At 43.1% G+C, this 256591-nt stretch overlaps 2 protein-coding genes and 2 non-coding genes across 11 annotated transcripts; 3 read left to right on the plus strand and 1 right to left on the minus strand.

Annotated features, from left to right (window-relative positions):
- Positions 1-42045: 42045 nt before the first annotated feature.
- On the minus strand, positions 42046-97082 carry LOC136852621 (uncharacterized). Its single transcript, XM_067127538.1, has 2 exons — positions 96552-97082; positions 42046-47657 (listed from the first exon to the last, which is right to left on the minus strand). Exons 1-2 carry the CDS (start codon positions 96597-96599, stop codon positions 44406-44408), a joined length of 3300 nt encoding a protein of 1099 aa, XP_066983639.1. The 5' UTR covers positions 96600-97082; the 3' UTR covers positions 42046-44405.
- Positions 97083-104756: 7674 nt separating this feature from the next.
- Positions 104757-225166, plus strand: LOC136852622 (transmembrane and ubiquitin-like domain-containing protein 1). Of its 8 annotated transcripts, XM_067127542.1 has the most exons (6): positions 104758-104894; positions 105506-105758; positions 136511-136721; positions 176320-177245; positions 203810-204032; positions 223452-225166. In XM_067127542.1, the coding sequence occupies exons 4-6, from the start codon at positions 176371-176373 to the stop codon at positions 223665-223667; spliced, it is 1314 nt and encodes a 437-aa protein (XP_066983643.1). In that variant the 5' UTR covers positions 104758-104894; positions 105506-105758; positions 136511-136721; positions 176320-176370; the 3' UTR covers positions 223668-225166. The 8 variants fall into 8 exon arrangements, with proteins under 8 accessions (XP_066983641.1, XP_066983648.1, XP_066983643.1 ...); XM_067127544.1 differs by lacking the exon at positions 136511-136721; XM_067127541.1 differs by lacking the exon at positions 105506-105758 and having other exon boundaries at positions 104784-104894.
- Positions 179472-179577, plus strand: LOC136852650 (U6 spliceosomal RNA). The gene has a single exon (XR_010857207.1). It is a non-coding gene; the product is annotated as a U6 spliceosomal RNA (small nuclear RNA).
- Positions 181039-181157, plus strand: LOC136852656 (5S ribosomal RNA). Its single transcript, XR_010857213.1, has one exon. It is a non-coding gene; the product is annotated as a 5S ribosomal RNA (ribosomal RNA).
- Positions 225167-256591: the final 31425 nt, after the last annotated feature.

Here is a 256591-nt window from a genome sequence, read left to right on the forward strand (position 1 = left end):
TTCGAGCTACGAGTGAACAAACCACCAACACCAACACAGCGATGCTAGGGACTGTATGGGAGGGAGCGAATCCCTCTACCAAATGGAGAAGTCCCTGAACTCGGAGAAAACGCCATCTAGCGTCACCCGCACGAGTAGAGCAAGGCTGGAAGGGTGGGGGGGGGGGTGGAGTAGGGGAGAATGGTAGGCTACGAAGAAAGAGAACAGGAGACGGGGGAAACATATAACCCGCTCAACTGCACACATACACCACTCCAAGAAAAATGAAACTTAGGAGGGTGGCCTACTACTAAGGGAGGGAAGCGACCAAGCCTCGATGCCCGACTCCTGCCTAGGCAAAGCCTAATAGGGACCTAACCTAGTATAGGCTAGGAAAAAGGAAGGAGTGCGGAGGGGAGGAGGAAACAAACAAGGAGAGAAATTTTGTGCCGAGAACCAACCGGGATCGAGAAGAGGGGGCAAGAAGGCGAATAGCCTAGAGGAGACACATCCAAAGAACTCTATTCCCCAAAGGAAGGAAGAGAACTAAGGGCTCACTCTGCCCACCAAAAACGACCCCCGGAGGAAACAGCAACAAAACTCCCTCAACCTGATGGACCTCCACGCCGAGGGCAAGGGGATGGAATCAAATAAGCCTACTCCACTAAAAAACCATCACACATAAACATGGAAACAAAAATGTGCTCAATAGGGTGCGTAGCCTACCTCGGGGCAACAACGGTTAGATCTGAGGCTGCCGCTACCACGAGGAGGTAAACAATGGTAAATTAAATGAACAGAGAGCACTATCGCCAAGAATAAAATAAATAAATAGCCTAATACAGACTAAAATAATAAGGAACTCAACCTGGGGGGGGTTACCTGGACGGGCATCACCCTCAAAAGGGCCGGTAGGCCAAAAATATGTAAATTTCGAAAAAAGGGGGGCCACCGCAGGAAACCCGCCAGGAGGAGAACCATGGGGCAAAAAATAACATCTATAACGACAAGGAGACAACCCCAACAGAAAAGAACTGATGGGGTCGCCTCATGATCGACATGGCTGGCGGGGGACGCCGTGGCGCCATAATAAGATCTCAATATATATATAAAGACGAGACCAAAACAGCCAAAATATAGAACGAAAACCCCACAATAAGATGGTACTTAACTTGGAGATAGTAAAGCTGCTCGATGACATGGTGAAAGATGAATAAATCCACAAAAAAAGGCACGAGCACACAAAAAAAGAAAAGGTAGCGATCACGTGCTAGAAAATGGAATGAGGTAGGTGGCGCTGGTGTCGCCGTCCTGGCGGGTGTTGGGCGTAGGGGCTGTAACGGCTCACCGCTCTATTCCGGGGGTTTTGATAGGGAGAGATCTTTCGAGTAAGTCTCCGTGGTAGTGATCTTTCACTCACCCTTCGTTATACCGACGTCTTCCCTGGAGAAGACGCTCGAACTGGGGGTAGTAACCCCAGCTTTCCTGAAAGCTCTTTTTTCTCTGGTATATCTAGCATATTATACCTAGAAATTCGTGCTGTAATGGAATTTCACCGGCTGACACGGGACTGGACTCAGAAATGCCAAATTTTATTGATGTCTTTCTTATAAATATTAAAATTCTATATAACGAAAAATTATCTGATTCAGATAATATTTCTGATAATGACTGAAGACCTAAATATAAATTTGTCTATTAAAAATTGAGACAATCACATAGAATAGGCTTTATAGTTAAAATTATGTTGCAAACATCGCAACGAGGGATGTCCCCATGCGGAGTTGTTATTAAATACTCTTACGTTAGTCTCGTATGACCTATTCGTAATCTTGTTAATATCACTTCAGCTCTCTTTTCATTTTGTATTAATGAACTCCACCAGTTAACATTCTGCTTAATGCATTTCAATTTATTGTTGTATGTTTGCCATTTTGTTTTTGTGCATTGCTTCAATGAGTTTATACAATCTGTAGCAGGTAATTTATTGTCAAAAATTGGTGAAGTTATCCCTGACTTGGCCTTTTCATTGACCTGGCTTCCTACGTGGGCAGGAATCCAGCAGATTTCAATGTTAACCTCACGTGAATATAATCTATTGATGAACTTTTAAATCTGCTCTACTAAAGGGTTCTTATGTGTGTAACTTCTTAGAGATTCAGTTGCACTTCTTGAGTCAGAATAGATCACAAATTTGGTATTTAGTTGATTATTTGACGATTTTATCTGATTAATTGCCAACAGAATTGCTGTTTCAGCTGTAAAGACAGTCGCTTCAATTGGCAACGTATTCTGACTCACTTTGCATGATGACACTGCAGCGCAACCCACTCCCATAGAAGATTTGGATCCATCAGTGTATGTTGCTTTATGAGGACCTTTACTCCAAATGTGTTCTAGTGCATGCTGTTTATATCGTTCTGGAGTATGATCTTGTATTTTGACAAATGACAAAGCCTGGAACATACTTTGATTTTCTTCATCACCCATGGTGGTGGAGAATTTGAGGGTGGATGCATGTTTACTCAAAACCATTGGATTCTAATAATCTATTATCTCTTATTGGAGAGGGTGGTTCGCGATTAATAAATATATCTCGCATGTCCAACAATTTTTTCGTTGGGGAATCGGTGGACATTATTTATCTTTAAAGCACTTCTCATTGTTACAAGGTCTCGATATAAAGATAATGGGGATTCACCACTTTCACAACATACTGAAGTGTTTGGGGAAGATTTAAAGGCTACGCTACAATGCCTCGAGTGTGGATAGAGTCTAAAGACTCCAAGGTATTTTGAGATGCTGACCCATATGTTGGACTTCCATAATCTACTTTGGATACAACTAGTACTTTATATATCAAAAGTAATGTTTGCCTTCTAGCTCCCCAAGTAGTATGAGATGATTTCAATATCAAATTTAAGGCACTATTACATTTATTATTTACACAAGTTACATGTGCTTTCCAATTAAGATGAGTGTCAAACACCAAGCCTAAGAATCTTACAGTAACACTAAACTGAATGTGGGTATCACCAAGTTTAAGATCTATGCCTGCTATTTTTGTGAAACGTAATTGCTTGGGTTTTCTCTACAGAGAGCTTAAAGCCTACTGACATAGTCCAGTTGTGGATGTTTTTAATGGCTTTATTAAGAATTCGTTGTTGATGACGAAGACTGTTTGAGGAACAGTATATAGCAAAGTCGTCTACATACAAGCTATTTTATACTCCCTGTGGTAACTGTTTTACGATGTCATTAATAGCTGGAGCAAAAAGTGTTCCACTCAAAACTCTCCCTTGTGGGACTCCAAAATCTAAATTGAAGGTGTTTGAATATAGCCTACATTATCTATTCGAGTTCGACAAGTTCTTTCATGGGTAAAATTCTCGATAAAAATTGGTAAGTGCCCTCTAAAACCATTTTCATGTAATGACTCTCCAGGTTATGTCATATGCCTTTTGGATATCAAAGAATATGGCAACTGTAATTTGCTTACATTCAAACCCCCTTCGTATATAATTTTCTAGGTGGGAAAGTGAATCTAAAGTAGATCTTTCAGACTGTGAACCAAACCGAGTTGAAGACAAAACCTTATTCTTGCGTAAGCACCAGTTTAGTCTATAATTTACCATATTTTCTAGCAATCTGCACAAACAACTTGTCAAGGATATTGGTCTACAGTTATTTGGATTGCTTGGATCTTTCCCTGGTTTTGACAATTGGTATGATTATGGCATGTTTCCATGCTTTTGGAAACAGGTGATTTACCCATAAACGATTACAAAACCAATAAATACGTTTTTGTTAAAAGAGCCAGGATGTTTATCATGTCAAAATTTACGTTGTCTTGGCCTGGAGCAGAAGAATTACCGTTAGATAAAACATACTCGATTCCTCTTCTGTGAACTTCTGTTTATAATATATATCCTGTAATGTTTCAAAATTTAATGGGACAGCTTCTTCACGGGCTTCAATGGTTCGAAAGTGATCATCTATATTGATTACAATACTTACTACTTCGATGTTGGTCATTATGTAATAGTGCATGTCTCTGAGATCTAATATGAGATCCATTAATTTTCCTAAATTTTTCCCAGACTTTACTTATTGAGGTTGTACCTGATATGCTAGATACATACTTATTCCATGACATGATTTTTCCTTTAGTGGCTTCCCTTCTGAATCTTGCCGAGATCCGGTTGCAATGTGGTTTTCATAGACTGATTTCTGTAGTAATGTCTACAAGTTTCTTGGCATTTTTCTCAAAATTTGGAGGTCTTTTACTTAAGGCATCACATCTATTATGCAGGGTTTCTAATCTTCTTCCTGTAATATACTTTTCTTGTATCAGGTGGGATAGTGCGTCAGACTACCCGGTACTGGTAGATGCTGACTTAAGAATAGATGTAGGAGTAGATGTTGACTTAGGAATAGATTTGTCGGCAGCTGTAATTACCTAGTTTGTGAAGAAGTCCACTGTCTCATCATGGCCTTGCAAATGCGAAAATGGAGGAATCTGGCTAGTTTTAATTTTATCCTTGTCCCAGTCAGCCTTATCTACGTTATATCGTGGGATAGTTGGTGTTGGAGTACGTCCCAAACAGGATATTAAAATTGGAAAATGTTCACTGGTATAAGGATCATCCAAAACATTCCAATCAAATGTTAACTATGTTAGATGAGCAAATACTTTAGTCTATGGATGAGAAACATCCATGGGATTTTGAAAAGTAAGTGCTAACATCTCCATCATTTAAAACGCAAAGATTGTGATTATTAATCACATGTTCAGTTTTGTTACCATATGAATCTCCTTCATTGCAAAAATAATCCCATAATGGATGGATGGATGTATGATATTTAGGACAAAAGCCAAGGCACTGGGGCCAAGAAGGCCATTCAGCGCCGTAATGAAGAGAAAATAAATTATGTTTGGGTAAATGAATTTATGAATAAAATGAAGTGATGTGACCAATAAATAAAGATATGAAGTTTAATGAATGATGTGATATATACATGATAAAAAATTTAATGTCATTAAAATCTGTGATGTAATAAAAATATTAAGGAAAAAAATTAAATATCGTTAAAAATTTTGGTTGTGGGTATTAAAATCTCCAGCCAATAAGAAATCATAACGTATATCAGGTAATATCTGGGGTAGACTTTGTAAATCATAATTACATGAAGGTTGGTTGTAAACATTAAACAAATTAAAAGTATTGTTGTTAAGATGAAGTTTAATTCCAGATAGTTAGAATTCAGAACTATTAGTCAATATATTGTCGAAAGTAATTCGGTTATTGACGTATATTGCTGTTCCTAATGTATTCATATCAGGAACTGAATGTGATGTTAATGTATAATTGCCTATTTTCGAGACAGTTTCATTTGTATGTTGCAAGCGTATTGCTATTGACTGACTGATTTATGAGATTTAGGTCTTGAAGACCAAGCGCCGGAACCCATCGGGATTATTCAGCGTCGTAATGAAGGTGAAATATATATATTAATGACTGATAATGAATAGGTGAATGATGATATACTAGTAAAATTCAGTGTTAAAATATGAAAGAAAAAAATGAAGAATGATATTAGAAGCAACAAAAAATAAGTATATATTAAACTTTTATATTCAAAATGTATACTTAGTATAAGAATAAATATGACTAAAACCTTTATTAAATGTACTGAAATCATATCTCACTAAAATAACCAGACTCTTTCAGATAACCCATAAGGTTATCTACCTCAACGTCATCATTTAAAATTTCTAAAATAGTCTTCCCAGTTAGTAAGTACTTTGCCCTAAGGCGAATAAATTTGGGGCAGTGTACCAGCATGTGCTCAACGGATAGCTGACCACCACAGTGAGCACAAACTGGGTCACTGGCTCCCTTTAAAATATAGCTGTGGGTGAAGCGGGTATGGCCAATCCTAAGCCGTGTTAGGATGATCTCAAATCTTTGTTACGATTAAAACCCGAACTACAAAAATCGATACTTTTTCTAATGTTCCTGTACTTCCTATTTGTGGATAAAATGGGGAAGTCCATCTCTGCTGCCATTTTGTACGAATGTATCGTTTGATAACTGGACGCATATGCATATTGCTATTGGTTCATATCGTTTTAATAATCTTTGAATTTCTCCTATTGGTAATCGTGTTTTTAAACCATTTATGTTCCATGCATTGAATAACATACGAGTTGAATGTTATTGTGGAGGAAGGGCTCTGTCAAGCAGAGCATAATTTCTGCTTACTTTTGTGGTTGCAGACCTTCATGTTAAGACTCTTGACGATTATAATTGCTCCTTGGTCTTTTGCTTTTGTTTTCTTTTCTCCAATAAATATTCTATGCCAAGAGCACTCGATGAGCGTGTTTCAATTAAATGGTCTACACACACGCAGTCTTCCGGGTGTTTTTCTAGATCTCCCTGTTGGTTTTTAGTTTTAAATTTGATCAAATTATTAACCATATTAGTAAGGCTGCTTTTAGATCATAATTTCATTGCATTTAACTGATCAAGGAAACATTCATTACATCCACATGATTTATCACAAGTGGATAAGATATTTTTATTTTGAGTGATTGTGTATGCCTTGCCTGTTTCACCAAAAATTGGAGAAGAGTCCATCTCAACAGAGGCGGCTTCATGGTCAAGAGAGCGTTTAGTTGGCTGGGGCTGAGGATGAGTTGAGGACTTTCCTGTTTGTACTATTATGGTTGAGGGAGTCACATGATCAATGGAAATGTTTTAATTTTCAGAGCATTCATTTGATTGTGAGGTGACAGATGTTTCAGCTTCTATATCAGTATCCTCTTTTGGAGGGTGGGTATCATCTTTGGTGTTTTTTTTTTCTTTTATTTCGGAGGGGTCCCACTTCCAGGACCTTTTCACTTACCCTCAGAGGTGGTAATGAATCGTCAGCAAAAGCTGCATTTAAGGGTATTGTCTCTATACATGAAGTACTGTCATGATCATCTAAGGATGACAGAGCAGCATATCTGTTTTGCATTGCAATTTCAGGTCTTAGACTTTGTTTTCTAAACGAGCATCAGACATTTGGGGAACCTTATTTTTTAATACATTTTTATATGATGGATTTCTGCTTGGGTCAAGTATCCCTCTGACTTTCGAATCAAGCTTAGCTTCTTTTGCTGTCATTCCAGTGTTATTCATCAGCAGTTTTAAATTCTGTGTTGTATATATAGAATGGGCACTCTTTTGACTTGCATGATGAGCAAGTCGACAATTTGCACATTTAATATTTGGGCAATTCCAGTCTGTTCTGTGTTCCTCTGAACCACACACTACACATATTTCATTATTTTGGCATTTCTTAAATGTGTCCAAATTTTCAACATTTTTTACATTGCAGTGGTTGTGGTACATGTGGGCGTACTTCCCTATTTTGACCAAATACTTTAATCTTTGCTGGTAAATTTTGCCCAGTAAATTTAATTTTCGCTATTTTGATGGCAACTTCCTGGTTTTTCTTGCTTAGATATAACTCAAGGTCATGAATGTTGTCATATCTTAATTTTAGTGACTAATATATTATTTTCTGGCAATTCCTCCTCATTTTCAATTTGGGGTAGTAAAACTGTACTCTGGATATTGTTAAACATGTCATGACTTTTTACCTTTACATTTACTCCTTGAATTTCTTTTGTTTTGAAATGTTTCTGACTGGGCTTTTGTTGTGGCTTCAATCAGCCATTCATTATATTTCTGTGCTCTGAAACTCATTTCTCTAGTTGGATGTATGCTTAATAATTTGTTCTTTAAAACAGAGGAAGGAATTTTCCTCTCTGTTTTGAGAACAAGAAATCTTGACGAATTATTTGTTCCAAAAATATGGTCGAACTGAACTAATGTTGGGTCTGGTTTGTATATTTTTATTTTTTTATTTCTTGTTAATGGCTCATATGGTGCCATCGTACTTATGGTGGACTTATTGTCTTGTGTTAATCCAGCAGCCAAGTCCAATTGCACGCTAGTCATCAACCCTTGGGTCTAAAATAGAATACATAAACAGAGATGTGTTGTTTTCAGCCAGGGAGCCCGACCCCCAACCATGGAGCCCAACAAGGGAGGGGGAGTGGCATGCCACATTGAGTGGCCACCCCTACAGGCTACTACCTGGTTATACACCTGATCCCCAGCACTTAGGCCTACGCGTCGTCAGTCCATCGAGATCAGACCCAGTACTGGAGACCAGGTTTTACACAAGACTTTTTTCCCTCGCTCGGACACGTCAGGTACTCGAATTCTACGGATGAGGAAGAATGTCATCCAACCTCACCCTCCATCAGATTAGAAGAGTTGCCACAGCCATCAACCATTAACATTTCAAGGTCATCAACTTTTGGTCCATCCTGACAGAAGAAGGGAAAGGCTGAAAATATTAGAAGGTTTAAAGAGGGCCGAACTTAGTCTGGGTGGTCAGAACTGGCCTTAGTAGCATGGTTGCACCTGCCAAGGTAGAAAACTACCCCACTACCATGACCACCTCTTCCTCACACCTCACAAGCCCCACCACCACATCAAGGTGTCGAGCCATTGGTGGGGGAAAGGGAAATTCAGAACTAAAGGTTTTAAAGGTGTAACAGGAGGAAAACCTCCAGTTGCACTGTGAAACAACTGTTTGGAGGGGGTGGAAAGTAAGCTGGAAGACAGTGAATATGAACGGAGGTACAGTAAAAGTAATGGAAGGCTTGCAGCTAAGGGCCAAAGGGATGCTGCAAAGAACCTGAAGTAATACCTACAGTGCATCAAGTGAGGTCCACTGACAGCACTAGCCTCCTTCATGGATGAGGAGCTTTGACCATCCATAATGAAAAATGGTTTACACTCCTTAAGCAGCTTGGCATGAAGTAGGTGATCGTAGATGGGGCGACGCAACGTCATGTTTCTCTTATTTATGACTGGACAATGATTTAAGACAATAACCATTAGAAACTGTGTATATTAATCATAAACTGATTATTTTGTGAGTTAATTTCTTAAGTCTAGTTATGAATTTTTTTTATACTTATATTTCCAATTAGAACAATAATTTAGCACAGCTCGTAAATGGTACTAATCCAGCCTGAACTACAGTCGACCCCCGGTATTCGCAGGGGATGTGTGCCACTAACCCCCGCAAATAGCAAAAATCCTCTAATACTTAAAACCCCTCTTAAAATGTTTAGGCTATACCTGAATACTTTAATATTTTCATCATAAAAAGTGCATTTAGTCACAAAAATGATATGAAAATACAATAATCTGTGAATATTTCTCAAAGAAAAAATACTGCCAATAGGCAAATTTTCTGCAAATAATGTGTATATATATGTTCTATACAGAAATCCGCGAATAATTTAGTCCGCGAATCCGGAATGGCAAATAGGCGGGGGTCGACTGTATATCACCAGAGTAGCCATAGTAATAGTAGTGGTACCACGACTTAACAGACCTATTGAGAGTCTGGCCTTCTGATTAGTAACAAAGTTTGTAACCTTCTGATTAGTAACAAAGTTTGTAACCTAACAAACATCCTGTACATATTATAGCCTACACTTGAATATTTTCTAGATTTCTTACAACCAACAGGCAGTTATACATAGCTCCTAACCTAAATTAACCTGTATTTTACATGTAACATTCAATTTTAGAGGTTTATTTAAAAATGTATCACATCTATAGTGGAAACATGGTAAAAAAAAAAAAACACACAATGATAACAGAGTACCTGATAAGTACAGAAGTCCCTGAAGTTGAGCTGTCATTCCACCACAACCCTGCAAGCTTCCTTAGGCTACTGGGGTTCTCACTTTTAAGAACCTCTTAATACCTGTTTGCATTTTTATCTCACTGGGAAATGAATTTAAACAGTGAGTTTAAACATTTGTTAGAATGAAATGGAATATAAATTTAGGTCAAGAGGCCAAGTGCTGGGACCTATGAGATCATTCAGCACTGAAGGGGGAATTAAGAGTAAAGAGATTTTCATGGTGTAACAGAAGACCTGGCAGTTGCACTACAAACAACTGTTACGAGACGGTGGAAAGTAAGATGGAAGCAGGACCTACGAAGACCGGTCGGTTGGATGATGATGTCACATGGGCTCATCGCAGGCATGATCCACTACTGGCTCGTCGATACAACAGAACATTTGACCATCCTTCGTCTTTGCATAATTTGTTTCTGTTTTGTATTAATTTTCTTTTAATGGCAGTCTACCAGTAACCTAACTGAATATCAATATCAGTTATTTTGTTAAAAAAATACGTCCTCAAATGTCACACCTGTGAGTTAATTTTTCTATCAATAGCGAGGGTAAGAACTCTATATTTCTATTATTTTAAACAAGTTCTTGATGTAAACTGTAACGAAGATTACTCAGAATACATCACACATTCAATAAATGAAAAGAAATTAGTCCTCAAGTAACCTACATATACTCGTATTTACAATACTGTACTAAATATTTAACTGTCCTTGGTTTACAACCTGTAAATCATGGGCCATCTCTCACTTTATGTGGTCAACTCGGGATGATTCATCATTAATCCCTTGTCTGGCCGACCTGTCTTAATGGGTCCTGGATGGAAGTAAGAGGATATGAACAGAGGTACAGTAAACAGAATGAAAGGGGTTGCAGCCAAGGGCCAAGGGGATGCTGCAAAGAACCTTAAGCCTTAATTAACGCCTACAGCACACCAAATGAGGTGCACTGACGGCACCACCCCCCTAAACATTTGTTACCATTTAGTTTTTGTGCAGAACAGTCACAGGGATAAACTTACCTACCTGATTATGAATCCCTCAAAAGAGCAGAATATGATGATCTGAAAATAAACGATGTTATTCAATCTTTGTTTCGCCTGTCAGTTTAATGCTTTCTGCTGCAACTTATCCGACATTGGTCTTTTAGCAGGATGGATCTTTGGCTGTCTCTCATGAGATACATCTTTTTTAGTATTATTCAATCATTTCCTTTGTTTCTTACCCCTGAAAAGCTTTTCTGACGATTTCTCTGGGATTAATGCTTTGAGGTACCACAAACGTAAAAAATTTATAAATTTTTTTAAGATAGCTATCCTCCTTGTTCTCTGCCTTTAGATTATCCTTTCCAAATATCTGTTAAAATAATAATAATAATAATAATAATAATAATAATAATATCATCATCATCTAAGCTGCAACCATAGCTGGACAAGAAGAATGGTATGGAATGGAATATAAAATTTTGGCTAAAGGCCAAGCACTGGGACCTATGAGGCTATTCAGCACTTAAAGGGTTATTGAGAGTATTAAGGTTTTAAAGGTGCAATAGGAGTAAAACCTCGCAGTTGCACTGTGAAACAACTGTTAGGAGAGAGTGGAAAGTATGCTACAAAACCAAGGGCGCAAATAAGAAAGAAGCCCAATAGGGAAAGAGAAATAATAAAGATAAAGATAACAAAGAAAGTCAAATAAGTTGAGTTGGAGTAGTTGGAAGGCAATACAGAGAGATCCAGAAAAAAAGTTGATGAAGTACAAGGATCCAATGTGGAAGCAGGAGAAAACTCCACAGTTACAATAAGAAGTGATAGTTTGAGAGGCTGGACAGCAAGATCGAAGAAAGGAAGCAGCAATGAGGGTAGAGTACAAGTTTACAGCACTAGCCCCCTACCCGGTTGCATTCACATTCATAATCAATATTTGCTGACATTCTGCTGTGCTTTCCAGTCAGTGCTCTCCTAATATGGATTTTCTCCCATTATATTTAAAGGTTATTATTCCATTATTTTCATTACATACTAATACATTATTATTTTAGATGTCAAAAACATGCTGAATTTTCCCATTATCTTAAATTATTCAACTTGTAAGATCTTGCTATTTCATTTCTATTTTCCTTTATATCTATACCATATATTGGTTCTTGAATCAATTATATTTTCTAATTAACCTTCAACCTCATCTTTTGCTGAATTTTCTTCTCTGACTTTTATGATCTTGACATTTTTGCTTCTTGACTTGGAGTACAATTTGAAATTTTCTACTCATTTTGGAATCCTTTATTTCACACTTCATATCTCTTGGGGCTGGATGACCCCAAGTTTCTTAATATGGGTAATCAACTTCTAAACTGTCTTTTACATTTTTAATTTCTCAGACTTTCTTCCGACTGAACTCTAATATTCCTTGTGCTGACTTACTCTAAATTTGCCTTTTGAATCTGAACATTTCATTGATCTGATGCCCTTATTTTTTCTCTCTCTCTCTCTTTTGAGATAAGTTCCAAATTTGTCAATATATTACTTCAACTATTCTATGATAATTTCCTGGAGTATTTTCCCTAACTGTCAATGACAATGCTGGAGAAAGATAGCTCCTTTTCAAAAGGTAGTAGTAATTTTATATATCAGAATGGATGAAGTTTTTCCATATGGATACTGTATGCCACTGATGAAAGTCTGTCCAAGTGTTGAAGCTTAGTAACAAAGTAATTAGCCAGAGGCTGGTGAGTGACAGTCTAGGGGTACCACACACTAACTCAACTGTCTGCATACACTTCACTTTTCCCTTCAGTACCAGGAACAAGTGCAGAATTCATTAGAGGTGGGATTAAAATGGTAGTACTGTATGATTAAGATAAAGGATTACTGATTTATATATTTGTGAAAATGACATTTTCATAATAAAATTACATAATAAAATTACATAGCTAATGTATCTACCTTGCGCTGCTACTTTTTTTTAATTTAATGGTAGTGCTTCTTAGTTTTTATGTAGGTAACAGCCCTGCCCACTATCAGGGAAAACAGGAACAACCTGGCCACCACGATTCAACTTGTTTGTGCCCTCATGTCCATAGAGGGGAAAAGGCTGGGCTTTGACTCTGTAATTACTTGGTAAGTACGTATGAAACTTAATTTTATTATGAAACTGTCATTTTCATATAAGTAACTTACCAAGTAATTACACAGCTGAATCCCACACTGAACAGAGGAGGGATACATGGACATAGTCTACTCCAAAACATTAAAGAAAGATAATGAATTTGAAACAAAAAAATCAGCCAGCACTGTTTGCAATGCTTGTTTCCTTACCTGGTAAGAGAGCTACTGCAGGTGAATAATGTCTCTGGTTGGTGCTCATCTTAACCTATAGTGGCGTGGCTGTTGAGCCATGGGGCAGCTCTACTTAAGTAGGAGCTTTGTTGCGGAGGATATGCCTGATGGCTAGCAAAGCATATACAGTAATAAGGTGCCCTTGCCCTGGGTGCAGTACCAAGATTAAAAAAACCAGACAACACTGTCACCTTGTGCCCCCCCTGGCTCCCCAAAACTCGAAAAAGAGTGCTTCCTATGATTTTTCACCTAATACCATGCCAGCCACCTAGAATGGACCCAAGGTATCGCAATCATTAAACACTGCTTCTACTTCCTTTAAGTAGTGAGAAGCAAAACCGGACTTGCACCTCCAGTAGGTAGACTGGATAATGGAGGTCAAAGATGTGTTAGTCTAAAAGCCAATCAAGTAGACACCACTCTGATATCATGCACTCTAACTTTAAAGTTTAGTAAAATGTTCCCCCGGATCTGGGAATGTGGTTCTTAAATTAAATCTCTAAGGAAGAACAACAAGGCGTTCTCTGATAGAGGATGAGATGGGTTCTTTAACGTACACCAATGATTACTAGATGGGCCCCTGATAATCTCTGCCCTAGTCAGGTAGTATTTCAATGCTCTGACCAGACACAGTACTCTCTCTTCCCCTTGATTAAGAAGTTCCATTAAGTTCTTCACAGTGAATGAGCGAGGCCAGGCCTTGCATGGGTCCTCGTTCTTGGCCAGAAACCCTAAGGTGAAGGAGCAAACAGCATCCCCTTGAGAAAAAAACCCACTCTTTTGTCAATAGTCTGCATTTCGCTCATGCACTTAGCCATAGGTAAGGCAAAGAGGAAGAGAGTTTTACGCATCAGATTCCAAAGAGAAGCAGAGCAAAGGGGCTCAAAAGATGGGCCCGTCAGCCATGTCAGGACCACATCCATATTCCAAGAGATCAAAATGTTGTCAATTTCATGTTCCATCGTATTAAACGACTTTGCCAGGTCTTTCATGTCAGAGATTGATGAGAGATCCAGGTCTCTATGCTTGAAAATGGAGCCAAGCATTGCCCGATAGCCTTTAATGCTAAAGGAAGACAAGTTCTTGGTATTCCTCTGAAAAAAAAAAGAGAAAATCCACAATTTGTGTCAAATTGGTCTCAGAAGATGAGGCATTGCAGTTGTGGCACCACCATCAGAGGACTGACCACTTGGCGTGATAGACGAGGCTAGAAGACTTCCCTCTGCACTTTGTAATGGCCTCTGAAGCTTCCCTTGAAAAAACCCTTTGCTCTGACAAGCTTGTGGACAGACTTGAGCCTGTGAGAGCAAGATTGGGCAACCCTTGGTGGTGTCTTATGATGTGGGGTTGTCTGAGTAGCGTTACTTTTTGGGGAGGCAGTCTTGGGAAGTCCAGCAAGAGATGTAGGAGGTCTAGGAACCACTCCCTCAGAGGTCAAAACTGGGCTATGAGGGTCAAGGTCACACTGTGGTGCGTCTCGAATTTGTTCAATGCTTCCTGATCATGCCGAAGGGTGGGAAGGTGTAACGGTCCAGATTCGACCAATCCTTTAACAGGGCATCTGTGGCCCATATAAAGAGGATCTGGGGCTGGTGAGCAAAACAGAGGAAGATGATAGTTTCTCGAGGTGGCAAACAGGTCTATCATTGGCATGCCTCGCAACTTCCACAGTTCTAGACATACCAGGGGATCCAGGGTCCACTTTGCGGGGAGGACCTGCTTTGACAACTCAGCTCGTCTGCCACCACATTCAACTTAACTGGATAAAGCGAGTGATAAGAGAAACTTGTTTTGGTCTGCTCAGAGCAGTAATTTTCTTGCAGCTTGACAGAGAGGGAAGGAATGGGGTAACACCTTGTTGCGGGCAGATGTAAGCTAAGGCCATGGTATCATCCGCTTGCACCATGACTGTCTTGTTGCGGACTAGGTGCGTAAAATTCTGAAGGCCAAGCAGACTGCCTTCAGTTCTCTTACATTGATATGTAAGTCCTGTTGTTCTGGAGTCCATGCCCCAAAACCTATTGATTGTTCAGCAGGGCTCCTCAGCTTGTGTCTGAGGCATAAGAAAAGAAGTCTGGGTTGGGGTTCAGAGAATGAAGGGACTTCCCTTTCAATAGCCTTTCCTCTGATAGCCACCACTGCAGGTCAGATTGTATCTCCAGGGTGATCGGAAAAAACCTGAATGTCTGGCTGTGTCTTCTTGTTCCAGCTGGCCTTCAGGTAAAACTGGAGTACTCTCATATCTGGCTGTGGTCTTCTTGCAATATGTTCATTCTGACAAACATTTCCATGGAAGCCAGAGTCCCAATAGACTTATTCATTGTTAGGCCGAACAAGACGATAGGATAAGAAAACTCCCAGACTGTTTGAAAGCAGCTAGATATCCTCTTGGGAGACAGAAAACCTGAAAAAGCCCAAGAGTTCAGTGTCATCCCCAGACAGAGAATTTCTTGAGAAGGGCTCAGCTGGGACTTCTGGAGATTTATAAGAAGGCTCAGTTCCTGGGCCAGAATAAGAATCTTGCGTGTGTCCTCCATGCACTTGTCCTTCGACGGGGATTGGAGAAGTCAGTCGTGTTTCTACTTCCTTCATCTAAGAAAAGACTGACGTTGCTTCCCACTAAGTGGAGCTATTTCAATAGCAGAGCCAGGACTTGAGTGAACAGTTGAGGGGCTGTTGAAAGACCAAAGCAAAGAGTCCGAAACTGGTAAATATCATCTTGGAAGACAAACCTTAGGTACTTTCTGGAACTTGGATGGATGGGGATATGAAAATAAGCATCTTGCATATCTAAGGTTACCATCCAGTTGCCCTGGTGAATGGATGCAAAGACTGAGTGGTTTGTCTCCATCCTGAACTTTGTCTTCAAGACAAAGTGATTGAGGGTGCTTACATCGAGGACTGGTCTCCAACCCCCTGATGCCTTTGGTACCACAACGAGACGATTGTAAACATCCCTCCGAGCTGGTGTCCTGAAGCTCTTCTGTGGCCCTTTTGTGTATGAGGGAGGAGACTTCCTCCCATAGGACTGAATGTCTCTCGGAGCCTACTGAGTAGGCTGTGAATGTAATGGGAAAGGTGACTAAGGGGGAGGGGGGGGGGCAGCACTTCAAGAATGGAATGATGTGTCTCTCCTTTAAAACACTGATAATCCAGGGCTCCACTCCTCTTATCAGCAACCTCTCCCAAAACTCTAGTGGGCTAGCTCTTACAGGAGCATGATGGACTTCTGTCTTACTTCCTATGTGGTTTGGGAGAGCTCTTCTTGATGGCTCTGGATGAAAAGCAGACATTGAGAGGGACCTGAATGGTGTCAGAGATCTCCCTCCATGGGATGCCTAGATGACCATGTCAGCAAGTCTTGAGTTGTATTCTTCTGTAAGTTCGAAGCTATCTCTTTCTTGAAGTGAGACCTTGATGATCCTCGATTTTCTTGGCCAATGCACCCTCAACCCAATCAGGGAAAGTGAAGACTTCAAATACTTTGAATATGTCCTTAACCAGATGATTCAATTCTGTGGATGTAAACATGATTTTGGCTGATGAAAAATTGGACCCACAAGACAAGCCAGTAAGACCGGAGAAACCCCCTTGAGAGGAGGCAGCGACTCCCAAAGAAGGAGCCTACCCAGTCATGTAGGACAAGTACCTCTTGTGTATAAGACGAGAAAGAGGAGAGGCGAAAGACGCTTTTACTCTGCTCTCTTTTGGTGGAAAACCAGTCTTTCCTTAAAACACTTATTAGAGGACAATGAAAGGACCATCTTGGGGAGGCATGTCCTGTCATCCAACTGGTTCCTTATTAAGGTTAAGTATATCTTAGTTTAACCAGACCACTGAGCTGATTAACAGCTCTCCTAGGGCTGGCCCGAAGGATTAGATTTATTTTACGTGGCTAAGAACTAATTGGTTACCTAGCAACGGGACCTACAGCTTATTGTGGGATCCGAACCACATTATAGCGAGGGAATGAATTTCTATCACCAGAAATAAATTCCTCTTATTCTTCAATGGCTGGTCGGAGATTCGAACTCACGGCCAACAGAGTGGTAGCTGAGAACGGAACCCGCTCGCCCAACGAAGAACTTCCTTATTAAGAATGTCAAGACAGGAGAAGAAGGAGTTGCTGAGGCAAGGAAAAATGGAGACAGGTGGTCATCCTGAAGCAGAAGGAGCTGTCATAATTAAGTACACAATCTAGCCCAATTGTTGTTTTTATAAGAAATAGAATAACATACGTAATAGGACGAAAAAGGGCATTGGGCGCCCAGGACCAGGGGCCACCGGGGGCTCAGAAGTGGGCACCGGGCACCTGGGAGGACTGTTCCAGGGAGAAACAGGTGGGTGCTGATGGACAGGGGCAGGAACAGAAGGGACCAAGGAGAAACTACAAGACATTCTGGGACTGGTCGGAGTCTGCTTACACTGACTGACAGACAGAGTGTCTGGATGCCCGCAATGATCTTCACAAGGGCGCTTAAGGGGCCACGAAGAGTCCAGATAACATTTGTGGCATTTCTTGTCCACCACGTAGTCTTCTGAAGAGCTGAAGGACAATGGAGGTATCTCCTTGGACAAGCCTTTCCAGTTATAACAGGCAACAACCCATGCAAACCCCATCAGCCTCCTTTGGAATTTGGTATGTCTTCTCCCAGGTTTCGGGGAGCAGGACACGGACCTAAGCGAACTGACGGGACAGATAGTAATTCTTTCACTTGCACTCCTTGGACAACCCTTTCCAGTGGCTGTCTGCCGACACCTGGGAGTTGACCACAGGTGTGGCTGAGGGGTAAATTACCCGTGGGCAAACCCCAACAGCCTCCCTTGGACTTTTGGTATGTCTTCTTCCAGGTTTGGGGGAGCAGGACAGGGACCTCGGTCTAGGAGAACCGACAGGATGGGTAGCCACCTCTCCCACTTCACTCACTATCACTCTGCACTTTCTCTGCAAACACTTACTTCATAATTTAAGAGTCTTCCAATCAGCAACAGTACTTACTACTAAATTAAGCTTTTTATCAAATCTAGACTCGAGGCTGGTGATGGCATTAGGTTTGGAAGCATGGGAGCCAGGCAAGGGAGGAGAAGGTTGCCTAGTAGGAGGGCAAGCACAGTAGTACAGTAATAGGAGTAAATAGGAGAATAACAGAGCTAACCTCTAAACTAGCTTTTGGTGTAGGCTAGTCTCTAAACTATAAGAACGTTTTTCAGCTTTAAAAGCCGCTTTATTCTTTCTATCTCTCTCTCTTTACACGTTTATGAACATTACATTCTTGCCCCCTATACTTGGCACAGATCGTAAAAGGAAAGTAACAAGCTTTAGTAAGTCTCAACTTGCAGCCTAACTCAGCACAGTAGCAAATACTAAAATTCTGATATAATTCTAATAATTCAATGAAAACTAGTAAAAACTGCAAACAATAAATTGCCTAAGAACTGTCTGGCATTAGCGCAACCAAAACAACACAACTGCACTTCACCAAACACGAATGAACTACAGGTAATCCAAAAAAAAGCTGCTGCAAATGGCGCAATATGTTTATATAACGACCAGCAAAAACAAATTGGATCAAGGCAGCCAGGTTGTTCCTGTTTTCCCCAACGGTGGGTGAGGCTGTTACCTACATAAAAACAAAAGAAGCACTACAGCTAAATTAAAAAAAATTGCCGTGCGAGGTAGATACATTAGCTATGTAATTATTTGGTAAGTTAATTACTGTACATGAAAACATAAATTATCTTCAATTTGTGATTTGTCTGTATAGGAATACAAACCTTTCTCTTTCACATGGAGGCATTTTCTGAAGAACAAGGCTCATCATGTTCTTCCCACCTGTAAATGCTGCCTTCCCAGTCATATATGTGAGCAAGGGAAGGATGACTCCTGTACATCCTGGCATAAGTGACATTGACACTGACAAGGCCATGTGTTTGTTTGGCTTTCTTGTAGTCTTGCTCAAAGAAATGAAGAGGAACCAAATTTTCCCATTTAGAACACAAATGCCACCTCAGAAGGTAGCAATATTGTCACCAGATGATCTAAAGATAAGTGTTTTACTGACCCCTTTGTTAAGGGGGAGATGGAGGGAGTCGCAACCATCAATAACTGCAGTCTGAAACAGGATACTCGTTGTGTATCTCACTTGCATCTGACCAGACCAGCACGTAGAAGGTTGTTGGGTGCTGGATGGCGAGAGAGAGGGGGGATAATAAAAAAAAACCATCTCTCTTCATTCATTTGACTATATGCTTTTTTGTCAAATGGGGCTTGGGTGGAAACACAATGTGTTAAGAAAGCACAAGTTTGAAGAAGGTATCTAAGGAATTGTGGCTGACATTACTGAAGAAAAAAAAGCAGTAAAGGTGGTCTGGAAACGTGCCATCAGTACCTGCATCACTGAGTGGTTCCTACTGAATATCAGAAACAGGGCATTGCCATTGTCTTCATGAATCCTCACCTAAGGGTAAAGAGTGGTCTATCTCCCCTGATGACGTAGACAACCGCTTGATGACATTACAAAGCCAGAATTAAACAAGTGCTTTTTGGACACCACCTTCTTATGCCTGTAAGTGCTAACAAACAGTCACTGACACTCAGGCCTAATATGTTGAATCCTGTGCAAATAGTACTGCAAAACTCTCATGAGGCACAAGAGCATCTCTTCTTGATCCTCACCTAGAAAATCTTAGAGGAAAGAGACTGAAAAACTCTAAAATCTCTTGTCTGGGACTGACAAGTTCTGAGTTTTCAGCACAAAGTCAGGAACAAAAGAGAACAAGAGAGATATTAAACTACCCATAAGCTGAACAAGTATGAGGAACCATAAAGCTTGCTTGCTTTCTTCACCAATGATAAAGCTTGCAAGAGGGCAGCCTTAGAGTGACACTCCTGTCTGAAACCTCTCCCTGAGTGCCTGGTTGAGACTATAAAGTACAAGAGTTCACTGAGTTCACTGGGTGGTCAAGATTGCTCAAATGAATTAATGAATTATGAAAATTAGGATATTAACCATTCAGTGCATAAGACAGTGAAAAGATGGAGTTAAGAGTAGTTGGACAGCAAGATATAAATATCTAAAAATTATGAAATAAAGTAAGTACAGTACAAAGATCTAAAGATAAAACTGAGAGAAGAGTCCACTGTTGCACTAAGAAGTAATGGAGAGCTTGGATAGCAAAATGGAAGAAAGATAACAGGAATGGAGGTAAAAGTAAAAGACTTAAAGGGACACCAAGAATGCCTTTTGGTAATACCTACAATGTACCAAGCGAGGTGCACTAATGGTGCTATACCACAGTGGGGAAGACTGCTTTAAACTCTTCAAAGGCATGGAAACCTTAACTAAGGCAGAGCCCTTCAGCAGGAACACCTGGGAAAGGGTTGAGAAAAAAGACCTTCATTACAGAAAGAGAGGAGCTTGTCTCTGGCAAAGTCAAAAGTCCACAATCTGATGAATAGTAGCTCCGACAAGAGTAATAACCCTTTCATAACATCAGCAGAAGAAGATGGCTCACTTCCAGACAGGGCTTCTCACAACTCTTGGGAATAGTCAAGTGCTTCAAGAGTGGAACAGACCTCCTGTTAATGCCCCCAACAAAAATGGACACAGCTTTCAGCAACTCTTCCTTTTCCCTGGGTTGCCTCAGAGTAGTTGATGAGGCATGAACAGGTATCCATAAAGGGCCAGCCATTGCAGTAGCAATTACCAGAACAACATCAAGAACACAAATAGAGGTCTCTGCTGCAGAAACTAATGCTGAAGCTGAAGCGTCTCCTGAGACTCGCCAAAACAAAGTCTTAATTGTAGCCAAGTGCTCTAGGAAGACAGTGAGGAGCAGAGATCCCTTGTTAACCCAAGAGATGGCCACAGAGACTTCAGCAACACCTTTTTGTTGGGTTACCTTACAGCTGCCAAAGCAGAAGCATATGAAAGGGGAGCAGGAGAAGGATTAATGGCCGTAGCAGGTATGCCCACTGCAACATCATGCATCCTGGCTGGGAGGGAGTGAGCAGGTCTGTTACTGTCCAAACTGTCTGTCCCCCCCTATGGGCCAAGCGGGGGGATGGAGGTTCCACACACTGTCCCAGAGCCAAAAACAAGGGTCACAGCAAAAGGGGACTCTCAAGGCTGGTTGGAGGGAATGGAGAGTGTAACCCTCTGGAGGCATGGATGGTACTGTACCCCCTTAAATCACCTCCACTAAACAGGAGATCAATAAACACTCAACACAGGTTACAGCTAGCATACAATCTAGATTCCTGCAAAGTGAACAAAAAGAATGATGATATATGCTCAAAAGTAACAAAAAATACCCATACACCCTGAACAAATATGTTGATCATATTTACTGCCAAGAGGATCAGCCATTATAATATGAACTGTACTGTAATCACACCCAAAGTCAAAAATAGAGCCAAAGTTGTTAACCAAAGAGAGGCAGAAAAAGATAATAATCAAAGTCTGTAACAACAGCCATGTTAAGAATTCCATCAGCTGTAGGGCAGAAGAGTGTGTGAATGCTGACAGTCAAGTAAGTGGGTGGTATCCTGCACCCCCGCAACTCATCTGCTACTAGTTAACTACCTCGTTACCAAGCTTCAATGACCAAATCAGCTTTTGCCAGAGGTATATCCATACAAAAGACAATTGCACTTTATTTTTTGTGCATTCTAGAAAACAATCAAGTCCAAGAATGTAGGAGGCTGAGGGTAGTTAATATATAACTCAACTATAAACAGGAAAACTTTCCAATTCCACTCAGTCGACTGCATACACACAAAGTCTACTAAAATTTCCAACTCTTGAAAGTAGGCTAACCAGTTTCACAGCACTGGAATCAATCACACTCAGTTAAGAATTGTAAGATCAACTAATGTTTTTTAACAATCAATGAAAAATGAACAACATGTAGGCTTAATATATTTATTGATTGATATAAAAAGTTCCAAAAAGTAACCTTTGCACTTGGATCACAGCCAATTTTTGTTATCACTTTCATTTACACAGTAATATAAAATTACATAAATAACAAATTGAACTTAAAATCAACCAAAAAACCAAAAGAATAACAACAATGCTTCAAAATCTCTACAAAAAGGCACAATTATGATTGCAAAAAAGAATATGCATGCATATAAAGCAAAATGCTTCACTGTATATTGTTTGATAACCTTACAGAATGGAGCAAATATATCTTAAAGGAGAAAACATCCCTTCATCTTTAAGCTGGTCATCCTATGTTCAGAATAAACTAAATGTTTCCTGATACTTGGCAATTTATCATTCCAAAATAACAAAATACCACTTGCTACCTGGGCATTTCAAAAAAGGAAAAAAAAAAAGCATTCATAGAAACCTTAAAAATTAAGTAACTAAATCTCTTTCTATTTCATAAAACATAAACACATTGCTTTTATATAACCTTTAATTCCAAACAGCTTGACTATGATTACCCTGTCACCAGATGACACAGCAAGCACAAGAAGGGTATTAAATGAAATTCAGACATTGCAAACTACCTATAAGATGGGAGGTGTGACAAATAGTTTAAATGATAAGCAGTACTTAATATGTTCACAGAATTTGTCACATTTCTAAGACACATTTCTGGTTACATGTGTAATGGTTCAGTTTTGGCAACATATGTAACAAAGCTGCTGCCATGATACCACAGGCACTGCATTGGTAACTAATATACTTTCGATATGTACAGTAACCTATCTTTTTAACCACAAAATGTGGATAAATTAATATATCCAGCTTATCGACCATAAAAACACTATGCTAACCTTGTAATCTAGTACCATGTGCAAACAAACACTAAACCAATAAAACCTATAAAATCTACACATGTAAGAAAATTATAGCACTGCAATATTAAATAAATATATCTATAAATATGCACTTTATTAGTAAAATGTCTCACTCAAGACCTTTGTTCAATACCCACACTAATATTCACAATCAAATACTGTTCAAACTGTATCACCACACACATGATTCATAATTACTGTATGATGGCCTATCTCAGCACCAAGTTGGACTGAAATCTCTTCAACTATGTGAGACAGTAAAGTAAGCATAACAAACACATTAATGGACTGACTTATGGACAGACAGACAGACAATCTCCCTTCATGTGCATCTATGAGTGATGGTTTACCTTTACACCTAGACTGAAATCCTTTCAACTGTGTTAGAGGAGTTTTGATGGTAAGGTAATCATGACAAGCACACTCATGAACAGACAGATGGACACTCTCCCTTCAAGCATATCTATGAATGATGGTTTATCCTTGTAGCCTACACAACTCGAGTGAATCCCTTCAACTGTGTGAGAGGAGTTGCAATGGTAAGGTAAGCGTGGCAAACACATTAATGGACTGACATGTGGACAGACAGACAGACAATCTCCTTTTCATGTATATCCAGGTAGGATGGTCTGCCTTTGTAGCAAGTATGACTGAAATTCCTCCAACTGTGTAAGAGAACTAGTGATGACAAGGTAGGTATGACAAATGCACTCATGGACTGACATTATTCAGATAGTTGGATGATCTCCCTTTATGCACATCTAAATATGATGGTTTATCTTTGTGCACAGTTTGAAATCCTTTCAACTAAGAAAGAGGAGTTGCACTGGCAAGGTAAGAATGGAAAACACACTCAAGCAAGCAAGATGGATGATCTCCCTCTATATCATCTACGAATGAATCTCTACTCTGTACCAAATTTAACAGAAATCCCTTCAAGAATCAAGGAGAATTTGTGATGGCAAAGTAAGCAACTAAAAGGCATACAGAAGGCTGAGAGATGAACAATCTCCCTACATACACATCTGTGCTTCATGGCCTACCTTTGTACAAAGTTTGACTTAAATTATTTGACCTTTCAGTTTCAATGGCAGGGTAAGAATGGCAAACACGCTCATGGACTGGCAGACAGACAATATTCCATAATGCAAGTCTATATATGATGATCTACTTATGTACTACTTATGTACCAGTTTGACTGCAATCACTTCAACTGTGTACTAGTTGTGATCACAAGACAGACACACTAAAAGACAGACCATCTCCCTTCATGCACATCTAAGCATGATACTCTTCCTCTATACCAACTCCAATGAAATGACTTCCAATGTATAGAATTGCAATGAAAAGGAAGAGTGACAGAGGCACTGACAGACAGACAAATGCAAATTCCCTTCTCCTGTGAGAGGTATAATGATGACAAGGCAAAACATGACAGCACTGATGTGCTGACAGTCGGATAGACTGACAAACAATCTCCTTTTGTACCTGTCTTTGTATGATGGTCCACCTTTGCACCAGTTTGATTAAAATCTTTTACAATGTAGAATGAGGTGAGATGATGAGGTGACTATGGCAGGCACAATGACAGGCAGACCAGAAGACAGATGGAAAGGCAAAAAGATGGACAGTCACACTAAAAAAAGTACCACTAGAAGCCAATTTGTTTAGAAAAGTAAAGGTCAGAAGCTGCTGATTGCATACAAAATGACCAACAATATTCCAAAGACAGAGGAAGAATGTTACAATTATATCACTGTCCTTGTAAAAACAGGAAGCCCTATGGCAGCATTATACAGTGCTAAAGTGCTGCAAAAAAGGAAGCATGAAGTCAAACGTAAAACCATGTCCCATTATTAATATATATTTTGATGAATTAAAAACACTGTCAGTAAAAAACTATGAAAAACACTGTCAGTAAAAAACTATAAAAGTACAGAACACAGTACTGATATTACATATCATGTGACAACTGAGTAAGATTGGTTGAACCCACATGACAGCTATTGACAAACATTTGAAACCCAAAAATAAAAAATAAATCGAACCATATACATTCAAACTGATTATCGGATATTCATAACGCTGTGTAAATCACAAACATAAACCACTGACAACTATACATTCAGGAGAGGATAAAAACCTGAATGGCCCTCACACACAAGGTCTCTTGTTCAAAAACCAAGATTAAACAAACAGTATGACATTTAAAATGCAGAATACCTTTAACTGGGTCTCATCCAGTGATAATCAACTAGCTTTATAGGACATCTGGAAACCAGTTAACACATTCCGGGTATTGAAAAGTTTGAAAAAGAAGTTTTTATAATAAAATTAAGTTTTATATATACTTATGAAGTAATTATTTAGCTAATGATTATGCTCGCATGGCATCCTAAATTCAAAATTCGCGGTAATGTGTCAGTTGCGAAGTGGGGGTGACAGGTCCCGCCTACTGCAAGGGGAGTGACAAAACCCAGTGGCGTCATTCTATTTATTGCCACAAAGTCCATGAAAATAGAGGAGGGGAGGGAGGGAGGGCTCTGAATCAGTAGTTACTTGGTAAGTTATACAGGCAGTCCCCGGTTATCAGCAGGGGTTCCGTTCCGACAATGTGACGATAACCAAAAATCTCCGATAACCAAAAATCACCAATTTTTTGGTTATCGGCACCTCTCTTAGATATGTATCAGTGCCAATACCCAATTATCGGCACTGATAAGGGGAAATCGGCGATTTTTGGGCCTGAAAATTTCCGATTTTCGTCGCTAGACAAGCACCGTAAAACCAGATCGCTGATAACCGGAGACTGCCTGTATAAAGCTTAATTTTATTATAAAAATGTCATTTTTATATAAGTAACTTACCAAGTAATTACTTAGCTGAATCCCATATTGCAAAGGGAGTGGGAGGAATCGACTATTCTACTTCAACACATTAAGTGTGGTAATAACTTGAGCTGGAAAAGATGGCTAACACTGAAACAATGTTTGTTGCTTCCTCACCTGGTAAGAGAGCTACAGCAGGTGAATACTGCCTCTGGTTGGTGTTCGCCTTTACCTGTAGTGGCACAGAGGTGGGCCGAGAGTAGCCTCTACATCAGTGGGAGTCTTGCAACGGAGGATATGCCTGATCACTGACAAGACGTATGCAGGAAAAAAGTTGCCCTGGCCCTGGGCGCAGTACCACGAACAACAAACCAGAAAAAACCTATCACCAACCCGAGCACAACAAATCACTACACATCCAACGAACTGGTGGGCACTCCAGGTACAAAGTACCCCAAGGCTCCCCAAAACTCGACACCTTATAACAAGGCAAAGAGACAGAAGAGAGACACAGGATCTCTCCTGTGCTGCTTCCCCCAATACCATGACAGCCACTGCTAAAGGTCCAAGGGTACTGCAATTTCCAAACGCTGTTTCCACTTCTTTTAAATAATGAGATGCGAAGATTGACTTGCACCTCCAAAAGGTTGACTGAAGAATGGATGAGAGGGATAAATTATGTTTGAAGGTGAGAGAGGTGGCCACTGCTCTGACTTTATGAGTTTCAACTTTGATCAAAGGAAAAGTGTCTTCCTGATTCTGGGAATGTGCTTTGGAGATCAGGTCTCTAATAAAGAATGACAGGGCATTCTTAGCAAGAGGGTGAGAAGGATTCTTGACAGAACACCAGAGGTTGCTAGAGGGTCGTATGATCTTCTCGGTTCTATGCAGATAGTACCTCAGGGCTCGGACTGGGCAAAGAACCCTCTCCTCTTCGTCCGGGCCCAGGATATCCATTAAGTTCTTGATATGGAAGGAGCAAGGCCAAGGCTTAGAAGGATCCTCATTCTTAGCCGAGAAGCCCAAGGTGAAAGAGCGAACTTCATCCCCCTGGGAGAAGCCAGTCTTCTTGTCAATCGCATGTGGTTCACTTACACGTTTCGCCATAGCCAGTGCTACTAGAACAAGGATCCTCTGCAAAAGGTTCTTGAGAGAAGCGGAACTGAGTAGCTTGAAAAGAGGGCCCGTAAGCCACTTAAGGACTACACCCAAGTTCCAAGACACTAAATCAGACTTCTTCTGCTTTGATGTGTCAAAAGGCTTAAAGAGATCATCAAGATCCTGGTTGGATGACAAATCCATACCTCTGTGCTTGAAAAATGAGGAAAGCATCGCTCGGTATCCTTTAATGGTGGACGAGGATAGACTCTTAGAGGTCTTCAGGTAAAGGAGTAAGTCCGCAATCGGGGCTATAGGCATCTCGGAAGACGAGATGTGATGCCTGACACACCATCGACGGAACACTAATCACTTCGACTGGTAGATGTTGCAAGTAGACTGTCGTCTCCACTTTGCAATAGCTTCTGCAGCTGCTCTTGGAAAACCTTTCGCCCTGACGAGTTTCCTGATAGTCTGAAGCCTGTCAGAGCGAGAGTGGACAACTGTTGGTGGTACCTCTTGAAGTGTGGTTGTCTGAGTAGCCATGGTCTTTGGGGAAACAGCCTCAGGAAGTCTACCAGAAGACATAGGTCCGGGAACCATTCCTTCGTGGGCACAAACGGCGCTACGAGTGTCACTGAGACTTTGCGGTGAGACACGAACTTGTTTAGTACTTCCCTGACCAAGCTGAAGGGAGGGAAGGCATAAAGTTTCAGGCCCAACCAATCTAGAAGCATAGAATCTGTCGCCCAAGGCAGGGGATCCAGGGCTTGAGAGCAGAAAAGAAGAAGACAATTGTTTCTTGAGGTGGCAAACAAGTCTAAGGAAGGTTTGCTCCACAATCTCCAAAGGTCGACACAAATCCTGTGGTCCAGGATCCATTTGGTAGGAAGGAACTGCTTCCGATGGCTCAGCTCATCTACCGGGACGTTTAAGTTCCCCTGAATGAAGCGAATGACCAGCGTCAATTGATTCTGGCAGAGGGAAAAGGAACAAGTGCCCCCATTTCCTGATATATGACAGCGCCTTGATGTTGTCCACATGAACAACCACTGTCTTATTGCAAATTGATGAAGAGAAATATAGGAAACCTCTTGACTCCCCAGCCTAAATCCAACGCATCCGAGTAGAAGTCTAGGTTGATCTCCCCTGCGAAAGTCTTCCTTTGGGGAGCCACCACTGGAGGTCCGACTTTATCTCCTGAGTGATGGGAAAGACAACCGAGTCCAGTTTAGTCTTCCTGTCCCAGTTGGCTTTTAGGAAGAATTGGAAAAGTCTCATGTGCAATCTGCCCAATGTAACAAAGATCTCAGTTGATGGCAGAGTTCCTAGAAGGCTCATCCACTGACGGGCCAAACAACAAAAGAGAGAGGAACTTACGAATTGTATATAGGCAGTTTGCGATTCTTCTGGGGGATGGAAAAATCTGAGAAGTCCGAGAGTTGAGAATCATCCCCAAATAAAGGATCTGTGTCAGAACCAACTAGGATTTCTGGAGATTTAAAAGAATTCCTAGATCTTGAGAGAGATGGAGAGTTGTCTGAAGGTTCTTCATGCACTTCTCTTTCGAAGGGGATTGAATAAGCCAGTCGTCTAAGTAAAGGCTGATGTTTATGCCGACTAGATGGAGCCACGTGGCAAGAGGGGAGAGGACTCGAGAGAAAACTTGACAGGACTTGAAGAGGCTGAAGCAGAGGGACCGAAACTGGTACACTTTTCCTTGGAAGACTAACCTGAGGTACTTCCTGGAAATTGGATGAATGGGAATATGAAGGTATGCATCTTACATATCTAGCATGATCATCCAATCGCCTGGGGGAATGGAAGCCATGACTGACTGGCTCGTCTCCATCCTGAACTTTGTCTTCCTTACAAAGCAATTGAGGGTGCTTACATACAGGACTGGTCTCCAGCCCCCTGACGCCTAGGAAACTACAAACAGACGATTGTAGAAGCCCTGGGAGTGAACGTCATCTACTTCCTCTATGGCTCTCTTCAGAAGGAGAGAAAATATTTCCTTCAAAAGAGCCAAATCTCTCCCTGAACCTCTTGAGTAGGCCAACAAGGCGATGGGAGAGGAAGCTAAAGGAGGGTTCTCCAAGAACGGAATGCAGTAGCCCTCCTTTAACACTCTGATGATCCATGGTTCTGCTCCCCTGTGTTCCCACTTCTCCCAAAACAAGAGAAATCTGGCTCCTACTGGGGCATGAAGGACTTCCAGCTCACTTCTTAGGTGGATGGTTGGAGGAGGAGTTCTTCTTGAAGGGTCTGGGCTGAAAGCAAAGATTTGTGGAAGGTCTAGCTTGCGATTTGGGTCTATTCCCACGAAAGGGATGCTGAAGTGGAGAGATTCCCTTGGGGACGAAGAACTCTTGGGGTGTTGAGAAGACTGAGCAAGTACATCCTGAATGGACTTCTCTTGCAGGTGCAATGCAATCTGCTCTACAATCGGCTGAGGAAACAGATGCAATGAGCCCAACAGCAACAAAAGTAAGGCGGATCTCCGTGAAGATATGACTCCTCTTGTGGTGAAGGAACGCCAAAGTTTTCTTTTCTTAGGAACTCTAAAGGCAAAAAGAGATGCGAGGTCTGAAGAGCCATCCCTGATGGCTTTACCAGCGCAAGAAAGAACACCAAACAGGTCTGCTGCGAAGAAGTCCTCTAAGCCCTTAAATTCCCAATCTTCTTAGCAAGAGCTCCCACCATCCAATCTAAAAAAAAACTAAGCACTTCAAAAGACCTTGAAGAGGTTCTTGACAAGATGATCCAGCACTGATGATGAGAAGAAGACTTTGGCTGAAGCGAAGGCTGACCGACAAGATGAGTCTATAAGACTGGAGAAGTCCCTTTGGGAGGAGGCAGCGACTCCCAGAGAGGGAGCTTCCTCGGTTACGTAAGGTCGATATTCCTCTTGATCAGATGAGGGGGGTTGGGCAAACGTAGCTTTGCTCTGCTCTCTCTACATCGAGAGCCAGTCATCAATTTCCTTCGCTGCCTTCTTCAAGGAGGAAGAAAGCACCATCTTGGGAAGACAAGTGTGTGTTCATCAAGAACACTCGTCATAAGGAAGGTGGAAGCAGGAGAAGGTGGAGTAGCCATTGTGAAGTACGTGGGTAAACCTGCTAAAAGAAAACGAAGAAGGGATGTGTAAGCCAAAGGTGGAAAAGTGTCTTGATCTGCATCCTCTTAATCTGCAGATGAGACCGGAGATAGGGACAAATTCTGATAAGGCTTCAAAGACGGCGCTTTCCTCAGGAAACTCAACTTCTCCAACAATTGAACCTTGATGGGTGCCAGCAAGGGGTAGTCTGGTTCCAAGGTGGAAACTTGTACGAGAGAAGACTGATGAGGCAGAATCGAGTGTCTGGATGATGGCACCGGGCGCTCAGAGTTCGCTGCTGGACATACGGGAACAGGTGCCTGGAGCGCAGAAGCAAGTGCTGGGCATATGGAAGCAAGAGCTGGGCATGCGGGAGCAAGAGCTAGGTGCGAGAGAGCAGATGCTGGGAGCACAGGAGCTGGAACTGGGCTCTTGGGAGCGGGCGCCTTAACTGAGACTGGTTCTGGGGCGACAGGTACTTAGACCAATGCTTCGTGTGTTTGGAATCCTTAGGAGAGCACAACAAAAAACCCCAAGGATATGCAGGCAGTTGCAAAGAGGTGAAAACTGAGGGATCAACACCGTAGCTGCACAACAGAAGCAGGTTGTCTAAGGTGTCCCTGTGACGCTTGACAGGCAGCAGGGAAGCGGGAGCCGAGTCATCCACGTCGCTTTTCAATGGCCGGGATGAATAACGAAGCATCTATGACGCCCACGAACGAAATCTGAATCCGAGCTCAACGACAAATGGCTTACAGTACATCCAATGACATGTCCTTCCAGCAGCAGTTGGTCGAAGCCTGGGATCTAGCAACAAGTTCGATAGAGGGGAGCAGCAACCCATGGGCAAAGCCTGCCAGCCCCCCTTGGACCTTTGGTATGTATTCTCCCAGGAGCAGGGGAGCGGGACAGTAACCTTTGTCTATGAGAACCGACAGGACAGGAAACCACCTCCTCCACTAACACATCGCTTGACACTTTTTCACCAGACACTTTCTCACTAAAAACCTTATCCATAAGGAAACGTAGGGATGCCTCTATCTCCGACACTGAATTCACTACTAAACTAATTTCCTTATCAAATTTAGATTCAATCGGGGTCTGAAGCTGTGAAGCTTAGCACGGGAGTGTGTGGAGGAATAGAGGGAGGACTGAGAACAGGAGTGAGAGTATGTCCAGGGGTAGAAGGAAGAGCAAGACAGGAGTCTGTCTTAGGCTTAGGAGAAGAATCTCTACTAACAGAGGTCCTACTTTTGACCTGAGCAGCAGCCTTCCTAAGCCTATTCTTCTCAAGTTTGTTAAGATGAGATTCAAGCATCTTCCATCTACATTCATCCCAATCCTTGCATTCTGAAGGTGTAATCTCCCTTGAACACACTTGCCCCCTACACTTAGTGCACATGGTATGTGTATCGTAACACGGTTTAGTTAATTTAGTATTACAGCCCTCGCTACAATAATGACAACTGGCTAAAAGAAAATAAGCTAATGTGCAAAAGACGAAACCAAAAAAAGGTAACAGCTTGACTAAACAAAAGTGAAATACATCACCAACTTTCAGTAAGCATAGAACAACCGGCAAACCAGGAAAGGCAGGAATGCAGAGAGCGACATGTTGTCGACTGTGTGTCATGAAATAGAATGAGGCCGCTGGCTTTTGTTGCTCCCTCGCTCCCACTGCAGTGGGTGGGGTCTGTCACCTCCACTTTGCAACTGACGCGTTACCGCAAATTTTGAATTTAGGATGCCATGCGAGCATAATCATTAGCTGAGTAATTACTTGGTAAGTTACTTATATAAAATTACAATTAACAATATCATATGCCATTATAATTAACTGAAGACATTTGTATAAATGAACCATATGCTACTCAGTAAAAAGCAGTTGAAACACTTAACAACTAAAGTGTAAATTACCTCAAGAAAGCTCAACTGTTAAACAACAGTGAAGGGTATGAAAAATTGCAAATTCTAAAGTAATTTGTATTTTTCCTAACATACAAACCTGAAAGTCTTTATATAGGATTTTGATTGTGAACACATGCTGGAATGGCTGTTAACTTTAAAACAAGGTCGTTTGCTACTGACAGTAAGGGGAGAGCCCCGCCCATTCGTTGGTCTGCACTCTACTTTGCCTTTCGGCACAGGTGCCAGAATGAGGGGTGGCTGAGGTGGGCCGTAAATGTAAAGACCTTCAGGTTTGTATGTTAGGAAAAATACAAATTACTTTAAAATTTGCAATTTGTTCCTACACAAAAACAAACCTTCAGTATTTACATAGGAGACTTACCCCTTGGAGGGCAGATTCTGGGTAAATCTCTGAACAGATTGAAAATTCTACCCACCCAGGGAATCTCTTCCTGATCTCGAAGAGCTGATGTAGGAGTCCCATCCCTCTGATCTGTTGAACATATGGGATGTTCAACTGCCAGACTTCTGGGCTTGAATTAATGAATTTATGTCATTATTACAAATAAGGCTTGGATAAACCCATAGTTCCAGAGACAATAAAAGGCTAATAAAACCCACAGGTTTGTTTTATTGTCAACCCCTATCACTTTTTGGAAGGTTTGGAAGAAGACTTTTTGATAGCCTTGGAGGAGAAACAGACGTTAGCGTGAGGCCTAGATTGAAACTTTTGCCTAGTGCCTCAAAAGGGCTGATGCTGTGCAGGAGAGGAAGACCTGGCACTGAAGGAAAAATTCTCTCAAACACATTTGGAAGACTGGGACATGAGATCTTGTGTTGACTTCTTTTGCAAGTCAGAAGCGATACCATTAACTACTGCCTGAGGGAAAAGGAAGTCACGCACTAGAGGAGCGAACAGAAGAGCCGATTTCTGTGCTGACGTGACCCCTTTAGATGTATAAGAGCACCAAAGCTCTCTCTTCTTTAAAATACCCACAGCAAACGTTGAGATTAATTCCTGAAAGGTGTCTCTAATTCCCCTGGCTATACAGGAGAATATGCCCAGAAGATCCAAAGATAAATCTGTAGGAACAGAATTAAAGTCCTAGATTTTCTTGGCCGAGGCACCCACTGCCCAATCCAGGAAACTGATCACTTCAAATACTTTGAAAATGCTCTTCAATGGGTGATCAAGTTCTGCGGAAGAGAACATCACTTTCGCCGCTGAAAAGGCAGACCTACGGGAGGCTTCAATGAGACCAGAGAAGTCCCCTCGGCCGAGGCAGACACACCCAGAGAGGGAACTTCCCAAGTAGCGTAATACGAATATCTCCTTCGTAATAAGCATGGAGGAGGATAACATAATACAGCCTTCCCTTGTTCTCTCTTGTCCACTAACCAACACTCTATACTTTATTCATGGCCTTCTTAGCTGAAGTAGAAAGCACCAATTTGGGGAGCGTGGAGGATTCAGACTGAAGATTACACATCTGGAACGTCGAAGCCAGAGAAGAAGGAGCCGCTGGAGAGAAAAAGTTGGAAAGGAGCGAAGCAGGAAGCACAAAAGGGCTGACTATGCCATGGTAGGAGTATCTTCTTCCTGATCTTGAGCTTCCTCCTTGGCAGACAAGACTGGAGAAAGAGGCGCAGCAACCACGCTCGGTAGAGGAGGTTGAGGTTTCATAAAGCTCAAAATGTCCTCTAGGCACTGCTGAATGGGAACCAGAGATCGGTCTAACACCACTGGCACCACAGAAGAAAAAGCTGTCGTCATATGATGTGAAGAAGCAAGACCGATCATCGTTGGCCGAACAGGTGCCACTAGGGGCTCAGGAGCTACTGGAAGCTCAGAAGATACAGAGCGCTTGGGAGCCAATGGGAACTCGGAAGCTGTGTTTGGCATCGATGGAAGCTCTGGCACCAAAGGGTGCTCCGCGCCAATGCACGCTGCGGAACCAACTGGCACTCCAGCATCAACTGGTGGTCGGCCACTACCGCTGAAACCACGACATGCTAGAAGAGGAGCGTCTAGAAGCGACACCGGGAGCTGCAGGACACTCCAAAAAGAAGTGTGCTCAGGAACGGAGGACAGCGCAGGCGCTAATGGGCACTCCAATGAAATACGTCGACATTTGGAACAATCAGGATCCAACAAATGACATTTGGAGGGCAAAACTTCTGGCGAAAAATGCTCTAGACTGTCCTAAAAACTGCAAGAGGGAACAGCCTCTTTCACTTTCTTACAAGGCACCTGAGGGGTGCTAGACACATCCACTGCAGACCTCTTGAGCAGCCTAGATTCACCCTTGAAGCGCCAATGCCGCCTGCACTCAGGACTTGAAGCTTCGGAACTGGAGGAAAGATGGTGCACATCCGAGAAAACACCTTTCCAACAGCGTTTTGTTGACACCTGGAAATCTGCAACGGGTGCAACTGAGAGGACGACTGCCCTTGGGCAGACCCCACCAACCTCCTTTGGGCCTCCAGTATGACTTCTCCTAGGTGCAGGGGAATACGTCAGGGACCTTCGCCTAAGAGAGTCGGCAGGACGGACAGCCAGCTCCTCCACTAACACTTCATGTTTAGCACTACGTTCACGGTTCATAATTTGATGAACTCAATCACCCTACTGAGACATAGAATGCATTAATAATTCAAACTTCCGATCAAACTTCGCTTCAAGACTGGCAATGGCACTTGGGTCGGAAGTATGAGAACTGGGAACGGGAACAGGTTGTAAAGCTGAACTACGGGGATTAGGAGACATAACGGAAATTTCAGGAACATCATACGAAGATTTAGAAGAATGTTGACTAGCTAAAGATTTGTCACTCCTAGCATTAGGTTTCCTAATTCTGTCTTTTTCCAATTTGGAAAGGTGAGAAGTTAAAATCTTCCACTGTCTAGGATCCCAGTCAACACATTCAGCACAGGTAAGATCTATAGAGCATACTTGGCCCCTGCAACTAGCACACACAGAATGTAAATCATATTGGGCAGAAGTCAATCTCGTATTGCAGCCTTTTGCTGCAATAACGAGTGCTCGATGTACTAGTGTCAAGCATTGTCAAACTAAGTGACAACTAAGTCCAAACAAGAGTCAAATTTCGGCAAACTGTCCAAATAAAGTCAACCTGACTAAATGAAAGCCAAAAGGCAATCAAAAGAATCCAAAATACTTCACCAATCTTCTAGGGAAAATAACCAGTAAAGCCTATGAAAATCCAGATTACTATAGCTGCTGCTCACAACCTTCGTTGAAAGCCAGCAGAAATAAATTGAGCCTTCTTGCTATGTTGTTCCTCTTCTTCCCCGAAAGCAGGCGGGGCTGGCTACTTACACCATAATAAACAAAAGAATCACTACCGCAAATTTTAAAATTTTAGCTGCCAGTTATTAGAAATTGTTAGCTATGCAATTACTTGGAAAGTTACTAACATAAAAATGTATATTACACTGATGAAGGTTCTGGTTTTACTTCTCAAATGTCATCTTATCTAGAAAATTATTATTAAGTTACAATACTTAATAGGCAGTCCCCGATTATCGGTGGGCTCGGTTATCAGCGATCCACTTTTTCGGCGCTTGTCTATACAAAAATTGGTGATTTTCGGTGCCGATTTCCGCTTATCAGCACCGATAATCGTGTATTGGAGCCGATACATACCTAACAGGGGTGCCGATAACCGAAAATCAGCGTTTTTCAGCACTTATTGGCACCGATACGCGGCGAAAATTGCACATTTCCAGTTATTGGCGATAATCGGGGGCTGCCTGTATAAAAATCCATGTTACCACTCACATCGTTTGTATATGTATTGTAAAAGTTCATGGTAATAATGAATAGTAACAGTAATACAGTAATAACCAGGAATTATGACAGTGATTATAACAGTTATTTGGTTACCATTCCAAGTGAAGTTCTTTTAAATGTTTTTGGATGAATTTTCCCTGTATAATGAGATTCGCTGATTAGTGTTACGTGACACAAGGGTTAGAATTTTTTATATACACCTTATGACATAATTAACAATTATACTTTTAATACAGTTGATTTTAATAGGAAAGTAACAAATACATTGGAATTATAAAGCAGTTTCACAAAATTTTTGAAGTCAGTCTTTTCAGTTGTAATTTTTTCTGTTTCATTCAATTCCTGTGTCATACATCTATTTCTGATTACTGTACATGGATTAAGTACTATATATCTCAGTAAATCTCATGATATCGAATTATAAGGCTGCCATTGTGTTTTTATGAGTAGTGAGATTTATGATGTTGATAATGTCAATGACTTCACAACTGTGCATTCTTGAACGACTATGTATGTCAGTACTGTGTGCCTTTTTGCTTCATTGCTAATGGTGTCATAGGGAACATTCACACAAATGGTAGCCTATGGTGGCATTTTGTCAGTGTTTGATACTTCATCAATTTTTGCAAGTCAAAAGGTATTTGCTTGCGTTACAACTGCAGTCAGTGTACTTGTGGTTTCCCGAAAAATACCGAAGGCGTTTTTGGGCAGGTGGCGTGTGTGTGGACGTTGTGCACGTACATCATCATGTATACGTATTGGATGGCTTAAGATCATCTTGAAAGGAGTCTACACCGGCTGACACCAGTTCTGTCGTCGTTGAGTACACAGCTACTAATTTTGAACAACATGCTAGTTAGTTTCAAGAAGGAATTGGATTGTTTCCTTAAAGAATGGAATGAAAAGTAGAGTGAATTTATATGAAGGACCGAAGAAATAGACAAGATTCTGTCAACCCGAGTGCTGTTCATGCATCCATCAGACCGGCAGGTGTATGGACCTAGTAGTCACTTGGGTGAAAAAAGAATTTGCTGGTACGGATCTGATTTTGTCAAGTTTGTTTTTCAGGACATTGAAAATTAAGTGTAAGTGGAATGAGATTAATTTCTCCAAAGTCAATTAAACCATCTCATGTTCGAATAATAATAATAATAATATTATTATTATTACAAGTGCCGTCCTACTTACAACCTGTAATGTGATGTCTCACTGCGACATGTAATGTCTTCACACTGATGGGTGATGAAATGAAAAAGTAGATTCTTTCCACTCCCATTTAATTAAGAGACAGAAACAAATGTGAGAGTGGAGGATAAGATCCAATGCTCGTCACTGACCACTGGCTGTCTTATGCATCACACTTGGTGGGAAAGACAAAAGTATTGTCTGCTAAAATACAATGTTGCCACGTTGCATAATTCAGCTATTGATCTTACAGTACTTATAAGAATATATGATTGGTTAAGTATGAATGAAATGTCAAAGGTAATATAAGCATACTTCTTCCTGTAAAATAATAATGAAAGTATATATGAATACATATATTTGATATCAATACACAACTGAGCTTGGTCCCAACCAACTGGTTGTAGGCCAAAATGGATGTAAGTCAAACCTTAGAAAGTGTTCATTAGGAAGAATTAAGACGAAGTAAAGGGAAATACAGAAAGAAGAGACCCCGCTTATTAAAAAAGAAAATAAATAAATTAACAAATCAACAAATAGATAAATACTTATTAAAATCCAAGGAGAATATTATTAGGGTAGTGATGCATTGCACCTTTGCTTGAGCTTTTAAGTTCCAATTGCACGACTTCCTCTGGGAGGCTGTTCCACAGTCCAACGGTGTGAGAAATAAAGGACCTCTGGAGCTGAGAAGTTTTAACAGGGAGGCACATTTACTGCATGTTGGTGCTGCTGTTCAGCAAATCTGGTTGCTCTCAGGAGATAATGGGGATCAGCGATCAATTGTGAATGTGAAAGAACTCTGTTGAAATACAACTTATGGAAGTGACAAACAAGAGACCATCTATCGATGGTCTTAGTCGTAACTATTACTATTAGGAAACAGAAACCTACCACCATGAACCACCCTATCTAAACGAGATAAATCTCTGGCAGAAGCAGACATCCATCCTTAAAAAAAAGAAATGAATAGTTGATGTAAAAATATAAGTGTGTGAAGATTACGTATACTATTTCTCTCTCTCCCCATTCCACTGGTCTATTTTCAGAAGTCTTCTCAACCTCGTTTTTAAAAACTTTATTCTGTCTCTTTTTCTTTGTTCTAAAATGCTCTATGTCTCTATGTTTTTGAACAGCCCATTTACAGTTTGTAGACGGTACAGGTAAAATTAGATCAATTTAAAATTATTCACTGTACAGGTAAAGACGTACAGAGAAACAGTAATACGTAGGTTGTGCTAACTACCAACGAGAGAGAGAGAGAGAGAGAGAGAGAGAGAGAGAGAGAGAGAGAGAGAGAGAGAATTATTATTTTTATTATTTAATGTTATTTAATTTACACATAAAAGCTTGAAAACTTATAAATTACATAAAAAATTAAACAAACACTTTTGCAAGGTTTCTCAGTACAGTATTCACAAATGTTTACATGTCTGTGAAAAACTCATGTATTACAATTAGTTAGGTTCCAATGAAAAGTTTGTGTGTCTGTGAATTCCCACAACTCGAATAGCACAAGTTTGGGGTATTACTGTATTGCTATTTTGCTATTTCCTAAAAAGTTACTTTTTTTTTTAAACTAAATGCTTTGATCTCCAAGAAGACTGAAAAAATACATGTGTTTATTCAGTATTATCTGTAGAATCAGTGGTAAAAGTTAGAAGGAAATAATCTTTAATAACTAGGTAGAAAGCCATTTACTTTATAGAATGGGGCCTTCTGATGTCAGTACTCCCTACAAATACAAATTTTAGGTAATATATAAATAAAGAGAGAGCACAGTTCTATTCATTTGATTGTATTGTAAATTTCAGAGCATATTTCTTATATGACGAAATAGTTTTAGTGCAAAAGTAAACTTTCTAACTATCATAGTTTCATTGTTATTACAAAATAAAAAATATTTTTTTTCTTTTGCTGTTTTCTCAAAACTTACTTTTTTCAAAACTAAATCCTTATTTCTCCATTTACTTTTCTGTGCAACTTTTAATTTTACATATTAACTTTGAAAAGTAACATCATGATTTTTTTCAACTGCAAAACAAATGAACTTAGAAGTCGAATTTCTAAAATTCCCCAAGAGACAATTTTCATTATTAGTTGCAGAATAAGTGGTAAAAATTTGAAGAAAATCCCTTCAGTCACAAAGTAGCAACAAGCATTTACTTTATAATGGGGCCTTATGGCATCAACACTCCTCTTAAGTTCCAAGATACTGATGTGGAGGTGTCTGTCACTCTGGTTCCACACCTGAAACCAGCAATTCTTCCAGGTGTGCGGTTCATCCCTCAGTCAAAGCATCTGAAAACAGACGCATCTAGGGAGGGGGAGTGCCTAACAGCACTCCTATTGAGAGGTTTCTGTTGTCTAGCCACCACGCTAAGTCCTTCCTTACTTCCTCCAAGAAAGGAATCAGGAAGAACAGGGAGTCCCTTCATTCTCCACTGAAGAGAATGAAGGTGAAGCTGCCGATGAGGGACCAGCTCCTCCAAGGACAACAGACGACCAAGAACAACTTACCACTGCCGAGCCAGTTGCTCCTGTCATGACAGGATCAACTGCGCTGCCTCTCTGAACTTGCTGATATGTGAGTCTGAGGGGTAGACTTGCTGCTGCCATATCTTTCAGCATGCCCAGTTACTTTACCCTCTGCCTGTTTGTGAGATTGGACTTCTCAAAATTGATCACTACTCACAAGTTGTGACAAAATTCAAGAAGTCAGTCTCTGTCCTGCAGCAACTGCAGCCAAGAGACAAGGGTGAACACTCGAGTGAACACCTGGGGAGCGGTTGGGAGTCTGAAACAAAGTGCCCTGAACTGGAACACCATCTCCCCGAGGGTAAAGCGGAGGTACCTGAGAGAGGACTGGTGGATGGGTATTTGGAAACATGCATCCTTCAAGTCCACTGAAAGCATGACTTCGGACTCCCTGATGGAATCAAGTACTGACCATACTGTTTCCACCATCTTGAACTGGGTCTGGCGAGCGAACCCGTTCAGGGAGAGAGATCTATCATGACTTCTACAGCGCCTTTCTTCAGCATCTCATTCACCTCTTCTCAAAGGGTGAGCTGGGAGCATAAGTCTGGAAGTGGAACGGACCATTGGTGAGGGGTGGAGGGAACTCAAAGGGTAGTAATCCTACCTGGACATTCACTACCCAGGTCCTTGCTCTGCATCACCACCATGTTGCCCAGTGGATTGACAGGCAACCCCCCACCAATGGCAAGTGGGGAGGAACACCTCCCCTAGCATCCTCCTCCCTTCTCCTTACCCTAGCCCCCTTTCCTAGGACAGGTAGGGGGCTGAAGAGGGCGCAACTGTGCTCCTTTCACAGCAGGGGCAAAAAGGACTGGGTATTCCTGGGACCTAAAGAGGAAGGGCCAGCCTGGCCTTCAGGTCAGGCTACAGTGCCACACGAAGACCTGGAGGTCTTGGCCATTGCCTGGTGAACAAGCATGTCATTGTTTTTGACCCTTGGCACATCCACCGTGGCCTTCCACTCTCCTCTAGGGAAGAGGGAAGTGGAACCCAGTACTGGTCCGTTTCATACTGCCAGTGCTGACTCTTACCTGACAAACCTGTTATCCTGAAACAACAGAGCATCTCTTCACTTAAGAACCAAGTTTGCCCACAGGTTAGTTGTTTGGTGGGCTAGGTAGGTGATGGCCCTACCTCAAGACAACATCAGTCTCCTGAATGTGGATTCTTCAGATATACGGAACCCCAGAGAGGAAGGAGCGATCTTGGCCACAGCAAGGGAACAAAGATCAACCCAGGAGACTGCTTGGAACGCTGCCATGGTGGTTGATTTCATTGCCGCTGCCTCCTGCTACGAAAATGAAACTCCTTCCGCAAGGAGGGGGTCCAACGAAACACCCGGACACGGATGAACCAACCTGTTTTGTCAGCAAAGGCCTTTCCGAGGGATTGTATTATTTCCTCTGGTCAGTGAGAGGCTGAGGAAGTGTCTTGCATGATTGGCTAGACTGTAGTCAGTTCCCCTCCCTAGACACCAGAGAATTCATCTGGTCCAAAACCCTACCAGCAAGCCCTGACCATAGTAACCCAATGAGACCCTGGATTCCTTCTGGGGTCCCCAAAAAGACTCGATGGCTGATGAGTGGTCCACAGGGAAAGCCATGGTCTCTTCCTTGAGATTGTTGTACTGCCATATCAAACAGATGAGCTCTGAAAAACTTCTCTGCAACTGAGGGGGTGTCCGAGTTCTGGGGCGTAGGACCCTCAAGTCCTTACAGGTCACAGTCCTCGCAGGTTACTCGCTCCGCAAGAGAGGGACGCTCGCCAGAGCCCCTTGGTGATCTCTCCACCACCAAAGCATATGACCAGTCCAGCCTGAGGGCAGAGCCTAGAACGTATGCTTCCGTGCTCGGGCTGGGCTGGGTGTGAACGGTCCCAGTCCCGAACCCTAGGCCTGACTGGTTCCCGGCTCCTGGAAAACCTTGAGGAGGTGGAGGGGACAGTGTGCAGATGAAATGCCAACAGACATAATGTCGATGGACAAAATGTCAATGGGCAAAGTAACATAATATGTCCAAAGGGGACAAATTGTCGAAGGAATAAATGACTTTATAAAGAACATGACATGATGGTAGGTTTGGTAAACAAAAGCCATAATTGATAAAAATTGTATCAATAAGCACAAAATTTATTTATTAAAAAATGCAATTACCAGTAATTAAAACTTTATCAATGATACAAGTGTTACAAATTATGAGCAACTGCTGTTGAGAACATGACACAAATGATGATAGGTTTCATTTTATTTTTTAAATAAAAGACATAATTGATAAGAATTGTATCAGTAAGTACAAAATGTATTCATTAAAAAATATAAAACTTTATCAATAATACAAATGTTACAAATTAGAGCAATTGCTGTTAAGAACATGATGTAAATAAAGGTAGGTTTGATAAACAAAAAGACATGATTGATAAAATTGTATCAATAAGCACAAAATTTATTTAAAAATATATAAATTTTATCAATGATAAGTATTACAAATTATGAGCAACTGCTGTTATGAACTGTATCCCTTCATCTGGATCATAATTTGCGACTAGGTTCTTTAATCTCTGGTTGATTCTAATATATTTTAGGTTCTGCCTTCCAATTTCTTTCCCCTAAGTTAACTGAGATAACATTTCTGTATTTGCTTGTTCTCTTTTCATTTTTATAATCAATTTTTCTAAAGATGCCAGCTTAATAACCATTCTCCCGTTAAAAGCATTATGCCACCCATCAACCGCATTATTTGCACGTGGCAAGTCATTTACGACATGATTACGAACTGACCACAGTTGAATTTCGTAACAGGGTTTATCATCGCCCAGGTTGGACTACACCTAACCATGTCGCTTCAAAATACGATAGAAATTCATCTAGCACAGATTCTACTTCATCCGTTAGAGAAGCAAGAAGCTCATCAAATAAAGGATATACTGTACACAATCAGGAGGAGCAAATGCCGGTGCTTGAAACTGCTTTATGATGAAAGCATTCCTGGTTTCTGTTTACCAGGACTGTAAGCTAACCAATAGGATTTTGCGCCAAAGGCATTGGCCAAAATGAAAAATAATCCACGAATAATAGTAGTTTGGAATGTTTTTTTTATACTATTAATAGCAGCTCTCTTGAAATCAACACGGATTGAGGTTGGGTTCAAATTGGGGTCTTTTAAAAAATTAAAAATAAACTCGTAAATTTGCTTATCCTTCATGCTAGTAAAGCAATACACCATTGGTAGTTTTGTTATCTGTAACAAGGGCATGAATTGTATACAATTGCTTCCCTAAAGGAGGTGAATCAAATGTCCCATCGCAAAGCCATATTGAATATGTTTCTAAGATTCCATGATTGTTACATATCGAGTAAATGCTAATCTCCTCATTTTCATGTAACAAAAAAGCTTTTCCTCTTGTATGTAGTTGTAGTCAAATCTTCATCTCTGTTACTTACACTGCGTTGTCATCTAATTGTACAAGCAATTGACTCTTCCTTTGGTAAAGCGCTACAAACATCTAGTGATACATTTGCTATAGTGTTGTGGATTATATCTGGGGGAATATCTTCTGTAACACTGGCCATGTCATTAATTTTGTTCTGAATTTTAATAGCATCACATCTGAGATTATCAGGCTGGTGATAATGGCTTGTAAAAGAAAGTACAGTATTGTTAGAAGTTGTTATTCTTCCACTACAACATCCACGTTTTTCACAGCGCCATAAAATTCTGTTTTCCATTTGCTTACCTACAACATACGCATAACCTTCGTAAAGAAGTTTCTTGCCACCTTTATTTGTTTTGTTATCTCCATTATATCGATGGGTTGGTTTATAAAAACAACTTCAACACACTTCCGATCTTTACGAACTAATGGTGTTGGAAAAATATGCTAAAACTAAACAATCTATCTTTGTTAACAACTTCTTTAACGAGACAACTACATATTCAACATGCTTTATCAGAGAAGATTAACAGAGCAGATAGAATAGGAAATAGAGAGAGAAAAAAACTAAGTGGGAAAATGAAAGGGAATTTGTAAAAAGTTACAGTAAATTGTTTTACTTATTTTCTGTTGTCAACATTTTGTCCTGTTTGAACGGAAGCGTGCATTTTGCCCGCTATTATGTCCGTCAACATTATGGCCATCGCCATATTGTCCCGCAGCCAGAGGGGACAGGTGAGTAAGGCCATGGGCAGTCATCAACCTGCGGTGACAACAGCTGTATGTGAACATGAACTGGGGCTGTCCAGCAGACGTGCTACAGTCTTCTTAGAAGCCGGAGCCTCTACAGTAGAAGAGGACTGGATGGGGGACCTCCTCTTGCCTTTCCCAGGTGAGCGGGCCGGTAAGCTGATGTCACCATTCTGAGACCCTTGCATCACTCTCCTCAAAGAGCGCAAAGGGGGTGAGTGAGCTCCTGCCCACTCTCTACTCACTCTCTCTTGCTGGGCCATGCTGGTAGCCAGGCCTAGGTCCACAGACCAGGGACCCTTAACTGCCCAGGAGGGTGACTTCCTAGGACTGGTACCGGTGAAACCCCGGCAGTGGTTGCTCCCGTGCTGTCAGCAATGGGAACTGCAGTACTGGAAGTACTGCTAGCTAGAGATCTGGCAGCCTTCTCCATCGGGCTATGCTGGCTTATTCTTACCTGGACAGCTCTCCTAATAATTAAAGGTTTCCTCTCACCAGGCTGTTGTAAGTTAGGGGTTTGCATTATGAAATACTGTATAAGCAAATAATCATACACAATCATATAGCACAGAAAAAACAACAAAAGGAAAGTGAACAGCAGTCAGGCAGAGAGGCGCAAAGACACCTTCACACAACGGCAGCCGAAAGCAAGGTGGAGTGCAGACCGACTAGTGGGCGGGGCTTCCCCCCCCTCTCCTGTTGGTAGCTAACGACCTTATCTGAAAATTAACGGCTGTTCCAGCTTGTGTTCGCAAACAAAATCCTATGTAAAGACCTAAGGTTTGTATATCTGTAGGAAAAATTACAAGTTAGGACTTCAAGCAACCTCTGTGGGTCAAAGGGTTTTATCCAGATGTAATCAAATGCCTTTTTATACTATACATCCAATTACCAAAACAACATTTAATCCTGATTTTACAACTGGGAAAAACTTTCCTTGTAAAGGTATAAAATATCTGTATTTTGAGAGCCTCATCAAAAAGAAAGCCTAAATTATCTATGTCTAAAACTATTTCCAAATTAGGTAAATATCTGACATTTCTCAAAACCCAAAATATAAGAACCAAAATTTTTTCCAAATCTATGCAAAGCACCTTTCCTTGAAGGATGACTTGATGTGGATAAAGGCAAAGTCTTTTTAGTGCTAAACCTATTTCATAAGGATCCAGAGAGAAAACATCAGTCAGTAAGATGGAAGTTTTGGGCAACAGTTGGTGCTCTTCGATCAAGCTCGGGTGACCAGGATGCATATAACAACATGGACTTATGGCTACCATAAAAACCTTCAGTTCAGGAAGAGTCTTAATCAATTCTGATAGCTGGAAAAGATCCTCACCATAAAACTTAATTTTCAGTTCTTGAAGGTGGACAGCTTTCCTTAAAAGCTCCACTATATCATTATCCACTGGACACCTAACTGTAACTAACCGACAAGAAGATGATTCATTTAGCAAAAGCAAGAGACACTTTTTTGTGAATTTTAAGTCTATATCATCCCTGCTGAGAAAATAATGAAGATCCAAATGAATATCTATTGGATAATTGGCAAAAGTGTCAATAGCTCTGGGTAAAAATTTGGATGCATCATGAGGTCTGCTAACACAAGTTGAGTCATAGCAATAGTGAAGAAACACAGACTTTGGTACTACATACTGCAAAAGCTTCACAGCCGCAGGGAAATAATACTCTTCCATAAAAGACCAAGTTATGTTCTTAATGTATATACACATCATCTTTGTGAATAAATGGTCATCTGCTTCCTCTATAAATAAAAGGAAATCATCATATACAAAACCATGCATATTTCTCCTTGTCAATATAAGCACCAGTTGTTCACGTCTTGGCTCATTAAATAGTTTTTTGACACCCAAATAGCCCACAAGGAATAAAACCCAAAGGCCTACTACATTCTCCCGCATAAAAAGCCATGCATTATTCTTTTCTGATGCTTTGAAAGAACCTTTTGACCTTTTACCACTGTAATTTTTACTTATTTCTAATTTATCCCTATGAAGCATACAGCAAGGCCTCTCCTCAAAAAAGGCATCAGTCGACAATGAGAACCTCTTATCATAAGTTCTCTGAAAGATGTCATCAGGCAAATCTTTCGATAAGCTATCCATACTAACCCTTCTTCTATGGGAATATACTTCTGGATCATACTGCAATAACACATATCTCCTACTTCTGAAAAAATATATGGCAGTTGTCAGGATATCCCAATTTTCTGATACCATTTTGTTGGCAAATGCTCTGGCAATCAAAAAATCTGATAATGTCCGATGAATAAAGGTAAATTCTTCCCTGATCTCTGTAGGTGTAGCCCTTTCCCCATATAAAAAGAAAGCTGACATAGTATCTGTGAATGGAAGGCCGAGGTCTGAACATTTCTCTGCAAGATACTGAACTTCGTATTTTTTTAGAGTAAATTCAAAGTTTGAATCCTTAACCCACAAAACACAACCAAGGTAATCTAAAAATATATTCACTTTGTTTTGTAGGAAAGATTTCAGTTGATTTAACTGATTAAACGAGTCTCTTGCTATAAGCTTTTGGATGATATGATCTAGTAACAAGCAGTAAAGAGCTGAGCGCGACTTGATCAAAGAAACTTTATCTGGGTTGTTAAGCCACAGTACAACAATAATAGTAATGTACAATGGAACATGAAATACATCCCAACTGACACGGTTGTCCCTTTGACAAAAGTCCATAAAACTCTGCAATTTGAAAGTCCTTTCACCATCGTCTGTCACTGAAACATTAATTAATTTCTTTGCACATTCTTCAACATTACTTTGGGAAAATCCTTGTACACAGAGAGTAAGGTAAGTTCGATTAATCTTACCTAAAGTAATTTCAATTTCATTTCTAAATTCTGTTCTTGTAGTAATCAATATTCTAGAGTCTGGAAATTTCTTACAAATTTCCTTAATCACTTTCTTGGTATTATTACTTGCTTCATCATAACCATCTAACAGCCAAAGAAGGGACACGTTTTTGAGGGCAGATATAATATCATCAGTTTCCAGTTGCTGTGAGACACTTTGTAAAACCTCATCCTTCAACAAGTCTTTGACACTGCAGCTACAAACATGACGTAACTCCACTGGTATAATTAGTTCAATGTTTTCCATTCCAAGCATTGCTGGTTGGGAGGAGAGCCAATCATGGACCAAAAACCGGAATAAACTTGTTTTACCAATTCCTGGGGGTCCAGATGCTATAATCACATCTGGTAATTCCCCTGAGGATAGTTTTAAAGTTATTAAATGCTGCATGTCAACTTTATTTTCACCTTCAAGTGTTAACTCAGTGAATATATGCTCCACATCTAGATGTGAACAGTAAGAGTCCAAAAGCCAAGAAAATGGATTCAAGATTCTAAGATTCTTACCAAGTCTCAGGATGTCCTTTCTTCCCTCCCTGATAAGACCAGATTTTTGTTCACTCCTTAGTTTGAGAAGAGCCTCCTTATAGGGTTCCCAAAGATCAACTCCACCTAAAAGCACCTCTTCCATTGCTGTCTCCATTTCAGCAATGTCTGAAGCTATCAGGTGTCTTTTTCTCAGCCCTGCAGCTACTAGAACACTTCTGCATAATTCTTCCATATCCTTGATCTCTTCCTGTAGCTCACTGAAGGTGAAAGAAACATCTTCATGGGCACTTGTGTTTCTGTGATTTTTCAACAGTCGAAGACTATTTTCAAGTGTTCCAGGTGTACTCCACTTTGAATCATTTGTGTCAGCTAATCCACAAACATGCTGAAGAAGAGTGTACAACAGAGATATATCAAACCCTTCAGTTGGTTCGTCATTGTCCAACTTCCTTCTTTGACTTACACTAAAGTTCTTCTTGTATTTCATTTGTGAAAACCCATCCAAAGCAAAAAGGTGATCTTTAACTGACTTTCCATTTTTGGGTCTAAGTAGTAAAAAGACTTTGTGCATCACTGGTTTAACAACTCGATCAAGAGCAATTTTATACCTTAACATATAGTGGTCATCAGGTAGAAGAACTGGAGTACTCACAGGAAGAAAAATGTAGAGCAATGCTTGAATAGTTCTTCCAAAACAACTCATTTTCCTGTGAACAATCTGAAAAATACCATAATTTAACAATAACTGATGCTATGGGCACATTATTTTGAGCTAAAATAATGAGAGAATGAAATGTCACTTGAAAATAAAATCAAAAGAAAGCCACAACACCCAAACATTTATGTCATAGACTTAAGTCCACTTCTGTGGAAACACAGTTAGGTCAAGGTCAACTGTCAAGGAGTACCTTCCTTTACATTCCATACATATAATATGAGAGATTGTTTCTGGGACATAAACTTAGGTTCATTATAGCCAAGTGACCCACCAAACATGGTATTTTCATAATAAAATTAAGTTTCATATATACTTACCAAGTAATTATATAGCTATACTTTCCACTTGCGTGGCAGTTAAAAATTTAAAGTTCGCGGTAGCGATTTGTTTGTTTATAGTGTAGGTAACTACCCAACCCTCTATCAGGGAACAATGGGTACAATATCATCACTACAGTACTTTTGTGCTTAATGTCCATCAGAGGGGACGAGGGAGGGCTCTGATCTTGTAATTACCTGGTAAGTATACGGTATATGAAACTTAATTTTATTATGAAAATACCATTTTCATATATGTAACTTACCAAGTAATTACATAGTTGAATCCCACAGTGATAGGTGGTGGCATAAATGGACATATTCTGTTCCATGAATTTGCAACATAAAAATCTGTTAGCATTAATAAAATGCTTGTTGTAACTTACCTGGTAGGAGAGCGGCAGTAGATGATTACTGCCTTGGTCTGTGCTCATCTTGACCTGTAGCGACTTAGCGGAATGGCTGTGATACATCCCTACTTTTGAGAGGGGGCCTTAGAGTGAAGGAGACTTCCAAACACGCATAAAGCAAAACAGGAAAACTGCCCTTGCCCTGGGCACAGTATCAAAATACAATACACCAATAAAAAAATAGCTACCAACATCAACAACAATAAAGATTAAAACCATCGTACCACTACCACAGACTGGTGGGCACTCCAGGTATAAGCACCCCTAGGCTCCCCAAAAAACTCGACACCCAAAATTTCAGGGTGAAGGAGTTACGGATAGGAAGGGTTGCTTCCTATGCTTCCTCCCACAATATCGAGCCAGCCACCAATAATGGACCTAAGGTACTGCAATTTTGGTACATCGTTTCAATTTCTTTAAGATCGTGTGAGGCAAAAACGGAATTGCATTTCCAGTATGTCGACTGGAGGATAGTCAAGAGTGACATACTACAGTATGCCTGCCTAAAGGCATACAAAGTGGGGACAGCTCTAATATCGTGCGCTTTCACCTTAAAGGAAGGTAGGACATCATCTATTCGAGAGTGCGCCTCGATTATCAGACTTCTATGAAAAAATGATGGAGTATTCTTAGACAACGGTTTTGAAGAGTTCTTGATGGAACACTAGAAGTTATTGAGAGGGCCTCTGATTCTCTTTCTCCTGTAAATAATACCTCAGTGCCCTCACTGGGCAAAGGACCCTTTCCTCCTCCTCTGGTCCTATAATGTCCATTAGGTTTTTAATAGAGAACGAGCGTGGCCAGGGATTAGACGGGGACTCATTCTTAGCGGGGAAGCCAAGTACGAAGGTGCATACAGAATCTCCCTTCAAGAAACCGATGCGCTCATTTATAGCCTGCAACTCGCTTACTCTTCTGGCAGTTACCAAGGTTACAAGAAAAAGTCTTATTAGTTAAATTCTTGAATGAAATGGTACAGAGAGGTTCAAAAGCAGGACCCGTTAATAATTTAAGTACAACATCCAGGTTCCATGACACAGAGTTGTCCTCCACCTATTTATAAGTCTCGATAGACTTAATCAGATCCGTTAGGTCTTTATTGGAGGCCAAGTCTACTCTATGCTTGAGGCCTGATCTCAGCATAGCTCTATAGCCCTTAATAGTTGATGGAGAGAGTCCTTTGGGAGTCCTGAGAAAGAGAAGAAAATCTGCCATTTGGCTTACAGTGGTTTTAGCAGATGAGTTGTTATTGGTGCTGCAGCACCTGTGGAAGATAGCCCACTTGGCCTGGTAAACTCTGCTAGTAGACTTACATCTACATCTAGAAATAGCTACTGCAGCTTGCTTTGAAAAGACCTTCACTCTGACCAGTCTCCGGACAGTTTGAAGCCTGTCAGAGCTAAATCAGACAGTCCTTGATGGAACTTCCAAAGATGAGGCTGTTTGAGGAGATGTGGACTTTGAGGCAGTAACCTTGGGAATTCCATAAGAAGCTTGAGAAGGTCCGGGAACCATTTTTTGAGAGGCCAAAAGAACGCTAGCAGGGTCATCAATATGTTTCTGTGACTCTTCAATTTGTTGAGAACCACCCACCCCCAATGTTGAATGGCAGAAAGGCATGGAGGTCCAGGTTTGACCAATCTATCAGTACTGCATCTGTTGCCCATGCCTGATGATCCGGGATTGGCGAACAAAATAGACGAAGACAGTAATTCTTAACTGTGGCAAACAGGTCCACTGTCGGTCTGCCCCACAGCTTCCAGAGGCTGCCACAGACAATGGAGTGCAGGGTCCACTCTGTCGGAAGGACCTGGCCCTGTTGACTTAATCCATCTGCCAAGACATTCATCTTTCCATGGATGAATCTGGTGATAAGTCTGACCTGATTCTGGTCTGCCAAATTAGCAGCTCCTTCGCTGCCTGACAAAGAAAGAATGAGTGGGTTCCGCCCTGATTCTTGATATAGGAGAGAGCCGTGGTGTCGTCAGAATGTACCACCAAGGTTCTGTTTGCTATTGCTTTCACAAAATGGTTCAGGCCGAAGTGAAAGGCAGATAACTCCTTGGCGTTTATAGGAGCTTCCTTTGATCCAGAGACCAAATGCCAGAAGCTTCCTGAGCATCCAGAAGAGCTCCCCAAACCTGATCTGAGGCACCTGCATAGAAGGAGAAGTCAGGGCTCAGAAGTAGTAGAGACTTTCCCTCTAAAAGTCTCTCCCTAGACGTCCACCACTGGAGATCCTCCTTTATCTCATTCGTAACTGGGAGCGTCACTGCGTCCAGTTGCTGTCTTCTGTTCCATCTTGAGCGTAGAAAGAACTGAAGGGGCCTCATATGAAGTCTTCCTAGCTTCACAAACTGTTCTAAGGATGAGAGGGTTCCCAGAAGACTCATCCATTGATTCGCTGAAACTGGAAACGAAAGAAGGTCCTGTACTGACTGAAGGCAGGGCTCCACTATCTTTGGGGAGGGAAAAGCCCAAAAACTCAGAGTTGATTCTCATCCCTAAATAGAGAATCTCCTGAGTTGGGGCTAGCTGGGACTTCTCTTGATTTATTAAAAGTCTGAGTTCCTCTGCAAGAAGAAGGGTAGCCTACAGATCCTTTTTTTGCACTGTTCTTGAGACTGGGGGCAGAGGAGCCAGTCCTCTAGGTATAGACTTATGTTGATAACTAGGAAGTGAAACCTTCTCGCTAGAGGTGCCAGGACTCACGTGAATACTTGTGGGGCAGTGGAGAGACCGAAACAAAGGGCCCGAAACTGAAAGACTTTGCCCCTGAAGACACATCTCAAGTATTTCCTGGACTCTGAATGTACTGGAATGTGGAAATATCCATCCTGCATGTTGAGTGTTATCATCCAGTTACCATGCTGGATGGAGGATAACACCGAGTGATTTTGAACTTCGTCTTTTGTATGAAGAAGTTCAAAGCACTGAAGTCGAGGACAGGTCTCCATCCCCCCTGATGACTTAGGGACCATGAACAAGCAGCTGTAAAATCCTCTTGAAGCCTGATCCTCCACTACCTCTATGGTCTTCTTCCTTAGGAGGGAAGACACTTCCTCCAAGAGAGCTACGAATTTCTCGGAGCCCTCTGAGTATGCCTTCAATGCAATCAGCGAATTCCCGAGAGGAGGGTACTCTAAGAACGGGATCGAGTAACTCTCTCTGAGGCCTTTTGCACTTCATCTTTGCCAAAAGAGGGAGAGTCTGGTTCCCAAGGGCACACGAAGGATAGAGGAGTCACTTTTTAGAAGAGGTTTTGGCTGAAGCCCTCTTGATGGACTTAGCAGAGAGACACACCTTGGAGGGGGGTCTCGAGAAACCCTATCTGCCTCCACGAAAGGGATGCTGTTGCAGAGGGGAGACAGACTCGACAGAAAAGGCAGAAGGCTCCTTGGGGCGCTTTGAAGATTGTGCAAGAAAGTCTTGGGTTGATTTTTTCCGCAAATCGGTGGCAATCTCCTTTACCGCTGACTGAGGGAACAAATACTGCTTATCCCAGGGAGAATATAAAAGTGCAGACTTCTGAACAAACGTCACTCCTCTCATGGTGAAGGAGCACCACAACTCCCTCTTCTTCAAAACTCCTGTGGCGAAAAGACCCCAAACTTTGAAGGAGCCATCCCTCACTGCCTTATCTGCACAGGATAACACTCCCAGCCAATCCACAGCCAAGTTGGGTGCCAAAACTTCATGGTCTTCTATTTTTCTGGAGAGAGCTCCTATCAACCAGTCCAGAAAGCTGAAGACTTCCAGTACTTTAAACAAGTGCTTCACACTGTGATCAAACTCCAAAGAAGTGAAGAAAACTTTGGCAGAAGAAAAAGACAAGCGATGAACTGAGTCTATTAAACCTGAAAAGTCACCTTGGGAAGAGACAGCACCTCCCCAAGATAGAGCTTCTCCGTTCGAATAAGAGAGATCTGACCATCAATCTAGCAGGAGGAAAGGCAAAAGCGGCCTTCCCTTGTTCCCTCTTAACGGACAACCAATCCTCTACTTCTCCAAGCGCCTTTCTCGCAGACAAAGAGAGAACCATCTAAGGTAGACACGAGCTAGAATCTGCTTGGTTTCTCATAAGGAACGAGGAAGCAGGCGACACTGGAGCAGCTGGTTGGAAGTGAGAGGGGAAGGCTGCCAAAAAATATCTCATCAGGGAAGCATAAGCCGTAGGAGGAGGGTCTGGTACTACTACTTCCTCCTCTGAAACAGGAGACAAAGTAAGGTCTTGAGAAGGCTTATGTGAAGGGGGGAACCTTATGCAGAAGGCCCAAAACATCTTCTAACTGCTGCTTGATATGCGCGAAAGAAGGATATTCAGGCACGCGAGTGGGAGACAATGATGTAGGTGTGCATTAAGTGTAAGTTGGGTGGACAGTTGGCGCCTGGAGCCCAGTTGGTGCCGAGCGCTTTGTGGGAGCCGAGCTGGCTCGTGGCAGGCGCTCTGGAGTCCGAGACGGGCGCTTTGGTGTACAAGACGGGCACTCGACGACTGGGAGGCGGTCTGGTGAATACTCTGGATGCTCATATGGGTGGGCAGAAGAAGAACAAGAGCGCTTATGAGCCAAGTGATGAAATTCAGCATGTGAATGCTCGGAAGAAGGGCACACGGGGCTGCGACATGTACTGCAACCCGGTTGCATACTAGCTGAAAGGTCTATGGCATGCTTCGGAGTAAAGGGAGAGGAGTCTCTATCACCATGCCTCTTCAAGGGATGAGATTCACCTGGGAAGCGCCAAAAACACCTCTTATTAGCGCTAGTCACTATTGGAGCCAGATGATAACTGGTGGGCGCTCACTGTGACGCCTTTCCAAACTGTCAGAATTATGAAGCACTGAGGTGGATGAGGGGGGCGACTGCCCATGGGCAAACCCCACTAACCTCCATTGGACCTCCAGTATGTCTGTTCCCAGGTTCCTGGGAGTGTGAGTGACCTTCATCTGGGAGCATCAGTGGGACAGACAGCCACCTCCTCCACTGACACTTGTTTAATACTCTGCACTTTGTCCATACGGACTAAAAGTGATTCACCCAACTTAGACAGCATTAACTACGAGATCGAATATATGATCGAACTTACTCTCGAAGCATGGGAGCCAGGAATAGGAGTTGATGGAGAATTATTAGGAGGACTAAGGATGGGGGATAAAGCAAGGGCAGGAGAAGAAGGAATGTTACGGTCAATGAGTTGAATGTTAGTGACTGGCTCTACACTCCGAGCTCTACTCTCTACACTCTGAGCTCTAATTTCGGCTCTAACAGCCGCCTTCCCTTTCCTATCTCCATCTAACTTATCAAAATAAGACCTCCCTCTAACTTATCAAAATAAGACCTAAGAACTTTCCATTTGTTCTCACCCCATCCAACACATTCATCACAAGTGAGATCTATTGAACACGCTTGTCTTCTACATTTTGCACAGACTGTATAACTATCGTAGGTTACTTCAGTCATTCGGGTCTTGCAACCCTCCCTACAATCCTTAATACTTGATAAATTGGAATCAGATATCATAAATAAACTGTATAAAAACCAATAGGCTAAGCTGAACAGCTACCAAAATAATGGGTACTCTACCAAATCCTCAGGAAAAGCGAAGAAAAAACCTCAAATTCAACCATCAAACCATTCAACGTTGATGGAAAAGCCGGCACAAAAGTAGTGACAATCGCTATTACGTTGTACCTATTGTTCCCTGATAGAGGGCAGGGTAGTTACCTACACTATAAACAAACGAATCGTTAGTGCGAACTTCAAACTTTTAACTGCTGCCTGAGTGGAAAGTATAGCTATGTAATTACTTGGTAAGTTAAATATATGAAAATAATTAAAAAAAAAAAAAAAAAAAAAAAATTTGTTTACTGGTGCAAACCCATCATTCTACGACTGCCTTCTCGTGCATCAGCTCCCTTTCCAAACATGCTCAAATGAAGAAGCAGCATCCCACTGACCATCTTTGAAATCCTTGCAAAATGGTTATGTCAAGAACAGCATCAACAATCTGTAGCCTGTGGGGTCGGTTTGTACAGTACCACAAAAAAAGTTTTGATTTTAAAAAGCTATTACTGTATTTGAGATGAATCTTATCTACTATTAAAGTTAGCTTACATTTTTGTGCTGTAGGTGCTATCAGCATTCAAAATAAACAAAATAACACTTGGATGGACTGCTAATAATCACGTTTCCCACCAGGTGGCATTGGAATGTTTACGTTCTTCTCGGAGTTCATCCTGCTGTGCCCTTTAGTGTACAGTGTGAATCAGATGCAATCATTCTGATTTTTTCTGGCTAATTTTTTCTTGTATAGTACTGTGCTGGTTTTCTGTTTTTGCATTGTCATCTACTGTATATTACTATTATTAAAAAAAGTTAAACCAGACCACTGAGCTGACTATCATCAGCTCTCATAGGGCTGGCCCAAATGACAGGTCTAGGCTAGAAGCCTAGCACTGGGACCAAATAGGTCACTCGGTAGTGATGAATGAATGAAAATGAAATTGAAAGCTGCACAAAGGAATACACTCTCATACTGGAACACATTCACACAATAAATACATTTACACTCATGTTTCCATATATACTCACTAAAAGGGTATATTGAAATTCAAAATAAATTAAGTAAAATTTTAAAATTTAGTTGTTTTACAATTCATTAGACGTCTAAGGGTATTCATATTTCTATTATTTACCTTTTATATTATATCAATTAAACAACAGCTCCTCATGAACATTAAAATGGGTATTACTGAAAGTGTTGAAGATTCCGACAAAATTTCTTTTACCGATCTATTTCCAACATTTGATAATTGCTGCAGGTTATATTTTGGACATTTACACAGTACATGCTTGACTGTTATCAATAATTTGCAATCTGGGCATTCGGGAGGAGGGCCACATGGACTGTTCATTAAGTGTCCATGTGTCACAAAAGTGTGGCCTATTCGAAGACGTGTCAGAATTACTTGTTGATTGATTGATTATGAAATTTAGGTCTTGAAGACCAAGCGCCAGAACCCATCAGCATTATTCAGCACCACAATGAAGGTGTGTGTCTCTTTCTCTCTCTGATATGATGAACTCCATTTTCCAACACTGGATTTTATGATTTAATTTATTATTTTCAGGTTCTTCATTCCACATATTTTGCCATTTACTTACAACGATTGTTTTTATATATCTTATATAGTCACTACAGTAATAGGGATGGTCACATTTGCTCTTGCCATGTGGACTGCTTCTTTAGCTGCTTTATCAGCCTCTTCATTTCCTTTAATCTCTACATGGGCAGGGATACAACATATTCTATATTTTTTCTATTATTATACAATTTATGGAGTGAAAACTTAATTTGTTGTACAATATTATTTTTTTTATTATAGCTTTGAATGGCTTCTACAGCACTTCTGGACTTGCTATAAATCAGAAGATTATTAAATGAGATTTCTTTAATTATTTTTATGGCTGATGCTATTGCACATAACTCAGCTGTAAATACTGAGGCATTATCTGGTAGAGAAAACTGATACATTTTGTCTTGGGTTACTGCAGCATGTCCCACTCCATACTGTGACTTAGATCCGTCAGTGTATATTGCGTAATGTGACCGTTCTTGATTGTATGTTCTATTATATGTTGTCTATGGTGTTCTGGGGTATATGAATAACTTTTTGATAAATATTTTACGTGTGTACAAATTCTCATTTATTCATTGTCCAAGGAGGAGGTAATTTTAATATTAAAGGTATTTGTATATTTATATTTAGACTCAATTTTCTAGCTCTAATTGGGAAAGGCAGTGGATGATTGTTTATGAACACATCTCTTAATCCAAACAATTTTTTGGTTGGAGAATCATTTGTCTGAATTCTCAGAGCACTCTTCATTGTTACAAACTCTCTATGAGAGAGGTAGTTCACCACATTCAACTTGTAAAGATGACTTTGGTGATGATCGAATAGCTTCTGAACATATTCTAAGGCCTTCATTATGAACTGGGTCTAACGTTTTCAGCGTTGCGTCTGATGCCGAGCCATATATTTCGCTTCTATAATCAATGATAGATAGCACTGTTGCTTTATAAAGTATGTCTATCGGCTCGCCAAGTAGTGATCGATAGTTTTTTAATTAGGTTTAATGCTCTTTTACATTTTGATTTCATGTATGTTATGTGGGCTTTCCAGTTCAAGTGAGTATCAAATAATAATCCTAAAAATTTTGCTGTTTGGCCAATTGGTAAGGAATTATTTCTGATTTTTAAATCTATTTCTTCACCTTTTTTCCACTTTTTTTTATTTTTATAAAACATTACTGCTTGAGTTATTTGCATAGAAAATTTAAATCCTACAGGTAAGGCCCATTCATCTATTTTTATTAATGTTTTATTAATGATTCGCTCTGCATGTTTTATGCGAGATGCTGAATAATATATGGCAAAATCATCCATATACTACAAGTTACTTTTAATTCTGATTGGTAGATTATTACTGATATAATTTATTGCTAAAGTAAACAGTGTGCTACTAAGGACGCTTCCTCATGGAACACCATTTTCAAGTGGAAATGTACTCGACAATACATCATCAATTCTCACTTGAAAAGTGCGATTTGTCAGAAAGTTTTGGACAAACCTAACTAAATGTCCACGGATGCTGTTTTTATGTACATAATGTTTTTAATATTGCATATCTCCATGTAGTATCATATGCCTTTTCAATGTCAAAAAAGACAACTACTGTATAGTAATTTGTTTTTGTTCAAATCCTCCTCGTATGTGGTCTTCAAGTTAGACAGAGAATCCAGATGACCCAAATTGAGTGGGAGTCAAAATTTTATTTTCTCGAATGTGCCATGTTAGTCGAGCATTTACCATTTTCTCTAGTAATTTGCATAAACAACTTGTTAAAGAAATTGGTCTGAAATTGTTTACATTACTGGGATTTTTTCCAGGTTTGAGGATAGGAATAATCATAGCTTTACGCCATTCATCAGGAAATAAATTTAGAAGCCATAAGTGGTTATAAAATTCTAATACGTATGACTTTGCCAAAGGTGCTAAATGCCAGATCAATTCAAAACAAATATTGTTACCTCCAGGGGCAGATTTATTGCTGTTCAACAGAGGAAATTCTAACTCTTCCATATTAAATTTTCTATTATAATATACATCTTCTATTGTTTCAAAATTTGTTATTAATTCTATACTATCTTTCTTTGTGCGGAAATGCTGATCTAAATTTTTGTGACTACTTACTTTTGCTAAATTTTCTCCTATTACATTACTTATTTCTTTAGGATCAAGTATTCTTTTCCCATCTTTTATTATGGCAATGCCTACGGGTTTAACATGGGTACCATTTATTTTCCTGAATTTTCCCCATATTTTTTTTATGGGAGTATTATTAGAGAGATCCTCCATGAAATGATTCTTCCTTGAATAGTTCTCTTTTAAATTTTGCAGATATTTTGTTATATAGAGGTTTTAATGTATCAATTTCTAATAATAATATAGTCAGTTTTGTAAATTTTCTTCTAATATCGGTAATGTTTTATTTATTTTACTGAACTTTCTATTCAAACTATTTAATTGTCTTCCAATTTGGTATTTTACTTTTACTAATTCTGTTAGTTTTTCAGACCACCAAGGGGCTTTGCATTTTGTTAGATGAGCTTTATCAGCAGCATTTTTAAGCAAGAAATTTATTAGTTTCATTATGGTCTTTTAAATATTCAAATGGTGAGATATTTCTAGTGTGGAATTCATATTGCTCCCAGTCTGCTTTATAAATGTTATATATTGAGGGACATGCTTGGTGGGATTATTTTGTAATAAGGAAATTAATACAGTATATTGGGAAATGATCACTTGTTTGCAATTCGCCAACTGTATTCCAATCCAATCTGTCTACTATGTTTGCTGTACATAGCATTAAGTCGATTGAAGAAAACGTTCCATGTGTTTTACAAAAATATGTGCTGATTTCGTTATCATTTATACAGCACGTCGTGTGAATCTATGAATTCTTCTATTTTACCTCCTGCTCGGGTTGTGAGCATTAACATCACCTCCTATTAATGTAGGTTCCTTGGCATTATTAAGTAATTCTTTAAGTTTGTCAATGTCGTAATTTTTATTAGGTTGGTTGTACAAATTATAAATTACATAACTATCATTTTTCATTCGTACTCTAGTACCTGATATTTGCAGATCAGTAAAGTTTACAGGTACTTTGCCGTAACATACTTTGTTATGTACACATATAGCATTACCTAAATTTCCTTCTTCTTCTCGTGATATTGATGCTAAGGTATATTTAGCTATTGTTGACATGTTGAAAACATAATATCATTGGTTCATATTCTTTTAATTACAGCTGCACTTCTCCTAGGTGTAATCTGCTCTGTAGACCATTTATGTTCCATTGTATAATACTGTATAAAAGGGATTTTGACAAAGGAAAAATCTATTTCTGGAGAGGGGACCGTGTCACCCGGTGAAAAAGTCCATTCAGCACTTATTTCTAGGTAATTCCGTTGCTAGATACCAGAGAAAGCTAAATGAAACGCTGGAGTTACTACCCCCAGAGCGAGCGCCATTAGATGGAGTCGTGTATGGAAAAGGGTGAACTATATAAACACAGAACCTTATCCTATAGAGATCCCAAAGTCAAAAGTCCCACTTGAGAGGTGCCGTTACAAACCCATGCACCACTCGCGGACTGTACACAAATCACCGCTAGCCACATTCCATGAAAGCACCACCCCACTAGAATGATGTTTACTATGGGGGGGAGACAACATATGACAGGGGTGGGTCACTGGGTGACACGGTCCCCTCTCCAGAAATAGATTTTTCCTTTGTCAAAATCCCTTTTCTGGATCGGGTCCCGTGTCAGCCGGTGAAAAATTAACAGAGAAATAAATATCATTCTTATACTGTAAGAGATAACAAAATGTAAGGGGAACAGAAGACCAAAGGTCCACCAAACAATTTAATTGCTAGCAATAATAACAAGTAATGTACAAATGGAACTGGTGGGAGCTTAATATTAACATGACAATGTAAAAATATACTTAATAATTATACAAAACTGTAAACATTATAACATAAATGTGTCACTTGGACAAAAATACAGATAACACGGTCAGGGGATATGGTTAAGGCACGCCTGACTGAAATGACTGTAAAGGGATAACTGAGGCAGTGGAGAAAGAATTGACTAGGAATCAGAAAGGGTTCTAGAGGGAGGGACAACGTTCCCTGTCGCGACTGTTGAGAATTTAAGAGCTTCTAAGGATTTCAAATAGTGACGTTTGAAAACTAAGGGTAACTTCCAACCAGTGTACTTGGTAAGATCCGTGAAATTCATGTAATGGAAGTAGTTAAAGGAGGTGGCCACAGCCCTAATATCATGAACTCTTGGGACTGAGTCAGGATTAGCCTGTTTGATGAAGTAAAGGATTTGTTGTCTAATAGCAGGCATAGAGATATTAACGCCCCCCTCTCTGATAAAGAGAGGCCCAGATGAGATGTGAGAGGACCTGTCTAAATAAGCCCTCAATGTATGAACTGGACATAGGGACAGGTCTTGAGGAAGGGGGAAATTTTCCAAGGCGACCACCTATTTTATGGATCTTCATTTTTGGCTAGGAATTTAGGGTGAGGAATCAGCAAAACCTCCCTGATGGAAGGAAGTCAACATGGTTGGTCTCCTAGAGAGTGCAGACAGCTCTGAAATTCTAGCACCCGAAGCTAGGCTAACTAAGAACAACGTTTTTCTCAACAAGGAAAGGTAGGGACAAGACTGATTGTCGATATCTGAAGCTAATTTCAACACGTCATTCAAAAACCAGGAAACCGTATGTGGACGGATTACTGGTCTCAGCCGTACAGGCCTTAGGGATGGAAGAAAAGTAAGGATCTGTGAGGTCAATTTTGAAACCGTACAAAAATACTTTCCGTAAAGCCGACTTGACTGTAGTAACAGTACTGGAGGCTAAACCCTTCTCAAACAGTTACTGAAAATATTTTGTTATAGCGGTCAAGTTTTACTCTCTTTTTTTGTATCATCAATTTGGATTTTTTCTAATAATTTACTCACGACATTCATTTGTTTTTCTTTATAAAATACTAAGTGCTCAATGCACATGCAACTTTTTTCATGGGTACTCAAATCTGTGGTTTTTTTCCATATTTCATAAAATTTCTTATAATGTTTGTTAAACCATCTTTTGTTATGTTTTTGTTGTTATTGCATAATTCAATGGAACAGTCATTGCATCCACATGTATTATCATGTATATTTCTTTTTTCATTTGCTCTTGTACCAATTACTGGAGATGGAGTAATCTCTTCTCCTTTGACATAATCATTGTTATTTATGATATGGTTCTCTTTCACTTCTTCAGTGTTTTTGACATCTGCCTTCATAGGTTTTACTATTATTTTACAAGATAAAGGGATATTCCTAGCTTGTTTTTGTTTTTGTTCCTTTTCCATCTCTATCTTTGGTTTAACCAATGTTTCTCTAATAATGGGTGGTTTCTTTGTTTTGGGTGGTGTTCTCTCCAAAGGCCTTTTTTTGCCTTTAATTTCCAGTCCATCACGACCCTCCTCTGTTACTTCCATAGTAGCATCCTCCAGTGTGTCTATTTGCATTAATATTTCCAATGAATTGGATAAAATATTATCCATATTATTTGTACCTGTTTCTTTATTCTTTACCATTTTAGTTTTTATTTCTATATTATTGATTTCTTCTTGAGATTTACTTTTCTGTGCTCTGTTACTTATATCTGTTTGCATTTTTGTTTCATTATTAGTTCTTGTTATTGATGAATATGTATGTTTCTTAGACGGATCTTGAATTCCTCTCACTTTTATCAATTCCAATTTAGCCTCTTTTATAGACATTCCTGTTCGTTCTTGTAGTATTTTCAGTTCTGTATTGTATATAAAATACATGCATTCTTTGGATCTTGCACGATCATTCTGTCCAACAGTTTACACAATTAGCTTCACTGCACTTCCACTGTGTGGTATGTTCAGTAGATCCACAATAAATGCATACCGGTTCATTACAACAATTTTTCTTTGTGTGCCCATACTTACTGGAATTTTGACACTGCAGTGGCTTTGGAACATCGGGTCTTAACTCCCCATTTTGGCCTAAAATTTTTATTTTTGAAGGTAGATCTTCATCCTCAAATTTTATTTTTGCTATTTTTAATATTTGTTTATTGCTGTTTTTACTTGGTAAAGCATATACCTTACAATCTTGGACCTTTGGGTATCTTTTTTTGAGAGAGTCTAATAGCATTTTCTTATCAGCTGGTTCGTTGTTGTTTTCAGGGAGTACAATGGTACCCTGAATGCTGTTCATAGTATCGTGTTTTTTCACTTTTATGTTAATATTGTCTATATTTTTCAAAGACAAATAGTCTTCGGACTAACTTTTTGTTATGGCTTCTATAAGCCATGTTTTTTCCTTTATTTGTCTGAACGACATATCTGTCGTTGGATGTCTATTTAATAAATAATTTTCTAGTTTTAAAGTTGAATTATTTTGGTCAGCTTCCATGGTTAGAAACTTTGACCAAAGGTTGGGTCATGTCGGTATTTACTCTTTTTGGGAGTTTTATAAGGTATTAAAGTTTTAATACCATCCTGATTTTGATTATTTGGACCATCCAGAGCATTGTCCATTTCCATGCTAGAAGATTTGCTCTGTGCTGGATGGAGCAGTGATCGTCAACTGTGCAGGAACAATACCATCAAAGGGCCCAGGGGTACTCAAATCCTTACACTGACTAATCATCAAGAGAGAGAGAGAGAGAGAGAGAGAGAGAGAGAGAGAGAGAGAGAGAGAGAGAGAGAGAGAGAGAGAGAGAGAACCTTAAAAAGATATCATCTGCCTTTCATGGAGTTTATTCTTCCACCAGTGGCACAAGTGAGAACTGACTCCCAAATGTCCTCTCCCTACCCTACCCAACAAGGGATGGCATAACATGATCAGAGTGTCCCAAGTGTAAGCCAAACCCGCTTGCTAGGACTGAGAGTATTACAAGAATACAATCGTCCCCACTTTAATCATATCATGGGCAAACCAGATAGAATTCCGAGAGCCCTACTGTATTCCCAGAACCAGACGCCCCTGGAATCCGTGGTCCAGCCCTAAAGAATAGTTCCGTCTTTGAGCTATCAATCTGATAACTCTCAGGTCTGAACATTATCGGGCAGTTGATGGTCCTACCACAGTTCCCACTATTTAGCTTAGGATATAAACCCAATCCCAGCTACGATATCTTTTCCTATTTATCAGGTCTTATAAATTTTTGCAAAAATGACATTTTTATGATAAAATATAAAGTTTTATATATACTTACCAAGTAATTACATAGCTATGGTTCCCTAACCTACGGCAGCTTAGAAATTCAAAATTCGCGCAGTGGCGCTGTTATCGTAAGTGTGTAGGTGATAACGTCCCGCCACCATCTGGGACTTGAGGAAACAAACCAGCGGAAAGCTCAATTCGTTTTATGCTCTAATGTCCATGCAAGGGGAGGAGGGTGGGCTCCAATCATGTAATTACTTGGTAAGTATATATAAAACTTTATTTTATCATAAAAATGTCATTTTTATATAAGTAACTTACCAAGTAATTACATAGCTGATTCCACATTGAAAGGAGGTGGGAAAGAGCATGGACATATTCCACTCCAAAACATTAAGAAAGTAATGAATTTGGACCAGAAAGGTAGCTAACATTGAATAAACGTTTGCTGTTTCCTTACCTGTTGAGAGAGCTGCTGCAGGAAGGTACTGCCTCTGGTCGGCGCTTCTCTCAACTTGTAGTGGACGTGGCAGTATAGCCAAGGGTCGCCACTACATTAGTGGGAAACTTTGCAGCGGAGGAAGTACACCATATGCTGACAAAGTTTTAAAAGATGCCCTTGCCCTGGGCGAAGACCAGAATACAAAATGAAAACACTGTCACCTACACCACAGAATAAAACCATAACACCCAACCATTATCAAAGATAAAGTACGAACTGGTGGGTACTCCAGGTACAATGTACCCCCAGGCTTCCCAACGACTCAAAACCTTAAGTCAAGGCGAGTGGATAGCAAAGGAACAGATAGATTCTTCATGCTTCCTCTCCCAGCACCATGCCAGCCACAGATAAAGGTCCTAAAGTGCTACAATTTTCAAAAACAATTTCTATGTCCTTGAGGTAGTGAGAGGCGAATATGGACTTGCACCTCCAGAACGTCGACTGTAGGATTGAAGAAAAAGAAAAGTTGTGTTTAAAGGCGAGGGAAGTTGCTACTGCCCTAATTTCATGAGCTTTAACCTTAAGTAGAGGAAAAGCTTCTTCCTGGATCTGAGAGTGGGTTTCTAATATTACTTCTCTCAGAAAAAAGGATATGGCATTTTTGGAGAGTGGGCGAACTGGGTTTTTAACGGAGCACCAGAGGTTGCTCGAAGGTCCTCTAATCTTCTCCGTCCTCTGAAGATAGTACCTGAGGGACCTCACTGGGCAAAGGAGTCTTTCTTCTTCCTCAGTTCCTAATATATCCATAAGGTTCTTGATGACGAAGGACCTAGGCCAGGGTTTAGAAGGGTCCTCGTTCTTTGCTAGGAAAGCAAGAGAAAAGGAGCAGACTGCGTCTCCTTGTGCAAAGCCTATTCTTTTGTCTATTGCTTGTAATTCGCTAACACGTTTGGCAGTAGCGAGAGCCGTTAAAAAGAGTCTTTTTCGTGAGATTCCTGAAGGAAACGGAATGAAGAGGTTCGAATTGAGGACCTGAGAGCCACTTCAGTACAACATCTAAGTTCCAAGAGACGTTGGTAGAACTATCTTTTTTGGATGTATTGAAGGATTTGATCAGGTCGTTGATATCTTGATTAGAAGATAGGTCCATTCCTCTGTGCTTAAAAAGTGAGCTGAGCATCGACCTATACCCTTTGATGGTAGAGGTCGTTAGTTTCTTGATGGACTTTAGAAAAATTTTAAAAATCAGCTATTTGGCTTATAGATGTCTCAGAAGAAGAGACGTTGTGGTGGCTGCACCACCTTCTGAAGACTGTCCATTTTGATTGGTAGAGCTTTGTAGAAGAAGCTCGTCTGCATTTCGCAATTGCCTCTGCAGCTTGTCTTGAAAATCCTTTTGCATCTGACAAGGCGCTTGACAGTCTGAAGCCTGTCAGAGCCAGAGCGGATAATCTTTGGTGGAATCTGAGAAAATGGGGTTGTCTGAGCAGAGACCGTTTTTGTGGAAGTAGTCTTGGGTAGTCTACCAGAAGGCGAATCAAGTCTGGAAACCACTCCTTGTTCGGCCAAAATGGGGCTAGAAGGGTCATGGAGGTGTTCTGATGCGTTGACAGCTTGTTGATTACTTCCCTGATCATTCCGAAGGGAGGGAAGGCGTACACATCTAAGCTTGTCCAATCCAAAAGCATTGCATCTGTGCTCCATGGTAGAGGATCCGGGACCGGAGAGCAAAAGAGGGCAGACAGTGGTTTCTCGACGTCGCAAAAAGATCCACTGTGGGTTTGCCCCACAGTTTCCAAAGGTTGTCGCAGACTACTGGATTTAAGGTCCATTCTGTCGGAAGGACCTGTTTGAGGCGACTTAATTCGTCCGCAACCACGTTCATCCTCCCTTGAATGAACCGGGTGACAAGAGAGACTCTGTTCTCTTCCGCCCACAGGAGATCCTTCGCTGTCTCATACAGGGAAAAGGAATGAGTGCCCCCGTTTGCGAATATATACAAGAGCTGTGGTGTTGTCCGCGTGTAATACAATCTTCTTGCCGTGGACCAGATCCGAGAAGTATAGAAGGCCCAAGTGCATCGCTCGCAGTTACTTTATGTTGATGTGAGCATTCTTTTGTTCTGTAGTCCAAGTTCCGGAGACTTCCCGACCTTCCAGAAGCGCTCCCCAGCCTAGGTCGGAGGCATCTGAATAAAATTGAAGGTCTGGATGTACTGGGAGAAGAGACTTCCCTTCCTGAAGTCTTTTTCCGCACGACCACCACTGGAGATCCTCTTTGATTTTCAACGTAATCTGGAAGATAAAGAGTCTGGTTGGGTTTTCCTGCACCAATTCGCTTTGAGGAAAAACTGAAGTGGTCTCATGTGCAGTTTGCCTAGATTTACAAACTGCTCTACTGAAGCAAGGGTCCCCAGAAGACTCATCCACTGCACTGCCGAGCAGGAAGGAAGAGCAAGGAACTGACTGACAGTCTGAAGGCAGTTCGTGACTCTTTTGGGCGACAGAAAAGCCCGAAAAGTCTGAGAGTTCAATATCATCCCTAAATAGGGAATCTCCTGAGATGGAATCAGAAGGGATTTCTTTTTGTTTATGAGGATGCCTAACCCCTGTGTCAGGCAAAGAGTTCTTTTCAAGTCCTCCGTGCACTTTTCCTTTGACGACGAGCGGAGAAGCCAATTGTCTAGATATAAGTTGATGTGGATTCCCAGAAGGTGAAGCCAATTCCCCAGAGGAGCAAGGATTCGGGTGAAAACTTGAGGAGCCGTCGATAAACCGAAGCATAGGGCCCGGAATTGAAGTATCCTGTTCTGAAAAACGAAGCATAGAAATTTCTGAGAGTCTGGATGAACAGGAACATGAAAGTACGCATCCTGCATATCCAGGGTGACCATCCAGTCCCCCTGTTGTAGTGAGGACATGACAGAGCGAACGGTCTCCATGTGAAACCTCGTCTTCAGTACGAAGAGATTCAGAGCGCTTACATCCAGAACGAGCCTCCAGCCCCCCGAGGCCTTCGGAACCACGAAAAGGCGATTGTAGAAACCTTCTGAGTGGGGCTCTAGGACTTCTTCCACCACTCCTTTGGAAAGAAGGAGTTCGACTTCTTGACAGAGGGCCAAAAACTTTGTGGAACCTTTTGAGTATGCTGTCAAGGCGATAGGAGATGTAGTTAAGGGAGGAGTCTTCACGAAAGGAATGGAGTAGCCCTCTTTGAGAACCTTGATCACCCAGGGGTCTGCTCCTCTGTTCTCCCATTCCTTCCAGAAATGTAGAAGTCTGGCTCCTATCTGGGCGCAGAGGACTAACTTCTTACTTCTTGGGGTTGGATTTGAAGGAAGACCTCTTGATGGACTTTGCAGGAGGTCGGAAGTTTGATCTAGGTCGAGGCTGGGTCGTAGTTCTCCCTCCACGAAAGGGTTGAGGCTGAAGAGGGGAGAATGATCTAGATGAGGAAGGCACAGGCTCCTTAGGATGTCTAGTGGACTGAGTCAACAAGTCAGAGGTGGACTTGCTCTGTAGCTCTAAAAAAATATCCTTCACTATATTTTGAAGAAAGAGGTGAGACTTGTCTAAGGCAGCGAAGAGTAAAGCTGACTTCTGTGTCGGTAACAGTGAGGCGAGTTCCAAAGAGCCATCTCTAATTGCTCTGTCTGAGCATGAAATAACTCCAAGCCAATCGGAGGCATGATCTTCAGCTAAATCCGGGCAGTCTTCAATCTTACTCCCTAGAGCTCCGATGGCCCAATCAAGGAAACTAAAGATCTCAAACACCTTAAAAAAAATATTCTTGCTAAGGTCTAGTTCGGCTGATGAAAACATTATCTTGGCCGACAATAAAGCCTTTCTATGGGATGAATCCACCAGACCAGAGAAGTCCCCTTGGGAGGAGGCAGAAACTCCCAAGGAAGGAGCCTCCCCGGTGGCATAATAAGAGTATCTCATCTTCAATAATTTGCTGGGCGGAAAGGCGAAAGTCGCTTTGCCCTGTTCTCTCTTAGCGGTCACCCAGGCATGAACTTCTTTGAGAGCTTTCTTCGAGGAGGAGGAAAGAACAAGCTTGGGTAGTCTGGTACTTTCTGACGGATGCTTTTTCATGAGGTAGGTAGAAGCTGGAGAAGTAGGTGAAGGAGGCTTGAAGAAGTCTGGGTAATTCTCCAAGAGGAAACGCAGGGGAGACGAGTAGGAAGAAGAGGGAACTGTATCCTGAACAATCTCTTCTTCCTCCGAGGAGATAGGAGACAATGGTTTATCCTTGGACTCTGGAGCAGACGCAGAATTCTTCAAAAGACCCACAAACTCGGTCAATTGCCACTTAAGTGGGGCTAAAGAATCTTCCTGGACCGATGAAGAAGGCAGAATAGCCGACGATGGTGCATTGGTTCCAAAAGAAGAAGCTAGGAATTCGGTTGTGGGGATTGGAAGTTCGGGAGTTGGCAGAGCTGAAATCTGGCGCGAGATGGTGGGCACCAGGCGCTCACTGGCGGAAATCTGGCGAATATCGGCAGGCGCCGGGCGCTCATTGGCGGAAAACTGGCGAATATCGGCGGGCGCCGGGTGCTCATTGGCGGAATTCTGGCGTGAGTCGGCGGGCGCCGGGCGCTCACCCGTGGAAGTCTGGCGCGAGTCAGTGGGCGCTTGGCGCTCAGAAGAAGATGGGTGCTCAGAACGCTTATAGTGCTCAGGACTGTCTTCAAAGAAATAAGCAGGAGAAACAGGCTGGACTTGAAAGCTGCAGGAAGGTTGAAGGCTAGTCTCTCTGAGCCTCTTGACAGCCAGGAGAGAAGACTCGCTAACATTCGCATGTCTCTTGAGTGGGCGCGAAGAAGAAGAGTAGCGATATGGCTTCTGGTGTGGACTGGAAGAATCCGAATCAGAAAGTCGATGCACAGGAACGCCTTTCCTATAGCGTTAAGTCGAAGCCTGGGAGCGCACGACAGGCTCGACGGAGGGGGCCCCGACTGCCCGTGGGCAAACCCCGCCAGCCTCCCTTGGACCTCCGGTATGTCTTCTCCCCGGTGCGGGGGAGCGGGACAGTGACCTTTGTCTAGGAACATTGGTGGGATGGACAGCCACCTCCTCAATATTCACAGCACTATCACTTCTCACTGCACTGTCAACACTTACATTTTTTTCAATAGATGACCCCATTTCCATAATGGTACTAGATAATACAGTAAATTTCTGATCAAACCTAGATTCGAGGCTGGCAATGGCACTAAGAGCAGAATCATGGAAACCTGGAGCAGGAGCAGATGTTAAAGTAGGAGGAGTTAGGGTAGGAGGAGAGATAGTTCTGTCATTCCTTACATTATCCAAAGGAATGGACTCTGCACTAGCCCTACTTTCAGCCCTAATGGCTGTTTTCCTCTTCTTATCCCTTTCTAATTTGTCTAGATGAGATTTCAATGTTTTCCATTTCTTATCCTCCCAATCCTGACACTCTATAGAGGGATGAATAAATTTGTTTTTATTTAGCATTTCCCAACGTTTTGTAAGAGAGAGAGAGAGAGAGAGAGAGAGAGAGAGAGAGAGAGAGAGAGAGAGAGAGAGAGTGTAATTGTTTAGTGAGTGCTTCGGTTGTTGGAAGAGGGATGAGGTCGTTGGTTTGTTTACTGGCTGTCTGTCTGTGGAATATATGTGAGGATTTTTCGGTTTTGGGGCAGTTTTTGAGTCAGAGCTAGTGCTGGTCAGTCGTTTTTTGGTCTAAAACAGTTTGTTTGTGTGCTGATTCAGTTTTGGGGGCAGTTTTTGAGTCAGAGCTAGTGCCGGTCAGTCGTTTTTGGTCTAAAACAGTTTGTTTGTGTGCTGATTCAGAGTTGTTGTTTTTCCTTGTTAGTGTGCTGTTCTTGCTGTATGTTCGTGAGTCGTGTGTTTTTCTGTTTTGGTTGGGTTTGTGTTTTTGTGTGCTGTGTTGGCGGCCGTGGGCGCACCTACTCCATCTTCCAGCAACCGAGGACCAGGGTGAGTGTTGTGTACTGTTTTTGTGGTTTTTAATTCTGCCATAATATTTGGCGCCAACGTAGGCGCTAAATATTATGTGGCGGAATTCAAAACCACAAAAAAAAATAGTACACAACACTCACCCTGGTCCTCGGTTGCTGGAAGATGGAGTAACGCTGCGCCCACGGTCGCCAACACACCACACAAAAACACAAAACCCAACCAAAACAGAAAAACACACGACTCACGAACATACAGCAACAAGAACAGCACACTAACAAGGAAAAAAAACAACTCTGAATCAGCACACAAACAAACTGTTTTAGACCAAAAACGACTGACCGGCACTAGCTCTGACTCAAAAACTGCCCCCAAAACCGAAAAAATCCTCACATATATTCCACAGACAGACAGCGCCGTAAACAAACTAACGACCTCATCCCTCTTCCAACAACCAAAGCACTCACTAACGACAATAACTACACTCTCTCTCTCTCTCTCTCTCTCTCTCTCTCTCTCTCTCTCTCTCTCTCTCAAAACGTTGGGAAATGCCACATAAAAACAAATTTATTCATCCCTCTATAACTCTATGCAAGTATTATCCTTACTACATTCTTGCCCCCTACATTTAGAGCATTTTGTATGAGAACCGTATGAAAGCTTAGTTAGCCTAGTCCTACAACCCTCGGAACAAAAGCGAATACTAGATGAACTGGAATCCGACATCGTTAACTAAATAAACTAAAGTTAACTCGAACAACAATTCAAAACAATGGCAGCAAGCCACAAGACAACAAATTCTGAGTACTTCATCAAAATTCATGCAAAACCAAGCCGAAAGGCGAAGAAGCAGCTGCGTGAAAACTTCCAATATTAACCAGAAGCCGGCAGAAAACGAATTGAGCTTTCCGCTGCTTTGTTTCCTCGAGTCCCGAATGGTGGCGGGACGTTATCACCTACACACTTACAATAACAGCGCCACCGCGCGAATTGTGAATTTCTAAGCTGCCATAGGTTAGGGAACCACAGCTATGTAATTACTTGGTAAGTTACTTATATAAAAGTAGAAAATTCCACAAAAATTAATCCAACCAAATATATAATGATATATGTGACTCGTGGATTCAAACCCGGGAACAAATTCCTGGGGTTCAAGAGCTACCTCACCATGTCAAGATGGATGGTCCCACATCGATGGGGATTGTCATCTACAGCATGCAGAGATAAGAAGCATTAGGCTTTGTAGTAACGAGTTTTCTGTAAACCAAATGCATTCAGTGGTGCATGATGGTCACATGGTGTGATACCTGCAAAGGTAATGAGAGTGATTTTTCTTCTTGTGAAGAATGTCAGGAGCAGTCTGATGAGAGGAAGAATAATTTTTTTAAGTATTGGAAGATGCGCAAGACCAATAGATTACAGACAATTTGTTAGGTCTGGCCATATGCCTACTCAATTTTTTACTTCCTCTTCATCCACTGTTGCTCTTTCTCTTACTCCTCCATTACCTGATAGGTTTGATTTCCCTCCCACCCCCTCTAGTCCACCTCAATACGCTCCGTGTTTCAGGGAAAAAGGACAGGAAAAGTGAGGAAGATACTAGTTTACTTCTTTCATCAGTTAGACATTTGCCAGAGTGCATTATGGTTAAAGATCACACTTCCCACATAGTGACTGACCTTTTTCGGTTCCCCCCATAAGAGAGGTGTTGGAACCTTTGTCTGTCTATAGCCCACCCTCTGGACTGCGAGTCAGTACGTCTCCTCCTCTGTCAGGGAGCCAAGGGGTTTCTCAGGGTGGGGGTCTGTGCCCTTTGCATCTCTCTCTCAACTATCTTCTGTCTCAAATTCAAAGTGTTCGCCAAAGGATTTATTAGATAAAGTTAACTGAAGCGCTCAGGTCAATCACCTAACATGTTATCCTTTTCTGGGAAAGCTGACAATGTGCGTGGCCTGGTGAAGTTATTTATGATTTATAGACAGTAATCCAGTTTCTGAGCTTTGCATCAGTACTTCGTTTGTTCAATCATTTACTCAGTTTGTGATGTGATATGTTACTGAAAGAAGAGATAAGTTCTTATAAAAGAATATGAAGGGAGTAGACCCTCTTTTAAACAGGTCTTATTAAAAAGGATGGCTGTATTATGCGAATTTATCTTATATAGTGTCTTTTCTATCTTCCTTATGATTTGCTTTTCAGGCTCAGCGATGTTAGTCAGCAACTTGCCGATATTCATGTTGGAAAAGGATAGTGTGCGGAATGCGGGAAGTCTTTATTAAAATATCCAATCAGAAATCGTTCATCGTCTGGATTCATGTTCTATTTCAGGTCCTATTTCAGGTACCGTCGACATGTTTCGACCAGCTCGTTGGTCATCCTCTGGACGTGGTTGCAGAAGGTCTGAAGGAACGAGGTGCTCGGGTTGGTATTTATAGGGGGGTCTTGATCAGTGCTGAACTATGATTGGCTGCCCGGGGCAGGTAATCTCAGGCGGAGCCTTCTCTCCCAAGTTGATGTTCGGGACGAATTTTGATTCGCTTGTTCACTATGTAATGATTAAAATATGAGAATTGTTTTAGGGTTGTACAGTAATGTGATATATCTCAGCTTAAACTTCTGAGGTTCCAATTGCACAACATCCTCAAGGGGACTGTTTCCACAGTCCAACAGTGTGAGAAATAAAAGACCCCTGGAACTGAGAAATTTGATAGCAAGGCACATTTACCACATACAGTATTGGTACTGCTGTTCAGCAAATCTGGTCACTCTTGGGTAGGAAAAGAGGATCGGGGATCAATTGTGAATGTGAAAGAGGATCAGGGATCAATTGTGAATGTGAAAGATATGTTAAAATACAACTTAAGAAGAACTCACAAACAGGAGACGATCTATTGATGGTCCAAGTAATAACTGTTAACGTTAGGAAAAGAAACCTACCTCCATGAACCATTCTATCTAAAAGAGATAAATCTCTGGCAGAAGCAGACCCACACTAGAGGAAGGACAAATGACCTAAAACAGGTAGCACTGGTTTTATTACTGTTATAAATATATGAAGCCTTACGCACCATAACTAACTTCCATGCGGCATTTGCTGACACTTTCATTGGATGTTTCTCAAAAGTAAGATGTGAGTCAAAAGTTACACACAGAATAGTTAAAGCTTCAGACTCATTCAGTGGAGTCCCATCCACTTGAAGGGGAGGATGGGGTGGAAAATCTGTACGAGCTCTGCTAACCAACAATGTTTTTGTTTTACTGGAATTTAGCGTTTCACCCTACCAACTACACCATTCACTAATCCAGATGGGTCCAGATTTGGAGCAAATTCTAATGGTTTTAATTGTATGGGTGCACTTCCTCTAGAGGCATCAAATTTTACAGCAGAGGTGTATGGGATTTTAACTGCTGTTGAAAAAATAGCAACAATAGACAATGACAATTTTATAATTCTTAGTGATGCAAAAAACCGGTTTTGACGTAGGAAAAACCTATTTTTGGTAGCCGCTATTGAGTCCTCAAGGAATTACCTTCCAAGGTCTACCAGAGCTCCATGGTGACCAGACTAATACATGTATAAAAGAATTCTCTTCTAGTTGGTCTTTTTGGCCAGGTACTGTATCAAAATGATTAACATTATAACATGTGATGGAGTACATAATGGACTCAAAGTTAAGAGGGCATGTTCCCTTACCTTCAGTGAAGCTGAACCCAGTTTTTCCAACGTCAAAGAACCTGCAAGAAAGAGAAGTGACTATTGAGCATGAGTGTCCGCCCTCTTGTTTACAACCGGGCCGGTAAAGACCAGGGTGCCACTATTTTCTGCTGATCAAATTCCATGCCATGTCATCAGGGAAGTGGGAGAGTTTTGAGGCCTCAACAGCGACTACCAAAAATAGGTTCTCCTATGTCAAAACCTATTTTTGTTTGGTCCTCAAGGAGCTTTATAAAGAAATTGACAGGTGATGAAAAAGGCTTAAGCTCTCAATTTTTAATACCAACACCCCAAAGAAAAAAACATTTCTGGTCCAAGGTAAAGCCACAAATTTCAAGTCCCATTCTTTATTCCAAATACTGTACTCTTCAGATTTTGGTAGTGTACCAAGGAACAAAAAACTATACATGAACTTATGTTTTAGGATGTAGTTCTAAAGTGGCTTACCTAAGCATGCTGGGTTTGGTCGCAGTACTGTTGCCCTTCTCCCAGCAATAGTTAACATACTCACTGTCAATAAGACCCCTGATTTTTACTCTAGCACCTAAGGGTTAGGACTCACCATGCCACGTAGTGATACACAGTGTATCGAATTTGTTCAAGTGTGTGGCAGTAATTTTTTTTTTTCTTCTGTCCCTGATGACCATCCTGTACATTCGGAGACTTCTTCGAAAGTGACATTTCTGAAGAAGGCCAATGACGTACTTACTTTCCTAACATCATGTGACCTAGGAAAGGAGTGTGGATTTGCCTTTTTTAATAATAGACACTACAATCATTCTTAGCCCTTGTAGGGAGAATGGTTAGTTTGTGCTAAGGTGTAGGAAAATAGGACCCTCTGGGAGGTTTGCCATGACTTCTAGGTAAACCTTAAGTGCTTGATCCGGGCATAATGTCTTGTCTGCTAAATTGAGTTTTCTTATAAGAATATGAGATTTCCTTCTTAAAGGATCCTCATTCTTGGCCAGGAATGATGGGCCAGGGGACAATAATAATTGATAGTCAGCTGTTTGCTTGATGTATTGTCCCCGTCTAAGAAAGCCCAGTTCATTAATATGAGCTCCTGATGCTAATACAATCAAGAAGACTGCCGTCTGTAGCATGTGCATTGTGGTTGTATTGGGTCTGCTGAACTGAGGGGTTGATAGAAATCTAAGCACCTTGTTCAGGGACCGAGTAATTGGAAGCCTTTCGGGAGCAGGCCTTTGTAGAGGAAAAGACTGCAGAAGGGAAGTGACAACTTCTACACTGGAGTAAATCCCGAATCCATAAATCAAGGGTTCCGTTAATGCTGCCTTGTATGCCATGATTGTTATAACCGCAAGGTTATCATGTATACTTCTTTCTTTATTTGCTCTTGTTGTAACAATCATTGGTGATGGAGTAATCTCTTCTCCTTTGACATATTTATTGTTGTCTATGGTATGGTTGTCTTCCACTTCTTCGGTATTTTGGATATCTGTATCCATAGGTTTTACTATTATTTTAGAATAATGGTATATTTTTAACTTGTTTTGGTTTTTGTTCTTTCTTTATATCTTTTGTCTTTGATTTGACCAATGTTTCCCTAACAATTGTTGGTTTCTTTATTTTGCGTGTTCTTTCCAATGGCCTTTTTTTTTATCTTTAGTAATTTCCAGTCTATCATGACCATTCTCTGTTACTTCTGTAGTAGCATCCTTCTGTGTTCCTATTTGCATTAATATTTCAAATGAATTTGATAAAATGTTATCCATATCATTTGTACCTGTTTCTTTATTCTTTACCACTTTCGTTTTTTTCCTTTGAGCATTAATTTCTTCTTGCGATTTACTTTTCTGTGCCCCGTTACTTCTATTTCTATGTATTTTTATTTCATTATTGGTTCCTGTTATTGAAGAATATGTATGTTTCTTAGATGGACCTTGAATTCCGTCCCGATCACTCAAACCCATGGCCAAGCTCGCCTGCCAATACATCCCCACCGGGGATGCATCTGGCTAATTGATATGTTGAGTGCGCTATAGAACACTCAAGTACCTGCAAATGTCGACTGATGGAACAGGAGGAAAAAACGATTCCCTCCTGTTTGTAAACAAATGCCACTACTATGGTTTGTTGTTCAACGAATCACTGAGTGTCGCAAAAATCCATCCTGAAATCTTGAATGCCACTACTATGGTTTGTTGTTCAACGAATCACTGAGTATCGCAAAATTCATCCTGAAATCTCGAAAGGCCAGAAGGCTGCCTTGAGCCTAGGATGGTGTTGAGAAGGTACTAATCATCTCAGTCCCACACCTTCAAGACAAAGTCTTACAGGTGTGTGCCTATTCCTTGATCGGTGAATCAGCAAGTAGACACACGATGTGAGGGGAATATGCAAGTATATTCAACGGTTCCTTCAATCAAGCATTAGCCTAACTCCCTCCCCATACTTCGAAGAGGAAAGAAGGATGGAGGAATGGAAGCAGACTTCCATTCTCCACCATGGGGAAGCTTCTGCAAGATGACAGGATACAGAGACAATTAGCTCTAGCCGGGCTGGCATTTCCTGAATCGGGAGCAAGGGAGAGGAAGCGGGATGAAAAGAATTGCCAAGACCTAAGGGAAATAGATACTTCTCCTGAAGGAATCCATTCCCAGGTCTCGGCAATGTCGCTGCCAGCTCCAGAGACTTGATAAGTATCATTTCATCCACAAATCTGAAGTAGGAGAACTTCTTCCCAGTCGATACTTCTTTCTCTCTTCCCTCCTCCCTTATGGGAAAGAGGGTGGAAAGAGACGCAGTTATGCGCACTTTCCTAGAAGAGTAGGAGAGGCTATGTTCCGCAATCTTCTATCGAAGCCTGGGACTTCTTAGGAGTTGAGGGGGGGGCTGGCTTGAACTCGAGGTCAAGTCGAGATGACTAAGACCCCAAGTTCTTGGCCACTGTCCAAAAGACAAGGCAGTGCCCTGGTACGAACCTTGATTACCAAGGTATCTGGCAAATCTCTGCAAGACAAAGGCAGAACCAAGTAAAGGTTCGTTCCTAAGGGCTGAACCAACACAGGACTTATGAAACCGGAGATCCAAATTGGGGAAAAGTCCTTCTTCTCAGCACCAGAATTGTCCACAGAACTGCAGTCGGCCAGACCCTTCGAGGCAAGAAGAATTCGTATTCTGTCAAGGCAGGGGAGAAGCTTGGTGTCTCGACCTGAATGAACTCCTTCTCCAAAGAAAAGAGTTCATCCGGTCGAGAACGCTCTCGGAAGCAAGGACCACGGCGGCACCCGACACTCTCGGCCCCTCGGGAACTGCAAGGGTTGCGAGTGATGAAGATTATTCACTGGGGGAGTCACGGTCCTGTCCTGGGGATCCTCATGCTGGCGAATCGGTGAGAAGTTCTCCGAAAAATGAGGGTGATCGCAACTTGAAAGACCCTTGCTGCTTCCGAAGCATGAAACTCCTGTGCCTCTGCCTTTGGAGGGAGCCTTGACAGATCCCATGAAACCCTCCTCGGCTACCTGGTTGCACTACAAGACAATCGGGGGGACTGACACCCAAAGCACACCAGGAAGCCGAATCCCAAAGAGCTCTCTCTGTCCGTCTCGCGTCTCTCGGAACAACCAAGGGGAAAAGAGAACAGGTGAGGAGAAAGAATGCACTCTTCCAAGACTGGTAACGAGGGCGCGGCCTCTCGAGGCTGCACTCTTGCAGCCCCCGAAACGCCAGACCCCACAGGAGAATGCAAATCAGTTCCCACCCAAGGGCGGGAAAAGCCAACAAGAGAAACTTGTCTCCCAGAAGAGAGTCAGTCCCTTAGAAGTCCCGCAGGACTCCCAAAGGGAATCTCTTCCCTGCTTCTTCTGGTGTTCGAACCGCCAGGATCGAGACACCAGGCTGGGAACCCGACTGAGCACTGGCAAGCACTCGGAGTGCTTGTGGTGATGGCGGGAAGTGCTGAGACACCTGGGTGCCTTGGCCCTTTCTCTCGCACTGCTCCCGAACTGGGCCGAGGAAATATTCTCCAGACCAGATCGGGATACTCGATATTCCATAGAGTCTTGAGCAATCAGAGCAGCACGTGAATGAGCGTTCGCAGCAGACCCTGTCTTAGAGGCGGAGCCTCTAGGACTGGGAATGGGATTGCAGACCGAGGTCTGCGCGCCCGAGGCTCCCGAAACACAAAACCCAGGGATATGCGAATCGGTTTCCTAACCCAAAGATCAGGAGGAGCCAACGAGAGACCAACTGCCTCCTTGGAAGGAGGCAGTCCCTAGACATCCAAGGGCATCAAGGGGAAGCAGCAGATTTCCTCTCCTTTCGCCGACGGAGGTCTGTCCGATTCCCAGGACCCCCTTGGACCTCGGGAGAGGAAAGGAAGATGCAGGAGACGACGAAATCGAAGATAAGATGAAGAAGACAGCGGCTACTTCCACAGGGCGGCTTCCTTCACCTCCACTCCGACATCTTCTACAGGACGGTGACACGAAACATAGTAACCTCCAGGGCAGTCAGGCAGGAACACAACGGAAGCGACCCAGGACACGACCACCAGGAGAAGCAGCAGGCATGGTCAGGACAGCTGATGCAGGAGCTACGGCAGGGGTTCGGAAGGCAGGAGCTACTGCAACGGCCAGGAACATCACTTCCACAAGGCGACTTCCTTCACCTTCACGCTGACATCTACAGGATGGCGGACATTGTAACCTCCAGGGCAGCTGGCAGGAACACAACGGAAGCGGCCCCAGGCACGACCACCAAGAGAAGCAGCAGGCATGATCAGGACAGCCGATGCAGGAGCTATGGAAGCGGTTCGGAAGGTAGGAGCTACTGCAACAGCCAGGAACGTCACATGAAATTCACCAGCAGCGACAGGCACAATCAGGACGGCTGCGGTAGGAGACCAGGAACAGCAGCCCAGAGACTGTCGTCGAGTTAACAGGAGCGTAACACAGGGAACAGCAGGAGCAGATGGACCACAGATATGCCAGAGGCATTGCCACAGCATTCATGAAGGCCAGCAATGACAGCGATCGATCCACATCGGCAGGAACAGGGTCCGAACGATCCCGACATGGAAATATGTCATCCAGCCAGGTATTGTGGTCGATCCCGAAGCAACACTAATGAACGTCGGGACTCCTTCATGCGAGATATCCCCTGAGATATCCAGCCAACTACTGCTGTGTCTCCGATGCTCACTGTCAACCTGAAAGAAAAAGCAAGGATGATTAGAGAGGGAAACTCCTCTCGCTACGAAGGGAATTGCCCTATACAGCGAGAGGAGGTACCCAAGAAGAGGTCGCCCGACCCCCTGGTTATCTTTGCCCGACGAGCGAGCGAAGAGGGTGAAAGAGAGAGATCTCTACCGAAGAAGAGAAAGGAAGAACCAGGAGAGAAAAGGAAGGAGGGGAGGCCACCAAGGGCGCCGTGGAAGCGTAACTTACAGACGACGACCGCACCCTCCCCCCAGCCCCGCAACTCTCTCAGCGCAGGCAGTGAAAACAACACTCTGTACAAGTAGGAAGGAAGTAGTCATGCCCTTGTACATGGAGGGCGGAAGCTCAAGAAGGGAAGTGAACTCTTATGTCTCGATCAATGTAGGGGAGCGAAGATATTACGTCCAAATCTAATATTTCTGATTGTACAGGGGAATGCCTTCAGTATTTAAATAAAGGGCTACTGGAGAGAAGCATTACCACTTGGTTACACTCCTTTAAATACGCCCTTGGCCGTCAACCCAAGACACAGTGCAGGGGAATGACGGCTATGCAAGGTTATCAAAAATCGTGAGTTTGTAATAATAAATATCAAACACATAATATATATACAAAAATACATTAAGATCCCACCGGGATAATAAAAGCTTAACGACAGTCAGGCAAGGAGATCCGAAACCACATCTGCAACGCATGACAGCTGAAAGCAAATTGGAATGTTTACATCCAGGCAGGCGCGTATTCCCGCCTACCTGACGGTAGTTACTGCTTAACCACCGTGCTCAAGAGTTTAACGGCCGTTTCCAGCCTACGCTGAAAGTAACTCCTAATGTAAAGAACCGAGGGTTTGTATATCGTTTCGGAACAAACATTAAGCACATGGTAACCTGTAAGAAAAATATAGTATATACAGTATTAGCAGGTGGTTTGCACCACCAATGACAGTTAAAAGGTATTTCTAATTATTAGCTCCGCACAGACTGTATGGAACGGTTCCGAGAACACGAGAGACATTAGGGAGCCATATGTTCAAGAAGGGATTGGCTAAGGAAATCTATTATAAAAGGAACCATACTAACCTAACGTACCCTAACCTACTAGGCCGTGTTGCTTAGGTGGGGGCTCCCGCCCTCAGACACCCTGGTGAAGGAAACATCACTATTTTAAAAGTAAATTGTATTTTTCCTAACTATACAAGCCTGAGGTCCTTTGCATTAGGAAGTACTTTCAGCGTGGGCTGGAAACGGCTGTTGAACTTTTGAACAAGGTGGTTAGGTAGTTAACTACCGTCTGGGAGGCGGGAGTACCGCCTGCCCGGATGCAAACATTCCAATTTGCCTTTTGGCCCTGGTATCAGATTGAGGGGTGGCATGAGGTGGGCATGAAATGTAATGTAAAGGACCTTGGGTTTGTATAGTTAGGAAAAATACAATTTACTTTTAAAAATTGTGATTTGTTCCGACACAATATACAAACCGTCAGTACTTTACATTATGAAGGCTCACTGGTTGGAGTGAGTCTCTGTGAACTGACTGGAGTTCACCACACCTTGTCTTCCCTTCCTGGTCGATAGAGCGAGGAAGGGAAAACTGCCTCTGACAAAATGATCGGGTTGTAAGAAACGCACGCGGGATCAATTGTCAGACTTCTGGGTCCCTTTGTATGAAAGAGGAATCGTCAGTTCATGCACAGTAGGCTAGGAAGAACTTGGATGACATAAAGGCAATCACAAGCATTGGGTTTGTCTTATTGTCTTGGTCTCCTTCCCCACCTTGCAAGGGGAAGGAGTAAGGTTGCTTCTATCAACCTGAACGGAAAATAGAACGGGAGCTCCCGTTGGGTGTTTACCTGCATCGACCGCCAGATCCAGCATGTAACGGCACGTTCGCTCCCTACCCGTGGGAAGAGAGCCAGGATGGGGAGAAAGAGGAGATGCCAGTCACTCCACATTCATTCTCCTTATCACAACCATACATCTTAGGCAAGATGCAACCTGTCATGTTAGAGGAGCCAGGTAAGCTACACAACTTGTTGAGCAGCCACCACAGGACCCAAGGAAAAAGTCTCCAAGGACTTGTGAGCAACATGCCAGAGGTAGAAGTAGGTGAAGGTGGTCTGTTGGGACCACACACCTGCCTTCAGCACCCACATAACCGACATGTTCTTTCGGAATGCGAGGGACGGACCAATGCTGCGGACTTCATGAGCTCTCGGACGAAGCGTACCCGTGTCGTTTTCTCCAGCAGCAGAATACGCTCTCCTTATCGTCTCACGAAGCCAGAAAGAGATCATGTTCTTGGACACTTCTTTCTTGGTTAAGCCAGTACTAACGAAGAGTCATCGACACTCAGACTGGAGACGTCGAGTCCTCTTCAGATAGCGTCACAGCACTCTAACAGGACACAGTACCATCTTGTCTTGTCCATTACCTACAGTGTCCTCTAGGGAGGGGACCGTGAAGGACTCAAACCGTGTGTCAGGGACCGAAGGATTTTGAGTCTTCGCTACGAAATCTGGGACGAAATTGAGTGAAATTGATCCCCATCTCCTTGAGTGTTTAACATCGAAGGAAAGTCCGTGCAGTTCACCAACTCTCTTCGTCAATGCCAGGGCTAGCAGGAAGACAGTCTTGAGGGTCAGATCCCTGTCTGGTGACTCTCGTAAAGGCTCATACGGTGCACGAGTCAGGCTCCTTAGAACAAGAGTCACATCCCACGCAGGGGGCCTGAGGTCCCTGGGTGGGCAAGACATTTCGAAGCTTTTCATCAGTAGGGAATCTTGAAGGAGGAAGAGATGCCTACTCCTTTCAGCTGCAAGACTAGGGCGAGTGCGGCGCGGTAGCCTTTTACAGCTGAAACGGAGAGAAGCTTCTCTCGGCGAAGGAAGACGAGGAAGTCTGCGACCTGCTGAATAGTAGCTCTGACCAGAGAGATACCCTGTCCACGACACCAACCACAGAAGACAGACCACTTCCCCTGGTATACTGCTGTGGAGGATCATCTGCGGTACCCTGCCATCTCCACTGCTCCGCGACGCAAAAAGCCTCTCACTCGCAGGAGATGGTGGATAACCTCCAGCCGTGAAGACACAGGGACTGCACTGCCTGGTGGTACCACTCCACGTGGGGTTGACACAGCAGGTTGGGCCATGGGGGGAACTCTCACAGTGCCTTGGAGAGGAGAGCTAGCAGGTCGGGATACCAAATGGCTGGGTGCCACTAGAATCATTCTGAGATTCAGAGTGATCATCACTTGGTTGATCACTCGGCGAATCAGACAGAATGGAGGAAAGGCATAAACGTCGAGGTTGTCTCATGGGTGCTGGAACGCATCCTCCGCAGCAGTCCATGGGTCTGGCATGACCGAGCAGAAGACCTGGAGTTTTCTGTTGTGCCGGGTGGCGAACTGGTCGATGACTGGACACCCCCCACAGGTCAAATAACCTTTCCGTGACTTCCGAGTGAAGGGACCATTCGGTTCCGATCACCTGATTCTGGCGGCTGAGCTAGTCTGCCACGACATTCCTCTTGACTGGAATGTACCTGGGTGACAGCTCTACTGAGTGGGCCACGGCCCACTAGTGCACCTGCATCATCAACTGGTGGAGCGGGAGGGATACTAGACCCCCCTGCTTGTTGACGTATGCCACTACCATGGTATTGTCATTCATCAGTACCACAGAGTGTCCCATCACTCGATCCCGGAACTCTTGGCAAGCCAGGAAGGCTGCCTTCAGTCCCAGGATGTTGATGTGAAGGTGCTTGTCATCTCGGTGCCACACTCCCCAAGTCAGCAACTCCTCCAGGTGTGCGCCCCATCCCTCGGTTGATGCGTCTGAGAACAGAAACATGTCCAGAGGGGGGGTATACAGGGATACTCCTATCAAGAGGTTCCTGTCGTCCATCCACCAGCAAAGGTCCTCTGTCACCTCCTCGGAAAGGGGGATGAGAAAGGACTGGGGATTTTGGACTGGAACCAATACTCCTTTAGGCTCCACTGCAGAGACTGCAGGTGCAAACGCCCATAAGGAACCAACTTCTCCAGCGACGGCAGGTGACCAATGATGACTTGCCATTGCCGAGCTGGCTGCTCCTGTCATGACAGGAACAGCTGTGCTGCTTGCCTGAACCTAATGATACCAGTGTACGAGGGAAAGACTTTCACTGCTACCGTGTCTGTCAGCATGCCCAGGTACTTTATCCTCTGCTTGGGGGTGAGATCTGACTTCTCAAAGTTCACCAAGATTGCAAGATCGCAGCAAAACTGGAGGAGTCGATCCCTGTCCTACAGCAACTGCAAGCGGGAGCTCGCCAGGACGAGCCAGTCGTCGAGATACCTCAATAGATGTATCCCGTGCGAGTGGGCCCAAGCTGACACGAGAGGGAAGACTCTCATGAACACCTGGGGAGTGCCCTGAATTGGAAGACCGTTTCCCCGAGGATAAAGTGGAGGTACTTGCGAGAGGATGGATGAATGGGTATTTGGAAATACGCAACCTTCAAGTTCACCGTAAGCATGAAGTCGTTCTCCCTGATGGAAGCAAGCACGGATCGCACTGTTTCCATCGTGAACCGAGTCTGGTGAATGAATCGGTTCAGGGGAGAAAGGTCTACGACTGGTCTCCATCCCCCTGTGGCTTTCTCTACGAGGAAGACACAGCTGTAAAAGCCTGGAGACTGGTCCGACACGACTTCCACACCACCCTTGCTCAGCATGGCTTGCACTTTTGCTGTAGTGCGGAGTCCTTCGGAGTTCCTTGGACATAAGTGCAGAGACGGACCAAAGAGTAGGTGAGGGGAGGCCAAGACTCGAAGGGTAGGACATCCACTATCCAGGTCTCAGCTTCGTGTCGCTGCCATGTTGCCCAATGGCTCGACAGGCAACTCCCCCACCTTCGGCAGCATTTGGGGGGGAACACCGCCCCTAGCGTTTCCCCTTCTTCTTCCCCTTGCCCCCTTTTCCAGATTGGAAAGCAGGCTGAATGGGGCGGGAAGACCCACCCTTTCTAGAGGAAGAAGAGGCTGGGTGTTTCCACGGGACCCCTTCGAAGACTGGGACTTCTTAGGGGCCGAGGAATTGCTAGCCTGACCCGAGGGCCTGGCTGCAGTGGAACGCAAAGACCCGGAGTTCTTGGCCACTGCCTGGTGGACAAGCCAGTCACTGTCATTGGCCTGGTGCTTGTCCACCACAACATCCACCAACTCTCTAGGGAAGAGACAGGTGGAGTCCAGCAACAGTCCATTCCGTAGAAAATTGCTGACTCGGGCCCCACAGACCTGGAGAAGCGAGAAAGAATGGCGTCCCTTCGCTTCAAGACCAGGTTAGACCACAGGTTTGCTGTCTGGTGGGCGAGGTAGGAAATGGCCCTACCTCCAGATTGGCACAGTCTCCCGAAGGCAGAGTCGTTCCCGGATACGATAGCACCCGAGGAAGCAACCACCTTGGATACTGTGAAAGACCACAGATCCAGCCAGGAGACTGCCTGGAGGGTCGCCATGGCGGTGGCTTCCAGGGTTGCGGCTTCCTGCTGAGAGAGGGAGATACTCTCTGCAGCAAGTTGCTGCAACATAAGACCCGGATCTAGACGAACCAGGTCTGGGTTAACCTGCTTAGGTGGCAATGCCCTCTCTGACGGAGCATAGAAGCACTTCTGGCGAGGCAGAGGAGGGGGGAAGAAGCTTGTCCAAGTGGTTTGATTGGAGAGAATTGTCCTGCTAAGACAGAAGACTATTCACTTGATCGAGTGCCCCCTTGGCAAGTGTGGACCACGGCAGCCCCACCGAAAACCTTGGGTTCCTTCTTGGGTCATCAGTATTATTTGAGGCGCGACGGATGATCCACAGACGAGGCCGTGGTCCCTTCCCCGAGGTCGCTGTGCTGACGAATCAGTGCAATAACCTCAGCAAACGTCCTCTGTATCTCGGGGGTGTCCGCATCCTGGGGAAGGGACCCTCAAGTCTTTCCAGAATGCAGTCCTCCTGATCTACTCTCCCTGCAGGAGGGAGAACCTCGGCAGACCCCCGTGATCCTTCCTGCACCACGCGGGCATAAGACATGGCTGAACCAAGGACTGAGCCAGGCACGTACGCCCCCGAGGTAGAACTCTGGGGAGACAACTCGCCAGAGTTCTTCCTGTCCGACTCGCCCCCCCTGGAAGGAGCCCAGGAGGTAGAGGGGACAGGCGAGGAGGATCGGGCACTCCCACTGGCCTTCCTGTCAGAACCAACAGGGGCAGTGGGCCGGGAGTGGTCACCAACCCGAGGTGGTGACGGCAGCCAGGGTCGAGGAGAGCGCTTTCGCCTGGGCGAAGCAGTCTCCTGAGGAAAGCGGAGCGGCTTGCGCAAGTTGAACTGCGCGCTCGCCTCCCCTGAGCCCGGCTGGCCACGCAGAGGACTTGGAGGAGTCGAGCGAGCAGCTGGCTGGCGCGAGCTTGCGCTGTCCTCTAGACGCGCCCCAGTATTCTTCGAGGCCGAAACCTCTCGGGAACACTGAGTAGGGGACCTCTTCTCTGCTTCTCCAGGTGTCCGGACTCGAGGGACTGGTGCACCTTCCCGGGAACCTGGCTTGGTACTCAAGGGAGTACCAACAGGAAGAGTAGGGGCACCTGCATGCCCAGACTCTTTCTCTCGCGCCACGCCCGAGTCTGTACGGAGAGAGGTTTCTCCCATACTAGACTGGGGTACTAAGGTCTCCTTGGAAACCCGGGTACTTGGAATGACTCGCGAGTGAGTGTCTGACGTGGATCTGCTGGCCTTAGAAGCAGACTTCTTCAGCGCAGTAGGGCAGTGTGGACCTTGGTCTGCATGCCCTTGGCTCCCAATATGACTGACCCGGGGGTCAGCGCAGCAGTTCCCTGATCCGTGGATCAGGAAAAGCCAGCGAGATATCTCACTGCCTTCCCTGTGGAAGGATGCAGTCCCTTAGAGGTCTCAGTGGGAGACTTCTTGGGGGTGAGAGGCAGGCTTCTTCTTCTTTGTCTGGGGAGCCTTGGAGGAAGAAGAGGTAGCAGATGAAGACGACAACGACGAAGACGAAGACACCTTTCGCGATCTCTTTTTTTATTTCTTCTTCACCATCTTCCTCAGGATCGAGGTCAGGTCCTCAAATCACTCAGGAGCAGCTGAAGGCACAGGAGCAACCAGGGGGGCTACAGCAGCAAGCGCAAACTGGGCAGCGGAGACAGTGCTCGGGCCAGCAATTGCCGGGGCAGATACACTCACGCAGCAGCCAGGAATATCCAGGTGAGAAGCCAGGGTCGGAGGCACAGGTGGCGTTTGAGCAGCCAGGCCTGGCCGAGAGACTGGGAAGCGAGGAGCCAGGACCATGGTCATAAACGAGCCAGGGTCAGCAACTGGAGCAGGCATTGTTACATACATCACCGACGACGTCACCATGTAAGAAGGGCCAGGGCGAGATAATGGGGCCAGGAACCCAGGGGGCAGCGGCATGGGATGGTGTGTGGCAGGGGCAGCCGAAACCTGGGTGTCCAGATGCGAGGCCACCATCACAGGCAGCTTCCCGAACGCCGACACAGTGACAGTCGTGGTGGTGGAAGCGGTAGCTGAGTGGGTTGTCACTGGAGCGCCAGATAAGTGGGACACCAGGCCCTCCAGTGACGGAACGCCAGGTAGACCCAGGTGCAGCCAGGCAGAGGACAAGTCAGATACCTGGTCCATAAAAGGCGCTTCCACCCCCAAGCCTGAGGGTATAGTCGAGTCAAAATGGGAAGCCTCCACTTGCTCCGGGAGGAAAATTTTGCACCCGGAGCAAGGAGAGACCCCAGAGAGAGGGTGTCCTGAGCAACTGCTCCCCCACGCCCTTCCACACCCGATGAAACGAATGAGGAAGGGGAGGGGGAGTCATCACCCTGTGGTAGTATTTGGAAGTTGGGTTTGTGTGATAAGATTTACTTTTGTTCATGTGTTGTTTATCTGATGATGTGTTTTCTGCCATTGTGTTGTTGTGTGCATGCTTTGTTTATGAATGTGTTGTTCGTCTGAGTGTTTGTTTATTTTGTCTTTTTTTTATTGCAGTCGAACTGATTGATAGTGGAGCTCCCTTTCAACTGTAGAATGAGATTTCTGTTGGCATCATATGATGAAGATGAGGGATGCTGACAAGTGCCATCTTTAGGGACTACAGTGGTTAGGAGATTGAAGTTGAAGGCCCTGTGCAACAACATCAAGCTGAGTGGTATCTATGACTTTGAGTGATTTTTTTTTTTTGGACAAACTCTGTGTGCTGAGTGAATCTGGGGTTTAATGTTGTGGAGACAAGGGGTGCTGCCAATGAATAGTTTCCTCTGCCAATAATATAGAATGTTGTGGTGATAGTGATTCCATAGTTAAGACTGGGTATGTTTGGTTGAGTGTTAAGTTCAAGGAAAAGGAGACAGGTGGCACCAAAATCCAGTTGTGTATTATTCACTGACAGTTGACACAATATAAAGGATTAAATACAGGGACACCCACCAAGAAGGTCTGTTTGTGAACTTCACGTAAAGTTTGAGTAATAGGGGTGGAGATCCCCTTAATTTGGAATTGTAAATAATTTAAGTACAGTAAGTTTCTTTTGGTAGTATTAAGATTGATGAGTTAGGGTTAGGTTTAAAAGGTTCTTTTGGGGGTCATGTTAGTACTAAGTTAGGCTAAGTTAGGTATAAGAGTAAGTAGGAAATAAGTTAGACTAAGTATTGAGAGTAAATAAAATTAGGATAAGGTTCTGCTTGAAGGTCTTCAGGCCACTGCAATATTAAGGAAATATATTAGGTTCAGGAAAATCAGAGTTTAATTTAATAACCTTTAAAACTGTTCCCATCATACTGCCCCAATTGTGTACTATAAAGAGAAAGCCCCTACATAGTAATTTGACGCCCAACGTGGGGCTCTTTGATAGTAAAGTAAGAGTGGGGTGCATAATTGGAGATGGCAGAGGGAGCAGGTTTGGAAGGTGTTGGGTCAGGTGAAGGGGAGCAAGGTTGGATGCAGAGGTTGGATAGGCTGACGTGCATGATGATCAGCCTGCAGGATAAGCTAGAGGAAGCACAGGCAAGGGAAAGTAGATTGGTTACAAGAATGGAGGCGATAGATGAGAAAGCCCAGGTAAGGGAAAGTAAATTGGTCGCAAGACTGGAGGCAATGGAGAAGAAGATAGCTGAAATGGCTAAGAGTGGGCCTGACATTGGGAAGGGAAGTGAGAACGATGAGGTAAAAAGTGCAAAGGAGAAATTCCATAAGAAAGGAAAGGAGTTGTCAAGTAAGAGTAAGGGAATACTTGCCATGGTAGAGGACAGTATGAGTGAGGTGAATGAAAGTGATGAGGAAGAGAAAGGTAAGAACATAACAGGAAACATGAAGAGAACACGAAAAGGGAGAGGTGTGAGGAAAGAGGAATTGAAGAAGAATGAAAGTGCTAGTAGCAGTAGTAGTAGTGAAGGTTTGAGTGAGGTGGAAGAAAAAGAGGCCAAAACAATGTTCCTGAGGGAGGTTCCCCGCATAGAAAAGTTTAACATCGGGAAGGGAAGAGATGTGTATGAGTTTTTTGATGAGTATGAAAGGTATTGTTGGCAAAAGTATGGAGAGAATGAAAATGTGTGGACGAAGCGGCTGGGAAAGTTCTTGGATGGGCGGCTGAAGATGTGTTATAGGAGTATGTGTGAGGGTGAACCTGGGTATGAGTCCATGAAAGCTAGAGTGATCAAACAGGTGAAGAGAATGAAAGGAAGTGTGAGTAGAGTAAATGGAAATGTGAAGGGATGTCGAATGGGAATGAGTAGTAGTGAGGTGTGTTACAGGTGTAGAAGGACTGGTCATGTGAAAGTGGATTGCAGATGGGCCAATGGTGAGTGTTTCGACTGTGGAAAGAGAGGGCATGTAATGAGGGATTGCCCACAAGCGAAAGAGTTGAAGTGTTTCGGCTGTGGAAAGATAGGGCATCGAGTGAGAGACTGCCAGAGTGGAAAGAGAGTAGGAGTAAATGGAAGTCGCTGTGGAAACTGTGGAATGAGTGGGCATTTTGCCAGAACATGTAAGAACCCTTGGAGTAAGTGTGAAGGATGTGGAATGGAGGGTCATGTGAAAGAAGTCTGCCGTACCAAATCCCAACCTCAGGGAAACTAAGTGTGAAGGGGGTTTACCGTGGTGAGCCCTCTGGTATGGAAGGGATAGATGTATTGCATGTAAGAGAAGGGTTTGTGAGTTGGAGTGTCTGTTTTGGGGAACGAGTAGATCGTTGTTTGTGTGTCAGGGTAGAATGTGGTGGAGTGGTAATGAAAGCATTGATTGATACTGGTTGTAGTGGAAATGTGGTTTTCAGAGAAGCATATGAGAAAATAAAAGAAAGCATAACACAGAAGCAGGAATGTGCTGGATATGTGACAGGGATTGGAGGATTGGAAGTAAGGGTGTGTGCAAGGTTTGTTGAGTCAGTTGCAGTTGCAGGAGTAAGGCTGGAGGAGGAGGATTTTTACGCTGTGGACAGAGTGAATGAGAAATATGATATGTTGCTGGGGTATGCATTTTTGAAGAAAAACAGGGTAAAGGTGTACCCAGAACAAGAAATGATAGAAATACGAATGGGGAGTGAAACCAGTGTGAAGTTGTATGTGGAGGAGGATGGACAAGTAAGTTTGAAGATTGGTCTGGAGTGGAGGTGCATGCGATGGAGGATGTACAATTGCCAAGGGATTCGGGAAGTGTGTGGAGTGTGAAAGTAGGGTGGAGGACTAATGTTGGAATTGGCGCAGAGAGTTTAGGAGAAATGTTTATGTTGGACGGTAGCTCATGTGTTATGAGATAAGGCGGGTCGGTACATGTGTTTGATGGGATTATGGATATAAAGGACCCAAAGGTGTGTACAGGTGTGTGGGAATGTGAAAAAGAAAAGGTGGAGAGGCATACATCTTGATGATAGATTGGGAAGTTTGAGAAGTGTAGTCGATTTGAGTGATAGTAAGCACGTTAAGGGGTATGATGTGATGGCCGAAGGGGAAAGGACAGAAGAGTGGAGTAAGAAAAAGCTTAGGGAAAAGGTAAGGTTGAATGAAAAGTTGAATGAGAAAGAGAAAGAGCAGGGTGTATGAGTTGTTATGGGAGAGAAAGAGTGTGTTGAGTCAAGGGGATGAGGACTTTGGGACAGCTAGATTGCCGGAGTTCCGTATTCAGCTGACAGATGAAACACCAATTTATCAGAGACCCCAATATTTCCCGGCTCCGGTAATGTGAGAGATTGACGAGCAGTGTGAAGAGTTGGAAAAGAAAGGAGTGATTGAACTCAGTAAGAGTGCTTGGAATAGTCCAATTGTGCCGGTAAGAAAGCCTGATGGGAGCCTGCGAATGTGTATTGATTATCGGAGAGTAAATGAGGTGACAGTGAAGGAAAGATTCCCTATGTGTGTGGTGTCTGACTGTGTGTACAGTATGCACAGGATGAAAGTGTTTAGCAAGATGGATCTGGTAAGGGGGTATTATCAGATGCCAGTGGCGGGGGACTGTAGACCGATAACTGCCTTCTCAACTACGAAAAAACAGTATCAGTTCTGCAATCTCAGTTTTGGATTGGCAAATGCCCCAGCTGCCTTCCAGAGAGCAATGAATGTTGTGCTGAGTGGTTTTCCCCGCGAGAATGTGTTGGTGTTTCTTGATGACATTTTGGTGATGAGTCAGACGGTAGAAGAGCACAAGAGGTTGGTGCGAGCAGTGTTGAAGAAGTCAGAAGTGGGGGTGAAAGTCAAAGTGAGTTAGTGTGAGTGGTTCATGGAAGAGGTGGAGTTTTTGGGCCATAAGGTGAGTGAGTCTGGAGTGCGAAAAGCGGAATGTAGAAAAAGTGAGAAATTTCCCTCACCCCAGGACTGTGCGAGAATTGCGTGGATTTTTGGGATTGATCGAGTTTGGAAGGAAGTTTGTGGAAGATTGTTTGGGAATTGCAAAGCCGTTGTCAGAATGGACAGGCTGTAGGAAGAGTACGGTTGTGAGGTGGGATGAAAGGATGGTGGAAGCGTTCGAGAAATTGAAAGAGGAAATGGTGAAGGATATGGAGTTGGCTTACCCTGACTATAGTGCAGATGCCAGTAATCTAGAAGTGTATACAGATGTCAGTGGAGTGTCAATGGGTGGATGTTTGATGCAGAAGCAAGGGGTGAATGGAGTTGAAAGGGATAGAGTGATAGCATATGTAAGTAAGGCATTTAGTTCGGCAGAGCGAAAGTATTCGGCTATTGAGAGAGAGTTGGCTGCCCTGCGGTTTTGTGTGAAAGTGTTACGACCGTTTCTGTACAGTGTGAGGTTTGTGGTACGTACAGACCATCAGCCTCTAGTGTATCTCCAGGGAATGAAAGGAGTGGATGCTAGGACTGCACGAACGGTAGAGAATTTGAGTGATTTTGATTTTGTAGTTGAGTACATCCCAGGTAAAAGAAATATTGTTGCAGACATGATGTCTAGACTACCTGGGGAAGGGAAAGAAGAGAAGATAAAAGACATAAGACCAGAGTATCTGCCAAGAGGATTGGTAGTAGCACGTGAGAGTAAGGGGGGTGGTGACTCCATGTTTGAAAGTTTGTGGTATGGATTGAATGATTTGGTAGATGAAGGTTTGAAGGTGCGGGTACCTGGAAGTGTGAATGAACTGAGGGCAGAGGTGATCGAAGAAGTTTGCAAGAGACCTGGATGTTTGGGAGTGTCAAATGTGGAATGGTATCAAAAGAGTCTGAGGGCTATGATGTGTCCTGGAGTAGCCCCATTTCAGGAGGTTTTGGTAGCAGTGAGTAAGAAGTATAAGGTGATTGTGTCCATACATATTGGTGGTGTGAAACCTATAGTGTATCGACATGAGGGAGTGAAAGAGAGTGAGCATGAGTTGCATCTGCAGTGTTAGTGGGGTGCACTACAACTGGGTTGTGGAGAAAAAGAGCTATGAAAGGAAGTATGAGAAGGAGGAAAATATTGAAGAGAGAACGCCAGGGTTGTTGGAAGTGGAAGAGGACAGTAAGGAAGTAAATGAAGGATGTTTGGTTAGTGGAAGAGACAGGTGTATGTGTGTACACAGGAGAGCAAATGCAATGATTGTGGGAGTAGATGTCAGTGGAGGACAGTATTGTGGTTTGGTTGACACTGGGGCGCAAATATCGTTGGTGAACGCACGAGTGATTAGAGATGTTGAGAGAGTGGATTGGAATGTTAAAAGGAGAGTGGTGAATGTGTCAATAAGAGGTATAGCAGGAAGATCAGTTGGATGGGAGGAAGTGAGGTTGAAGGTAAGGTTGGGAGAGTTTGAGGTGGAAGCTTGTTTTGTAGTGCTGGGAGAAGAGCAGATGCCATGTTGTTTCTTGTTTGGGATAGATTTCTTGAGGAAGAATGGGTTGGTATTGGATGTTGGAACAGGAGTTCTGTTGAAATACGAGGTTGTAATAGGGAAGATTCAAAGTGAGGTGGTGAATGAATATGCCAGGTTTGTGGGAATGATTGATAGGAGTCTGAGTGAGGAGGAGGATGTAGTGGAGTTGGACAAGAGTGAGAATGAACTGTTGACAGCGGAGGACATTGAGGAGATGTAGCGGAAGTGTTTTGTGGTGAGTGAGTTGAGGAGATGTATTAGAGAGGGAGTACCTGGAAGAAGATGGCATTTGTTGTTGAGTAAATGGATGCGGTATGCTGAGAGATTTGAGCTGTGTGAAGGAGTGGTGTATTTTTCGAGAGAGAAGATGGGAGAGTTGATGTATGTTCCAGTGTTCTCGATGAGTGGAGCAGTGAGGATGTGCATTTTAGTCCATGAGAAATATGGACATATGGGGAAGTTTAAGCTGATCGAATGTATGAAAGAGCAGATGTTTTCCCCGTATTTGAGGAAGATTTGTACAGATGTGGCAGTCACATGTGAAGAATGTCAGAAAGGAAAGTATCAGAGAGTGTATGCTAGCCCACCTGTTTTGAAGTTGAAAGAACCGTTTGAGTTAATGGCGATTGATTGTGTGGCGTTGCCAGTAACTGCAAGAGGAAACGTAGGAGTGGTTGTTATGGTAGATCATAAGAGTAAATTTGTAAGTTGTGCAGCTGTGAAGATTATAACTAGTGAGAATGTTGCAAGAGTGGTCAGTATGGTCTTGTTGCCTGCGTGTGTAAGGAAGCCGGCAAGGATGTTGAGTGATAACGGGCCAGAGTTTGTTGGTAGACCGTTTGAGCAAATGTTGAAAAAATGGGGTACCAAGCATGTAGTAACAACTCCATATATGCCGAGTGCAAATGGGTTGGCGGAACGAACCATAAGGACTCTGAGTGAAATGTTACGAATGTTGACTGATAGAGAGAATGAATGGGATTTGTTGTTAGGAAGAGTGGTAGCGATGTATAATGGGTCAGTACATAAAAGCACTGGCATACCTCCGAGTGAGTATGTAATGAATTATGAGAGGTATGTGAGAGCAAGGATGGATTTGAATGAAGATGAGCGGAACATGTGGAGGCAGGCAAATGAAAGGTTTGAGAGTTTCAGAGTGGGTGATAATAGGGTGTTGAAGGAAGTTGTTGAGTAGGGAAGATTGACAGCAAGTAAGATGCGTGAGAAGTATGAAGGTCCGTATGTAGTGAAAACAGTGTGGTATAATGGATTGAGTTATGTGCTCGAAGACAGGAATGAAGAACGTAATGTAAGGGTAATACAAGCACATTATAATCAGCTGAGAAGATGGAGAGAACCCCCTGACTACATAAAAGAGCATCCCATTAGGTAGTTATTAAGGGAGGAAAGGGAAGAGGAAAGAAAAGAAATAGATGTGAACTGGGGAGATAAACAGCTAGTATTAGTGGAACATACGAGAAAGCCTAAAAAGAGGTGTAGAAAGAGTGAGGGTACAGTTACTGAGTTGTTTGCGGAGAGTACTCGAGATGGGTTGTTTGATTTTGAGGGTTTTGAGAAGCCAATAGGTACGGAAAGTGAAAATACCCTTGCAGTGTTATTTTGGGGTAGTGGAAATGAGGGTGTAATTGATTTTGAAGGATTTGAGTGGGATGTGGAAGGAGTGAACTTGGTGAGTACAAGGAATGTGGACAAGGATATGCAAGAGTTGGGTGAATTGGAAACAATGCCAAGTTGTGAGGAAGATGGCACGTATAGTGTGTGTGAGTTTCCTTTGAGTGAAAGTGTTGAAAGAGTGAGTGTAGGAGTGGGTGTGAGTGAGAGAGAGTTAGCAGTGCTGGAGAGTGTAGGTGGAGGAGTTTTGGATAGCTTGAGGGAGACTGTGGAAGAAATAAATGAGAGTATGGAAGAGATGATAGCAGCCATGTCAGGTGTGAGTGAGGTTGGAGCCAACGTAAGTCTCCAGAGTTTGAATGAGCTTGGTGTAAGTAGTCCGAAACCAAAGCTAGGTGAGTCTAGTGTGGTTGGAGTGGAAGTGAGTGAAGAAGAGGTGGTGCATGAGAGGCCATGGACCTGAAGTCAAGGTCCAGTTCCGGAATATGAATGGGTGGTAAGAAAGGGATTTTGAAGAAAAGGAAACAAGATTTCCTTTATTTTAGTAAGGGGGAATGTGGTAGTATTTGGAAGTTGGGTTTGTGTGATAAGATTTACTTTTGTTCATGTGTTGTTTATTTGATGATGTGTTTTCTGCCATTGTGTTGTTGTGTGTATGTTTTGTTTATGAATGTGTTGTTCGTCTGAGTGTTTGTTTATTTTGTATTTTTTTTATTGCAGTCGAACTGATTGATAGTAGAGCTCCCTTTCAACTGTAGAATGAGATTTCTGTTGGCATCATATGATGAAGATGAGGGATGCTGACAAGTGCCATCTTTAGGGACTACAGCAGTTAGGAGATTGAAGTTGAAGGCCCTGTGCAACAACATCAAGCTGAGTGATATCTATGATTTTGAGTGATTTTTTTTTTGGGACAAACTCTGTGTGCTGAGTGAATCTGGGGTTTAATGTTGTGGAGACTTCTTAAGGGGTGCTGCCAATGAATAGTTTCCTCTGCCAATAATATATAATGTTGTGGTGATAGTGATTCCATAGTTAAGACTGGGTATGTTGGGTTGAGTGTTAAGTTCAAGGAAAAGGAGACAGGTGGCACCAAATTCCAGTTGTGTATTATTCACTGACAGTTGACACAGTATAAAGGATTAAATACAGGGACACCCACCAAGAAGGTCTGTCTGTGAACTTTACGTAAAGTTTGAGTAATGGGGGTGGAGATCCCCTTAATTTGGAATTGTAAATAATTTAAGTACAGTAAGTTTCTTGTGGTAGTATTAAGATTGATGAGTTAGGGTTAGGTTTAAAAGGTTCTTTTGGGGGTCATGTTAGTACTTAGTTAGGCTAAGTTAGGTATAAGAGTAAGTAGGAAATAAGTTAGATTAAGTATTGAGAGTAAATCAAATTAGGATAAGGTTCTGCTTGAAGGTCTTCAGGCCACTGTACTATTATGGAAATAAATTAGGTTCAGGAAAATCAGAGTTTAATTTAATAACCTTCAAAACTGTTCCCGTCATACTGCCCCAATTGTGTACTATAAAGAGAAAGCCCCTACAACCTGAAGGAGAGGGAGCAAGCAGGGGAAGTTTGCCGGGAGGGAGAAACGATCCCAATGGATTAGCCACCAATGGAGTTGTCGGGGGCGTGTTACCCTTGGACGATTCCTTGGCGGGCTTCCGACGGTAGCGTCTCCTCCCTTCAAACCTCCTCCATTGCTTGGGAGACCAGGCACAACACTCACTACAAGGAGCGTCGCACAAACACACACATCCCCTGCAAGTGGGGCTGAGGGCATGTGGGTCCGTGTCGATGCTAGATCGAAAAGTATTACATCTCTTGCCTCCTACCCCAGGACACACACGCTGGGGATAGGAGGGTTTAGAAGGCTTATCAACATTCATTACAGAAAAGTATGGAAAGTTCCCACTGGGAAAGCTGAAGGCAGTCAGGCAGAGAGCAAAGAACAACGTCCGCATTCTACGACGGCCGAAAGCAAATTGGAATCTTTACATCTGGGCAGGCGGTACTCCCGCCTCCCGGACGGTAGTTAACTGCCTAATCACCTTGTTCGAAAGTTCAACAGCCGTTTCCAGCCTACGCTGAAAGTAATTCCAATTGTAAAGGACCGACGGTTTGTATATTGTGTCGGAACAATCTACTTTTTACCAAAAGTTCTCTTATAACATTACCCCTGCGCAATAGCAAAAATATAATCAGTTCTGAGGTAAATTACAGTCGAGCGACAAGAATAACGGTGAATTCTTGATAAGTGTGGAACCGAGTATTAGCTCCGTGTTGGGTATTACCTTAGAAATAGACTTTTTCTATATGCCTAGTATTTTAGCTGGTAGAACTATAGTAAGTTATAAGTACACGGTGGGTATTTAGCGAGAAATGACAGTTCCTTATAGTATTTTGGATGCTTATTAACAATTTAATGTTAATTTTTGGCGGTCGGCTATAAATAACCTGTAATTAATCCCTGAAGTCCATCCAACAAGGGGTTTCCATACGCGATCTTCACAAGACAGAGCACGGTTACGTCTGTTTCAAACGGTTCATATCTCGTCCGGCAAGTGCAATAACTTGTTAACGCATGGGTAACCCCCACGCCCGGGCCAGTACTAAACACGGCAAAGGGGCATTCCATTTGGCCAACAACAAACAAATGGGTAAACAAATGCACCGCCAGTGTCAGAAGCCCTAAAAGTGTAGAAAAAACCAGTTCCCAAGGTATTGCACTTGCCAGACGGGATACGAACCATTCGAAATAGACATACCCATGCTCTGTCTTGTGAAGATCGCGTATGGAAACCCCTTGTTGGATGGACTTCTGGGGTTAATTAGAGCCGACCACCAGAAATTACCGTTAAATTGTTAATAAGCATCCAAAATACTATAAGAAATTGCCATTTCTCGCTAAATACCTGCCGTGTATCTATTACTTAGAAATACCTTTTAGCTGCTTAGGCTATCAAGAATTTATCGTTACCGTCCCTCGACTGTAATTAACCTCAGAACTGATTATATTTTTGCTATTGACCATGAGCAGTGTTAAAAGGGAACTCTAGGTAAAAAGTGGAGTTTCCTCCACCAGGGGGTCGGGCTAAGTAACATGGCGTACTAGGTTAGGTTGCATTCAGGTCGTTTCGGCCGTAAGCACGTTTACGTGCAAAATGGGCGCCGTGTTTAGTACCAGCCCCTTGGGGATGTATGTAAAACATGAAATAATAATGGTAAATACCATAAACATAACGTCTTACATTGTTTTAGATGTTACAGCCTGAAGTTATTTACGGCCGAAACGACCAGGACCGGTTAGGTTAGGGTTCCTTTTATAATAGATTTTGTTAGCCAATCCCTTCTTGAACATATGGCTCCCTAATGACTTTCCTTTGCGCGGAACCGTTCCCTGAAGTGCGTGCGGAGCTAATACTTAGTTCTACGCGGCACTCTAAATATCAAAGAACAGGCTAACATTTGTACTCATTTACACGATTAGCCTGTAGGATGCAATAAAAAGGCGTAAGCCTAGGCTACTTCTTCCCTAGAGATAGACTATCAAAAAATTATTCACGTTTAGCATACACTACCTGAATCAAGTTACATTTCAGGCGTTGCAGGAATCTCACACGCTCCATGGCCACTCCAGCCTATTTGCATTTGTGACTTCTTAAGGAAACGATGCGACATTCATCCAGTTTCAGTTAATCTTGGATGTTGTGACGTTTGACCTTGAAAGTTTTGTTGCTTTAATCCCCTAATTTGACAGACACTTTGCTATCCGTGTAGACACCCCGGGATTATGTATGTAATCAACGGATAGGTTTGCTTAAAAAGCAAATGGGTGTTACAGACTAAATACACACACAAAACAAAGCCACTCCAACGTCTTCTAAAACCATAACAAACATCTAAAACCATAACAAACATCTCACACGTCTCGAACTCTAGTCCTAACCGCGCAACAACTTCTCGCTGCTGGGAGAAAGGGCGTTGGGTCTGGTATGATACATGTACCATAGATACCGGGGTCTAAGCGATGTCAGGCAGGGCAGCCGATCGAGACTACGGTCAACCCGAAAGCCAAATCAAAACGTCCTTCAAAAGAAGGCATCGTGCTTAAAGCACGTTAAAAGAAGAAGAAGAAGAATCCTCTAATTTGACACTTTTTGATCCGTCATGAATCACATCTGTCCTTAATAAAATATTTTCTATTTATTCAAGCAAAAGATGTCAGTTACTACCAAAACTACCGTTTATCAACAAATGAACAAGTAATTTTATCTCAGGTACAGGATACGTATTTTCAATACGGTAACGAGAAATACGTTTTCTTCTTCAATTTTGTAAGAAACTTCAGAGCTACCACAGTAACATGTCGCGATTTTTAGTCTCTTTTTTTATATATACTCAATTGCGTTTTCACGTTTCTTCTTGGTTTTCATTTCTAGAACCCTTTGCTGAATATTGTAAACAATCTCGCCACAAAGTCTGTACTTTTTAGAGATACGGGACCGTTAAATGTGTATATTTTTCCTTGATATCGTTGTCTCAAATGTTTTACGAAAAAAATGTTAGGGACTGAATCAATTACCGTTTTATAGGGCTTGCTTGACATTCTACTTAACAAGTACCTGGGGCAACACAAAAGCTTAAGATCTACTGCCTCTTCTTGATTACAATGCTGACGGATAAAAGAACCTGAAGTTCTTAATTTTAAGAGAATAGCTAATTTTCGTATTATGAATAACAGTAGCCCCGCATACCTATTACCCTCGCATGAAACTTTGAAGTGGTACTGTCCTTGATTTTCCCCTGAAGGATGTCAAATTTAGATCATTACTCCTCTTGAGAAACCAGTACTGTACTAAGCAGGCCACTTGTACAGAAGTTACGTTGGCCAGAAAAGTATGGATTTTGTCCATAATAATGTTAGAATTCTTCTTTGGGGGAGTTTTGCGAGGGACTGTAGCACAGTCAAGTGTAACGTCAGCCTTCTTTTAATGGTATATTTCTGTCTAATGCTACTATAAAACAATTCGAGTTGGGGTTAAAAGGAATAAAAGATCATTGCATGTCTTTGAAACACAATCAGGCGACTAAATGTTTAATACTGATTTTTAGTTACTGGAATGAACCTTTTGCAAACCTTTCGATGCCCAGGAATATATTCCTGAAATGTACGTGTTGGAATAGACATCTCACTAATCATATGTTGGAAGAACAGAAGTTGGAGAAAACAGAGAGGATGCTGAAATGGATTTTTTGGGATCTCGCTGCATTAAAAGCTGGTAAATGAAACTAGAAGTACGTACTTAAGTGTAGCGGTGGTGATGAAGATGATTGCTTCAGATATTCTTCTGGAATAAACACTAATATTACCTAGGAACTTAAAGATGAAACAATATAGCCATGATAATCTACTGAAAATTTGATTTCTTTAAGGGGTGGAACACTTTCAGATGGGAAAGACATAAAAAGATATATTTCTTCATAGAAATGCATTTATTTCCTTTTTTTATTTGAATGTAGCTTTCGTTTAACTTGTAGTATGTACGTTTTCCCCATTCCAGTCTTGTATCATCTTAATAATTAATTATGTTGCATATATCACCATTCAGAGACTTTTAATGCCACGAATTTAATGGGAATTTCACTATACTCATAATATGAAGATAACATAAATCGTTACTATTATCGCAACATTCACTCAGTTCCATAACTAGCAAATATATTGGGCGTTTGTTCAGACAGTATCACACGTATAGTGAATTGTAATATTATAATTTCTGATCTTTAATGCTTATCAATATGTGTCTTTTTTTATTTTTATAATTTACCCATCTTCTTAAAAAAAACAAGAATCCCCTTTCTTTCTTTAATAAGCATTTGGTGGGGATTCTATCTTAACTTTCGTCACACTCAAATCTTTGACCATAATCTCAAATTTCCAGCTCAGAAAACCTTTTAAGAGGTGCAAAAAAACGAGCAGGTAAAAGAGAACTGCTAATTTATTCGTGATCCAGGCGGTTTATATAGTGGCAGACTGGCGTCGAGCCGCGGAATACAATGGGAGCCTTAGTGACCTGAAGTCGATAATAAATAACAATAAATACAGCGATCGAGTACACTTTACAATGTGTAAATAGACAGAAGTGAAATTGGATACAATCTTGATGCCTGTGAAAGAAGAAACATACGATACACAATTGATAACAGGTAAACAAATATATACATAGTTTAAATGATTGAATTTACGTGACCTGGCACGGGCGTGACTAATTGTAGAGGCAAAGAAAATGGGAGGTCTCCACAGAAAACTTGCTCAGCAGAGACTTTACAAATTACTTTACAGATGAGACTTTACAGATGACTTTACAAATACTTCCCCCCCCTCACAAGACGTGGGTGACGTCTGATTAGTTGGCGTATCTGCTGGGGCACTGAAGGGTGCCATGGCTGCATGAGGACAGCGGGGAAACGCCCTTTGTGTGGGGGTGCCTGACTGTGGGTGCGGGTGGGCTTTTTCGGGTGCGGCCACGGGCCCGCCCCTTATGAGGGCCCGGCTGCGGCGAAGGCTGACTAGGCGGAGGGTGCGATGCGGTGACGTCTGTGTCCTCCTCCAGGAGGGCGGGCTTGACCCGGTCTATTGACACCCAATCGTTCCTCCCATGAAGTGCGAGCAGGAACACCTTATTGTTCCACCCCAGCACATGGAAGGGTCCCCTGTAGGGCCTGATCAGGGGTGGGCGAACGGCGTCATCCCTGACTAAGACGTGGGTGGTGGAGGCGAGCCCGGGCGACGTGAAGGTGGCCGACCTGTCTGCGTATGTTTGCCTGCAGGGGCCGAACTTGCTGACTATGTCACGAAGCCTCTGGACCGATGGGTTGTGGCGATCTTCTGTCACAAGCTCGTCCGGGACCACGAGGGACTCGCCGTAGGTTTTCTCAGCCACAGACCGGGCGCCGTCGGCCCTGGGGGTGGTTCTCAACCCGAGGAGGACCCATGGCAGCTGGTGCTTACAGTCCTCGGCGGTGCAGCGGGCCATAAGGGACACCTTCAGGGACCTGTGAAACCGCTCGACCAAGTCATTGGCTGCTGGGTTTTAGGCTGTGGTGGTGTGATGCGTTGTCCCCAGCAGCCGAGCCAGGGCGGACCACAATTCAGACAGGAAGGTGGGATCCCTGTCGGTTGTGATGTGGTCTGGGACGCCGAAGCTGCTGACCCAACTGGAGAGCAGGGCCTCGGCACATGCGCTGGCGGTGGCTTCTTGCATTGGCGTGGCTTCGGGCCACCGCGTTGAGTGGTCTACCACCATCAGGAGGTATCTGGACCCGCCTGATGGGGGAAGGGCCCGACAGCGTCGATGTGAATGTGGCTGAAGTGTCACTCTGGCTGCGGGAACTCGCCTACCCTGACTCGGTGTGACATCCCACCTTGCTGGTTTGGCACTGCAGGCACTGCCTTGCCCAGGTCCTCGCGTCCTTCTGCACTCCGTGCCAGACGAATTTCCCTGACAGCAGTTTGGCCATCGTTCTGCTAAAGGGGTGTGAGAGGCCGTGGATGACGTTGAATACCTGGCGGCAGCGGGAGGCTGGCACCAGGGGGCGGGGCTGGCCGGTACTGACGTTGCAGAGGAGACTTGGGTCCCCAGGGGCGAGGGGCACGTCCCACCACTTCAGGGACATGATGGTGGTGTGGTAGGCTGGGGTCTCTGGGTCGGCGGCCTGTTCCCTGGCGAGGTCTTCGTAGTTGATCCCGAGCTGCACCGCGTTTAGCTCAACTCTGGAGAGGGCGTCTGCCACAGGGTTCTTCCTGCCGGGGAGGTACTTGATGGGGCAGGTGAACTCGGCAATGGCCGAGAGATGCCGTTGCTGCCTAGAAGACCATGCATCCCCCTGCTTGGTGAAGGCGTGTACCAGCGGCTGGTGGTCCGTGTAGATTGTGAAGGGCGTGTCCTCCAGGAGGAATTTGAAGTGACGGACTGCACGGTACACTACGCAGAGTTCCCTGTCGAAGTTGCTGTAGCAGGCCTCTGCGGGGTTGAACTTCTTGCTGAAGAAGGTGATGGGCTGGGGGGCGCCGCCGATGACCTGCTCCAAGACAGCACCACAGGCGACGTTGCTGGCGTCCGTCGTCAGCTGGAGGGGGGGCGTTGGGATCCTGGTGGGCCAAGGTGGTTGCCTCGGCGAGGGCGGCCTTCGTCAGGGAGAAGGCCTGCTGCTGGCTGGGTCCCCACAACAAGGACTTTGGTTGGCCTTTCAGAGTTTCCGTCAGGGGAGCCATGATGTGCGCGACCCCAGGGATGAACCTCCTGTAGTAGTTCACCATCCCGAAGAACTCCCGGACGGCCTTGACGGAGGTGGGGGTGGGGAACCTGGTGACAGCTGCAACTTTGGATGTGAGCGGGCAGACACCCTCCGGGGATACCTCGTGGCCCAGGAAATCGGCCTTTTGGATGCCGAAGGTGCACTTGTCGAAACGTACGATGAGGCCGTTCTCCTGTAGGCGCTGCAGGACTGCCCGGATGTGTTTCTGGTGCTCACTGTGGGACTTGGAAAATATAAGGATATCATCTACGTTGCAGACGCAGAACTTCAGGTTCCCCAGGATGCTGTCCATGAGCCGCTGGAAAGTCGCCCCGGCGTTCCTCAGGCCGAAGGTGGAGAAGGCGAACATGTAGGACCCGAAAGGCGTGATGATGGCGGTCTTTGGTATGTCCTCTGGCGCGACTGGTACCTGAAAATAGGATTTCAAGAGATCCAACTTAGTGAATATTTTGGCCCCATGGAAGGAAGCCGTGAGGTCCTGCATGTTCGGCAGGGGGTAATGGTCAGGTTCCGTCGCAATGTTAAGCCGCCTATAGTCGCTGCAGGGTCTCCAGGAGCCGTCCGGTTTTTGCACCATGTGGAGGGGGGAAGCCCACGGGCTGGAGGCCTTCTTGCAGATTCCCATCCGCTCCATTTCAGCGAATGCGTTCTTGGTCTCCTGAAGGCGCCGCGGGGGAAGCCTACATAACCTTGCGTGTGCAGGGGGCCCCTTTGTCTTTATGTGATGGTAGATGCCATGTTTGGCTGGGGCCCCGGGCATTTGGCGGAGCTCGGGCCTAAAAAGTCCGGGAACTCCATCAGCAGCTGTGAGTACTCGGGGTGGGGGAGGGGGGCTGTGGAGCAGATGGTAGGCGCCTTGGGTCCCGTTGCCAACGGGAGGGACTGGCAGGAGTCGGTGTCGAGGAGGCACTTCCGACCGACGTTGACTGCCAGCCCGAAGTGGGCAAGGAAATCCTTACCCAGGAGCGGGGTCCTTACGTCCGCGACGACGAAGTCCCAGGAATATCTCTGGCCAAGGATGGAGATCGACAGGGGCCTGGTGTCATAGGAAAGGATGGGGGACCCGTTGGTGGCTGTCAGGAAGGCAGCCGGGTCCGGTTCTCACTTGAGGTCCTCTCTGGATACCGGGAAGATTGATCTAATGGCCCCCGTGTCTACCAGCATCATCCTGCCGGAGACGGTGTCACAGACGTAGAAACCTGTCCTGCTGGCCGCCACCTCCCCCGTTTTTTGAATGGGCGAATGAACAGGGTGGCAGACAGTTCCGGGAATCCTTGCCAAACTGCCTGTGGTAGTGGCAATTAAAGCCCTGGAGAATTCCATCTGTTGTGAGGCGCTGGGCGCCTCCTGGCGACGACGTTGACCTCCTGCTCTGCGCCTTCCTCCTGCTGGATGGTGCTGACTGGTAGTGCAGGTGCTGGTACCTGCTATGTTGCCCTCACGGAGTCCGTCAGGTTCTGCGCTGTGCAGATCAGGTCATCGAGGGGCATGGCATAGGGCTCAGGGATTTGTGTGCGGACCTCCGAGAGGAGCTGACGAAGGAGGAGCTCCCGCGACAGGCTTATTTCTTCCTGTTTTCCGGTGCCGTCGGTGTCTGGGAGGGTGAGGAGGTCTTGAATCATGCCCCATGACTCCATGACGCTCTGGTCCTGTTGTGGGCTGACGGCGAGGTCGAGGGAGCGGGCGGCCCGCTTGGCGACCGGCAGGGAGCATGCCTCGAGTAGGGACTTCTTCAGGAGGTGGTAGGTGAGGGGGCGTGCGGCGGACACCCACGGAACGAGCTTTCCATAGGTTTCCTCCGGCAGGGCGTTGAGTACTGTGTCCACCTGCAGCACCCCGTCATTGAGTTCCACCAGCCTGAACTGGCTCTCGACCCTGTACACTCATGCCGATGGATTCCCCTGTGTGAACGACAGCAGTTTTATGGACAGGGCGACCCGTGATTGTCCTGCCAGGCAGGGCGCCATGCAGGGGAGAGTGCGGGGGCATGGGCAGGGGTGTGGAAGAGCGTGAGAGCCTCGGCATGGGGACGGGCGCTGGTGATATGGGAGGGAGGTAGGCATCCGAATCGGCGAGGTTAGCGGTTAACTGAACGAGGGAAGGGATGTCCGTGTCCATGCTCGCTCTTTGCCCTCTTAACTGGAGTAGGATACTCGTGTCAAACCGCACTTGGAAGCGCGCCGTGTGAGTCCGCTAATGACGCTGGTGATTTTGCCGACGAGTGTCAGCATGCCCAAACGCTGGTTCAGCGCCGTAATTAGTCCGCTAAGGGCTTGAGTAAGTTCCTGAGGCCAAGACTGAGTCGCCGTATGGGTCCCCTAATGGCTTCGGGAACCACTCTGGGGTCACCACTTTAAGAGGTGCAAAAAAACGAGCAGGTAAAAGAGAACTGCTAATTTATTCATTGTTGTTGTTGTTTAAGATTAAGCCAGCCTTGTGCTGGCACGGGCTCTTGCTCCTGGAACAGCCCGTAACAAAATTTGTTCATGACCCAGGCGGTTTATATAGTGGCAGACTGGCGTCGAGCCGCGGAATACAATGGGAGCCTTAGTGACCTGAGGTCGATAATAAATAACAATAAATACAGCGATCGAGTACACTTTACAATGTGAAAATAGACAGAAGTGAAATTGGATACAATCTTGATGCCTGTGAAAGAAGAAACATACGATACACAATTGATAACAGGTAAACAAATATATACATAGTTTAAATGACTGAATTTACGTGACCTGGCACGTTAGGCGTGACTAATTGTAGAGGCAAAGAAAATGGGAGGTCTCCACAGAAAACTTGCTCAGAAGAGACTTTACAAATGACTTTACAGATGAGACTTTACAAATGACTTTACAGATGACTTTACAACTTCATCCATTCTCGTGTCAGCCAGCTTTGCTAATTTTCTTAAGCGGCCTACTATTTAGCCCACAGAATTTGTTCTTGATGAGTAGTAATTCTTAAGGAACATTCCAAAAAGCTTATCAACTTGCTTATATAGAAAGCAAGAGAATATGGAACAAACTGGAGAACAAAATAGATAATAAGCGTGAAATGTAATAAACTTCATAACATAAAAGGTGGCTATGGTATAGATATATTAGATTTATAGCATGCGGGCAGGATGGCGTAGACTGAAGTTCTATTACAATTTCTCTTAAACTTACAAATATTCATAGTTGACGTTAAGGCCGGCAGTATTATGTACCTGTGGATATATTGTTTCTTTTCGCTCAGATGAACAAACCTTTAAACAAAATCACTGACAATTTTGTACGAAATTTCCTTAATTTTGTTACAAATTGTTGGCATGAGTAATTTGATTTTCTGTAACTCAAACGATACTCGAGGGGTATTCGCACGCCACATTTAAAAAGATATATAGGATCAAAGATAATTGAGAGAGAGAGAGAGAGAGAGAGAGAGAGAGAGAGAGAGAGAGAGAGAGAGAGAGAGAGAGAGAGAGATGACCAGGCTTTTTGACGTCACTGAAGGAGCGCTATTGTTCCGTGCGAGGATTTAAAGAAGAAGACGACTAAGTGCCAGCAACCAGTCTATTGTCGATTGTTATCATCACGTAAGAAATTGCATCAGTTATCATGCAGGTAATTTAACAAAACCAACTAATAATTAACAGCATTTAACGATGAAATGACTCACTGGTACATAATAGTTAGTAATCTATCTAATGTAGGCTATTATTAACCCAATCACGTACTGACTCTTATGTCAGGGTCACAGACTCGAACCCTACAGGTTTTACGCTAGGCCTTTTACCTTGGCTATATTCCAGCCTGAAAGTTTTTGATATTAGTCTTAGTTTTAGTTCAGTGGTCAGTCGGAGAAGGACAAAGTAGGCTAGCTATCATGCCATAGGGCAGGTCAGGCATAGACTAGGCTTAGGCTATGGCTTGCGTAGGTAGGCCAGTCTGATTTTGTTAGCTTGTAATCCGAATTGTTTGCTGGTTCGAGTAGAAATGGGTAACTTTTAAAGATGAAACTCAATAAGGAAAACTATAGGGTTAAACTATAGGCTAGAACAGCTCTGCACAGAATATTACCTTGGAAATTGATTTTTCTTATACTATTAGGCCTGGTGTTGCTGATGAAGTAGGTGGTGGTGTTTACTGATGGACAATCAGTATTGGAAATTGTATGGATATATTAGCTCCACACCTGTTTTTGCCTTTTCAACTGGTTTTTTCTACACTTTTAGGGGTTCTGATACTGGCGGTGCATCTGTTTGTTGTCGGCCAAATGGAATGTACCTTCGCCGTGTTTAGTACTGGCCCGAGGGGGGTTGGGTACCCATACGTTAACAAGTTATTGCACTTGCCGGACGGGATATGAACCGTTCAAACCGACTCACCGGTGCTCTTTCTTGTGAAGATCGCGTATGGAAACCCCTTGTTGGATGGACTTCAGGGGTTAATTACAGGTTAATTACACTCGAGCGCCAAAAATTAAAGGTAAATTCATAATTAGCAACCAAAAAAACTGTAGAAAAAGCCAAGTTAGAAGGCAGTCGCCGCCATGGAGCTACTATATAGTTCTATCTCATTATTAACCTCATATCTCTAATCCACATGGTTGGGGACCCTCTGGGAACCTGAGGTTTTGGTTGGGGAAATCATTGGGAGAAAGACTGGACTGTCATGTTGTTATTAGGGAGCCATATGTTCAAGAAGGGATTGGCCAAGGAAACCTAGCCTTTTATAAAAGGAACTGTACTAACCTAACCTAACCTAAACCTAGTGGGTAGTGTTACTTAACAGGGAAGCTCTTTGTTGGGTGAGTCGGTAGAGCTGCGGACTGTTACTCGATGGGCCGGAGTTCAATTCCCCGGCTGGCTGATAAAGAGTTAGAGGAATTTATTTCTGGTGATAGAAATTCATATCTCGCCATAATGTGGTTCGGATTCCACAATAAGCTGTAGGTCCCGTTGCTAAGTAACCAATTGGTTCTTAGCCACGTAAAATAAATCTAATCCTTCGGGCCAGCCCTAGGAGAGCTGTTAATCAGCTCAGTGGTCTGGTAAAACTTAGGTATACTTAACTTACTTAACAGGGGGCTCAGTCCCCCTAGTGAAGGAAACTGCACTTTTCACCAAAAGTTCCCCTTACAACACAGTGCATGTGCGGTAGCATTCCAGGATGGCCAGCATACAATAACATATCAGTTCTGAAGTTAATTAGAGGTTAAAATTTCAGTCAGCCAACAAAAAATAATGGTAAATTCTTGATAAGCAACCAAAATACTATAGCAGAAGTCAGTTTCCAAGGTAATACCCCATGCAGAGCTGTTCTGTAGTTCTACCAACTATAGAACAGCTCCACACAGACTATTACCTTGGAAATTGATTTTTCAATTGATTTTTCCAATATTTTTAGTTTTGCTGATGAAGGAAGTGGTGTCGTTTATTGCCAGTCAATTAGTATTACCTCATATCTTTATCCAGCATGGTTGGGGACTCTTTGGGAACGCTGGGTTTTGGGTGGGGGAAATCGCTGGGAGAAAGACCGCACTGTATGTTGTTGGTCTGGAATGGTTCCGTGCATGCACTAGTCATTAGAGAGCCATATGTCTGAAAAGAGATTGACTAAGGAAACCTATCCTAAAAGGAACTATACTAGCCTAACCTAACCCAAACCTAGTAGGCAGTGTTACTTAACCAGGGGGCTTAGCCCCTCCAAAGGAAACTGCACTTTTTACCAAAAGTTCCCCAATAACACTTTGCATGCATGTTAGCATTCCAGGATGGCCAGCATACAATAACATATCAGTTCTGAGGTTAATTGCAGGTGACCAACAAAAAATAACAGCAAATTCTTGATAAGCAACCAAAATACTGTATCATAGAAAAAGTCAGTTTCCAAGGTAATACCCCATGAGGAGCTGTTCTATAGTGTTACCCCCCCAAAATTTTAGGGAACAGTGGGAAAGTGGGGTTTTTTTTGTGAGTAGGGGGAAACCATAAGTGAAATAGGCCTACAAGGATGCCAGGTCCATACCTGGCTAGGCAGGGGCTTTGCCCCTCTGGACCCCCCCCCCCACCTAACCTGAATAGTAATTTGTTCCGACACAATATACAAACCCTCGGTCCTTTACATTAGGAATTACTTTCAGGCGCAGGCTGGAAATGGCCGTTAAACTCTTGAGCAAGGTGGTTAGGCAGTAACTACCACCAGGTAGGCGGGGATACCCGCCTACCCGGATGTAAACATTCCAGTTTGCTTTCGGCCGTCATGCGTTGCTGACGTGATTTTCGTTCTCTCCGCCTGACTGTCGTTAAGCTCTTATTATCCCGGTGGGATCTTTCTGTATTTTTGTGTATTTATACGTGTTTGATATTTATTAATACAAACCCACGATTTGTGATAACCTTGTATAAGCCGTTGTTCCCTGCCTGTCTTGGGTTTGACGGCCAAGGGCGTAACTGGAGTAGCATAACCAAGTGGTAATGCTTCTCTTCCAGCAGCCCTTTACGTAAATACTGAAGGCGCCCTTGTACTTACGGAGATATAGTTTGGGACGAAATATCTTCACTCCCCTACGTTCATCGGGACGTAAGAGTTCGTTCCCTTCTTGGGCTTCCGCCCTCCGTGTATAAGGGGCATCACTAATCCTTCCTACTTATGCTGAGTGTTGCTCGCCTCCTGCGCTTGGAGAATTACGGGCCGGGCGGGAGGTTGCGGGCGTCGTCGATAAGTTCCGCTTCCACGGCGCCCTTGGTGGCCTCCCCTCCGTCCTTTTTTCTCTTCACATAGGTTCTTCCTTCTCCCCTTTAGTAGATCTCTCTCCTTTGCCCTCTTTGACCGCTCGTCGGGCGAAGTCCAGGGGCAGGGAGCGATCGGGTAACCTCTTGTAGAGTACCTCCTCCCGCTGCGTAGGGCAGTTCCCCTTGTAGCGGGAGGAATCTCCCTCTACTAATCATCTTTGCTTTTCTTTCAGGTTGACAGTGAGCATCGCAGACATAGCAGTAGTTGGCTGGATATATCGAAGGATATCTTGCATGAAGCAGTCCCGACATTCATTCAGTGTTGCTTCGGGATCAACCACAATACCTGGTTAGATGACATATTGCAATGCACTCCCTGAACACCTGAATTAGCCCTGGTCACCTACCAGCCCGAACTACATCCCCATAGCTTTTACCACTAAGTGGGTAATAAACTGTTAGCGTTACCAACGCTTACAGGAAAATCTAGTCAAATGAGTTACCTGAAGTACCGTTGGCAACACTGCTGCAAGTCCCGGCCGAGTGAGGCCGAGATACCCCAATTGCTTTTTGTTCGCCATGCTGTGTGGGTGTGTCCCACATCAGGCGAACTTTTGGTCATTTAGCCCGACCCCCATTCAAGAATTTGGACATCAATCACGATTTGGACGTTTTCAACGCATTTTCTCCTGGATGGATACTTTATTGATAGGATTTGGAACTTCTCTCCCAATTTTGACTTTGGACTCGTTTGGATAAGTCAAACAAGAAGACGTCACCGTCTGCTAGCGCCGATGCTTCCACTTTTTTTACATCTTTGACGACAGAGCCTTCTTCTGCTGGAGATGCTGATGCTCATCGGCCCTACACGTTCTACAAGCGTAGGATGAGTACCCTCAAACACGATCGACATTCTGTTTGTGTTTTATGTAGGAAGACACCGTGTAGTATCAGTCAGATAGGCGGCGAGTCTTGGTCGGTAGATCAGATGGAAGAATTATTCAAAAAGTTAGAGGACAAGTTACTAGGTGAGTATGTCTAGTTTATTTTTCTAGCTTTACGACTAAATTAACGGAAACTAGAGATAAGGATAGTAGTAATAGTGTTGTAGATACTAATCGTTCTTTTTCAGCCCCCCTGCCTGTTCCAGAACCAGCCCTAACGGGTGGCGGGGGTCATGGAGAACTGCAAACCTCCAAGGGGAGAGGTATAGGAGTTTCACGCATCAGAAACAGCGAGGGTCTTCCTCTTCAAGTTGCGATCGCCCCCGTGTTTTTGGAGAACTTTGCGCCGATTCGTCGGCGTAAGGATCCTGGGACAGGACCGCGGCTCCTCTAATGAATAACCTTCATCACTCGCAACCCTTGCAGTTCCTGAGGGGCTGAGAGTGTCAGGGACCGCCGCGGTCCTGGCTTCCGAGAGCGTTCTCGACCTGATGAATTCTTTGCTTTGAAGGAGTTAATTCAGGTCACGACACCAAGCTTCCACTCCTGCCTCGATAGAATATGAATTCTTGCCTCGGAGGGTCTTGCTGACTGCAGTTTTTTGGGCAATTCTGGTGCTAAGAAGGACTTTGTCCCAATTCAGATCTCCGGTTTCGTAAGTCCCGAGTTGGCTCGACCCTTAGGAACGAACTTTTACTTGGTTCTGCCTTTCTCTTTCAGAGATTTGCCAGATACCCCGGTAATCAAGGGTCGCACCAGGCCACTGACTTGTCCTTTGGACATTGGCCAAGAACTTTGGGTCTTAGTCATCTCAACTCGACCTTGAGTTCAAACCAGCCCCCCTCAACTCCTTAGCTAAGAAGTCCTAGGCTTCAGAAGAAGATTGCAACTGCTGATGCCTGGACGAAATGATACTTACCGAGTCTCTGGAACTGGCAGCGACATTGCCGAGACCTGGGAATGGATTTCTTCAGGAGAAGTATCTATTTTCCTTAGGTCTCGGCAATTCTTTCCATCGAACTTCCATCCCGCCACCTCTCCCCGTGCTCCCTATTCGGGAAATGCCAGCCCGGGTAGAGCTAATTGCCTCGGTACCCTGTCATCTTGCAGAAGTTTCCCCATGGTGGAGAATGGAAATCTGCTTCCTTTCCTCTGTTCTTTCCTCTTCGATGTGTGAGAAAAGAGTTAGGCTAATGCTTGATTGAAGGAACCTTCGAATATGCTTGCATATTCCCCTCACATCTTGTGTCTACTTACGGATTCACAGATTGAGGAATAGGCGCACACTGGTAAGACCTTGTCTTGAATTTGTGTGACCGAGACGATTAGTACCTTCTCATCACCGTCCTGGGCTCAGGGCAGCCTTTTGGCTGACCGAGAATTCAGGATGGGTTTTGCGGCACTCACTGGTTTCATTGAACAACAAAACCACAGTAATGGCATTTGTCGACAAACAAGAGGCAATTGTTTTTTCCTCCTGTTTCATCTCGACATTTGCAGGTACTCGAGTGTTGTTCTATTGCAGACCCGACATCTCAATTAACCAGATGCATTCCTGTTGGGGATGTATTGGTAGGCAAGCCTGGCCTCGGGTTTGAGTGATCAGGAAGGAACGTGCTGCTCACTCTTTCTTCACGAAGATTCATGCAGAGACTGCTCAACTGAGAAATGCGTACCGTCCTTCTGTTGCTTCCCTGCACACAAGTCGGTAGTTTTTTCTCGCTCCTTCATACCAGACCAGGGGCCGCGCTGTTGAGGCATGCTGTCTTTTTGGTGAAAACTCGATATCGACGTTTTTTCTCGCTGTATTTGTCTGTTTCGCTAGGGGTTCACAAACATTGCTCACCCCGAGTTACAGACAAATACTTGAAGACTTCGCCTTCATCCGACCTGATTGCTGAGGCATCGAGAAGGATTCCGCTTGACCCAACCTCCTGTAGCAGCTACACAAGAAGTGGTTCTTGAGGCAGTACATCCCTGTGTGTTCAGGACTGGGAGACTTTCCAGCTTTCCTTGCAACCACAGGCTTTCTCGACGAGTGGCAACGGATATAGCTGGATATCCCTTGAAGTCCTCTGCAACACTGTCCCAGGGACTGGATCCGTCTTCACTGGTGGTGTCGTTGTCGGAACTTCTTCTCAGGTCAGAGTCGCTCGTCAAGACTTCCTCGTCTTCTCCGCTGAGGGTTGCTTCTCTCCCTTTCATTTGTGAAGAACGTAGACACTTGCGACCTAGTCTTCTATCTGAAGTAGCCTTCGTCTCCTCAGTCAAGAGTTAGCTACAGACGAGAAGCTTCTTCAGTAGTGCTCTCCCAGGGAACTGTTTCCTGGGTGGCATGCGACTCTCGTTTAGGGTTCCTGTCCGTGACCTGCACGCGCCTTACAAGAGTCGTCGGATAGAGATATGCCCTCTTAGGACCATCTCTCATCTTACCCTGGCCTTGGCGTAGAAGATGGAAGAACAGGAATGGGGATCATACCTCGACTCCTTCTCGGATGTCGTAGGTGGACTCCGAATCCATTGGCATTGACTGGCGGGTTCGAGTCCTTCTTGTTCCCCTCCTCATTGGGCTTTGTGTCGATGATCCAGATCATTCGTTACTTTGTCCTATTGGGAGCTGTGGTACTTTCCGAAAGGCTCGACATTCCTAACCTAGATGTTGTCAACGTTTTCGCTAGTACTGTCTCTCCCAAGGAAGAAGTGTCTAAGGACACATCTTCCTCCTGACTTCGTGAAGCGATCAAAGGAGGTACTTGGCAGCTGACGACGACGATACTGGTACCTTTCACCCGAGAGCTCACGAAGTCGATGGCTTGGTCCATCCCTCGCATTCCAGAAGTTTCTGTCGGTCTGGAAGCAAGACGTGGTCTCTTAGACCACACTCTTGTCTTCTTCCTTCGGTCTTGCCCACAGGCCCTTGGAACCCTTTTTCCTTGGCTCTGTGGTGGCTGCTCAGCAAGTTGTGTTGTCTTACCTGGCTCCTTCAAGAGGACGAGTAGCATCTCGCCTAAGGTATTGGTTCTGGAAGTGAGAAGGATTCCGAGAGTGACTGGCCTCTCTTCCTCCTCCTTCCCCGTCCTCCAACTTCTCCTCCTTAGGGATGAGAATAGGACTCGAACCAATAGCTGCTGGAACTGGCACTGATGCGGTAAGACTACACATTGAGGACCCCTTTCTATTTTTCTTATAGAATCATAGTAGCAATTCCACTCCTTCCTCTAGCAAGGGGAGGAAGGAGAGACTGGCAATAAGGGAACCCTATCTCGGCTTTTCCTTACTGCCTCCGACTCTAGATCCTTCCAGCCTATTTTGTAGGAGTTACGTTTCCTCACTCATGCGAAAAGGTCCAGTATCTGACATTTGATCTTGCAGTTCCTACACTCCGATCAATATGTCAGAGGCATGGTACTCCTCTTCGCCCTTTCGACCAGGAGGAGTAACCCAGGTGTGCAGAACTCCAGTCAGTTCAGGAGACTCACTCAGATTCCTCCCTCCAACCAGTGAGTCATCCTAATGTAAAAGACCGAGGGTTTGTATATTGTGTCAGAACAAATAACAATTTTTTAAGTAAATTGTATTTTTCCTAACTATACAAACCCGAGGTCCTTTACACTTTATGCCCACCTCATGCCACCCCTCAATCTGAACCTGGACCAAAAGGCAAACTGGAATGTTTACATCCGGGCAGGCGGGTATCCCCGCCTACCTGGTGGTAGTTACTGCCTAACCACCTTGCTCAAGAGTTTAACGGCTGTTTCCAGCCTACGCCTGAAAGAAATTCCTAATGTAAAGGACCTCGGGTTTGTAGAGTTAGGAAAAATACAATTTACTTTAAAAATTGTTATATTTTTTAGTAAAGCAGTAGACAACTAACATGTCCCTCTAGATCATTAACGACTGATTTACATGCAAGATGGGTGCCATTTTTAGTACTAGTAATTTGGGGATGAATGTGAAAACGTAAACACAAGATGGTAAATATTATAAATATAAACCAAGAGTGGTAAATATTTCAGTCCGTGGGGGTGTGTGTAGAATGACGTGAACAGGCTCGTAAGATTAAGACAAACTTATCCTTTTGTAAAATGCCATGTCTTGACCTAACCAGATCTTACCTTCCTAACCACACATGGGCCCTGTGCCCTGGCCTAACAAGTGGGGCTTTGCTTCCCCTGGATCCCCCAAATAGCATTAAACATTGGAAATAATGGACTAAGCTTCCTTGCAGGGGTGGTGTTAGAGCCTGGTCCCATCATTTTGGAAACAAACTGTAGTGTTCACTTTTACAAGTTTCACTTTGCAATATAATCATGTGCCAGATTTGAAAATAGGATTTTTATATAAGTGACTTATCAAGCAATTATATAGCTACTAGCTTCCTACCACTGCAGACCAAAAATTCAAATTTCGCGGTGGCGCCACCATCACTAGTGTAGGTGACCGGGTCCCGCCCACTATTGGGACTGACAGGTACAACTGAGCAGGTAACTGAAATTCATTTTCTGCTGGCTTCCGATCAACATCGGTGGTTTTTGGGCAGTACCTTTCGTCATTTTTTGGATTTGTTGTTCCTGTATTGGTGATTTATTCAGATTTTTTGTGGCTTTTTTCAATTAGTGAATTGTTAGCTTTGGTAAGCATTTTTTCCATAATTGAAATGTCAGATTCTAGTACATCTAGTGTTCGGTTTTGTACTGAGGGGTGTAAAACTAGATTAAGTAAAGTGACATATGATTCCCATACTAAATGCATAAAATGTAGGGGGCAGGATTGTAATGGGGAGATTACCTGTCCAGAATACAAGGATTGGGATGAACATCAATGAAAGGTTTATAGGTCTCATTCTGATAAACTTGATAGAGATAGGAAGAGGAAGGCGGCTCTTAGAGCCGAAAATAGAGCTAGCTTAGAGGCTACTCTTTTGCCTTCAGTGGCTGAGGGTAGCACTATTTCTTCTCCTCTTATCCCGTCTTTTTCTCCCATCCTGAGTCCTCCTACTGCTTTACCACAAATGCCTTTACCTACTTGCCATGTTTCTGATCTCAACACCATTGCCAGTCTCGAATCTAGGTTTGATAGGAAGTGTGAGTTCCTGGCCAATACAGTCTTGGAACTAGGTTTATCTTGTAAAGCTTTTGTGGATAAAGCATCTGTTCCCAGTGTTAGTGCTCCCGGTGCCAGTACAAGTGCAGTGCAGAGTGAGAGTGCTGTGATTTCCGAGGAGGCGGCTGTCTGTCCTACCAGTGCTCCTAGATGAAGGTCCCTGTCCTGCTCCCCCGCACTGTGGAGAAGACATACCAGAGGTCGAAGGGAGACTGGTAGGGTTTGCCCACAGGCAGTTGTCCCCTTCGTCGAGCCTGTTGCACAGTCCCAGGCATCGACTGAGCGCCACTGGAAAGGCGTCTCTTTTAGTGCGCATCGTCTGTCAGATTCTGAGGATTCGTCATCGGATGGAAGGCGTCGTCAGCGTCGATCTTCCACTTGTCGTCCTTTGAAGAGGCATTCTGCTGCTGCGGACAGCTCGCTGCCTCCTGTTAAGAGGCTTAAGGAGGTCAGCATGAGTCCTCATCCCTCCTGCAGCTTTGCTGATCCGAGGCGGATCTTCTTCGTCAGCACAGATTCGTCAGTTAGGTTGGGACAGTCCGGAGTCTCTGGGTTCTGGAGATCGTCAGATCTTGTCTCTGAAGCGCTCTCATCGTAAGTGCTCCCGTGTTCCTGAGTGCCTACCTTCTCCCGAGCTCTTGGCACCAGCTGCCCCATCTCAGGCGTCCGCGCCACCTCATTTGGCGCCTATCTCTGCTCGCTCGGTGCCAACTGTTGACCGTTCGACTCCTTCTAAGCACCTGGCGCTATCGCCTCCTCGTCCTCTTGCATCTTCTAAAGATGATTTGCCTTTGGCCCCGATTAAGTGCCAAGCTTGATGATTTGATGAACTAATTGAAGAAGAAGACTGTTTCCAAGACTGAGGATCCCAACTTGTCTCCGATATCGTCAGGTGAGGAAGAAGCTGATCATGATTCGGCCTCTACTTCGGCCATTCGAGCCTCTTCAAGTTCCTATTAGCGAACTTCCTGGATTTCTTCCAGCACGCGCCTCCAGATCCTCCTGCTTCTACCTTTTTGATGAGGAAGCAAGCTAGTGACACTTGTCTTCCTAAATTAGTCCACTCCTCTTCTTCGAAAAGAGCATTGAAAGAGGTTGATGAGTGGTTGAGTTCTGAGAGGGACTCCGGCAAGGCTATGTTCACCTTCCCTCCTTCGAAGCTTCTTAAAAGGAGATTGTTCCGACACGATATACAAATCATTGGTCCTTTATATTAGGAATTACTTACAGTGAAGCTGGACACGGCCTTAAACTCTTGAACAAGGTGGTTAGGCAGTAATTACCATCAGGTAGGTGGGGAATACTTGCCTGCCGGGATGTAAACATTTCAGTTTGCTTTTGGCCATCATGCATTGCAGACATGTTTTCGGATCTCTTTGCCTGACTGTCGTTAAGCTCTTTATTATCCTGGTGGGATCTTTGTGTATTTTTGTGTATATATTACGCGTTTGATATTTATTAATATACAAACCCACGATTTGTGATAGCCTTGCAAATAAGCCATCGTTCCCCTGCGTTTGTGTCCTGGGTTTGACGGCCAAGGGCGTATTTAGAGGGGCGTAACCAAGTGGTAATGCTTCTCCAGTAGCTGTTTATTTAGATACTGAAGGCATTCCCCTGTATGTTCGGAGATATTAGATTGGGACGTAATATCTTCGTTCCCCCACGTTGATCGGGATATAACAAGTTCGCTCCCCCTCTTGGGCTCCCGCCCTCCGTGTACAAGGGCATGACTACTTCCTTTCTGCTTGTTCACGGTAGCCAAGAACCGAGCTTTCCTGACTCGGTTCGGCTCAGCCCTGCTGGCTCGCCCAGGCACCAATCACGTTTACTTGATCGGTTCGGATCGGCTTGGCTCGCTTGGCTCAGCTCGCTCTCCCAGACCCTGATTGTTTTACTAGACTGGCTCGGCTTGCTCCCAGCCCCTGATTGCTTTTAAGTGATCGGCTTGGCTTGGCTCCCTCACCTCATGTGGTTTGGCTTGCTCGCCCAGCCCCTGATCGCGTTTATGGGATTGGCTCAGCTCGCTTTATTCAGCGAACTGAATGCAGTCGAGGTTCTCGTCTCCTCTTCCCTCAGACCCTTTCGGGTGTTGCCAAGGGATGCGAGTTGGATAGAGAGGACCCCGACAAGTTTCATTTTTTATCAGTTCCGCTACAAGGATCTATGTCTCGGGCTTGGTTCTCGGATCGGCTTGCTGTATATCCGAGTAGTCGAGGATGGTTTTCTGGGTTGTGGCGAGGTTGTTCATCCAAGGAGGAGGTCGGGAGTGTTGGGCCCCAGGAAGACTCAAGGGTCTTCTTCAGGATGCGGACACCCTCGATTTTCTTTTAGCAGAGATCTTTACGCTGATTAGTCGCACAATAATCTCAGGGAGAGGACCATGGCATCCCTTGTGAATAACTCTTCACTGCTCCTTGCAGGGGTTTTGTTGGGGCTGCTGCAGTCCTTGCTTGCTATAAGGGCTTTCTCAACCAGATGAATTTTTTTTTTCCCTGGACAAGGAGTTCATTTTGGTCGAGCCACCCAGTCAAGTCAAGCTCCTTCCCTTCCTTTCCCTTGACAGAAGCGATTCTTCTTACCTCGGAGGGTTCTGATGCCGACTAGCAGATTGTTCTGGCTCTGGCTCGTCCAGAATCGGATCTCTTGCTGTTTCTCTTTGCCGCAAAGGATGTTCCCTCTTGCAACAAGAGACGGCGAACCTGGAGGACACCGCTATGGTGGCCCTTCAGGTACTGTAGTCTCCTGATGAATCTGTGATCCTTTACTTTTTCAAGGCTTTGCCTCCTCTGATGGGATCATTCCTGAAGAGAGACTCTGCCTTCTGAGACTGTTTCAGTCGGGGGATGGGTTCACCAACCCAACACCGGACAGCAGCCTGTGGGCAATTCTGGTGCTAAGATTCTGATCTTCAGTCCAGTAAGTCTTTAGTCATCACATTCCCTCAGGAACAGACCTTTACTCGGTTCTGCCTCCCTCTTTCACAGAGAGTAGGTAAATACCACAGTAGTCAAGGAGCGTGCCAGGGCAATTGCCTTGTCGTCTGGACAATGCCAGTCTAGCCCTTCCTCTGCCCCTAAGAAGTCTCAGGCTTCAAAGGACACTTGCAGAACACCCAGCTTTCCTCGTTCTCTTCTGAGAAAGTGCGCATACGTGTCACTTTCAACCCTCTTTCCAATCGGGAAGATGGCAGAGGGAGGAGAGGAAGGGAGAACGCTTGGGTTGGCGTTCTCCTCCTGCTGGTGCCTTGATGAAGGAATGATTGTCAAGTCATTGGACTATATGACAGCAACATAGCCAAAACCTGGCAGTGGATGTCCTTCAGGAGGAGTATCTGTTTTCCTCCAGGTCTTGGCCACCTTTCATCAAACTAAGCCCTTTGTTGGCCGAGTTGGTTGAGCTTCAGACCGTCATTCGATGGGCCGGAGTTCGATTCCCGCCGCCGACTGATGAAGAGTTAGAGGAATTCATTTCTGGTGATAGAAATTCATTTCTCGCTATAATGTGGTTCGGATTCCACAATAAGCTGTAGGTCCCGTTGCTAAGTAACCAATTGGTTCTTAGCCACGTAAAATAAGTGTAATCCTTCGGGCCAGCCCTAGGAGAGCTGTTAATCAGCTCAGTGGTCTGGTAAAACTAAGCTATACTTACTTTCATCAAACTTCCGTTCCGTCTCCTCTCCCGTGTTCTTGACTTCGGGAGCAGCCAGCCTGGCTAGAGCCAGTCGTCTTCGGTGTCCTGTCGTTGCTGCAGAAGCTGTCCCCTCAGGCAGTTTTGCCTTTGATTCTCTTCATGGAGAATGAAGGAGATCTGCTTCCAGTTCTTAATCCTCTTCTATTTCGAAGGATGAGGGAGGATTTAGGCAGGAGCTTGAGCGACAGGAACCTATGAATATGCCTGCACATTCTCTTCGCGACATGCTTCTGTTCCCAGATGCACTGACCGGGAAATAGGAGTACACCTGTAAGACTGTTGTGTTCGAGGTGTGCGACCCGAGACAATAAGTACCTTCTCATCAACATCTTGGAACTCAAGGCAGTTTCTTGGCCCTCTGAGAAGTTTCAGGATCAGTTTTTTGAGATACTCTGTGATGTTGGGCAACAACACCACAGTAGTGGCATATGTCAACAAACAAGAGGGTCTCGTTTCCCTCCTGTTGCTTCAGTTGACTTTGCAAGTGCTCGAGTTAGCTGTGGTGCACTCTGTAGAGCCTTCAGCCAGATACATTCCAGGCAGTGGGATGTGTTTGGCAAGTGAGCTCAGCTTCTGGCATCTAGTGACAGGGACAGAGAGCTCCCTTCACTCAATTCTTCACAGAGGGGTTGCTCGACTTGAGGGATCCCCATCATCTTTCTGTTTGCTGCCCGGCACAGCAGAAGTCTGCAGGTCTTGTGCTTCATCATACCAGACCCATGGGCAGCTACATCGATGCATACTGACACTGTGGGACAACCTCGACGTCGTCTTCTCTTTGTATTTGTCTAATTCACAAGGTGTTTAGCAGTGTCCTTCACCCCGAAAATAGATGAATGCTGGAAGACTTCACCTTTTAGAAGAGTTCCTCCCTGACCCGACCTTCTGTGTCAGTGACACATGAAGTGGTTCCTCAAGCAGTACAATCCCTGTTCCTTCACGACTAGACTATCTGGCTTTCCTTGCAAGCATAGGCTTCTCGCCGAGCAGCATTGGAGATAGTTTGATATCTCTATCAATCCTCTGCAGCAGTACCCAGGGATTGGATCCATCTTCGCTGGTTGGTGTCGTTGATGGGAGTTTTTTCTCTGGTCAGATCCGCTCTTCAGCAGGTTGTGGACTTCCTCGTCTCCTTCACCTAGAGTTGCTTCTCTCCAGTTCGATGTGAAGACTTAGGTCCTCATTCTGCCTAGTCTTTCACCTGAAAGTAGCCCGTTTCTTCTCAGTCAGGATTTAGTTATGGTGAGAAGCTTCGATCAGTCTTGCTCTCCCAGGGACCTCAGGCCCCTGGGTGGCACGTGGCTCTTGTTTAGGGATCCTGTCTCGTGCTCTGCACTCACCCTTGTGAGAGTTGTCAGATAGAGATCCAACTCTCAAGACCATCTCTTGTCTTGCTCTGGCATTAGAGAAGAGGATAGATGATTTCATGGAGGTTTTTTGCTGTAAACATTCAAGGGATAAGGATCAGTAGCTTGACTCCATCTCGGGTGACGTAGCGAACTCCGAACCCATCGGCACCTGTTGCCAGGTTCGAGTCCTTCATGATCCCCTCCCCCTTGGACTTTGTAGTCGATGATCCAGATCAGTTGCTACTTTGTCCTGACAGGGTGCTGCGGTACTTTCTGAAGAAGTCTCGCATCTATAATGAATGTTGACAACTTTTCGCTTGTACTAGTACTAACTTGCCCAAGAAGAAGTGTCCAAGGACACGTCTTTCTGTCTGGCCTTGTGAGACGATCGGAAGGGTATACTCTGCAGCTGACATTGATGACACTTGTACACTCTGCCTGAGAGCTCATGAAGTCAATGGCTTGGTCCATCTTGCATTCTGGAAGTTTCTGTCGGTCTGAAAACAGAGATGTGATCTCATCAGACCACATTTATGTCTTTCTACCTTTGGGTTTTTGCCCACGAGTCCTTGGAACCCCCTTTCCTTGGACTTTTGGTGGCTGCTCAACAAGCTATGTTTTCTTACCCAGCTCCTATAAGAGGACAGGTAGCATCTCGACTAAGGTGTACGGTTCTGGAAGTGAGAGGGATTACGAGAGTGACTGGCCTCTCCTCTTCCTTCCTCGTCCCCCTGCTTCTCTTCCTTCGGGCAGAGAATGGTACCAAACCAACACTTCCTGGAACTGGTGTCTGATGCAGTAAGCTTACACATCGAGCACCCATTCTATTTTTCTTTCTTAAAATCATAGAAGCAGTCCTGCTCCTTCCTCTAGCAAGGGGAGGAAGGAGACCCTGGCAATAAGACAAACCCTTTTCTGGTTTTTACCCTAATGCCTCCGACTCTCTAGATTCTTCCCAGCCTATTTTCGTATGAGTTACGATTCCTTACTCATTCGAAAAAGTAAGGTCCAGAATTCTGACAATTGATCTCACGGTTACTATACTCCGATCAATATGTCAGGGGCATGGTACTCCTCCTCGCTCTTTCAACCAGGAGTAGTAGCCCAGGTGTGGCGAACCCCAGTCAATTCAGAGACTCACTCAGATTCCTCCTTCCAACAAGTAAGCCTTCCTGTGTGAAGGACTGGTGGTTTGTATATGATTTAGGAAAAAAATCACAGTTTTTTTAAAGTAAATTGTATTTTTCCTAACTATACAAATCTGAGGTCCTGTACATTACATTTCTGCCCTCCTCATGCCACCCCTCAATCTGAAACTTGGGACGAAAGGCAAACTGGAATGTTTGCAGGCGGGACTCCCACATATTGGACAGTTACTGCCTAACCACCTTCTTCAAGAGTTTTAATGGTCATTTCCAGCTTCGCTGTAAGTAATTACCAATGTAAAGGACCTTAGGTTTGTATAGTTAGGAAAAATACAATTTACTTAAAAAAAATTGTGATGTTACTGGCAGGGCCTCTGATTCACTTCATCCTGTCTAAGTAATACCTCATTGCCCTCACTGGGCAACGAACCCTTTCCTCCTCCTCTGGTCCTAGAATGTCCATGAGGTTTTTAATAGAGAACAAGTGTGGCCAGGGATTAAACAGGGACTCGTTCTTAACTAGGAAGCCAAGCACAAAAGGTGCAGACAGGTTCTTCCTTAGTGAAACCAATGCACTCGTCTATAGCTTGCAATTCACTTACTCTCTTGGCAGTGGCCAAGGCTATTAGAAAAAGTCTTCTTTGTCAAATTCTTGAGTGAAATGGTATGGAGAGGCTCAAAGGACCCATTAACCATTTAAACACTACATCCAGGTTCTATGACATGGCGTCAACCTTCACCTGTTTAGTAGTCTCGAAAGACTTAATCAGATCCGTCAGGTCTTTATTAGATGCCAAGTCCACTCCTCTGTGCTTGAAGACTGATCCCAGCATAGACCTGTAGCCCTAATAGTCGATGGAGAGAGCCTTGGAGGTCCTGAGAAAGAGAAGAAGGTCTGCTGTTTGGGTTAGAGTGGTTTTAAAAAAAAGTTAAGTATACCTTAGTTTTACCAGACCACTGAGCTGATTAACAGCTCTCCTAGGGCTGGCCCGAAGGATTAGACTTATTTTACGTGGCTAAGAACCAATTGGTTACGTAGCAATGGGACCTACAGCTTATTGTGGAATCCGAACCACATTATAACGAGAAATGAATTTCTATCACCAGAAATAAATTCCTCTAACTCTTCATCAACTGGCCGGGGGAATTGAACTCCGGTCCATCGTGTGACAGTCCTCAGCTCTACCGGCTCACCCAACGAAGGCCTTACAGTGGTTTTAGCAGATGAGATGTTGCTGCTGCTGCACCACCTGCGGAATATAGACCACTTGGCCTGGTAGACTTACCTCTACATTTAGAAATAGCTTCCGCAGCTTGCTTTGAAAAACATTTTACTCTGACGAGCCTCCGGATAGTCTGAAGCCTGTCAGAGCTAGAGCGGATAGTCCTTGATGGAACTTCCAAAGATGAGGCTGTTTAAGATGTGGACATTGAGGCAGTAACCTTGGAAAGTCCACAAGAAGCTTTAGAAGGTCTGGGAACCATTCTTTGAGAGGCCAAAATGGCACAATCAGGGTCATTGATACATTGCTGTGATTCTTGAACTTGTTGAGAACCCCCTCCTCACCATGTTGAAGGGCGGGGGGAAAGGCATAGAGGTCCAGGTTTGACTAAGTCTATCAGCATGGCATCTGCCGCCCATGCCTGAGGGTCCGGGATTGGCAAACAAAATAGAGGAAGACAGTAATTCTTCGATTGGCGAATGGATCCACTGTTGGCCTGCCCCACAACTTCCAGAGGCTGTCGCAGACACTCGAGTTCAGGCTCCACTCTGTCAGGAGGACTTGACCTCATGGACTTGACCCGTCTGCCAAAACTGACATCTTTCCCTGTATGAATCTGATGGTAAGTCTGACCTGATTCTGGTCTGCTCAAATGAGCAGCTCCTTCGCTGCCTGACAAAGGGAGAACGAGTGGGTTCCACCATGATTCTTGGTACAGGAGAGAGCCGTAGTGTTGTCGGAATGTACCACCATGGTTCTGTTTGCTACTGCTGTCACAAAATGCTTCAGGTCGAGATGAATGACAGACAACTCCTTGGCATTTATATGTACAGTAATACCCCGAACATGCGCGATTCGAGTTGCGCAAATTCACAGGCACGCAAACTTTTCATTGGAACGTAACTAATTGTCATACACGAGTTTTTCACAGACATGCAAACATTTGCGAATGCTGAGAAACCCTGCAAAAGTGTGTATGTTTATTTTTTATGTAATTTATAAGTTTTCAAGCTTTTATGTGTAAATTAAATAACGTTAAATAATAAAAGTAATAATTTATCTCTCTCTCTCTCTCTCTCTCTCTCTCTCTCTCTCTCTCTCTCTCTCTCTCTCTCTCTCACTGAGATGAGAAATTTTATGGTACATGTGTATGTTTATATATTTGTTTTTTATGATAAATTTTTTACCTAATAATAAGTACTAATTTTCAAATATTAATAAGGTTAATATGATAATAATAATAATATAACTGCAATTACAAAATTCATATGTGAACGTATTTTAAACAAATGTCTTTCCCTCATCTTTTCTTCGAAGCTCAAAGGCAAAGCTGTCAGACATGTCGATTTAACATGACAAGAAGAGAGAGTGCTGCTGATTAGCAGGTCAAAGGTTTCTTACAATCTCTCTCTCTCTCTCTCTCTCTCTCTCTCTCTCTCTCTCTCTCTCTCTCTCTCTCTCTCTCTCTGTAATACAGTAAAACCCCGTATTCGCGGACTCACACATTTGCGGGTTTCTCTGTGGAACATATCTAGCCATCATTCGAAGAAAAATTCGCCCATTCGCGGTATTTTTCAATGAGAAATATTCACTAATTACTGTATTTTCATATAATTTTCATGAATAAATACATTTTTTATAATAAAACTATTAAAATACTCAGGTATAAGTATTTTTACAGGGTTTTTCTTGGTTTAAGCTATCAAAATGGGCAGTTCTAAGTGTTTTTAGAGGGGTTTTAAGCATTCGCGGATTTGAGCTATTTGCGGGGGGTGTGGGACGCATCCCCCCGCGAATACGGGGGGTTCACTGTAATTCATAAAAAATTTCACTCTCTTAAGTAAGGACAACTGTTATCTCTCTCTCACTCGTAGTTAGTGCAACCTACGTATTACTGTTTCTCTGTACAGGCAGTCCCTGGTTAACGGCGGGCTCGGTTAACAGCGATCCGGTGTTTTGGGGCTTGTCTAGCGATGAAAATCGGCAATTTTCAGCACTGAAAATTGCCGATTTCCGCTTATCGGCGCCGATAATTGGGTATTGGCGCTGATACATACCTAACAGAGGTGCCGATAAACAAAAATTGGCGCTTTTCGGCGCCGATAACCCCCGAAAATCGACGAAAAAACACCAAAATCGCCGATTTTCGGTTAGTGGCAATTTTCGGTTATCATCACACCCTCGGAAACAGAACCTCACCGATAACCGGGGACTGCCTGTATGTCTTTAACCGTACAGTAGATAATTTTAAATTGATCTTTTACCCATACTGTCTGCAAACTGTAAATGCGCTGTTTTAAAACATAGAGACAGAGCATTTCAGAACAAAGAGAAAGAGACAGAATAAAGAAGTTTTTAAAAACGAGGTTGAGAAGACTTTTAAAAATAGATCGGTGGAATGGGGAGAGAGAGAAATAGTACACTAATCTTAACACACTCCTATATTTTTACGTCAACCATTTATTTCTTTTTTCAAGGGTAATGTATTAAGCTAACTTTTAAATGAAATTACAGTAACTTTAATTTCATTTTAAAGTTAGTTTAATACTGATTTTCCTTCTTTTGATATCTAACACAAGAATAACATACTGATTTTCCTTCTTTTGATATCTAACACAAGAATAACATCTCTCTCTCTCCCTCGTGTGTTATTCCCTATGTCTCCGTAATAATTGATAAATAACTTCACTCTCTTAAGTAAGGGCATTCTCTCTCTCTCTCTCTCTCTCTCTCTCTCTCTCTCAGTTCACACATTTTTACAACTTATTATTTCTCTGTGCATCTTTACCTGTACAGTAGATAGTTTAAATTGATCTAATTTTACCTGTACCATCTACGAAGTGTAAATGTGCTAGTGTGGCAAATACATTCTAAAACATAGAGACATAATAACTAAGAGTTGTATAAGTCCAAATAAAAAACACTTTGTTCATGAAAAAACATTTCAGAACAAGAGGAAGAGACGTAGAATAAAGTTGTTAAAAAGAGGTGGAGAAGACTTCTGAAAATAGATCAGTCGGAGGGGGAGATAGACAGAAATTCTCTTCCAACTCTTTATTTTTATGTCAACCATTTGCCTCTTTTTTTTAGGGGTATATAATGTATTAAGCTAACTTTTGAATGAAATTACAGTAACTTTAATTTCATTTAAAAGTTATTAGCTTAATAATTTGGGAGCATGATTAGGGTCATATTTAGTGTTTAAACTTTAGAAATAAGCATTTATTAGCATTTTTAGAGACCGTGCCAAACTTACACGAAAATTCGCCTTGCATGATGGGTTCTGGAACCTAACCTCGCATAAGTTCGGGGTATGACTGTAGCTGCCTTTGCTCTGGAGACCAAGTGCCGGAAGCTTCCAAAGTGTCCAGTAGAGCCCCCAACCCTGGTCAGAGGCATATGCATAAAAGGAGAGGTCAGGGCTCAGCAGTTGCAGAGACTTTCCCTCTAAAAGTCTTTACCTGGACGTCCACCACTGGAGACCTTTATCTCATTCGTAACTGGGAATGTCACTGTGTCCGGTCGCTTTCTTCTGTTCCAGCTTACTTGTAGAAAGAACTGAAGGGGCCTCATATGAAGTCTTCCTAGCTTCACAAACTGTTCTATGGATGAGAGGGTCCCCAGCAGACTCATCTATCGATTCGCTGAGCAAACTGGAAGCGAAAGAAAATCCTGTACCGACTGAAGGCAGGACTTGATCCTCTTTGGGGAGGGAAAAGCCTGAAAACTCAGAGAGTTAATCCTCATCCCTAAATAGAGAATCTCCTGAGCTGGGGCTAGTTGAGACTTCTCTTGATTTATTAAAAGTCTGAGTTCCTTGGCAAGAAGAAGGGTAGGCTGCAGATCCTTCGTGCATTGCTCCTGTGACTGAGAGCAGAGGAGCCAGTCGTCTAGGTATAAGTTTATGTTGATACCTAGGAGATGAAGCTTTCTTGCGACGGGAGATACGATTTGTGTGAATACCTGTGGGGCAGTGGAGAGACCGAAACATAGAGCCTGAAACTGGGAGACTCTGCCCCCAAAGACAAATCTCAAGTTTTTCCTGGACTCCGAATGTATTGGAATTTGGAAGTAAGCATCCTGCATGTCGAGTATTATCATCTGCTGGGTGGAGGATAACACTGACTGATTTGTCTCTATTGTGAACTTTGTCTTCTGTATATCGAAGTTCAAAGCGCTTACATTTAGGACAGGTCTCCTTCCCCCTGATGATAGGGAACCACGAACAAGCTGTTGTAGAATTCTCTTGAAGTCCGTTCCTCCACTGCCTCTATGGCTCTTTTCCTTAGGAGGGGTGAGACTTCCTCCATGAGAGCTACGAACTTCTCGGAGCCCTCCGAGTATGCCGTCAATGCAATTGGCGAATTCACAAGAGGAGGGCACTCTAAGAATGGGATCGAGTAGCCCTCTGTGCCTCTGGCACTCCACCTCTTCCAGAAGAGGGAGAGTCTGGTTCCCACGGGCGCACAAAGGATAGAGGAGCCACTTTTTGGGAGAGGTCTTGGCTGAAGTCCTCTTAATGTACTTAGCGGAGAAACGCACCATGGAGCGGGGTCTTGAGAAACTCTGTCAGCCTCCCTGAAAGGGATGCTGCTGCAGAGGAGAGACAGATTTGACAGAAAAGGCAGGAAGATCCTTGGGGCATTTCAATGATTGTGCAAGCAGGTCTTGTGTCGATTTTTCCTGCAAATCGGTGGCAATCTCCTTAACCGCTAACTGAGGGAACAAATACTGCTTGTCCTTTCATGGGTGAAGGAAAACCACAACTCCCTCTTCTTCAAAACTCCGATAGCAAAGAGACCCGCTACTTCAGAGGAGCCATCCCTCAGTGCCTTATCTGCACAGGATAACGCGCCCAGCCAATCTGTTGACAAGTTGGTCGCTGAAACATCATGCTCTAAGATTTTCGTAGCGAGCGCTCCTATTGACTAGTCCAGAAAGCCAAACACTTTAGTACTTTAAACAAGTGCTTCACAAGGTGGTCGAACTCCGATGAGGCGAAGAAAACCTTAGCCGAAGAGAATGCAGAACATCGAGCTGAGTCTATCAAACCTGAAAAGTCACCTTGGGAAGAGGCAGCACCTCCCAAGGATGGAGCTTCTCCAAAAGTATAGCTTAGTTTAACCAGACCACTGAGCTGATGGACAGCTCTCCTAGGGCTGGCCCGAAGGATTAGCTTATTTCACGTGGCTAAGAACCAATTGGTTACCTCGCAACGGGACCTGCAGCTTATTGTGGAATCCGAACCACATTATACCGAGAAATGAATTTCTATCACCAGAAATAAATTCCTCTAATTCTTCATTGGCCGGCCGGAGAATCGAACGCAGGTCTAGCAGAGTGCTAGCCAAGTATGATAACGACCCATCCAATGAGGATATGGAGCTTCTCCAGCTGAGTAGGAGAGATGATATCTCCTAGGCGTCAGTCTTGCAGGGGGAAAGGCAAAAGCAGCCTTCCCTTGCTCCCGTTTAACGGACAACCAGTCCTTTATTCCTTGAGTGCCTTTCTTGTAGACGAAGAGGTAGGCTCGAACTAGAATCCGCTTGGTCTCTCATTAGAAACATGGAAGCAGGCAACACTGGAGCAGCTGGTTGGAAGTGAGAGGGGAAAGTTGCCAAAAAATACCTCATCAGGGAAGCATATGCTGTAGGAGGAGGGTCTTGAATTACTACTTCCTCTGCTAAAGAAACAGGAGACAATGTAAGGTCTTGAGAGGGCTTATGCGAAGGGGAGCCTTATGAAGTAGGCCCAGTATATCTAACTACTTTTTAGTGAAAGAAGGACCTTCAGGCATGAGAGCAGGTGAAGAAGACGTAGGCGGGTGTTCAGTTGGCGCTGAGCTGGCTCAAGGCACTTGGAGTAGTGAGGCTGGCATTCTGGAGTCCGAGATGGGCGCTTGAAGACTAGGAGGCTTTCTGGCGAACAATCTGGCCGCTCATGTGGGTGCCTAAAATAGAAGGGCACTTAGGAGTTGAATAATGAAGTTCTGCATGAGAATGCCCCTCGAAGTAGGTTCCTTCACGTGGTGAGGGGGTAAGGGGCCCTGGCTTTTCTTCTTCGTTCTTACGAAGAATAAGAGCCCGGGCCCTGACGGATCACCTACAAACCTTTTGATTTAAATGGCGTGGATATTTTCACTTTCGTACAAATTTCTTGGACCTGGTAAATAGGAAAAGGTATCATAGCTGGGATTGGGTTTATATCCGAAGCTAAATAGTGAGAACCATGGCAGGACCATCAACTGCCCGATAATGTTCGGACCTGAGTTTTCAGGCGGAACTATTCTACGGGACTGGACCACGGATTCCAGGGGGGTCTAGTTCTGGGAATAGGACTCTCGGCATTCTGTCCGGTTTGCCCATAATGTGATTAAGGTGGGGATGATTGTATTCTAGTAATGCTCTCAGTCCTATCAAGCGGGTTGGCTTACACTTGAGCCACTCTAATCATGTTCTGCCATCCCCTTTGGGGTAGGGTAGGGATGCGGACATTTGGGAGTCGGTTCTCACTTGTGCCATTAGTGGAGGAATGAACTCCATGAAAGGCTGATGATATCTTTTTAAGGTTTTCAGGTTTATTTACTTTTTTTTTTTTTTTTTTTCTCAATTTTACTTGTCTTAATGCAAAGTTGTGTTAACGATTTAAGTACCCCTGGACTCTTTGATGGTAGCGATTCGGCACAGTTAACGACTGCAGGAACCTCCTCTGACCTCTCTCTGGAAAAATCAGTAAAAATACTTAACGTAATTACACTGGAGCCCTATGCTCCAATGAAAAACAAGCCAAAAACCAAATATCTTGACTCAACATTGACCCACTTCGACTCCTCTTTGGGAGTGGAAGTTGGTCAAGATTCCTAACATTAGAAACGGAGAAAAAATATCGCCATTGAAATTAGAAAACTTCTTATTGAATCAACATTCAACTACTGAAATGTCATTCAGACAAGTAAAGAACAGATGTGGTTGATAGAAACCACTACAAGAAATCAATCGGAAAACTACTTAAATATAAAAATATTGATAATGTTAAAGTACATATTAAAAACATGACAATATGAACAGTGTCCAGGGTACCATAGTACTTCCTGATAATGATGAACCGATAGAAAAGAATATATTGCTAGATTCCCTAAAAAAAGGTACAACAATATACAAGACTGCAAAATTTACAACATAGCTAGTAGACGGAGTAATGAAAAATACTAAGAATAGCAAAGATAAAATTTGAAGGCCATGAATTACCCTTAAAAATAAAAATCTTAGGCCAAAGCAGAGAACTGAGACCAGATGTCCCTAAACCACTACAGTGCCAAAACTGTAGTATGTATGGACATACAAGGAAAAAATTGCCATAATACATCTGTATGTGCATACTGTGGATCTGATAAACATACCACACAGTGGAAGTGTGGTGAACCAAAATGTGTGAATTGTGGACAAAATCACCATGCAAGATCTAAGGAGTGTATGTATTACATATACAACACGGAATTGAAATTACTTCAGGAAAGGACAGGAATGCCTATAAAAGAGGCCAAATTAGAATTAAAGGTTAGAGGAATGCATGATCCCGCTAAGAAACGAACTTTTTCTGCAGCAATAAGATCAAACAAAGAAACAAAAGTGGAAATAAATAAGAATAACAAAACCCTGATAGATCAGTCTCAAAGAAAAATGACCACTTTGCAAGAAGAAACCAACATAGCAAAGGACCAAGAAATGTATACAAATCTTTGCTCAAATTCATCTGAGATTGTAAAAGAAATAGAATCACTAGAAGACAATACAAGCGCTCCAGAAATATTAAAAGATAGTTCTGATGAATTAGAAACTAAAGAAAAAGAGACCTTTAGAGAGAACTCCACCCAAGACCAACAAAAAACCAACTATTATTAGAGATACATCCATTAAAATAAAGGCGGGAGACCCCAAGAAAGAACATAAACCAAATAATAAGAAAATACCTTTGTCTCCTAAAGTAATGATAAAACCAATAGAAACAGATACCCAGAACACCAAAGAGATAGTAGAGGAACAAACCATTGACAAAAATGATTATGTGATGGGAGAAGAGATTACCCCATCACCAACAATAGGTGCAGCAAGAGTAAATGAAAAAACGACACACGAAAACACATGTGGATGTAATGAATGTTTCATTGAACTGTGCAACAAAAATGAAAGCATAACAAAGGACAGTTTAACAAACACTATACGAAATTTTATAAGTTACAGAAATAAAGAAACTACTAATTTGGACACTCACGAAAAGGGCTGTATGTGCATTGGACACATAATGTCCTATAAGGAAAAACAAATAAATATTGTAAATAGGATTTTAGAAAAAATGCAGATTGATGATCCACAAAAAGAAAATAAAACTTGAACACACTAACGTTATACTTTCAATAATTATTTTATTCAATGGAACGTAAATGGTCTACAGACCAGATTACATTTGGGAGAAATACAACGATTACTAAAGGAATATGAGCCAATGATAATATGTTTCCAACATGTCAACAAAACAATACCAACAATAGGTAAATATACCTTAGTATCTACATCTAGAGAGGAAGAAGGAAATTTAGGTACTGCTATATAACAAAGTATGTTATGACAGAGTACCTGTAAATTTTACTGACTTGCAAATATCAAGTATTAAAATACGAATAAAAAATGATAATTACATAATTTATAACTTATATAACCAACCTAATAAAAGTTACGATATTGATAAACTTAAAGATTTACTTAACAATACCAAGGAACCTACATTAATAGTAGGTGATTTTAACGCCCACAACCCAATATGGGACTGTCATTGTACAAACTCAAATAGAATAGGTAGTAAAATAGAAGAGTTCATGGATTCCAATAACATGTGCTGTATAAATGATGACGAAATTAGCACATATTTTTCAAAAACACATGGAACATTTTCCTCAGTAGACTTAACTTTATGTACAACAAGCATAGTTGACAGATTGGATTGGAACACAGTTGATGACTTGCACACCAGTGATCATTTCCCAATATTAATTTCCTTATTGCAAAATAATCCTGCAAAACATGTCCCTCACTATAACATTTATAAAGCAGATTGGGAGCGATATGAAATGCACACTAGAAATATCCCACAGTTTGAATATTTAAAAGACCATAATGAAACTGATAAATTTCTTGTTGATTTCATTAAAAATGCTGCTGATAAAGCAATACCAAAGTCAAAACCTCATCCAACAAAACACAAAGTTCCCTGGTGGTCTGATGAGTTAACAGAATTAATAAATATAAAACACTCAATAGGGATAATTTGAATAGAAAGTTCAATAAAATGAATAAAAAATTATCGATATTAGAAAGAACTTTACAAAAAATGACTGTATTATTGCTAGAAATTGATACATTAAAACCTGTATACAACAAAATATCTGCAAAATTTAGAAAAGAAGTAATTCAAGGAAGAATCATTTCATGGAGGAAATACATATCAGATCTCTCTAATAATACTCCCATACAAAAAATATGGGAAAAATTCAGGAAAATAAATGGTACCCATGTCAAACCACCTAGACATGCCATATTAAAAGATGGGAAAAGAACACTTGATCCAAAAGAAATAAGTAATATAATGGGAGAAAATTTAGCAAATGTAAGTAGTGATAAGAATTTAGATGAACACTTCCGCACAAAAAAAAAAAAATAGAATTAATAACAATAAATTTTGAAACAATTGACGATATATATTATAATAGAAAATTTAGTATGTCAGAGATGGAATATGCTCTCTCGAACAGCAATAAATCTGCTTCTGGAGGTGACAATATTTGTTTTGAGATGATATGCCACTTAGCACCCTTGGCAAAGTCATACTTATTAGAGTTTTATAATCATTTATGGCTTCGAAACTTATTTCCAGATGATTGACGTAAAGCTATAATAATTCCTATCCCCAAACCTGGAAAGGATCCCAGCAATGTAAATAATTACAGACCAATTTCTTTAACAAGCTGCTTATGCAAATTGTTAGAGAAAATGGTAAATGCTCGACTAACATGGCACATTCGAGAAAATAAAATTTTAACTCCCACTCAGTTTGGGTCTCAGTGTAACAGATCCACATTGGATTCCCTCTGTAACTTAGAAGACCATATACGCAGAGGTTTTGAACGAAAAACAAATTAAGTAGCTGTCTTTTTGACATTGAAAAGGCATACGATACCACATGGAGGTATGCTATATTAAAAACTTTACAAAACAACAACATCCGTGGACATTTACCTAGGTTTATACAGAACTTTTTGACAAACCGCAATTTTCAGGTGAGAATTGATGATGATCTGTCTAGAACATTTCCACTTGAAAACGGTGTTCCACAGGGAAGCGTCCTTAGTGGAACACTGTTTACTTTAGCAATTAATGATATCAGTAAAAATCTACCTATTGGCATTAAAAGTAACCTGTACATGGATGATTTTGCCATATATTATTCAGCATCCCGAATAAAACATGCAGAACGAATCATTAATAGAAGCATAGTAAAAATAGATGAATGGGCCTCATCTGTAGGCTTTAAATTTTCCATAGATAAAACTCAAGCAATCATGTTTTATAAAAATAAAAAGTGGAAAAAAGGTGAAGAAATAGATTTAAAAATCAAAAACCATAGTATACCAATTGGCCAAACAGCAAAATTTTTGGGATTAGTATTTGATACCCACTTGAACTGGAGAGCCCACATTACATATGTAAAATCTAAAAGTAAAAGAGCATTAAATCTAATTAGAAAACTATCGAACACTACTTGGGGAGCTGATAGACATACCCTTACTGTGCTGTATAAGGCAACAGTTCTGTCCATCATTGATTATGGAAGCGAAGTATATGGCTTGGCATCTGATGCAGTTCTGAAAATGTTAGACCCTGTTCACAATGAAGGCCTTAGAATATGCTCAGGAGCCTTTAGATCATCACCAAAATCATCGTTACAAGTTGAATGTGGTGAAATGCCTTTGTCTCTCTATAGAGAGCTAGTAACAATGAAAAGTGCTTTAAGAATTCAAACTAGTGATTCTCCAACCAAAAAATTATTTGAATTAAGAGATATATTTATAAACAACCATCCACCACCTTTCCCAATTAGAGCTAAAGATTGTTTGAGTCGCTGAATATAAATATACAAGTGCCTGTAATAGTAAAATCACCTCCCCTGGACAATGAATAAAACGAGAATTTGCACACACCAAGTATTTATCAAAAAGTAACTCATATACAACAGAACACCATAGACAGCATACAATAGAGCATATAAAACCTAAAAAGGTCCACATTACGCAATATATACAGATGGATCTAAATAAGAACACGGAGTGGGATATGCTGCAGTGTCCCAAGACAAAACTTATCAGTTCTCTCTTCCTAATAATGCTTCTGTATTTACAGCAGAATTGTATGGAATTGCATCAGCTATAAAAATAATTAAAGAATCGTCATTCAATAATTTTGTGATTTTCAGTGATTCAAGAAGCGCTATAGAAGCTATTCGAAGTTACAAATCAAATAATAATATAGTACAACAAATTAAATTATATCTCCATAAATTATATAATAATGGAAAAAATGTAGTAATATGTTGGATCCCTGCGCATGTAGGGATCAAAGGAAATGAAGCAGACAAAGCAGCTAAAGCAGCAACTCGCATGACAAGATCAAATGTGAATATCTCTGTTACAGATTATGTAACTCACATAAAAATGGGTATCATAAATAAATGGCAATATATATGGGATGAAGAACCTGAAAGTAATAAACTGAAAGAAATAAAACCTAATGTTAAAAAATGGAGTTCATCATATCAAAGAGAGAGACACGCACAAGTAATTTTAACACGCCTCAGAATAGGCCATACTCGTCTGACACATGGCCCGGCTCCCGAGTGCTCAGAATGCAGAGTAATAATAACGGTCAGACATGTGTTATGTGAATGTCCAAAGTATGACCGACAACGAATGTCTACTTTTGGAAATAGGTCAGTGAAAGAAATTTTGTCAGAATCTTTCACATTTTCAATCATTCCAATTATGATGTTCTTGAAGAACTGTAATTTAATTAACAAAATATAAAAATAAATAAATAATAAAAATATGAAAATCCTTTTAACATTTGAATTTTACAAAAAAGAAGAATTTTTAAAATTTTGTTTAATTTATATTCAGAATTTTAATATACCGTTTTAGTATGTATGTAAGGAAGTCTGGGTAAATGTATTTATTGTATGAGAGCATGTGCCTATGTGCAGTTTTTAATTTCATTTTAATTCATTCATCTTAGTATTGGATGATCTATTGGGTCCTAGCGCTTGACTTCAGGCCTAGACCTAGTATTTTAATCAAATCCTTCGGGCCAGCCCTATGAGAGCTGAAAGTCGGCTCAGTGGTCTGGTTAAACTACTTTAATAATAATAATAATGCATGAGAATGCTCAGGGGAATGGTGGAACAGGCTGCGCCATGTACTGCAACCTTGTTGCATGTTAGCGGAACGGTCTGTAGCATGCTTCGGTGAAATGGGAGAGGCCTCTCTACCATGGTGTCTGTTCAAGGGGGAGAGATTCTCCCGGGAAGCGCCAAAAACGCCTCATATTCGCACTGGAGTCACTATTGGAGCCAGACAATAACTGGTGGGTGCTCACAGTGATGTCTTTCCAACGGCTGTCAGAACCACGAAACACTGAATTGGATAAGGGGGCGACTACCCGTGGGCAAACCCCGCTAACCTCCTTTGGACCTCCGGTATGTCTACTCCCATTATTATTATTATTAAAGTAGTTTAACCAGACCACTGAGCTGACTTTCAGCTCTCATAGGGCTGGCCTGTCTACTCCCAGGATCAGGGGAGTGTGACAGTGACCTTCGTCTGGGAGCTTCAGTGTGACAGACAGCTGCCTCCTCCACTGGCACTGGCACTTACACTGACACTGGCACTTGTTTAATACTTTGCACTTTGTCCCTAAGGACCTCAAGCGATTCACCCAACTTTAACACAGTATGAACTATGAGATCAAATTTACGATCAAACTTACACTGGAGGCTGACTATGGCATCGGATTCTGAAGCATGGGAGCCAGGAATAGGAGTTGATGGAGAATTATTAGGAGGACTAAGGATGGGGGATAAAACAAGGGCAGGAGAAGAAGGAATGTTATGGTCAGTGAGTTGAATGTTAGTGACAGGTTCTACACTCTGAGTTGTTCTTTCAGCTCTTAACAGCTGCTTTCCTCTTCCTATCTCTAATTTATCCAAATGAGACCTAAGAACATTCCATTTCTTCTCATCCCATCCAACACCTTCAGCACAAGGGAGATCTATTGAACATTCTTGTCCTCTACATTTTGTACAGATTGTATGACTATTGTGGGTTACTTTGATCATTCGGGTTTTGCGACCCTCCCTACATTATCTAATAATTAATGAACTGGAATTGGATATCATGAAAAAAAAAAAAAATTGCAGAAAAATCACTAAGCTAAGCTGGAAAGCTACCTAAACAATCAGTACTTCACCAAATCCTAGGGAAAAGTGAAGAAAAAACCTCAAATTCAACCACCAAAACATTCGATGTTTGATTTCGAAGCTGGCAGAAAAGAAGTGACTATCACTGTTACATTGATGGTGGGGTAGTTACACTATAAACAAACAAATCGCTACCGCAAACTTCAAATGTTTAACTGCCGCGTGAGTAGAAAGTATAGCTATGTAATTACTTCGTAAGTTACATATATGAAAATGGAATATGTAAAAACAAGAATCCATGTCAAAAATATCTGTAAAAAAGATGAAAATTACTATAAAAGGTCACAGCTCTGGAATCTCAACCTAGAGGGAGGAATCAGTGCATGATGAAATGCTCACAGGAAATAAGGAGAAATGTAGGAACACAAGAATATAGTTTTTGACAGTTGCAGATGTGCTTACTTGTAGAAATGGGAGGAATAGAAAAGGAATACAGTGATCTTTTTTGGCATGGAATAATTATACCCAGCTAAGAGCTGTTGTCCAGAGGGTTTAAGCTTTAGCAAAAATAATATACTCTGACTCTATAAGAAATCCTTTATGGTACAACTAAGGAGCATAAATGGTGGCTACTATCATATCTACACTTTTTTTTCTGGAGACTAAATAGTTGCTCCCTTGCATTAACCAAATGGCTCTGTAACTCACTGTCCAAAAGGATAATGCATACCTTTTGGGCAATGTGTTTTGTTAGAGTGAGCAGTGGGAAACTCTTCATAAAGTACTTCATGAAGTTGAACTTACAAGTTTGGCTTTATGGTTCTGTGGCACTAAGAATCTCTTTTACTCAACCTCAGAACTTATGGGAGGTATTTTCCCCTGTTTGTTTTGTTTAAACACAATTTATTAGCTCTAGAGTTGTCTTTTATTTTTCATAAGTTAAGTTGAAAGGGTTCTTTTGCACCTGTTGGAGCTCCACTAGGTAAATGTGGATGGGGTAGCTAGCCTTTTGATTACTGCCCAGTTTCTAGAACTCACAAAGTATTTAAAGTGTTTGTGAATATGTTGACAAAATTCCCTAATGCCTGTACTGGAGTACAGAGTAATCATATTTTCCCTAGTTTGCAGTTTAGTTTTTAGAGCCATTATACAGATGTCATGAAGTTCTTACTCCTTAATTAGTCTTGACGACTGCTGCTTTTGATCATGTTAATCATGTTTTCATACTTAAAAAGATAGGAGTTGTTGACCATTTTTGAGTTCAGTATTATTAGTACTAAATTTCTAACTAATAGATCTGCAAAGATTACTTGCATAGAACATTTCTGAGTTCAGTATCATTATTGAATTTCTAACTAATAGATCCACAAAGAGTACTTGCTTAGAGCTCTTAAGATACATGCATGATATGTGGTTTGGCCATGAAAAGAAACTTATTGCTGATGCAGCTGGTGCTGCCCTTTTGGATTGATCCCATCCCCTGAGTATAGACCTGTTGTTACTGAATCTCATAACAGAAATTGGGTAGTTTACAGTTTCCCGGACAACCGCGCAACAACCAAATCTCTCCGCATAGGTAAGTAGTTCGACCTCGACCCGACCCCGCAAGACCCCACATGACTCAACCGCATACATAAACACGGGACGTCGCGGTACAGACAGAACAGCCAGTGCCCATCGTCCAAAACAGAGAAGAATCGACTTGCCAGAATGGTCCGACAATTCCGATTTCGAATAAGGTACGTGTGTTTTTTATATATATATAATATAAGGGGGATATGGTAGGATCCTCTTGGTTAGGATAGTAAATCATCGATAACTGTAGGTTAGGGGTAAAATTTCATCCCCTGTAACCCCTGTGGCAAGCACACGCAGCGCAAAATTACCACTTGCCAGAATATGTGCTTGCCAAGAATCTTACAAAATGCGGATAAAGCTACGTTCACACATTCACGTATCAAGGCACGCATGCCCACGCACGGCCACGAACGGGCGGAGCCAGAGAGTACGTTGCAACGCAAACACAACGTAAATGTACCGTAAGTACTGTGTAAATGCGGCAGCATGCGGCGCGACCGTTACGGACCACCTGGCGCGTGCGCCGGGGGCAGGAACCTTCGCCTGCTCGAAACCCTGCGGGGGTGGCCAGGTCAACTGTCAGGTAGCGTGGCGCCACCTGCGGGCTGACCGCGCAGCTGCCACGCCGTTACCTGGGGGCACACGCTGCCCCAGGGCACTGCGTGGCTGTCAGAATGGCGTGGGAGTAGACGCGGCAACGCTGCCGCACCCCCCGCAACCGCGTAGATGTGGCAACGCTTTGACCTGGGATAAAAGGGGCAGGCGGCGCGCTTCCAGGTCAGTGCTTCTCCAGCCAGCATCCTGTTGCTATCTCCCTCAGCGCCTCCGTCTTCGCCGTCCACTGCAGCAGCCAAGATGCCCAAAGGACCCATGCTGAAGAGGACCAGGAAAGGGGCCCTGAGAACTCCAGGAGCCCTGGCAGCTGGAGTTGCCCCTTACGCAAAGCCTTCTGAAGCTGATGGTCCCCCTTCAGGCAGCGATGCTGTTGTGCTGCAGCTCGAGGCCGACGAGCTCGTGACGGAGAGCGACCTAGAGGAGGAGGAAGAGGACCTTGCCCTCGCCTATGAGAGCGACCCCGCCGCCGCCACCCACGACAACGCCCTCGAGGGGATGCCGACGCCGACACCAAGGCACTCCTGATGGAGATGGCCCTACATTTTTTCAAGAAGTCGAGGATGAGTGTGCGCAGGTGTCAGAACAGCTGAGCCTGCACGTGAAAATGGAGGTGCTCGGTGCCATCCAACGATATATCCGTGCACCAAAGAGGGCTCCACGGTGCCGCCGAGGGCCATGATGACCCACACCATGGCAGTGACAACGGAGTGTCAGGCACCTGCAGTTCCTGCCAGCCTGTCGGCATCGCAGCAGCAGCGGGCACTCACTGCACAGCAGCTGGCGCTCCTGCAAGCGCAGTTGGTGACATCCACACCAAAAGACCTCAGCAACCTGTCGCTTGACACAACATTCCTCAACAATTTGCAGGGCTAATTTATATACTGTTGTATTTCCTTTTGCTGTTATGTATGTGTATGTTTTTATTTTATATTAAATAAATATATTTTGCAATATCATGTCTAGCTCTATCCTCTGCTCAAATATCATGTATTCAATGAAGTAGCTATAATACAAGTACACAAATAAAGAAGGCAAAATGAACCCGAATACACTAACATTTCATTATTGACTTTGAAATAAGTTCAAAATACTTTATGTAACATTTGTGCACAGAAGAAAAAATGACAACAGGCAAAATATTAGCAAGTCATATAAAATGTCAAAAATATCGGGGTGAAGGTAGTTTCAAAAAGATAGAATTTTCATATCAGAATATCAACAATGTAAATGCTAAGAGCAGGTACTTTCAAGAACATAGAATTATCACCTCAGAATTAAAACAATGTAAAGAGAAGGTACTTTAAAAAATGATAGAATTATCATATCAGAATAGAAACAATGTTAAGAGAAGGTACTTTCAAAAATGATAGAATTATCATATCAGAATAGATTCCATGTAAAGAAATTATTAAAAAGGGCAAAATAACTACATCTTCTTCCTTTTATTTATATATATGTTTGTTTCATATTTATTAAACATACATTGCAGTGTCATGGCCCGCCCTATCCTCTTCCCATTTACCAAGTATTGATGAGAGTAATATATCATGGATTTGAGCAATATCTTTTATTAAATCAACTAAAATAAACGGAAGTACACAAATGCACAGGGCAAAATAATCCTGAATTGATACATTATTGATTTATAAATAAGTCCAAAATAAATACAGGAACAGAATAGAAACAATGTTAAGAGAAGGTACTTTCAAAAATGATAGAAATATCATATCAGAATAGATTCCATGTAAAGAAATTATTAAAAAGGGCAAAATAACTACAGGTCTCTGGTACGATATAGCTGGGGTTTAACCCCGCGCAGTACGTAAATAACATGACGCTTATGTAACTCAGTTACGCAGAACGAACACATACGGTATATGAATGACGTTGGTGTTACGTGCTCTGCCACGCACTACTTCTGCCTGCGCCGCGCTTGTTTGTCAGCGCCACGTCACCCTTACGCAGTGCGCATTTTGCGGCGCGCACTATAATGCGCATGCATCACGCACATCGCCCCGTGACACGTATCCAGTTGGGCGGGGCCTATTTTCTCGCCAGATAAAGTTTCACCAATTCTGGCTGTGTGTGCGCATGCGTGCCTTGATACGTGAATGTGTGAACTTAGCTTAAGGCTCAAAGCGCCGTTCTGCCACGCCAAAACTGAAATCAGAAATGTGCAAAAATTGACAGAAAATTTTGTGATAAATATTAGTTTTCGTCTCGTTGCCGTTTTTGTTGTGTGTCCCTCCACCAGTTTTCTTGTCAGAGCTCACCATCATCTAGTGGTAGGTTCCAACTAGAAAGCTGGCCGAAGATAGGGTTGCCCTGGTAAACTGTAGCCGCTCCCAGAAATTTAGCAGCAATTATGTAAGGTGCAAACCAAGAGGGATGAAGATAATCACAGCCAGTTCAAGCATGAGGTCAAACCATGAAGAGGATAATTGCCAGTGATCCGACAACTATGAATCCTGACAAAAGGATTTCCTTGTGTTTCTACTGCCACCCGAACCTAGTCTGCCCCTTTGCAATGCAAAATAGAATGGCCCTCTGTAGAAAGATGGGAGTCCACCAACATAGTATACAAATTTAAATGTACTGAAGGCCTGTCAAGCCCTCAGCAATTACTATGTAGGTCTTACCACTACAGTACCACTCTACACAGGTGATTACAAGCTCACCGCAACCAAGGGGCAGTTTGTTCCTACATGATAACAAACCACCTGTCCTTTACATTAGGAATTATTCACAGTGCGGCTGTAAACGGCCGTTGAACTTTCAAACAAGGTGGTTAGGCAGTTAACTACCGTCCGGCAAGCAGGAGTCCCACCTGTCCAGATGTCAACTTTCCAATTTGCAGTCGCCTGTTGTGGTGCAGACGTGTTTCTTCCCTCTCTGCCCTGATTGTCATTGAGCTATTTTCCGGGTGAGGTCTGTCTTTCTTTCTTTTTTTTTGTTGGATATATGTGAGTTTGTGATTTGTAAGATGCAAACCCACAAATCAGACAAGCCTGTTTGCAAGGCCGCCTTCCCATAGCATGTGTCCGCTGTGGTTGGCAGTAAGAAATGTTGATCCTCACCCCCTCTGTTCCTCCTGCAGGGGGCATGTGTGCTCACGTAACTACTTGTGCTGAGTGTTGTTCCTGGTCAGGTGAGCAGTGGGTGAAGTTTGAAGGGAGGAAACGGTATTGGAGGAAGGCCACCATGGCATCGTCTGAGGGTTATACGCCCCCGACTACGCCTTTGGTGGCTAACCCTTCTTCCTTGTTTCTCTCCCTCGTTTCTCTCCCCCAGCAAGCTTCCCCTTCTGGCTGTCTCCTTTAGGAGAGAACTCTCCTCCATCTTCTTTGCTCGCTTCGTCGAGTGTGGAACAGCGGAGGGGAGCAGGCAATCAGTACGACCTCCTCTTGGGAGCCTCCCCTCACTTGCAGGGGGGGAAATTTTTCCCTCGGAGTGAGAGGAGTCTCCTTCCACTAACCCGACCTCTTCTTCTTCCAGTATGGTGGTCAAGTCTCTCCTTGGTGAGCAGCAGAGTGATTTGAAGGCAGCCTAGCTCTCCCTTGGTCTTATGGGCACTCCATCCCTAAAGGGCCTCCTGTCCCACCCTGGCGAGCACTCCAGTGGTAACCCATGCTGCTGTTACCACTACAACATCCACGGTGGCCATGACAGCGTTCACTAAGATGCCAGTTACCGTCTCTTCTCACTTCGGTACTCAAGTGACTGCTGTCCCATCATCCCAGCCTCCAGGTTTTGCCGTGGCCCCACCACCCCAGGCCGCACCGTTGATGATAGTAACCCCTGCTGCTCCTATGGTCTCTGATGTCCGGGCCGCTGTTGCTACTCCACCTGGCCTGGCTGTCCCAGCTGCTCCCATCGCCGCTTCGGTTACAGATGTTCCTGCTGCCCAGGCCGCTCTTGTTGCCCTGGTTGCCCCAGCTGCTCCTGTGATGTCTGCTGCTCCGTCCTGGATGGGGGACTTGACTGCCATCCTGAAGAAGATGACAAAGAAGAAGTCGAGGAAGAGGTCCTGTAAAGTGTCGTCGTCGTCTTCATAGTCTTCATCTTTGTCTTCGTCATCTGCTACCTCCTCCCCTTCCTCTTCTGAGGCTCGTCTGCTGAAGGAGAAGAAAAAGGCTGACTCTCCCCGCCTAAGAAGCCCTGCGCTGGGACTTCTAGGGGGTTGCCTCCCTCCATAGGGGAAGTAGTGGGATCTCTCGTCTGCTCTTCCCTGCCTTTGGGTTTGGGAACTGGATCACTTACCTCTCCAGGGTCTAGCATTCACGGAGCTGCAGGCATGCAGACGTCGGTTTGTGCTCCCATCACCAGTCCTAAGAAGACCACTTTGAAGGCTGGTGCTGTGTCGGGTGCTTGTTCGTAAGTCACTCCGAGTAGTAAACTCTCTAAGGAGGCTCAAGTATCCCGAACTGGTGCTGGAGAGACCTCTCACCGTCCCGGTTCAGGCACAGGACTAGAGAAAGAGTCGAGACATGCAGGTGTCTTGGCTCTTCTTGCTGGCACTTTCACCAGTGCTTGGCCAGGTTCCCAACCTGGTGCCTAGGTCCCTGAGTCCGAACACTTCGAGAGACAGAGAGGAGGTCCCCTGTTCAGTCTTCTTCTCATGAGGTTTTGGCCTTGAAGAAGACTGGGACATGTCAGGAGAACAGCGCAAGTCTCGGCAGCAAGCTGTGCATTTGACTCCGACCAGCCCCCAATCTCATTTGCGTGATCGGCCTGACTCTGTCGAGTCGATCGCTCGGCTCAGCTTGTGCAAACCACTACGCTCTCCTCAGGACATTGCTTCGCCAAGGTGTAAGCGCTCTCCTGGACCTGTGTTGCCATCATAACCGCGGGGGATGATGACCTACTGGCTCCGCCGGCAGGACTGGTTGGAGTGCCCACTCCTCCTCACCTGTCCCCTCAACCTCCTGAGGTTTTAGCAGGAGGCACGAGACCAACAGGAGGAACTCAGGAGAGTCTTCTCCCCAGAGTTCAACTACAAAGGCTCATGTTCCTGGCTCGGTCCTCAGATGGACTCGGTAGTACGCCTTAGTAGTGCAGGATGGATCAAAGGGGTCTGCCAAGGTTGTCCCTCTTGCGGGAAGAGTAGATCGGGACGACTGCACCCTGGAAGGACTTGAGGGTCCTCTTCCTCAGGATGCAGACACCCGAGATACAGAGGACCTTTGCAGGGATCATCGCGGTGATTCGTCAGCACAATGATCTCGGGGAAGGAGCCATGGCCTCTTCTGTAGATCGTCTTTCGTGCCTCAAATCCTTTTGGGCCCCTAAGAAGGAACCAAAGGTTTCGGTGGGGCTGCCATGTTCCTTGCTTGCTGAGGGGGTGCTTAACCAGGTGAATAGTCTTGTTTCTGGGCAGGAGAATTCAGTTCAGTCGAACCGCTTGGACAAGCTTCCTCCCCCTCCTCTGCCTCGACAGAAGCGTTTTACACGCCCTCGGAGGGGTCCTTGCTGACCAAGCAGGTTGACCCAGGCATGGTTCACCTAGGTTCTGGTCTCTCGCTGCAGCACCTTGTATCGGAAGGAGTCTCCCTTTTGCAGCAAGGGGCAGCAAGCCTAGAGGCTACCGCCAAGGCAACCCTCCAGGCAGTCTCCTGGCTGGATCCGTGGTCATTCACAGTATCCAAGGTGGCTGCCTCCTCAGGTGCTATTGTTCCTGGGGAGGACCCCGCCTTCGGGGGACTTTGCCAGTCTGGAGGTAGAGCCATCTCCTACCTCACCCACCAGACAGCAAACCTGTGGGCAAACGGTGCTGAAGAAAAGGGATGCTGTCCTTTCCCAGATTGTCAAGTCTGTTGGTCCCGAGTCGGCAGTGACCCTAAGGAATGGACTGTTGCTGGGTTCTGCCTCTCTCTTCCCTAGGGAGTTGGTGGATGCTGCAGTGGACAAGTGTCGGGCCGAAGACAGCGACCGCCTTGTCCATCAGGCAGTGGCCAAGACCTCTAGGTCTTCGCATGCCACTGCAGCCTGACCTTTCATAATAGCGCATTTACAGTAGGTGCGTACGTATACTAATGTTACCCCTAATTCATGGGATGCCGTTTTCTTTGTCACCTAGAGTAAAAGCCGTTTTTGTACATGAAACTTACCCGTCAGATATATACTTAGCTATAGTCTCCGACGTTCCCGACAGAAATTCAAATTTCACGCACACGCGACAGGTAGGTCAGGTGATCTACCATACCCGCCGCTGGTGGCGGAATAGGAACCATTCCCGTTTTCATGTCAGATTTTCTCTGTCGCTGGTTCCGGCAACATCTGTTGTTGGTTCCTTCTGCTTTGATTTTCATTTTTCGCTTGCTGAGGATTATTTTGGACTGACCTTTGGTGACGTATTGGATCTTTGGCTTGGCATACGCTTTTGTGGACTGTTTTTGATTTTGGCTTTGGTATTTTCTTAAGAATGTCTGATCAGAGTGTTGCACCGGTGTTTCGTGTGTGTGTAAGGTCTGATTGTAAGGTGAGACTACCGAAAGCTTCGGTAGATCCTCATTCTGTGTGTTCGAGGTGTAGGGAGAATGAATGCTCTTTTGAGAACACGTGTGTTGAATGTGAGAATCTCACTGAACTGGAATGGAAGGCGTTAAACTCTTATGTACGCAAGTTGGAGAAGGACAGAGTTAGGAAGGCTTCTTCCAGAAGCGCTAGTAGGTCTCTTTCCAAGGAGGTAGATTTAGATCCTAACACTCTTCCAGATTCTCCTGTCACTCCAGTTGTTTCAGCTCCTTCACCCTTCGTCGAACCTGTGGATTCGTCGTCGGAGATGGCTGCTATGAAGGCTTCGATCCGCAAGATGCAGTTGCGGATGCGCGCTATGGAGGAAAAGAAAGTGATAAGTGATAGTGATTTGTGTAGTGTCCCCAGTGTAGTGGAGGGGGCGTCTGACCGGCTCCGCATTGCTCCTAGGCCTAGACCTCTTCCAAACTCCCAGACCCAGTGGAGGAGGAATGTCGACAGCCGCAAGGGGGATGAAGAGCGCTCCCAACGGTCAGGCGTCCCTTCGGCAGCGCCTGTTGACGCGTCCCAGGCTGCCTTAGATCGCCGTAGAAAAGGGATCTTAAAGAAGTGTTTCTCTTCTTCTGCTTCTTCGTCTCCTAAACGTGGTTGGAGTTCGGCTGAGGAGTCGCGTCCTTTGAAGAGGACTTGGAAGGCTCCTAGAGGAGACGCCTTGGATTCTAGCCCTGAGCGCTTTCCTGAAGGTTCTCCTGTTTGAAGAAGAGGACTCAAGATCTTCCTCCTCTTCTTCTGGTGTTCAGGAGTCCACCAAGCAGATCCTGGTAGGCCTCCAGGCTCAACTTATCGCTGCTCTTGCTGGCTCTTTATCAAAGAGCTCCTCTCGTCGGAAGGATGCCTCTCTTCCGATTAAGTCCTCCAAGAGACTCTCTTCTCCCAGCAAGTCGCCTTCTAGGAAGCGTCCTTCTCCTGTTAAGCGCCCCTCCAGCAGCAGGCGCTCCTCTCCTTCCAGGCTCTCCTCTCCTGGTAGGCGCTCCTCTCCTTGCAGGCGCTCCTCTCCTTGTAGGCGCTCCTCTCCTGATAGGCGCTCTTCTCCTGGTAGGCGCCCTCTCCTGATAGGCGCTCTTCTCCTGGTAGGCGCTCCTCCTGGTAGGCGCCTCTCTCCTCGGCGCTCTTCGTCTCCGAATAGCGCCTCTCCACCCAGGCGCCGCGCCATCGCCGCCGCCGGTCTTCTCTGTTGGAGATACTTTCTCCTCAGTCAGACGCCCTGCTCGTTCGCCTCGTGAGAAGTTCCTCTCCAGCCTCCCCTTTCGCCTGTTAGGCGCCCCTCTCCAGCAAGGGCTCCTCTTCGGTTCGAGCTGCTTCTTCTGTCAGGCGCCAGTCAGCTTATAGGCGCTTCTCTCCGGATCATCGTTCTCCAGTGGACAAAGGCTCTTCTCCTTCTAGGCGCTTCTTCTGATAAATGCCCTGCTACTTCTAGACGTTCTCCTCCTCCTTCTGGCCTGGAGGCGTTATCGGAGGACGAATCTCCTAAGGACATCACAATTTCTGATTACAAGAGGTTGACAGCTCTACTAGTCCAGGAGTATGGAGATTCCCTCAAGCCTGCTTCTCCTCCTTCCCCTGGTTCTATGCTCGAGCACCAAGGCTTCAAATCTTCCTCTCTTGTTAAAATGCGTCCCTCGATCTCCATGAAGAAAGCTCTTAAAGGTTTCGGAGAGTGGCTCTCCTTAAAGAAGGATGCAGGCAAGACTGTCTTCTCTTTGCCTCCCTCTAGGCTTTCGGGAAGAGCAGGAATGTGGTACGAGACTAGGGAGCCTATGGGATTAGCTCTCCCCTCTTCTGCTGGCTCAGATTTTTCTTCGCTGGTAGATTCTTCCAGAAGACTCTCCCTTAATTCGGCCAAGGCTTCTTGGGGACTGTGTGAACTGGACCATTTCCTCAAGGGCCTTTTCCGCGTGCTGGAAGTGTTCAACTTCATGGACTGGTCTCTTGGGGCCTTAGCCAAGAGAAGTCTTCAAGAGGATTCAGTCAGTATGGAGGACCTCAGCAGTGTGTTGTCTTGCCTTGACAAAGCTGTTAAGGACGGCTCGATGGAGATCGCTTCCCTGTTCGGCACTGGCCTGCTTAAGAAGAGGTCAGTCTTCAGCGCTTTCCTCTCTAAATCGGTCTCTCCTTCCCAGAGGTCTTCCCTCTTGTACGCTCCTCTTTCTAGCCATCTTTTCCCACAAGAAACTGTAAAGGAAGTCTCTCGTTCTTTGTCGGAGAAGGCTTCTCAAGACCTTCTAGCTCAGTCGTCGAAGAGGATGAGACCTGCTGCGCCTATTGCTAAGAAGGAGAAGCCCCTTTCAGGAGCCCTTTCGTTCATCCAGGTCTATTAGGAGGCGTAGACCTGAGAGAAGATCCAGGCCTTCAGGACTCCCTTCCAGGAAGTCCAAGTGAAAATCAAGTCCTCCAGACTCCAGTAGGTGCCAGACTTCTCAAGTTCGCCGAAGCCTGGGCACAAAAGGGAGCGGACGAATGGTCCTCTCTGTTTTGAGGAAGGGGTACCTCATTCCCTTCTTTTCAAACCTCCTTGACTACAACTCCGAGGAGTTATCGGCCAGATACAAGGATCCTGTGCGAGGCAAGCCCTTCTTCTAGCCGTCGATCAAATGCTAGAAAAGTCTGCCATAGAACCGGTGCAAGATCTTCACTCCCGGGATTTTACAACCGTCTTTTCTTGTTCCAAAATCCTCGGCGGGTGGAGACCGGTCTTGGACGTGAGCTCCTGAACTCTTTTCGTCGTAAAGAAGAAGTTCTCTATGGAGACGACGTCTTCAGTTCTGTCGTCTCTTCGTCAAGGAGATTGGATGGTGTCCCTGGACCTTCAGGATGCTTACTTCCACGTTCCCATCCATCCCTCCTCCAGGAAGTTCCTAAGGTTCATGGTAGACGGCAGAACCTTTCAGTTCAGGGCTCTTTGCTTCGGACTCTCCACAGCTCCCAAGTGTTCACGACCATTCTCAGGAATGTGGCTCACTGGTTGCACTTGGAGGGAGTGAGGATTTCCTTGTATCTCGACGATTGGCTAATTCGGTCCAGTTCAAAGAACCGTTGTCTGGAGGACCTTTCTCGGACTTTAAACCTGGTCCAATCTCTAGGACTTCTTGTGAACCTCGAGAAGTCTCAGATGATTCCTCAGCAGGAAATTGTCTACCTGGGGATTCGGATGGATTCTCGGGTTTTCAGCCGTTTCCTCCCTGGAAAGAAGGGAACGCTGCCTTCAAAAGGTGACAGACTTTCTGGAGAAAGACAGTTGTTCGGCGAGGGAATGGATGAGTCTGCTGGGGACCATTTCCTCGCTGGAACAGTTCGTTTCTCTGGGAAGGCTTCACCTCAGACCTCTTCAGTTCTTCCTGAAAGAATCTTGGGATCGGAAGTCCCAAGACTTGTCGGATTCCTTCCAAATATCATCTCTGGTAAAGGAACAGCTCCGTTGGTGGTTAGACCCAAAGAAGCTGGGTCTAGGAATTCCTCTACAACCGCCGAGCCCTCGCCTAGTGTTGTTCTCAGACGCGTCGGAGTCGGGTTGGGGAGCGACACTAGGCTCGGAAGAAGTGTCAGGTACCTGGGACACGGATCAGAAGGCCTGGCACATCAATATGAAAGAGCTGGTAGCCATTCACCTAGCTCTTTCCAGATTCGAACTTCTGGTCAAGGGATCAGTAGTTCTAGTCAACTCCGACAACACCACAGCCCTGGCTTATATCAGGAAGCAGGGAGGGACACATTCCTTCTCCCTGTACATTGCAGCAAGGAACCTTCTGTTGTGGTCGGGGAGAGAAACATCGTTCTCCTCACCAGATTTGTTCAGGGAGAAAGGAATGTGAGGGCGGATCTGCTCAGCAGAAAAGATCAAGTTCTTCCCACGGAGTGGTCCTTCATCAGGAGGTTTGCGAAAGGCTATGGTTCCTGTGGGGAGACCTCATATAGACCTCTTCGCAACCCATTGGAACAAGAGGTTGGAGAACTACTGCTCCCCAATCTCGGACCCCAGAGCAGTAGCTATAGACGGCCTTCTCCTAGATTGGAACGGTCTAGACGGCTACGCTTTTCCCCCGTTCAAGATAATAGGGGAGGTAATCAGGAAGTTCAGTTCGTCAAAGGGCACCAAGCTCACCCTGATCGCTCCCTTTTGGCCATCCAGAGACTGGTTCACAGAGGTACTGGAATGGATGATAGATTTTCCCAGGTCGCTCCCTCTCAGGAGCGATCTTCTCAAACAGCCCCACTTCGACAGATTTCACAAGAATCTTCCCGCTCTAAACCTAACTGCCTTCAGACTGTCGAAGGACTGGTTAGAGCGAAGGGATTTTCGCACAAGGCTGCTAAGGCTATCGCCAGAGCTAGAAGATCTTCTACCTTGCGCCTCTACCAGTCGAAGTGGGAAGTCTTTCGGAGATGGTGCCGATCTAAGAAAGTTTCCTCTTCCAGTACCTCTGTAATGGAGATTGCGGATTTCCTTCTCTACCTAAGGGAGCAATGTAACCTGGCGGTTTCCACCATAAAGGGGTATAGGAGCATGCTGTCTTCAGTCTTTAGACACAGAGGTCTGAACATCTCGGATAATAAAGACCTTCACGACCTTATAAGGTCTTTTGAAACTTCTAAAAATAAGTCCCCTAGACCTCCCAGCTGGAATTTGGACGTGGTCCTAAAGTTCTTAATGTCTAACAAGTTTGAGCCTCCTCGATCTGCCTCGTTCAGGGATTTGACCAGAAAATCGCTGTTTCTTTTCGCTCTTGCTTCTGCCAAAAGAGTGAGCGAATTACAAGCTTTGGAAGGTTCTGTAGGCTTTAAGAAGGACTCTGCAATCTGCTCCTTTCAGCCTCTCTTCTTAGCAAAGAATGAGAACCCTTCAAAACCTTGGCCTAGGAGTTTTGAGGTCAAAGGACTCTCCGATCTTTCAGGACAGGAGCTGGAACACACACTCTGTCCAGTAAGAAGTCTTAAACATTATTTGGAGAGAAAGAAACAGCTCAGAGGCAACACCGAAAGTCTTTGGTGTTCTGTCAAGGATCCTTCAAGAGCAATTTCCAAGAATGCCCAGGCTTTCTTCATTAAGGATATTATAAAAGAGGCTCATCTTTCATGTAAAGAAGAACATTTTCAGCTCCTAAGAGTTAATGCTCATGAGGTGAGAGCAATAGCTACTTCTCTAGCTTTCCACAAGTCTTGGTCCCTCCAGTCTATTGTGGACTCTACATACTGGAGATGTAACTCAGTGTTTGCTTCTCATTATTTGAGAGATGTTCGTGTGACATATGAGAAGTGCTTCTCTCTAGGAGCTTACGTATCCGCGGATTCGGTGCTGGGTCAAGGAGCTGAAGCTAATCCTATTTAATTTAGTGTTATTTTTAATTGTTTGTTGTGTTTTTATGGTCGGTTGAAAAAGAGTGTTGCAGGTCTCTCTCTTTTTTCATCTCAGTATTACTAACAAGGTTAGGCTTGGTCAGGTGGTCGGTTTTGGTTGTTAGCTCCTTGTATTTTTATTGCCTAGCTCTGTCATGTAAGAGGGATAGCCCCATTGATATGATTCAGGTAGAGGGCTCTGTCTTGTAAGTGGGTTAATCCCCATTGACACAATCCATAACAGGCTCTGTCATGTAAGTGGGTTTTATCCCCATTGATATGATCCAGAAGGGCTGTCAGTCTTAGGTCACTTCCTCGCTGAAGCTCTTGAGGCATGCAGACTCATAGACAGTATCCATGAAGTCTTCTGCCCAATCAGGTAAGAACCATGGTTTTTGTTTATTCCTACAACATATGTTGTTTTCCCGTTTTTTAGTTCTTAGCTGTCTCTTGCCCTCCTCCAAGGGTGCCAATCAGCTAAGTATATATCTGACGGGTAAGTTTCATGTACAAAAATGATATTTTTATGATAAAATAAAGTTTTGTACATACTTACCCGGCAGATATATACGATTAATGGCCCGCCCAGCCTCCCCTCAGGAGACAGGTGGAAGAGAAAATCTGACATGAAAACGGGAATGGTTCTTATTCCCGCCACCCAGCGGCGGTATGGTAGATCACCTGACCTACCTGTCGCGTGTGCCGCGAAATTTGAATTTCTGTCGGGAACGTCGGAGACTATAGCTAAGTATATATCTGCCGGGTAAGTATGTACAAAACTTTATTTTATCATAAAAATATCATTTTCTTTGAGTCACTAGGCAAAATGTCGTGTCAGTCAACAAAAGTACAATTCCATAAAATATCATTTAAAATTATATACTGTACAGGTAATGACGTACAGAGAAATAATAAGTTGTAAAAGTATGTTTGAGCACTAATGAGAGAGAGAGAGAGAGAGAGAGAGAGAGAGAGAGAGAGAGAGAGAGAGAGAGAGAGAGAGAGAGAGAGAGAGATACTGTAATAAAGTAACTGTACTGCTTTTGTATCGTATTTATGCAAAATATATAAATACAAATTTTCCATTTTGATTTTACACCTAAAAACACGAAAAACTTAAAAATTAAACACACTTTCTACAGGGTATCATCTTTGAAAAATGCAGTAACTAAGGGTATCACATCTCGTAAAAGTACACCAACTGAACGTGCTGTAATTACATGCACATACAGATTGCACCAGCACTTTTCTCCGAGATGAACAGAGTAATTTTCAAAGAATGACACGTATACAACTCTTAGTTACATCTCTGATATTACATTAACGAATTCATTTTATCAAATGAGTGCGACCGAACAACCTCATCTCAGGGTCATGTAAAGTCCTTGTGACAAAGACACTGCAAATGGACATAATACTTGTATGATATTTATGTACAGAAATATAAATATAAATTTTCCATATCGATTTTACAATTAAAAGCATGAAAACTTATATATGTACTTCAAACATTAAACAAGCATTTTCTCTAAGGGTATCATCTTTGAAAAGTGCAGTAACTTTGCAAATGGGTATCACATCTTGTAAAAGTACACTAAGTGAATGTGCTGAAATTACCTTTGCATCATATTTATGCATGTACAAAAATAAAAATAATACATTTTCGATACAGATTTTACACATGAAAGCATGAAATGCATTTTTCATAGAGAGTTTACATATGAAAGCATGAAATGCATTTTTCATAGAGATTTTGCACATTAAAACATGAAATGCATTTTTCATACAGATTTTACACATAAAAAGCATGAAATGCATTTTTCTCCCATACAGATTTTACACATAAAAGAATGAAATGCATTTTTTCATACAGATTTTACACATAAAAGCATGAAAACTTGTAAATTACCTCAAAAATTAAACACCTACTTCTGCAGGGTTTCTCGAGAATTTCGTGTGTCTGTGAAAAAATCGCGTATGCCCATTAGTTAGGTTCCAGTGAAAAGTTCGTGTGTGTGTGATTTCGCGCAACTCGAATCGTGTAAGATCGAAGTATTACTGTACTGTATTATTATTTTGATCTGTCATCATTGTAACATGCATAAAAAAACCTGATCGGCCCACATTTGTAATGTTTACTTCTGAAAATCAGCTGACTGAAGCTGCTCACTACTACTGAAAGAATTAGGAAGATAATTTTTTAGTTGCTAAAAGAAACAAATTTATTAATGGAATTGATACAGAGAGAGAGAGAGAGAGAGAGAGAGAGAGAGAGAGAGAGAGAGAGAGAGATGACAGTACCTTGGGACGAAACTAAGTCTTGACCTGACAAGCTGGGGATGAGAGAGTATACAGTAACCTTGAGTTGTTTACTTATGAAATTTGTATTTTAAATATTTTTATGGTGATTAGGGGTGAAACATCAACAGTGATAAAACATTCTCTTGTGTACAGTTATATGTGTGATAAATCATAGAGTCAACTAATAAACTTGTAATGAAGAACGGTTCAGTAGGCAGTCCTCGGTTATCGGCGGGATTCCGTTCTGAGGGTGTGATGATAACCAGAAATCGGCGATTTTCGCGCTTTTTCGGTGAATTTCAGGGCTCATCGGTGCCGAAAAGCAGCGATTTTTGGTCACCGATGCCTCTGTTAGTTATGTATTGGTGCCAATACCCAATTATCGGCGCTGATAAGCAGAAATCGTGATTTTCGGCGCAGAAAATTGCCGATTTTCGTCGCTAGACAGGCATCATAAAACCGGATCGCTGTTAATCGAGCCCGCTGTTAACCAGTTGTCGAGTTATGGTTTTTATGTTTTATATTCCATGAACTCTGGTTCTTTTAAAAAAAATATATTTGATTGTTCAATTTTAAGTTTCCTTGTTTAAAATTCAATATAAAGGTATAACATGAAAAATTCTATTAACTTAAAATATATTTACAAACTGAAACATACAAAATTAACAAACTTCATGTATAACACCAGGAACTTCTATAATAATATAAAGGTCTATCGAAGATCTTGCACGTATAATCAGGATCAGAAAAAGTACTGCACGTGATTACAATCTGACGAAGAATCATGCGTATCTAAGGATGAGATAAGATCCAAGGACCAAGAGTCTAGGGTCTAGGACCAAGAATGAAGACGAATGACCAAGGTCTAAGGAGTTTGTTACGGGTGGCTAGGTGTCAGGTAGTGATCAGAGAAATGCCAGGGACTCTCCATGTTAAGAAAACAAAAAAAAACAAGGACAACCAAATAAACAAAGAAACAACTTCTTTAGTCCATGGGGTGAAAATATATACAAGAGATGGCAGCACAGCATTCCTCGACAAAACAACTTCTTTAATCCATGGAGTGAAAATATATACAAGAGATAGCAGCACAGCATTCCTCGACACCAGGGACTTCTGTAAATTAGAGAAAGAAAAAATATGGCAACACATACCTACAGTAAAAACTGTTACAGATGTCGGGACAATGGTTTTTTTTATACATATATTACGATAATAATAGATCAGTATAGTTTATTCTGCAAGTGAAATAAAGTTTGATTGAAACTATGCTGCTTTTTCATTAAAAGATATGCATACTGAGAGAGAGAGAGAGAGAGAGAGAGAGAGAGAGAGAGAGAGAGAGAGAGAGAGAGAGAGAGAGAGAGAGAGAGAGAGAGAGAGATGAACTGGGGTGTTTATGTACATTGGTAAGCTGTTTTGTAATTTTGTGGGATTTTAATTTAGCATTTCATATATTTTTTGCTGTTTACATTAATATTTAATATTTAAAAATTAGCAGATAATTTTTTTATCATAAAAAATGTATTTAGTCATGAAAATAAAAATTTTAGGCTAGAAAATGCTTACTTTGCCACAAAAATAAAAATAATAGATACCACAAAATCCCACAATATAGCAAAAAATCCACAATACAGATTTAGATATTTTAAAAAATCTGTGATGCAGTGAGACTGTGATGAGTGAACCGCGATATGGCGAGGGGCGACTGTATTTTCAAATACCCATCCATCTGTCCTTCGCACGTACCTTTGCTTTAGCCTTGGGGAGACAGTGTACCAGTTCAGGGCACTCTGTTTCGGGCGCTCAACCGCTCCTCAGGTGTTCACGCGCGTGTTCACCCTGGTGTCAGCTTGGGCCCATTTGCGCAGGATACGTCTGTTGAGGTATCTCGATGATTGGCTTGTCCTGGCAGCTCCTGCTTGCAGTTGCTTCAGGAAAGTGATCGACTCCTCGAGTTTTGCCACGATGTAGGGATTGTGGTCATTCTCGAGAAGTCCGATCTCACCCCCAAGCAGAGGATAAAGTACCTGGGCATGCTGATAGATACAGTAGCAGCAAAAATCTTTCCCGTGGACTCTTGTATCAGCAGGTTCAGGAAGGCAGCACAGCTGCTCCTGTCTCGACAGGAGCAGCCAGCTCAACAATGGCAAGTCGTCATTGGTCACCTGTCATCGTTGGAGAATCTGATCCCTCGTGGGCAACTTCACCTTTGTCCCCTTCAGTGGAGACTGAAGGCGTACTGGTCCCAGTCTCGAGACCCTCAATCCTTTCTCATTCCTGTCTCGGGGAAGTGAGAGAGGATCTAGACTGGTGGCTGGACAACAGGAACCTCTTAATAGGAGTATGCCGCTTGCATACTCCCCCTCCGGACATGCTTCTATTCTCAGATGCATCGGCTGAGGGATGGGGTGCACACCTGGAGGAGTTGCTGACTTCGGGAGTGCAGAACCGAGACGACAAGCACCTTCGCATCAACATCCTGGAACTCAAGGCAGCCTTCCTGGCCCTCCAAGAGTTTCAGGGTCGAGTGATGCGACACTCTGTGGTTTTGATGAGCAACAACATGGTAGTGGCATATGTCAACAAGCAGGGGGAGTCTCATATCCCTTCTGCTTCACCAATTGACTGTGCAGGTGCATGAGCGGGCAGTGGCTCCATGGTAGAGCTGTCAGCCAGATACATTCCAGGCAAGAGGAATGTAGTGGCAGACAAGCTCAGCCACCAGAATCAGGTGATAGGGACAGAGTGGTCCCTTCACTGGGACATCACAGAGAGGTTGTTCGATCTGTGGGGGGCGTCCAGTCATAGATCTGTTCACCACCCAGCACAACAGGAAACTTCAGATTTTCTGTTCAGTCGTACTGGACCCATGGGCCATTGCGGAGGGTGCCTTTCAGTACCCGTGGGACAACCTCGACGTCTATGCCTTCCCTCCATTTTGTCTGATTTGCAGGGTGATCAGCAGAGCGTTGGTCACCCCGAATCTCAGGATGATTCTGGTGGATCCCAAATGGCCACAGGCTGTTTGGTATCCTGACCTGCTAGCTCTGCTCTCCAAGGCACCGAGATTCCTCCCTGGCCCAACCTGCTGTGTCAACCCCATATAGAGCAGTTCCACCAGGCAGTGCAGTCCGTGTCTTCACGGCTGGCGGTTATCCAGCATCTCTTGCGAGTGAGAGACTTTTCACGCTGCGCAGCAACATTGATGCCTGGATACCTCAAATGGTCCTCTGCTGTGGTATACTGTACCAGGGAAAGTGGGCTGTCTTCTGTGGTTGGTGTCATAGATGGGGTCTCTCCTGTCGGAGCTTCTATTCAGCAGGCTGCCAACTTCCTCGTCTTCCTTTGCCGAGAGAAGCTTCTCTCCATTTCAGCTGTAAAAGGATATAGGGCCGCACTCGGTCTAGTCTTGTGGCTGAAAGGAGTAGACATCTCTTCCTCCTTCGAGATTTTGCTACTGATGAGAGGCTTCGAAAGGTCTTGCCCACCCAGGGAACTCAGGGTCCCTGGATGTGACTCATTTTGAGGAGCCTGACTTGTGCACCACATGAGCCTTTACAAAAGTCATCAGACAGGGATCTGACCCTCAAGACCGTGTTTCTGCTTGCCCTGGCATTGGCGAAGAGAGTAGGAGAACTGCACGGACTTTCCTTCAACGTTAAACACTCGAGGGGATGGGGATTGGTTACGCTCGACTTCATCCCGGATTTCCTAGCAAAGACTGAACCCATCGGTCCCTGAAGCTTGGTTGGAGTCCTTCACGATCCCCTCCCTAGAGGACTTTGTATATAATGACCCAGATGAGATGCTACTTTGTCCTGCTAGAGTGCTGCGGCGCTACCTGAAGAGGACTCGTCATCTCCAGCCTGAGTGTCAACGACTCTTTGTTAGCACTGGCTTGTCCAAGAAAGAAGTGTCCAAGAACACGATTTCTTTCCGGCTTCGTAAGACGGCTAGGAGAGCGTACCTTTTGCCCAAGAGCTCATGAAGTCCGGAGCATTGGTCCGACCTTTGAATTCTGGAAGAACCTGTTGGGTCCTCCGATACTGAAAGCTGGGGTGTGGTCTCGACAGACCACTTTCACCTCTTTGTATCCTCGGGACATTACCTGCAAACCCTTGGACACTTTTTCCTTGGAACCTGTGGTGGCTGCTCAACAAGTTGTGTAGCTTACCCTGCTCCTCTAACAGGACAGGGTTGCATCTCGCCCAAGATGTTTAGTTGTGGATGCCAGAATGAAGTGGGAGTTAATTGGCCTCTCCTTCCCCTCTTCCTTCCCATCCTTCATCTTTTCCTTTGGGCAGAGAGTGGACTCGAGCCGTTACATGCTGAATCTGGCAGTTGATGCATGTAAACCTATACAGTACTTTGACCTTCCATTCTATTTTTCCTTTCAGGATTATAGAAGGGGAGGAAGGAGATCCTGACAGTAAGACAAACCCAATGTTTGTATGTGCCTTACTGTCTCCGACTTTTAAAGGTTCATCGTAGCCCATTTTTGTATGAGGTTACGTTTTCCTCCCTCATGCAGATAGGTCCAGAAGTCTGACAATTGATCATGCTCTTCCACAACCCGATCAATTTGTCAGAGGCAGGTTTCCCTTCCTTGCTCTATCGACCAGGAAGAGAATCCCAGGTGTGACGAACTCCAGTTAGTTCAAAGACTCACTCAGATTCCTCCTTCCAACCAGTGAGTCTTCCTAATGTAAAGGACTGATGGTTTGTATATTGTGTAGGAACAAATTGCAATTTTATATCGGTAACTTACCCAGTAATTACATAGCTATAGTTTCTAACTAGTTCGGCAGCTAAAACTTTGAAAATTCGTGGTAGTGATTCTTTTGTTTTGGTGTAGGTAGATAGTCCCGCCCACTTTCAGGAAAGAGAGGAACAATTCAGCAAAGCACTTCAATTTGTTACTGCCAGCTGACGACGAGGTTATTAGCTCTCAGCTAAATTTGGATTTTGTTACTGGTGTTGATTGAGATCAATTTGGTGAAGTATATTTACTTGATAGCATTTTGGCAATTATTTAGAGCCAGGGTTTTTTCTCAAGACCTTAGTTCTTTCAAGATTTGACAATTTTTTCCTTTGACTTTTGGTTGCCGACTTGTCAGACGATGTCTGACGCAAGTAAGTCTTCCACTCGTTATTGCAGCAAAGGCTGCAATACGAGGTTAACTTTAGTGAAATATGACTCACATACTATTTGCACTGATTGTAGAGGTCAAGTTTGTTCTTTGACTTTAACATGTGAGGAATGTAGAGATTGGGACCCTAAACAGTGGAAAACTTTTAAGTTCTCATCTATCTAAGTTAGAGAGGGATAGGAAGAGAAAGGCATCTCTTAGGAATGACAATAAGACCACAGTTAGCCATGAATCTGATAAGTCTTCTGGCAGTGTCGATGTACATATTATTTCTGCTTCTGTATTATCCCCAAATCTCAGTTCTCCTGCTGTATCACCTGGTCCCTTACCCAGTTCCCACACTCCGACCCCAATGCCATTGCCAACCTAGAGTCAAGATTTGACCATAAGTTTGAGTTAATTGTGAATTCTGTGGCCCAATTGGGGTCTTCGGTTTGTGCCTTGATGGATCAAGTTAATAAAAGTGGTGTTTTCAGTGCAAGTGGAGTGTTAGTGGAGGAACTGGCTGCCCATTCCACCAACTCTCCTAGGCAAAGGTCCCTGGCAAACTCCCCTGAACCTGGGAGAAGCCATATCAAAGGTCCAAGGGAGGTCAGTGGGGTCTGCCGACTCCTCAGTTGCCCCTGTTGCAAAGTCCCAGGGCACAACAGACAGCCATTGGAAATGTGTCTTTTTGGAGGTGTATCGTCTTTCTTTGAGTTCGGAGGCATCTAGCCCCGATGTCATGCGCCAATGGCGCAAAAGTGATAAATCTAGGCCATTGAAAGGGCCAGCAATGGATGTATCCCGCACCCCTCCGGTGCCCAGTAAGAAGTCTTGTGCTACGATGCTTGAGGAGCCTTCATGCAGCTTTTGGGACAGTCCCGAACATTTTTCTCCAGTTTGGTCAGATTCAAAACGATAAGTTTTGGTGCCTAAGCTCTCGTCTTTGGCGCATAGACGCAACTGTTCTGTATCACCTGTGGATGCTACAATGTCTGAGTGCCCGTTAGCGCCTGATGTGTCGGCATCTTCGGAGTGTCCAGTAGCGCCTAAGCACCCAGTGACTTCCCAGCACCAAGTAGCTTCCAAGCGCCCATTAGTGCCCATTTGTTTGAAGATTTCTGAGCGCCCATTAGTGCCCGAGAATGCAGTTCTCTCCTCTAAGGACTTGGTGCCAGCCCCTGTCTTGTTGGCGCCAAACCTAGGACTTCAGACTTTTTCTTCAGTTACGGACCCAGCTTTGCTCCCATCCAGTAGAGATTAGATGACATTTTAGGTTTTTTGAAAAAGCCTCCTTTTGCTGCTAAGCCAACTGCAGACATATCTCTTTCTCCAGTGTCCGATGAAGAGGAGTCAAATAAAGATGTGGAAGAGGATTCGACTCCTGCTTATGCTGCGCTCCTTTGTTTTTTACTACAGAGTTTCCCTGCCTTTTTCTCACCAGCAGCCCCATCTTCTCCGGCGTCCACCTTCTTAATGAGTAATCAACTGACAGAACACTCCAAGTTGCCCAAGATGGTGCTCTCTACTTCCACTAGGAAGTTGCTTAGCGAAGTAGATGCTTGGCTCTTGGTCAAGAGAGAGCAAGGGAAGGCTTATTTTAGCTTTCCTCCTGCCCGTTTTTTGCATAGAAGGTATTCTTATGCCACTGGAGAAGCTCCTTCCTTGGGAGCTGCTGCCTCATCCCAGGGGTACTTCTCTGGCTTGATTGATTCTTCTAGAAGATTGGCTTTTTCATCGGCTAAAGTGATGTTTTCTTTAGCAGAGATTGATCATCTACTTCGAAACTTCTTCAAGATGTTCAAAGTAATTAGTTTCTTGGATTGGTTGGTGGGCGTCTTGGCACGGAAAATACAGGACTGTTCCTCTCTCCCCGAGGACTTTGTTTCTGATACTCTGGGTGTTCTCTCTTGTGTTGATAAAGGAGTTAGAGATAGCTCTAGGGAACTAGCCTCTCTTTTTACATTAGATGTTTTAAAAAAGAAAGTTATTGTGTTCATGTATCACCAAAGGAGTGACTACAGCACAGAAGTCTGCTCTCCTTTCTTCTCCCTTGGTGAAGGGTTTTCTGTTCCCACTGTCGATGGTTAATGACATTGTGTCCCATCTACACAAAAAATCGACCCAGGACCTGTCTCAGTCAGCGAGACATCCTAAGGACCCTCCTTTGTTTAGTGGGATGTCGGCCTCTCCTCTACAGTCTCATCCCTTTCGTGGGGGGAGAACAAGATCTTCCAGACCATGTTCCAATGTGTGCTTTTCGTCGCAAACAGTCAAGAAGTCCGCATCGAGACCCTCATCAAGAAAATGAAGACTTAGTCCTCTGTGCTCCAGTGGGTGCCAGGCTCCAACTGTTCTGGGAGAAATGGAGTGAAATGGGAGAGGAACAATGGATCATTCAAGTCCTCAAGGATGGCTACGCTATCCTGTTCAGGGAAAAACCTCCCTTAGTCAAGAAGCCTATTGTCTTGATCACCTACTCCTTAGGCTCAGAGAGCTTTGCAGCCCTCTCGGAGGAAGTTTCTGCCCTTCTCTCCAAGAAGGCTGTAGAGATAGTTGAGGATGTAGATTCAGAGGGATTTTACAATCGCCTCTTCGTTGTTCCCAAATCATTAGGAGGATGGAGACCAGTCCTGGACATAAGTGCGCTGAATGTCTTCGTTCAGAAGACGAAGTTCAGAAAGGAGACCAGTCATTCCATTCTTGCATCCATTCGTCAAGGAGACTGAATGGTCTCAATAGATGTGTAGGATGCGTACTTTCACGTCTGTTCGTCTGGATTCGAGGAAGTACCTCAGATTCGTTTTCCAGGACCAAGTCTTTCAGTTTCGAGCCTTATATTTCAGGTTATCGACAGTCCCTCAGATTTTTACTCGCGTTCTCGCTTCCCTGGCAGGATGGCTCCATCTCAGGGGCATCAACATCACTCTGCCTAGACAATTGGCTCCTTCACTTCCCGACAAAGGATCAATGCACCGAGGACCTTCGCAAGACCCTTTGCCTAGTCAACAATCTAGGTTGCTCATTAACCATCAGAAATCCCAACTGGTTCCTTCTTCGGAGATAGTTTATTTTGGGGGTGACGCTGAACTCTCTAGCTTTTTGAGCTTTTCTATGCCTCAAGAGAGTGGAATCTTGTCTGAAAACTGTAGACGAGTGTCTCTCCAGACTTGCTCTGCCAACAGATGGATGAGTCTCTTAGGAACTTTAGCCTCCATAGAGCAAGCAATTCGTATCCCTAGCCTCCATAGAGCAGTTCGTATCCCTGAGAATGCTACACATGAGAGTTTTTCAGTTTTTTCTTCAAGCCAGCTGGGATAGGAAATGGCACCCAAACTTGTTCATGTTCCCTGTAAATCCCAAAATAAAGAAGTATCTGCTCTGTTGGAAGTCAGAAGACAGGTGGCTGGAAGGGAAATCCCTTCTCATCCAGAACCCAGACTTAAGCTCTTACGCAGATGCGTCAGACTTATGCTGGGGAGCTCTCCTAGGAGACAAGGAGGTCTCTGGAAGGTGGTCACCAGTTCAACAGCGGTTTCATGTAAATGTGAAAGTCATAGGCAGTTCATCTGGGATTGCAAGCCTTTGCCTTGGAAGTTTCCAGAAGACTGTAGCAGTCCATTTGGACAATACCACAGCACTGTTTACTTTAGCAAGCAAGGGGAAACGCATTGCTTTTCCCTTTGCAAGGCAGCAAGGGATCCTCTACTTTGGGCAAACCAGAATCGGACGTAATTAGTAACGAGATTCATCCAGGCAGACTGAATGTCCTGGCAGACCAGCTAAGCAGGCGCGATCAATTAATTCCCACGAAGTGGACTTTAGATCCATAGGTTTACCTGGATCTTTGGAGACTGTGGGGAACTCCGACTTTGGATCTCTTCGCGGTTTCCAAAAATCATTGTCTACCCTTTTAGTTCGCCAGTTCCAGGCCCCTTGGCTACGTTGTTAGCTTTTAAGCACGATCTCTCCCTCTCTTCCATTCTCCAAACAACTCATTGGAAATGCAAGTCAGTGTTTGCTTCCCATTACAGTACTTAAAAGAAGTGGAAACCGTTTTTAATAATTGCAGTACCCCAGGTCTGTTATTGCTGGTTGGCACGGTATTGGGGGAGGAAGGGTAGGAAGTGTCCCTTCCAACCTAATTCTCTTCGCCTTGACATAAGTCGTTGAGTTTTTTGGGGAGTCTGGGGGATACCCACCAGTTTTGTGTTTTTTAATGGATGGGTGATGTTTTTAATCTTTGGTATAGGTAATAAGTGTTGTTTACCTGGTTGTCTTTTTGACAGTACTGGGTCCAGGCCAGCAGCAAATTTTGTATGCTTTACTAGGGATCGGAATGGTCCTTCGCTTAAAGCTCCCACATATATAGCAGGCGACTTTCGGCTTTACTGCCACACTGCTGCGGTTAAGATAAGCGCCAACCAGAGGCAGTACCTTCCTGCAGCAACTCTCTTAACAGGTAAGGAAACAAGTATTGTCTCAATACTAGCAAATTTTCTATTCTCAAATTCATGACATTTACTAATACTTTGGGGTAGAAGATGTCTGTGCATACCACCACTTGTCAATGTGGGAATTACTTTTATAAAAATGAAATTTTTATAATAAAATAAAGTTTTATGTATACTTACCAAGCAATTACAGAATGGGAGTCCACCCTCCTCCTCTCCCCTCACATGGTCATTTAGGCACAAACAAATTGAAGTGCTTTGCTGAATTTTCAAATTTTAGCTGCCAAACTACAGTGAACCCCCTGTATTCGCGGGGGATGCGTCCCACATCCCCCCGCGAATAGGTCAAATCCGCGAATGCTTAAAACCCCTCTAAAAACACTTAGAACTGCCCATTTTGATAGCTTAAACCAAGAAAAACCCTGTAAAAATGCTGATACCTGAGTATTTTAGTAGTTTTATCACCAAAAGTGCATTTATTCATGAAAATTATATGAAAATACAGTAATCAGTGAATATTTCTCAGTGAAAAATACCGCGAATGGGTGAATTTTCCGCGAATGATGGCTAGATATGTTCCACAGAGAAACCCGCGAATGCGTGAGTCCGCAAACCATGAGAACGCGAATACGGGGCGTTTACTGTAGTTAGAAACTATAGCTATGTAATTATTTGCTAAGTATATATAAAACTTTATTTTATTATAAAAGTGTAATTTTTAAAAATTAAATTGTATTTTCATATATGTAACTTAACAAGTAATTACATAGCTATACTGTCTACATGCAGTCCCCGGTTATTGGTAGCCTCGGTTACTGGCGATCCGGTTTTACGGCGCTTGTCTAGCGATGACGACAACCAGATTTTCGTCGCTGATCACCAGTTATCGGCGCTGATCACTGGTTATCGGTGCTGCTAACCAGGGATCAGTGCTATTATCGCCGATTTTCCGTTAGCGGCGATTTTTGGTTGTCGTCACGCCGTCGGGAACAGAACCCCGCCGATAACCGGGGACTGCCTGTACTCGATTCGCAGTTAAAAATTTTGAAGTTCGCAGTAGTGATTCATTTGTTTTAAGTGTAGGTAACTACCCTGCCCTCTGTCAGGGAACAATAGGTACAACAAAACAGAGAAAATCACTTCTTTTCTGCCGGTGTTCGACGTAGTATCGAATGTTTTGGTGGTTGGGTTTGAAGCTGTTTTCATCGCTTTTCCAAAGAATTGGTGAAGTATTGTTGATTTTGGTAGCTTTTCAGCTTAGCTTAGCTATTATTCCTACAATATGTCTGATTTTAGCTCATCAGGTGTTAGATATTGTTGTGAAGGATGTAAGACTCGTATAACAAAAGTGACTTCTGATAATCGTATGATTTGTGCTAATTTTAGAGGCAAGAGTGCTCAGAAGATCTTACGTGCGCTGAATGTGTTGGATGGGATGAGAAGTGGAAAGCTCTAAAATCTCATTTGGACAAATTGGTTAGGGATAGAAAGAGGAAAGCGGCTGTTAGAGCCGAGGGTAGGGCTATGAGTTTAGAACCTGTCTCTAACATTCAAGTCTAAAACCAAAATGTTCCTCCTTCTCCTGCCTGTGTATTATCCCCCATCCTTAGTCCTCCAGATATTTTTCCATCAACTCCTGTTCCTGGCTCCCATGCTTCTGATCCTGATGCTGTAAGTTTGACTGCAAATTTGATGTTGTAGTCAACATTGTATCAAAGTTAGGTGAATCGATTGAGGTCCTGATGGATGAAATTCAAAGTTTTAAACAAGTGTCAGTGCCAGAGTCAGTGCCAGTGGAGGAGGTGGCTGTCCGTCCTGCTGATTCTCCTAGATGAAGGTCACTATCACACTCCCCTGAACCTGGGAGTAGACATACCGGAGGTCCAGGGGAGGTCATCAGGGTTTGCCCACGGGCAGTCACCCCCTCATCCGATTTTGTGGTGCGTAGTTCCAACAGCTGTTGGAAAGGTGTCGCTGTGAGTGCCCACCAGTTTTCATCGGATTCTGATCTCCCCAGTCCGAAGAAGAGACGTGTGGTATTTTCTGGGGGTCTGGAGAAGAGACGTGTGTGGCATTTTCTGGGGTAGTCTTGTCCTTTAAAGAGACGTCATGGTAGAGAGACCTCTCCCATTTCTTCCAAGTGCACTAGAGACCCTGCTCTTAGTCCACAACCAGGTTGCAGTAAGTGGTGCAGCCCGACTCATCATTTTCCTGATTGCTCCCATGCTGAGCGCCAGTCGTTCGTTCCTAAGCGCTCTTCCAGCAAACGCTCATCTTCTTGGTGCCCACATGAGCAGTCAGTGTATTTGCCAGAGGGCCATCAAGTCTCCGAACTCCTGTCTCGGACTCCAGAGCACCCCTGGCCAACTGAGCACCCACATTCTTCTGCTTCGCCTGCCGTAGTGTCAGAGGATCCCTCTTTTGCACACATTGAGAAACAATTGGATAACGTACTTGGCTTGCTGCACAAGGTGCCAACCTTGCATAAGCCTTCTCGAGAGGCTTCTTTGTCTCCTGTGTCTTCTAAAGAGGAAGAGGTCGTCCAGGTGCCTACTTCTACTGCATATGCTTCCTTGATGAAGTACTTTTTAGCAACTTTTCCCTTGCACTTCCAGACACCGGCTCTGGTTTCACCTGCCTCTACATTTCTGATGAGGAATCAGTCAGACTACAGCTCTCGCCTACTGAAGATGGTTCTCCTCCTCAGCTAGGAAGGCTCTCAAGGAAGTAGGGGATTGGTTGTCTAGTAAGAAGGAGCAAGGGAAGGCTGCTTTTGCTTTTCTTCCAGCAAGATTGACGGCCAAGAGATATCTCTCCTATACAGGAGAAGCTTCATCTTTGGGAGGCGCTGCCTCTTCCCAAGGTGACCTCTCAGGATTAATTGACTCAGCAAGATGTTCAGCTTTTTCTCCAGCAAAGGTATTCTTTGTCTTGTCAGAGTTTGACCATTTCGTGAAATACTTATTTAAGGTCCTTGAAGTGTTCAGTTTTCTGGACTGGCGACAGACTTGTCTTCTGACTGGCTAGGTGTATTATCCTGCATGGATAAAGCAGTAAGGAATGGCTCCTCTGAGCTGGCAGCTCTTTTTGCTATAGGAGTTCTGAAGAAGAGGGAGCTGTGGTGCTCCTTCACCACGAAAGGAGTTATGTCTGTCCAGAAATCTGCTCTTCTTTACTCCCCGTTGGACAGACATTGCTTGTTTCCGCACTTGGCAGTTAAGGAGATTGCCACCGACTTACAGAAGTCCATGTAAGATCTAACTCAGTCAGCGAAGCGCCCCAAGGACCCCTCTGCTTCATTCTCATCGAAGTCAGTATCTCTTCTACAGCAGCAGCCCTTTCAAGGAGGCAGACAGGGCTTCCCTAGGCCCCGTTCCAAGGTGCGGTTTTCAGCAAGGTCTGCCAAGAGGCCCTCTAGCAAACCCTCTCCCAAAATATGACTCTCCCATCCTTTGTGTGCCTGTAGGGGCCAGACTCTCTCTCTTTTGGAAGAGGTGGAGTGCCAAAGGTGTGGAACCTTGGACAGTCAAGATTTTAAAAGAAGATTACATGATCCTTTCAAAGAGTACCCTCCTCTTGTAACTTTGCCAATCACATTGAGGTTTGTAACTCTCGGGGAGGAAGTGTCAGCTCTCCTAAGCAAGAAAGCCATAGAAGTAGTGGAGGATCGTACTTCAAGAAGTTTTTACAACTGCTTGTTCGTTGTCCCCAATTCATCTGGGGGGTGGAGACCTGTCCTTGACGTGAGCTCGTAGAACTTATACATTCAAAAAACGATGCTCAAGGAGACAAATCAGTTCGTGTTAACCTCCATCCAGCAGGGCGACTGGATGGTAACACTAGATACGCAAGAAGCATATTTCCACATTCCAGTCCATCTTGAGTCCAGGAAATACCTGAGATTTGTCTTCGGGGGCAAAGTCTTCCAGTTTCAAGTACTTTGCTTCGGTCTTTCCACTGCACCTCAGGTATTCAGGTGAGTCCTATCTCCTCTTGCAAAATGGCTTCATCTGCTAGGTATAAACATTTGTCTATACCTAGACGACTGGCTCCTCTGCTCCCCATTACAGGAGCAATGCACGAAGGATCTACAAGTAACCCTTCTCCATGCCAAGGAACTCTGACTTTTGATAAATCAGGAGACGTCTAACTAGTCCCAACTCAGGAGATTCTCTGTTAGGGATGAAGATCAACTCTGAGTTTTCGGGTTTTTCCCTCTCCCAAGAGGATAGAGTCCTGCCTAGGGTTGGTTCAAGATCTCCTATCTCTTCCAGTTTGCTCTGCGAATTGGTGGATGAGTTTGCCGGGAACCCTCTCATCCATTGAAGAGTTTGTGAAACTAGGAAGACTTCATATGAGACCCCTCCAGTTTTTCCTAAGGGCAAGCTGGAACAGAAGGGAGCAGCCAGACATAGTGACATTTCTGATTACATCAGAGACAAAGGAGGACCTCCGGGGTGGACGTCCAGAGACAGACTGTCAGAGGGAAAGTCTCTTTATCTTCTGAGCCCCAACCTCTCCTTTTATGCAGACCCCTCAGACCAAGGTTGGGGACCACTTTTGGGTACCCTAGAAGCTTCCGGCACATGGTCTCCGGAGCAAAGGTTGTACATCAACGTCAAGGAGTTGTCAGCCATCCATTTGGGCCTGAAGCAGTTTGTGGAAGTAGCCACAGACAGAACTGTGGTGATTAATGCGGACAGCACCATGGCTCTCTCATACATGAGGAAGCAGGGTGGAACTCACTTGCTCTCCCTGTGTGAGGCAATGAGAGAGCTGCTCATTTGGGCGGACCAGAATCAGGTCAGGATCATCACAAGATTTATCCAAGGCGAGGATGAATGTCTTGGCAGACGAACTAAGTCAATGAGGACAAGATCTCTCGACAGAATGGACTCTGAATTTAACAGTCTGCGATAGCCTCTTGACGTTGGGGCAGACCAACAGTGGATCTGTTTGCCACATCAAGGCCAGTTCCGGACCCACAGGCGTGGGCAACGGATACCATTCTATTAAACTGGTCGAACTTGGATCTTTACGCCTTTCCCCCTTTCAACATGGTGAGAGCAGTTCTCAACAAGTTCCAGGCTCACAGCAACATGTTAGTGACACTGATAGCTACCTTCTGGTCACTCAAAGAATGGTTCCCAGACCTTCTAAAGCTTCTTGTGGACTTTTCAAGGGTACTGCCTCAAAGTCCACATCTTCTCAAGTAGCCCCACCTCTGGAAATTCCACCAAGGCCTATCTGCTTTAGCTCTGACGGGATTCAGACTATCTGGAGACTTGTCAGAGTGAAGGAATTTTCAAAACAAGCTGCAGAAGCTATTACCACATGTAGACGACAGTCTACCAGCAGTCTTCCAGGCCAAGTGGACCATCTTCTGCAAGTGATGCGGCGACAATAATGTCTCTTCTGGTAAGACCACTGTAGCTCAAATAGTGAACTTCCTTCTTTTCTTAAGGAACAATAAGAGGCTCTCTTCATCAACTATTAGAGGCTACAGATCGATGTTGGTGTCAATTTTTAAACTTTGGGGAGTAGACTTAAGTTCTAATCAATACCTTTGTGATCTGATTAGGTCTTTCAAGACTACTAAGCAGCCGATAGACGTCTCTGTTTCGTGGACTTAGATGTGCTGAAATGGGTAACGGGTCCTGCTTATGGTCCTCTCCGTTCCATTTCACTTAAGAATTTAACGTTTTAGTAGCCTTGGCCACGGCTAAACAAGTGAGCGAGCTGCAGGCAATTGACATATGCATTGGTTTTTTGCAAGGAGATGCTGTCTGCTCCTTTTTGCTTAGCTTCCTAGCTAAGAACGAGTCCCCATCTAATCCCTGGCCACACTTTTTCTCCATTAAGAACCTCATGGATATCCGAGGACCAGAAGAGAGGAAAGAGTCCTGTGTCCAGTAAGGGATCTGAGGTATTATTTAGACAGGAGGATTGTTGGCCGAGTTGGTTGAGCTTCAGACCGTCATTCGATGGGCCGGAGTTCGATTCCCGCCGCCGGCTGATGAAGAGTTAGAGGAATTTATTTCTGGTGATAGAAATTCATTTCTCGCTATAATGTGGTTCGGATTCCACAATAAGCTGTAGGTCCCGTTGCTAAGTAACCAATTAGTTCTTAGCCACGTAAAATAAAGTCTAATCCTTCGGGCCAGCCCTAGGAGAGCTGTTAATCAGCTCAGTGGTCTGGTAAAACTAAGCTATACTTACTTAGACAGGAGGAAGAGCAGAGGCTCTGCCAGTAACCTCTGGTGTTCCATGAGAAACCCGCCTAATCCCACGTCAAAGAATGCATTGTCATTCTTTCTTAGAAGCATTATTTTAGAGGCACACTCTCAAATACAGGAGGTGCCCTGCCTTCTGTTAAGGTGAGGGCACATGAGATAAGGGATGTTGCCACATCATACGCATTTAGACATCATATGTCACTCTCGGCTATCCTCCAGTCGATATACTGGAAATGCAACTCCATTTTTTCCGCGCATTATTTAAAAGGAACAGAGATGACATTTGAGAATTGCAGTACCTTGGGTCTGTTATTGGTGGCTGGCGCGGTATTGGGAGAAGAAGCATAGGAAGCACCCGTTCCTATCTGTAACTTCTTTGCCTTGAATTTTGGGTGTGGAGTTCTTTTTTGGGAAGCCTTGCTACATGTGCCTGGAGTGCCCACCAGTCTGTGGTAGTGGTATGATGGTTTTTCATTTTTATGGTTGTCGGTGTAGGTAATGATTTTATTTGGTCTTTTTTGATTTGGTGCTGCACCCAGGGCAAGGGCAAATTTTTTCTTTGTCGCTCTCAGTGCTCGGAAGACCCCTTCATTGAAAAGCTCCCTCTTTAAAGTAGGGACTTATCTCAGCCATTCTGCTAAGTCACTACAGGTCAAGATGAGCATCAACCAAAAGGCAGTAATCTTCTGCTGTAGTTCTCTTACCAGGTAGGATACAACAGGCATTTTACCAATGCTAACAGATTTTATGTTTCAGACTCATATTCATATCTTACTGTTTTTGGAACAGAAAATGACCATTCATCCCACCTCCCATCAATGTGGGATTCAGCTATGTACAGTAATTACTTGGTAAGTTACATATATGAAAATGGTATTTTCATAATAAAATTAAGTTTCATATATACTTACCAAGCAATTACAGATCAGAGCCCTCCCTCCTCCCTTCTGATGTACATTAAGCACAAAAGAAGTGATTTTTTCTGTTTTGTTGTACCTGTTGTTCCCCAACAGAGGGTGGGGTAGTTACCTACACTTAAAACAAATGAATTGATACTGCAAACTTTAAATTTTTAACTGCTGATCGAGTAGAAAGTATAGCCATGTAATTACTTGGTAAGTATATATGAAACTCAATTTTATCATGAAAATACCATTTGTTCCGACACGATATACAAACCATCAGTCCTTTACATTAGGAATTACTTTCAGCGTAGGCTGGAAATGGCCATTGAACTTTTGAACAAGCTGGTTAGGCAGTTAGCTACCATCCGGGAGGCGGGAGTACTGCCTGCCCGGATGTAAACATTCCAATTTGCTTTCGGCTGTCGTAGACTGCAGACGTTTCTCTCACTCTCTGCCTGACTGTTGAGCTTTTTCCCGGTGTGAACTTTCCTTTTGTTTTCGTAGTATGAATGTTGATAAGCCCTTTAAGCCCTACCCCCAGTGTGTGTCCTGGGGTAGGAGGCAAGAAATGTCATTCCTTTAGATCTAGCGTTAACACGGACCCACACTCCCTCTGCCCCACTTGCAGGGGACGTGTGTTTGCGCGCTTCGCCTTGTAGCAGGTGTTGTTCCTGGTCTCCTGAGCAGTGAAGGAAATTTGAGGGGAGGAGACGCTACCGTAGGAAACCCTCCAAGGAATCGTCCGAGGGTAACATCCCCCCGACGACTCCTGTGTTGGCTGATCCTTCGGGCTCGTTTCTCCTTCCTAGCAAGCTTCCCCCTCTTGCTACCTCTCCCTTGGGTGAGGGCTCCCCCTCTCCTTCCTCATTCGTTTCATCCGGTGTGGAAGGCCGTGGTGGAGCAGTTGTCCAGGACATCCTCTCTGGGGCTTCTCCTTGCTCCGAGGGCGAATTTTTTCCCCTGGAGCTAGTAGAGGGTTTCCTTTTTGACTCGGCTTTATCCTCGAGTTTTGTGGGTGGAAGCGTCCTCTGTTGGCCAGGCACCTGATCTGACATCTGCCTGGTTGAACCTGGGTCTGCCTGGAGTGCCGTCACTGGAGGGCCTGGTCTCACACTTGTCTGGCGCTCCGGTGACGACCCACACAGCCACCGCTTCCACCACCACGGCTATCACCATGTCTTCTTTTGGCAAACTGCCTGTGACGGTGGCTTCGCACCTCAACACCCAGGTTTCAGCCGCGCCTGCCACATTCCACTCTGTGCCGCTGCCTCCTGGGTTCCTGGCCCCTCGCACATGGTGATGTCTTTGGTGTCTTATTTGACTATGCCTGCTGCTGTTGCTGACCCACGCTCGTTGTTGACCACAGTTTCGGCTCCTCGCTTTCCTGACACTTGGCCCAGCCTGGCTTCCCGTGCGCCACCCGTGCCTCCGACCCTGGCTTCGTCCCTGGACCTTCCTGGCTCCCGCGCTGCTGTATCTCCCCTGGTAGCTGCTGGCCCAAGCACCATCTCTGCTACCCGGGTTGCTCCTGCTTCTGTGCCCCCACCCCCCGGTTGTGCCTGCTTCCGTAGCCCCCTGCCCCTGGTTGCTCCTGATTCTGCCCCCCCGGTTACGCGTGCTTCCATGTCCCCCCTGGGTGCTCCTGTGCCTTCTGCTGCTCCTTTGTGGTTTGGGGACTTGACTATGATCCTGAGGAAGATGGCAAAGAAGAAGTCGAAGAAGAGATCGAGGAAGGTGTCGTCGTCTTCATCTTCATCTTTGTCATCGTCGTCTGCTGCCTCTTCCTCTTCTCCTTCCGAGGCTCCCCAGCCAAGGAAGAAGAAGCCTGCCTCCCCCCCCCCCAAGAAGTCTCGCACCGAGACCTCTAAGGGACTGCCTCCTTCCACAGGGAAGGCAGTGGGATCTCTTGCTGACTCTTCCTGATCCTCGGATGAGGGAACCACTGCGCTGGCCCCCAGGTCAGTCGTATCGGGAGCCAAGGGTGTGCAGACCACGGTTCGCACTCCCCTTGCTGTGCCGAAGAAGCCTGCTTCTAAGGCCAGCGGGTCCGCGTCAGACACTCGCTCGTGGGTTGCTCCGAGTACCCGGGTTTCTAAGGAAACCCAAGTACCCCAGTCTGGTATGGGAGAAACCTCTCTCCATACAGACTTGGGTGCGGGGCGAGAGAGAGAGTCCAGGCATGCAGGTGCCTCGACTCTTCCTGCTGGTACTTCTTTTAGTACCAAGCCAGGTTCCCGGGAAGATGCACTGGTCCCTCGAGTCCAGACACCTGGAGAAGCAGAGAAGAGGTCCCCTACTCAGTCTTCCCAGCCAGCCACGTGCTTGATTCCTCCCAGTCCCCAGCCACATCCGCATGGCCAGCCTGGCTTGGGGGAGGCAGGCGTGCGGCTTGACTCGCGCGAGCCACTCTGCTGTCCTTGGGAGACCGCTTTGCCCAGGCAAAAGCGCTCTCCTTTACCTGGGCTGCTGTCACCACCGCGGGTTGGTGACCACTCCAGGCCCACTGCCCCTGTTGGTTCTGCCAGCAAGGCCAGTGGGAGCACCCGGTCCTCCTCACCTGTCTCCTCTTCCTCCTGGGCTCCTTCCAGGGGCGCAAGTCGGACAGGAGGAACTTTGGTGAGTTGTCTCCGCAGAGTTCCACCTCGGGGGCGTACGTGCCTGGCTCGGTCCTCAGTTCGACCAGGTCTTACGCCAGCGTGGTGCAAGAATGGTCACGGGGGTCTGCTGAGGTTCTCCCTCCTGCAGGGAGAGTAGATCAGGAGGACCGCACTCTGGAAGGACTCGAGGGTCCTCTTCCCCAGGATGTGGACACCCCTGAGATACAGAGGACATTTGCTTAGGTAATTGTGCTGATTTGTCAGCACAACCACCTCGGGGAAGGGACCACAGCCTCGTCTGTGGATTGTCTTTTGCACCTCGAATCCTATTGGGGACCCAGGAAGGAACCCAAGGCTTCAGTAGGGCTGCTGTGGTCCAGGCTTGCTGAGGGGGTACTCGATCAGGTGAATAGTCTTTGTCTGGTCAGGACAGTTGTCTCCAATTGAACCGCTCGTGCAAGCTTCTTCCCCCTCCTCTGCCTCGCCAGAAGCGTTTCTACTCACTGTCGGAGAGGTCATTGCTGCCTAAGCAGGTTGACCCAGACCTGGTTCGGCTAGATACGGGTCTCTCGTTGCAACAACTTGCTGTAGAGAGTATCTCCGTCTCTCAGCAAGAAGCTGCAACCCTGGAAGCCACCGCCATGGTGGCCTTCCAGGCAGTCTCCTGGCTGGATCTGTGGTCCTTCACAGTATCCAAGGTGGCTGCTTCCTTGGGCGCTTTTGTACCCAGGGAGGACTCAGCCTTCAGAAGACTTTGCCAGTCTGGAGGTAGGGCCATCTCCTACCTCGCCCACCAGACAGCAAACCTGTGGGGTAACCTGGTCCTGAAGCGAAGGAACGCCATTTTTTCTCGCTTCTCCAGGTCCGTGGGGTCCGAGTTGGTGATGACCCTGCGGAACGGACCGCTGCTGGGTTCTGCCTCTCTCTTCCCTAGAGAGTTGGTGGACACTGTGGTGGACAAGTGCCGGGCTGATGACAGCGCCTGGCTTGTCTTCCAGGCAGTGGCCAAGACCTCCGGGTCTTCACGTTCCACTGCGGCCAGGTCCTCAGGTCAGGCCAGCTCTTCCTCGGCCCTTAAGAAGTCCCAGTCTTCGAAGGGATCCCAAGGAAACACCCAGCCTTCTTCTTCCTCTAGAAAGAGCGGGTCTTCCTGCCCCATTCAGCCTGCTTCCCAGTCCGGAAAAGGGGGCAAGGGGAAGAAGAAGAAGGAGAAACGCTAGGGGTGGCGTTCCTGCCCAAATGGGCAACATGGCAGCAACATGGAGCCGAGACCTGGATAGTGGATGTCCTTCGGGAGGGATATCTACTACCCTTCGAGTCTTGGCCTCCCCTCACCTACTCTCCGGTCTGTCTCCACACATACAGTAAACCCCCCGTATTCGCGTTCTCACGATTCGTGGACTCACGCATTCGTGGTTTCTCCGTGGAACGTATCTACCCATTATTCACAGAAAATTCACCCATTTGCAGTATTTTTCACTGAGAAATATTCACTAATTACTGTATTTTCTTGTAATTTTCGTTAATAAATGCACTTTTTGTGATAAAACTATTAAAATATTCAGGTATAAGCATTTTTAGAGGGTTTTTCTTGTGTTTAAACTATCAAAATGGGCAGTTCTAAGTGTTTTTAGAGGGGTTTTAAGTATTCGTGGATTTTGGCTATTTGCGAGTACGGATGGTTCAATGTACATCCAAGGAACTCTGAAGGACTCCGCACTACAGCAAGAAGTGCAAGCCATGCTGAGCAAGGGTGCTGTGGAAGTTGTGTCGGACAAGTCTCCAGGCTTTTACAGCCGTGTCTTCCTCGTAGAGAATGCCATTGGGGGATGGAGATCAGTCATAGACCTCTCTCCCCTGAACTGATTCGTTCGCCAGACTTGGTTCACGATGGAAACAGCGCGATCTGTGCTTGCCTCTATCAGGGAGAACGACTTCATGCTTACGGTGGACTTGAAGGATGCGTATTTCCAAATACCTATTCATCCGTCCTCTCGCAAGTACTGTACCTCCGCTTTATGCTCGGGGAGACGGTCTTCCAATCTTCCAATTCAGGGCACTCTGCTTTGGGCTCTTGACTGCTTCCCAGGTGTTCATGAGAGAAAGTTCACGAGAGTCTTCTCTCTCGTGTCAGCTTGGGCCCAGTTGCACGGGATACGTCTATTAAGGTATCTCGATGACTGGCTCGTCCTGGCAAACTCCCGCTCGCAGTTGCTGCAGGACAGGGACCGACTCCTCGAGTTTTGCCGCGATCTTGAGATCGTGGTAAATCTAGTGAAGTCAGATCTCTTCCCCAAGCAGAGGATAAAGTACCTAGGCATGCTGATAGACATGGTAGCAGTGAAAGTCTTTCCCTCAGACTCTTGTATCAGCAGGTTCAGGCAGGCAGCACCGCTGTTCCTGTCACGACAGGAGCAGCCAGCCTGACATTGGCAAGTCGTCATCGGTCACCTGTCATTGCTGGAGAAGCTGGTATCTCCTGGGCGTCTGCACCTGCGGTCCCTACAGTGGAGACTGATGGGGTATTGGTCACAGTCCCAAGACCCCCAGTCCTTTCTCATCCCTCTTTCCGAGGAGGTGAGGGAGGACCTTCATTGGTGGATGGACGACAGGAACCTCTTGATAGGAGTATCCCTGTATACTCCCCCTCTGGACATGCTGCTGTTCTCAGACGCATCGACCGAGGGATGGGGTGCACACCTGGAGGAGTTGCTGACTTGGGGAGTGTGGCACCGAGACGACAAGGACCTTCACATCAACATCTTGGAACTGAAGTCAGCCTTCTTGGCTGTCCAAGAGTTCCGGGATCGAGCGATGGGACACTCCTTGGTACTGATGAGTGACAATACCACAGTAGTAGCATACATCAACAAGCAGGGGGGTCTAGTATCCCTCCTGCTCCACCAGTTGACAATGGAGGTGCATGAGTGGGCCATGGCCCACTCAGTAGAGCTGTCAGCTAGGTACATTCCAGGCAAGAGGAATGTCGTGGTAGACAAGCTCAGCTGCCAGAATCAGGTGATTGGGACCGAATGGTCCCTTCACTTGGAAGTGACGGAAATGCTGTTCGACCTGTGGGGGCATCGAGTCATCAACCTGTTCACCACCTGGCACAACAGAAAACTCCAGGTCTTCTGCTCTGTCATGCCGAACCCATGGGCCGCTGCGGAGGACGCGTTCCAGCACCCGTGGGACAACCTCGACGTTTATGCCTTTGCTCCATTCTGTCTGATTTGCTGAGTGATCAGCCAAGCGATGATCACCCCGAATCTCAGAATGATTTGGGTGGCACCCAAATGGCCGTTGGTATCCCAACCTGCTAGCTCTTCTCTCCGAGGCACTGAGAGAGATCACCCCCTGGCCCAACCCACGGGCAGAGAGCGGACGTGCCGTAACATGCTGGATCTGGCGGTTGATGCAGGTAAGCACCCAATGGGAGCTCCCGTTCTATTTTCTGCTCAGGTTTTTAGAAGCAACCCCACTCCTTCCCCTTGCAAGGGTGGGAAGGAGACCATGACAATAAGACAAATCCAATGCTTGTGATTACCTTAGTGTCATCTGACTCCACGTTCTTCCTAGCCTACTTTGCATGAACTGACGATTCCTCTTTCATGCAAAGGGACCCAGAAGTCTGACAATTGATCCCGCGTTTCTTACAACCCAATCATTTTGTCAGAGGCAGTTTTCTCTTCCCCGCTCTATCAACCAGGAAGGGAAGACAAGGTGTGGTGAACTCCAGTCAGTTCACAGAGACTCACTTAGATTCCTCCCTCCAACCAGTGAGTCTTCCTAATGTAAAGGACCAAGGGTTTGTATATCGTGTCGGAACAAATCACAATTTTTAAAAGTAACTATACAAACCTGAGGTCTTTTACATTACATTTCATGCCCACCTCATGCCACCCCTCAATCTGATACCAGGCCCGAAAGGCAAATTGGAATGTTTACATCCGGGCAGGTGGTACTCCTGCCTCCCAGACAGTAGTTAACTGCCTAACCACCTTGTTCAAAAGTTCAGCAGCCATTTCCAGCCTACGCTGAAAGTAATTCCCAATGTAAAGGACCTCGGTTTGTATAGTTAGGAAAAATATGATTTACCTTTAAAAATTGTGATTTTTCCCAATATACAAACCTGAGGTCTTTTACATTTTATGCCCGCCACATGCCACCCTTCAATCTGACACCTGGGCTGAAAGGCAAATGGAATGTTTACATCCGTGCAGGCGGGACTCCTGCCTACCAGACAGTAGTTAACTGCCTAACCACCTTGTTTGAAAGTTCAACGGCCGTTTCCAGCTGCGTTGTAAGTAATTCTTAATGTGAAGGACCTGAGGTTTGTATAGTTAGGAAAAATACAATTTACTTAAAAAAATTTTGATATTTCAACACTATGTAGATGACCATGACTGTAAAAAAATTTTGTTATTTCAACACTACGTAGATGACCACGACTGTAAACTGACACTAGAAGAATGATTAGAAAACACAGAGATCGTGCATAAAGAAGCCCGGTGCCACAGATTGCAAATAGCAGAAGCTGAGTACAAATCAACAACAGCTTGTGTTAAATATAGAGGGGAACATGGACGTCATCCTCCCTTCTTCAAGGAAACCACAGGACATCCGTTAGAATCTGCAGGGAGACACAAGTGATATGACACCCCAGGACACAACTACCAACGTCAAAACAAATCAAAACTATCAGCCAGAGATGGGAATCAGGCCCTTGTCCACAGTATAGGACGCATCCTATGGAGTACCAGGAATGCCCATGCTGCCACCTAGACCACCAATGGGGAAATGAGACACGCTGACCAATAGAAATTCATCACCCCAGTGACATCACATTTAAAATTTAAAAGTTCGCATGCAGTAATATAAACCTTGTATGTCAATTTATAGTCCAGTCCTGAAGACACCACCTAGAGGTAGGAAATGGTCTGTTGTGTCAACTAGAGAAAGTAAATGGCAAGATTCCCGAGAAGCTCGCCTGAAGAGAAAAAGAAGTAAAGACTGATTCAAAGTCATGGTAAGAAGATAGTATCCGCAAACAATGTCATCAATTTCAATAGAAATTCCATAAGAAAGAAAATATTCCCAAATGGCACACATGTAACAGTGTAGTGGATTTTCTTCTCCTATTAACAATATTGCTGTTATACAGTATGTCTATTAAATCCTGCAACCACATAAAGATTTGGATTAAATGTGTAGTAAATTTTCATGTGGATACCAAAATGGTAGCTACAGACAACAGACAAATGCCCACACATTCTGACATATAATGCGTACTGTACTTTTTGTATATTTGATTTTCCTACCTGTATTGTTTTCATTTGTGAATCTAACATCTTATAGGACTTAACACAAAACTCAAGAGAGGGAGGAAAGAATGAGTCAGCCTTTCATGCAGTTGGTTCACTGACTGGTATATCCTGTAGGCCATATGACCAGACCTTTTGTTACTTAATATATTGTCTTAATTATAAATAGTGTGTAGTTCATATTTTCTGGGTACTGTATTTGTTATGAAAATACTGTACCTTTTTCTAATAGAATATTATTTTTTTCTTTTGCCAAGAAATGATGTGCATGTTTTGCATTACTGCAGACTGCTTTGATTAATTTTGCCCATTTTTTATACTTTTCAGAAACACCAGGGAAAGTGAAGAATCCGTGTGATTTTGGCAGATTTTGATACAATGCTCAATTTTGCTGGTTTTCAAGATGCCTTGAGCGTAGCATTAGTGATTATAATTGTTTCATTTATCATTGCCGTGGCATGGTTGTCAACAAATGTGAGAGAACAGCCACTTATTGCAACAGCTGTTGTGGTGTTTCAGAGTGGTGTCAGTACCGACGTAGACCAAAACTCATCTGTTGCAGGTGCAAATCGACTAAACAACCAAAGTGGTGGGAATGGGGAAGGGGAGGGAGACTCTGAGAGGCCTGTTCCATTAGTTAAAGAGAATGAAAGTGGTGTTTTGGAAGTGAGATCAGAGACAGGCAAAGTATGTACAGAATGCAAAAGTGATGACATAGTGAATGTAGAGTCCAAGCTCTCCAATCATAGCGGTGAAATGGTGCCAGGGGAAGAATGTAAGGAAGGGGCTGAGGCCTCTCATTTAGATAGGGATTTAGAGGAATCACGTGGTCAAGAGTCCCCAGCAAATGAAAATAGCTATGCACGAGGCTCAGGAGAGGTTCCAAATCCGTCCTGCACAACATCATCATCATCAGAGAAGCCACATGATGATCCTTCCCAAGAAATGGAAATTAGAAATCGTAGACTTAAGCATTTTGTGACAATGGGAGGAAGTCATGTACCTGAAACTCAACATGAAACTTGTGCCTCACAAGGGGATCTGGGCGAGACAGTCTCTCCAGATAAGGGTAGCGAGAAGGTTTTCCAGGACTCTGATGCTTCTATAAGAGATTCAGAATCAAGTTCATTGCCCTCAGATGGTGGTGGAGATGAAAGACCACCGGGGAGTATCAGAATTCGTTTGAAATTTTTAGATGAAACTCAGAAATTTGTTTTTGCTCAGCTAACAGAACAAGTTGGAAGTTTTAAAAGGTACGTTAATTTTTTTTTTGTTGAAAGTACAGTACAGTACAATATTTCTTTGAAGCGTATATGAACAGTGTCCTTGTACAGTACTATTATTTTCCTTTAACTTTATATTGGCAATTTCAGCAGTTTGTAGGTTATCCAAGGTAAAATAACTGGTGATTTGTATCTTTTGTGGTTAATATAGTTAGTGCTGGCTGGTGGGATGATGTAATTTCCAAAATATATGCCTTCCTCTTTCAAATTTCATCTTAATATTTTTATGGAATTTTAAATTTTGCATTGTTGATATAAGAGGATAAACTTAATTTACAAAGGAATTCCTCTTAGTGTTCTTGGTACATCTGACAAATGCTTTATTAGGTATGATTAACTGGTAAGCAGTGTGCCTCAGGAGTGAATAGTACTTTCTTGCTGCCTTACATACATTTCTTTCATGATTTGGACTTTCATTGTTGTATTTCTATGAGAATACAAATTTTGTTCATGAGACTTACCTGCCAGATATATATATAGCTGTATTCTCCGAAGTCCGACAGAATTTCAAAACTCGCGGCTGCACGAGTGGCCGGGCAGGTGGTTAGTACCCATTCCCGCCGCTGGGAGGCGGGTATCAGGAACCATTCCCATTTTCTATTCAGATTTTCTCTGTCGCCGGACTGTCAACACCTGTTGTCAGTTCCTCTGCCATTTGGATTTCGAAATTTGTTGTCACTTAAGTATTTTGGTTGTTTTTTGGTATTCGACTGGATCTGTGACTTGGCATACGCTCTTTGTGGACCGTTTTTGATTTTGCTTTTGACTTTTCTAATAATTAAGATGTCTTACCTCTAGCTATTGAGTCTGTAGCTTGGGTGAATGTAAGGTGAGGCTATCGAAGACTTTGATAGTTCCTCACTCTTTATGCATGATATGTAAGGGTGTTCAATGCTCTATGATAATCGGTAATGAATGTGTGGGGATTGTCTGAGGGTGAGTGGAAGAAATATGAAGCCTATATGCTTAAATTGGAGCGTGATAGGCTGAGGAAATCTTCCTCCTAGAGTGCATCCTTAGATGGACAGTCAGGGTTTTCTCCTACTAGTAACCCTGTAGTAAATTTTAGTACTAACCCTGTAGTTTGTTGCTGCAGAAGGTAATTCCCTGGCTCTCGTGTGGAGTCAATGCGTGCTCTTGAAACTTAAGTGAATGCAATTCAAACGCATAGTGTTAGTGCTAGTGCCCCTAGTGTTGTGGAGGGGGCGTCAGATCGGCCCTATAATGCCTCTAGGCCTGGACCTCTGTCGAACTCCCAGGACCAGGGAGGGGGCATGTCGAAAGCCGCATGAGGGTTACGGGGGCTTCCCACCGATCTGGCGTCCCTTCGGCAGGTCCTGATGACGCTACCCAGGCTGCCAGGGATCGTGCTCAGGCACGCATCCTGAAGGATTGCTTCTCGTCCTCCGACACGTCCTCCCCGCCTCGGGGTTGGAGCTCTCGGTTGGACTCTCGCCCTCTTAAGAGAAGCTTAGAGGAGAGGACGCTTCACGTCCTCTTCCTCTAGATGTTTGTACTCTTCCCCGAAAGTTGCGTGGATATTCCTCTGCAGAAGAGAATAAAGTGTTTTTCGAATGATGACGCTTCTCGACCCCTGTCGCTAAGGCGAGGGCTAGAGCTTCTTCCCCTGTGGAAGGAAGTATACGTCTCTCGCCCTTTTCCTTCTCTCAGGTTCAGCCCTTCTCCCCGAGAGAGTTGCTTCTCCAACGCGTAAGATTTTGTTGGGTTTGCAACAACAGCTGGATGCTCTCATGAACCTTTCAAGATTCGAATCTGCCTGTTAAGAGGTACAGACTTTCACCTTCGTCTCCTGCTTCGTCTTCCTCGTCTGCTAGATGTTTTGGGGCTTCTCGTCTGTCGTCTAGAGAGTGTTTAGTGGCTTCCTATTCGCCTTCCCGAGTTGAGGTGTTGGCCTTTTCTCTTGTCTCGCGCCAGGAGCGCGTCTTGCTCTTCGTGCGCTTCTCACGCTTCACGCGCGCCTCACCTTGGCGCTCGGCGCGCGCTTTAGCCATGACGCCTTCGCGCGCCACGCTGTGACTCTCTTCTAGTACTTGCCACGGAGCCTCGTCGTGCGTCACGCCATGACGCTCCGCTCGCCGCCGTATAGCTTCAAGTCTTGTGTTGACGCCGCTCCAGTTGTTCATCATGTCGCACAACTACCCGCTTCAACGCCTGATGTCCTTCTTAATTTAGCCAGTACTTGCTTCGGCAGTACATATACTAAAATTGGAACGATACAGAGAAGATTAGCATGGCCCCTGCGCAAGGATGACACGCTAATCGTGAAGTGTTCCACATTTTTATGTTTACTATACGTACTCTAGTTGACGACTTCTTCGTTCGCGGGAGTTCCCGCTTACGTGCGGCGAATCGAACTACTTTCACCACTCACTCAAGACCCGCCAGCTGCGGAAGAACATCCTCTTTTCGTCACAGCCTTTGGATGAAGAGAAACTTCTTTCGTCTTCTTCTTCCTCTGATTATCAGACTCTGGCTTTTTCTTAAGGATCTGTTTCCTGAGACTTTTCAACCTTCGGCTCTCTCTCTCACCTTCGCAGTTGTCTTTGTCTTAAGGGGAGCGTTTGACGAAAAAATCGAAATCAAATTTTCTGGGATATTTTATATATGGCATCATACATATCCTGACTATCTTCTCAGAAAGTTTTATTTAAAAGTTCGCCACAGTTAGGAGTTATAAACAAAACAGTAACCCTATCATAGTCAAATTACATTTTTCGTATAATGTAATGATATTGTCAGTATATCGGTGGTAATTTCCTTTTAGCTATGAAATAATAATATCTAATGCGATCTATGGCAACCTGTGGACCTAGTACGCATCAGCGAAAGACAGGAATGCCGCAGGGCAGTCAGTGGCAGTCAGTCAGTAGCAGCTCAGAGCTTGACTAAGTAAAACGTCGCGCTGCCCAACCTGAGCCATGTTTTGACACTCGCTTCATTTAGCTTCATTTAGCGAAGTTATATTACTTTGCAGGTCTATTTTTTGGCTTTTCATTATGTCATAAAAACATCAAACTGTGTAACAGCAAGCAAAACTAAAGTTATCGACATTCAAACTGCATCTCCTTCATAACGATTGCACCGATCTCAATGATACAAAAAGTAAACGAAAGCTAAATATTTACCTAACAAAGGGGCTTCCATGGGAAGCAACACGAGACCAGCACCACGAGAGAGAGTTTTTTCCCGAAGGAATGTCACTTCCAAGAGAGGTAGCAAGTGACTCCTTTCATCTCCAGACTCCTTTGCAACCAGGCTTCATTTTGCACAAGCCTGGAAAGAGTGAGGGGCAGACGTTTGGTCCCTCCTACTGTTAGAGAGAGGTTACTTGATTCCCTTCCTGTCTCCTCCTCCTTTGTTTTTTGTTTCCCAACTGCCTTCCTGTCAAACAGAAAATTGTTTGACCTGCTCGAACAGTTGTTCGAGCGGAGAGCAGTGGAACAGGTCTTGGACTCGGTGTTCCCGGGATTTTACTACAGATTGTTTCTAGTCCCAAAACTTTCAGTAGGCTGGAGACCCGTCTTGGACGTCAACAGGTCGAACAACTTGGTCCGGAAGGAAAAGTTCAAGATGGAGACCTCGCAGTCAATACTAGGAGCCCTTCATCCTGGGGATTGGATGGTATCTTTGGATCTCCAAGATACTTATCTTCACGCCCCAATTCATCCACGTCCGATGAAGTATCTCAGGTTGTCTTGGGGGACTAGACGTACCAGTTCAGGGCTCTCTGCTTTGGACTCTGCACAACGACCATACCACGTTGAAAACACTGCTTCTCGTCCGATCAGCGAAGTTAAGCAACGTTGGGTCTGGTCAGTACTTGGATGGGTGACCGCCTGGGAACACCAGATGCTGTTGGTGTCACATTTTGCTCCGAGGGTGTTTACACGTCTCATGAAAAACGCGTTGCGATGCAGTTGCACCTGTCGCACGTCAGGATCTCACTCTACTTGGACGACTGGTTGATTCGAAAGCGTCGTCGAGCGAAGGTATCTGGAGGACCTTCAGTTGACTCTGCAACTCGTGAAGTCCCTGGGACTTCTAGTCTGTGGAGAAGTCGCAGCTGATCCCCTCACTGTCCATTGTGTCTGGGAATTCAGATGTATTCAGCGGCTTTTATAGCGTCTCCGTCGCAAGAACGGCAACTTCTATGTACGAAAAAGTCTCGGCCTTCTTGGAAAAGGAAACATGCTAGGTGAAGGAAGGAATGAGTCTGCTGGGGACCATTTCCTGGCTGGAGAAGTTTGTTTTCTGGGGAGTCTGCATCTCAGGCCTCTTCAGTTCTTTTTGTTGGAGAACTGGCAAAGTAAGGAAGACTTGAAAGAGGAATTGAGAATTCTTCCTTATATAAAGAGATCTGTAGTGGTGGCTCGATCCAACGAAATTGCAGAAAGGGATCTCCCTCAAGCTTCTGAACCCCAACCTAGTGTTGTTTTTCCGGCGGGTCGTCAACAGGTTGGGGGCAACACTAGAGGGAGAGGAAGTGTTAGGAACCCGGAGAGAGGAACAGGTGTCCTGGCACATCGACTTCAAAGATTTGGCGGCTATCTTTTAGCTCTCCAATTCTTGAGGTCCAAGTTTGCAATCGTGTAGTTCTAGCAAACTCGGACAATACTACTTGTTCTCTGTTCAGCCTTGCAAGAGAGATTATTCTTTGAGCCTATGCTCGCAACATTTCGATTCTCACAAGTTTTGTTGCAGGGGTCGAAAATGTTCGAGCAGACCTGCTCTGTTGGCGCCATCAACTCCTGCCGAAGGAATGGACCCTTCATCAGGAGGTTTGCCAAGATTTTTGGAAATTTTGGGGTCGCCATCTTGTGGATATTTTCACGACCTCAAGAACAGCGAGGCTCCCTTTATAAAGCTCATCTGTACTCGACCCTGGGGCAGTTGCGATAGTTGCTCTTCCCTGGGATTGGACGGGAATAGATGTTTACGCCTTTTCCCGTTCTAAATTCTGGGAGAAGTCATACGCAAGTTCGCGGCCTCACAAGGGACGAGGATGACTCTCATCCCCACGTTTTGGCCTTGAACCACTGGTTCTCGGAGTTTCTCTTCTGGTTGGTAGACGTTCCGAGGACCCTTCCTATGAGAGCAGACCTGCTCATACAAACCCACTTCACGAGATATCTTTGAGAACCTGACTGCTTTCAGACTATCGAAACTTGGTCAGAGCGAAGGGGTTTTTCTGGCCAGGTGGCACGGGCCATCGCTAGAGCCAGAAGTTCTTCATCTAAAGGATATATCTAGCGAAGTGAGCAACCTTCAAAGGTTGGTGTAGAAAGAAGGGCTTTTCCTCTTCCTCTATCACTGTGAGCCAGGTTGGGGATTTTCTCCTTTACTTAAGAGAAAAACTCGATATAGCAGTTCCGACTATCAAGTGTTATCGGAGCATGCTTTCGATTGTATTCAGACACAGAGGATTAGATTTGTCTGACAATAAGGACCTCCACGATCTTACGAGGCCCTTTCAAGACGTCCAAGGTTCCTCAGCTAATTCCCCTGCTTGGAACTTGGACGTAGTGCTCAAGTTTTGATGTTTAGTCCTTTGAGCCTCTCCACTCTGCATCTCTTAAGGCTGTTACTCAAAACGCATTCCTCACGGCTCTGGCGACGGCAAAGAGAGTGAGCGAAGTTCGAGGCCGTCATGTGGGCTTCAAGGAACACAATGCTGTCTATTCTTTAAGCCCTAAGTTCTTGGCTAAGAATGATAGGTCTTCTAACCCTTGGCCTAGACACTTTGAAATTAAAGGTTTAGCAGACCTTATTGGACAGGAACCTGAGGGAGTTCTGTGTCCAGTTAGAGCTCTCAAGTACTACCTTAAAAGAACACAGGACACTCGTGGTCCCTCGGATATTTTATGGTGTTCTGTGAGGCAACCAGTTAAACCTATGTCGAAGAATGCACTGGCATTCTTCATTAGGGACGTCATTAAGGACGTACACTCTAGTTGTGACGACTCCAACTTCAAGTTGAGAGTTAACGCTCACGAGGTGAGGGCAGTTGCTACCTCCATGGCGTTCAAGAAAAATATGGTACTCAGTGACATTCTTAGTGCCACATTTTGGCGAAGTCAATGCGGTGTTTGCCTCACACTTTTGGCAAGATGTTTAGGTAGCATACGAAAATTGCTTTTCGCTGGGACCATACATTGCTGCTTCAGCAACCTTGGGGACAGGGGGTAACTCGATCCTATCCCCTTTTTAATTGTGTTTTTATGGTTGTTGGGTCGACTACTGGAGGCAGTCTTCCCAATCCTTTGCAAACTAACGCTTTAGGTGTTGGTTAGGTGGTTAGTAATGCTCTTTTGTCCTCTTTGTATGGTCTATGATCTAGTCACATTGTGGTCACGCCCCGTTGACAGATCATCTAGAAGTCGCCAGCTATATAGGTCACTACCTCGCTGGGGTCTCTAGTAAAGCAGAAGCAGACTAGAGTGACAGTAACCACTCAGTCAGCTACGCTATCAGATAAGGAACCAAAATAATTTTACCAATAATTGGTTTTCCTAATTCTTGGCTGTCTCTACCCCCTCCAAAGGTGGTATTCAGCTATATATATATCTGGCAGGTAAGTCTCATGAACAAAATGATATTTTAATGATAAAATAAAGTTTGTTCATACTTACCTGGCAGATATATATATTCATATTGCCCTCCCTCCTCCCCTCAGGAGTCAGTGGCTTTAGAAAATCTGAATAGAAAATGGGAATGGTTCCTGATACCTGCCTCCCAGCGGCGGGAATGGGTACTAACCACCTGCCCGGCCACTGCGTGTGCCGCGAGTTTTGAAATTCTGTTGGACTTCGGAGAATACAGCTATATATATATCTGCCAGGTAAGTATGAACAAACTTTATTTTATCATTAAAATATCATTTTTCATCTTTTATGTAGAGGGGCAGGCTTTGTTTACAAGTAAGTTAAGTGGCAAGAGATGGGTGAGTGATGGGAGTACTTGTCCACTCACCTGTCTGCATAACCTCACTTTCTTTGGCTGCCACAATGTCAGCACATCATCGCTGCTTTGTCACTTATTGCTTGACATTCTTCTCATTTTTATTATTTTGGTGCTTTTTCTGTGGAAGGTAAGATGGGAAAACCTAGTTTTATGTAAATAACTTACCCAGTAATTGCATAGCTATTAGTTTCTTTTAACCGGCAGCTTAAAATTTTGAAAATGCGGGTCACGCTAGTTTGTTTTGGTTATGGCGACGTGCCCCTTCCACTTTTGGGGGAAAGAAGAGGTACAACATAGCAAGGAGATTCAATTTGTTTCTTCCGGCTGTGGTTGAAGGACTGGTTGGCAGCAGCTTGAATTTTGAAATTTATTTTTGTAGCCTTTCAGCACAATTTAGATAGTGTTATGTGAGTTTTGATCATTGGTTTACGACTTTTTGACCATTTATTGGACTTGTCTTTGTAATTTTCCATGATGTCTGACACTAGTAGTTCTAGTATTAGGTATTGTAGCAAAGGCTGCAATACTAGACCTACTAAAGAATCCTACTACTCACACTATTTGTGTCCAGTGTAGGGGACAAACTTGTTCAGTTGACTTATGATGTGAGGAATGTAATGAATGGGATTTAAAGAAGTGGAAGACTTTAGATTCACATCTTAAGAAACTAGCTAGAGATAGGAAGAGGAAAGCTATTGCTAGGAAATCTAGTAAGGCCTTAGCTAGTCAGGATTCATCCTCTAAGTCGGATGCAATTGCACCTGTAATTTCTTCTGATCCCATTCCATCTCCTCCACCTGTGCAGTCCTCTCCTTTTCTTGGCTGTCATGTTTCCGATCCCAACACCATGGTCAGTCTGGAGTTGAAAATCGACACTCGCTTTGAATTAATTGTGCAATCGATCGCTAAATTAGCATCATCTGTGAAAGTGTTAATGGATAAAAGTGAGTCAGGGCACCCTATGGCACCCAGTGCTAGTGCAGTGGTAGTGGAGGAGGTGGCTCTTCAGCCCGCCGATTCTCCTAGGCCAATGTCCCTGACATATTCCTCAGCACCTGGGAGAAGTCAAACTGGTAGCCTAAGGGAGGTCGGTGGGGTTTGCCCCCAAGCAGTCGCCCCCTCGGTTCAGTCTGTTGTTGAATCCCAGACTGCAACAAAGGCCATTGGAAAGGCCTTCAAGTGAGTGCTCACTGTATGTCCTCCAGCTTCGAGGATTTTATTCCCAGGCGCTCACGGCACTATGCAGACAAGTCACGGCCGCTGAAAAGGCATGCTTTGGACTTCGAGATCTCTTCTCCTGTATCTTGTAAGAAGGGCAAGGATTCAGCGTGCCCCGCTTATAGCCACTGGGATAGCCTGGAGCAATTCTCTTCTGCTACATCAAACAATGATTGTAAATTGGCGCCGAAGGGCTTGGTAGCGCATAGGTGTTCTTCATTGCATGAGGGAACCCCTTCATCAGGAGTTGTGTGCCCAGCACCTTCACCTCTGCAATCAGCGCCCGAGCAGCTAGCGACTAGTGTCGAAGCGCCCAAGCTCCGGTTTTCAGGTGAGTGCCCACTGGGGCCCATTCCCCATCAAGTTTCATCATTGCCTCCCATCTCTACAGTACTCCCTGAGCGCCCGTTGGCGCCCACTCCTCTACCAACTCGTGGTGTCATCTCGGAGTGTTTCTCCTTTGGTTGACCCAATTCAGAGCAAACTAGATAACATTCTAAGTTTGCTTCAGAAAGCTCCTCCTACAGCTCAGACGACACTGGACTTATCACTTTCTCTGTTTCTGAAGAAGAAGTCGTTCCAGATCAAGATGTTCCTTCGTCGGTGTACTCTGCATTATTGAGGTTCCTGCTAGCGACCTTCCTAAGCTGCTTTTCACCAGGTACTCCCTCCTCTCCTGCTTCGACTATCTTTATGGAAGTTCCCTCTGGTTCTTCAAGGTTACCGAAACTGGTTCTCTCCTCCTCAGCAAAGAAGGCACTGAACGAAGTAGAAGGGTGGTTTTCTGAGAAGAGGGAGTGAGGTAAAGCAGTTTTTTGTTTCCCGCCTTCCAAGTTGTCTAGGTCGTATTATAGGTTTTATGCAACAGGAGAAGCGCCTTCCCTGGGAGTCTCCGCCTCCTCTCAGAGAGGCTTCTCTGGCCTTATCAACTTGGCTAGGAGATCAGCTTTCACCTTAGCTAAAATTATGTTTTCAACTTTGGAACCAGCTCACCTTCTCAAGAGTATTTTTAAGGTTTTCGAAGTGATGAGCTTCCTAGACTTGGCGGTGGGTGCACTAGCGTGCAAGATTAGAAACTGCTTCTTTTTATCTCAAGACACTTCTGCGGACCTCTTAGGAGGACTTTCCTGTATTGATGGGTGTTCGCGACAGTACACAGGAGTTAGCTGGTCTTTATGCCATTGGTGTACTTAAGAAAAGAGAGCTTTGGTGTTCTTTTACTTCAAAAGGTGTCACTCCGTCTCAGAGATCAGCCCTCCTCTTCTCCCCTTGGAGAAGATGCATCCTTTTCCTCAGGCTACAGTACGAGACATTGCCTCTGACCTGCAGAAAAAGAACACTCAGGACCTGCTCTCCCAATATGTGAGACGCCACAAGGATTCTTCGGCTCTTCCTCTCAGATCTTCGTCTCCACTACAGCATACAGCGTACTTTCATATTCCAGTTCATCTGACTTCAAGAAAGTACCTCAGGTTTGTGTTTCAGGGCAAGGTGTTCCAATTTCGGGCTCTATGCTTTGGTCTCTCGACGGCTCCTCAAGTGTTTATCGGTATTGGCTCCCCTAGTGAAATGGCTTCCTTGTATGAAGCGGCAAGGGGTCTTCTTCTCTGTTACACCAGAACATACAAGTGACAACACGCTTTATCCAGTGGAAAGTCAGTGTTCTGGCAGACAAATTGAGCTGTCAGAAACAGATCTTTCCCACAGAATGAACATTAGACCCTTTGGTTTGTCTGGGTCTGTGGAAGCTCTGGGGGAACCCATGATAGATTTGTTTGTGTCCTCCAGGAATCACCGACTTCCTCTCTTCTGCTCACCAGTGCCAGATCCCTTACATGGGTGACTGATGCAATGTTGCAGGACTGGTCGGGCAAAGATCTGTATGCCTTTCGCCCATTCAGTTTAGTGAGACAAGTCATCAACAAATTCTGGTCTCATCAAAACCTGTCCATGATTTTGATAGCCCCCTTCTGGCCAGAAAAGGAGTGGTTCCCGGATCTGCTGGAACTTCTTGCGGACTTCCCAAGACTGCTGCCACAGAAGCAACAACAAATCAGGCAACCTCACTTCTGACAGTTCCACCAAAACTTGTCTTCTCTGGCCCTAACAGGATTCAAGCTGTTAAGCGACTGCTCTGAAAGAAGGGCTTTTCAAGAGCGGCTGCAGACGCAACTGTGAAGTGCAGAAGACAGTCATCAGATAAAGTCTACCAGGTTAAGTGGTCTATCTTCAGGTCTTGGTGCAGACGAAATAACGTGTCCTCTTCTAATACCTCCGTAACAGAAATAGTGGACATTCTTCTGTTCTTACACTCAACTAAAGGACTTTCCATCTCTACCATTTAAGGTTACAGAGCAATGCTTAGCTCGGTTTTCCGCCATAGAGGAATGGACTTATCGTCTAATCAGAATTTGTCCGACCTTATTAAGTCCTTTGATTCTGCAAAACCTAGAGAAAACCCTTTGCTGTTCTGGAATCTAGGCATGATACTTTTTCTGGTCGCCTTGGCCACTGCCAAAAGATCCAGCGAAATCCATGCTTTGGACAAAAATGTCAGATTTTCTCAGGGGAATGCATTTTGCTCCTTTTCCCTAGATTTTTTAGTCCATTTCCAATCCGTGGCCTTGTTCCTTTGCAATCAAAAGTTTGTCCGAAATTGTAGGCCCAAATAAGGAAGAGAGAGTACAGTATTGTGTCCTGTGAGAGCTCTTAAGGTTTTATCTTCACAGAACAAAGATTTGTGGTCCTTCAAACGCCATATGGTGTTCTGTTAAGAATCCTTCATGGCCACTTTCAAAGAATGCCCTGGCATTCATTCTTGCTTAGAGACCTCATCTCGGAAGCTCATTCTTTGGTTGAAGATGAGGTTTTTCCAATGTGTAAAATGAAATTAGAGCTGTAGCCATTTCGTTGGCGTTCAAGCATAATTTGTCTCTCTCCTCTATATTGCAAGTGACTTTTTGGAAATGCAAGTTGGTCTTTGCAGCACATTATTTGAAGGAAATTAAAACAGTTTACGATAATTGCAGTACTTTGGGTCCATTTTTGGTGGCTGGCATGGCGTTGGGGGAAGAAGCGTAGGAAGCATTCCTTCCTTCCTTTCTTCGCCTTGATTTGAGGTTGTTGATTTTTTTAAGGGAGCCGGGGGGTACAGTGTACTGGAGTGTCCTCTAGTCCTTCATGGTTGGGCAGTGGTTTTTTAACTTTTTGTGGTATTAGGTGACGTTTATTTCACTGTCGTTTTTTCTGTACTGCGCCCTGGGCAGGGGCAACATCATTACCTTGTCAGCAATTGGAGTCATCCTTGCCACAAGGTACCCAGTGGGCGAGCCTGGGCTGTACCGCCGCGCCACTATACTATAAGGAAAGCGCCAGTAGAGGCAGTACCTTCCTGCAGCAGCTCCCTTATGAGGTAAGGAAACAACAGGTATTTTTTAATGCTAGCAATCTTTTTTCTCAAATTCATTACCATTACAAATGTTTTGGGGTAGATTTATTCATGCATCCCACCTCCTGTCAATGTGGGAATCAGCAATGTAATTACTTGGTGAGTTACTTTTATAAAAATGACGTTTTTATGACAAAATACAGTTTTTATATATAATTACCTAGTAATTATTTGATTGGAGCCCTCCTTCCTCCACTCACATGAACATTATGGCATCAACAACTTGAATCCTTTTGCTAGTTGTTCCTCTCTTACCCCGAAAGTGGGTGGGGTTAGTCACCTAGCCAAACAAAATAGCATGACCTGTGAATTTCAGAATTTAAGCTGCCTGTTAATAGAAACTATAGCAATGTAATTACTTGGTAAGTATATATAAAACTATTTTCTCATAGAAATTTTATATTTACATGTCATTGACAAATGAACTGGACTTTTACAGTGTAACTTTAATGACTGTATTTAGTATATATATGATAAAGTTTATATACCATATTGAACTTTGATAAATATCATTTTGTTAATCATTAAATTTAGTGCATTACATATTTACCAAAGGTTTCAACCAGTGATAAACAATAGCCAAACCTCTAGTTGCTTATGAAGTTTTTTGGATAGTGTAAAGATTTCATAAATTTTTATGTACTATACAAAATAAATAATATTGCTGTAATACATCTTCAATAAGTCTTGCACTCACACAGATTTGAATAAAATATTTATACAATTTTTAATGTGGAGGCACTAAAATACATTACAAAATAGTAGCCACTTGTTCAGTAGAGAATCAGCTTGTGTATGTACAGTGTACTGCACAGTATGGTTTTTATTTTGTGTACATTACTGTGCAGTGTATTCTGTCTTGTTATAAGTACAGTATATATATAGTACTGTACAGTTTAATGACAAAGTCGGAAAAAAAGGTTATGAAATTACAGTTTTACATTTGTAGAGTTTTTAATCACCTCAACAAATTTCCAATATCCATAAGGGATTGGATGTATTATATTGCATATAATTAAAGGAATATTGTATGTTGCTCAGAGAAACTGCCTGTACAGTATACTGTATGTAAAAACCAAATGAATCCCTCCTTTATGAGAAGCAAAATGCTGCCTCTATGATTGTGCAAGAAGGTACAGGGTAAATTCATGAATTGTTTATGTAAATATAACAAATTTGGTTATACCTGTAGTTTGATTGAATGCAGTTTGTTCCCACACAATATATAAACCATCAGTCTTTACATAAGGAATGTGCTGCAACACAGCTGGAAACAGCTGTTTAACTTATAAACAAGATGGTTAGGTAGTTACCACTGTCCGACTGGCGGCAGTCCCACCCACCCAGATGGTAAGCATTCATTTGCTTTCGGCCACTGTGCAATAAGGAGCTGTGTACCTACTCTCTGCCCTGCTTGCTGTTTCACTTTATTTTTCCCCAGTGGGGTCTTTCTGTGTTCATGATTTATTGCTTTGATTGTTTGTGTGTTTGATATAATAGTGTCGTGTAAACCCATGAATCATCCAAGCCTGAGCGGAAGAGCAGTGCCCAGCATTTATGCCCAGGCACTGCTTCTAGGCCATTCACCCATTACCGTTCCCCTCTTGATGTTGACCCTCATACCCTCTGCACTAGTTGCAGAGGGCATGACTGTAACCAAGACTCTATGTGTAATGAGTGTTGTCTCTGGTCTCCTGCAGTTCCTTGTTGGACGAGTTGGTAGAGTTCTCAGCTAGCACTCTGCTAGGCCAGAGTTCAAGTCTCTGACTGGCCAATGAAGAATTAGAGGAATTTGTTTCTGGTGATAGAAATTCATTTCTTGGTATAATGTGGTTTTGGATTCCACAATAAGCTGTAGGTCCCGTTGCCAGGTAACCAATTGGTTCTTACCCATGTAAAATAAGTCTAATCCTTTGGGCCAGCCCTAGGAGAGCTGTTAACCCTTAAATGCCGAGCCTCTATTTACAAAAGTGTCTGCCGTATGCCGGCTGGGTTTGAGAGTTAGCGCCGAAGCGGAAAGAAAGTTTTTTTCAAAAAATCACAGCACGCTTAGTTTTTAAGATTAAGAGTTCATTTTTGGCTCCTTTTTTTCTCATTGCCTGAAGTTTAGTTTGCAACCATCAGAAATGAAAAAAATATCATTATCACATATAAATATTGGAATATATGACAGCGCAAAAAAAAAAATTTCATATAATTGTATACATATCGCGCTGTGAGCAAAATGGTTAAAGCTAATGAGTTTTTTTTTGTATTGTACACTAAATTGCGATGATTTTGGTATATAACAAATTGTAAAACAATCAAAGCAACACAGAGAAAATATTATCACAAAATGATGCATGAATTCGTAATGCGTGGACATAAAAAAATGTTTTTCAAAAATTCACCATAAATTGAAATATTGTGCTAGAGACTTCTCGTTTGTTGCAAAATGAAGGTAAATGATTGAATATTACTAGAATGTAAGAGTTTTATCTTACAATGGCATTTTTCGACCATTTCGGTTGAGTCAAAGTTGACCGAAGGTTGAAATTTTGGCAGTTATCGTGATTTATATGAAAATATTTCAAAACTGATAAAAGCTATAACCATGAGTTATTTTTTGTTGTATTCTACATGAAATTGTGCACATTTCCATATATAAAACTTTATGTAACGGCTAATATAAAACGGGGCAAAAATTATGACAAAAGTGACTAAAGAAATTCTGAGATTTTCAGCAGAGTTAGCGTGTGTGGAGGTAAGGAAAAAGTTTTTTTCAAAAATTCACCATAAATCGAAATATTGTGCTAGAGACTTCTCGTTTGTTGCAAAATGAAGGTAAATGATTGAATATTACTAGAATGTAAGAGTTTTAGCTTACAATTGCATTTTTTTACCATTTCGGTAGAGTCAAATATGACTGAAGGTTGAAATTTTGGCACTTACCGTGATTTATATGAAAATATTTCAAAACTGATAAAAGCTACAACCATGAGTTATTTTTTATTGTATTCTAAATGAAATTGCGCACATTTTCATATATAAAACTTTATGTAACAGCTAATAGAAAACTGTGCAAAAATTACGACAAAAGTGACTAAAGAATTTCTGAGATTTTCAGCAGAGTTAGCGCATGTGGATGTAAGGAAAAAGTTTTTTCAAAACTTCACCATAAATCGAAATATTGTGCTAGAGACTTCTCGTTTGTTGCAAAATGAAGGTAAGTGATTGCATATTACTAGAATGTAAGAGTTTTAGCTTACAATTGCATTTTTCAACCATTTCGGTCGAGTCAAAGTTGACCGAAGGTTGAAAATTTGGCACTTATCGTGATTTATATGAAAATATGTCAAAATTGATAAAAGCTACAACCATGAGTTATTTTTTGTTGTATTCTACATGAAATTGCACACATTTTCATATATAAAACTTTATGTAACAGCTAATAGAAAACTGTGCAAAAATTACGACAATGTGACTAAAGAATTTCTGAGATTGTAAGAGCCTGATGCCGTCTCTTCCAAACACGTGTGTGTTCGTGTGTTTGTCGTCCATCGGAGTGGCGAGACGTTTGGCGTCTTCACAGACAGAAACATACATACAGTTTGATACAGAAGATTCGTTGGAACATTACGAGTACATGATTAGAATGCTTGCATGGCAATGCAAGTAGTGGTGATTGTACATACATCAAGACAACAGTGGTTAGGGAGAAACAGACGGGAATATTGTATGGTTGAAATCGCGTTCCTTTAGAGAAAGAAAACGAGATGCTCTTGTTGTCTTGTCCACTCCGATGGACGACGAACACACACGTGTTTGGAAGAGACGGTGTCAGGCTCTTACAAGATTTTCAGCAGAGTTAGCGCGGACGTAAGGCAAAAGTTTTTTTCAAAAATTCACCATAAATCGAAATATTGTGCTAGAGACTTCTCGTTTGTTGCAAATGAAGGTAAATGATTGAATATTACTAGAATGTAAGAGTTTTAGCTTACAATTGCATTTTTCGACCATTTCGGTCGAGTCAAAGTTGACTGAAGGTTGAAATTTTGGCACTTATCGTGATTTATATGAAAATATGTCAAAATTGATAAAAGCTACAGCCATGAGTTATTTTTTGCACAGTTTCCTATTAGCTGTTACATAAAGTTTTATATATGAAAATGTGCTCAAATTCATGTAGAATACAACAAAAAATAACTCATGGTTGTAGCTTTTATCAGTTTTGAAATATTTTCATATAAATCACGATAAGTGCCAAAATTTAAACCTACGGTCAACTTTGACTCGACTGAAATGGTCGAAAAATGCAATTGTAAACTAAAACGCTTACATTCTAGTAATATTCAATCATTTATCTTCATTTTGCAGCAAACGGGAAGTCTCTAGCACAATATTTCGATTTATGGTGAATTTTTGAAAAAACGTTTTCCTTACGTCCGCGCGCAGTAACTCAGCTGAAAATCTCAGAATTTCTTTAGTCACCTTGTCGTAATTTTCGCACTGTTTTCTATTAGGCGTTACATAAAGTGTTATACATAAAAATGTGCGCAATTTCATGTAGAATACAACAAAAAATAACTCATGGTTGTAGCTTTTATCAGGTTTGAAATATTTTCATATAAATCACGATGTGCCAAAATTTAAACCTACGGTCAACTTTGACTCTACCGAAATGGTAAAAAAATGCAATTGTAAGCTAAAACTCTTACATTCTAGTAACATTCAATCATTTACCTTCATTTTGCAACAAACGGGAAGTCTCTAGCACAATACAGTTATCCCTCGCCATATCGCAGTTCACTCATCATGGTCTCACTGCATCGCGGATTTTTAAATTTTATATATCTAAATTTGTACCGTGGATTTTTCGCTATATCGCTGGATTTTGCGGTATTTATTATTTATATTTTTTGTGGTAAAATAAGCATTTTCTAGCATAAAATTTTATTTTCATGACTAAATACATTTTTTGATGAAAAAAAAGATTTACTAATTTTTAAATATTAATATTAATGTAAACAGCATAAAATATATAGAATGCTAAATTAAAATCCCACAAAATCATAAAACAGCTTACCAATGTATGTACATCAACACCCCAGTTTTTTCTCTCTCTCTCTCTCTCAGGATGCATATCTTTTAATGAAAAAAAACAGCAAAATTTCAATAAAACTTTATTTCACTTACAGAATAAACTATATTGATCTATTATTATTGCAATATAAGTATAAAAAACCATTGTCCCGACATCTGTAACTGTTTTTACTGTAGGTGCATGATGCCATATTTTTTCTTTCTCTGATTTACTGAACTGTGGTTCAGTACAAGTTTAGTAGTTGAATCTATGATTATCACACATAACCGTACACAAGAGAATATCTTATCACTGTTGATGTTTCATCTTTAATCACTGTAAAAATAATTAAAACCCGAATTTCATACGTAAGCAACCCAAGGATACTGTATACTCTCTCATCCCCAGCTTGTCAAGTCAAGACACAGTCTCGTCCCAAGCTACTGTGCATCAAGACTTAGTCTCGTCCCAAGCTACTGTGCTGATCATATGTACAGTATGTAGTAAACACCAGTTCTCTCTCTCTCTCTCTCTCTCTCTCTCTCTCTCTCTCTCTCTCTCTCTCTCTCTCTCTCAGTGAAACATGAATTACTGTATCATAAACTTTTATGTTCAAAATTAAAAATAATTTCATTAATAAATTTGTTTCTTTTAGCAACTAAAAAATTATTTTCCTAATTCTTTCGGTAGTAGTGAGCAGCTTCAGTCAGCTGATTCTCAGAACGTAATTATTACAAATATGGGACGATCTTTTTTTGTATGCATATTACGGTGATAACAGATCAAAATAGTAATACAGTGTTTAAGTGCATAGGAAGTGTTTATAACAGTGTGGGAAAGGCTAATAACAGTGCGGGAAAGGTTTATAAGAGTGTGGTGAGGGTTTATAAAGCCTTAAAATATATGTATACAGTAAATAATAAAATAAATACAAGGTCGCTACTTCATGGATTTTCGCCTATCACGGGAGGATTCTAGAACCTAAACCCCACGATAGACGAGGGATGACTGTATTTCGATTTATGGTGAATTTTTGAAGAAAAATTTTTCCTTACCTCCTTGCACGGTAACTCGGCTGAAAATCTCAGAATTTCTTTAGTCACCTTGTCGTAATTTTCGCACCGTTTTCTATTAGGCGTTATACATGAAAATGTGTGCAATTTCATGTAGAATACAACAAAAAATAACTCATGATTGTAGCTTTTATCAGTTTTGAAATATTTTCATATAAATCACGGTAAATAGAAAAAATTTGACCTTCGGTCAACTTTAACTCGACCGAAATGGTCGAAAACTGCAATTGTAAGCTAAAACACTTACAGTCTAGTAATATTCAAACAATTACCTTCATTTTGCAACAAACAGGAAGTCTCTAGCACAATATTTCGATTTATGGTGAATTTTTGAAAAAAACTTTTTTTTTACGTCCGCACATTACGAATTCATGCATCATTTTGTGATAATATTTTCTCTGTGTTGCTTTGATCGTTTTACAATTTGTTATATACCAAAATCATCGCAATTTAGTGTACAATACAACGAAAAAAATAACTCATTAGCTTTAACTGTTTTGCTCACAGCACGATTTGTATACAATTATATATGAAATTTTTTTTTCATGCTGTCATATATTCGAATATATATATATATATATATATGATAATGATATTTTTTTCATTTCTGATGGTTGCACACTAAACTTCAGGCAATGACAAAAAAAGGAGCCAAAAATGAACTCTTAATCTTAAAAACTAAGCGTGCTGTGATTTTTTGAAAAAAAAAATTTTTCCACTTCGGCGCTAACTTCCGAACCACGCCGGCATACAGCAGACACTTTAGTAAATAGAGGCTCGGCGTTTAAGGGTTAACTGATTTGTGGCAAACAGAAAGATAAAAAAGCCATTCCTGAGCCTTTTGAATTAAGGGATGGGTATGATTAAACTTCTTTAGGGCTTCTAAAACACTCATTGAGTCACTATATATTACTTCTTCTTCTTCGTTTTAACGTGCTTTTTTCCCATTTTCTATGTGGGGTAAGCCGCGATGCCTTCTTCTGAAGGACTTTGATTTGGCGTTGGGGTAGGCCGTAGCCTCGATCGGCTGCCCTGCCTGACATCGCTTAGACCCGGTAACGATGTGTGTGCGTGTATCGTGCCAATCCCAGCTCCCTTTCTCCCAAGCAGCGAGGAGAACTGGGCGGGTAGGTCGACAGTTCGAGACGTGTGAGGTGTCTGTTATGTTTTTAGAAGATGTTGGAGTTGCTTTGTTTATGTGTGTATTAGTCTGTAACACCCATTTGCTTTTCAGCAAACCTATCCGTTGATTACATACGTAATCCTGGGGCGTCTACACGGATAGCAAAGTGTCTGCCTTCACTGACCAGTCGGCTGCGGATTTGAACCCGCGCCACGGACCTCTACGAAGTCCTTGGCTACTGCTCTACCGACTGAGCCACCGAGGCTCTAGTCACTATATATTACTGTGGATTTAAATTTCTTATCAGATGCAAGATTTAAAGCATCAACTATGGCTGTTGCTTCAGCGGTGAATATGGATGAGGAGTCTGGTAACTTTTTTTTATACGATTCCCCCTCACACACCACTGCACATCCTACTCCATCTTCTGATTTTGATCTGTCAGTATAGATTTTCCTGTCATTTATGTACCTCTCATCATGCTCCAAAACCTTGTTTCTGATTTCTTCTTTCGGACGACCTTTCTTCTCCATCTCTTTAATGCAGACATCTATTGGTGGAATAAACCATTTAGGGATGGATGGCAGGATGTTTAACTTTAGGATCTTTTGCATTTTTATACTTTTATCCTCCAGTTCACCCAGCTGTCTGATTTGAAATGGTATTGAAGACCCAGATCCAAAGAGCCTTGAGTCACACTGTTTTAAGATCTCAAAAGATGGATTCTCCTTTGAGCTTTTCAGCCGCATGGTGTATCTCAGACCTAGCTCATGCCTCCATAAGTCCAGTGGTATTTAATGGGAGTCTACATAAATACTTTCAATGGGTGAAGTTCTAAAAGCACCAGTGCAAATCCTTAGCCCCATATTATGCACAACGTCCAATTCCTTAAGTTTAGTCTTAGAAGCAGATGAGTATACTTGGCAGCCATGATCTAACTTTGATAAAGATACTGTATTATAAAGCCCTAACAACGATTTCCTATCAGCACCCCAATTAAAACTAGATAGTACTTTTAAAATATTTAGTGATCTCTTCACTTTCACTTTTAACTGGTCAATGTGATTACTCTTAAGTGAGCTTTTCATCAAAGACCATTCCTGAAAATGTAACTTCAGTAGAGTAAGGTAAAATAATTCCATTTAAGGTAAGAGTTAGAATGGTTTCCTTAGTTTGGCTCCTGCAGAACCGAACAGCGACAGTTTTTGATTTGGAGAATTGAAATCCTTGCTCATCAGCCCACTTGCTTACTTTATCGATGGCTCTTTGCATGAACTTGCTAGTAGATACTGCATCATATCCTGTGCAGTACAGAGCCAAATCATCTGCAAATAAAGAGCCTTTTGCTGGTGATGATATCTTTTCTAATACTTCATTAATGGCAACAGCAAAGAGGGTGACACTAAGGGCACTACCTTGAGGAACTCCCTCTTCTTGTAAGAAAGGTCGCGATACATGATTCCCAACCCTTATCTTTATATATCCTTCTGATAAAAACAAATTTATAAATCTGATAATTTTTCCTTTAATGCCCATCTTATACAACTTTTTTATAATACCAAAATTCCATGTGGTGTTATATGCCTTTTCCAAATCAAAGAAAACTCCTATTGTTTGGTTCTGTCTAGCAAAACCTTGTATTTGGTTTGAGAGCCTGAAGAAGGGTTCTAAATTAGATCTCGTTTTCCTAAAGCCAAACTGGAATGGAGAAAGCAATTTATTTGTTTCTAAGTGCCATACGAGTCTGGTGTTAATCACCTTTCCCATCAGCTTACAAACACAACTGGTGAGAGCTATTGGTCTGTAGCTGCTAGGTAAAGAAGGATTCTTGCTTGGTTTCTTCATAGGGAGGATTAATGATAATTTCCAGCTCTTAGGAATAATACCAGTTTCCCAGATTTTATTTATTATATCTAAAAGAAATTTCTGTGACTTTTCTGGGAGATGTGTCAGCATTTCATATAGTATTTTATCTTTGCCAGGGGCTGATGGATTGGTATTCTGCAAGGCATCTTTGAGTTCCTGCAGTGTAAATTTTGCATATATGGTTCAAAATTATTTTCACTTAAATCTAATGTCTTGGAATTCTGGAGAACAGTTCTCACTACTCGATATTCTTGAGAAATGTTCTCTTAATTTTTCTGCGACCCTCCTTGGTTGGGTGATTAGGTCACCATTTATCCTAAGGGTAGGCAGAGATTCAGGGAGAAACTTGCCATTTAGTTTTTTAATTTTCTTCCAAATCATTTTGGATGGCGTTTTTGAGCTAATGCCTTTTTTAAAATATTTTGTTTGGCCACAGCATGTTGGTAGATAGCTTTGGCTTGTGCTTTTCTACTCCTCTTATACTTTTTATAGAATTTTCTAATGTTCTATCTCATACTACTGCAGGTTTTGTTCCACCAAGGAACTGGTGGTCTAGACGGCTTTCGTTTCATTGTTGGAATGGAGGAAATTGCACTGTTGATGGTACTGTAGTGTCACTAAAATAATTATATGCCTCTGAGATGGACGGAAGTGATTTTACATTCTTCTCCATGAGAGCAGACTCGCTAAGTTTCTTCCAGTGTGCTTCACCTACCTTCCATTTGGGAGGTGCTTCAGATGGCTGACTCTTAACTGATTTTATATGAATTGGGAATTGGTCTCTCCCATTTGGATATTCACTTACTGACCATTCATAATCAATGTAAAAATACTAGATGAGCAAATGCTCTGATTGATAGCTGAGTAGGTATTGGAGTAGACATGTTAAGTCATGGCTCCACTATTAAGTATAGTGATATTATGACCATCCATAATACTCTCCAACATCCTACCCTTTGTATCTGCCGTGTTCCCACCCCAAATGGGGTTGTGAGCATTAAAATCTCCAAGGAGGGGGAAAGGAGCAGGAAGCTGATTGACCAGTAAATGAATATCATTGTAAGTGAAATCCAAATCAGGAGGAAGACAGATGGAGCAGACTGTAATCTGCTTGTCTAAAGTGAAAGTTACTGCTACAGCTTGGAGGTGAGTGTTAATTGATAGCAAGGAGTGTTGCAATGATTTATGCACAATAATTGCTGCACCTCCCTTAGCTCTATCTCTGATTGGTGGTGGAGAATTACATACAGGCAGTCCCCAGCTTACGACGTTCCGAGGTTACGACGCTTTTCAAATATGTTCATCAGAAATTATTTCCCAGCTTACAACGCATGTTCTGGGGGTACGATGCGTCATACGCCTATCTGACGGGAGAGATATGGCTCCAAAACAGCAGAATAATAAAAATTTGGAGGCTTTTTTTAATGAAAAACTCAATAAAAATGCAGTTTACATCATTTTCAATACACCCAAAGCATTAAAAGTAAGGTTTTCTTAGGATTTTTGACGATTTTCGACGATTTTTTTGGTTTACAACGATTTTCGGTTTACGACGCAGTGTAAAAACGGAACCCTTGTCATAAACCGGGGACTGCCTATATTTTGTAATTTAACCCAGGATTATATTGTGTGCTTCCAAGCTTAGTTTCCTGGAGACATACAATACCTGGGCTATGATCATGGAGCAATACCTTCAGCTCTTCATGTTGAGCCCTAAGTTCTCAACAGTTCCATTGTAGTATTGACATGAAAACTATTTTTTGGGCTTGGTGGAAGGCCCTTGGATGGAGCCTTCTCATTTACTCTCTTTTGTTTATGAGTATTGTCAAGAGATGATATGGAAAGGACTGGTCTTGACAGGTTTGGTTTATTATCTGTTGATTTACTGATGTCATTTTATTTCCCTTTCTTGTCAGTTTGTTTAAATTCAGGCTGGGGTTCTTGCATCGAGCCTAGTACTTTGTACCTATTACTAAGTGATGCATGTTTAATTGGATATGAGGGAGGAGTGGATGAGGGGAACATCTCCTCTTTTGGTGCTTTTGCTCCTCATTCTCCATTAAATCAGGCAGAGACTCTGCCTGAGACAATTCCAAGGTGGTTGGGTTAAGTTTCATCTTATCCTCCTTGGAGGCTTGTACGCTAGCCTCAACAGGCTGAGCACCTGACCAAGATGGCTGGGCCACTACCACAGGGGTCGATGCACCTGCTACATTAGAGGGTGCTGCCACTGCACCCCTAGTGGTAGATAGGGGTTGTGGCTTAAGAACTTGAGCATAGCTGCTAGGTTGTTGTCCTAATTGTCTTTTTGCAAAACCAGTACTTAAATGCTCTTCATTGGCTTTATTTAGTGCAGACAGTTCCAATTTGTAAATTTCACAATTTTTGTTATTGGATTTATGTTCCAGTTGACAGTTAACTCGTCTTGCTTTTCTGTTACATTCATCATCCTGATGGACACTAGAGTAATTTATACAAATTTTATACAAACTTAAAACAATGATAACACTGCATTGGTCTTTGCTGGAAAGGACATACTCGTACCCTTTCATTTTTAAATATGACATGAGAAGGTACTTCAGAGTCTAGAAAGGTTAAAATGATCATGTTGGCAAAAGCTGCCTTTTTCACTCTCCAAACTGAACTGGGGCTCATTTCTAGAATATCTCCTTCTGTCATGTTGTATAGGTCTTCATCAAATAGTACTCTCCCATAGCTAAAGCCTAAGTGGGGCTTGATCTTCGTAATCATTTCATCATTTTTAATGTCCAGCAAGGTCAGCATATATGCTTGAGTTGTGGATTTGACATGAATAAGAACAGTGCTTCCCAAAACAAGAAATATCACCGCTCTTTATCCCTCCCACCTTTTTTCTGAAGAAACCTACAAAATTTATAGTAGTTATAATTTTCCTCGGCTGAAGCTACCAGCCACATAGGAGGTTTAGGAGTCCTTACATCTGCATTCTGCTTTCTCTCTGGTTTATCCTGAGCCCACTTAGATGGCACATAAATGTCCATGTCTTTGGGGACTTTGTCTGGTAAGGCTCCTCTTACTGTATCTTGACCTATTTGTATGGCACTTATCATACTATGAGCCTTTAGAGCCTGATCATGGCTACTAAAGGTAACCCAAGCTTCCCATTTAGATTCAGTATCAATAAAGTTCATCCTGATTTCTACAACAGTTCCAAATGATTTCAAAGCCGTCGAGATCATTTCATAATCACAGCTGACTGGTAAGTCTTCGATATGGAGCATTCTCAAATTTTTCACACAAACCTGGCTGTGTTGAGGATTTAATTTTGGGTTGAAGATTTCTTAGAGAAGTCTGTGTCCTTGCTTGAAGTTGTCATCAATGAAGCATGGCTAGAGGGTCCATGGAAGGGGAAGTCAGGATGGGGATCAGGAGATTTGTTATTTCCTGTACTGCTATTTGTCAATTTATTTTTCGAGAGGTTATCAACATTTGGAGAACTTTTAATCTCCAAGGTTGGTACAGAGGTTGTCATCTGTGCCAGAATAGCACCATCATAGGGCCCAGGGGTACTCAAATCCTTATAACAACTAGACATAAAGGTTAGAGAGATAAAAAAATAAAATAAATCTGAAAACCTTAAAAAGATATCATCAAGCCTTTCATGGGTTTTATTCTTCCACTAATGGCACAGGTGAGAACCAACTCCCAAATGTCTACCCGCTTACCCTACCCCAAAGGGGATGGCGCAACATGATTAGAGTGGCCCAAGCGTAAGTCAAACCCACTTGCTAGGACTGAGAGTATTACAAGCATACAATCATCCCCACCCTAATCATGTTTTGGACAAACCAGATGGAATGCCGAGAGTCCTGTCCCCAGAACCAAACCCCCCTGGGAATCCATGGTCCGGCTCTAAATTAGTCCAATTAAATATATCACCATTTATGAGACTCTTGGACTCAAACCTGGGAACAAATTCCTGGGGTTCAAGATCTCCTTCACCACATCAAGGTGGTCCCACATCGAGAGGGTTCACTGAGAGAAGCTTCTCTCCATCTCAGCTGTAAAGGGCTGTAGTGCCGCCTTGGGCCTAGTCCTACATCTGAAGGGCATGGACGTTTCCTCCTCGCTGGAGGTTTCCTTGCTGATGAAAAGCTTCGAAAGGTCTTGCCCTCCCAGGGAGCTCAGGCCCCCTGCGTGGGATTTGACTCTGGTTCTTAGGAGCCTGACTCATGCAGCATTCGAGCCTTTATGAGAGTTGTCAATCAGGGATCTGACCTTCAAGACTATTTTCTTTCTTGCCCTGGCATCGGCAAAGAGAGTAGGTGAATTTCGTGGACTTTCCTCCAGTGTTAAACACTCAAGGTGATGGGGATCATTTACACTCTATTTTGTCCCGAATTTTGTAGTGAATACTCAAAATCCGTTGGTTTCTGACACCAGATTCGAGTCCCTTATGATCCCCTCCCTAGAGGACTGTTGGTAATAATCCAGACAAGATGCTACTCTGTCCTGTTAGAGTGCTGTGGTACTATCTTCAGAGGACTCGACATCTCTGGCTTGAGTGTCGACGACTCTTTGTTAGTACTGGCTTGACCAAGAAAGGTATATAAGAACACTGTCTCTTTCTGGCTTCATGAAACAATCAAATGGGCGTATTCTGCATCTGGTGAGGACACCACTACATTATGAGTGATATCTCACAAAGTCAGGGTCATTTGTCCATCCGTCGCATTCAGGAAGAATCTGTCAGTTCCTCAGGTACTGAAGGCGGGAGTGTGGTCATGCCATACCACCTTCACATCCTTTTACCTTTAGGACATTGCCCACAAGTCCTTGGACACTTTTTCCTTGGGGTCCTGTGGTGGCTGCTCAACAAGTTGCGTACTTACCAGGCTTCTCTAAGAGGACAGGTAGCATCTCACCTAAGGTGTTCGGTTATGAAAGAGAGAGCGTGTGTGAGTGACTGGCCTCTCCTCCCTTCCTCTTTCAACATCCTACATCCTCTCCCTGTGGGCAGAGGGTAGGTTAGCAAGCCGTCATGTGCTGGAACTGGCAACTGATGCAGGTGTCATGATCGAGTACCCATTCTATTATCTGTATAAGTAGATGTATAGAAGCAACCCTGCCCTTTCTCTAGCAAGGGGAGAAAGGGCCTGGCAATAAAACAAACCCAATGCTTATACGTTGCTTTATTGTCTCCATCACAGATTCATCCTAGCCCCTTTTCGAAGGACGTTGCTTTCACCCATTCATTTGAAAAGGCCAGGAAGTCTGACAGTTGAACATGTCAGAGGCAAGGTGCTCTTTCCTGATCTACTCGACCAGGAAGAGGACCCAGGTGTGGAGAACTACCAGTCAGTTCAGACTTACTCAGATTCCTCCCTCCAAGGAAGTAGGTCTTCCTTATGTAAAGACCGAGAGTTTGTATATTGTATGGGAACAAATGACACATTTGAAAAGTAGTTTGTATTTTTCCTAACTATACAAACCTGAGGTCTATACAGTTACATGCCCACCTCATGCCACCCCTCATTCTGATACCTGGCCCGAAAGACAAAGTGAATGCTTACCATTTGGGTGGGTGGGACTCCTGCCAGTTGAATGGTAGTTAACTCCCTAACCACCTTGTTTAAAAGTTAAACTGGTGTTTCCAGCCACGCTGAAGCATATTCATGTGTAAAAACCTCAGGTTTCTATAGTTAGGAAAAATACAAATCACATAAATTGTCATTTTATGTAGTTTTTTGCAGTGTCTATTTTATGTATTGTAATCTCTTGCAGGCAACACTTTTCTATAGAAATGGATGCCAACCGTCGCATTCGACTCATATTTAATGGGCAATTGCTTAGTCAGGATTCTTCAACTTTAGCTCAGTATGGATTGTTTGACAACTGTGTTGTTCACTGTCATGTATCACAACCCCAGCAAATGGGGCAGAACAGTAGCCAGACTAGGAATGTGACTGCACATGAAGATGAAGATGCTTATGTTACCAGTTTACTTGTAAGTAATCTTATTTTTAATCATAATATCATACAGATAATTGTATAATTCATTTAAGTGTAGAAAATTTGTTTGATATGCTGTAATTATTTTTCATTGTCTCTTATATGTTTGGAAAGTTTTATTCAGAATTACAGAGTATTTCATCATAACCCATTTATTATATACATGCACCATATATTTTCTTCCTAAATGGTCCCAGGTTCACCAGTCTTTTCTGTCAGATAGAAGATAATCTCACTATTCATGCACTGTCTTGTTGCTCAGGTGCATTTTCTGTCAACAGGTTTGTTGATTGTTCTCCAGTTGTTCCCTTTGCCTAGGATTGCTATTCCATCACTTATTACTGCAGTAATTAATTTTAATTTTTTATATTGTAATGTATTTCAGTCATTTTCACTTGTGTTTACATGATAGTACAGTGGTGAAAGAGTGAATTCTTCAGGTAGCAGGTACTGATCACTTGCCATTATTGCTGGCCTTGTAAAGTTAGCTGATGTTAAGTAATTAACCTTTTAGTCATCCTGGAAATTTAATTTTCTTTTCAGTCTTTCTTTAATTATTATTATTTTATATTATTATTATTCAGAAGATGAACCCTATTCATATGGAACAAGCCCACAGGGGCTGTTGACTTGAAATTCAAGCACCCAAAGAATATGGTGCTCATTAGGAAGTAAGAGAAGGTAAAGGGAAATAAAAAAAGAAGAGATTTCGCTTATAAAAATAAATTAATAAATTGACAAGTAGATAAAAATGTATTAAAATGCAAGGCGAATAGCATTAGCATAGTAATGCATTGTATTTTCGCTCAAACTTTTGAAGTTCCAATTGCACAGCACCCTCATGGAGACTGTTCCACAGTCCAACAGTGTGAGGAATGTAGGACCTCTGGAACGAAGAAGTTTGACAGCAAGGCACATTTACTGCATATTGGTGGTTTTGTTCAGCGAATCTGGTTGCTCTCAGCAGGAAAAGGGGATCAGGGATCAATTGTGAATATGAAAGATATGTTAAAATACAAATTATGAAAAAGTGACAAATGAGACCATCCATTGATGGTCCAAGTCATAACTGCTAATATGTATATTAACCCTTAAATGCCGACTGGATGTATCGTACGTCGACTAAAATTGTCTATTGGGTGCTGAGTGGACGTACCGTACGTCGACTACAAAAAATTTCAACCTTCGGTCAACTTTGACTCGACCGAAATGGTCGAAAAACACAATTGTAAGCTAAAACTCTTACATTCTAGTAATATTCAATCATTTACCTTCATTTTGCAAAAAATTGGAAGTCTCTAGCATAATATTTCGATTTATGGTGAATTTTTGAAAAAAACTTTTTCCTTACATCCGCGTGGTAACTCGGCCAAAAATTTCAGAAATTATTTCGTCATTTTGTCGTAATGTTTGCACCGGTTTATATTAGTCGTTACATAAAGTTTTATATATAGAAATGTGCGCAATTTCATGTAGAATACAACAGAAAATAACTCATGGTTGTAGCTTCTATCAGTTTTGAAATATTTCCATATAAATCATGATAAGTGCCAAAATTTCATCAACCTTCGGTCAAATTTAACTTGACCGAAATGGTCGAAAAATGCAATTGTAAGCTAAAACTCTTACATTCTAGTAATATTCAGTCATTTACCTTCATTTTGCAACAAATTGGAAGTCTCTAGCACAATATTTCGATTTATGGTGAATTTTTGAAAAACTTTTCTGTTACGTCTGTGCGCAGTAACTCTGCCGAACATCTCAGAAATTCTTTCGTCACATTGTCGTAATGTTTGCACCGGTTTATATTAGTCGTTACATAAAGTTTTATATATGGAAATGTGCGCAATTTCATGTAGAATACAACAGAAAATAACTCATGGTTGTAGCTTTTATCAGTTTTGAAATATTTCCATATAAATCACGGTAAGTGCCAAAATTTCTACCTTCGGTCAACTTTAACTCGACCGAAATGGTCGAAAAACGCAATTGTAAGCTAAAACTCTTACATTCTGGTAATATTCAATCATGTACCTTCATTTTGCAACAAACTGGAAGTCTCTAGCACAATATTTCGATTATGGTGAGTTTTTGAAAAAAAAAAAAACTTTTTCCTTATGTCCGCGCGCTGTAACTCGGCCGAACATCTCAGAAATTCTTTCGTCACTTTGTCGTAATGTTTGCACAGTTTTATATTAGTCGTTACATAAAGTTTATATTTGTAAATGTGCGCAATTTCATGTAGAATACTACAGAAAATAACTCATGGTTGTATCTTTTATCAGTTTTGAAATATTTTCATATAAATCATGATAAGTGCCAAAATTTCAACCTTCGGTCAACTTTAACTCGACCAAAATGATCGAAAAACGCAATTGTAAGCTAAAACTCTTACATTCTAGTAATATTCAATCATGTACCTTCATTTTGCAACAAACGAGAAGTCTCTAGCACAATATTTCGATTTATGGTGAATTTTTGAAAAAAACTTTTCCTTACGTCCATTAATAACTCCTTTGTCTACATCTCGGAAATTCTTTCGTCACTTTGTCGTAATGTTTGCACCGTTTCATTTTAGTCGTTACATAAAGTTTTATATATGGAAATGTGCGCAATTTCATGTAGAATACAACAAAAAATAACTCATGGTTGTAGCTTTTATCAGTTTCGAAACATATTCATATAAATCACGATAAATATAAGAAATTCTATTTTCGGTCAATTTTAACTCGACCGAAATGGTCGAAAACTGCAATTTTAAGCTAAAACACTTCTTCTTCTTCTTCTTCTTCTTTTAACGTGCTTTTTTCCCACTAACAGTCTAGTAATATTCAATCAATTACCTTCATTTTGCAACAAACCAGAAGTCTCTAGCACAATATTTCGATTTATGGCGAATTTTTGAAAAAAACTTTTTTTTACATCAGCACGTTACGAATTCATGCATCATTTTGTGATAATATTTTCTCTGTCTTGCTTTGATCGTTTTAAAATTTGTTATATACCAAAATCATTGCAATTTAGTGTACAATACAAAGAAAAAAAATAACTCGTTAGCTTTAACTGTTTTGCTCACAGCGCGATTTGTATACAATTATATATGAAATTTTTTTTTCGTGCTGTCATATATTTCAATATTTATATATGATAATAATATTTTTTTGCATTTCTGATGGTTGCATACTAAACTTCAGGCAATGACAAAAAAAGGAGCCAAAAATGAACTCTTAATCTTAAAAACTAAGCGTGCTGTGATTTTTTTAAAAAAACTTTTTTTCCACTTCGGCGCTAACTCCCGAACGCCGCCGGCATACGACAGACACTTTTGTAAATAAAGGCTCGGCGTTAGAGGGTAAACAGAAACCTACCACTACAAACCACTCTATCTAAAAGAGATAAACCTCTGGCAGAAGTAGATATCCACATTGGAGAACAATATTCTAGTATAGGAAGCACAAATAACCTAAAACAGGTTGCATTGATTGTATCAGTTATAAATACTGTATATGAGGCCTTATGAACAATACCTAACTTTCGTGTGCCATTTGCCGAAACTTTCATTAGATGTTTCCCAAAAGTAAGATGTGAGTCAAAAGTTATACCTAGAATATTTAAAGCTTCAGACTCATTCAGCAAAGTCCCATTCACCTGAAGGGGGGTATGGGTTGGAAAATCTATATGGGATCTGCTAATCAACGTTTTTGTTTTACTGGAATTCAGCCTTATACCCCACCGACTACACCATTCACTGATCCGGTCTATGTCCCGATTGAGGCTGAGGGCAGCTTCATTTCTGATAAGTAGAGACTTTATTACACCCACAGGTGTTGCATCATCGGCATACTGAACAGTCTTGTTTTCCAGGCCAACAACCATATCGCTTGTATACACCAAAAATAATAGTGGGCCAAGAACACTTCCCTGTGGAACTCTGGACACGATAGGTCTTGGTTCACTAAAGATAACATCAACAGCAACTCGCTGCTACCTTCCTGTAAGGAAATCTTGAAGTACAGTACAGGCAGTCCCCGGTTAACGGTGGGCTCGGTTAATGGCGATATGGTTTTACGGTGCTTGTCTAGCGATGAAAATTGGCAATTTTCAGCGCTGAAAATCACCAATTTCTGCTTATCAGCGCCGATAATTGGGTATTTGCGATGATACATACCTAACAGAGGCGCCGATAACCGAAAATCGGCACTTTTTGGCACCGATAAGCCCTGAAAATTGCCGAAAAGCGCCAGAAATCACCAATTTTTGGTTAGTGGCGATTTACAATTATCATCACACCTCCAGAACGGAACCCCTGCCGATAACCAGGGGCTGCTTGTATTCCTAAAACATATCCACCCACTCCAAGATTCTGAAGTTTATAAATAAGTGCTTTGTGATGTACTAAATCAAAAGCAGCACTGCAATCTGTTCGAAATACTCTGCACTGGCCCCCTGCTGTAGTGCGGTTCAGCATCCACAGCTTCAGTTAATCATATTTTTCTGTGGAATGTATTTCCAAATGCATCACGAAAAATTCACTAATTTGCGAATTTTTTGTAGAGCAACATTCACTAATTACTGTATTTTCATTTGATTTTCATGACAAAATATGTTTTTTATGATAAAATAATTTTCTAATTTTTAAATAATAATGTAAACAGCAAAATGTCAAAATGTATTTATTTTTTTAATGCATATTTAAATATTAGGTACAGTACTTGACTGTTCCCTGTACAATACTTGTGAATTACCAATGTTTCCCTTATTTACTAAAAAAAAAATGGGACAACTTGAATACTGTATGAGAGAAAATGGGTGTCCCAGAATGTAGGGGTAACTTGATTAGTTTTCACATGAAGCTGTAAGCCTTAGATTTTTAAGGGTAGTGTAGTAAGATGACTTTGAAATTATAGTAAAGTGTTTTAGGATGATAGTTTAAGGTACATTTGGTGTTTGAACCATTAAAATAGTCAGTAAACTATTAAAATAAGCAGTTATAAGCATTTTAGTTCAAGGTATACAGGGTATTTGGTGTTTGAACTATTAACCCTTAAGGGACGGGCTAATTATATATCATGCAACCCCCCAGACCGGGCAAGCTTTAAGGTTGACCAATTTAAGAAAAAACACATCAGTGGAAAGCAGAAGATATACAAATGCACATGGTGTAAGAAAAAAAGTTCTAAGAAATTTTCCCTACCTTCCACGGGAAGTTGAAAGTGACTATTTACCACCCTGTTTGGGGCGTCTTTTACAAAACACTCATAAATTTTACCAAGTTATACTTGTTTTTTCTAATATTTTTTTTTATTTTGTAAAATTATAATTACAGCTTGTTGTAAAATATTTACATACATTTACTGAGATCGGGAGATGCAGTAACTTTTTTGGGGATATATATATTTTTTCTAATATTTCCTTGCACTTTTCTTTGCAAAATTACAATTATAACTGACATCATATCATAAAAGATAGGAACTAAAACCAGCAGCAATCCCTGGGTATATTTATGAGCAAATAAATAAAAAGACGTCAAGGAAGAGAGAGGAGCAAGACATCCCTCTGTCAAGTCAAGAACAATACTGCTCTCCCAGAGATGCCCACTGATTGAGCTGAACTGAATTCTAAAGTTGCCACCATTCGTTCATGGGCCATTGAAGTGACGGAAACTCTTTCCCGCTTGATACAGCCAAATTGTATAGCGTGTAACATTAATACTCCTCAGAGGGATTCCGTCCACCACCCAAAACCTGTTTTAGAGATCCTCTCATGAGGGGATCCATCCACTAAGGGTTAAAATAGGCAGTTATAAGCATTTTGAGAGGGGGGGTACCAACTTATCACGGATTTTCGCCATTCACGGGTGGTTGTGGTCCTTAACCCCCGCGAATCCTGGGGATTGACTGTACACTCAAAACCCTTATCAAGGTTCTAGTGCAAATGGCATGTCGTGTCTTAAAGATCATCGCAGGTACCTACTATGAGATTCACAGCCGGTGTCCCGGTGTTTTCCCGGAATAAAATTTTATCAACATGCTTGACAAAGATGACACTTTGTCGCAGGGTATCTTACATCCCTACCTAATTTTTGACTGTATTCTGTATTATGAAAGTTGCATAATTCTGGTAGTTATAAGAGTAACACCGACTTCTTGTAGACATCGCCAGCAAACTCAGAGGAATGTCTTTCGAAGATATAATGACGTAACTTATGACGTCATTAACTTGCCTCCTTCTCGATGGACAATTGGCTATTCGTGAAAAAGTCTCAACCTCTGGCAACAATGAAATACAACTGATACTACTTGTGTGCACTTTGTAGTAGTGGTAGTAGTAGTAGTAGTAGTAGTAGTAGTAGTAGTAGTAGTAGTAGTAGTAGTATATAGGATTTATGCCATGAGGTCGAATGCTAGAATCCTTGAAGAGAAGGGTTTCCACAGGTAATCTGAGAAGTTACTTTCTATCACTATTTCTCCATTGAAATATTATATAATTAAAAATCAGTTAACCCTTTAACACCGACTGGACATATTTTACGTCGACAAAATTTGTCTGTCGGGTGCCGAGTGGACGTAAAATATGTCGACCACAAAAAGTTTTTTTAAATATTCGCGGGAAAATACTTACAGGCCTAGTTTGCGAAAAATTTTAAATCGCGCCTTGAGGGATGCTGGGAGTTCACGGATCACGCTGTTGTTTTGTTTACAAGTGTAACCCAGCTGCGCATGCGCGAGTTTCTTTCTTCTCCCACTAGAAAGCATCAGTTAACTCTGCTGAAAATCTCAGAAATTCTTTAGTCACTTTGTCATAATTTTTGCACTGTTTTGTATTAGCCGTTACATAAAGTTTTATATACGAAAATGTGCGCAATTTCATGTAGAATACAACAGAAAATAACTCATGGTTGTAGCTTCTATCGGTTTTTAAATATTTTCATATAAATCACGATAAGTGTTAAAATTTCAACCTTCAGTCAACTTTGACTCTACCGAAATGGTCGAAAAATGCAGTTGTAAGCTAAAACTCTTACATTCTAGTAATATTCAATCATTTACCTTCATTTTGCAACAAACGAGAAGTCTCTAGCACAATATTTCAATGTATGGTGAATTTTTGAAAAAAATTTTTCCTTACGTCCGCGTGCGCTAACTCTGCTGAAAAATCTCAGAAATTCTTTAGTCACTTTGTCGTAATTTTTGCACCGTTTTCTATTAGCAGTTACAAAAAGTTTTATATATGAAAATGTGTGCAGTTTTATGTAGAATACAAAAAAAAACTCATGGTTGTAGCTTTTATCAATTTTGACATATTTTCATATAAATCACGATAAGTGCCAAAATTTCAACCTTCAGTCAACTTTGACTTGACCGAAATGGTAAAAAAATGCAATTGTAAGCTAAAACTCTTACATTTTAGTAATATTCAATCGTTTACCTTCATTTTGCAACAAACTAGAAGTCTCTAGCACAATATTTTGATTCATGGTGAATTTTTGAAAAAACTTTTTCCTTACCTCTGCGCCTGCTAACTCTGCTGAAAATCTCAGAAATTCTTTAGTCACTTTGTCATAATTTTTGCACCATTTTCTATTAGCCATTACATAAAGTTTTATATATGAAAATGTACACAATTTCATGTAGAATACAATAAAAAATAACTCATGGTGTAGCTTTTATCAGTTTTGAAATATTTTCATATAAATCACGATAAGTGCCAAAATTTCAACCTTTGGTCAACTTTGACTCGACCGAAATGGTTGAAAAATGATATTGTAAGCTAAAACTCTTACATTCTAGTAATATTCAATAATTTACCTTCATTTTGCAACAAACGAGAAGTCTCTGGCACAATATTTCGATTTATGGTGAATTTAAAAAAAAAAATTTTCCTTACATCCACACGCGCTAACTGCTGAAAATCTCAGAAATTCTTTAGTTACTTTGTCGTAATTTTTGCACTGTTTTCTATTAGCCATTACATAAAGTTTTATATATGAAAATTGTGCAATTTCATGTGGAATGCAACAAAAAATAACTCATGGTTGTAGCTTTTATCAGTTGTGAAATATTTTCATATAAATCATGATGTGCCAAAATTTCAACCTACGGTCAACTTTGACTCGACCGAAATGGTAAAAAAATGCAATTTTAAGCTAAAACTCTTACATTCTAGTAATATTCAATCATTTACCTTCATTTTGCAACAAACGAGAAGTCTCTAGCACAATATTTCGATTTATGGTGAATTTTTGAAAAAAATTTTTCCTTACGTCCGCGCGCGCTAACTCTGCTGAAAATCTCATAAATTCTTTAGTCACTTTGTCGTAATTTTTGCACTGTTTTCTATTAGCCATTACATAACGTTTTATATATGAAAATGTGTGCAATTTCATGTAGAATACAACAAAAAATAACTCATGGTGTAGCTTTTATCAGTTTTGAAATATTTTCATATAAATCATGGTAAGTGCCACAATTTCAACCTTCAATTAACTTTGACTCGACCGAAATGGTCGAAAAATGCAATTATTAGCTATAACTCTTACATTCTAGTAATACTCAACCATTTACCTTCATTTTGCAACAGACGAGAAGTCTCTAGCACAATATTTCAATTTATGGTGAATTTAAAAAAAAAAACGTTTTACTTACGTCCGCGCGCGCTAACTCTGCCGAACATCTCAGAAATTCTTTAGTCACTTTGTTGTAAATTTTGCACCGTTCTCTATTGGCCATTACATGAGGTTTTATATATCAAAATGTGCACAATTGCATGTAGAATACAACAAAAAATAACTTGTGGTTGTAGCTTTTATCAATTTTGAAATATTTTCATATAAATCACGATAAATAGAAAAAATTCTACCTTCGGTCAACTTTAACTTGACCGAAATGGTCAAAAACTGCAATTGTAAGATAAAACTATTACATTCTAGTAATACTCAATCATTTACCTTTATTTTGCAACAAACAAGAAGTCTCTAGCACAATATTTCAATTTATGGTGAATTTTTGAAAAAAACTTTTTTTACATCCGCACATTATGAATTCATGCATCATTTTGTGATAATATTTTCTCTGTGTTGCTTTGATTGTTTTAAAATTTGTTATATACCAAAATCATCGCAATGTAGTGTACAATACAACTAAAACAAATTAAGTCATTAGCTTTAACCGTTTTGCTTACAGCGCGATTTGTATACAATTATATACGAGTTTTTTTTTTTGCTGTCATATATTCCAATATTTATATATGATAATAATTTTTTTTTTCATTTCTGATGGTTGCATACTAAACTTCAGGCAATGACAAAAAAATGAGCCAAAAATGAACTCTTAATCTTAAAAACTAAGTGTGCTGTGATTTTTTGAAAAAAACTTTTTTCCGCTTTGGCGCTTAACTCACCAACGCCAAGGCATACGGGAGACGTTTTTGTAAATAGGGCTTCGGTGTTAAAGGGTTAAGAGGCTGATAAAGCAGCTAAAGAAGCAGCCCATATGACACGATCTAATGTGAATATCCCAGTTAACGATTATATAACATACATAAAAGTAGGCATTATAGAGAAAGGGCAAAATAAATGGAATGAAGAACCTGAAAATAATAAGTTGAAGCAAATAAAACCTGGAGTTAAAAAATGGAGTTCTTCAGACCCAGGAGAGAGACATGCGCAAGTAATTCTAACACGTCTCCGAATAGGTCATACTTGTCTGACACATGGACACTTAATGAGCAGCCCAGATGAACCAGCTCCTGAATGCTCAGAATGCAAATTGATAATAACAGTTAAACATGTGTTATGTGAATGTCCAAAATATAACCAACATTGGTTGTCAACTTTAGGGAATGGATCGATTGGCAAAATGTTATCAGTCTGCAACATTTTCAATTGACTCAGTTTTAATATTCATGAGGAAGTGTAATTTAATTGATAAAGTATAGAAAGTATTTATGAAAATACAAAAGGCCACTGGCAACTATATATAAAAAAAAAGGATTTTGACAAAGGAAAAATCTATTTCTGGGGAGGGGCCCGTGTCACCCGGTGAAATAATCCACTCAGCACTATTTCTAGGTAATTCCGTTGCTAGATACCAGAGAAAAGCTAAATGTAAAGCTGGGGTTACTACCCCCAGAGCGAGCTCCAAGAAATGGAGTCGTATATGGTAAAGGGTGAGATTGTCACAATCACGGGACCCTGCCCTATAAAGATTCCCAATGTCAAAAGTCCCAACGAGAGAGGTGCCGATACAACCCCTGCACTACTCAAGGACTGTACGCAAGGCAACACTAGTCGCATTCCATGTTAGCACCCACCCCACTAGAATGATGTTTACCATGGGAGGGAGAGAATGAAAAACAGGGTGGGTCACTGGGTGACACGGGCCCTCCCAGAAATAGATTTTTCCTTTGTCAAAATCCTTTTTTCTGGATCGGGTCCCGTGTCAGCCGGTGAAATAATAACAGAGAAATAAATATCATTCTTATGCTATTAAAGACTTTAAATAGAGACGATGAAAACTAGGGGAGAATTCCACCCTGAACATTAGTAAGGTCCTCTAAAGTCATGTAATGAAAATAATGTAAGTGGCCACCGTCTAAGATCATTAGCTTTAGAATTGAACCTGAATAGGCTTGTATTAAGAAAATACTTTCTGCCTAATAGCAGACACAATGACAGTACCCCCCCCTTTTTAAATAAAGAGAGGACCTGACAAAATTGCGAGGTCCTGTCTAAAAAAGCCTGTAAGGAGAAAACTGGGCACAGAGACAGACCTTGTGAAAGGGGAGTACTTTCCAAGGTGACCGAAAATGAGGACCTTCAACTGTAGATAGAAAGTTAGGGTGAGGAATTCGCAACACTACCCCTGATGAGGGGAAACCAAAATGATTGGTTCCGCTAGACAGGGCAAACAGTACAGGAAAACTAGCACTAGAAGCTAAGCTGATTAAAAATTTGGGTCTTCCCCAACAAAGAAAGGTAAGAACAAGATGATTGTTGGTTACCGGGCTAACTCCGATACATTACTCAAAGACCAGGAAACCGAATGTGGACGGAGTACTGGTCTCAGACGAACACAGACCTTAGGGATGAAAGTTAAGGGCCTGTGAGTCTGGTTCCAACAAAACACTTTCCTCGGGGCCAATGCGGCCGCATCATTACTGTAGCTTCAAAAACTATGTGAAGAGTGCTAGTTACTTAACTGCAGAACCATACTGCAGTAGAGTAGGATCCCTTGACTGATTTTAGGAAAACAGTAATAACAGGACCAATATCAGTTTCCTCCTAAACTGTAAAATTCACAAAGACCACAAAGCCAGGGCACCAGAACTTTGAGGGAGGCTGACGAGGCTGAGTTTATACCAGTCGTGGCAGCTTGATAGTTTGTGGCTGAATTGGGTTGCAAACAGACCTACTTCCAGGTCCAGGAAAAGATCACAAGACTACCTGAATGACGCTCCGTCTAAGGACTATTCCAACACCAGGGGAGGCCCTGGATAGGGAAAAAGTAGTGACCTTTTTGGACCCCTACGAGAAGGGTGGCAGACAGAGGCACTTGTGTCTGTTGGTTATGGAGAAGAATGAACCATAACCTGAATGATGCAACTCGAGTTCGAACCCACTTGTTTACAGAGCGCACTATTGCTGCTTTGTTCAGAACCAGCCTAAAATGAATCCTCTTGGGAGGAAGAAGTTTCCCAAGGACAGGAAGACTGCCACAGCCCCAAAGCGTTGATATGGAACTGCCGGAACGTGACCGACTAAGTTCCATGTACTTCATGGGGCCAAAAATATCCACCCCACCCGCCCAGAGAGGTGACGGTGTGGAATACTGAGGCCGGAGGGGAAAGCTGGAGAGGAACTGACTCGATAAGCTCTTGACAGTTGTTCAAGGCCGGAGGCCATTATTCAAATAGGAGGAATCAGGGAGACACGCCCTGACTCCGCCATACCCCGGTTATAAACTCCAGCTTTGACTTCAGAAGGAGAACCGTCACTGAAGCAAACTGGAGAGAGCCCAAGACCTTTTCTTGGGCACGGCGAGAGGTATGCTTGTGTTGATGAAATGTTAGGTTGCCCTTGCTATCTCTTTCCGCTTCCACTGGATTCACAACTACTGAAGGCTACCCTCTGGAATCAGGTGGGATTCCTTCCTGTGTACTTAGAAGCCCAGAGACTCTAGAAAACCGATTATAATGACCGGCACCCACAGGCAATTCCCGACGCTGGGTGCCCAAATGAGCCAGGCAACTAGATATGCGGCTAGCATAACCATCTAATACCGGAGCTGTTGAACTACGGTATTGTTCAAACTGGCAAAGAATCTGGGGGCTGCATTGAGGAGGGCATGAACCTGAAGGGGTACGCCTGCTCCCCGAGTCTGAATCTCAAGAAGGGATAGAACCTTCCTGCAACCAAGATGTGAAAGGAAGCGGCGGAAAGGTCTATAGAGGTGGTTACGGCTCCACGGAGCAGTAGGATCCGAACCCACAAGACTGTAAGCAACCGAGACTTGCCGCATTGAATGAGGAAAATAAACGGGACACGCCCGGAAAAATTTTCCAGTGGAAGGGAACTTCCTTGGCAGACTGAAAAGGCCTGACAGGCCATTCACAAAGTCCTCCAGAACTCTGGCCGGTAACTGACCGAACCTGATTGGGGGAGGGGGACATACAGTCCAGCTCCACCCCGGGCCTTGATAACTATACTCTGGGCCCAGGGACTGAAGTTCCAGTGGCCCCGAAAATGGTACAGCCTCCCACCCATATGAGAAGTAATACTGGGAGGAGGCTTGATTGCCTCCTCTGAAGCGTATGCCTTCCCAATTTCTCGGAGAGGAGCAGGATGCTTCCCTGCTCCTAGGATAACCCCGAGGGTCAGAGCCTCTGGCAGAATGTCTAGTGAAAATTCTTTCCTTGGGTTTTCGTATGAAGCAAAGAAAACTCCGGCGGAGGCACATGGGGAAGGCAGAGACACACGGGGGAGTTACAAGGGGTTGATGTGTTGGCTGAACCCGCACACATCGAGGTGGAGGCTGGGAGTGAGAGGCTGACGGCTGTCCAGAGGCAGGAACCTGAAGAGCCTGCACCACCGCCTGAGCAGGGGGCCGCTTGAACTACATGAACTTCTTGCCGGACTTGGGATAGGACCCGGCAAGATCAGATTGTTTCCGCTCGTAAGGTAGACACCCACGAGAACGGAGGCTCAGATTAACATTAGTAGCCCCAGACGGACCGTAACAACGCCCACCTGGGGAAAAGATTAATTCTCCAGGTGAAACTGTTCATAAGACTTCTCGGCTCAAGGCGGAACGTGGCTGGCGAAAAATGTGTTTTCAGCTGTCCAACCGGACTGATGAAATAAAGCGGGACCTGCAGAAAACCTGACAAGAGAGATTTTATCAGGACCCGAAACAATGAACCGCCATTATATACCACAGACATTGTTTCTGTTAAAGTCAAAGGATTCCAGGGCCTGGCAAGCTTGTCTTACACCCTGTTTTCAGCTTCCGGGAATTGACTGCGGAAGCTTAGGGAGCTGTACGCTGAATAAACTAGAAGCGTTGTCCGGGGTTAGAAGATTCATTGTGAACGTATCTGTGATATCTGTCTCCCGGAAATGCGTCAGCGGTTTATTTTCGAAACAAGCCTGTTGATAAGAGGGGCTACATTCAGAGCACAAGGGGTAGGAAGCAGGTCTCTCAAAGAGAGCACGGTAAGACCCCATAGCTGGCGTGAACTTGGAATTCTCCGCCTGCCACTCCGTTAGAGTTCTCAACGGAGACGATGTGCCCAGCCCCTAGGGAAGATGATGGCTCTCTTAGGGATCTTGCCAGATAGATACCATGCTCCTTCTGACAGTCTGGTAAAACCCAGATAAGGGGATACCAGGCCGGAAGGGAAGAAATGCAATTCCACCAACCTCAGTGTGCCCACACCCCCGATAGGAGGGTGCCTTCATGCTGGGAAGCATAAAGGGTTAGGCGCCAAAGGTTCCCCAGACCGAAGGGGAAAAGAGGTGGAGGTGTCTGGAACGATAGAATTCCGGAACGGAGCAGGATTTTACAGGTGATCCATTGACAATGAGTCTTGAGATTAATCTCTTTGGGATTTAAGCTCCTGGGAAAGGGAAGGCACGGACCATGAGGTAGATAGATAGTTTGATAGGTTGTCAATGACCCTCAAATCGAGCTCCTTATAAGGAGACCCGTAAAAGAGTCTGCAACAAAGGAAGGAGGGGGTAACCGCCTTGCTTTGCTTGGGCCGTGTCCCTTTCCAGAAGACGAGGCCAAACTCGTAGACAGCACCAGATTAGAGATCCGAGGTGTCCTCGAGGGGGCCCTGGAGCGGGTCTTCTTGGTTTTAAAAAGGGTCTTTCTTGACTGATTTCACCTTAGGGACGGTAGACCAGGAACCGTCGAAAAGGGATGAGGAGCTAACGAATCCCCTAAAGGAAAAGTTTGCCTCACTTTATTCCGAGCTAAGCGGAAAAGGTTTGCCTCACTTATTCTCGCACCTACTTATCGCTCCGGGACGATGTTCACAGGTTCGAGAACGAGACAGAAGGCCGCAACGTCTTCAGAAAACTCTCCGTAAACAGCTAACTTAATTTAAGAGGACCGGGTCAACTCTTGGACTCCAGTAAACAAAGGGGCAGCAACTTCTTCAGCAACTGACATTGAGAACTGGGCGCCAAGGAAAGGAATATTACAAGTGTCCACCGAAAGGACATAGGAATTTCCCGACTCTACGTTTCGCCCGAAGCTGCTGACCCCGGACTAGAGGGTGTGAAGCGAAGAGTTACGAGACTTGCGGCCGGCCTCCAGGAGGGGGAAAATTAGGACCCCAAACACCGGAGGAGCAACTATTAATAAGTCATATGAGACGGAGTTTGGCGAAGGAAAAACCGATAGGTGTATATGAAACCTACCGATTTATCGAGAATCTCGCCCGGAGACGGAGTTCGGCGGAGGGAAATCGATAGGCGTACATGAAACCTACCGATTCACCGAGAATCTCGCCTGGAGAGAGCCCAAACACCGAAAGAGCCACTAATAATAAGCCATATGAAGCGGAGTTTGACGGAGGTAAAACCGACAGGTGTATATGAAACCTACGGATTCATCAGGTAGCCTGCTCGGAGAGAGCATAGCGTACTTTACAACCTTCTAAGCCAAGAATAAGCCACATGAGGCGGAGTTTGGCGGAGACAAAACCAACAGGTGTATATAAAACCTACGGGTTCATCAAGAAGTCTGCTCGGGGAGAGCATAGCGTACTTCACAAGCTTCCGTGCCAAACTATAAATTCTCCAAAACAGACTGCGCACCGGAACGGGAACTATAGACTCCGTGACCGCTGGTTTGTTGCAGGATAGCGGAGCATTCCTGCACTCGACAAAACCAGCAGAAAACATGTGAGAAGTGGGCATGCTGGAACGTATGCCGGAGCAGAGTACCGTAGCAGCGACTTAGCCTAGACAGGCCAGGAAAACCCCCGGAGAAAACCGGAGAGAAAACCGGGCTAACAGGACAAATCTCAAAGACATAAAAACAGAGTCAACGGGACATTCCGGAGCGACCATGTTTCAACAATATGTGACGGATACAAACATAGTGGGAAGGTTATGAACTGTTCGGAAGTGGGCGCACTCAGAGCCAAGAGAGGAAAACCCCCGGAGGAGGATATCCTGAACGAAGTGATAACGGTGGGGGGAATAAACGCCGACCGCTAAACACTAAAACCGCCGGAGCAGTAAGCAAGGAGAGCGCCCAACAAGATAATGAAACACCGAACAGGTAGTAGCAAAATGGAGGGGGAATGCCGAAAGTAAATAAAACAGAAGACAGTTAGGTGGAAAACGCTAACTGGCCTCGTATGAGATCCCAACAGTGAGGTGCGAACATGTAGAAAGCACCATGAAGGGAAACAGTCGACGTAAAAGGAAGGGGGAAGGATAGGCCAGGAGGTTGGTAACTCAAAGTAGCGACCAGGGGTGGGGCAGCACTCCCCGGGCACCCAGAGATCCTCATAGATCCCCTCGCTATGTGAGCTGTGTTGCACGACAAGAGCGAGAGAAAAGGACAGGAAGGACAAAAACCTCTACGGCCAGGAGAGCAAAGAAAGGTAAAAGGAGTGTGAACAGGAGTGGGGAGAGCACTCCCGGTCACCTCCAGGTCCAGGTGGGGTGCCAACCGATAAGGTCAGACACACCGAGGGACAACCAATCAATGCAGAGGGAGGGGATGTAGGCTACAGCACAAAATAAGGATAAATTGCTCTCAAGCCTTGGAAAGTTAACAAACCTTGAAAATGAATCAAGGGGAGAGAGAGCAAAGGGTAAAAGGGGGAGAAGGGGATTCTCGATACCACAAAATAATATATAGTCGGTAAAAGGAGTGTGAACAGGAGTGGGGAGAGCACTCCCGGTCACCTTTGGTAAGCAACCCAAAGAAGGATTGAACTGGGATAGGCTACGCAGGTAAACCCTCGCTATTTCAGATTAACTTATTAGGAACATTAGCCTAAGTGAAAAGCCGAAACAGGGAGAGGGTGGACGTAGGCAATATATCCAAGCCAAAACCAAACAAAGGGAAGCACCAGACATAAAACACATATGTACAGAACGAGATCACAGACATGAAACTCATACGCACAGATCGAGATCGCCCTCTCTTAACGATTTTTCCCCAAGGGAAAAAGTGCTATAGCCAACCCCTAGGCTAACCTAACTGAGGCGATGCAAAGGAAGGAAGCCTAGGAGAGGGATAAAGGCTAACTAATAACTCAAATAATGCATAATAAAACAAAAATTTTCTATAAGGTACATGTAGGAGGATAGGCAGGCCCAACACGACATGAACGTGAAGGGAAATGGCCGACCTCCAGTTAAATGAAAGTACCCAAAATAATCAACAAAATTCAAAAGCATCCAAGCACAAGGTCAAAACTTAAATGTACCAATGAAAATCATGTTCCCATAAGCTTAGAGAAGTGAGAGTCTAAAATAAGGCAAAATAAAGCCAAAATAATAAGCGAATAGGCCCGAGGGGGAACCACGTAGCCTAAACAGCAAGACAGCACTTGACCAGCAAGGGAACACAAAATTCACAAAATAAACAAAATTATAAAAACAAAGTAAAAAACCGTAACAGTACCAATGAAAATAAGATTCCCAAAGGCTAAGAGAAGTGAGGGACAAAATTAAGGCATAATGAAGCCATGATAATAAGCGAATGGGCCCGAGGGGGTAGCTCGTAGTAAAGGGGTACAGAACAAACATAAAATTAATCAAACCCACTAAAGTTAGGAATCATTAATTGGGAAAATATCCCAAACAAAAAGGGATACAAATAAATAACACAAAACAAACATGCCGACCCAAGACCAAGAGAGGTCATGAGACGCCGTGAGAGGAGATCGATACGGGCGTTATAAATCCCTTTAACTATTAAACTAAAGGAAAATAAGGAGCCTCAATTGCCTAAAAAACAATAAAACACTGGTACTCAAGTTGTTGAAGAAGAACCTTGCGAGGATGCCATAAAAATGCCAAAAAAAGAGCACAAAATAAGGATCACAATGAAATTACGTGTGAACGAAATCGCGTGCTAAAATGGAATGCGACTAGTGTTGCCTTGCGTACAGTCCGCGAGTAGTGCATGGGCTTGTATCGGCACCTCTCTCGTTGGGACTTTTGACATTGGGAATCTTTATAGGGCAGTGTCCCGTGATTGTGACAATCTCACCCTTTACCATATACGACTCCATTTCTTGGAGCTCGCTCTGGGGGTAGTAACCCCAGCTTTACATTTAGCTTTTCTCTGGTATCTAGCAACGGAATTACCTAGAAATAGTGCTGAGTGGATTATTTCACTGGCTGACACAGGACCCTGATCCAGAAATCAAATTTTGAAAATGTTAAGTTATTGTGATTTTCATCATTACTGTACTCGGTTTTGTTTATTTTATTTTTATGGTGCAGATGGAAACTGGAGTAAATTTATTTAACGTGTGCTTGTATTCTAGTGTGAAAGCATATGCCTTTTAGCATAATTTTAAAGTTTCATAATTCATTCATCATTTAGTCCCAGTGCTTAGCCTATGGCTTAGACCTGGGACTGCATTTTATTTTAATCCTTCGGGCCAGCTCTGTGAGAGCTGTTAATCAGCTAGTGGTCTGGTTAAACTATATTAATAATAATAAAGGGTCACCTCTACCCACTGGTTTGAGTTTGAAGTGTCTTTGTCTAAAAGATTTGCCTGTCAAGGGTAAAGTCTCCTCTACCCTAACGTGTAGGCAGGGACACACCCTGAAGTGAATGTTGCTAAGAAAAGCCACATTAACCCACTACCCAGGGGTTAAACTTCCTGTGTCAGACCCTGGGTAAAGTTTATGCTTGGAAGTATATTCTAATTATTGTCTTTTCAGCAGGATTTTATGAGGATAGACAACTTATGGAGAATTTCACCCTTGTCACATGTTGACATTAACCTTTCCTGAGAGATTCTAGAACCTCAGTGGATAAACTCAGAGCTTCTGTGGCTCTCAAGTCTTGTGGAGCATGCCAAATTGTAAATTTCCTATTTATTTGTTTTTGTGATGACGTGTAGCAAAGTATACTGCAATACCTAGTACATAGAGTGAGGGTAATGTGTGCCTCTTCAAATTTACCATGAATTTTTATCCTGTTTGTGACCTGTAAGTTATGGGAAGCAGAAGACTTTGATGAAGACAGGGGAGTTAGTTTTTCTTGAAACTCTTGCTGATAAGTTGAATCTTGGGAACAACAAATGGTGTTGCCTACAACATTGTATTTCAGGTAGCTTTGTGGCTCCCTTTTAGGAAAGTAGCAGGTCTGCAGTCTGCTGTTGCTTTAAAGAGAGGCTTCTACGCTGGAAATGAAAGTACCAGTACATTACTTTATTTTATTTATTATTTCCAAGTTTAGGTGTCTTATTTTTAATTATTTTCAGCGATGTAATATAAACTGGTAACAATACAGTAAACATACAGTTGAGGAGTTGACTGCTAGTAGTGATAGCATCATTTAATATCTTCCTATGGGATGCAGAGTTAGTCGGGAATAATGGAAGGGTATGTTGTATGTATGGAACTAGTTTAAAAAGCATGATATTGGGCATATCAAATTATGTAGCCTTGGCTGTGTATGTTTGCTGGTTTTTAATATCAAGAAAGGGTAAAACTTTGATGTAGAGTCATATATTTGAAATTAGTTACTACAGTATTTCTTTAAGTCAGGGTGAAAGAAGAATTTCATTAATTGTTGGAGAAAACCAGGGTAATTCATGATGAAAACCGTATTTTAGTTTACTTTTTCATGGGAATATTTGAGCATAGTTGATCTATTTGTATTGTTGAAAAAATCAAAACTATATTCTGAACTTTTTTTTTCAGGCCCCTCTTCTTTATTGCGTGATGGTCGTAATGTGGTATCTTCGTTATGAGTATAGCCATCTTTTCAATACTATGTCCACTGTCATCCTTCTTTTCTTGACAGCACTCCTTCTCATTTCCACTTACCTTCTTTACATCACTCAAAATGTGCCTGGAAGTGATAGCGCAGCACAAATCTCATCACATCATCAACTTGAAACAGACACCTTGTTATAGTAGAAAATGGGGATGTTGAGATCTTTTGTTTTTTTAATTTTTTTCATTAAGGTTTAGTAATGGGTTGTGAAAAATAGCTGCTTGATTATTGGCTGAAAGCGTTCAAGTTTGGGGATACTTTTGAGAGTGCATTATGGATTGTGCTGTGCAAAAGTATAAAGAAATTTGAAAAGTGAAAATGTGCCTCCAGATATACATATATAAAAAAAAAGATAATTACTGTCTTGTAACAATTATGGTTGGGTGGGATAAGGAAAGGTGAGAATCACAGGTTTCTGAAATATTATTATTATTTCTTCAAGATGAATCATTTCTTCCTGTGATATAAATAATATAAATTTTTATCAGATTATAATGTATTTAAGTGTTAGTGTCACGTGTATCATAAACTTAATGCTAAGATGTTTTCCTTTATAATACTGTACGTATATGAAAATAAGTAAAAACTTTCTGGTGTGAGATATACTGTATAAATATATCAGTGATCTTGTAAATAAGTTATGGGAAAAACTAGTTATAGTGCATCATTTGAGGAAATGAATATGCAGAGATTGGCAAACTTTAATGCATTTGGTTAAGGAACCGGAGTCGCACAAGACATAATTTACATAGTGTGATTTAAATAAATGACAATAAATTGTAATATATTGTATTGTCTTCTAAGCATCATGTTTATTTAAAAATTTACTGTTGAAGCCTAACCAAAAATAGCATTGCTTGAGATTTATTTTTTCCTCTAGTTTGTAAATGGTGCTCCTTTTGAAGCTAAAGTTTGAATACAGTACTGTATTAAATGCTGTGCAATTAGCTTTGTGCAAGAAAAACTGTAAAAATGCTGCTTAATGTATGAAAATCTGACAGACTGACTGACAGAAGGTATTATGCACTGAAGTAAATCACTGCATGTTCACAGGTGAATAGTAGCTCTAATGAAAATATTACGGAATTTCGTGTTCCCTTGGCTTTAAGAAAAAACAAGCAAAAGAACCCAAGTGAAATTTGGCATTGCAGACTAAACAAGAATAATATGGGAACTTTCATTTACAAATGTGTTTACATCATTTCACATGCATGGTTTGTTCTTGTTTGGACATATTTTGAATATATTCTGTTTATTTCAGACTTAAGAAAAAATCAGTCTTAAGTTGTGGCAAAACAAATCTAAATCATTGTAAAGTAGTACTTAGAAGTTGGAAATCACATTACAAAGAATTATGATTGGGACTTGATTGCAGGTTGCTCAGCTTTCACACAGAAGACAACTGATTTTGTAATCATTGTAATTATGTATCCCTTATGTTTACGTAATGTTTTGAAAGGATTAGTGACAAGTCTTATTAATAACATTGCTGGAAGTGAAAGCAAAACATGCATAGTTTTTCTCCATTTTGAAGTTGGCCTTTTTTCAATATTGAATGGATATGTTGATTGTAGCTGAACCTATAATGGTACAATTTATTGACATTAAAGATTACTAGCAAATAAAATTGTATCTTGTATGAGCGTTTTTTTCCATGCATTTTGACTGAACATTATGTTTTGAAGACAAGTAAAACAGTTTTCATTTTGAAGCATGTTGCTCTGTATAGGAAAATGCCATTTTGTGTCTTCTTCTCTTGTGAGGCTTATTTAGTAGGAGAAGAAGCCTCTATAGCCACTTACTTGTTCCTACACAATATACTAACCTTTTGGTCTTTATAATTGGAATTACCTTCAATGCAGCCTGAGACCAGCCGTTTAACTTTAAACAAGGTGGTGGAGTACGTAGTTAACTACCGACTACGGGTGGGAGCCTGCCCACCAGTTGGTATACACTGCACTTTACTTTTGGCTGCGAAGAGAGAGAGATGTGTAGCTCTTCCTTCTGTGCCTGCCATTCGACTGATTCGTTTGTTTATACAGTATTATGTTTTCTTGATATACATTAGTGTGTTGCTCTGCTTGTATCTGGAGAGTAACGTTCGTTTATGATATAATGCAAATCCAACCCCTTATTTTACCTTGTGTGTTGTGTTTTCAGCATTCTGATATAATTGTTCATTCTGATATTGAGCAACCCTACGACTTTATTACCTTAACAGTGGTAAAACTGGTTTCATGTTTGTTCTTACACAATATACAAACCGTCGATCCTTTACATTAAGAATTACTTTCAGCGAAGCTAGAACAGCTGTTTAACTTTTGAACAGGGTGGTTAGGCAGTTAACTACCGTACAGCTGGTGGGAGTCCCACCCACCCGGATGTAAACATTCCAATTTGCTTTCAGCCGTTGAGTGATGTTGACGTGCATCTCCTCCCTCTGCATAGCTTGCTGTTTTCCCAGTGAGATCTTTCTGTATTTTGATTGATTGTGTGTTTGATATTCCATTATGCAAACCCATGAACCATCTGTCTGGGGGGAAGGGCAGTGCCTTGTGTATATGTCCCGGTGTTGACAGTAAACCATGCACACACTTCCACTCTCCTATTAATGTTGACCCTCATGTCCTCTGCACCAGTTGCATGGGGCATGATTGTAATCCTAATTCAATTTGTGATGAATGTTGTTCCTGGTATCCAGTGCAGCAGGTGAAGTTTACTGGCAAGAGGCAGTACAAAAAGGTGTCCAAAGCGTTGTCCAGTGGTTACATGCCGTTTACTACACCTTTGGATGCCAACCTGCTCAACCACCTCTCATGGCTGTCTCTGTTTCGGGAGTGATCTTCCCCTTGCATCTTCATTTGATTCGTCAGGTGAGGATCATTCGGGGTGGGTCTGGCGATCAGGAGACCTTGGTGTGGTAGCCTCCAGTCGTTCCGAAGAGGAAGTTTCTTCCTCGGAGCAAGAAGAGGTTACCTCCCTTACCCCGACTTTATCTTCTTCAGGTCAAGTGGATGAACTCCGAGAGACTTGGATCACCTTGGGTCTCTTGGGTGTTCCGTCGGTGCAAGATCTGGTCATGCGCCTGACTTCTCGCACTCCTGAGTTGCCGGTGGTAACATGCCTCCATCACCATTACCACCACTACGGTGACGATGATGGCGTTTCCGAAGACAACCACTTCCATTACCACGCACCCGACCCTGATGGCCCCTGCTGTGGTAGACAAGATTGTGCCACATGCTCCCGCTCCGGGTTACGCAGTAACCCTCTCGCCTGTTGTACCTGTCGTGCACACTGTTCCTGCTGTCCCGATGCTCCTGCTGCTACCACCTGCATGGGGGAACAACTATTGGCCTAGATCCTGAAGAGGTCTCGTAAGGTGTTGCCATCTTCTGCTGCCTCCTCTCCTTCTTCTGGCTTTCGACAGCTGAAGAAGAAGGTTGCTTCTCCCCCGCAAGAAGTCCTGTCTCAGGGCTTCTAAGGGCTGCATCACTCCACAGAGGTGGCAGTGGGATCTCTCGTTGGCTTTCCCCAGTCTTTGGCCTGGGGGGGGCCATTTCATGTACCTCACTGAGATCTTGCAATATGGGAGCCTCGAGTGCAGGAGTCTCCAAGGCCTGTGCTCGGAGCCAGTTCTTGGAAGTCTGCTTCCGAGGTTGGTACTGTCCCTGCCTCCTCCCAAGTTTCTTCGGTCACTCGGGTAGGAGGGGCTCCCGTTGGTCGTCCTGGACAAGATACAGGAGCTTTGGGTGCTCCACAGAATCCAGTCACTCCAAGTACTCGGGGTTCACCGAAACCTGGAGTACCCCAAACCAGTACTGGAGGGTCTGCTCCCTGGTCTGGTTTAGGCACAGGACGAGGTGTCGAAGCATGCAGTTACTTCTTCACCTCCTGCCAGTATTTTGTCAAGTACTCGGCCAGGTTCCCGGCCCAGTGCTTTGGACTCGAGGGTCCGAGCACCCGAAGATGTAGCAAGAAGGTCCCCTCCGCAGTCTTCTTTCCGCCATAGGCTTCAGCCTCGAAGAAGACTGGAGCATGTCGGGAGGATGGTGCAAGTTCATGCCCGGGAGTAGGTGATCACTCCTCTGGCCAGCCCTCATTCACTTCACAAGACTGACTCCGCTTGCCTGACGAGCATTTGCGTGAACCTGTACACTCTCCTTGGGACAGCGCCTTACCTTGCGAGCATAGGAGCTCTCCTAGACCCATGCAGCCATCGCCACCACAGGTTGGCGATCACTCACAGCCTTTCTCTCCTGCCAGTACTTACGACAGGACAGGAAGAAGTGCTCGATCCCCCTCACCTATTCCCTTGACCTTCTGGGGTTGTGGTCCTTCACATCCAAGGTGGCCACCTCCTCAGGTTCGATAACCCCTGAGGAGGATTATGGCAAGCCTGTGAGCTAACCTAGTGTTGAAGAGGAGGGATGCCATCCTGAATCGGATCTCCAGGTTTGTAGGACCCGAGTCGGCTCTGACCTTTCGGAATGGACCGCTCTGGTTCTGCCTCTCTCTTTCCTAGAGATCAGGTAGATGGTGAGGTGGACAAGAGACATGTCAAGGATAGTGACCACCTTGTCCACCAGGCAGTGGCTAAGACCTCCGGGTCTTCATGCACCACTGTGGCTTGACCCTTGTGTCAAGCTAGCACTTCTTCGGCCCCTAAGAAGTCCCAGGCTTCGAAGGGCCCCCGAGGGAACACCCAGCCTTCTTCTTCCTCTGCCAAGAAGGGAGCGCAGTCACGCCCCTTTCATTCCTCTTATCAGCCTGGTAAAGGGGCCAAAGGAAAGAAGAAGTGGGGATGCTAGGGGTGGCGTTCCCCTACAGCTGCTGCCATTGGTTGTTGGTGGGGGAGGGATGCCTGTTGAGGTAGGCAACATGGCAGCAAAATGGAGCCAAGACCTGGTAGTGGATGTCTTTTGTAAGGGCTGTCTACTCCCCTTCAAGTCTCAACCACCCCTCTTCAACGACCTGGTCCATCTAACCTACATACCCGGCTCACCAAAGGATCTCACCCTCCTAAAGGAAGTGCAGGTGATGCTGAAGAAAGGCGCCATGGAAGTTGTGACAGATCGGTCTCCAGGCATTTACAGCTGTATCTCTCTCATAGAGAAAGCCTTGGGATGTTGCAGACTGGTCATAGATCTTTCTCCCTTGAACCGATTCGTTTGCCAGACCAATTCACGATGGAATTGGCACATACTGTACCCACATCCATCAGGGAGAATGACTTCATGCCTACAGTGGATTTGAAGGATGCATATTTTCAAATACAGGTAGTCGTCGACTTACGACCTATGCGACTTACAACTGACCGACTTTACGACGGCGATGACAATATAATAATATATATAATAATATTTAATTTTATATTTTGCTAAAATACGTCGAGCGCGTCACGATACTCTTTCCCCGCTACCGCAGCGCTCATATCCGATGCTCAGCTTTCGGCAGCATTGTGTGTTTGTGTCGTTCGAAAATGGTAAAAGATTCATATTTTTGTAATGTATTTTGTATTTCTATTTTTTGCAAATAAATCAAATGTAATAACAAATTACCGTATTTGATGGCTTATAATATGCATGTCTGCATAGGACGCACCCCAATTTCAGCAGGACACTGAGGGGAAAAAAATAAGGTTTCCTAGCCTATGCTCATATGATTTTGGTAAGTAAAAACTGTAGTATTAGGTTATCATATTCATATTGTTTCTTACCAACAGAATCAACAAAAACATTAATAAATAAGTTATTTACCATATTTATATTTATCAAAATATGTATTATACAATCAGCCATTTACTACGATCGAATGTTTCGTCTGCTGCTGAAAGCTACCTCATAGGTTTACCAATAGATCGCAGCACATTCATTTGTAAACATTGTTTCTTACCGCCAGAATCAACAAAAACATTAATAAAGATGTTACCTACGGTAATATATGTTATAATGATTAAAAAGCCACAATAATATAATTGGTAAATTGTATATTTTAAGACATAAAAATATACAAGAAAGGGGATAAAAAACAGGAGCTTTTCGCCGTTTTAAACGTCCTCTTCAGCCAACTGAAGAGGACCGTTAAAAACGGCCGAAAGCTCCCTCGTTTTTATCCCCTTTCTGTATATTTTTATGTCTTAAAATATACAATTTATCAATTATATTATTGTGGCTTTTTAATCATTATTTTCGATCACAATATAGTGATGCTCCACAGTTAATATATGTTATATATATCCATTATATATTATAAAAGTATGCAATCAAGGGGTAATATTCAATAAATAAAAATGTTTCCTATGTAACAGCTCGAGTCTCGTGAGCAACTGAACAAAGCCATGTTATTATTCTTAAAAGAGAATGCTAGCACGAGTTACGAAGTATCAACTCAACGAAAGCCTTGTTATTATGCCTAAAGAGAATGGTAGCAGGAATTGTCAACCACCAATTGATCGGGCCATGTTGTTATGCGTAAAGAGAATGTTAGCAGGAATTGCCAACTACCAACTGAACGAAGCCTTGTTATCCGTAAAGCTCTTCGAGATAATCACCAATAGGTGGCAGCACACGTACTGTTTATATCTATAAATGTGGAATGCGGTGATCCGCTGTAGACGACGATAATGATATTAACATTTTAATGAAAATATCGATAATAACAACGTAGATATTGATTATAATACTAGCAGTAGTAATTGCGGTGATGGTAAGTGTGATAATGATAAATAATTATAATAAACTTTGTTTTTTAATAGGTTATTAGGATAACACCGAATTTTACGCTTAGGCTACAACATCTACGTGACGTTTCATGTATAATTTCGGCCAAAATTCTTAAATTTTGAGCCTACATTATGTACATAGGACGCAGGGGGATTTTTTAGGCCATTTTTTTTTTTTTTTAAAAGTGCGTCTTATACGCTGTCAAATACGGTATGTATTTAATTCAAACCTATAAATAAACGAAAGTAAATAATACGTCATACGTGTAGCCGATTGGCAATGCAAATGGCGAATAAGAAAATGTAAACAGACCAGACAGATGGTTTGAATGCCTACAATAAAAATGGTAAATACAGTAATAAAAGTAAGTATTAATCAAGGAGTTCAAGCATGATAAGATTTCATATGCTAAACGTAAAAATAGGTACTATACATGCACATTTTTTGGATAATATAAAATGTATATGTAGGCTAGTCATACTTAGGATATATGATGGATAATATACGGTAGGTACAGAATACATGTACATATGTGGTTGGTCGACTTACGATGAGATCGACTTCCGACCGCTCTGTCAGAACCTAATGCCGTCGTAAGTCGACGACTACCTGTACCCATCCATCCGTCCTCTCGCAAGTTCTACACTTTATCCTCTATGGGACGCTACTCCAGTTCAGGGTACTCTGCTTCGGGCTCTTGATCGCTCCTCAGGTGTTCACACGAGTGTTCACCCTTGTCTCAGCTTGGGCTCATTTGCGTAGGATATGTCTGTTGAGGTATATCGATGATTAGTGTAGAGTTTTAGATAAAAAAAAAAGGTAATCCTTTGTTAATTCTGATTCTATTCCCTGCTGTGAACATCTTTTGTTTTGAGCTCTCGGTTCCGTGGTTGTGTTGTCATGCGGCCGGTGTGGTGGTCCTTGGCGGCAAGTTGTTGTAACGGATTCACAATAAACCTTGTATCCGGCCCTGTATTTAATTATGCTTGTCCTAACAAATGGCGACGAGAATCCATGCAGAGGGGCATAGGGTCTACAAGAACTTCATGTGGATGTAAGGATTTTCCAGGATTTTTGATGAGTTCAGCATAGCCTACCGGCTCTGAGGACACTACCGTAAGGCCAGTTGATTGACGGCGATGGTGCGGAGGTTAGGCAGAGTTCGCCTATGCTAGGGGTGAGGATTTTCAATTCTCCCAGCTGTACTAGCTGATGCTTCGATTTATTGTGTTTTTACCCTACCTTACCTGGCATATAGGCTGCTACCTACAGTTTTGCTTCATCTTGCAGTTTTGTTCACGATGGCGACGACTACTCAGATTAAGATTGATCCTTTTAATTGTTCTCAGATAACCCTGGATCTTTGGCTTAGTTTATTAGAAGCTAATTGTAGTAATCTTGGAATTGAGGATGGTAACAAAAAGAAAAATGTTTTGCTAGTGTCGATTGGAACTGATGTTTTTAGTGTACTGGGTAATTTGTGTGCTCCTGATTTACCCCATACAAAGACTTGCGATGACCTTGTAGCTGTATTGAAATCACATTACATTGTGAAACCTTCTTATCATCGTAGCCTAATAGCTTTTCAACAAAGAAAAAAAAGGAGGGATGAGACAGTGAATAGTTTGTATGCTGACCTCAAGGCTTTAGCAAAAGATTGCAATTTTGGTAATCATTTCGATTCAAGAGTCAGAGATCAATTGTTTATGGCAGTGGACAATGAAGTATATTTTCCCAATTTAGTTGCTTTGAATATTGATCTCCAAGCTATGACCTCTAGTGCAGTTTTAGAAAGAATTTTGAGAAAAGAAAAGTCATCTTGTAAGCATTGTGGTTTTTCTCATGAGAGTATAGACTGTTGGTTTAAAGATCTGACTTGTAACATTTGTAAAAGGAAAGGTCATCTAAAAAGGGTGTGTAGAGAGGCAAACAAAGATTTGTCTCTTCATAGGCCTAGTAGTGTTAAACCTAGGTATAAGGCTTCCAATAGTAGGGCTGAAGGTAAGAAGGCTGTAAAAACTATTGATGATTATGAAGACAACAGTGATGATAGATTGTTAATGGTTAAAGATAGATTTTTGCTCTTAATTCTGATGAATTTTATTTCAGTATTAATCAGAATTTAGTTCCATTTGAGATTGACAGTGGCGCTGCTGTGTCTACTATAACCAAAGAGTGGGTACATAGGTTAAAACTAAATATGGAACAATGCAATAAAAAGCTAAGAGGTTATGATAATATGAAAATTGATGTCTTGGGCAAAGTGTTAGCTCCTGTCAAAAATTCAAAATGCCCAAGCTTTGTGGACTTTATGAAATTTGCGGCTCAAAGGGATGCTAACGTTGATCCTGTCAATACCATGTTCTTGGAATCAGATAAGCAGGTCTCCACTTTTCGGCAGTACGACTCAGCAATTAAGAAGCTAGCACTCTTTTTGAAAGAATCTGAGGCTACAGTAATGACCATAAATTTGGCAATCTCCTTTTTTAGATCACTATTTGAGAAGGGTTTAGCCTCTAGTACTGTTACTACAGTCAAGTCGGCTTTACGAAAAGTATTTTTGTATGGTTTCAAAATTGACCTCACAGATCCTTACTTTTCTTCCATCCCTAAGGCCTGTGCACGACTGAGACCAGTAATCCGTCCACATACGGTTTCCTGGTTTTTGAATGACGTGTTGAAGTTAGCCTCAGATATCGATAATCAGTCTTGCCCCTACCTTTCCTTATTGAGGAAAACGTTGTTCTTAGTTAGCCTAGCTTCGGGTGCTAGAATTTCAGAGCTGTCTGCACTCTCTAGGGAGCCCAACCATGTCGACTTCCTTCCATCAGGGGAGGTTTTGCTGATTCCTCACCCTAAATTCCTGGCCAAAAATGAAGATCCATAGAATAGGTGGTCACCTTGGAAAATTCTCCCCCTTCCTCAAGACCTGTCCCTGTGTCCAGTTCATACTTTGAGGGCTTATTTAGACAGGTCCTCTCACATCTCATCTGGGCCTCTCTTTATCAGGAAGGGGGTTAATATCTCTATGTCTGCTATTAGACAACAAATCCTTTACTTTATCAAGCAGGCTAATCCTGACTCAGTCCCAAGAGTTCATGATATTAGAGCTGTGGCCACCTCCATTAACTACTTCCATTACATGAATTTCATGGATCTTACCAAATACACTGGTTGGAAGTCACCCTTGGTTTTCAAACGTCACTATTTGAAATCCTTAGAAGCTCTTAAATTCTCAGCAGTCGCGGCAGGGAACGTTGTCCCTCCCTCTGGTTCCCTTTCTGATTCCTAGTCAATTCTTTCTCCACTGCCTCAGTTATCCCCTTACAGTCATTTCAGTCAGGCGTGCCTTGTCTTTCTAACCTGACCGTGTTATCTGTATTTTTGGCTAATTGACACATTTATGTTACAATGTTTTCAATTTTGTATAGTTATTTTGTTTAAGTATATTTTTTATATTGTCATGTTAATTTTAAGCTCCCATCAGTTTCATTTGTACATTACTGTTATTATTTCTAGCAATTAAAAATTTTTTTGGTGGACCTTTGGTCTTCTGTTCCCCTTACTTTTTGTTATCTCTTACAGTTTAAGAATGATATTTATTTCTCTGTTAATTTTTCACAGGCTGACACGGGACCCGATCCAGAAAAGGGATTTTGACAAAGGAAAAATCTATTTCTGGAGAGGGGACCGTGTCACCTGGTGACCCACCTCTGTCATGTGTCGTGTCCCCCCCATAGTAAACATCATTATGGTGGGGTGATGCTTTCATGGAATGCAACTAGCGGTGATTTGTGTACTGTCCGTGAGTGGTGCATGGGTTTGTAATGGCACCTCTCTGTGGGACTTTTGACTTTGGGATCTCTATAGGATAAGGTTCCGTGTTTTTATAGTTCACCCTTTTCCATACACGACTCCATCTAATGGAGCTCGCTCTGGGGGTAGTAACTCCAGCATTTCATTTAGCTTTCTCTGGTATCTAGCAACGGAATTACCTAGAAATAAGTTCTGAATGGACTTTTTCACCAGGTGACACGGGACCCTCTCCAGAAATAGATTTTTCCTTTGTCAAAATCCCTTTTATGTTGTTGATTCTTGTAATACAAATTTGTGTGGTAAAGATTTAATGCAGCAAGTAGGTATTTATCTGGCTGGAATAGATGAAGGTACTAGAGTAATAAAGGTTGCTAATGTGAGTGCAGAAAAGCTGCTAGATAATTACTTGGTAGATTCAAGTAAACCTATTGCTGGTGTTTTGGCTAAGATTCATTTAAAAGGTAATGCTACCCCAAAGTTTATGAAAGCACGCACAGTTCCTTTTTATTACAAGAAAATGATTGAAGATGCCTTAGATAAGCTAGTAGCGGATGAAATGATGGAACCCATATCACATAGTGAATGGGCAGTTCCTATTGTACCTGTATTGAAAGAAAATAAGGTTGAAATGAGGATTTGTGGAGATTTTAAAATTTTGAATAAACAAATTCATTGTGACAGGTACCCATTACCAAAGATAGAGGAATTGTTATCTGTTGTTGGTAAGGGAAAGTTTTTTTCCAAAATTGATTTAAAGAATGCTTATCTTCAAATACCTGTTGATGAGAAAAGTCAAGAGTACTTAGTAATTAATACTCATAAAGGATTGTTTAAATATAAGCGTTTACCTTTTGGCTTGTCCTCATCTCCTGGTATTTTCCAAAGGTTTATTTCTCAACTGTTGGCAAATGTGGAGGGTGTAGCTGCTTATTTAGATGATGTTATTGTAAGTGGTGCTACCAAAAAGGAGCATGATCACCGATTAAGAAAGGTTTTGGAACTTTTGCAAGCACATAATGTGCAAATATATAAGACTAAGACTGTTTTAGAGGCTGAATCTATTGAATATTTAGGATACCACATCTCAGGTGAAGGAGTCAAGCCATCTTCAAAGGGACTGAAAGCTATTTTAGATTGCCCATGTCCTACTTCTGTTGAAGAAGTTCAATCTTTTTTAGGTATGATTACTTACTATTGCAAGGTTGTAAAGAATTTTTCTTCTAAGCTAGCTCCCTTGTATGATTTGTTGAAGAAAAATGTAAGATTTAGATGGACTTCAGTACAGCAGAAGGCATTTGAAGGCATTAAAAGAGATTTTTCCGAGTCCAAAGTGCTGACTAGTTTTGATGGGGATAGTCCTTTAATCATTGAAGTGGATGCGTCTCCTGTAGGTGTGGGGTGTGTTTTGTTACAAAAGGTTGGTGACCAAGAAAAAACAATTTATTTTGCAAGTAAAAACCTATCTAGAGCAGAAAGGAACTACTCTCAGTTAGATAAAGAAGGATTATCTCTTATTTTTGCTGTGAAACGTTTTAGATATTTTTTGCTTGGCAGGAATTTTGTTGCTAGAACTGATCATAAACCATTACTGGGACTTTTTGGAAGAGGGAAACAGATTCCATGTAATGCTAATTCTAGAATACAAAGATGGGCTTTGTTGTTATCTCAGTATGATTATGAATTAGTTCACAAACCTGGGAAGGAAAATGTAATTGCTGATGCCTTAAGCAGATTGCCACTTGATGATGATTTTCATTCTGGTACACCAGCTGAGTACATATGTTAAATTGGTTGAATTACTTGATTTTTATGACATCTCTTTTCAGGCAGTTAAACATTTCACCAATAAGGATGCTGTATTGTCTCAGTTGAAAAATTATTTGAAGCTGGGATGGTCAAAGGAACATAATATGTCACTTCTGGAATATGCCTCTGTAAAAGATGATTTATCTCTCCATAATGATGTAATATTGTATAGAAATAGGGTTTTGATTCCTGTTGAGTTAAGATGTAAGGTTTTGAACCATTTGCATTGTGGGCATAATGGTATAAATGCTATGAAAGCTGAGGCAAGGAATTGGGTATGGTGGCCAAAGATAGACCAGGACATAGGAGAAGTCACAAAGAATTGTAGCATTTGTTTTAAGAATTTTACAAATCCTCGAGCTCCTACATTGTCTTGGCCTATTGTTGGTAAATCATGGTCTCGACTGCACATAGATTATGCGGGACCGATGGATGGTAAATATTTTTTGATAATTGTAGATTCTCATAGTAAATTTTTGGATATTCATTTTTCTAGTTCCACTACGTGAGCTGTTACCATTGGTCATTTGAGGAAGACATTCTGTAATTTTGGTACACCTGATATCATTGTATCAGATAATGTTCCAAATTTTGTTTCTCAAGAGATGGAGGAGTTCTTGTGTAAAAACAGTATTAAGCATGTAACACCAGCTCCTTATCATCCATCCTCCAATGGTCTGGCTGAAAGGGCGGTGAGAACATTCAAGGAGGGCCTGGGAAAATTTAACAAGGGAGATATTCAGAACAGAATTTGTAGATTTTTGTATAACTATAGGAGGACTGTGAATTCTTCCACGGCCCGGGTAAGGCCCCAGCAGAAATAATGTTCGGTAGGAATTTCAAAGGTACTGTTGAATCAGTTAAACTGAAAGACAAATCTTTAAGGAAAATGAGGGATGAAATTTTCCAGGAGGAATGTAAATCGTATAAAGTCAATGATGCTGTATTTGTTCGTAATTTTGGGAAAGGTTCACCATGGGTGGAAGGAAAGATTGTGGAAGTACTTGGGTTGAGAAATGGATTCACCGGGCACTTCTTAAGTTTTATTCTTGTAACACTAAATTGTTCACACGGCCAACCACACTGGACTTAGAAATTTCTCTTGATGTCAGAGAGGAGAGCGACACAGATCTTACCCAAAAAGGGTTCAAGTTAACTCTCACTAAAAATTGATCAGAATGAACTCTGGACCTATGTTGAATAAAACTCCTCCTCTTTGAGGAAGTCTACTCTAATCTTAATGGTTCAATTTCAACTCCCACTTTGGCAAAGGACAAATCAGGTCAATTTTGCTGACCTTTTCACTTCATAATCATTCCTTTAGCTCCTCCTTACTTTCCCATAACTCGATGTTGGTTGTGGTCAAACTCCAATTTACTTGGTCTCATGGCTCATCATTTCAAGTTATCAACACCGTCTCTCTCTCTCTCTCTCTCTCTCTCTCTCTCTCTCTCTCTCTCTCTCTCTCTCTCTCTCTCTCTCTCTCTCTCTCATAATCAGTCAGTGAATTTCATGCTTATTCACTGTAGAAATACTTTCAAATTCATTGCATAACATCACTCGGCCACATACCTACATTGACTACAATGTACAAAATTATAAATTGAATCAATTAATGTAAGAGGATTAACCATCTCAACACCATATAAAATCATCACAAAAATTAACTCTAAGCCAACCAACTAAGGTAAACCCAGGAATAATAATGTAATGCAAAAAATGAATAAAGTACTGTAGTAATGTAAGCAGGTGCATGGAAATAAAATTATATGAATGCCTATAATATACATTCAAAGAAAAACTTGACTATAGTCAATTACTTCAATGTCAATAATATTCATTAGTAAGCAAAGAAATGCAAGAAATATTATAATGCATCATAGTGCTAAATACAAAATAAGACAATTATATATTTCTGGATCGCAACTTATTTCAATTCCGTTGCTAGCTACCAGAGAAAAGCTAAATGTAAAGCTGGGGTTACTACCCCCAGAGCGAGCTCAAGAAATGGAGTCGTATATGAGAGTGTCAAATCACGGGACCCTGCCCTAAATGTCAAATCCCAACGAGAAAATGCGATCATGCACCACTCGCGGACTGTAAAGGCAACACTAATCATTCCATTTTAGCACGCGATTTCGTTCACACGTAATTTCGTTGTGATCCTTATTTTGTGCTTTATTTTGGCATTTTATGGCATCCTCACAAGGTTCTTCTTCGACAACTCGATTGATAATTTTCCTTTAGTTTATTAATTAAAGGGATTTATAAAAAATCTCGATCTCCTCTCATCATTACCTCTCTTGGTCTTGATGTTTGTTTTGTGTTTTTATTTGTATACCTTTTTGTTTGGGATATTTTCCCAATTAATGATTCACACATCATAAACATATCTGATTGTTATTAAAAGAAATAAATTGTAAATAAAAAAAAAATCAATCATCAAAATGTTCAAGTGCAAGTCAATGGTAAACGCTATCACTCTTTAGGAAGGATTCTGTCCATTATGTCTTTGATTATGGTAAGCTTATTCAGTATTAATTTCCTGACAATTATAAAGGAAATGAAAGCAAACAGTACCAAAAGAATGACATTTATGAATGACATGATAGGAGAAATCTCGGTCTTATATGTATGAAAGAAAGTATGAACCTCTTCTAGCTTTGTGAATGTCTCCAATTCCAGTTCTGAAAGCTGAAATTCGTTAATAACTTCAAACTGATGTACACTTTTAGTGAAATTTAAACTGTACGTCGTGAAGACTGTAGGTTTGTAATACAAATTATGTAGAATGACCAATTCACAAGCAGATGAAAATGAGTGTACGTTCATGAAAACTACTTCTGTTTTGTTTGACTTACAGTCAATCTTAGCATTCAATCTGTTTTCTGAGAACACAAAAATTTCATCATCAATGATCTGAGCCTTGAAAGTTTCTGTAAATGGTAGGTACTTACAATGGTTCTTACCATTCTTGTTGTTTACAAGATCATCTAGACAATGAAGAGCACTCAAGGTTTCATAGAAATTCACAATGTTACAAACATATACACCATCATTAAGCATGATACATTCCCTGAACTCCTGTTCGGGAATTTCGGTCACCAGGAACGAATCATGCTGCAAGGCAAAGTGTCGAACTGTTCCTTCTAGTACAATGGACTTATTATCTACTATCATTGGGAATGGATAGACTGACATCAATGAGTTGATGTCTGGATTGTTGAAAGGGATCACTAGTATTATTTGGTTAGCTATTACTTTCACTGTGATCATGCCATAATAGTCCACTATATTTTCTACTAGTGGCTTCAAATGGTTGTTCACAACACACTTCTGAATAATGGCTTCAATTTCACTAGGGGTTATCAGAAAAGGCGACAGCAGGTTTTACCTGCCATCATGATTGCATTGAGTAATTCCTTGTATTCCAGAAGGAAATTACTTGTTTCTATGAGCAGTTGCTCCATCATTTCTGTTTGATGGATTCTTGCAATTTCTGATGAAACATTATGGAGTGCACTATTCACAAATTCTTTCAGCACTGTGATCATTTTTCTGATTTTGATTGACATTTCCTATTACTTTATTATAGACAGTGCCCTGCTCAGAAGCCCAATTTTCAAGTTGAGCCACTCTTTCCTTTAGCCTTTCAACATTACCATCGGTCGCCACTCCAAAGAGATTGTGTAAAGCGACGCCTATAAAGGGTATGAGTGATCGCTTTACTACTTTCCTTGGCATAACACTATCAATGTCACTCTGCAACTTGGAGAGCATGTCATACAAATTTCTATCTTGGACACTGTGTAATCCTGCCTGGATCTGATTGCTCAGCTGGACTAACTGCTCTCTCTGATCGATAATGGACTCCGTCCGGATCTTAACAATGGCTAGGTCCTGTATCATCTTAACCTTGCCATGTTCCTTGATGATGGCTCCCTTCCTTAGTTGTACGAGTGAGTTCACAATTTGACTCACTGCCAACCACCAAACAATCCATTTGCTGAAATAATGTTATTAAGCAGTAAAAATCTTATCAACTACATTTGTTTACCATTGCACTTGCCATTACCTTCTTCTCAAATTATACCTTGGGGTCATTGAAGATTCTATTTTATCTGGGTTTTCTATCTTATCTTTATTAGACAAATCTGTCAACTGGGTAGACGACCAAGGTTCTGAATGAACTACTTTAATGTGGTTCCAATGTACAATAGATTCTCTCAAGGTAATCTCATGCATTAACTTGAATTTATTCAACTTCAAAACTTCTAAAACTCTATATGGACCACGGAATTTAGGTGATACTTTAGTATTAGGTCCTTCAAGAACATGACTGAGTACATAAACTTGTTGTCCTACCTTTAACGAGGGTATGGTGGATCTGTTATTGTAATACTTACTAAATTTTTTATGTAACTCCTTTAATCTAGTCCTGGTAACCTTTATAGTCTCATACGTACGTCTTGTCTTCCAAGCAATATAGTCCTCATAGTTGTACGTACGTCTGGGTGGTGCGGCATCATCCAAAAGTGAATTTGGCATTCTCTTTTGGTAGCCATATAATAGGAAATGAGGAGTTTCTCCTATTGATTCATTTACTGTGTTGTTTAGAGTAAATTGTATGTCTTCGAGAGTCAAGTCCCAGTCTTCAGTGTTTGGGGTTACCAATGTTTTCAGAACATCCTTTATTTTGCGATTTGTTCTTTCTACTGCTCCATTTGAGCTTGGCTTATGTGCTGTTATTTGACATTTCTGTATCTCATAAAAGTCACACAGTTTCTTTAGAATGTCACTAGTAAATTGAGCAGCATTGTCTGAGAGCAAAACTTGAGGACATGAATGTCTGGTTATGATTCTAGACTTAAAGGCTTCTGCCACCGTCGATGCTTCTCTGTTTCTGGTTGGAACAATTTCTACGTATCTGGTCAAATAGTCAATGAAAACTAAAATCTGTTTATTTCCTCTGATGGTGTTCGGGAATGGACCTAAGAAATCCATTGTGACTACTTGAAAAGGATTTAATTCTGAAGGATACATTTCCAGAGGAGCCTTGACGTTGACATTCCCCTTATGTACATTACATATGGTACAGTTCTGAACAAATCGACTAGCATCTTCACTACATCGAGGCCAAAAATAGTTTCTAGTGATTGTTCTACATGTTTTCTTAATTCCAGGATGTCCTGATAACTTGTATGAATGGGTTAGTTCTAAGACGTCCTGTATTAGTGTATTAGGAATGTACAAACGTGAACAAGCATTTGGTTCGTCTGAAGTTTTGTACAATAATCCATCTATCAACTGAAACTCTGAATTTTCCTCACCTTGCAAGAGGTTACCAATTACTTCCCTTATTCTAGAATCCTTTTGTTGTTCCTGACGAACTTTGTCTAAATCTAGGTCTGTGATTTGACAACTGAAGGCGAAATTATGAGTGGTAATTTGTTTCTCGTTCTCTTCTTGTGATCTAGATAAGGCGTCAGCTAATGTGTTATATCTACCAGGTGTGTATCTAAATTCTGGGGCAAATTCTAATACGCTAACGAACCATCTATTGAACTTCATATTATTGGTAAAAGCCCTTTTCTTGAAAAGATCACAAATGGGTTTATGATCTGTAAGAACATTAATTTTATGTCCTAGCAAAATGTACCTAAATTTCTGTAATCCCCAGACTAAGGCTAAACATTCTCTTTCTGTTTTACTGTAATTTCTTTCAGCTGCATTCAAAACTCTACTGGCATAGTATAAAGTCCTCATCCTTGTTTTATCCTTTTGCATCAAGACGGCACCTAGTCCTGTACTTGAAGCATCACAGGCTAAGTAGAATTCCTTCTCAAAGTCTGGATAAACTAGGATAGGATCTGTTATCAACATATCCTTTAGTGTTTTGAACGCTGTTTCCTGTTCATCTTTCCACTCATAGTCAGCATCTTTCCTAGTTAACTCAGTTAATGGTTTTGCTATGGTAGCAAATCCCTTTATGAAAGGTCGATAATACCCTACCATACCTAGGAATCTTCTTAGTGCCTTCAAATTTCTTGGGGCTGGATAGTCCACAATAGCCTTAATCTTTCCTTCTTGAATTTTCAAACCATGTTCACTGATAACATGTCCTAGATATTCTAGAGATTTCTTCATGAACTGACATTTCTTAATTTTTACCTTTAAACCTAATTAATGCTATTGGCCTTTCTTTCTGAGCCTATCTAATACTAATTCTATTGTCTTGAAATGACTCTCTACATCCTTACTAGCAATTATTACATCATCAAGATAAACCGTCGTCTTCAACATCTCCCAAGATTTGCAGCATTAAACTAGATTACAAAAAAAATAAGAGAATAAAATAAAAACAAAAGTAAAAATAAAGTGAGCAAAACTGAAGTAAGACCAAGATCCAGAACTGGGTTATTTAATGCCTAATTTTGCAATGTTTGAGAATTTTTGTGAAAAGGTGAAAAAGAACTTCCTTGTCTCCAAAATGAAATAATCAACCACCTTCAAAATTTGGGTCAAGATTTTCCAGATACTTCCCTGATCTTGAGTCCATAGATCTGTCATTTATAGCAGATCCATTTAATATTGAGCCAGATTCTGTCACCCTGACCAAGATGAATACTTGGAAATGAAATTTGATTCTGGTATAAAGTGTTTGCAAAAGAGCTCTCTGTACAGGAATTCTGGGCTCAAGTATGCATCATACCCTAGAATTGGTAAGCAGAAAAACACTTCTTTTCTCCTCCACTCACTTATGTGAATCAGGCTTTTCTCCTAAAATCAAAACAAAAGCAAGAAACCGAGGTGGAGGATGACTATGTGCCTTGTCCAAAATTCTCCCCGATTTGATAAGCTGAAACAAGTACATCCATCTCATTAGCTGCCTTACCTGAGTCAGTGGTTACCATGAACAGCAGAGAAGTTGCGTTTATGTTTATCTTTTGGCCATGTTTCAAGCCGGGTCAGTATATGAATTTTATTTGCAATAATCAAAGTTCAGTTATTGATTTCTGGATTATTAAATTTAACAAAAATTCCTTAGATACATTTACCATATAATGCATTTATGAAAATTCTGTTTGAACATGTTAAGAAAATGTAATAAAGTTCCTCATCCTCCATAATTTATATGCTAAATCTGAAGGGCAGTCCATGAATTTTTGCCTGAACATGGTCTTAAAAAGTTTGAAGACCACTGTCCTAAGATTTGCAGTGAAAACGTTAAAAGCCAAAGTAAGACTTACCTCGAATTGCAAATGTTCTTTGTGAGTACTGAATGCCGTGAGATGCTTGGACTTCATCATCTTATCCACTTAGTAGATCATCTCCTTGGCACCTCCTAATTGAGCTAACATGTCATTAATGACTGGCATTGGCATTCGATCAGGGACGGTGTGGAAATTCAATTTCCTGGATTACCATCCTCCAACTACCGTCTTTCTTTGGAACGAGCAGTAAAGGTGAATTATAAGGTGACTTAGTTTCCATCTTCCTTCATCTCTTCAACCATCTCGTAGATGGGTCTTTGACTTATTGGTTATACATAAAAGGGTCTAGCACCATCTTCTATGACTATTTTGTGCTGCAGGACATCTGTCCTTCCTAACTTATCTCCTGTTACCGCTACAACATTCCTATATTTCTCTAATATCTGCATTAACCTGTCCCTACAATGAGGAAAATCTGTATTATTTACTTCCCCTTCTAATTTAACTCTTGTGTCAGTCACAGAGACAAATGCTTTTTCGCTTATGGTTAGTAAAGGGTTAGTAATCACAATTCCCTTACAGAATTCTATGCCGGCATGCAATTCTAGTCTCTTGTCAGAATAATTACACACATAAGTCGTGCAATTTCCACCATTAAGTCTTACTAGGGAATTGTCCATTTTCACAAAGTCTGGTTAGTCTTCATTAACTAATAACACATCTGTATCACCTAGGTTTTTATCTGTTACAATTCTAAGACAAACCTTTGTCAGACCTTGTGGATGCAGCATAACGCTATTATTTAACCTAAATTTTACAAGATTATCATCAGCAGTACTAACTAAGCAGATTTCTTCTGCATTCTGTACATCGGCAGTGTAACAGACATCAGTATCATCTGAACTTTCATTTTGTGGTATCACAGAACTTATCTCTGTCATTTTCAGGTTGCCTAACAGCAACACCTCATTGAGATACTTCTCTTCCGTATCTTCTCCTATTATTAGGTGACTACCTTCTATTAGCGTGTCAGGATCGTCAGGTTGGGAAAAAGAACCAAGTTCTTCGGAGGTATCTACTTGTTGTGCACTTGAGTCATCAGGTTCATACCTGCTATCTGAGAATTCCTCCTGAGTGGCTTCTAGGCTTTGAAAAGCAGTTTGACTATTTTCTCCTATGTCTTCTATCATTGAATTTCTACACACTGTCCTACCCGGGTTAGCATTAAATTCCATTTCTATCTGTTGGATGTCTACTTCTTCAGATGAGGCTGTCTCAGGTAAAGTGATCAAGTTTATCTGAAACTGTTCCTCTTCTTCAAGAGAGCAAACATTTCCTCTATCAATTTCCTTGATAGTTATTCTTCCATTGCTACAATCTAGTATAATTCTACATCTTTTCATAGCCTGGAAGGAAAATAGAGCTTGAGCTGGAAAATATTTCTCTTCCAACACCACAAACTCTCCCCTGTATTTCTTATTTAGAATTTCTATCTCTAAATTGACATTGCCTATAGCCCTTATTTGCTTTCCAGCGATCCCCTTTATGGTCCTATAGGATTTTCTCATTTGGGAAAGCTCACAACCTATATGTTCTGTTAAAGTGCCTTTATCTATGATACTTACAGTACTGCCTGTATCCAACAATATGGAACTCAGTACACCTTCTAAGTGTACTTGTATGATAGGCAACTCTTCCTGACACGTATTAAAATTCTTTACAGAAAACACTATTTCATTACTTCGAGTAATGTCTGTTGGGGATACATCCTTATTCAATGTCACTATTTCTTTCTGAAAGGATGGACCTTTCTGCTGCGCTCTCTGTGATTGTCGCTGAGAATCCCCTTGATTTGGGTTACTGGGGGAGGTATTCTGATTATTAGGCTGAGTATTGTGGTTATTTTGAGACCCCTGAGAATTTCCCTGTCTGTTGTACCAACAGTTCTGGATTAAATGCCTTATCTTATCGCAATTCGAACACCATTTGTTTCTTCTACAATTCTGTGTTGTAAGGTTGGAATAACCACAATTTCCACAATTTTGTCTCTGCCTATTTGACTGTGGTCTATTATTCCCTGAATTTTGGCCTTGACTAGCTCCCCTCTGTCCAGGAGTCCTGTTATTTCCACTGTTACTTCCATTAGTTCCAGTGGTATTCCCATTGTTACCTCTATTTGGCGGCCTACCTTGATTGTTTCTGTTTGATTGATTAAATCTCCTATTGTTGTTCCCACCGTTTCTATCAAACGAATTTCTGTTTCCCTGATGCCTAGACCTAGCTTGCCCTGATTGGTTTCTACTGGACTGATTGCTATTATTTCTTGGGCTTCCACTAGCTACGGTTCCCGTAAAATCTGCACTACTACTTGATGAATTCTGTTTTACTTTCCTTTCTATGTACATCAAGGTTTGTACAATTCCATCATTTGGCTTCCTATCGCAGTACTTCTTTAAGGCTACTCTTTCTTCCTTACCCAAAGCATCGTAGATTGGTCCTAATGACATATATCTAAGTACCTTGGATATACAGTACTAGCTAAATCTGTTTCATCATCACCAAAGTCATCCGTCCTTCCAGCAACAATTCCTACAGCTTTCATGTCTGTCGTCACTCTATCTATAGCTTCTTCTACTCTAGTGGCTAAAACTAAGTGATTACCCTCATATTTCTGATGATGGAAAGTTCCTATGTTGTACCATGGATCTTTCTGTGCTTCTGGTTGCCAAAACTGTAAGCACTGTTTCTTGAATTCGTTAAACAGAGTAATTTTCCTAAAAAGTACTGAATGAAGAACTGTATGTGCATCACCATGTTCCATACTAACATACAAGAGTGCTTCATCTATTTTCTTTCTCTCATCTGTGATACCAGCAGCTGAAATTCTGCTTTCTGTGTCTGCCAACCATCGATTTACACTATATTCTTCTAGTCTACTTTTATCTACATTACTTGGGTCTATCGTTCCACAAAATCTAGTGGCTTGGGTGATTACCGCGGCTTGTGCCATGACGTAGCGTCTAGGTACAGTCGAATTTGTTGGGTTAGTGGTTACAACGGAAGTGTTAAGCGCACTCGGTAAACTAAGTGGGGGACCCTGACTATGAGAACGTCTGGGTCTAGTATTACTAGGATCAATTTGTCTAGAAAGTCGTTCAGGTACAGGCCTTAGGTTATATTGAGTCTGGTCTCCGCCCCTTGTCTGTTGCAGTCGCGAAATTACTTCATCAAAGGATTCATTCATATTAACTAATAAAATATTCAGTGATTCCAAGAGTGAAAAATTGAATGAAAAAAAAATTTGAGAAGCAGGTACTTACTTCAATTGCATGTTTGCTGAGTTGACTGTATTGCTCTATACAATAAAATTCAAATTCCCCAACTCATTCCTTCATAGGACTCTCTCACAATCTGAAAAAGTCTGATATTAGTTTTGGACATTACAATTGTTTGGGTTCCACTGCAAAATGCTGCGCCAAGTGTATAACAAAAAAATTATTATGATAGAATAATTTAAACAGAATTGTCTCTATCACCAAGTGAACGAAAATTTCTATTTCGTAAAAAAAAATTACTAAATATGAAAAAAAAATTATTTCCTTCGTACAACAATAAGGAAATATTCAGAATATTATTCTAAAAAAAAAATAATTTACTTAAATTATTTATGTTAAAAAAAAATTATTTGTGCACTGCAGGGAAAAATAATTATATAAAAATTTCACGCACTAAAAAAATTTAATTATTCACAGAAAAAAATTTTTCTTGGTAATTCCCCGATACTAGGAATGAATGATTACTATTCAAATAGCTTCGTGTCGCCTTGCACTTGAAGATATCGCTGATTGCACTGAGCGCAATTTGTCGTTCTTCCAGCGAAAATCGGCACAGCTCGGCCGACTTCCAGTCCGTTACTCGCTGAATTTGTTGAAGAAAAATTTGGAATCCCTTCCAAATTGTTGTTAACAATAGTGGAAAATACCAGTCACCAGTGTCTTTTCTCCTGTTGATTGAAGACGCAACTTCCTTTCGGGAGGGTGGTTATCAACGTTCCGATTTCTTCACTATCTTTCGTTGCCGCTCTGCTACTGCTCTCTTACCTTCTACTTTTCGCTAAGTCGCCTTTTAGCGACCAAAATTTGTGGGAATTTCGTGTATTTAAGTCCGTACATGATAGAAAAGTTCACTGAACTGACGTAGATATTAGCGACTTTCATACGTCCGCCAGCACTGTTTGTTTTTGTCAGTCTTCACTTGCTGCGATCGGCGAAGATTAGCCGCGAGTTGCCGCTAGTCTCATAAATTCCGTTATACTTCTTATAAAAATCACCGCTGATCTATGCCGTGATTATTACTATTGTTCTTATTATTGTAATAGTTAATTATTAAACTGAATTTCTTGTTGATCTTATGCGAACGTTCGGAAACTTCAAACTGGCAGAGATTTACCGCTGTCAATTTTTCACTCCGATCGACACAAAAAGTTTCGCTGCTTCGTGGAATATTTCGTTCTGCTTCGTTCCCTTCTGCTACCTTCTAATGCTGTGTTGATGTTTCTAGTGCTGAAGACCGTCTTGAAATTATTTGCGCTTTTAAATTGAGAGTTAGTTATTAGCGCAGTCATTCTCCAGTCTCTGTAAATTTCTCTAGGGCCGTGAACATTTATTGTTTTTCAAATGTGCGCTGGGCGAAATCCCTCCAAGCTTGCCACCAGTTTTATATTACGCATATGCACTTTTATGTTGTGGTATGCGTTCTCAATGTTTGAATGACTCTGCTTCTGTCTGTTGTTATTCACTTGGTAAATAATTCTTCTCACACTGTATAACTTATTTCAGGAGGGAGGGGTAATGGATTCACTGGCCACTTCTTAAGTTTTATTCTTATAACACTAAATTGTTCACACGGCCAGCCACACTGGACTTAGAAATTTCTCTTGATGTCAGAGAGGAGAGCGACACAGATCTTACCCAAAAAGGGTTCAAGTTAACTCTCACTAAAAATTGATCAGAATGAACTCTGGACCTATGATGAATAAAACTCCGCCTCTTTGAGGAAGTCTACTCTAATCTTAATGGTTCAATTTCAACTCCACTTTGGCAAAGGACAAATCAGGTCAATTTTGCTGACCTTTTCACTTCATAATCATTCCTTTAGCTCCTCCTTACTTTCCCATAACTCGACGTTGGTTGTGGTCAAACTCCAATTTACTTGGTCTCATGGCTCATCATTTCAAGTTATCAACACCGTCTCTCTCTCTCTCTCTCATAAACCCGATCAGTGAATTTCATACTTATTCACAGTAGAAATACTTTCAAATTCATTGCATAACACCACTGCAGAGGACGCCTTTCAACACCGCCTGCGCCTTCCCTCCATTTTGCCTAATTTGCAAGGTGATCAACAGAGTTTTGATCACCCTGAATCTCAGAATGACCCTGGTGGCTCCCAAGTGGCCACATGTCGTTTGGTATCCGGACCTGCTGGCTCTTCTTTCTGAGGCACTGAGAAAGATTCCTCCCAGACATGACCTTATGTGTCAACTGCTCGTGGAACGGTTCCATCAAGCACTGCATTCCGTGTGTCTTAACGGCTGGAGATTATCCAGCATCTCTTGCGAGTGAGAGGCTTTTCTCACCGCACAGCAACAGAGATGTCTGGGTATCTCAGGCAGTCATCTGAAGCAGTATACCAGGGAAAATGGGCCATCTTCTTTGGTTAGTGTCATAGACGGAGTCTCTCTCCAGTCGGAGCCACTATTCAGCAGGTAGCGGACTTCCTCGCATTAATTCACCAAGAGAGGCTTCTCTCTGTCTCAACTGTGAAAGGCTATAGGGGCAGCCTGGGCCTAGTTTTACACCTGAGAGGAGTAGATATCTCCTGACTGGAGATTCCTCTGCTGATGAGAAGCTTCGAAAGGTCTTGCCCACCCAGGGACCTCATGCCCCCAGAGTGGGACATGACTCTCGTTTTGAGGAGCCTGACTTGTACACCATATGTGCCCACACGAGAGTCATCAGACAGTGATCTGACCCCTGAGACCGTTTTCCTGCTAGCCCTGGCATCAATGAAGAGTGTTGGTAAACTTCATGGACTTTATTTCAACGTTAAACACTCGAGGGGATGGGAATCAGTTACTCTCGATTTTGTCCCGGAATTCATAGTGAAGACTTAGAATCTGTCGGTCCCTGATGCCAGATTCGAGTCCTTCATGATCCCCTCGCTAGAGGACTTTGTTGCTAATGATCCAGACGAGATTCTACTTGTCCTGTTAGAGTGCTGCAGTGCTATCTTAAGAGGACTCGACATCTCCGGCTTGAGTGTCGATGACTCTTTGTTAGCACTGGCTTGTCCAAGAAAGAGGAGAAAGAGGTGTCCAAGAACAGTCTCTCTCTGGCCTTGTGAGATGTTCAAGAAGGCATACTATGCTGCTAGCAAAGACAACACCAGTACGTTTTCTCCAAGAGCTCACAAAGTCGGGCATTGGTCTATCCCTCGTGTTCCAGAAGAATCTGTCAGTTCCTCAGGTACTGAAGGTGGGGGTTTGGTCGTGCCAGACCACCTTCACATCTTCTCACCTTCGGGAAATTGCCTGACCTGGGTTCTCTAAGAGGACAGGTACCATCTTGCCTAAAGTGTTCGGTTATGGAAGGAAGAGAGTGTGTGAGTGACTGACCTCCCTTCCTCATCATCCTTCACTCTCTCTCTGCAGGCAGAGAGAAGGATAACAAGCAGTCGAGTGCTGGAACTGGCGACCAATGCAGGTAAGTATCACATCAAGCACCAGTTCTACTCTCTATGTTTAGACTAATAGAAGCAGTCCTGCCTTTCTCTAGCAAGGGGAGAAAGGGGGCCCTGACAACGAAACAAACCCAATAATCATATTTGTCTATTATTTCCGACTAAAGAGTCTTCTTAGCCCTTTTTCGAATGATGTTGCATTCTCCCTCATTCAAAAAGGCCCAGAAGAGTGACAATTGAACATGCAGTCCTTACACTCCGTTCAACATGTCAGAGGCACGGAACTCTTCCTTGCTCTTTTTGACCAGGAAGAGTATCCTGGTGTAGCGAACTCCAGTCAGCTCAGAGACTCACTCAGATTCCTTCCTCCAGGAAGTACTTTAAGTCTCCCTCGAATGTAAAGGACTGATGGTTTGTATGTTGTGTAGGAACAAATGAAAAATTTTTTAAGTAATTTGTGTTTTTCCTAACTATACGAACATGAGGTCCTGTACAGTTTTATGCCCACCTCCTGCCACCCCTCAATCTGTTACTTGGGCTGAAAGGCAAATTGGAATGCTTACACCTGGGCAGGTGGAACTCTTGCCAACTGGACAGTAGTTAACTTCCTAACCACTTGTTCAAAAGTTAAATGGCCATTCCAGCTTTGCAGAAAGTAATTCCTAATGTAAAGGACATCAGGTTTGTACAGTTAGGAAAAATACAAATTTCTTTAAAAATTTGTAATTTTTTTGCCCATATCTGGACATGAGCAATAATATGATATAGCATGCAATTCCATCCCCCTATTTTACCCTTGTGTGTTGCATGTTCAGTATTCTGATATACTGTAATTGTTCATTCTGTCATAACACAACACTAACTTTCAGAAGTGGTAACTGGTTTTTATGTTGCCAAGGCAACGAGCTTAAACTGGTTTCTCATCTCCGCTTACAGCATTTGTAATGTTTTAGGTTTTTCAGGTATTGTAGAGCTCGAGAGACTTGGGAATACAGGTTCTCTCGCTAGTAATACCTGCAGTATTACACTTTATGTTGCCGATTGCTGATTCATGCACGGGCATGCAAGCAGCTGTTGCCCAGGTTCCCACGGAACCCGTGGCTCGACTCGCAGAGAGAGAGAGAGAGAGAGAGAGAATCCAGTGTGTGTGTGCACTCATTCCCACCTTCCCATTCCAGCATGGGAATGATGCAAGGGTTCCGTGACAGCGTTAGACTTGTGGTGGAAGTCGAAGGAGAGAATCAAATTATCATCCCACTTCGGCTTCAATTACTTGGTGCTCTCCCACGTCTTTGGACTTGGGAACTGTGCCGCGGGTCTCATGAGACCCTGCAACACGGGAGCACCAGGTGCATGGGTTTCCTCAGATATGTCACATTGAAGAGGTAACCCAGGTCACTTGTACTAGTTCCAGGAAATCTTTTTCCTGGACTAGTATGCACCTCTGCCCGTGTTTCTTCACACTTGGGTAGAGGGAGCAACTGAAGGTCGTCCTGTACGTGACTCGGAAGCTTGAGTACACCAACCTCCAAGGAGAATTCTGTCACTACGATTACTCAGGTTTCATCAAAACCTTGGGTTATCTTTACCAGTGTGGTGGAGTTACTTCCACAGACAAGTATAATTATTCTTCTGCTCAAGTTTCCTCAGACACTCCAGTAGAGGGAGCAACTGATAATCAATCTAGTCACGAATCGGGAGCTCCAGGTGCGTGAGTCTCGAATGGGACTCGCATCAGCATGGGTACTTGGGTTTCCTCGAAACTCCGAGTTACTTGACCAGTATCATGGGGATATCTCCATGGACTGGTATATCCTTCCTCTGCTCAAGTTTCATTGGACACTCGAGGAGAGAGAGCAACCGATTTCTAGCCATGAATCGGGAGCTCCGGGTGTGCGAGTCTCGAATGGGACTCACGTCACCATTGGTACTCGGGTTTCCTTGAAATCCCAAGTTACATTTACCAGTATCATGGAGATACCTCCATAGACTGGTATAATCCTTCTGTTCAAGTTCTTCTGACACTTGGGTAGAGAAAGCAACTGATGATTGATCTATCATGACTGAGGAGCTTAAGATGCAGGACTCGCGTCATCTTGGGTACTCTGGTTTCTTCGAGACCCGAACCTACCTTTTACCAGTGCCGTGGATCACTCCAAAGGCTGGTATAAAGCCCACCTCTACTCGAGATTACTCGAATTCTTGGATAGTAGAAGCAACTGATGCATGATAGATTCATGATTCAGGAGCTTCAGGTGTGTGGCCTTCCAAGGAGACCTGCATCACCCCAGGTACTTGGGCTTCTTAGAAACCCCTGGTTACCTTTGCCAGTATCGGGGAGTTCCATGGGTTGGTGTAGGCTCCTCTACAGCTGACAAATCTCCACGACACCGATAAAGAGAGAGTGCACAGCATGCAAGTGCTGCCTCACCCCTGCCAGTAGCCTCCCATGTAAGTGGCCAGAGTCCCGTACTGGTGCAGCTGACTCATGAGTCTGCACACCTGGAGAAGCCACCACGAGTTCCCCATACAATCTTCTTCGCATTAAGAGACCAAGGCCTCGAAGAAGACTGGGGCATGTCTTGAAGATGGCCCAAGTTTATGCCCGAGAATGCGCGATCACTCCCCAGGTCAGCCTTTGTGTTCATACGGATGAGCTGCTCACCTGGGGATAGCTTCCTTGCATGTTTGCATGAACCCATTCACCCCCCCCTCGAGACAGCCCCAGCCCAGGTTTGCATGAGCAGGTTCACTCTCCTCTACCCATACAGTCATCGTTCTGATGATCGCTCACAGCCTTTTTCTCCTGTTGGGGCTACAGCTTCTAGCAGGTAAGGGAAAGGTGCTTGGCCCCTCTCAGTGAGAGAGGGTCTGAGGTTCTGCCAAGGCCTCTCTCTTGCCAAAAGATAGGCGGAGAGTACCGCGACCAGAAGGGAGAGGGTACTTTTCCTCAGGACATTGTTATCCCTGTCGACAGAGAACCTACTCAAAGATCGTGTAGCTGATCTCTCAGCTCAATGATCTTAGTGAAGATATCATGAACAACTTTAAAGAAGACTGCAGCACGTCGTCAGGTTAGCTGAGTCCATGCCTGTGTGTGAATGATCCCTCTTCCCTTGACAGCCCTTGTTCACATTCACAAGAATGGACCAGCTCACCCAGGGATAGCTACATTCATGTCTGCGTGAATACGTTCACTCTCTAAGACCTCTATGGCCGTCATCAACTGAATTGATGACCTCCCACAGCCATACTCACCTGTAGGGTCCTTGACTTCCTGCAGGTATAGTAAGGGTACTAGATTCTCTCACCCGTTCTTTTACCCTTCAGAGTTTTCTGAGAACTGGGTATCAGATGGTCGTGGGTTCGAGAGTGGAAACATTCACGCTTCCATCCTTTCCCAATCACAGACAAATATACTCTGAAGAATATACTCTGGATTTGATCTGCGGACCAAACCAGTCATATACTCGAGTGGTAGAGAGAACACAGGGTAACTCTGGAGTTTTCCCAGAGGAGTCGTAAGGTGTCATTTTTGTCTTTGTTTGCTGCTGCCTCCTCTCCTTCTGATGCTCGTCAGCAGGAGGAGGAGGTTGCTTTCCCCCCCCCCCAACCAAATAAGTCCTGCCTTGGGGCTTCTAAGGGGCTGCCTCCCTCCACAAAGGAAGCAGAGGGATCTCTTGTTGGCTCTCCCCAGTCTCCAGACTCAGGGGCCGCGTCACAGACCTCGCTGAAGTCTTGTGTCTCAGGGGCCTTGAGTGCTCGAGCCTTTGAGACCCGCGCACTTGAAACAAGTTCTGGGAAGTCTTCTTCCAAGACTGGTGCTGTACTTATCCCTTCCCATGTCTCTTCAGACACACGAGTAGGAAAGCTTACCCGATGATCATCCTGGACGTGGTTCAGGGGCTTCCAGTGCTTGAACCTCCAAGCAGGGTCAAGCCTCTTCAGGTAATCGGGTTTCGCAGAAACCTCAAGTACTCGAAACCAGCACTGGAGACTCTGCTCCCTGGTCTGGGTTAGGCACAGAACAAGAGAAGGTGTCAAAACATGCAGGTGCTTCTGCTCTCCCCCTACCGGTACTGCTCCGAGTACTCGGCCTGGGTCCACATCAAGTGCTCCCCACTCTAGAGTCCTAGCACTCGGAGAAGCATTGAGGAGGTCCCCCACGCAGTCTTATTCTCTCGAGGAGGCCACAACCTCGAAGAAGACTGGAGCACGTCAAGAGGACAGCCCAAGTTCATGCCTGTTCGCATGAACCTCTGTGGTCTCCTCAGGACAGCGCCTCGCCACATTTGCATGATTGAAGGCACTCTCCTAGACCTGTGCAGCCGTTGCCACCACAGGTTGGCAATCACCCATGGCTTTCCTCTCCTGCCAGTACCTCCAACAAGACTGGAAAAGTTCTCAATCTCTCTCTCCTATCCCCTCAACTTCCTGGGGTTATACAGGCAGTCTGCGGTTATCGGCGGGCTCGGTTATCAGTGATCTGGTTTTATGGGGCATGTCCAGCGACGAAAATTGGCAATTTTTGGCGCCAAAAATTGCCAATTTCTGCTTATTGGTGCCGATAATTGGGTACTGGCACAGATGCATACCTAAAAGAGGCACCAATAACCGCTGAAAATTACCGAAAAGCTCCGATTTTCAGCTATCGTCATGCCATCAGAACAGAACTCCCGCTGATAACCGGGGACTGCCTGTACTGGGAGACGCGAGTCTGATAGGAAGGGCTTCGAGTTTGAGAGGCCCGTTCTCACACGTACAGAACACTTGAGTATCCTGACGTGCTGATGTTACAGTCTCAGTCCCATATCAGCAGCCTCGTAGAGGAGTTCAGTTACTCCTGCCTAAGGAACAACCAGCTTGACGGTGACAAGTCATCCCCATTCACCCTTCACCCTCGGAGAAGCCGGGCCCTCAGGAGTGGCATGCCGTTTCCTTCAGTGGAGAATACAGTACAGGAGTTCTATCTCCGATAAGGGACTCCCATTCCATTCCCTCTGGGGAGGAAGGGAATCGTGGACTACCCTAGTGGCTAGATGACAGGAACCTTGCTGGAGTGTGTCTTCACACTCCCCTTTGTGCCATGCCTCTGTTCTCAAAGGCATCGGCCGAGGGAAGAGTCACACATTTGGAAGATATACTGCTTTTAGGAGTGGAACTGGAATGACAAACACCTCCACATCAATATCCTGAAACTCAGAACAGCTTCCTTAGCTCTTCGAGAGGGTCAGGATCTTGGTAAGCTACTCTGTGGTAGGGATAAGTGTCAGTAACCTTTTTCACCAGGAAAGTAGCTTCTGTCAACAAATGGGGGCCGCTGGATTGGTTTCCCCTTAACTCTACATGTTGATGGTTCAAGTGTACAAGTGGGCAGCTACATACCCGACAGCTGTTAGCCAGATACATTCAGGGGAATAGGAATGTATGGCAAATAAGCTCATCACCAATATCAGGAGACAGGGATTTGGCCCCCCACCCACACATTACACAAGATTTCCCAATCTTCGGAGCCTCCCAATGATAGATCAACACAACAGAAGCTGTCAGTGTGCTGTTCCATCGTGCCACTTCCATGGTTGTTGGTAGAAACATCTCCAAAAACTCATGGAAAATTCTTGAAGCCTTGGAAGAGGCAAGATTTGCTATTCTCTGTCTATGGACATGGGAACCATGGTACAGAGCTCTTTAGAGCCCCATGCCACAATAGCAACAGAGGCACAGGTCTCCATGGACACCCATACCACTGACACTGGTCCCCGGAGGTCAACTTCTGTGGGCCAGTGAAGAACCTTCCACTGCCGCATGGGGCTCCTTGGACCCCAGTGTATTGGTAGCAGCTGTTGTACAAGGTTCATGGGATGCACAGGGTTACAGATTCTGTGGACACACATGTCACCAGAGGTGCACAGTTCTCCACGGACACCTGTGTCGCCAGAGGTGCATGGGGCTCCAATTAGACCCCCTTGTCACCATATTCTGCCTCAGGAATCTTTTCCCTGGGCAGGTAAACTCCCCCGGTCTATGATGCCAGGGTCCCAGACATGTGATGCGACCCACAGGTAAGCTTAGCTGGAGAAGGAGGTCTCTGGCTTAGTCTTCTTGTCTGTAGGGGCCTCGGCCTCTAAGAAGACTACGGCACTTGAAGAGATGAGGTTCTGTCGCTCGAGTTTGTCCCGGAACTCGTAGCAAGACTTTCAAGTCACATTCAGTCCCATCTAGGAACTGGTTGGTAGTTATTTGTACAAAAATACTACGATGTCCAGTTTGAATGTTACTGTACTATCTTCAGAGGACTCAACATCTGAGGCCTGAACATCAACGACTCTTCATTAGTACTGGCTTGACTAAGGAAGAAGTGTTCAAGAACACGCTTTCTTTCTAGCCTCCTGAGGTTATTGAGTGAGTGTACTCTATGTCGAGCCTGTGGCCAGGAGTTCGTTCCGTGTATACCTCATGACGAGGATAGGGATATTGGTCTGTCCCTCGCACTCTGGAGAAACCTGTCAGTTTTACAGGTATTAAGACAGACAGTAGCATAGGCTGTCTACTGTCATATCTTTCTACCTTCAGAACGTGGCCCACAGGCACTGGGACTCCTTTTCCCTGGGTCCTGTGGTGGCTGCTCAACAAGTTGTGTAGCTCGCCCAGCTCCCATAGTGGACAGTTTGCATCTCGCCTAAGGGAATGGGAGTGAGCGACTGGCTCCCTCCCTTCTCTCTTTTATCTCCATTCTCACACAGAGAGAGTCGAGTAGCCATC

The sequence above is a fragment of the Macrobrachium rosenbergii genome, chromosome 25, assembly GCF_040412425.1.
Source record: "Macrobrachium rosenbergii isolate ZJJX-2024 chromosome 25, ASM4041242v1, whole genome shotgun sequence".
Taxonomy (NCBI): Eukaryota; Metazoa; Arthropoda; class Malacostraca; order Decapoda; family Palaemonidae; genus Macrobrachium; species Macrobrachium rosenbergii.

Coding starts and splice junctions, on each gene's coding strand:
- LOC136852622 (XM_067127540.1), top strand. CDS start 176,371: ATGCTCAATTTTGCTGGTTTTCAAGATGCCTTGAGCGTAGCATTAGTG. Junction 177,246..203,809: donor CAAGTTGGAAGTTTTAAAAG/GTACGTTAATTT, acceptor AATCTCTTGCAG/GCAACACTTTTCTATAGAAA. Junction 204,033..223,451: donor CTTATGTTACCAGTTTACTT/GTAAGTAATCTT, acceptor TTTTTTTTTCAG/GCCCCTCTTCTTTATTGCGT.
- LOC136852621 (XM_067127538.1), bottom strand. CDS start 96,599: ATGGAGCGTGTGAGATTCCTGCAACGCCTGAAATGTAACTTGATTCAG. Junction 47,658..96,551: donor TGAAATGTAACTTGATTCAG/GTAGTGTATGCT, acceptor GGTATTTTTCAG/ATTGTTCACAGGAAAATGAG.